At 45.8% G+C, this 287,185-nt stretch overlaps 19 protein-coding genes and 1 pseudogene across 24 annotated transcripts; 12 read left to right on the top strand and 8 right to left on the bottom strand.

The window, feature by feature from the left end:
- Positions 1-31,632: 31,632 nt before the first annotated feature.
- Positions 31,633-42,321, bottom strand: LOC128300667 (protein drumstick). Its single transcript, XM_053036817.1, has 3 exons — positions 42,210-42,321; positions 33,646-34,096; positions 31,633-31,657 (listed from the first exon to the last, which is right to left on the bottom strand). The coding sequence occupies exons 2-3, from the start codon at positions 33,864-33,866 to the stop codon at positions 31,633-31,635; spliced, it is 246 nt and encodes an 81-aa protein (XP_052892777.1). The 5' UTR covers positions 33,867-34,096; positions 42,210-42,321.
- A 15,767-nt stretch (positions 42,322-58,088) lies between these two features.
- LOC128302097 (dihydrolipoyllysine-residue acetyltransferase component of pyruvate dehydrogenase complex, mitochondrial) lies at positions 58,089-62,109 on the top strand. Of its 4 annotated transcripts, XR_008287365.1 has the most exons (8): positions 58,089-58,128; positions 58,493-58,680; positions 59,136-59,323; positions 59,567-59,965; positions 60,085-60,769; positions 60,837-60,993; positions 61,085-61,211; positions 61,298-62,109. XR_008287365.1 is itself a non-coding variant. In XM_053038826.1 (7 exons), exons 2-6 carry the CDS (start codon positions 58,550-58,552, stop codon positions 60,964-60,966), a joined length of 1,485 nt encoding a protein of 494 aa, XP_052894786.1. In that variant the 5' UTR covers positions 58,089-58,128; positions 58,493-58,549; the 3' UTR covers positions 60,967-60,993; positions 61,085-62,109. The 4 variants fall into 4 exon arrangements, 3 of the variants coding, with proteins under 3 accessions (XP_052894786.1, XP_052894783.1, XP_052894785.1); XM_053038826.1 differs by having other exon boundaries at positions 60,133-60,769; positions 61,085-62,109; XM_053038823.1 differs by having other exon boundaries at positions 61,085-62,109.
- A 453-nt stretch (positions 62,110-62,562) lies between these two features.
- Positions 62,563-63,417, bottom strand: LOC128302098 (uncharacterized). Its single transcript, XM_053038827.1, has 3 exons — positions 63,349-63,417; positions 62,941-63,279; positions 62,563-62,873 (listed from the first exon to the last, which is right to left on the bottom strand). Exons 1-3 carry the CDS (start codon positions 63,415-63,417, stop codon positions 62,703-62,705), a joined length of 579 nt encoding a protein of 192 aa, XP_052894787.1. The 3' UTR covers positions 62,563-62,702.
- A 594-nt stretch (positions 63,418-64,011) lies between these two features.
- Positions 64,012-66,272, top strand: LOC128303768 (fatty acid hydroxylase domain-containing protein 2-like). Of its 2 annotated transcripts, none has more exons than XM_053040828.1 (3): positions 64,012-64,661; positions 64,743-65,373; positions 65,453-66,272. In XM_053040828.1, the coding sequence occupies exons 1-3, from the start codon at positions 64,583-64,585 to the stop codon at positions 65,592-65,594; spliced, it is 852 nt and encodes a 283-aa protein (XP_052896788.1). In that variant the 5' UTR covers positions 64,012-64,582; the 3' UTR covers positions 65,595-66,272. The 2 variants fall into 2 exon arrangements, with proteins under 2 accessions (XP_052896788.1, XP_052896789.1); XM_053040829.1 differs by having other exon boundaries at positions 64,565-64,676.
- An 852-nt stretch (positions 66,273-67,124) lies between these two features.
- Positions 67,125-68,890, top strand: LOC128306031 (fatty acid hydroxylase domain-containing protein 2-like; the record flags this gene model as incomplete). Its single annotated transcript, XM_053043712.1, has 2 exons — positions 67,125-67,831; positions 67,911-68,890. Coding segments are annotated over 2 exons (849 nt in total), but the record flags the coding sequence as incomplete, so codon positions are not given.
- An 857-nt stretch (positions 68,891-69,747) lies between these two features.
- On the bottom strand, positions 69,748-71,725 carry LOC128306029 (fatty acid hydroxylase domain-containing protein 2-like; annotated as a pseudogene).
- Positions 71,726-72,246: 521 nt separating this feature from the next.
- LOC128301018 (FAS-associated factor 2) lies at positions 72,247-74,720 on the top strand. The gene is made up of 2 exons (XM_053037312.1): positions 72,247-74,057; positions 74,138-74,720. Exons 1-2 carry the CDS (start codon positions 72,909-72,911, stop codon positions 74,306-74,308), a joined length of 1,320 nt encoding a protein of 439 aa, XP_052893272.1. The 5' UTR covers positions 72,247-72,908; the 3' UTR covers positions 74,309-74,720.
- Positions 74,721-74,786: 66 nt separating this feature from the next.
- Positions 74,787-75,598, bottom strand: LOC128301019 (protein C10). The gene has a single exon (XM_053037313.1). It carries the CDS (start codon positions 75,550-75,552, stop codon positions 75,202-75,204), a length of 351 nt encoding a protein of 116 aa, XP_052893273.1. The 5' UTR covers positions 75,553-75,598; the 3' UTR covers positions 74,787-75,201.
- A 327-nt stretch (positions 75,599-75,925) lies between these two features.
- On the top strand, positions 75,926-77,269 carry LOC128303340 (MTRF1L release factor glutamine methyltransferase). The gene is made up of 2 exons (XM_053040266.1): positions 75,926-76,579; positions 76,643-77,269. The coding sequence occupies exons 1-2, from the start codon at positions 76,022-76,024 to the stop codon at positions 77,102-77,104; spliced, it is 1,020 nt and encodes a 339-aa protein (XP_052896226.1). The 5' UTR covers positions 75,926-76,021; the 3' UTR covers positions 77,105-77,269.
- A 79-nt stretch (positions 77,270-77,348) lies between these two features.
- On the bottom strand, positions 77,349-81,693 carry LOC128303339 (histone-lysine N-methyltransferase eggless). Its single transcript, XM_053040265.1, has 8 exons — positions 81,151-81,693; positions 80,754-81,082; positions 80,540-80,678; positions 80,335-80,481; positions 79,968-80,263; positions 77,909-79,907; positions 77,639-77,796; positions 77,349-77,555 (listed from the first exon to the last, which is right to left on the bottom strand). Exons 1-8 carry the CDS (start codon positions 81,536-81,538, stop codon positions 77,349-77,351), a joined length of 3,663 nt encoding a protein of 1,220 aa, XP_052896225.1. The 5' UTR covers positions 81,539-81,693.
- Positions 81,694-82,489: 796 nt separating this feature from the next.
- LOC128304213 (glucose-6-phosphatase catalytic subunit 1) lies at positions 82,490-84,338 on the top strand. The gene is made up of 6 exons (XM_053041375.1): positions 82,490-82,551; positions 82,631-82,795; positions 82,879-83,064; positions 83,127-83,421; positions 83,512-83,627; positions 83,725-84,338. Exons 1-6 carry the CDS (start codon positions 82,490-82,492, stop codon positions 83,951-83,953), a joined length of 1,053 nt encoding a protein of 350 aa, XP_052897335.1. The 3' UTR covers positions 83,954-84,338.
- Positions 84,339-88,553: 4,215 nt separating this feature from the next.
- On the top strand, positions 88,554-89,514 carry LOC128304995 (uncharacterized). The gene is made up of 3 exons (XM_053042263.1): positions 88,554-89,006; positions 89,081-89,229; positions 89,286-89,514. Exons 1-3 carry the CDS (start codon positions 88,554-88,556, stop codon positions 89,512-89,514), a joined length of 831 nt encoding a protein of 276 aa, XP_052898223.1.
- Positions 89,515-96,100: 6,586 nt separating this feature from the next.
- On the top strand, positions 96,101-97,451 carry LOC128304100 (cuticle protein 1). The gene is made up of 3 exons (XM_053041234.1): positions 96,101-96,242; positions 96,475-96,800; positions 96,881-97,451. Exons 1-3 carry the CDS (start codon positions 96,228-96,230, stop codon positions 97,041-97,043), a joined length of 504 nt encoding a protein of 167 aa, XP_052897194.1. The 5' UTR covers positions 96,101-96,227; the 3' UTR covers positions 97,044-97,451.
- Positions 97,452-106,845: 9,394 nt separating this feature from the next.
- LOC128301556 (17-beta-hydroxysteroid dehydrogenase 13-like) lies at positions 106,846-110,766 on the bottom strand. Its single transcript, XM_053038106.1, has 4 exons — positions 110,167-110,766; positions 107,412-107,668; positions 107,220-107,333; positions 106,846-107,148 (listed from the first exon to the last, which is right to left on the bottom strand). Exons 1-4 carry the CDS (start codon positions 110,764-110,766, stop codon positions 107,067-107,069), a joined length of 1,053 nt encoding a protein of 350 aa, XP_052894066.1. The 3' UTR covers positions 106,846-107,066.
- A 4,083-nt stretch (positions 110,767-114,849) lies between these two features.
- Positions 114,850-117,293, top strand: LOC128301554 (angiotensin-converting enzyme-like). Its single transcript, XM_053038102.1, has 5 exons — positions 114,850-114,958; positions 115,091-116,482; positions 116,566-116,849; positions 116,916-117,066; positions 117,138-117,293. The coding sequence occupies exons 1-5, from the start codon at positions 114,881-114,883 to the stop codon at positions 117,291-117,293; spliced, it is 2,061 nt and encodes a 686-aa protein (XP_052894062.1). The 5' UTR covers positions 114,850-114,880.
- Positions 117,294-117,436: 143 nt separating this feature from the next.
- On the bottom strand, positions 117,437-121,241 carry LOC128301555 (endoplasmic reticulum junction formation protein lunapark-B). 2 transcript variants are annotated; one of them, XM_053038103.1, is made up of 6 exons: positions 121,103-121,241; positions 120,545-120,644; positions 119,423-119,652; positions 118,768-119,354; positions 118,452-118,697; positions 117,437-118,385 (listed from the first exon to the last, which is right to left on the bottom strand). In XM_053038103.1, exons 2-6 carry the CDS (start codon positions 120,569-120,571, stop codon positions 118,183-118,185), a joined length of 1,293 nt encoding a protein of 430 aa, XP_052894063.1. In that variant the 5' UTR covers positions 120,572-120,644; positions 121,103-121,241; the 3' UTR covers positions 117,437-118,182. The 2 variants fall into 2 exon arrangements, with proteins under 2 accessions (XP_052894063.1, XP_052894064.1); XM_053038104.1 differs by having other exon boundaries at positions 121,046-121,218.
- A 316-nt stretch (positions 121,242-121,557) lies between these two features.
- LOC128302167 (GATOR complex protein MIOS) lies at positions 121,558-125,041 on the top strand. The gene is made up of 5 exons (XM_053038919.1): positions 121,558-121,838; positions 121,907-122,089; positions 122,157-122,297; positions 122,550-122,669; positions 122,737-125,041. The coding sequence occupies exons 1-5, from the start codon at positions 121,712-121,714 to the stop codon at positions 124,731-124,733; spliced, it is 2,568 nt and encodes an 855-aa protein (XP_052894879.1). The 5' UTR covers positions 121,558-121,711; the 3' UTR covers positions 124,734-125,041.
- A 23,761-nt stretch (positions 125,042-148,802) lies between these two features.
- LOC128306019 (uncharacterized) lies at positions 148,803-195,221 on the top strand. Its single transcript, XM_053043695.1, has 3 exons — positions 148,803-148,874; positions 149,118-149,347; positions 195,112-195,221. Exons 1-3 carry the CDS (start codon positions 148,803-148,805, stop codon positions 195,152-195,154), a joined length of 345 nt encoding a protein of 114 aa, XP_052899655.1. The 3' UTR covers positions 195,155-195,221.
- Positions 195,222-195,288: 67 nt separating this feature from the next.
- LOC128302327 (homeobox protein aristaless) lies at positions 195,289-213,663 on the top strand. Its single transcript, XM_053039123.1, has 4 exons — positions 195,289-195,604; positions 198,777-198,822; positions 212,843-213,105; positions 213,195-213,663. The coding sequence occupies exons 1-4, from the start codon at positions 195,321-195,323 to the stop codon at positions 213,661-213,663; spliced, it is 1,062 nt and encodes a 353-aa protein (XP_052895083.1). The 5' UTR covers positions 195,289-195,320.
- Positions 213,664-263,112: 49,449 nt separating this feature from the next.
- Positions 263,113-272,875, bottom strand: LOC128305749 (protein decapentaplegic). Its single transcript, XM_053043343.1, has 3 exons — positions 271,696-272,875; positions 267,813-268,450; positions 263,113-265,425 (listed from the first exon to the last, which is right to left on the bottom strand). The coding sequence occupies exons 1-3, from the start codon at positions 271,842-271,844 to the stop codon at positions 264,512-264,514; spliced, it is 1,701 nt and encodes a 566-aa protein (XP_052899303.1). The 5' UTR covers positions 271,845-272,875; the 3' UTR covers positions 263,113-264,511.
- Between the last annotated feature and the right edge of the window lie 14,310 nt (positions 272,876-287,185).

The raw sequence follows: 287,185 nt of genomic DNA, 5'->3' as shown, positions 1-287,185 counted from the left end.
GCAATAGGTCACCCTCGCCGATGGTTGCCGGATAAGCGAGACCTGAAATATGTACAACAACAATCACCGGAACGCGATCGTTCGGAAAGGGCCTGGGATCGGATGATGGAAGGACGGTTGCTGCCGTGTACGATCGGCAGGCGGTCGACCTCCCCGGGATACTAGTAGAATGTTTCATTCATTTGCGCGTGCGCACCGACTGACACGCACACACACACATCCATCGACGCCATTCGGCCGCGTATGGGCCGGGAATCCGTGATCTTCGGTTTGTTCGGAATCGATCGGTGAAGAATTCATTCAGCCAGCGCAAAACTGGTTCCTTTCGAAGGCTCCACTCGCAAAAGGAAGGGCCACTAAGGTCTCAACCCTGTCGCTCGTTTGGAGCGCATTATTTGCTCGATTGATTACTACCTTCACCGAGGGCATGCGACGAGCCGGCGCGTCCGGAATGTATTTTTATTCGAGGATCTGAGCTGGTTTTCCGCTCCGTTCTTGGGAGTTCCGCCCGACAAACAGGCAAAAGCCTCGACATACTTTCGTGTCTCCGGGCGCCTGTTTCCGTTTTTTTCCGTTAGGCCGTTTTGGGAAGAGCACTTTGCTTGACGTGCGGGCATTGTGTGGGTGTGGAATATCTTCTTCGGCAACAGAATTTCATCCCCCGGAACGAGCGAATCCGAACCGGAGATTTGGGTTATTTCGCTTCCCTTGCGCAAGCACCATCCAAATTGGATAAAACAAAGGCCAATCCCACGACGAGCCGGAGTGCCGACAAATACAGTGTTTTTCAAACACAATAGAGAATTAATCTTTCCACGTCCCTCCGTTTCCAGCTGTACAGTGCCCACCGACCGGCGATCGGCCAACCGATGGTATTCGTGTGCAAGGAGGAGGATTGTACGACGCATCCTTCGACGTCTAACCTATGATCTTTGACGCTGTTGGAAGAAGACGTTCTCGGTTGTTGTTGCGCGTTAGCGCTATGAGCGATGTGTCGATGCGTGCACGATACAAGTTAATTTACGCTGAGCAAACAGCGGACCAACCTTTTTCCGCCCGTTTCCAGCATTCCGTCAGCATTCCGTCCCCCAAACCCTGTCCGAAGGTGAGGAAGCACAACCCGAAGAATTACGGTTGAAACGGAAACAATAAAACAGTTACGATAAAGCGGGATGAGATCATCGACGGTTGTAAGATCGGTCTTTTGCGAAGGATTCGGTGAGGCCGGCTGGGCAGACAGCGCGACAAGTGGTGACAGAAACGGACATTCCCAAACCGATTGTATCGCTGTCCAGCTGTCCGGCAGGGGCAATATGCTACCCTACCGTGTTCGAAGCGTTCAAAGCCGAGGGAGGGAGCCAAGGCTCCGTGTGGGACGACGAAGCACCCGACCGGCCGCGCTGGTGTGCGCGAAAGGTGTGATAATCTTATCAGCAAAGCACTTAATTATGTTCGAATTCCTCCCGGTTTGGGAATAGCCAGTCGGTTATATCGACAGCGGCGTTGGGTTATGCGGTTCCGTGGTAGGCGCAGCGTTTTGAGTCATCCACCCCGAAAACCTCCCGGGGGCTGGGGACCTTTAGCAATGGTGCACGGGCACGGGATTATTGATTCAAACTGTCGTCCACGATGGCGTTAGACATTTAATTATCATAATGCGATGTAACTGAATACATCACACGTTCTCACACCCGCAAGGATAAGAAAGGTGGGGTAGTCTTTATCGTTGCCACATGCGTGCCACGTCTGACAAGAATGTGCCAAAGGAAAAAAGGCTTTTATGGTGGTATAATATGTGAACATAACCTTACATATACCATTTTTCGGGGGAAGACACATATGCGTGGTAATGCACTCGATATGATGTACTGTGGAACTTTTTCGGTTGTGTTTTTGGTCTTTGCGAAAAATTGAAATCGGTTGGACATGTTCCAGGAAAGTGGCTATTGCAAAGAGAGTGGCCGCAACAGCTACTGAGCTTGCTCCAGAACTCACTGAATGAAATCAGCAAGCTGGAATTCCTGGAGATTTAGTTCAATAGCAAACACAGGTATCAGATATGTCCAGCCCACCAGGAGCCTGGTGAATCTGGACCGCTGTACGGCAATGAGTCCGTCGTATAGCTCTTAGAACTCGTCCTTGTAGCGGCTTCTCCATTGTTCTTCCACACTAACGAGGCTAAAAATCCTTCTGAGCATCCTAGCGCGAATCTCAACTTCTGTGTCTGTGAGATCTATGTCATCAGTGTATACCTAGATCTGATTTGATTTATAGACTACTAGCAGGTCCATGTTATTATCTAAAAACATATAGTTGATCGGCAGTGTAGATCTGACAAATCTATAAGATGAACGCATTCCATGGTTCTTTAAAAATTCAGAGTTCTAATGTACTCTTAAATGAATACACTGAGAATCCTTAGAAAAATTCTTAGCGTACTCTTCATCTACTGAATGTTGACTGTTTCTGTGAGACTATATTCAAGCGCAGCTCATTAAACTCGTTTTATTTGTTTATTTTCTCGTTGATGAAGCTAATTTCCATACTTCACACTGTTAACTCTGAGTTCTATCGATCTACTGTCCACTTTAACATGTTTATGTCATATCACTTCATGGATTCACAACAGTTGTTCCTGTCTTGCATATGATCATTTATCAGGTAGATCTAACTGATACTACTGATGATTAAAAGCACTATTGCCGCAGGCATGTGGTGTGAGCGAGTTTCGTTAGACCAGGTGGTATATCCTGGTTCCTTGGTAACTCGAATGAGCAACAAGTCTAGCGCTAACACATCTCTGAGCAAGTTGCTCAGCTCGCTTAAGTAATTCTTTGACACAACAGTAGTTGCAAACAAATCATCTTCTAGATACTACTAGAATAAGTATCTGTATTTTCGATTCTCTTGATCTGATTGTATTGTTCGAGACATAGTATCCTTTACCAAAACTAACGTTATCGATAGCTGTAGCCTTTTAATACAGATTATGGAACCGTTGCACTTCGGGAAGCAAGACCGCATTTCACGAAATATCTCAATATCATTCGCCGAAACTCTCGGCTACGGCACAGGGTCTCCCTCTTCCCCAAACCTCCGCCCGAGGCAGAGGTCCTTCCTTCTCCACGACAAGGTCGTCAAAGTCAACTTCAATTAGCTTCGTAGCCCGCAGTGTACACAGTTCAGTCATGTACGCGATCCGGGTCCCGGTCAAGCATTAGTCCGTTTCGCGTGTCCACTGCATCCGTGCGGTCTCCCCCTTACCCCTCACTGCCTCCCTCCCCACCGCACCGTGTTCGGCGCCTGTACGCGCATCGAGAGCAGCAGCGCACACAATGGACGGTGAAGCAAAATAAAACCCAACACGCCGCGCACCGAGCAGCGCGGTTGCGTATATGTGTATATAAATTCCTCCATTTAATATGAGTGGTGAAATTTGATACTTTCGATACTTGTACTTGTGTCCGGGCTACAGACCAGGGGGGGGTTCGTGGCCGGCGGAACGTTCAGCGCACTGTCGCGAATCGTTCACTCGACGACCACCGACGAGCAAGGAAGCGGAGGAAGGTAGAAAAAAAAGTTTCATATACACACACACGCACATAGCACAATCACAGTTCGAACCAAATGAAACGAGACAAACCGAACACACGCAAAAACCGAGCAGAAACAACAAACAGAAAAACAACAACAACAGCATTCGAAACAACACCGAAACACACTTATGAAAGCTTTTAAAAGCTAATTTTTCAACCAAAAACCGCAAACGGACTCAAATAAACTACTCCCTACCGGAACCGTTCCTTCTTTGCTCCCTCCCGGCACGGTCTGTTTCTCCTCCGACCGTTACACACCGTCTCACCGGTATGGGAAGAACCCGGGGTGACTTGGGAAGTGGTCTGTGGAAGGAGAAAAGTTATGGCGAAATTGGTGATGTTTAGTCGAAAATTTCCAACCGCTAACGATCGCGCAGTTGACGCATCGCCGGATCCAAGCAATCGGGCCACCCCGGCCACCCTGAAGAGGGGGATGAACATTTGCTAATTTGTGTAGATCACCTACGGTGCACCGAGGCGTCCAAAGTTTGTAGTGGTATGCAATTTTGTCGGTCGCAGTTTGTCAGCATGTTCGGAACCGTCGGGGTTTGCCTTTTGACCTCCTGCTTAGGTTGCGACCGAGCAAACGACCTGTCAGAATCGCACCATAAAAGTCACGACCGTTACATCATACGCTGACCCGCCTGTCGGCCAACGGAGACAAGTGTTGTTTTTAGTATCGCGGTAGGACAAACACGGCCGAGACGCGAGCGAAACAAACCCACTTTAAAACCGCGGCAGAGAGAGTGGTGGCACCGATCGGACGGAATGATGACAATTTTGCCTTCCCAAAACAAAAAAAAAATAAACCAAGCCGCCACACGCCGTGCGGTCTACCGCAACGTTTCTCTATTTACCGGTCGGGCCAATCGGAATGTTAACCTCCACCGGAGCACCGAAAGGAAACAAACCCCTCCGTGGTCCGTGGCGGTGCGATTGCATTTCACGTGGCTAAAATTCCTCGTAATCAGAGATTTCTTTACGCTCGCCACACTACGCGACGTGTAGGCAAAGCTTCAATTGTCCCGGCGGATATGTTGCATTCGCCAAAATTTTCGCGGTACGCCTAAACCGGGCGCGTGTGTCCGGCGTGTTCGTGGCTGTCGCGTTTGAGATGCCTTTGTCTTTACCCGCCGGGGATGTTTTGTGAATGCGCGAATACTCCGGGCGGAGTGACGGAGTGAAGAGGAATAATAAATAAACAACGAAATACCAGTGTCATGTTGGTAACAGAACCGCACTCCGTAGAGGGGTTTGATGAAGGTTAGGTTTTGTTTGAAATGAGAGCTTTATTTTAGACGAGTAGAAGTATGCTTAAGATGGAGCGATCACTCAAACTTTGCACCTTAACTCAAATTGCATGTGTAACTAAAATGTTGAATTTGAAAGGTTAATCATCTCCGAAATTCGCGATTTAAAGACATTACATATTTGGAATATCCAAATTTCAGAAATTCTTCAAATTCCAGAGCTCCTTCAATTTCACACTTTGGTCCTTTGTGGTGATATTCATCAGATCGGAATGCGGTTTTGACTGCTTGTTTTGACTGATGCTCCCTTCGGTATATCCCAATCCTCACTGATGGTTTTAAACGATGCGCATTTATGGGCTCTTTAAATAATCATTTGTGTAGCTCACCGTCTATCATATCCATGCAGCGCGACAAACATCTTAATTGGCTTGCTGAGGTGGGAACATTCATTCGGTCGGCGCATTTCATTCCACCCTATCTGATGGTGTAGTACATTGCTCTTTCGCGTGGATTCGAATGCAGTTAAATGAACGCGCAAGGGCATCATGAGTTGGGCAAACGATTAGCTTAGAGGGCAAAGTAACACACCGCACAGGCGAATATGATCCTGCGAGTTGTTAACACATGTTTATTATCCTTTCATGGCGGTATCTCGAGATCTACAGTGTTTAATTTGAAGAAGATGTGGCCAAAACTCCTTTCAAGTCCAGCAAACATTCGTCGCTTCGTTTCGTCTTTCTCACGGAGTAATATGATGAATATAATAATTACGCTTTTGTCATTCGTTGAACTTCACCAACAGTCACTAACATTGAGACTTAATACGCGCACCAAAACCCATCCGGCGCAAAGTAATATCCATTTCAATCAGTTCAACCATTTTAAAACACCTTTTTACACCACCGATCGAAGCACGACCGAAACGTTCAATTATCGCGTTCAATTACATGCAACAAGTTGCTAGCAGTGCTGCATTGGCAAAAGGAGCTAATAATTTAACGATTATTATGGCTCACCCCCTCGGTATTCGACTATTTCCGATTAGATAGCCGATGCTACAGCACGGCCTTACAGGACCGCGACACTTGGACGCGCGGTACCGTCGGGTTGTCAGCAGGTTGCCTGACGGCGCGTGACACAAATTGTGCGGCACGACACTCGGGCGATTAAATGTAGAATTAGGAAAGAAATCTGTTCCATCCATCCGTCAGGCAGTGGTGCACCGATACGTGCTGCCAAGAAATCCATTAGCTTAATTATCTCACGGCGCGAAGCAAATGTGCTAAACGGGCTTCCAACACCTCGGAGGCTTACTTATGCATGCTGCACTTTGCCTAGCCGATAGCCGTGTCAATCGAGCTGAGAAAATCGTGCTATTTATTGTGACTTTGGTCAGGCATGTACACGATTATACCATTCCGGAATGGGACTGTGTGGTACCTCCAGTACACATTAGTTATACATATGATGATGCTCTCAGGGGTTTTTAATGTTTCATTGCAATGATAGCAATAGTTGTTGCAATAATAAGTGATTTTCTGTAATAAACGATATATAAACAATTTTATGCATGAAGCTGTAAAAGGGTATCGTTAAAATCACAATTCCAACGCCTCCAAACTATGCCCAGTTTGCTCATATTCTCAACCCAGCTCTAATGCAGACAAAAGGTTCCGAAGGTACAGTCCCTTTCGCGCGTTTTAATTCTAACCGCGTGCGGACGGTAGTAGCCAAGGCAACGAGAACACGTGTTAAACATAGACCGCTACACGGGCGCAGCCATTCCCTGGGCCCGACAAGCGACCCCCGTCCACAGGTTGGAAGCTGGCCACAAAAACATGGTAGCCACAATCGCAATGAATAACTAATTTGAGCGAATTGTTCTCGGTTGCCGTGCCGAGATCACGGCGAGGGCCGCATGATCTCTGCCCTGTTGTTGGCTGTGATGGAAGTTGATGGGTTGAATGGCGAGGCGACAGCCATGAAAATGCAGTGCCCAGTGAGTCAGATAATGTGTCAATAAAGCGTCAAGTTTGAGGTTGATTTCGAACGCTGCTGAGAATTTGCATACGACACTTCCATGCGACTGGGGATGGAAGGTGACCCGATCGCATAGGCAGATTTATAGGTTACGAACAATTACTGGTAATGATTAACAAATGAGCAAGAAACAGATAATAATAGTCGGTTGACGTAATAGCCTTACAGGTCATGCATCATTTTCTGCTGATCAATAAAATATAACGAATCATAAAATATTAATTCCTTTCGAACGATTCAATTTTATGCATATTCAGGTTTTTTTTCTATCGATCGCTTTTAGAGAGATCACTAGATGCCAAGTGGAGCTTACATAGACTGCGTCATCGCCAAAGAGTGGAGTAAATGAGTAAATTATCAAATGATATCATTATTTAGTACTTACTTTCCTACTGACTTGCAATTTGAGCTTTGTATTAAGTGTAACTGCATGTAGATTTGGACATTTGAGGAATGGAGTTCCAAGGATTTTATAATTCTTTGATGAAGTCTAACAATTCTCGGGTCTTTTAAACGGTCTCCTGTTTCGGAAGGAAGGTCTCTAGCACGATATTGGTGTTTGTGGATTAAGGAGATCTCTTTAACAGACATTGGGCATTTAGGATACGGAGATTTAATTGTGTAATTCGATGAGTGACCTGAAAGTTCCTTGATGCCACTACTGTTGCAAATTCGGATTGAAAATTCATTCGGAATTCATTCAAATTCGGATTACAGACTAGTTTCTTTTGAAGACGATAAACCATATATTAAAGTTTAAATATCTTTTTGATTATTTCGTCTTTCTCAAATATGTTTCTCAACTTATCATCACCATCATCAACAGCTTCTATTGAGAAAATAAATGGTTGCTGTTAAGTAAACCCATGGACATCATAATGCAAAATCACTCTGGAAAAGGATCAAACTTAACCAATATCCGGCCATTGACATTATCCTTATCTGTGACGTGTTCGGCAAATACACATCACACATCATTTCTCTCCGAATGAATATCCTTAAGATTGGATCTCATCACCTTTCACGCCATCCGAGCATCCTCCGGCCAAATCCACCCGTGTCTAATCTTTGATAATACTGCAGACGACGGGTTGATTGTATATTTTGACTGAGCCTAATTTACGAACAGCGATAATGTGGCCGAGGTGGCCTGTTTATTTTTCCTCCCCTCAGCGACAGAGTTGTTAGCCCGTCCCATTAAAGATAACCTACCGACTGGAAGGTGTCACGATCCACGCTGTCGTTGTGGTCGGTTTGGGCGCTACCGCGGCACCGGAGGCCACAAGCGCTAGAACAGGGAAGGCAACGCACACCGGTGGAACGTTCAGTGTCATTATCCGAACATGGTTGCATACGCGGTTGCCGGTGTAACACAAGAAAAGGCCACACGGATAGGCCACCGCATCGGCGTGCGGCCGGGGCGTTCGTTTCGGGGAGGATGAGGGCGAGCGCAGGGAAAAGACACCGGGCGGTACGTCTTGAGGACGTTTGCGGCAAAAGCTTGCGACACCTCGACGCATGTGGGTGGGCTTTCGGGTGATCAGCTGCGAAGCTCCGGCACGACCTCGCAATCTAATCTATATGGGTCTCTCGCTCAAAATGCCCTCGTGCAACAGCGCACACCCAGATTTCCTGCGGTGCCGGAATGCCTTTTGGTGGGTCGGACCGTCCGTTGCGTAGACTTTGTTGCCCTGCCTTGCTCCATGGGCGCTTCTAGGAAAGTGGTTTCGGTAAGCCGCCCGCAAGCCGAATCGTTTAGCTGCCATGCACCGGAAACTGAAGCCATCGGTTGGCAGGCTTGACACCATTAGCGGTGTGAGCGACCGTGCCATTAAGGAGGGAAGAAAAAGAACCACCAACCATATTGGACAAATATTTACTTCAACTTCTCCCGTTCCCCGAACGGCCAGGGTGACAAAAGAAGGAACACACAAAAGCACCATATTTTCTTACCTCCGGAGTATCAAAAAAAAAAAAAGCACACGGTCGTAAAAATCCAAACAATCACAGAGGCTCGTTTACACCCACTCATCGAAGTCGTTCCCCTTGTTCCAAGTCAATTAGGCAGTTGTCGTCTAGTTTAAGATATCATTTCATTCCCGATGTGTATACAGATACCTACCACCGTGCGCCGGAATCGGTGGGTGGCTTTAACTCTTCCTCTTTTCTTTAGGAGTGAGAGACACGTAACACAAAACAAGGCCAATCAGTGCCAGGGACGAGAAAATGGACGATGTGGAAAACGGTTGAAAATTAATAACTGTGTTTATCTCCTGCTTTCGTTTTATTTGTGAAGGTTTCACTAAGTGGGAGGTTTTTTTTAACGCGTGGTGTGTGTTTCATTGATTTTTGATAGTATTTTCCAATTTCTAAAGCAAACTCTTTCCGTGATCGATTGATTGTTAATATATGTTTCATTTTTTTATTGTTAAAAGCAACTCCCTTAAGAGTTATGCAAACGTGGATAAATACAGTACAAAATAAAGATAACAATACATGCTGTTGGAAATAGAAAAAAAGGTATTGTGGTCCTCAACTTTGTAGTGTTTTGTTTTCTTTAAAATGCCTACATAACACTGTATGGAACGTTTACAGAGGAGAAGTTAATTAACAACGCCACCTCCCTATGCGCTCCGCGGGGGTAGTGTGATCATTTATGCTATGCATCTTCTTTTCAAATCTCCCATCCAAGACCACCAGCATAACCACATAGCTCACTGCCTTCAAGGATCTCCGTGCGGTTGGAACTTGCCTTGCAGTGAGACATAATAGGATAATCATCACAGTTGGAAGCCGATGCCTCGGAACACAAGCTTATTAGCTGCCTTCACCCATACGAACGTACCACCCTGCGTACCTAGGTCGAACGAGGTCACAGTGATCGTGTGGGAGCGTGTGTGGCATCGATTGTCAAAGCGACCGTACTGCTCCGAAATCCTTCCGAAAACTGATCCCTCAAACGGAACGATTTCCGTCCGACGGGCGTTCCTCGCTTGACAGGCGTTGCGATCCTTCATACATGTGTACAACCTACCTGTCCGGTGTGTTTGTGTACCATTGTGTCCTGCGTTATTTTGTCACTTATCCATCACACCTACCACCTTTACGGTCGGTTCCCAGCTTGTAAGTCCTGCACATTCTATCGCTGTGGCGGGATGTGTTATGACAGCATGTTGGGCTCATCAATTTCACTCCGGAGGTGAATCTGTGCCGCGCGGTGAGCTTTACGCTTTTGTATGTTAGTTTGGTTCCAGTGATCCTGTTTTTTTGTGTGTGGAACAGACTTCCAGAGCCTTCATGTTTGACCACCGTCGATGTTTTGTTTGACGGTAATGATCGTTATGTTTGCAACATTAGTGACGTTTCGGATGACACCGGTTGGGAAGGAAGCTCGCATCGTGATCGAAAGGATGCGGGAGTTACTGTACGGTGAGCTACCTTCATCAAGTAGCTAGAAGCTTATGGACCTGATCCAATGTGTCATAATGCGATTATCGATCAATCGAACATATCCTTCTTCGGCGGATACCGTTGTACGGCCGTTACACGCCCATTGGCAAACAGAGGATAAACAGGATCGCCACCATCAGATGGAAAGAGCCGTGGGTTAATAAACGTCACAAATATTTACCCAACAGTCGACGTTATCTGCTAGGCGTACACAAGATTAACGCTTCCTTTCGAACCATGCTTACTGGGACTGGACATTGCTTAATCCGATTTGGCCGTACCCTTTAGCACCTTCGACTTCTGCAGGGATTACATCGAACTGATCTCACAACCGGACCGGAGGCGGGTCGTTTATTTGCATCGAAATGTAATTCTTGTGCTTTTTGCAATTTTCTAGTTGCTAATGTGATTTATAGGGACCGAATAAGCTACAGCAGATAGCAACACAAAAAAAACTTAAGACGTCTTAAGCCTTGAATGCCATTCCATTCAATCCTTTCCAATGCGTGTTTGAGTGTTTCTTTGTGGTTTATTCGGATCGTTTCTTTGGCTACCTTTAAAAATGTTTTGACTACTAACCCCTGTTCGGTCTCGGCTCTGATCACGTCTTTTCACACTCAGCTTATCATTAGACCTGTCCCATGCTATTTCTTCGCCAGCAACCGTGATTTCTGCACAACACACACACACACAAAAACCGTCTCAACCGATCCCATCTAACACCACAATCGCTGTTTGGCTGCCGCTTCAGAGCGGGGACACATTTGTAGCAGCGAACCTTATCAAACGTGGCCATCATAAACATCTTTCAACACAGTCGAACAACTCACGGCGAGAAACAATTCAATAAATTATCTTCCAGCCTCAGACATCGGGCAAGCGGTAGGAAGGTTTTCAGCTTCTTCAAACTGCACCGAGGTACATTAGTTTTCTTCGCGCCTGCCTTCTTAGCGCTGGCGTTGGTTTCAATCGACACAATCTTCACCTCCGGCCGATATCTCGAAACAAAAGCCAAACCCCCGAAAACAAAAAAAAACCACTCACACACACACTCTGACACAAGAAAATATATTAAAATGTATCTTTAAATGTACAATTTTATGACAATCGGGTGGACACTAAATAGATATATTAATAAAAATGTCACCCACGCGGGTTCGGTCGCCTTTCCGTCGCACTGTTGGTATTTTGTGTTTACCTTTTTGTTTGCTCCCCCATTTTTCACCCATTTTCTTGCTGGCCTCGGCAAGGCCTGGTGGTCATTGTACAGCGTGCAGAGGAGTGTGTTTATGCGAGCTGAAGCCCGAGTGCTCCCGAGAATTTTTTCCTCGAGTGGGAGAATTTACCTCCCTCACCAGGCAACAGGGTACAACGGCGAGTTGTCGTTTTGAGAGGCGATTTACTCGAGAATGTCGTCACCGACGATTTTATGAATCTATTTTTGTTGTTGTTGGTTGCTGTGGTTTCATTCTCACCATCATTACGATGTCGATTTGGGGTGGTTTATTTGTACGATCGATTCGCTTGAAACAGTTCCTGTACCCGAATTCCCACAGTGCACACAGTGCGTCACATAAACAATATCAGCTGGAGACGGATGAGGCATTCTTCTGCTTGCGTCCGTATTTCCATTTACGAAACCGAAACACACTAAAAAAATCAATTTCGAAATCGATTGTTCACACGGCGCACAACAAGAAATAGATCGTTTCAATGGTGCTTCCGCGTGGCACCACGAAGGCCACCGTGATCGTCGGCCCGAAACGGTCCGCTCATGCTTTTCGAGATCGATCGATCCATCCAGTGCAAAAGTTTACGATCTTACGAATGCGAATCGACAGCCATCAAAGTGGGTTTTTGGGATGGTAGGAAGGCGAAAACTAAATATTGCTTATTGCAATTATGGTAAGTAAACAAATCATTTCCAGCATGCTCCGAGTGGGGAAGATGCTGGTACAGTGTGCAACTTAAAGATCCTGCGATCCGCAGCTCTTTAGTTTGATGAATCAACGCGCCCGGTCACTGTGGGTGAGGCAACGCTGGAGGCATTATTTTTCAAAGTCTCCCACGGCCAAAAACTACAATCCAAATCACATTGAATGGGTTCGATAAATATAAACACCGGATGATGTCAGCTACTCTAAATTACGGCCATTTGAAAGTGCATCCAAAACTGAAATGTTTATCGCTGCGCGTTTCTGGGAATTATTACAATCGGTCCTGATACAACGTCCAAATGGGAGCGAAAAACATGGAACAGCTTTAAAATAAATTGTCTAATTGGTATATTCACCATCAAACATGCACAATGTCTTGGTGATATACGAAGCTCTTGAAGTCTGTGAGTAGGTACAGTGTACTGCAGAGGGAATATTGGGTTCACTAGCAAGTTTGCAGCATTCACGGGGTCAGACTTCAAGTGTCATTGGTTAAACATCTGTTAGTACGAGATACTTCTGTACTTTATTTTGAAGAAAATCTCGGTTGAGATCAGTTGTTTGATCCTGAAAATTTATTTACTTGAAATTAGGACAACATCAAAAGCGTGTCAAGCTCAGTAACTCTATTGACATCAAAACGAAATATTCACTCAAAGAAAGCCATGGTCTATATATGGCGGAATCCTCAGTCTCTCTCAGTCACAAATTTCCAGAACAATATATAAAGTCCTTATCGTTCAGTACTCAGGAATCTCTTACCGGAATATACTTACTTTAAGTCAAGAATATTATGAATTGGTTCGGTTCGTTATTGAGCACACAAGAAGAGATTTCTTTTAATTAAGAATTCATCATTGATTACAAAGTTAAAAAGGAGTTTAAGTCTCTGAGGAAAAAATCCTCTGAGGAATTGAATTTTGTATGAAGAATTGTGTAACAATCTTTCACACTAAAGACTCCAATTTTGAGAACCAAATCATAAGGAATTTATTTGCATACTCAATACTACTCAATACTAATATGCAATGTAAATCGTAATGTACTCAGAAAACGAACACGAGCTTCAATTAACACTGGTAAAACACTATATTTCATAACTACCACACGGTCGCAATCACAGGCGGTGGCAAATTCTGTCACTCGTTACGGTGACGTTCGACAGTAACAAATGGTCACCCTAAGGAAAGGCTGTAAATAACCGTTTCGTGCGGTGTTCGATCACTCGCAAACGGGTCTGCTTCACCTTTAGCAAGGTGCGGTTTCGGGTTGGGTGTCTGCAGCAGTGTTCTATTGCGCACGCCACCCTTCGGTTTCAGGCGGTGCAAGAATGCGTCACGTGAAGTATTGCGCCCGACATGGAGGTCTCAATCCACCAGCTTAACCACCTAATTTATCTCTCCAACAATGCCCAAAAGAAGAAAAAAGAAATCTTTAAATTCCTCATTCCGCAAACCCAAATTAGACATCCATCTTATTCCTGTGCCTGGTGCAACCCATTCATCTTTGCCATTCTCAGCGGCAACAAATTCATCCGCCCGATTTCGCACCAAGAACAATTCTGCACCCTTCAATGTCACCCCGGCGCGGGGATCGGAGATAAATCTTGCGATGCACCGCTATGCACTCGGTTGGGTTAATCCATTCCACCATCGCGTCGCCAGATGGGACGGCAATCGTGCTTAAGTGTTTGGACAAAATATGGGGACCCGTTTGGGGTTGAAGTTTTGTTCTGAGCGATTAGCGCCGGAATTGCATCTTCGCGATCAGGAGGGCAATCAATTTGCTGCTATGAACGACAAACATTGGCCAAATACGCTTTGCTGGGGTTTTTTATCAATGTGGAGAATGTTATTACCTTTTCCGGCTGCATGTGAAATGGAAATGTATCACCAAATGTGTCAGGTGAGTTTAAACCGTGGCGGTCCATAAATCGTCACTCACTGCAAGCTTCTCGATTGGGGTGTTGATTTAAAAAAATGCTTACCATTTTAATATAATAACTAGTTCAGTGAAAACAAAATTAAGAATAATGACTATAATTAAGAAAAAAACATCGACATAGGCAAAATTACATGCATTACCTATCATATCTCATAAAAAAGTAAAATTAAAGACAAATGCCTTCATCTCTCTGTACTAAGTTTCAATATTGAACAAACTCCTAATGCAAATTACCACGATCTGCCTGATTCACTGCATTACTGGGATGAAACAAGTTCATTGATTAATACGACCGGAAACGAAACCGGATACTTCATCCCAAAGGATACATCCACATTCATTTTATCTTGCCAAACGCACTCTCTGTCTCTCACCTCAGCATGAATGTCCTCTCAATTAAGTCTTAAATTCATGCCAAAACCGTGCACTCTATTTAGGCGACAACCTCACCCACCCGAAGGGAAAGTCTGTCTTTCTCACTGAAGGTACCTTCCTCAAAGTTAACCAAAAAAAAAAAAATGCCAACCATTTACGCGTGCGTGCACTCGTTTAGTTTCGGGCAAAAAAACGTTTAAACAGCACAGCAGTAAAAAAAAACGAGTATCAAAGAGATCAACAAAAAACAACCCGCTCGCAGAATACGCCACTCCAGCAATCGCGGCACAGTACGTGTGTTTAGCGCACCACTCGCGGAGCCCCGATCGCTTACTGGGAAACGGATCGGGCGAGCAGGATTGTGCGATTGTGATATGCGTGTCTCGTCTGCTGGACCACGAAATCGGGCCACACAACGTAGCGGGCTCCGGCGAGTCCGGCGAAATATTACTGAAAATCACACATAAATCACGGTGATTTATTGGATTTTTATTGTCTTGCTGTATGTTTTTTTTGTTGTTGTTTGGTTTTGTTTTGTTTTCGGGTGGACGGGTTGGTTCTGTGGACATGCGTGCCCCGGGGGAAAGATCCAACCGTGTGGCTGCAGACGAATGTGCGCGCTGCTCTGCATTCTAGCGAATTTGGTTTAGCTTTAGTTTCATAATCGGTGTCCACCGAGACACCGTACTGACCTTTCTGCTTAGTGAGGTTAGCAAGGTGAAGGTGATGATACGACAAACGAAAGGCTATTTTGACGATTCATCTCGGTTTGGTTGTGTTTTATTGGGGAAGGACACTGTTTCTACCAATCGGAGGCTCTTGCGACGAGAGTTGACAGTCTAAATGAAGATATTCATCGTTTTCCAATACTCAATATAGATGCGAGATATCTTCATGTTTTGAAGGATTTTCTGTCTACTAACTTGATTGATATATCAATTACTATGTCTTCAAAATCATTTTGACCACAAGAACTTACAGAATTTCCTATGGACAACCTCACATACCTACAATTGTTCGCATTCCACTGGATACTGCGAGTAATGAATGTGAATGCCTACGGACATTCAGTACGTTTGTCCAATTATGATCAACTACTAACGGTCAGGAACAGATTCTAATGTGATTGCAAATGACAACAACACCGACACGATCGTACAGTAAATTGTGTGGTAATATTTATCGCCTTATACCACATGCCTTGACATGCGGGCGATGCAGCGATGGAGACGCATGGTAGTACGGGCGTTGCTGCAGATCAGAATAGATATCAGGTGGGTTTGCGTTTGATCGTGCATTTACTCTTGCGTTATTTATGGCATTTCTAAATCGCTACCTGGTGCACCTTATTAATCGCTGCAAACGATACATCGAACATGCAGTAACTATCGTGTATGTGAAATAAAAATGTAAATGAGGCAAGATATACAAGTTCGAGTGAAACGGTTGGAGGTAATCTTGGAGTTTTTTCAAGTTTAACTGTAATGTGTGAAGGTAGATGTGTTCTTGAACTTTAAAGTGATGTGATAGACTCTCTTCAAAGTTTTCTCAAATCTCTCTCAAGTTAAAGCTCTAGTTACTAATTATTTATATTTGCAAGATTTCCAAAATTTCGAATGGATTCCAAATTTATTCCTCAAAATATTCTTTTAAAACTCTTTTTGTTAATTTAATTTTAAAAAAATCTAAAAATCCTTGAGAGCAACTTCTTCAATGAATGTCTCACGAATAGCTCAATTCTGGCCCGAATTCTACTACTGAGGCAATTATGGCATCTTGCATAGATATTTTCAATTTATTGTAGTTCTGAACTTCAACCAATGCTATTAATTACATCATTGCATATAAAGCACTCTTTAATACCTTCCAGTATCTTCATGCATGATCATCTCTCTCAATGATGCACATTTTCTAGCTCGTCCTTCCCCCTCTTCCCCGTTAATGATGGTGCTAGAACAAATTGTTCCATAGCTCATGTCGCTACATTCCACACCAATCACGCTCCGCTGATCAACACATTCCGGGCATCCATATTGAGCCGCTAATGTTCTTGCAATCGGATGGAAGCCTCCAGCACAAGAACAGACCCTGCAGCACCGGCCCGCGCCCGGATGGGACGGACGGGTTTTGATCGTAAAAGCAAAAGCAAAAGAAAACCAACCATACCCCAACTCGTCGCTTATTGTCAGCGATTTGTCATTCGAAATGGCCGTACCGATACCGATCTAGATAATTTTGTTTGAAACGCCTCGACCGCGAAGTGGGGCCGAACACGGCAAACGGCGCACAGGACGCACGCCGTAGGGCTCTCCCTTGCCCTATTGCGACCCCGACCCCGTACGATGCGGCACGTCACCCACCGTGGGCGAGTCCCAGGGCTGCATACGGGCGACAAAAAACCCCTTCCGCTGCGGGGGGTTTTTCGTGGTCGTGAATCGGTTCCGGAACCGGGCCCCGAACGACGAAGTGAAGACGCGTGACGATAAGTCAATTCGTTGACACCCGCTGCCACACCGCACAGCTGGGTCGATGTGGGCTGCCATGCTCACGCTTTCGGTGCAACACGTGAACGCGCCCGGGCGCTGCTACGCCCAACAGCAAGAGCGACCATTAATCAGGCCCCGTGTTTGCCGGCGAATGTCGTCAATGAAGTGACAACGCGATCGGCCCAAGACAAGCCACACGGTCCCAATCACGGCGGTGCCGGTGTCGGTGCGCGTATCGGGTCGGCTCGATCGGTCGATCAGCGGGTCGGCGATCGGGCGCAGGACCGATCGCGTCCCCATGCGAATTGATGTGCTGCTAAGTAGTAGGCTGGAGGTGGGTTTTATTTTTTTGAACGGCGATGGGAACCTACGATTACGATCGGGTGTCGATTTTCACACCAAAACTTTTATTGCTAACGATATATGTTTTGCTGCGCTGTACAAAAGAAGTTTAAATGTTATCAAATCCGTCTGTCCAACGTATCTGCCATTGGCATCCACACATCATAACTCAGCAGCTGCGCTTAAATGTTGCCAATCCGGACAGCGCAACCGACCAGAAGTTAGCGTGCCCACTAACGAGCAGCTCATCTGCAACTAGTTTCACTCCGTGCCTGATTTAATCCGTTTAAGTAGTCAAGTTAATTGAATCGTTTCGGTGAAGATTAATTTGAAATCGATGCCTTTCGATTCGCCAGCCCCATTTGATCCAATAATCGAGCGCATTCTTTCCTTTCTTGTTGGCTAATTTTGGGAGCTGATTGTATTCTTCGATGTGTGCTTTTTTTTTGTTCCAGCCCCATTCTCGGTATCGATTTGAATTTGAATAAGCCGTAACCAAAACACCACTTCTAGCGCTCTTTCTCCCGATCTCTATCTCCCTCGCACGGTTGCGCTTTGGGTTGGTTAGGAATTAAAAATCCGGTGGATCCTAAGCAGCGGCGCTTATTGATGTTTTTTTTTCCACCCAAAAACTCATGTGAATCGGAAAATGGAAAACAAAGAGTAAAAACTGCTCCGACGATCTGGTTCATTTCATCCCCGGGGGCGTTCGGCCGTAGCGTCTTTTGCAGCGTAGCCAACGCAAAGCTAACAACATTCCCAATCTAACCTCCTTCCCTCCCCTTGGTATCATCATCACAAACAGAAGTTTCCACCGTTCATAAATTATGCTAAAATCCTCCGAGTTCAACGAAAAAAAAAATACACACCATCGTAAGATAACCACCCGACTGCAAGTGGGAAAAGGATGGCATTTCGGTGAAGGGGAGAGAAATATTATTCATAATTATAATTTCAAAACAGCCAACCGGCGGGGCATCAATCGCTATTAATCGTCCCGAAGATGGCTCCACAATTAGCGGGAATGAATCAGAAGTATAAATTATCATTTGCTACTCTACTGCGAGCTGCTGCTGCTGCTGCTGCTGCTGCTGCTGCTAGCTGCTGTTACTGACCCGGGAAGGTGCCTAAGTGGGTTCCGCTCCTACGGCACACAATCGCACCGGCAAAGGCAACGGCAATCCTAGCGCAAACGTTAACCAAACCCCAACCATCACAATGCGCACCCGCGCTAATAGTTCCCCATATACCGAAACCGATCGGGTTCGTCTCTTTCGCTATCCACGCAATCTCCATTCAAGTGACAATTACAAATCGCTGCTGGACAACGCCGCCGGCACCACAGGCGGGCACCACGGCTGTTGTCGAACGGGGAGGGAGAAGAAAAAAAACAGTCACAGTCACAGCCCACGGGGTATACATTCGGACCACCGTATGGTGCCGTATGTTGCGCCCCCGCGAAGAAAATGTGCCCCGCGGGCGGGACCCCAGTGTCCCGTGCACCGGGTCATAATTGGATCTATAAATATTAGATTACCAAACCGTTCGAACGAAACCATAAGGTGCTGTGCATTTGCTTATGCGTGCCCGTGCCGTACTGTCGCGATCTTTAGCGTTTGCTTCTGCTACTCGTTCGCTTCAAATTGTTTGTTGTGGAGACATTGTTGTTTTTGGGTTTCCCAACTGAGGCGTTTTTAAAGTTGCAGTTACGTGGTTAATGCTGGTGAAGCTCCTGCCGGAGTCCCATTCCCCCGGATGATAATGATTTCAAATTTATAGGCCAATATTCGATCTGACCTGGCTGCAAAATAAAGTTTGAAAAGGACATGTTTTTAAGCAGTGGACGATCTTTAGCTTCTAACCGTTGTTTGCCGCCCTAGACATTCCTTTGTGATATCTTCCACAATGGAAGTTGTTGATGATGCTATGCTTATATTTCAACTTAATAATTTAGTTCAAGGATTAATACTACTCCAGAAGGTTCTAGTAAACAAATGAATCATAAAATGAGAGGAAATATAACTAGAGCTACGAATAAACTTCAATGAATGAAACCAGAAGACGACAATGCCACCCCTGAGTTCCAAACCGGATGGACCGCATCACAGATTGTATAAATTAATTTATCAAAATAGTAGCCAAATTATGCATGGAGGGTCTCATTTTCGTATTCGTCAGCACGACCATCCTTCCTTCCAACTCTTCCCCACTTGCCCGTGTCTTTGTGTCCTCTGGAAAACGCCACTCATGCATCATCCGGAAGCTTCAGCTGTGTTTCTTGAGGATGGAAGGAGTTGGTTTTTTGTTTCCATTCCCGACGAAGATTTCGGGTGCGAAATTTATGTCTCCGGCTGCGATCGTTCTCAATATCAATCCCCCTTTTGCCCATCGCTTCCACCTCGATCGCGCTCCGGTTTTTTGGTCTAGTGCAGGTCCCCACCTCGCTCCGAATCTAACCGGGTGATCCGATACGGTTGCCGGCTGGCTGAGGTTTTCCGTCCGTTCCCGGCACGCTCTAATGTTGGCCCGGGACTCGCATATGGCGCGACCGAATATGACAGCCCCGGAGCGAGAGATATATTATTAAAATGTCAAAAATTATATGTTTCGGGGATTATAAAATATTAAAATTGGTATCGTACTTGAAATTTGATACAGAAAACCGTACGCTGTGGACGGTATGGTGCCCATTTTGGTGGCGTTTTTTTGTTTTCTCTGTTTTGTTCGCTTTTTTTTTGGGAGAGGAGTCAGTGCTTGTGATGATTCCCAACTCCCGGCCTAGGTGGTTTGCACCGGGGTGGCGTTACAACTGCCGGAAACCGGTGTGCAATGCCGCGGGAACGCATACCTCCCGCGCGACGGAAATTTGTTTCGAAAAAAAAAGAAAGGCTTCGGCCATCTTTATGGGACACCTTTTTGCGGGGCACAGGTAAACAGACCAAACACCAACAAGAACATTCCCGGTGTGGGACAATCTAAAGACAATCGGATGACCGAGAGGGGTGAAAAAAATGGAACCGTCGAATAAAGATGTGGATAATAATAATTTTAAACTCTTCCAAAACAAAAAAAAACGATGAGACTTCCCCGATCGTCAGACGGCCACCGTCGCGTTGGGCTTGGAGGTTATGTAAGCTTTTAGAAGTTAATTGGCTACTCGGGAACGCCCGTGGCACGGTGGGTGTATGGAAGATGTCTAACAGCGTTTGGGGTTTCCGTATTCATGATATGCAGAGATCTTCCATAACTTATGACCATACCGTATTGCGAGCACCCGAGTAGCGTATGGAAGAAATTTGAACCGCTTCCTGATCAACTCATATATGATGGTAATGATTCAGAAGTGGTTACGCATCAAATTACGTCCACCGATCTGAATGCTGAAGATACCTCTCGGATACTTGTCGTGCGGATTGGCCATCTCTGAAACGTATAAGAATAAATTTTGAACCTGAACCTGAACACGGTTTGTGATTGTTTTTTTGTTCTCCATTTGGTATCATGACGCAGAAGAAAGAGTTGGAGCAGCTTTCCTGACTTTAGCCGAGATCATATCCGGTTAGCGGATGTAACAAAGTCTTACTTACTTAATTGCATTACGCCCCATTACACACAGGGCAACTCATCAAATCGGTGTGTGTGCTACTGAAGAAAACCCTCTCAGACCGATTCGGGAACATCTGCAACCGAATTCATGCACCATGATTGAATTCGGCTCCGGTCTTTGAAATTCGGCTCCCCCGGAGCTCCAACTCCGCCATGCAACAAAGTGAGTAGCATCCTTCAAACCCACTAAACTGAGTGCGGCTTAACGAAGTAGATTACTTTATAATAAGACCAATGCGTCATTTTCAATTTACTTCTCACCGAGAGGCAGCGCCCGGGAGCGCCTCATTGCTACGGTTCCGGCGCTACTGGTAATTAATTTCCCGCATCATAATTCAGCGCCGAGCGCTTCAGTCAACTCATTCGGTAGCAATCTCCAGCCTCAGCCATCATGAAGGGAGCGGCCGAGCGCCTGATGGAATTTCATTCCAACCTTTTGCTGGCGGAGCAAAACTGTTAATCATCCAGTTGTCTACCGCGCAAGATCTTACATCTTGGAGCTCAAACCCCCGGAAGGATCATACGGCCGAGAAAAATTAATCTCCAGCCGAAGCCGAAAGGGTCTTCCTGTTATGGTCGTTTTCGTGGCGTTTCGGTGTTGCACTTGCATCCATTGGGCCAGTTTGGGAACTGGATCAACCGAACTCGAGCGGAAGCATCGTTGGCTTCCGAAGCTCAAGCTCATCTTTGGGGAGTGTATTCCCGGAAATCTGTTTGGAAGTCACCCTCCGGACCCTTTTTGCGCAATCATCATTGCTCGTTATCGAATGGATAGTTAATTAACCATCCACCAACTGTTCGAAGGCTTCACAGTTCATGTGCGGCTAGTTTAGAAAATAGTTTCCAAGAAAACGTCCAACATGATGTTGTACTCTGAAGTCGTTATCTCTCCACTTTGTTTGTAAATCTGGCATCCAGCAAATGTTTGCTACCACATTGCATCCCAACTTGCCGTCCTCCGGCTATTTATTACCATATCAGCCCGATTTGATCTTTATCATTTAGGCTACCGTCCCAGTTATCGCAGCCGCAAGCTCATCCATTCATTTGTCCGAAGAGCCGTGGCGAAAGGCCAAAAAACAAAAAAAAAGCGAACCAGAACGTGACGGGAAAGATAAACAAATTCAGTTCGACCAAACAACGTTTATCTCTCCTTACCGAGGGGAGGATAACTCCCTGAGCACAGAATTGCTCTACCTTCGGCGAATTTGTCTGTCCTCCATCCGCTCGCGCTCGCGGCCAGCTTAATCACTTTCCCGGTACGTTTCTCGCCATCCCCATCCCCAGTGGGCCGCATCATTAACGTGCAAGTGCTTCCACGAGAAATGTCGTGTCTCACCGGTCGGTGGATCGTCCGGGTATCGCAGAACAGAAATCAACGAAATTATTAATCACTACCAATCTTAACGAGTAATCTTGGGACTACCTTACCCTTCTCTGAAACGGCACCCGGATCTGGTAGTCGGTGTCGAAATGCAGAGTAGCAGATTTTTAGCTAATTCCTTGACACCACCCAGCCGGTAGCGTAACGTTTTGGACGATTACTTGGAAGCGCAAAGCGGAGACAAATAACGGGCGACCCGGGTCTGCTTGGGCGAGTGAGTAATACCAGATGAAGCGATCGGCGATCCTGATGTCTTGATCCGAGTAAGATAGTTCACCCCCCCCTCCGGTCTTGAGAAGCGGTTTTGCTGATTGTGATCAGACGAGGCCGTGATCCCCTTTTTTTGCGATGAGTCAAGATTGCCCTAAAACCACGATCGACAAAGATTGTTCTTGGTGCGTTTTGAAGGTGAAGATCACTGGTGATGTTGCGAGCGACTATGAAAGTCGCATACGCGTATTCATACACCGACAGGGCGACGAGTGGCGCACGACGCGTGAGAAAAGTCGCCCAATGAGGGCTGTTTTACTACCCGTCACCCAAACCGTCACCCAAACCGTCACCCACCCGTCACCCAACCTTCGCTCGACTGGACAGTATTATTTCTTATTATTTTTTCAGCTAAACTTTGTAACATTTCCAACTCCTCCCACCTCGCTGCCCTCGCTCGTGTCGGTGCAAGATGAAAAGGCCAGGCTGAAAGGCGATCAAGCGCGTCGAGGCTGATCGATCGATCACCTAACAAACAACCACAAACAAGCACAACAACCACGATCAAAACCACCTAACAAAACAATGAGGCGCGCACGAACCCGAATGATGACGCTGTTGATCGGCCGTTTGATCGCCCGATTGGTCATCGTGTGTCATTTTTAATAATAGAAATATTAACACATTGACCACGGCAAAAAAAGGGATGCTCTATGCGGAGATGCCCACCGTTGGGTTGAGTGACGATATCAAGCGCGAAAGATCTCAACGAGCAGATGAGAAACGAACCCGATATCTCGCATTGGGGAGGGTTTTTTTTTTTTAGTCGAACGCGGACGGACGTTTGATCGAGCTGTGTGGCGCACAACGATCGCGGCGATAGGGGTATCGCTTACCTGTATCGCTTTGCCGTCCGTGGTGGCCACTTATGCTGGAATATTAACACCGCCCATGGGTATGCGTCTTGCCGTGAAAGTGTCGGGCGCGTGAGCGCGCTCGTCTAACTCGTCAAGAGCAGCGTCCGACGTTGGTGTGTTATTTTATCACACTTCCACTTTGTAGTGTAGCGCGGAACGAGCCTGTAAGCGATACTCGACAACGCCACGCTTAGCGCTTAGCACCGTACCCGCCCGTCGTCCGTTTGCGGCGTCCTGCAGCCGCATCGGTTACACTGCACTAGGTACTTGATCACTCGAAGCACCCGGCACCGGTTGAATAGACTTCACGGCTCGGCATTTGCCGACAGCTGACAGTTGCGTCGCTCTCGCACGATCATCTCTCGGTCTCTCGCGCACAATGACAGAGCATCCCGCTTTCCGGCACCAGAATTCGGCGGATCAATCGGTACGATCCGGCATTTGTGATACAAGGGGGATTTGTCCAAAAAAAATGAAGGAAAAACGGACCGATCACTTATGCTACTCATATATTAAATAAGCTAGCGTGCGATCGTTTCCCATCAGCTTCCATCAGCCCAAGCACCAGACTCGATCATATGCCGGGCGAGATGCAACTCACACGACGAGTGGCGTACTCGATTCGATTGGTCAGCTAAATTCCATCGCGATGAGTTTGCCGGATCATAACCTGGCCGGGGCAAAGTGCGCGCTTCAATCATCGTGATCACCTTCTGCAAAGAAGATCGGAGTCCGGATGGTTTTGTGGGTTTTCATCGCGGGTTTCATGTTTTCCCGTGAGTCATCCCTATCGTTCAGCTGCTTTGTCACAATTATTCCAGCGTGTGACTAAGTAACGATCGCCTTTTATGCACTACATGTCACAGCACGGTTTTTATGCCACCGATTTAACAGATATGGCTCTTCAACATTCCATTCACCGTAAATCACGACCGGCGAATGCTGAAAATGACGCCTTCTGAAAGGAATGTGATGTATCATCATAGCGTAACATTCTCTGTCCCAGTTATGCTTAGCAAGTCCTTTACACGATGGATAGTTAAGATATCTATCGGAATAAGCAATAAATACGTTAAGGCACGGTTGTTTCTGCAGAAAATATGTCTTGCTTCTTCTCGGATAGAAAGATGCCACTTGAGGGTGTATAAATTATGTACAATTGTTTTTTCTTTCCGTTAAAACCCACATCAACCCACTGCAAACTCACCCCATTGTGGGTCGTGCTTTGGCAAAACAAATCAATTTCATCCCGACACACGCAGCTTGCGCTGCTTCGCTCCCGTGCTGTTGGCCGTACTGTGCACATCGAATTGAAGTTTCCGAAACAAACACGACGGGAGAGCCCGACTCACTGTGAATGCACACACAATTTGCCTTCCCGTCTCGAATACGGTAGCAATCTCAGGATGCAATTTAAGGGGTTCTGGTTTTGACGACACGAAACAAAAGCCTTATCACTGTATGGGGTCATACGCGGTGAATATGACGATAGAGTTCCATTCAGAATCGGATGATACGGCGTAAGTTGATTCGCTACGGTTAATAAAGTGACGACGAATGTTGGGATAAAGCAAGACATCTCGCTCACTGTCAGCAGGCGACACTATTCGTCAAACGCTGGAACGCAACGGACGTAATTTATGATGTTGTGACTTTTCGGTGCAGGTTCGTCGCTTGCAGTCTTTCGTTTGCTTTAGCAGTCGTAAGCATAGAGACGAAGGATCGAATGTTTTATGACACTCGAGGTCATTCTGGGATGCTGTAAAAAGCTGTTTGTTTACGAAATAAATATCCTTTTTCGAGTGTAGTGCAAGTACGAGAAAATCAATGAGAAAATTACCCAAAAAAGCAGAGTCTTAAGCCACCTCTATTTGATATTCCACACTGTATTTCATTCATAAAAATTTGAATTCAAGCTACCGCTTGTTGTGAATTAATAAAAAATAAGAGCAAAATTTCCTCAATCTCCACTACCTCCAACACCCCTCATGCGGTATTGCAATTTCCACGAATCCGTTTAAAATACCGTTTGTCTTGGAATTCATTCATCGAAACGCTCCAGTCGGCCGCGGTCCGTCTGTTTGGGGCCACATCCGGTGCCGGTATGCGGGATGAAATATGGTTCCGATGGAATCTAATTTAAGCTGACTTCCAGCAACCAGTCCAAAATTCTCCAATGACATGGAGCATTCGTTCAGCTTCAGTGGCAGCGTAAAAGGTAGAGGAAAAATCCATTCTCAAACTGGCCGTTTCTGGTACCGCATCTCCACCATGAATGGTATCCGAAAGGGTGGAAGTGAGGGCGTTAGAGGAAATGGAACAGTCGTATAAACGGGAAAATATTTATGTTATGATTATTGAGATTTTGCGCAAAGAGCTCCCGCTGTGACGCGATTTTCGTTTGTAAATTGCTTTTTCAAGCGTTACGATACTGAGTTGAGCGTTTGTTTGGTGCGTCTATAGCCGGAGACTCTTTTTCCGGAGGAGTTCCACGCATATCAGGCAAATCGGACACAAAGCACGAAATCGATCTTATATAATCGAAAGAGTTTAATGTTATAAGAAATTATAGTACGAAGAATACTAAAACATTTAAATTAATATCACAAAACAATCATCTAAAAAAAAACTTACCTTAAATTTGAAAACAGAATGAATGTCATCGAATGAAAAATAAACAAACACATAATAATCTTCATTTTCACGGCATTCTACGCCACCTCTTTACTGTTGCTAATAATATTCAAAATTGTGTTGCAATGCATTATTACACGTATGATTGATTCCGCTCCACATCCTCCCACCCGAATCTGACGCCATTTGTTATGTTTTTTTTTCTCTTGTTTACACTCAAACTTTCACACACAAAACCTATTTTGCTAAAATGTGAAGTGGAGTTTATTTCTCTCGTATTTTTTTGTTTGTTTGTTTGCTTCAATGCTTCGAGTATTCGAATATTCGATCGAGTCTGTACCGGTCTGTCGTATGGTGCGTGTCTGCACCGTGTTGGGTTTAAGCTGTGCGGTATTACAATTCCTCACTGGGAAGCTCATAAGCTCAAGTAGGTAGCGGATGTGTACGGAGCGTCGGGTTCTGAAGCTGAACGTTGGAAAGGCGAGTGTGCCGTTTAAGCGTTAATTTGGCACCTTTTCGGAGCATTCTTATTTAGCGTTTTTTTGTGTCCGTGATTGAGAAGCCACAAGCTATCGTTTGTTTTGTCGTCATTCTCGAACCCCCTTTTCATTCTTCCTGTGCTGACTTCTGGGCTACTAACATAATTACAGCAGACTAGAATCTATTCTAAGCGCGGTTTTTAACGTATTAGTCTAAACAAACTAATAAAAGAGCAACTCCCGGGGGTCACTCGAACGGAAAATAAACAAAAAAAAAAGGGAAGTAAAAGTTGTTTGACACTGAAAGAGAATGGCTCTATCCGTGCAATAAACCAACAAATAAGAGAAGTAAGCAACAAAAAAATCTATTTACCAAAGCAGAACACATCCCACACTTCCAGGCCAGTTGCTAATGTAACTGATTTACGACAAGATTAGCGTATACAGCCGATAGAAAAAGAAACCTATCAGACAGAGTGAAAAGGTTTCCATTAAGTTGGAAACATTAAGTTGGTTGGCATTAAGCGAATGATGAATCAACCCGGTGCGGGCGCGAGCATTGTTTGGTTGCGTTGCGTGTAGCGCAAACAATTTGTTATGTCTCTTTTCTATCGTTCTCTCTATTTCGAGCGATCGCACTGCGCAAGAACGACGAAAGCAGTTAATAATCCGCTGACAGGATCCTTTCTTCACCCGGCTAAACGAGTCGGCTCCGCATTGTGATGCAAATCAAATTTTATTCCCTCGCGTTTATCGGTGATCACCGGGGCCACAGATAAACGTTTCGATGATTCTCTCATATCAATCACAACCACAGCTGATGTGGTGTTGGCGGGGGAACAAAACATCACATCGTACACAACAATACAATGCCCATTAGGCGATCGTTTAGGCGTGTGATCCGACATGGGGACATGTTTCAGCAACGTTATTCGATTGGACGTTAGCGCGCATCATGTGTCGAGGCGAGATCGCAACCTACCAAAACATGCTATCTGTGTGGTTTTAGCAGCGTGTGTAAAACGGAAGATAAATCAAATTGGCAATTGCATTAGCGGAATTAGCGCCGTCCGAATTTGCTATTTAGTCATGCTACGGGATAGCTAAACACTTACTTTCCTACTGCCGGCTCTAAGGGAGGGTAAGTCAATAAACATCATAACTGGGATAGTGTTGTGCTGAGAAATTGCTTCCTTAAGCAAAAACATGTGAACTGTTTGCTTCTATTCTGTTCGCTTTTTTATTTGCCGCTCATGTTTTTGGGCAGCATAAATTAGTAGTACATCTTAAATAGGTGAATTTCGAAGAAAAAAACGCATTAGGGTTTAAACTTAGAGTAGTTTGCTTTTGATTGTGTGCTTGTTTGTGGTTTCGCATTTGTTTTTCTTTTTATTTACTTTAAAATTTGATTTCCTTTCCTTTTAGTCCTTTAATTTTGATTGGGTCACATTGCGTAAGGTATGTACAGATGCAAACACGATGGCCGTGCGTTGCATTCTTCGGCGTGCCGTCTTTGCTAGCGCTGATGACATCACGAAAACACACTTCCTCCTTGCCGCCACATATCATGGGCAGGGTTCTTCAGCTTACTTTATGAAAAAAGGAATATTTTATACACATATAAACCGTACGGGATGCAACGTAGCGGTTTGCATCCCCTGCAAATGTGCACACTGCGTTTTAAATAACTTATGCAAAACCTGCTCCCTTAAGGCTTCCACCGGATGGACGCTCACCTACCATTTTTGCGATCGATATCATGGTATTTTTTATTGTTCCTAGCGCGCGATTGAATGTTTTCAAACCGTTGCACATTTTTTCCCTTCTCGCGTACACATATTTATGCCTGCATTAATAATTATAATAATAATAATATAATAATAATAATAATGATAATAATATTATAAAATAAAAATAGTGTATTACATTGTAGCTTTCTTGTGTGCGTGTTGAAATTATAAATGGGCGAAATCATAAAAATGCACCGTGTTTTGCGTTGCGAAAACGTAAATGAAGTACAAGAAACGAAAACAAAAACACGGAAAATTATAAAACAGACACAAGCAAAAAAGCAAAATCCGCCGAAACTCAGTATCAGTATGCTCGATTGTTGTTACCGTTCATTGTCCTATCCATATGGATGGATCTGTCCGTTGTTGTTTTTTTTTGTTGGGGAAAAAAGAAAAAAGAAAGAAAAAAATACGAAAAAAACAGATAATGGTGATTTTGTTTTGCTATGGAGCGATTTTGTTTGTTTTGTTTTTGATTTGGTTTGGAAGGATCAAACGTAAGAGAGAGGGATAGAGAGAAATAGGTGTAGGTTGTAAACTAAAGTACCATGTACGTAAACATCTCACAATTAGATAAACGTAAGCCAATCAGTACCAATACAGCAGAATAATACATTATTCGGTATTAGGCAAGTAGAACTACTAAATTTGGTGCAAAACAATTAAGCAGAAAAGGGAATGTCGGGAAAGGACGTGTCAGGACGAGCATTTGGATGAGGGTTTTTCGAGTTCAAGTAGTTAAACGTTTGTAGTCATTTATGAATCCTTTTCAAGTAGAGTTGGAATGTGCAGAGGAGGACATGGAGACGCTTGACTTTTCGTAAGATTTTGCTTTTTAAAAATCGATTCTGTACAAACCCTTCTCAACTCCCGCACTCCTCAAAGCTATTTGGCATGACAGGTTTGGTCGTTTGACAAAGTTTTGTACAAAATTGAATTGATATTGAAAAATAATTCAACAATAGTAAGAATTCCATATCTATCCTTCACAAACTCTAATTCAACTTGAAAAGAATTCCGGAAATCCTTAAAATGTTTCACTTTAACTCGAAAACCCCTGTAAAGGAAACGAACAGAAGTTGTACGACAGGGTAAGAAAGGATATGTGGGAACTGTCTGGGTTAGATCGGGTAATTTTGCATCGGAAACTACAGTGAAGTTGGTGAATTTGTTACTTTAGTGACATGTTCATCTTAACAAATTTTGCGTTGCGTCGTGTATACGTGCGGTGTCTGCGGTCCGGGTTTTTGTTATCTGTCCACCTGCTATTATCAAAGTCACACGGTGCCACCAGGAACACCAGCCCGGGTACGTCGATGATACCAAACTATATCACAAAAATAAATCTTAGCAAACTAATAGTAGAAACAATTTTGAGACCGAAACTCCCCGTGCGGCTAGTGTTCCCCGGTGCGGTGTTCGTTTTTGTTAATCCACTAATGGAGGTGTCTTGGTGTGAGTGGTAAAATTTTGAAAGCATTAGATTATTCCGAAATCATCGCACCCGACCGATCGCAATTGTTTTGACATGCAATGGGAGATTTCATGGCGAAACAATTCTACCGGTAAGATGCATATATTCATATGTATGATTATGACTATGTGTTTGTGTGTGTGTGCAAGTATTCGTGTGTGTGTGTCTTTTTTTTGGGCCAAAACATATCTCTTGAGTCATTGCAATTTGAACGCTCTCCCCCGGGCATTTTGTCCCCGTTCTTGGGACAACGGTGAATGCGGTTTCGATCAGCGTGGGACATTGTGATGGAAAGTGTGTCTTGTAGCGCAGGATGGCGAAAAGGGTGGCATAGAGTTGAGAAACAAAAAAAAATCAGGATGGATTAACAACAATTTCGGTGTGGGGAGATTATCGCAACATCACGACGGTAAGGAACGTATTCGACAATTTTGAAGGTCAAACAACATTTGGCATGAGAAGTGACTGAGCGGAGCATGCGCTAAGCAAATAAACATAACTGCGAAAATGATTTGCTTCACGACGTTACATGGACGTTACAATGAAAGCAGTCTGACATTCCAACGTTCGCATAAACACAAATGACAAATTGGGGAAGGTTTCTTGCAGGGGAGGAAAATGGTGATTATCGCTTAAACATAAACAGACAACTATCGCAGAACAGTTATGCTTACGTTAACATTGGATCGTGTCTTCTGATTTCTGTTCTAATTGTATCTTTTGCATATTTGTATCGCTCTGTTCTTCTCTTTTTACTTCTGTCGCGTTAAACACCACGGTTAGACGGGGGGTTTGTTTTCATCTTTTTTCTTCTCACTACCAGCCACTCCATTGTTCCTTCGCTGATATGCTTATTGAGAGTTCGGTTTGCCGCAAACATATGCCACTCATTTCGTGTACCGTGTACCGACCTCGCCACAATTCTCACATGCCTGTGCGGACTCGACTACGACTGCGCTTCTGGCGTTATGTTTGTCCTTGTTTGTTTTGTTTTGTTGTTAAATAAGTGCGACCTATAAAACCATTTTACATGTTTGGTGCACTTTCGCTTTTGCTACAGAAGCCCAGGAGAAGCAAACATTGATCACCGCGAAGCTACGAACACACACACACGCACACGCACGAACATAGGCACACAGGCGCGCGATCGAGGCAAAGTCGCGATCAGTCGCTTTCCACGCTAGTTTATACTGGGAGATTCAAAGAAAATGTTGTACGTTTTTTTTCTTTTTCTTCAGGCGTGCTTTTTTCTGTTCGGTCATGTCGAATTTCCAGGCATTCTGCTTATGTTCATGCTTCTTTTCGATACAGATATTCGATTGTAATGACTCAGTGGGTTGAGGCTTTGCTTAGCTCAAGTGCGGACGATGGTGTTACACGTCTATTGCTATTCCCGGTGCCGCATTTTCACTAAGAACTGCTGTTAGGTTGTTTGGTTTTTTGCTCTGATGTTGCACAATGCATGTATACTCTCTGTCCGCCATCACGCTTTTGTGTGTTTGTTTGTTTTGTTGTTTGTTTGCTATCTATACGATATTTTATATATTCTCCATCACCCATTTGTTTTGTTGGATTTACTTTTAGAAGTTTAATGTTGGTTGATTGGTTGCGTTTTACTTGAGTTTTATATATGTGTATTGTCGTGTAATAGGTATGTGTATTTTTTTTTGCAAGTAAATGAGTGTACATCGGAGGAAGGTTTTGTCAAATAGTGCTTACCGCCAAATACATTGACTGCATCTGTGTGAGAGAGAGAGAAAAAGAGGGAGACAAAAGAGAAGAGCAAAAGAAAAGGAAACGAAAAAGAAGAAACATTTTATTACTAAAGTGTTTATTAACTAAATCAAATGAAATTTAATACGTGTGTATATTTATTGTGCCTCCAGCACTTAAGCACGTTAAACACAGGTCAAAACAACAACAGTGAACAACAATAGAGGAATCACACCAATTATTTTATCTGCTACGAGCGAATGCCCGATCATGTTACATCCAACATCAGCTAGCGATGCCGTTTGACACGACACGACACAACGACAAAGCAATACAGCTGACAGTTGACCACGCCGCTCTGATCAAGCGTTACCTTTAGAGTGCTCAAGAAGCGTGAGAAAAAAGATCCCATCTTTGCATTCACCTGAAGTGCCCAACATTCCCGAACACTCTTCGAGCTCTTCCGGACAAACAGAACCCGGCGGACAAACAAAAACCCACTCTGAAACGGAAACTAAGGCTGAGGCTTTTCTTTTGTGCTTAATTCTTCAAATTAAGTTAAAATTCTTTACCCAACAATACGTCAAACAGTAACTTTCCTTTCGACAAAAGGAGGCTCCACCACCGGGAACAACGGAACTGCGAAATAGAATTGTTTTATGTAAATCAGTCAGCATTTGTTTGCCGTTGCGAACCATGTACGGTTGAATGTGGACGAACCTGACATACGATATGTTTGGTCGTAACTTATCAACGGTGCGTTTTATAGCTCTATTTCGTTGGCCGCTCACCCTCACGGTCGCTTGTCAGCTGCCAGCGCTGCTAGAGTCAGCCACCTAGCGTTAGGGGCATTAGGAGTTAAGCTCCGAAAACTAAAAACTCCTCGGCTCGGGTGGATAGAACTCTTGCTCCGATCTCTACCCAACCACCTCATGACGATGCTCATGTTTCACCCCGCACGTGGTGTGACGTGATGAATGAATAATAAATGAATGAACCGTTCCGATTGCTTGAATGAGCCGGTCGAACAATCGCCCCAGGTACGAGATTATTAACTGTCCGATTGCTTAATCGCGTCCAGCCAGTCACTTTCTTCGCATCTGATCTGCCTGCGAGTGAAGGAAGCGGGGTCGGTGTGAGGGGCAGCTGACACCCTGGCCAAATATTAACCTCAAACAAACGCGATCCGACAAGTGCCGACACACCGAAGGTAATGGTGTAAGGTCATAAAGGCTGTGGCACTGATAAGCGACCGCACTCGTAGATAACCTCTGCCCGACTCGTTTGAAGTTTACCGCGAGGATTTTTTTTGATCGCTTTCCCGCTCCTTCTGCCGTCCCAAATATGGCCACACAGTAAGAAACTCAACCGGAAAGGACCGGCGGTGTCGCTAACACCGTTCGTCGACAAAAAAATCCCAAACCCAACGGCACTGCAGAGTCAAACGGGCGCTGCACCGATAACGAATCCGCCATCGCAGCCGTGGTTCTGCAAACGAACAGGACGCTTCACCGCATCCACGCGCTATCGATGCGATCCTCGCCCTGTGGTTTGGCCGAGAGCTGGCGGCTTCGGAAAAAACGATCATGTCCAGAGGATGTGTATGTTTTCCAAATAATCCGTACAACAGCGTCAATATTGACACAGCGCAAACACGCGTCCAAACAAAACCCGACCGATCGGGCTTAAAGTCGATGAGAACCAGCCAGAAATGAGCGCCCGAATTGGGAAGCAAACAGAACCGCTAACAGCCCCGCTAACACGCATTCCGGCCACAAACACACTTTTCGTATTTCTCTTCACCGAATCGTTCCATCGGGCGCGTGGAACCCCGACGCGATTGTGGTCGAAGACTTTCGGGCATCCGAAAGCAACAGAACGGACCACCGGCATCCGGGTGATCTTTCAACAGCTTGATCGATAAGACATTGCTTGCGAGATATTCAATCGAGGCATGATATTCGTCTATATGTTAGCGAAACATCTCTCCAACATCTCACGGCGGCGAAACTTACCTGTGCGAGCGTAGATTATCCTGCCGCTTGAAGTATTTGCCGCAAACCTCGCAGGAGAACGTCACCTCCGGGCTTTTGTGCGTGCGCTCGTGGATCATCAGGTTGTACGGTTTGGTGAAGCGCCGCTGGCAGTACTTGCAGACGAATTCGCACTTTGGTCGCATCTTGCGACGGAAGTCGGCCCTACGGTCGTCGTTGTCAATACGCATTACCGCAAACATGGTGGCGTGTGTTGCTGCGCGTCAAATCTAAATGAATTCTTTACCGGTGCTCGGGTGCTCCGGTGCTCCGGTTGTCCGGTTCCTTTGCCGATGGGATCCGAGATGGATGCGCGAGATGTGATGCTGACGATTTGTCTGCTGCGGGTGGAATATGCCGCTGTGCTATCGCTACGTGCCAGGACGGGTGTAAACCGGCGGCCACAAACTCCGTTTGCGGAATGAGTTAATACCTGCGGGAGGAAAGGGATGGAAGCGTTAAAATGAGATAAACTACCGGTGAACGTAAATAGCTGCGATGGGCCCATTAAGTGCAGAGGCCAGTCCGCGAAATTAGTACGGGGTTTTTTTATCTAAATTGCAGTACACAATTGCCTTTTCCCCCCCTGGGTGAGTGGCCACGGTGTGCTGGACGGTACGTCAATATTTGTACCATATTCGGTATGCCGACAGTATTTTGTGCTGCCGGTGCTACTTGTGTAAACGATCTCACATTGGGACTCGTATCCAGCAGCTTCTGCAGCTTCATTGGAGGCGAGTTGCGTGCCTGGAATACGCCGAATATCTGGAATGTGTGCACCAGCGAAACACTTCAGATGAGTTATGAACTACCTTCATCAGCAACTTCGTTTTTCATCCGACATTTTTTGGGGCATAGTGCTGCTTCATCTACTAGCAAGATCATCAGAACTAGCATTGTAACGAGGTTGGTTAAACTGTTTACTTTTCCGAAGATCTTTGTACGATCACACGAACTCAATGATCAAGAAATTGGGACATTGTTTAGATCTTGGTTTTCGCTTTCAAGAAACTCAACGAACTGAAGATCACTGTACGATCACACGAACTCATTGGCCAGGAAATGGGGACATTGTTTAGATCTCGCGTCCCGCCTTGAAGGAAACAGAAAGAACTTGTTTGTATTTGATAGAGTTGACATGTTGCACTGTGCTCATAAATTAGACTTCAATAATTTACATTCGTCATCTTGATCTAGAGCGTTCCACTTTAGTGCCGCAAGAAAACCCAAACATTCGTCAGCAAAACCGAAAAAAAAATCATCTCCCCAGCTCCCAAACCCTTTGAAGCTAAGCTTCCTACTGGCAGCAACTTTAACCCGATCGTGACGCGCTACTCCATTTAATGGACGATATAAAATTCTCCGTCTCGACATTGACACAGGCGGGCAGCCTGTGTGTCACTGTCACCGTGGACGACCTACAGCAGCAGCACTAGCGCCGCACAGCAGCTCATCATTCGTAGCTGCTAACCTTCACGCGAACCGTGGCTTTTCGGGCAATAAAACACTCTCAAGCTACAAGCGCAAGGAAACGATAAATGCTACTTCACAGCATTTTTTAACGCCGTCCGTCCGGACACTTATGCAGCTTGATGTTTATTTATTTCTCTCTCACTCACCCTTCGCCTTCAGTATGAACGAGTTTGTTTTTAAGGAGATAGGCTATATCGAATAAAGAACACTTAAATTTCTTTATACTGGCTTCTCGAATTTGCCCTTGCCCGTGATCTTTGCCACTGATAAGCGCCCATTTAGCGAAAATTAAGGATGGGGGGGGAAACAAATGCTGCTGCCGATCGGGGCAATTACCGCATCATGGTCCCCTCCGTAAAGCCAGCAACACACCTCACGAAGCACGGAAGCTCTGGCAGTTGTTCGGGGCCGGTTTAATTCGACGATTTGTGCGCCGACGGACGCGTAATGCCGAACATCTTATTGCCGGACTATCGCGCCAATGTCGCGGGGGGTTTTTCTTTTTTTAATCGATATTGGCACCGTTTATGATCCATCCACAGTCGTTACGCACCCGCAAAGTGTCGGAGCACTTCGGCGTTTTGGTTGGGCAGCAGCAAATTAGCGATCGTAAACGTTCGATCGTTGCGGGTAGCCACCGACATTCGTGCGCAATCGCCATCGGCGAGTGTTGATGACCTGCCAGACGGCCGGAAACTCGTTTCGCTAGCCACCGGTTTTCCTACGCGTCCCATCACTAACTACCTGAAACGGTGGTCGTTTGATTCGTGCCGTGGGTGTTTGATAGATGTGATCGCGCGCGCTAAGGATATGTGTCCACCTCCTCAACTCACCTTTTGTGGCGGTGACATCTCCCGTAAGCACGGGAGATCGGATGGAAATTGGTCGGAAGCCGGTACAGCAAACATTATTTAAATTGGGTTGATAAAAACAGCTTCTCGGCGTGGGTTCATGCTTTGGCGCAGAAGCCAAATTATAAGGACTTATCTCAGGTTGATCTGCACCAATATCGGATGTATTAGGAAGGGATAGTGTTTTTAAAAGTTCGAAACAATCTTAAAATCTCGTGCCAAATCGTGCCTTTTCCACGCTGTACAATACATTTACCATTGCTTCTGTTTCACATTGTGGGCACCAAACAGAAGACCGAAATGCATCTTAGCATGCTGAGAGCATTCGATTCGCTACTAATTGATTCATCGTGCTGCAGATAAATAATCCTTCCTCCCCAGTGGGAGCTTGTCAAGGGTACAAAGCTTCCCCGAAAAAAGCCCCACACACTTTTAACTCCATCCGAATGCTCCGTTGGAGCATGCAGCGACGGTATGCTGTTGCGCACTACCCTGTCCGCCTTGTCAAGATGTGTTCGCTCGTGTTGCTTGTTAGCTACCTGGCGCTACCGTAATGGAGACGCGTGATACTCCAAATGCTTGGTCGCGATGCGCTTGCCGCCGTAACTCTGGTAGCTCCGAAAAAAAACCCCGATGACTTCAAATGCATTTCTGGGATCTCGTGAAAGGCACGATCAATGCGGGGCGAGTTGTTTGGGTCTGGTGTTATAATTGAAATTTATTGCCGCAAAACCGTGGGTGGGAAATTAAGTTGCTTATAATTTATGTCAGATATCCGCCCGGGTGGTGGGAGATGTGCCATCGGCTGAGGGGAACCTTTTAATGTGAACTCTGCTAAATGGCAACCAGCGTGTTGTGGTAGCTCGTTAATATGTGCTACCAGTGCTGGTGGGGCTATCTTTCTTTGTGAAACAGTTCTTTATTTTCTACGAATCTCTTCCACGAGTTTGAAACTTTATAGCCATAGTTGGTGTATTTTCTCCAACAAAGCTGACATTTGATCAGGCTTTGTGGCTAACCACACTTTTTGGCAGAACTAGCAACAAATCTCCCCAAAACGGCAGCACTTTGACATTTGTCAACGCAACTGCTGACGTACACAGATCTGGCCAAACGCAGACGCTTACTTAACATAGCGAAACACCATGATTCATTGGGCCGAATGGTGCAGCAGACAAAGAAACTCGTCAAGCACAAGAGACGTCCCGCACGCTGACCTTCCATGACGTAAGGGTGCGCACCGTAGTTGGAGGTGTATTTTTGTATCTTTCGCCCCACTCCGGTGCTTAGTAGTACACTCCGATGGCTGTGTCATTTTTCAAACCACACTCGCCTTCGTCTCGCATCCGCAAAAGGTCTCGGACACGGACGGGCAGCAGCCCGTTCAATCAGTGTATGATTCAGTGCACTGGACGGTTGTGTCCTACTAGTCGCACAGTTTCCTGAGGTCACCGAGAGGGTGGAACCACGGTACGAAACAACCGTCCAACAGTCGCTAAACCGTCGCACATGGGGAAGTAATTTGCCATCGGGACGTTGCTTAATAGCCAACCCATTAGCGTGTCGCGCACCGGCACGGACCATTAATGCCCGGGAATTGGTAGCATTTGTACGCTCGGGGACCACGCTGAACCGTGAATTTACCTGACGCGGAGGTCACTTCTCACTTCTCGCGCCGCTTGTTTGGTAAGATTCATTGCATTACTTCATCTGTCGGTTCACCGCCACACCATGAGTCATTGGTGTTGCGTAGCGGCTGTAGGGCAGATGTTCGACATGAGTGCTGGCAATAATCCTTCTCGTGTGCAAACTCCGGTTTTGCCTTATGGCAAGCTCTCATGTATGTAGGTACAGCCCTGTGTGTGCCTTCTTCTAGCTTTATTTCTCCAGACCACCCCGAACAATCATCACAGGAGGGTCTTCAGGGTCTTTGGTCCATTGTTTCGGTTTGTGCACGATGGGTCAATCTAGGTCTCGAGTCCGCGCAGCAATACTCTCGGATCTCCCGGTGTGAGCAGCTTGGTTGTCTTCGTCTAGCAACCAAGGCTCCGAGAGTTTACCGATCATGTGGTTTTTTGGGTCAAAATACACAAACAGAGCACACCCAGGACGCTCCCTCCTATTCGCATTACATGAACAATGACGGGTTTTTTTTGTCAGCTTTTATTGCCAAAGACACATGTTTATTCGTGTGACTTCTTGCTTCTAGCGAATATCTCAATGATCGCCTAGTTGTGATGGGATGGACAATTTCTCGAGAGTTGAGAAACAATTCCAAACAATTCCAAACACTGTCCTTGTCCTTTCCCAAAATAACAGCCACACACAGCCAATGGGAAAAGAGGCCAATTTCTTCCCAAACAACACACAACACCAACGTACCAAGGGGACTTTCGTCGGCGGAGCTCAGCAGCGGATTAACTTATTGCAAACGATGGCGATAACGAGGAAGTGTTGCATTACGGAATTATCCACTTCACACGCCATCTACGTCGGCTGTACGGAAACACTCTACACGCTCGCTATCGCCTACGAAGTTCGCGCTGTGACTTAAGACTTTCGGCGAGCCGCGTCTGCGCAACTTGCACCGGACTTGCACCGGCGGGAACGGACCCGCGGAGCGAAGGAGTTTGCGCACGGAAACACATCTTCCCACCGTCAAGCCGTCGTCATCATCGTAATAAAGTGCATTCGTCTTGTACGAGGTAAGCGCATGCACTCGACGCCCTGCGACTAGCGCTGCTCCTGTTGTGTTGCTCCGTGGTACGTGGTACCGCCGTGGTGTGCAACATTCTGCACATTCCAGCCGACGCGCTTCGGCAAAATGGGAAGTGCAGAGTTGCAAACAGTGTTGGACATGGAAATCTGCTGTTAATTTTTAAGCGTAACGTCTGCGCCGACGGATAGAATGTCGTGTCATGCGCGGAAGAGCTACGGACCGCGTAGGGTGATGCAGCGGGGGTTGAGACCCGTGTGCATCCGATGAACCACCGCATCGGGTGGTCTTTTTTTTTTTTTGGTTGGGCAACAATTTTGCTTACGGGATGCAGATACACATAGCCGGGTCGGGTCGACGACTACAAGGGACATTGTGATTAATGAGCGGAAAACGAGGCCGGGTCTGCGTCGTGTTTTCTTCTCACCTGTGTGGCCATTTTTCTCTAGCTCATTTCGACCCGGATCGGACGACCGCCGGAGAGGTGGTGGTGTGCCAAGTGTCGTCCGACATTGCGCACTTGTAGCGTGGTTTAAGCGCAAGGTAAAACGGTACGCTGCAAAATGCTTCAAAGCAACCGGACATTGGAATTTCGAACTATTGCTTGTTCCCGAATAAACGAACTCACCACAACATGCTCCAATTTGTTGTCCGCCGCAGCAAGATGAATGAAATGCGCACCGAAGAATTCGTTGCGTCCCTGATGATTTATAGAATATCTCTCAGCCATTCACAGCCAAGATCTCTCAAGGTCCTCTAGATCGATGATTGTGATGCTCACGATCATTCAAAGGCTCAATTCAGGAGCAGGATCAACCAAAGGGACATGCCTCAAAAGACGCATCACTTCGAGATGAACAAGCAAAGGATATGAAAAATGACTGCACCCACTTTGCCATGATACGGCATGTTTCATCAAGCACACTTGGCGCATTGTTACGACATTCCATTCTCGTTGCCCTGGTGGCACTCTTTCCGTCAAGGATGCTTCCCGACCACCGAAGCATCCTTTTTTTTTTTATAACTCCACTCTCTTTATGTGATTCCCATTCATGAGTGCATTCTACGACATGCGAGAACAATCAAACACCGCCCTTTCTTCGGAATCACTTCAGTTGCGATCGTTTCGGTCAAGATATCGGTACGTTCGAGTGGACTTGAACATTGAACCGAACACATCAACACACTTTGCTGTCACGCAAGTGTTGGAATTTTGTTACGCATTGGAGGGGAAGAAATAAGAAAGTCTAGAAATTCGGGCACCGCTTGCGGCTGGAGCTTCCAATCGTTTCGCTCTCGCCATCGAAACCATAATTTTCGGCCACACTTGGGACATTTCAGGCGCAGGGTCTTAACGGGTGAGGAAAATATCGATCTTCCGATCGACCGAAAAAAAAATGCTGAACATGATAAATGAATCTGGTGACTCAACAAATTATCACAAGTGGGTTTGTGAGATGAAAAAGGACTTTGAAAAGGATTCTTGTTTTCTTTCCCTTGTTGGTTGGTAAAACGAAAACGTCTTTATTCCCGATCGTTGTTTTCTTCCCGGGGATTTTTTTTTCAATGAGTCAAACATTCTCCCCACTCACGCGGCACAATCTAGTTTGCTATGAAATTTGTGTCAACTAAAAGGTTTTGGGAGAATAAAAAAATGCTTCCCACGCGCCACTGTTCTAGTTTCAGTCTCAGAATTGAAAAAAGAACTCACACACATCCACGGCGCGCATGACTAAGGACGCACGCAATAAATCTTGCCAGGTGTCTATTCGTGAGACTCCGTCACAGCATCATCATCAACGGTACCAATTTTGGTTGCTGCAGCGCACCGTCCAAGTTGCCGCCAATAAATTAGCTTCAAATTTTGGAGCATCGACAACAACAACAACAACAACAGGAAAAACTCCTCTCCAAAGTCACTCACACAGCCCGAATGCTCGGAGATGGGTGATTTTTACGACATCCAGAGGCAAGAGTTCGATACCACGCACGTCCCCGTAACGGTGAAAACGGTTCCAAACTGGTTCGGCCGGAATTTACGGGGATTCATCAAAGCGGAAGTAATGGCAACCGGACGGGGCCATCGACACGCCGCCACGTTTGATCTCTGCCGTCTTACCGACCAGAAGTACACACACCCGGTACACAAACAAACGATTCTTGCCCGATTTCCTTATCTCGCGACGAACAGCGTAACTACCGATTCGCCAAACGTAAGTAACGGTCGGCTCCAAACGAGAAAGTCACCCCCTTAGTCTAGGTGCGGTGGTACCCACGCTCGGTGATGGACAAGATTTGGTTGTCTGTTTTATTGCCGTTTGTTACCTTGTGTTGTTTTTTTTTTTTTTGCAAAACAACCATCAAACAACTGTCCGCCTAATTGAGGGAACATGTAGCGAAAACATTGGTTTTCGAGTTACGGCATTTGTAACGGCCCGGCGTCGATGACGAATGCTTTGGCCGGTGGGATCGCATCACCGTTCAGCGATCTCGAGACGGTAAGGTTGTAAAATTGTTGGCTTCCACCGTTTGATAGCGAAGTTGTCCGGTGCTCCAACGTTTTTGTCGTAAGGGCATCAACAACCCCAATAAATGATTTCATTTCTCGCGAATAAAGTTCTCCATTAGAGAGTAACTCAACGTGTTATATTGGAAATGTTTCATAAAATCTAATATTCAAATAAAAATACACAATTAATGTGTGTACATTACGGGGAAAAACAAGCAACTAACGAGCCACGGCACTAACGCAAACGCCATGATGATCGCCATCGTACTTTTCCGCTACCGTTCGCTCTTTCTCTTTTCTTCCACCCAAAACGCGGCTACCGTTTCGCGCGGTGCTACCGGTGTTACGCCATGGTGCGTGATGCCGATCGTTTCGAAAAAGGTGAACAAAAATGCGTCGAAAAAAAAAGCAAAACCCCGCGGGTAAGAACCAGAGAATGGACCAAAGAAGACAACCTGGAGCGCAGCATCCAAAGAGGGGACAAACAGGGGCAAAAGTGCTACTGGTTTTCTCGCTCTCGTGCACGGCTGCAACACCCGCCAAACACGCGCCGGATGTGGCCATCTCTTTCTCGCCGCGCTGCAATACGGTAGCCATTGCGTAAAACCGGTAGCCCAGCCATTTGCCGTGGCGCGATTCGTTCACCCTCTGCATTTGGGGTGGATTAATGTGAGCGTTACCTACACCACCGGTACAAAAAACGGTAGCAAATGGAGAATGTTGGTGAGTTTTCCGCTTACCCAATCGGACGATCATTTCGATCGGGCGAGCAAATTGTGCAAACATTCGCTAGCCATCGGTGGGATCTTTGTTTGTTTTAGTACGGCTTGTGATTTGCAAAACACACAAGAGCGCCGAAGCCGTCGGCAATTTGGCATTTGCATTTGCAATCTACACCAAACGAGTCGTAAGCAACAGAAGCCTCGATTTCTAACAGTAAATGAATGAATTTATCTACATTACAGTTAAGTGTAGTAAATACAACAATAAAACTTACCTTTAAAGTGTTTTTCAACAACGTAAAACCTGTTGCTCCACGCTCGAACGTTGTTTGTGTTTCTGCCGAATTTAATTAACTCGTCTATAATCGTTCATTTAAGCGCCACTGAAACGTCAAATTCAACACTTTGCTTAGCTTTTGCGTCACTTTATGCAACACGCCGTTTAGTGGGCACAATCTACTAAACCAAACTGCACATTTGCTTCTACGCACCTCTATAGCATTCCTCTTGTAAGAAGGGCGTGTGACACTTGGTTTTCGAGTTCCGTGTGGACACGAAACTGTCGGTTAGTCGGTTGGAACTCTTTATTCCCCACACACACAAAATTGGAGCTCGTTTCACTTTCACTGCGAAACTTGGGTATCGCCAGCGCTGGTTACAAAATCACCAAAGTCACACTGCGACGAACTGTAGTCGGCAAAACTTTCGCGACGGTTTTGTGGCGGTCTCCGCAAGCCTTAAAGGGATGCGCTCGGTCTCTGGTGCTGCAAGGGTGGCTACAACGGAATATAAAAACAACACACACTCACACAGACCAACTGCTCACTAAACGTTTGCGATGGCGATCGTATGACGGGAGAGTAGCTCGGCGAAGCGTTCTCGTTCGATCGAGTTCGAATGATCGTTTAACGCGCCCGTGTCGGCGCTGGTATATCGATAGGTCTCCGGGACCCGGCTGCTTCTGCTGCCGCTTGTTGCCGTTTGCTGCTGCTGCTGGTGGTGCCGCTGATGCTGCTGCTTGCTGCTGCCGCTTACTTGCAACTTCCGTACGTGAGCGGACGGATGGGATTGGTTACTGGAATTGGCCGTTGCTAGTAACAGAAGTCAAAACGACTTCTTGCCGAGGCAAAAGTAGCGCCTTCTTCTCGGGGCTGCTGGCGAAGCAATATACAGCACCGCACAACACCGGGGGCTGAATTCGAGCTGGTGCGAGCGAAACGAAGCGACCCGTTGGCTGCTCGTTGTACATTAACAAAACCAAAAAAAAAGCCAGGCAATCGTTGTTGATCTTCACGCTGAAACGAGAAACAACGCAGAAAAACGATCGACGCAGCAGGCGATGCAAGGAGAAACGCCGAGCGGTGTGAACGAGACAGTAATAGAGCGAGATGTAAAGAGAGCGAGAGAGAGAGAGAGGGTGAGCGAGTGAGACACAAACAATGAAGGGAATAGAGCGAAACGGTCGAGATCAACCGCTGTGAGCAAGAGGGCTCCCTATTTGTGTTGTTGTTTGTGCCCCGATTGATGTATATCGGCATCGGGGTTGAGTATTTACAGCCCTGGCAGGGTTCGCTATCCAGCAGACCTGAGCGGGAGAGGCCAGCTCACGGTGTGTAACGCGCGTTACCGACCGCACATCGCACCGCAAACCGTGTTGCAGCGTGTTGCGTTGTGGGGCACCGGGGGTAAGTGACCGTGTGCGAGCCGTGTGCGAGAAAGAGAAGCCCATTCCGAGTGGCAATGGTGGGGCGGGGGGCGAGGGCTGGCAGTGCGGCTGCCGTGCTGCTGGCGGTGTGCGATGTGAGAGGTGTGAGAAAGGGGCTACCCGACGATGCGGCCGCGTAGGACGGAAGAAGATTGAAAAACCGAAATAAATGGTCTCGCAAGGGTCGCGCCGAGGGGTGCGTGTGTTGCTGGAACCGCTGGCACTGTGTGTGCGACGGAGACAGCACGAGCACGATGGTGCTCGGTTAGAAACTAGTAGCCGTTTCATTGATGCTGCCAGCTTCTTCGCACGCCCGATTCCTTCCACGTTCCACGTTCAAACCCAAGCGCAGGAGCCGTTCCAGGCACCTCCACTCATCATCATCTCTCCCCCATGAAGGGGTAAGAGAGCGGGAAGGTGGGGGATGGGGAGGATTGGTGGTAGACAGCAGATATATAAACCATTTATGTAAAGTAAGTAACCGCCACGATCGGGGAGCGTGTTTCGAGCAGTTTTACATAGCGAGCCGATGCGACTTCCAATAGCGCGGGGGGGAGATCTGGAGGGCTTTAATGTCCAAGATTAACGCTACTGCGCGGAACACAATTAATCCATTCGATTTCTTCGTTGAATTCGATTGCAAGGAGGGTAACAAAAAAAAAAAACAAACCACCCTCCCCCGTGTCATACAGCGAAAGAGAGGCGACTTGAGCTGGAGCGAAGTGGTGATGCATTTTCGTCAACAACCAACAACAAAATAGGGGGTGAAAATGGCGAATGATAGAAAAATGGGCGTGGTTACATGTGGGCCTTTGGAGGAAGAAAAAAATGTTAAGAATGTTAAACAATTGTTTACACTTCAACCATTGACCACTAGGTGGATTTTAGTGCAGGGTTCGTAGACCTCGGCATAAAATATGGTACGAATTGGACGAAATTACAGTACTGTAATATTTGCTTTATTTCTACAACATTTAACTAAGCATTAAACTCTTTTTGGAAGAAGAAGGGGTTTTTTGCTGTAAAACAATACGGTCACTCCAACTTCATTTAAAAGGAGTCAATTTATAGGCGAAAACTGTACTACATTAAGTTTGAAAATAGCAAATTAAATTACAAAACGCAATTTTTGAATTTATAAGCTACTCTCAGTAATCTTTTTGCAATGATGATAATGCTATTTTTAGTATACCTAAAAGCTCTTCCATAAATTGTTCAAATATGGGATAAGATTTAGTTTTTAAAACCCTACTCTTTGCAATCTTCCCAAACCTAAGCTAATATTTCTAACATATATTCCCTTAAAGGTCAACAGTTGAGGTTAGTTTCTAAAAACCGACTATTAGTCATCTTACTATAACGATAACGATATTTTTAGTATTCCTTAAAGGCCTTTAATTAGGGCATAGATTTTGAGAACATTCATAGTTCCTACACTAACTTCGATTGAATAAATATGTACATTTATTTTGATATCTTTAACCAAACTTATACAACGTATCCAGTGCACTTTTTTGGACTGTTTTTAGCATCGTCTCGTTTTCTCCTTCCATTGCATAGCAGTGACCCACGGTATCCGCATCTCTTTTACCTTTGATTTTCCACAACACCGTACTGTTGGGTGCTGTGGATATTCCGTCGACTTGCGTACTTAACGTCAAACGATTGCGTCAAGAAGCCTGGTAACTGGCCGGCGGAATTCTTGCTCTCTCGCTTCGTCTTCGGCCCATCGGCAGCGAAATACACACAGCAAAAAGAAGCGGTTATGTGCGAGCTGCCTGTCTTTGCACCCCAATCGCCCAATAGAATGCCGCTGCATACAGCCCGTATGCAAACGGTTTGCGTTTATGTAGTCCGCCCGCCCGCGTACATAATGTGGTGGCGTGCTTCGGATAAATAAAGCCCACGCTGTGTGCACATGGGGGTCTCTTAGTAAATGCTTACTGGTGTTGAGCAATAGGGAGAAGATTTTCTCTATCTCTCTCTCTCTACTCGGATGGAGGACTTCCACGCTTCACGAGATTAGCGAAGCAGACCACCGAGCATAAGTTGTCGCTACCGTGTGACGCGCGCCCCGGTTCGTGCGCTTGTGTGCGTTGAAGTCTTTTTCGGTTTTTATTCTCACGATCCGAAACAGTCGGGCCCGGGGATCAAACGAAACAGCAGAACACGATAAATCTGCTGTCCCGGCGGCAGCACATCTCACCCAACCGCACGCTTCTCCGAGCGTTTCGCCAACCGAGTCTGGGTTTCCACCAAACAGTAGCACCAGGACCGGCCAAAAGGGGTGGTTGGACATCGTACCGGCGGCGAGGCATATCGCAGAAACGGCTTTTTATCTCTTCCCTTCTATTACGCCCGATGCTGGTTGGTTGACGTTCGGGTGGACTTTTATCGTCCACCGGTTCGATTGGTCCGTTCGGAACGCAAGGTTTTGGGGTGGCTTCGCACAAGGGCTGGCACGTGGACGGAGGGGTGTATGCAGTGATGCCACCCTCTCTATCTCACTTGTCCGCGAACGGTTGGCACGGCCAGGAACTGGGTAATGGGAAAGCCACCTTTATCCTGCTATTCGTGTTTCGTGGAGTTGGTGCTACCGCACGATTAGGTTGTGATGAATTAATTCGCTCACAGCGCGCTGGTTTATGTTCAGCTTCCATTTCTTTTCGGGGTGATTTAGGCCAAAGGAAATAGATCCGTGTTAGTGCAGTGTAATTATGATCCACTTAGAAAGATTGATAAAAATGATTTAATTACTATATTGAGTTTAAAAATCTGAGACTAATTGTTGGATCTTTACCGTATTTTGTAAGGATAATCTTAATTTCTTGCAAGGAGTTATACAATACTTGTAAGGAACAATTGAATTCTTCTGAATACAACTGAATATGGAGTATTCTTTCCTAGTGTTCCTCCTGAAAGCTGACATCTCAATGAGATTATAGGACAAAGTTGAAGTAATCATGAGAAAATATCTTGTAATTCGATTGGAGTTTAAGGAAGGTGACTTAATAACTTACAAGGATAAGCGCTATTGCAATCGGATTCGAAGTTACGTGAATGTCCACAGTCCGCTATAACAGTTCATCTTGGGGAATTCCTCAGAGAGTTTAAAATAAATCTCCAAGAGCTACGAATAATCTTGAAGCATAACAAATCTGAGATCAGTGACACTATGGGAAACGATTCAAGTTCCACGAGAATGTGTAATTCAATTTACGTCATATCCCACCGTGTTTCGACCTTCTGATCACGCTCGGTCTTTAGCTGATTCTTTCTCCACTTGTAATCGCTTTTTTCAGCTCGTTCAGCTTGTTATCTCGCGTTCTAACCCTCAATCTCAAAACACCCCTGTACCACTTGCTCCCACATGTACGCCAATCACATGTTGATTGAATAAGCTCCTCGTGCCACCGTGCACTCCCACCGAAGCCGCGGTTGTGCTTCGTGCGCCGATTCGTACCACGGCATTGCGTGACACTAAGTACCGAATGATGAAATTATTATTATCATTTCCTCCCCAAGGTTCGTGTACCGCCCGTACGATGTACCGCCCGGTAAAATCGATTAAGCCACCGCATTCGAGCTTCTTTTAATGGTGCACCGCATCGGCATTACGGCTACCATCGTGCCGGCAAAGCGATCGCGCTACCCGTTCCCCGGTGGGAAATAGGAGTCAATCCGTTTGGAGCGCCAGCAGAGACCCGGGCGGATCGTCAGTGCGGTATGGAGCGAAATTATTCCCAGCCAACCAACTAACCGTGGCCATGCAACGGGAGCGAACTGGCCACCGTGCACGGGGTTCGTTTCATAATTTCCCGAGCGAGAAAATGGGGCCTATGATGCGTCCCTGCTGCCGTGATCTTTCGATGGCCGAGGTCATAAAAGAACTGCTGCGAGAGGTGATCTGCTCCGTGTATCATCATTATAAACGAATGAATATCGGGACCCATTTCCACCCGCTTATGATTGACATCGACGTGACTTACTGAGGCAGCTTTATGCGTACCGTCTGGTTGTGCGATCATGTGCGATCCGTTCCATTCCATTCATTGTGTGCCGTTTGTGTGTTGCGTTGTTTTTTTGATATGTTCCACACCGTTCTAAACGATTTCATGCTTCACCATTAAGCCACCAGTTGGGGTTGTTCTTCTTGAAAACGGTGGGAAATGGTTCTTGATGATGTTTTGCGAAGGATGTGTAATGAACGGAGTGGCTGCGAGCTCCTTTTCCGCAGTGGTTGATCAGTGCAAATTTCATTCATTCATGGTCACAGCAAAAGAAGGCTAATGTTCTTAATTATGGATAATTGAGGGTTTCTGTTTCTGATATAGTTATTTGTTTATATTGAAGTTATTGAAGTGCTGTTTAAAACGATAAGAATTGTCTTTAAATAAATGTAACCACTGATCGTTATCTTTTTGAAGAGTTCTACTAAATATTGCATTACTTATGCTATTGTCAAATATAAAGGATGCATAAGGGAAGATATAGACTCAAAACTGGAAAAACTGGAACTTTAATAATTTTTAAAAGGAAAAGATAGCTCCTTTAATAAATCTCTAATATTTTCAATAAGAATCTAGAACTTTCATAATATGATGAAAGAAAATATTGATAGCAGTTTACGAGCAAGAACGAGATTTATGCAAGTGAAAATGGAAATTTTGGCAGTAGTTAGTGTTTATAACATACAAATAATTAATTTAAAGAACAAAGCTATCGTCCACTACTTGTGAATTGTTAAAAGAAAAATGATTTCTTAATATTCTTCCAGAAACATCCTAGGTAGTCTTCAGTTTTCCAAACATTACTTTAAGAAAACTTGATCTCTTTAACCCACAAGGATTTCGACAACTCCGTGTATTTGATACGAAAATTTCAATAGAAATTAATGAATCCTTTGTATGAAATAATAAGAAGAACATTTTTTCCAGTACTTTCGAACTTGTTGCCTTCATAGTTCTCCTAAATGAATCATTATTTGAGGTTTAGATCTTAGCGTCTTTCAACCAATGATTAGATGTTGTCTGAATCAGCTTAGAATCTGAATGACCTCTTTGAAGAATCATTTTATTATTCACCTTTTTGTAAATCCTGTACCGACCCAATCTCATTCTGAGAGGGATCGTCCCTCGCAAACCCATCCACGCCAGCCAGTGAACTGTCCCTGCGGATGGGTTTCGCACGATATTTCCCGAAACACCCATCAGACCCCATTATCGACCGGACCACAAGTTGTTGTTCATCGGTTCGGGCCTGTACACGCTCGTAAATCCTTCCAAATCATAAATATCAATCAACATTCACTCTGCGCACACAAAACCCACACCCGCGCCACTGACACATCCCGCGCATTGGGACGCACCGTGCTGCAGGCGCGTTTGGAAAATTGTAACCCCCAAAGTGACGTTATACGGTCATAACGATGTTAATGTTTTACGGCCCCTTGTGGGCACTGACAAGGTGGAGACAGTTTTTTTTTTTCTCGTGCTTCGAACAGCTTTACAGCCAATATGTCACACGCGCTTCTTTATTCGCTCGCTCGCATCCCTGCGGCCAAGAAGGTGTGCTGTCGGGGATGAGTTTGTTACTGAAGGGGTTTTTTTAATTTTTTTTTTTTGCGCGCGACACTAACAAACACCCTGATCGACAATTGCCGAGGGACGCCAAAACCGTACCGGCCATTCCGGGACATTAAAATCGACATGCTACATGGTTACGAGAAGAAAATCTTTAATTATCAATTAACGGTCACCACCACCCTCCGCGGGTTCCCTTCGCGCACTGACCGCACGATTCAATCGTCACACCGTCGCTCGTTTGCGATTATTGCCACAGATTTTTGTGCAGGGTTGGTTTTGGGGTCTGTCGTCCGTGCCCGGTACATGCTGGCACCCACGGGGCCCCGGATTCCGACAAACGATTCATTTGAATGTCAGACGGCACATAAAAATCGATGTTATTATTAATGGGATGCTGCGGCACCGGGACGGTTGGGTCGGTTTTGATTCGTCCTGCTGCCAAATGAGTCAGCGAACGGCTAAATGGCGCCTGTTTGTTTAGATGTTGCGATGTTAGTTAATGTGCTTTTGCTGTTAATCCCCATAAACACTTCAATCTCCTGCTCATTGCTGGCATATGATTGGATCGTTTTCTAACATCAGCTCGACTTCGATTCTTGTCCATCTTTCCACAACATCAAAGAGGACCAGTCTGGAAAATTCTTCCTTAAAATTCGCGACGAAATTGCCACTCGGTTCGTCGTCCGCGCAGGCGTTTTAATTACTTTGGTGTACAGAATTGTTTAAAAATCAAATGACAAAGCACCAGCAGAGAAGTGGAAGCGATTACAACACCCACTCGGTGCCATCTTCCACCGTAATCGGGTTGTAGTATCAACGAAGATCAGTTTTAATTGCAATCATCATCCCCCAGAAAAAACAAAAACGCACACAACCTACAAACCGCTCTTCCATTTCCATCAAAAATGGCACACTAAATTGAATCCAGCAGCGAATGGAGCAGGTTCGCCCTAAAGCTGCCAAAAAACTGCGCCCGACCCGTTGCAGAGGATCGCGTTCAAACACACAGCGAGCGATATAAATTATTGTTTTATATGTTAATGTGATCATTACTATTTATAGAAGCATCAAAATATTCACCTTCGTTTGTGTTAATTATGCTTTCGCTGTTCGCTGGCATCCGCCGAAACTGCGACCCCCGAGTTGCGCGGTGTACCAATAAAACTGCACCGCTTCAAGGATTTCCTGCTGGTTGGAGCAGGAACGTGAACGCATCCTAACCCAATGGCATCGGGGGGGCATTGGGCAAGTTTGCCGCCCGGCTGGTGAACTCCGGTCGGTGGTTCAGGACAGGGTGATTCATACATCAAGCTTCTAATGATGTGCATTCACGCCTAATAGTATTCAAAACAACGAAAACACACGCACAGGCACACGGCTTAATTATTCAATAAAATAAACAGACGATAAATAAATAGTATAGCGAATGTATCCCAACTCGAACAGCACAACGTTTGGGCACTTTTTCTTAACAAGCTTTACAAGCAACAGTTGTTTTGGCTGAAATCTGATATACCTTGTGCAAGCGGTGCGTTGCAACAGAATACTTTAGCGACAATTTTTTGGACATTCGGAAAAAGTTTGAGGACCTTCGCCGTTTTACCCTGCAGCAAACAGCTTCGCCCCTGAAATGACCACCTCCCTCACGTTGCATTGCATTCTCTGCATTCATTCATTCGCAGCACGGCCGAAACAGTGGATCGCAGCGTTCTCGCCCAGTTGGATACTTCACTTGTCTCACCCTTGTGGGCCTTCCTTACCTTCGCTCCGGTCGGCGAGAATCATTTACGGGCTGCCAAAGGCACCAAATATTATTTACGAGCGCTTCGTTTGATTTTAATGTATCAATTAGTTTGATATTTTTATTTTTACGATTCACAGTTCAGTACAGCCGTAGCTCGGGCTATAGCTGCGCCAAGCAGCGTGGAATGAGGGTTTTTTTTTTTGTTTCTTCTCCCTGTTAGAAGCACTAAGTGTTGCGAAGATTATTGTGTGTGTTTTGAGCGCTCTTTTCGGGATTTTATTTGGCAACCATCAAGCCCAAATTCATTGAGATTTTCTTCTTCTTTTCGGGCTGAGACGACGGGGACAGTTGTGTTCAGTTTTTGTGTGGAACAGCCGGTCGGATCCTTATTAGCTTTGTTCGCCTAATGATCGATCCACTTGTGGTGAATACACCTTCGCGATTTTCGCTCGGCCAACCATCGGCAAAGGGTCGTTCGGAACGCCAAAAAAAAAAAAAACAATTTTATCGAACGAATATTTATCAATTTATTGCCATCATAATGTTTCGCTTGCGGTTGATGAGCGGGGACAGTATAAAATGGTATATTTCCGTTGCGAGATTGCGTAAACGGTCGCACAAATGTTAAGAGATTTTTTTTAAATTTAAAGGTATTTTAGTTAAATTTAATGAAAAAAGAGTTTAGTGAAAGTTTTAGTAGAGGATGTTTTGAGAACTGATTGTTTTTCAAGAAACAAACCCACAATTTAAGAATTTGGAAATTAAATGAAAGAGGTGAAAGCTATTCCGGACCTTTTTAAAGATGAGCTAGAATCTGTGTAGGTAGGTGTGGAATGTGGCAATGTAAGGCGAAATTAATTATCTTTAAAATTGTTGAAAAGTTTTCCATGCGACGAGTCGAGAAAACTATGATCGGAATCGATTGCCGCTTAAAGTGTACCAGGAATTCTATGATTACATTTGACATATTTTATTTAAACTTGAAAAGAATCCAGAAATGAATCCAACTATACCGCTTGAATTTAAAAATCCGTAAAAGCAGTCAAACCATTTGCTAGAGATTCAAACTTGACTGTCTCAAGATAGATCTGCAATTTGACCGCAGAAACCGAAGAAGATCGTACAGAAAGGAGATCTACCTCCAATCAATTCAGTCAAGAATCCAGAAATGACTCCAATTTTAACTTTCACAATTGATACCACGAAAGCTTTCGATAAATCTGTGAGTTAGTGTTTTGGTTAGTGAATCTTTTGAGCAGAGCCATTCATATGAATCTTTAGAGAGGAGTCATTCAAATCAAGAGTCGATTCTCACAGAACGCATGAATCCTCAGACCACCTTGGTACGCCCATTTTTGGCAACTGATACCGGGCGAACTCCTTGAAGGTTATTAATCATGGATATTTTCTTGAATCTTTGAGGATTCATTAAAACGAGATTCAAATAAATTCATTAAACTCAGTCCAGTGAGTACAAGGCTTTCAGAAAATTGGAAATTCCTGCAAAGAAGCCATTTAATAATATGAACCTTATGATTAAACGTTAACAAAAGTCCCACTAATACCCATTGAGCTACTTGTAGTGCAAAAAGCTATTATCAAAACAGGTCCTACTGCTAATGTGAGTCATTCCCAAAGCAAAAAATCTACACCAACAAAAAAACAAAACACTCCCATAATACATTTCCCTTCTAAACGGTCAACCGTTCAGAGGGGGTTTTTTATTTCGTCTAAATCATCCTGATTAGTTTGGCCGTATAATTAAATGGCAAAACGACGAAAACAAAAAAATGGTTCCCACCATCAGCACGGCACGGCGAAATGGCGAAACAGATTTAAATTGCAGGGTACAGCGGGTTTTTGCTTTCTTCTTGCGCAGGACCATTTGTCTACCAGGAGATTTCGCACTGCACAAGGTGTCCCTGCGTGTCCCGACCCGAATGTGCATAATGTGCGGTGGTGTAAACAAAAAAAAAAAGCAAGGCAGTTTATTTCCACGGCCTATTCACCCATCTCAACACTCGTACAGCTGTAGGCAGATTTCTAGGTTCATCAATCAACCCACGATCGACCCCACATAGGCTCGTGGGTCTCAACTACAAAAACAAAACTCGATCACATAATCTCAAGAAGCTAGGCAATAAACTAAAGACCACTGCTTCGCACAATTGATCGATGGAACTCGCGGCTCTGCTGGGGATAGGGCAATAGACCCAACAGACCCCAAACGCAATGGCACAGGTTGACGAAGAGTGCAGTCTCCCTAGTCGTCACTAGGCCACACGAAAATCACGACCAGCCTCCGGGTGGGTCCTCCCGGGACTAGAGAGATGATGATTTATGACGGAAGAAAATTAGTCTCCCGTTTGTTTTTGCTGCTTTATGTGTTATTTGTGGTTCTGGTGGTTTCAGCTCGTTTTTGTGTGTGTGTGTGTGATGTTGTCTTCCAGGCGCCCAATTGTTCCCGCTGCCCAAATTGCCAGTTGCGCTCGGAACGGAGGTGCCCGTTCGGGTGAGAATGACCGCTTTCGAGTGATGCAGTGATCCAACCCGAACAAACACCATGGGATCGGCTGTGAGGGACATCGTGGAGTGTGGTGTAACGCACGCTGATAGTTTCATTTCGCATTAACGTAAATCGTCCTCACAGTCACATTCATTTTCCCCGGTTACAGATAGATTTTTTTTTCTGTTTCGCTTCTCAATGCTCTTTTATGCGGCCATGAGAAACGTGCGTGTTGTTCGCTTGTTCGCCTTTTTTTTTACTGATCGACAAAAACTCTGATTAAATACCGTCTTTACCTTTTTCCATGGCAGCGTGTGGAGACCGTTACACGCTGGATGGGTACGCTCGCCTATTAACGGCGCAGTTGGAAAACCGATCGCGCTAGGCGGAGTTGGAATGATTAAAAATTACTCACCTCATAATGGCTTTGATCCCACACAATTAGCTCTGCCAATTGGTTGCTATTATAACATAATTGACCTGTTATTAAATATCGCTTAATACGAGCGTACGTACGGCTACGATGATGCAGTGCGTGCCATTAGCTAAAGCGGTAAATTAAACATTGTTCCATTTATTCCGCTATCGATTACGTCGTAGCGAATCAATGAAGGTGTACTAGATTCTGCTGTGATTTGAAGCAAATACTCGTCGTTGTAGATTATGTGACGGAAAGAGGTGCAAATTAACGTTGAATTATTCGATAGAATTACTGAATGTTGTGGGTTTTGGCAACGTTTAATGACACTTTAATCTCAATGGATACAATATCGCAAATTGCAGGGTTTTCCAGTTGAAGCGAGAAAGCCGATGGCATCTGGATTCTTTAAGAGATTAGTGCTCTTTAATGGATTTGATATATTTAGAGGATTATATAGGTGAAATTGTTCCCATCTTTCTGAATCTTTTTCTAAAGTTTATGTCAGAAAGCTATGAAAATGTATGACGCGAGAATTCCCTGCATATCCTTGAATACCTTATTTACCGTGGAACGGCCCAATGGTATATTTGATAGCGGGGGGGCCACACAACAGGATCGGTACGAAATCATATCCGGACCAATCCCTTGTTAAAAAGATTGACTTTCCTGCTACATGGGTTAAACAAATCTAGTAAGTCAGAAATGGCAGGCATGACCTAGTAGGGCAGAAGTAGTTTGGCAAGCAGCGTTACATTATTCATTTCAAGTTGGTCAGAAAAGCCTCCAACTTTTATCTCAAGAGTCCTGAGCGTAAATTAAGTTTTACCAGAGCTCAGTGCAAATCAATTCTAAATCTCTTCCACCATGGAGCGAGGTCAACTGCAGGCAAACATGATGGCCATTAAAGAAACATTTATAATTTTAAACAACCTTTTCTGGGATCGTTCCAAGTTGAACTGGAACTTTTGGAACGTTTTTATGGTGGAGTGGAGTGCTTCACACTTCAAAGTTTTTATTATAAATTTGATTACTAAAACATTACAGCACATTCAATTTATAAGCGGATAATTTTTGACAAAAAAGTGTCTAAAACTTTTTGCTTAGATTTGGTTTCAGTTCAGCGTTCATTCAATTTAAATCGTCATAGTAATGGTAAAATGGTAACCTGTACTTGAAAACCCTGCACTGAAAGACCGTCGGACAAATTGTTTTATGGTAAAATATAGGTTATATAAATTGGTTTGAATATTTTCTTCACCTGTATATTACTATTAAAATGCATGCGTTTAAATTTTGTGAAAAGAAGTTTTTCTTTTTGCTGACCTACGAGGTACATTCTCTTCTGTATCGTTTTGTGTCGCTTAATCGCAAGCTTTCCTGCAAAAGCCGCGGCACTTCGTGAACATGGGAGCGCAACGAAGATCAAGACGCACACAAAAACCGTGAGATCGCACATTTTAATTTAACGCTCAGACACCGGTAAGGCTTTCGGTGGAATTTCGTTTCGCGATGTACGCAACAGATCAAACATCAACGCAGCAAGCTCGACGACAGCGCGGCAGACCGGGATGAAGTGGAAATCGTCCCTACAAAAGGCCGATATCCGTGCCCCCAAACACCACGCCATCGTCCACGTTGGATTGTGTAAAAGGAGGCTCGGCTCGGTCGCAGAGGGAATGTGTGTTCCCTGGCAGTACCAAAAGCGTAAGATCCGCGTGAACCAGTACCGCACCTCGCAATCGTACCCAAATTTGGAACCATCCTACGCCCAGGAGGGGGGGAGGGGATGAGGGAAGACAAACAATCAGCCTCACTTAGCCTGCTGGCAGCCGTAGGGCGAGGCGGGCAGGACCGAGTCCTCCCCGGGGGCGATCGCGACTTGCAGTGGCGCAGATTCGAGTCGCGTTTGATTTCTGTCTTCGTTTTCGCGAGCACAACTGGGATGGAGTCTGGAATTGGGGTCGGCGGGCTGGTAATCGTCGTCGATCCGCCAGAAGGATGAGGTATGAACAATCCTCCCACGGCCCAACGGCTGAAACGCTTGGCAGTAATCGACCGTTTATGCCCGCCAGTTGCCAGCCGCTGATGCGACACGAAGGTGGCGGAGAAGTTTGGCCGGCTGGCAGGCGAAATTCTGCTGCGACCTTACTACGACGACGGTTCTGGACGGTTGAAATCGTACCGAAAAAGTTTGCATAAACTCTGACGATCGCCCCACACCATGAATCCAGAGAACCGACGCGCGAGAGAGGAAGAGAAAGAGAATGACTCCAGCTACGGCCCATTGCCCGAGCGTATGATCCTGGCCTGACAACGCCTCGTGGGCACAGCCAACATAGGTACCCAGCGTACCCAGGCGAATACCTTGGGGAAGCGCGAACGACACAAAAAAGGGGAAACAGAAGAAGTAAAAAAAAGCTACATAAAAACTGGCCAGGGAACAGCGTGGGAAATGCACAGTAGTGTCTCTAATGTCTTATGTTTGCCTCCCTTTTTCGAGAGAGCGAACGATCGCGCGCGCGCGAAATAAAAGCGACAAGCAACGGCGGCGGACCACGCGGTGAGAGTCGCGAACGTGCATCGGAATTTTGGGGGAAAGAAGCTGTGATCTTTGGGGTGGGCTATTCTCGTGTGTGAAACTCATGTACTCCGGGTCGCTTAGCTCCAATTCGTGTGGAGTCCGCTCGGCGTTCGGCGGACATCTTGCCAGTTGCGCGAGTGAGATGCTTGTCGCATTTGTACCTTACTCAACCGGTGGAGAACCGTTTAACCATGAACGTTTTAGAAAAGTTTGAAAAAAATGTTACTATTCAAACTAGTTAAAGTTCGTAAAGTCCAGTAAATATGGCACTGTTGTTGGTAAATGTAGTTTTGGACGATCACTCACCGTAAATGCCGTAAATGCCAACAACGACAGCTACAATCGATTGTGAGCAAACGCACATAATGGCAGTAAATAACGAATTGCTATTATTGATCGCAAGGCAGGGAATCAAGAGAGAAAACAAAAAGCCAACCCGTCGCAACGACGGCAAATCCACCCTTTGAACGGATCGAGTGGAAACCGATTGATAAATCAAACATCGTGACCGTCGCTGGGCGCGGCACGATCGGGCCCGTTCCGGACGGTGCTCATGCCCCGGTACGTGCAGGAAAAGGACGCTCCAACATCGTCACCAACCAACCAACCAGCAGACCACCACGATTCACAGGAACGGCGAAATGCTTCGGCGTAAATGCTATAATCAAAACGCGAAGAAGCTAAAACGCAAGAGCATTAAATTCCACCACGTTGCTCTCTCTCACCGGGGCAACCGCGGATAAAAAAAAAAAAGCGCGCGCAGGACGACTGGGATAATAACAGTAACAATAAGTTAGACCCTTTGTGGGGCCATAGAGGCGGAGTAAATTGGAGTTCGTTTTTCGGCCCCGGTGCACGGGACCACGGGCTGCAAAACTCCACCTCACGTGCGCAGGCACGTATTCGATTGGTTCGAAGTGCGTTCCGTTGTGCTGCAGTAATGTGACCGAATTGGAGTCCGGCGTAAATGCTGCGCTCATATTTTGCGTTAATCGGTGGTCGTTTTTTTTGTGGTGGGTTTCTTATTGACTCTGTTGCGTTTATACGTACATTATTGATAAAGCCAAAAGTATGGGTTGTATTAACAACTTAATCAACAATCTACACGCGAGAGTTGGTGCACAGAAGTAAGCGCAATCCGATTGAATTCAAAATGGTGATTCTTCGAGCAGAGAGATTTGAAATGCCACACAGATGTCTTTGTTGTTTAAGTTTCAGTTTATGGAATAGATTCGGTGAAAGATTATTCACATTTGAAGAAGATAATGCCTTAAAATAAATTTTACCATACTTTAATTTTTAAACTTCTTAACTAAAGGAAACTTTTTAAAGCATACAGCGCCGTGGTCGCTTGTTAAACTGATGGAAGATGTGGACGTCATAAAAATCGCTTTTTTAAGGTTTCTTTTAGTATTCCGCTATAAGTATCCCGCTTTGAGTTGAAGATGATTGGTAAATCCAACGTGTAGACCAACGTGATAGACCAACGTTTCCGCCAACTCCAGCTAAAAACGCTATTATTGCAGTTTTGAATTGCTATAACGCCATTGTGCCATAATACTGCTGCCCGATGTTGCACGATCCCTACCCGAAGTTTGACAGCTCGGTCGGTCAAAAAAAGACAAGCATTTTGTACACTTTTGCCGTTTCAGGTAAATTGATAATAATTATTTATCAACGAATTATTTAGTTAAATCAGCGTACCAACCACGTATTGCCTGCTGTCTGCCCGTGTGTATCCGTGGAAACAAGCGCGATTGTTACTCCCAAGTCGCGTGCGCGGTGAGGAGTAGCCAATACGAGTGTGTGCAAGGGAAAGAGTTCCGTACACTTTTTTCGCCAAGGTCGCCGCGGTCGGTCGAAAAGTGAAGAGGGCAAACCGATCTCGTCCTTCCAGCAATTTCCAAAAAGCTTCCCTTTTACACAGCTCTGTGCGTTCCCATTAACGGAACCGATTGTTCCTTTGCGCTGTATTGGCAGATCGTTCTTTAACCTATCGTTTTCATATCTCGACAGTGATTGCCGGATAGACAGAGCGCCCGTCCCTGCTAGAAGCGATTGGACACTCCTAAAATGTTACGAACGATCATCGTACGAAACGAGAATCTCCTGCTGCAGGGATCGATCCGAAAAATACTGAAAGGAACAGCCGTCCGCACGCTTAGCAGTGAGTGTGCCAAACGATCAGCCGCCGGCCACCGCAGGTAGGTGTCCCAACATTAGAGTGCGCGTTATGTAACCGGAACGATATTCGGTAAAATAGTCGGTGTTTTCAAGGCATAGGCTTAATCGCGGTTACCGGTGAGATAATGCTGTAGGTGGAACTGTTTGTCCCGGTGCTCTTGGGTGTTTGGAGAGAATGAAAAGTGTGGCCTTGATACGCGATATGTTGTGTAATCTCAATAACCCACTCGCCCCACTGAAGAGAAGCGCCAGGGCGGGAGGGGAACGAAGTATGTTTGAGGGTTGCAAAACGTCATCATATACATGCGTGTCGATTGTGTGTATGTACGTTCATTAGCCGGAAGATAAATGCAAATGTGCTCAAAACATCTGATGTTGCCCTGCCCTGATAAAGGATAATGTTAGCGAGTAATCAGTGTAAAACATTTTACCGCTATCAATTGTGCTATGCTAATGGTCTGGTTTTGTTTTGCAGAAACTCGCACAACGTATCGAACGGCCACAATAACCTTAAAGCGGTAACATGGAGAACGAGCTTTGTCCGGGGATATTGCAGCGGATTTCCGGCACACTCGAAGGTCCTGCTACCGGCGCTGTCCCCCACGATGGAGCTCGGCACTATCGTCAGCTGGGAGAAGAAGGAAGGCGACAAGCTGAATGAAGGTTTGTTTTTGTTTACGTGGTAGTATACGATGCACATACGAGCACGGCGTGCTGAGTTTTGCTTCTTATGACCTTGCTGACATTGGCAGCGCAGCATGGGTCTTCCTGCTCGAACGACCTTATCGGATGATCCGCACGATCCACTTCAAAGCCCTGCTATCAGCGCTTCATAGCAAGAAGAGCCCCAGAGTTTGTTTAATGTTTAATGACGCTTTTCCCTATGTTTTCTCGTGAACATTGTAGGTGATTTATTGGCGGAAATTGAAACCGACAAAGCGACCATGGGTTTCGAAACGCCCGAGGAAGGCTATCTGGCGAAAATCCTAGTAGCGGCCGGCCAGAAAGACGTCCCAATCGGCAAGCTTGTATGTATTATTGTGGAGAACGAGGCGGACGTAGCAGCATTCAAGGATTACAAGGACACGGGCGCTGCACCGGCGAAACCGGCTGCCGCCCCAGCACCTTCGGCTCCTGCTGCCGCACCACCAGCACCTACCCCGCCGCCAGTGTCTGCCCCACCACCACCGCCACCGGTCGCTGCCGCACCGCAAGCCATGACGGCTGTAGAACAGCGTGGACCTCGCGTGTATGCCAGCCCGATGGCCAAAAAGCTTGCCGAGCAGCAGCGTTTGCGACTGGAAGGTACGTTCTCCTGTCATTAAGCTTCTTAATGCGACAAGAATAGCGATAATTCATGACTAACGCGCGCATGCACTTGGTTCGTTTTCCATTTTCCGATTTTTATCTCCTTCAAAACAAAGGTAAAGGATCCGGGTTGTTTGGTTCACTAACGTCTAAGGATCTTGCAGGTATGCAAGCGGCCGGAGCTGCTCCGACGGCCGGTGCACCTGCTGGGGCGGTTTCCATCCCGTCCGGAGCGGCCTTCGTTGACATCCCGGTGTCGAACATACGGGGCGTGATCGCGAAGCGGCTGCTCGAATCGAAGACCACCATACCGCACTACTACCTGACGGTGGATGTAAATATGGATCAGGTTACGAAGCTGCGGGCCCGCTTCAACAAGCAGCTGGAGAAGGAAGGCACGAAGCTGTCGATCAATGATTTCATCATCAAAGCGGCGGCCATGGCATGTAAAAAGGTACCGGAAGCCAACTCAGCCTGGATGGATACGGTGATTCGACAGTTTGACTCGGTCGATGTGTCTGTGGCGGTATCGACGGACCGTGGATTGATTACCCCGATCGTGTTCTCAGCCGATCGGAAGGGAATTGCCGACATTAGCAAGGATGTAAAGAATCTAGCAGCGAAGGCACGCGAAGGCAAGCTGCAACCGCAGGAGTTCCAGGGTGGTACGTTCAGCGTGTCGAACCTGGGCATGTTCGGCGTGACCCATTTCTGCGCCATCATCAACCCACCACAGTCGTGCATTCTGGCTGTCGGCGGCACTCAGAAGCGTCTCGTACCTGACAAGGACTCGGAAGCTGGGTAATGTCCCGGGGAGTTGTTAATATAGATTTTGTATTGATCCAACCATTTCCCCATTTTTGTACAGCTTCAAGGAAAGTGACTATGTTGCGGTAACGCTTAGCTGTGACCACCGCACGGTCGATGGTGCTGTCGGTGCCCGCTGGTTGCAGTACTTCCGCCAGTTCCTGGAAGATCCCAACTCGATGTTGCTGTAAGGTGTTGTAAAAAAGTCTTCTTCGATGGTAAGTCTTGATTGATATTTCGAGGTTTTTTCGAATTTCTTTAAAATGTTAATAAGTCATCACTCATCTCAACTTTAACTTCCCTTTATAGTAGGCCTGCTTGCAGAATTAAACGAAACGAAAGTCCGTCATTGGGGGTGCTAGCAGTGAAAACACGAATGATGGGGGGTAAAGGAAAGAGTTGAAATATTAAGTAATAGTAGTAGCCGCAAAAAAGGGTCAGTATGAAATAGTATTGATGTTTTAGTTGCATAATAACTGTGCACTGTTGCGTACAAACGCCATCTCATTTCGTCCTTAAAAGGGGCGTTGTGGCTCCCCTAGAGTCCTACCGATAGTACACAGCACGCAAAGGAGAACATCGGCCAGCGGATGGTTCGAGTGGCACTCTGGACTGATTTCCCTCCCTGTATAACATGGATTTCCCCCCAAAAGTACATATGTACCAAAATAGTTCATAGTTCCATATGCGAGATTAACGAGCCAATACAACGCAAGGAAACTTTTAGCTGTAAATGCTGCCGAAAGCTAACCGGATTACCTGTTCATAGTGTAGACCATTGAGAGATGTTTAAAACCCCGTTGTACAACAGCTGGAAGCTGGATCGATTCATCACACAGTGGGGAGGGAGATAAAAACCACACTCAAGGGAAATGAAATCGTACAATAGTAGCATCACGATCTCTCAGATCTGCTCAGACCGTGACAAAAGCCAGGGGAAGCCAACAAAATGCAAACACAAAATCATCACCATCTTTCCTATCGCTACTCTTCCTTCAATTCGGCATTCAATCGGCCACACATCCCCCGTGGAGCTGAAAATCTTCCCATTAAAGAGCTAAACAAAACTAATTAAACACACGTAAAGTCAAGCGAGAGAGAGAGGGAGTGTGTTCAATTGTGTTTCGTGACACACATGGATGATCCACGCAACAATGAAAAGACATCGCATCCACCACCCAGACAAACAACTGTGTCGGAAAAAAAACACATTTAGACAAAACTGGTCAAATTTGAGGATTTGCTTGTTGAACAAGATCTTATTGTATAGTTTGTTTTATGCGCTATTATTATTTTTAAACATCGAGGAATAAATCAAATTTATTTATTGGTTACCCGTTGGTTCATCTCAACACACACCCTTTTACGCCACTTTGGTTTCGGCATATTATGTGTCTTTGGTTGGTGTTGCACAATTTCTATTTAAAGTGCGAGTAGTTTCGACACAGCCAGAGAAAGGTGTCAAGGTGACGAAAACAATACGCGGATAGCCCCATAATAGCCATATTTCTGTTTGAACCTATACGTGTATGGAATCTGCAAGAATATGTTTGTGATCGTTCGAAACGGAGAATCAAATTTAAGTTACTACCAAACTCAACGTGGCAGCGTGTAAAATGTACTACGAAATGTATGATATAGGATCAAATACAGTACCATTTGGAGCTTATTACCGGAACTTCTAATGATTGTTGTTTCCTCCAAAATTAGCAAAATTGTTGCAATCAACTGTAGTATAAGATTCGGATTACTGTTAAACATAGACAGAAAAATAATTACGTCAGGTGGAACAGCTCCGCTCCATAATAATAACGATCGAACGTTTGCTTGTTTACCGCTACCAATGCGTCATAGAGAGACGTGCTATATTATGTGATAATTTGTACAGTTTCAGCAACTACGTTAAGCTCATCCTGGGGCATTCTAATTAATCGATCACGTCAAAATCCATCTCGCAGCATCCACGCACGTTCAGCGTATCCAGGTTCGTGCCAGGAATGTGGAACAACATCCGAATACGATAAGTGCCCTTTCCCATCGCGATGTATTGCTCCAAATACTTGATCTTCAGTACGGCAGCGTCCAGATTGTATCGACCCTGTTAGAGAAGAAAAAACTATTACTAGCCATTTATCGCACCAAGCGAGATAACACGTTTAACTTACAGTCATTCTTCCACACCGGTCACCGTTGGTCATAGAGTTGGCGATGAAAAACCATGGCCCATTGTCGTCGCTATGGAAACGATCGCAGTGCATTGGTTCGATGTATTCTTTCGGGTTGTCGAGACAAATAACGGAAGTTTGTTGCTCGCACTGGTACGTGGTAATGATCAGTTCCCACGCGACATCGTCGGACATTTGCCGGACTTCGTATTCCGCGTGAAGCGTATCACAGACGCCCTCCGCATCACGATCGAATCGTACCGTTTCCAACGATACTGGCATTTCGTCGTACGGTAACTTTACATCTTGGCAATTGGAAAACATCGTCATGTTGACGCGCTGATGTGAGAGAGTTTTGAGGAATTACTTTGCCGGTGTAGAACTGCTGAAACTGAGCACCATACTTACTAATCCATGGGCGAGTTCTATCGCGACACACACAAGAAGCACATAGTAAAAGTTCCTTTCGTTGGACATTTTCAACCTGAGGCTAACAATTCAAGTCGCCAAACTCTAACCCGACATTGAGGTATGGTATCATGGGGACTATCGCTTTATAGCAAGCACTCGTTTCATTGCCAATGGGTTGTTCGAAACAAACATCCCATAGAAATCTGATCATTCGAATGGATATAGTCATTATTATGACTATGCAAAATTGAAACTTCGATCGACTCGATCGAGATGCATCGGGATTTCATATGTATAGAGCTGTAATTTATGCCCAAATTAGGGGCCTCGTCAGAGACATAATAGTGCTAGGACAGTGCAACTATCGTTGATGAATACATTAACAAGTAATTGATTAAAAACCATACGTAAGATCCATCTATTACACGTATCTGGAATTTATCCGTTACTTGCTTTAGTGTTACTAACAAATATTAACGCTTTTTGCTTTGTGCAGAATAAATGCGTGCTTTCAAAATTTGTTCTCACTCATATACTCACTTCATGGTATAGTATTTTCACCGGGCAGCTCACAAACGCGTCTCACGGTGGCATTTCGCATGACATTTAGGTAAACAAACGAAAGTTCCCCAACGCTGCTGTTGTTTGCATATCTGCTCATAAAAACCAGCAGGTGCCGGTCATCGTAGTCGAAACCCCCGAAAAGTAGCCGTAATCCTCTAAATATGAGACAGTTCATCTACAGTTTATCTCACCATCCAACGTTATATCGTGTTTCGCAAAGCAAAAAGGCCACCTTTCGGAGCGACTTTGATCCCGATGGGGATTCATCCGACCCCGTGTAATAACCAATGATATCAGCTGCTATCTATCGCTAGTTTTATCGTCACCGGTGTAATCCGTGCCTGGGAACATAATTTTCGATAGCATTACGCAAGCGACGACGCACATTTTGGAGTGCTGGTATAGTGCCAAACGGGGCGTCCCCATGGTTCCGCAAACTTCTAAATCATGGTTCGGGATCGAACAGATAGATAAATCTAACCTCCGCGTTATCTTATCGTAAAGCCGCTGGGTGGTGCTGTATTTATTTCGGTTCGCTAGCTCCCCACATCCTTTTATCCAAGCCCGCCGGGAAAAAAATGCCGAAAGGCAAGAAAAATTACCGCCAGCAAACGGTGCCGGCCCAGTATGGTAGGGACTGCAGCCGACAGCGTTTGCCGCACGTACGATGGATACGGTGCTCCGAGTTGGTCGTCTAAATGGGTCAGCGGTGGAACAACAGTGGAACTCCCTGCTAGACGTAATCGGTACGGAATAACTCGGTAATAAGCATGGCTGGTTAAAAGGGCAAGTCATTGAGGCGCTAATCTTACCTTTATTGCATTTAGGTGACGATCCCGACATTCTCTATACATGGGGGCTAACCATTTACGTGCATGCCTTTTTCTGGCTCGTGGGTGGATTGTTTGTGCTAATGGATATCACCAACAGGCCGGCGTTTTTGCGTAGATACAAAACGCAACCCGGTAAAAATGAACCGATAGAATCGCACGATCTGCGGCGGGTGATGAAGACAATCTTGTTCAATCAAACGGTGATTGGTATCCCGTTAACGTTTGCTGGCTACTATGGAACAATCCGTGGTTCGGTGCCGGACGTACGCACGCTACCCTCGGTGGGTGTGATCTTGCGCGATCTGGTCGTGTGTGTCTTCTTTGCCGAGATTGGATTTTACTACGTGCATCGATTCTTGCACCTCAAGCCACTGTACAAACTGGTCCATAAAAAGCACCACGAATGGACGGCACCGTTTGCTTGGACCGCTATGTACTGCCATCCGATCGAGCACATCATCAGCAACATGATCCCGCCAATGATCGGCATACAGCTCATGAAGGCGCACATCTTCACCACTGCCATCTGGTTTCCTTTGGTAATCTTTAACACGATTCGGGATCATTGTGGCTACCATTTGCCGTTCTTTCCCAGCTCCGAGTACCACGATTATCATCACGCGAAGTATGAATCATCGAGCCAAACTGCTGTATGAGGGATATTGTTGCACAGCTTTATATGAATGTTTGTTGTATGTTTACAGATTTACTGAGTGCTTCGGAACGTTCGGGTATCTCGATTGGTTGCACGGGACGGACACAAAGTTCCGGAAGTCAAAGCAGCACCAGCGTCATCGTACACTTTGGGGCATTAAATCGGCCCGAGAATTGTATCCGGATAGTTAATCCGAAGCCACCTGTTTGCCATCCAAAGCTTACGAGTGAGCGTGGTAAGGAATACCTCGTACTAAAACATCCAGCTTTTTCGTCTTTCTAGCTGTTCTATTTTTTAATAAACTCATGTATTCAATAAAACCGTTTGGGGGCTGTTCAACTGATACGAAGAATGCTAGGAAACATAAAAACAATTCGGCATTTTACGAACGTGTAATTATTCAGAAGTAGTTGTTTTATCGTTTGGCTCGAGTGTGACAGTGCTACGGTGTTTATTCCTGCGTGCATGCCGGTTGCAAGAAGCTGTACTTCAATGAGCGGCATCTAACAGAGCACGAGAAATATCACGGTGGAGAAGGAAGCTCCTTGCGATCGCCTCAGGACGTTGCGGAGACAGTCAGGACGTTCCTACACACGCCATAGTCATGTAAAAGCGCACGAGCTGCTAAATACCGCTACACTATCCTTTCACTGTCCGTGGGCCGACTGTGGGGCGGCTTTTGCACGCTCGTACGAATTGTAGCACACCGTCAGGAAAGGAAGGAAATTCGAAACGTTACGGCGTTGTTGAAAATGGTCCAATCGGGTTCGAATGCTAACGGTTGGGTAATACGATAAAAAAGCCTTATTTACACGATAAACGTTATTTCATTATGTTTACAACTAAATGCACAAAATCCAAATCGACGAACCAACTGAATAAAACGCAAATTTATGTTTATGAACACTGTACAAATATGTATACATTTTTAAAGATTATGTAGCGTTTTTGTATTATTATTTAAATAATTTCTAGTTGAAGTGAATTAAAAACAAATTTCCGTAAGATAAACAAGATGTTATGTGATTTCTGTGAAGAAAGAAATGGTTTTTGCAATTTTCACTCACGTCGCTTCGTTGCTCCGCAATTAAACGCCACACGCCATCCAGGAGCGCCGCATCCATCACCATTGTTTTCATTTTCAAACTCTCCCGTACGAAATCCCATACAAAGCAGCTGTTTTCAGATTTCTGACACCAAGAGAGCATCCAAGCCATAGAGGTAACATCAATACCCCTGCAGCGTGCTCACAGCTGTTCCGCTCTCACATGTTATCATCGAGCGTCATACGAAATCCCATACAAAGCAGCTGTTTTCAGATTTCTGACACCAAGAGAGCATGTATTAGCAGGAGGTTCAATGTTTATCTCTCCAGCGTGCATATTTTGTTGCTTGGGCCATCACTACGCACACTATCAAACTCATGAAAACGATCGGTTGTGTAAGTGAGATGAAGTGAGATGAGTTTGATAATATGCGTAGTGATGGCCTCGGCCATCTTGATTTCTAGTCCATTGTGTAAATTTTCGCACCGACTATCTTTGTTTTTCGGCAAAAAACGGGTTGCTCTGCGTACGAATAACTGCAATAAGTTCTTTTTTCTTCATCCCGCACTTGTACGCTACGCACGATAAGCGATCCTTGTAGCCAACGAAAAAGCGAATCGTTCACCGTGGATCAAAGCTGGAAAAAGAAGAAGGATTACACGATGCTGAAACTTCCTTCCGGACAACTCGGGCCTCTGGTATTGTGCCCACGTCCGCGGCGATCAGGGACAGCGGTCCCTTGCTGCATTACGTGAGAAACGATCTGCTGCAGCGAACCAACTGTCGAGACTTTTGGGTGATAACATCCCGCAAGCCGTATGTGAAAGTTCCGTTCCACAGCCAATCACCAACAGGCCGGCGTTTTTGCGTAGATACAAAACGCAACCCGGTAACAATGAACCGATAGAATCGCACGATCTGCGGCGGGTGATGAAGACAATCTTGTTCAATCAAACGGTGATTGGAATCGTGTTAACGTTTGCTGGCTACTATGGAACAATCCGTGGTTCGGTGCCGGACGTACGCACGCTACCCTCGGTGGGTGTGATCTTGCGCGATCTGGTCGTGTGTGTCTTCTTCGCCGAGATTGGATTTTACTACGTGCATCGATTAATGCACCTCAAGCCACTGTACAAACTGGTCCATAAAAAGCACCACGAATGGACGGCACCGTTTGCTTGGACCGCTATGTACTGCCATCCGATCGAGCACATCATCAGCAACATGATCCCGCCAATGATCGGCATACAGCTCATGAAGGCGCACATCTTCACCACTGCCATCTGGTTTCCGTTGGTAATCTTTAACACGATTCGGGATCATTGTGGCTACCATTTGCCGTTCTTTCCCAGCTCCGAGTACCACGATTATCATCACGCGAAGTATGAATCATCGAGCCAAACTGCTGTATGAGGGATATTGTTGCACAGCTTTATATGAATGTTTGTTGTATGTTTACAGATTTACTGAGTGCTTCGGAACGTTCGGGTATCTCGATTGGTTGCACGGGACGGACACAAAGTTCCGGAAGTCAAAGCAGCACCAGCGTCATCGTACACTTTGGGGCATTAAATCGGCCCGAGAATTGTATCCGGATAGTTAATCCGAAGCCACCTGTTTGCCATCCAAAGCTTACGAGTGAGCGTGGTAAGGAATACCTCGTACTAAAACATCCATCGCTTTTTCGTCTTTCTAGCTGTTCTATTTTTTAATAAACTCATGTATTCAATAAAACCGTTTGGGGGCTGTTCAACTGATACGAAGAATGCTAGGAAACATAAAAACAATTCGGCATTTTACGAACGTGTAATTATTCAGAAGTAGTTGTTTTATCGTTTGGCTCGAGTGTGACAGTGCTACGGTGTTTATTACAGGATGAACCTACCGGATCGGTTGAGGAGGGTTTGCCAGCTGCCAATAGAGCCTCTACCACCACCGGAGTTGATTCTTCGGTAAGAGTTTATTCCTGCGTGCATCCCGGTTGCAAGAAGCTGTACTTCAATGAGCGGTATCTAACAGAGCACGAGAAATATCACGGTGGAGAAGGAAGCTCCTTGCGATCGCCACCAAGAGTCAAATGAGGATGGAAAGAACGTTGCAGCAGGAAACAGTCAGGACGTTCCTACACACGGCATAGTCATGTGAAAGCGCACGAGTTGCTAAATACCGGTACACTATCCTTTCACTGTCCGTGGGCCGACTGTGGGGCGGCTTTTGCACGCTCGTACGAATTGTAGCACACCGTCAGGAAAGGAAGGAAATTCGAAACGTTACGGCGTTGTTGAAAAAGGTCCAATCGGGTTCGAATGCTAACGGTTAGATAATACGATAGAAAAAGCTTTATTTACACGATAAACGTTATTTCATTATGTTTACAACTAAATGTACAAAATCCAAATCGACGAACCAACTGAATAAAAAGCGAATTTATGTTTATGAACACTGTACAAATATGTATACATTTCTAAAAGATTATGTAGCGTTTTTGTATTATTATTTAAATAATTTCTAGTTGAAGTGAATTAAATAACGAATTTCCGTAAAATAAACAAGATGCTACGTGACTTCTGTGAAGAAAGAAATGTTTTTTGCAATTTTCACTCACGTCGCTTCGTTGCTCCGCGATTATCCAAACGCCATCCAGGAGCGCCGCATCCATCACCATTGTTTTCATTTTCAAACTCTCTCGTACGAAGAAATCCCATACAAAGCAGCCGTTTTCAGATTTCTGACACCAAGAGAGCATGTATTAGCAGGAGGTTCAATGTTTATCTCTCCAGCATGCATATTTTGTTGCTTGGGCCATCATTACGCACACTATCAAACTCATGAAAACGATCGGTTGTGTAAGTGAGATGAAGTGAGATGAGTTTGATAATATGCGTATCTCACTTCATCTCACTTACACAACCGATCGTGCTCATGAGTTTGATAGTGTGCGTAGTGATGGCCCAAGCAACAAAATATGCACGCTGGAGAGATAAACATTGAACCTCCTGCTAATACATGCTCTCTTGGTGTCAGAAATCTGAAAACGGCTGCTTTGTATGGGATTTCGTACGGGAGAGTTTGAAAATGAAAACAATGGTGATGGATGCGGCGCTCCTGGATGGCGTTTGGAATAATCGCGGAGCAACGAAGCGAGTGAAAATTGCAAAAACCATTTCTTTCTTCACAGAAATCACATAACATCTTGTTTATTTTACGGAAATTCGTTTTTAATTCACTTCAACTAGAAATTATTCAAATAATAATACAAAAACGCTACATAATCTTTAGAAATGTATACATATTTGTACAGTGTTCATAAACATAAATTCGCTTTTTATTCAGTTGGTTCGTCGATTTGGATTTTGTACATTTAGTTGTAAACATAATGAAATAACGGTTATCGTGTAAATAAAGCTTTTTTATCGTATTACCTAACCGAAAGCATTCGAACCCGATTGGACCATTTTCAACAACGCCGTAACGTTTCGAATTTCCTTCCTTTCCTGACGGTGTGCTACAATTCGTACGAGCGTGCAAAAGCCGCCCCACAGTCGGCCCACGGACAGTGAAAGGATAGTGTAGCGGTATTTAGCAGCTCGTGCGCTTTTACATGACTATGGCGTGTGTAGGAACGTCCTGACTGTCTCCGGAACGTCCTGACTGTTTAGGAACGTCCTGTGGCGATCGCAAGGAGCTTCCTTCTTCACCGTGATATTTCTCGTGCTCTGTTAGATGCCGCTCATTGAAGTACAGCTTCTTGCAACCGGTATGCACGCAGGAATAAACACCGTAGCACTGTCACACTCGAGCCAAACGATAAAACAACTACTTCTGAATAATTACACGTTCGTAAAATGCCGAATTGTTTTTATGTTTCCTAGCATTCTTCATATTAGTTGAACAGCCCCCAAACGGTTTTATTGAATACATGAGTTTATTAAAAAATAGAACAGCTAGAAAGACGAAAGAGCGATGGATGTTTTAGTACGAGGTATTCCTTACCACGCTCACTCGTAAGCTTTGGATGGCAAACAGGTGGCTTCGGATTAACTATCCGGATACAATTCTCGGGCCGATTTGATGCCCCAAAGTGTACGATGACGCTGGTGCTGCTTTGACTTCCGGAACTTTGTGTCCGTCCCGTGCAACCAATCGAGATACCCGAACGTTCCGAAACACTCAGTAAATCTGTAAACATACAACAAACATTCATATAAAGCTGTGCAAGAAAATCCCTCATACAGCAGTTTGGCTTGATGATTCATACTTCGCGTGATGATAATCGGGTACTCGGAGCTAGGAAAGAACGGCAAATGGTAGCCACAATGATCCCGAATCGTGTTAAAGATTACTAACGGAAACCAGATGGCAGTAGTGAAGATGTGCGCCTTCATGAGCTGTATGCCGATCATTGGCGGGATCATGTTGCTGATGATGTGCTCGATCGGATGGCAGTACATAGCGGTCCAAACAAACGGTGCCGTCCATTCGTGGTGCTTTTTATGGACCAGTTTGTACAGTGGCTTGAGGTGCAAGAATCGATGCACGTAGTAAAATCCAATCTCGGCGAAGAAGACACACACGACCAGATCGCGCAAGATCACACCCACCGAGGGTAGCGTGCGTACGTCCGGCACCGAACCACGGATTGTTCCATAGTAGCCAGCAAACGTTAACGGGATACCAATCACCGTTTGATTGAACAAGATTGTCTTCATCACTCGCCGCAGATCGTGCGATTCTATCGGTTCATTTTTACCGGGTTGCGTTTTGTATCTACGCAAAAACGCCGGCCTGTTGGTGATTGGCTGTGGAACGGAACTTTCACATACGGCTTGCGGGATGTTATCACCCAAAAGTCTCGACAGTTGGTTCGCTGCAGCAGATCGTTTCTTACGTAATGCAGCAAGGATACCACCGCTGTCCCTGATCGCCGCGGACGTGGGCACAATACCAGAGGCCCGAGTTGTCCGGAAGAAAGTTTCAGCATCGTGTAATCCTTCTTCTTTTTCCAGCTTTGATCCACGGTGAACGATACGCTTTTACGTTGGCTACAAGGATCGCTTATCGTGCGTACGTTTGCGTAGCGTACAACTGCGGGATGAAGAAAAAAGAATTTATTGCAGTTATTCGTACGCAGAGCAACCCGTTTTTTGCCGAAAAACAAAGATAGTCGGTGCGAAAATTTACACAATGGAGTAGAAATCAAGATGGCCTAGACCATCACTACGCATACCATCAAACTCATCTCACTTCATCTCACTTACACAACCGATCGTGCTCATGAGTTTGATAGTGTGCGTAGTGATGGCCCAAGCAACAAAATATGCACGCTGGAGAGATAAACATTGAACCTCCTGCTAATACATGCTCTCTTGGTGTCAGAAATCTGAAAACAGCTGCTTTGTATGGAATTTCGTACCAGCCGACGGAAAGTTGGAGCGAGAGATGAGGGAAACATTCCATTGAATCCATCTCACTTGCGCTGGCGATCGCTCTCACGAGTGCAAGGTATACAAGCAATGAATCAAAAGTGATTGCATTTCAAATTTAAAAAAATATCCAGTTATCCGGTTAATCCGGCATTTTATGGTAAACCAAAGCTTGTGGAATGGGGAAAAAGGAATAAAACGATCAAAACCAAATAACAACGGTTTTTCGCAGGCTCACATTTGACAGCGGACTGGTCTGCAACTGTCAAACTGCCAATCTATGGTCTGGCCTTCCCGTGTCGATGCACTGTGGCCAAATATGTCAAATTGACTAAATCTAGTGATTCTTAGAAAAAAGGCAAAGAAAACTGATTTCTACTCCATTGTGTAGATTTTCGCACCGACTATCTTTGTTTTTCGGCAAAAAACGGGTTGCTCTGCGTACGAATAACTGCAATAAGTTCTGTTTTCTTCATCTCGCACTTGTACGCTACGCAAACGTACGCACGATAAGCGATCCTTGTAGCCAACGAAAAAGCGTATCGTTCACCGTGGATCAAAGCTGGAAAAAGAAGGAGAATTACACGAAGCTGAAACGTCCTTCCGGGCAACTCGGGCCTGTGGTATTGTGCCCACGTCCGCGGCGATCAGGGACAGCGGTGGTATCCTTGCTGCATTACGTAAGAAACGATCTGCTGCAGCGAACCAACTGTCGAGACTTTTGGGTGATAACATCCCGCAAGCCGTATGCGAAAGTTCTGTTCCACAGCCAATGCGCTTCCAATCCGTGGAATGGTAGGCTTATGAAAGTTGTGGCCAACATTGCAGCAGCCCGTCAATTGGATACAGCGTGCAAGCTTTTTTCAGCTATAAACAGCAGAGGGAAGCAATTGTTGGTGGGTTGTTGGCATACGCAATTTGTTAGCACAGGTGACATCCGTCAAACGAGGCAGGAAGATTGGTCTGCGGACGAAGTGGTTGTGGCCCGACCACACGGAACGAGCGCACCGTCACTTGCATACGCTAGCACCCCGTCATGGATAACGATGGATTATCGAACGAGCAGACGGAGAAGGTCCTACAGTTTCAGGATATAACCGGGCTGGATGATATGAACGTTTGCCGCGACATACTGATACGTCACCAGTGGGACCTGGAAGTCGCGTTTCAGGAGCATTTAAACATACGTGAAGGTCGACCGTCCGCGTATGCGACGGAATCCCGCGCTCCCGCCGTCATAAATGATCGCTTTCTGCAGCATGTGTTCTCTAGCGCCCGGTTAAGTCCAGCGCGCGAACCGAGCGGTGTCGGTGGCATCATACGATACGTGTTTAACTACATGGTGAACTTCTGGTACAGTGCATTTTCCTCGTTCTTATCCACGATAATAGGGCTGTTCCGCGATCAGGAAAGCATTCCGGCCGATCCGCTCGGCGATGTGCTGAAGTTCATTCAGACGTACAACGAGAAGTACCCGGATCACCCCGTCTTCTATCAGGGCACGTATTCGCAGGCATTGAACGATGCGAAGAACGAGCTACGCTTTCTGCTAGTCTATCTGCATTCCGAGCCGACGTCCGAGGCGGTCACCTTCTGTCGTGGCGCAATGTCGAACCCGCAGGTGATCGAGTACGTCAACCGACGGATGTTGTTCTGGGCGTGCGACATGGCATCGCACGAGGGCAAACGGGTCGCCACTGCGATCAGTGTGCGCACCCATCCGACCCTGCTTATCATTGGGATGCGCGCCAACAAGATGATCATTATGGGCCGGTTAGAAGGGGACTGCTCGTCGGAGGAGCTTATACGCCGGATGGATACGGTCGTGAATGATAATGAGGTGTGGTTGAATCAGGCCAGACAGGATAGGCTGGAGCGGGATCTCACACAGACGCTGCGCCAACAGCAGGACGAAGCGTACCAGCGTTCGTTACAGGCAGACCAGGAGAAGCAGCGCCGAAAGCAACAGGAGCGGGAGGAGGCGATGCGCATCCAGGCAGCAATCGAGGCGGAACTGCTGGCCGAACAACAGCGAAAGGATGACATCGAACGGTTGAAGCTCGATCTGGCGGAACAAGTGCCTTCGGAACCGGAAGCAGGTGCGCCCGACACGATCAGCATAGTTTTCAAACTACCTAGCGGGTTGCGATTAGAGAGACGATTTCGAAATACCAACACAATGCAGGTAAGTGTGCGTGAACTCGTGCGTTCCCTCGTCGCTGAGACTGTACACCACTGCTTTCGGATTTGTCTGTCGCCCTACAGGATATTTACAACTTTATTTTCTGTCATCCGGATGCACCCGATTCATTCGAAATTACGACAAACTTCCCGAAGCGTGTGCTGGAATGTTCGGGCGACGAGCCAGGCCAGACGCTGCTGCTATCCGGTTTGAAGAATCGCGAAGTACTGTTCGTCGCCGACCTGGAGGCGTAGTTTGAATGCGCGGCGTTGATCACAAGTACTGCTGCGGCATCCCGGATTGGCGCGATTTTGCTTTGAATGTAATACTTGCTAACGCACTGCCGCACGGTAGCGAAAAAAATTGACATTCTCGATCGATTCGTACATAAATTTGGCTGAAGCAGATCAACTAGTACCGAGTTTCACGCGTAGTTAGTGGTGGTTCAACTGCATAACTGCATCTACAAAAAATATAACTTGTAGTTCCAGCGTGAATTCGTTTCGTCGTTTCATTTCTCTATTTTAGTGCTGGTGGTCCGTGCAATCGTGATTGAGTTTTTAATGCGATGAAAAGATGGCAACCGACCGGCTCGAAACGGCAGTGCAAGAACGTTCCAAATGGTGGTAGTACTTGTGAAAACTTATTTGTTGCTTTGCATGAAAATCTTAATACTGTACATTCAGTCAAAATACAGAAGAATATTCTCTATTGAAATGTTCCACTCACGGAGGATCTCTGTGGTGGGACCGTACATGAAAACGAGCCGCAAATAAAACTGTTTGACTTCTATTTTACAATGTAACCACTTGGCAGTATACTTTAAATTGTTTGGTTTCCCCCTTTTTTATTTGTTATATATTGTGTACGAATTAAATAAAATCACTTATCAGTACGGAAGCTGTATAGCTGTTTGTGGTTATGACGATTAAAAAGAATAAAAATACGCGACACATTAACATTACTTTTAACTATCTTAATACTTCATGGCCGATCTTCTCACGTACTGTAAATTAGACCGTGTTGTGAATTCGTTAATTAACCACTGGGCAGCAGCGTACGTTCGTTTAGAAGCTGCTCCATGTTTCCCACGGGTACAAACTAATCTTCAGTCTTGAATGCACTTGCTGAGAGCATCTGGAATCACTTAAATCAACACGTCATTCGTGCTGTTGATGTTAATTGGAGGTAGATAGATTGATCTTATTTGCGCCCGCAGTCTGGCAATGTCGACGTCCTCTCGTTCAAACTCCCGAATGATCTGCTCGAACTGAACCAGTCCCTCGCGACTCCCGGGGAATCCGTAATCTTTGATGACTTCGATCTGGATCTGCATCACCAGCGGGAACACGTTCTGCATCATCTTGATCATCTCCTTGCCCGAGTTGGCTTTGGCTTCGGCGAGTTTCTTTGAATGTTCCGACTGGTTTACCGTCTTCAGTATATCGACCAGTATCGTTTTCCCGGTTTCCGCGTTAAAGTTCGACAGGTAGGACATGATGTGCAATTGGATACGGAAGGATTTTGGGGAATTCGTGATCTAGCTCTCTGCACCGCACAAAAAACAACCGTAAACAAAACAATGCGAGCGTCATTGTGTGGAAAAGGCAACTGTCATGAAGGCCGTGTGCCCAGAATTATTGCAATAGAAGAAACGGATGATCTTCAATTTATTTATGTTTTAAATCCCTACAGTCTATACGTTCATTTAATACCAAAACACAATCTTTTTCCATTAAACAGTATGATAATAAAAACGGTCCGTATTGCATGCTCTGTTTGCTTTTTTCAACCAACAACCACAAACATGGCAACACTGGCAGCGCACATTTGTCAGCTGATTGCAAAACATTGCGATTTCAGTTGCGGCGGATCGATTGCACAAAAATGAAACGCGAACAACAACAATCTCGTTTTCGTGTGTTTCTGTATTGAATTAGCATCGGAATTCGGCACAAACCAAAACCATGATGCTCTCATCGCCGTCAACGCGGGCAGCTGCAAGGATGGGTGTTAAGTTACTTGCAAGAGTCGTCCCTTGTCGACTCACGGATCCGTTCAACCCGTGCTACAGTGGCACCGCTGGTTCAGCAATCGCACCCACTCCATTCCCGGCAACCGTTCGTGGGACGCAGGAGAAATGGATGAAACGGTTCGAGTTGGAAAGCATTCCCGAGCCGGAAACGTCCATCGTAAACATAATAGCACACGTGCTCGAACTATCCGCACCATCCGAGGTAGGAAACCAACAGGACGTTCCTCTGAACGAGGCACAGATGGCCAAAATTGAGGAACTTTGCGAGTGCCGGTTAGCACGCATGCCAATACAGTATATTATCCGCGAGTGGGATTTCCGTGATCTCACGCTGAAGATGATCCCGCCCGTGTTTATACCGCGCCCGGAAACGGAAGAATTAGTGGAGCTGATATTGCAGCAGATGGATAATCAGCAGGAAACGCTCTTCCTTGAGATTGGATGTGGTACGGGTGCGATAAGTCTTTCGCTTCTGAAGCATGCTCCGAAGGTAAGTGTACTGTTGTCGATTTTATCCAATATGCTGATACTCATTTTCGGCGTGAACATACAGGCCTCTGCGATAGCCATCGACCAGAGCCGAATAGCCTGCGAGTTGACGCGAGAGAACGCCGAATCTGCCAGGCTGATGGAACGGTTGCGAATATTCAAGCACAAAATGGTGGAAGATTTGCCGCAGGAGCTACATGGCCAGCAGTTCGATATGATTGTCAGTAACCCGCCGTACGTGCCCTCGGTGTTGCTTCCTTCGCTCGATCCGGAGGTCAAAATTTACGAAGATCTGCGTGCACTGGACGGTGGTAATGATGGGTTGACTGTGATAAAATCCATACTACGGATAGCGGGCCGATACCTCCGCAAAGACGGTGTCCTGTGGCTGGAGGTGGACAGCACACATCCACCGGTTATTGAGGAGTTTCTGACGAAGCATGGCGAACTGATGGGACTACGATTCATGGCATCGTATAAGGATCTGTTTCAGAAGGATCGGTTCGTTGAGATTGTTAAGCTATAAGTGAACGCATTTGTTACGGCGCGTAGCTAAAAAAGACTATCCCATGAGGATATAAAAAGTGTTAGCGATTAGGGCAACTATTAAGAAATAATACAGTTGGTTATTATCCATGTAGACAACAACCGAACACGATAAAACATGGTGTACCTGTAGTCTAGCTCTCTCTATCTTTCTCTATGAGCAGTCTATTTGTAACTGCCTTCTTCTATAGATCTTTATTTGCGCAAGAACACCCAGAATTACATTACAGTAACCGACCCTTACAACCCTTTTCGCCACAGGTACAGTTTAGCACCTTGCCACTAACAGAGCCCACATCGTAATTATAGTTCCACGTTAGTTCCGTGCCAGCTTTAATATTTTTAGAGGCAAAGAAAGCCACCCAAGGAAACCGCAAATCGTGCGTATCGACGAACACGTTCTGCACGAAGAGATTAGGAACACACGAATGCTTTTTGGAGTTGCAACAAGAGATGAAAAAAAGTCCAAATTAAATTGTTATCCAATAATTGTGGGAAAAGCGAATTTACTTACGTTAAAGTATCGGCCAAGGTTACCCGACTTCTTTGCGTCCATTATGAAGATATCGTCCTTATCGCCGTACAGTCGACGGAACAGCAACCCCGCGTTGGGTCTAGAATTCTCTTCGGGGTTCATTTCGGGATTGGGTATCAGACTAACGCACTCTTGTTCTGCAAGCATAGGGCAAATAGACGCGGACGTAGAAAACGAATGCAAAAATAATATCAAGCAATAATACACAGTTACACTCAACATCAGCAATACTGTTTTGCCTCAACTTACCATCATTCATACCGATGATGGACTCCTTGTCCTTCGTAGCAGGCGCACTGGGCCGTTCCGTCGTGCTGGCCCTTTTCGACTGTGCCCGTGTCTTTACGACCATAGCACTCGGTAACGTTTTGGAGGTGTATTCTTCATCGGAGTCCTGTGCCGAGGTAAACTTTTCCTTCTCCAGCTCTATCTCCGACTCGTCCGTCGCTGTTCCCTCCCGCTCATTATCCGATTGGTATGCATCCGATTCGTAGTTATCTTTTGTCTTCACCGCCGTTTCGATGTAATCCAGATCGGCAAAGTACTCGTCGCCCGTTTTGTTCTCGCTCAGTTCGCATATCTTCGTGCTGACCTCCTCGGTCAACAGATGGCCCGCGTAAATGCAGATGAAGCTACCCATGGGCACATCGTTGATGCACCGAATGCCCCAACCCTTGTTGTTTGTGTTGAATACCTGCAGCTTCGTCTGGAGCGAATTCTGCACGACACGGTTCAAACATTTGTCCTTCTTGCACTTGCACTGTGTGTTACATTCGTAAACCCCAGTATGTATTTGATTGAACAACCGCTTATACACGTAACCCACGTTGTTAATGTCTACGTCTGGATTGGTGTACTGGACGCCCGCTATTGTCAGCTGCCAGCACTGGCATTTGCTTTTGTCCAAACAATCGTCCTCACAGTCGCACCCGCACAGGAACTCCTTGTCCAGGTTGAGGTTGACTCCCTCGGTCGGAATGCGCTCGGTCGAATATTCGCACGGTGGTGGCTGCATGTTTTCGTAGTTGTTCACACAGTGCACGGGCATAAGTTCCGCCCCGAACGAAAGATCTTTGCATTCGAACAGGAAGTTTTCCGCACTGAACGTCGCAAGCGCAAGTATTTCCGCTTCGAATTCAAAGTGCTCCACATTAAGGGCACAGTTTGTTAGGCTGAGATAGCGATGCACTTCCTGCATATCGCGCAAACGACGGCCACACGGTGCACGGTACATAACCACGGTGCCGGACTTTTTCGCTCCTCGAACGAAGCAGAAATGTCGCTCCCAGCCCGTGACCAGAGGTCTGGCCAGCAAGTTATACGTGTGTAGGTTGGAGGGCATTTTGTACAAACAGTGTGGACCGCACGTGTGCGGCACGAACTTCTGTGGGCCACGATACTTGTTCGTATTATAGTGGACCGTTTTACCATGGCTTCGATCTTTGTCCATATCGATGTAGATCGGTTTTTGGTTCAGGGAAATGACGCTCGGCACGTTGACAATGTTGACATTGCTGTTGGCGTTTTTCCTAGCATTATTACGCTGCACAGTGCTCTTTCTAGCGGTCGGGCGATTTTGCGTTTCCTGCTCACCGGTTTTCACACCGGGCGGTGACTTTTGTTCCGCCTGCTGCTCATTCTCATCGTCCTCGATCGTAATGTACTCGATGGAAGGTTCATTTCGTCTCTGGAACTTTGAAAATTTGTTTGTCGTACATGTCGAGTACAGCGGAGCAAGCCGCTTCGAACCACGATAAATCCATTCGTATTTGCGCATCTCATGAAAGTACAGCCGGATCAAGCTACTGTCCGTTTCGCACACTCTGCCGTCCAACCATTTCCGATTCATTTCTACCATCATACGCTGGCCGCGCTTGGCCTGTACCATCGGTCGCAATGAACCACACGTCTGCATGTAATTGCGGATGAACTCTCGCGAGTGTGGATGCACATCGTCCCAGATATTTTTCGACTGTTCGCACACGACCCGCACATCCGTCAGCGGTGCGTACAGTGTATGTCCAAAGTCGAAAATGATGAGGTACCGGAATTTATTGTAAGCACTGATCGACTCCAGCACCGTGCCTGCGTAGAACGTGCGACTCGATTCCTTGCCCTGGATGGCACAAACCTTGGCAATAATGCGTGTACCAAGCTTTAACTTAACCTGTGGTGCAACAGGGTAAGCGAGATGCTTTGCCGACAGCACGGACTGTCTCATATGGCTTGTGTTGAAACGTACTGTGAACTGCAATGGAATGACATGAATTAGTAAACTCTCCGTAGAAGCATTTGCATTCATACGTACAAATTGATTTTCAGAAACATCCACGACCTTACACTTCATCCAGCTGCCCAGTATCGTGGAGCTGACGCCGTAATATGTTTCATTAACTTTCACCGGCTCTCTGATAAGAACCGTTCCGTTGGCATTCAACATGCGCAGCAATCGGTCGTAAGCGATAAACTCACTTACCGCATCATCCTCGATGATGAGCTCGGGCGTATCGATCTTGGTCGTTCTAACACTATAGATATTTTCATGTATCGATTGTAGCGTCGCCTTCAATGTTTTGAGCTGTGCGTCAATGCGATTCGATATCTCTGTGGATAGAACATTAAGAAGATACAAAGTGTAACTCGTTTACTAGACTATGCAACCTATGTGATCTCACCCTCATTTTCCTCCGCTTCTCGAAGCATGTCGCCATTGTACAATGTAATCTGTTTAGCGCCGTACTTTTCCCACAGCGATTCAACAATATCGTTAAGATCTGTGTTGACCAAAGAAATGACATCTATTGGTAACGCTGGATCGATCTCTGGAAACATAAATCTGTGTAAAATAGTACTCGTTGGAAGTATGTCGCCAATGGTTACCATTTGGCTCCGATACAGTTGGCTCGTTGCTTTCTTCTTCATCGCTGCTATCCAACACCGTGTGTATCTCTTCCGTCTGGTCTTGCAGGATTTTCGTTGCGTACAGAGATTCTTCTTTTACTAGCGAAGCGCACAGAGACTAATTAAAGACAAAGGGAAAGAAAAACAAAATGGTTGACATATTTCCAATACATAACGCCATGAAGTTTCTTACTTCGAAGTGAACAATAGAAAAATCATAGCAATCGAGACATATGAGTTTCATTTGATTGCTTGGTGGGATTTTATACAGGTTCTGCGCGAATACCGGTGCATCGTATAGTTCGGAAACCTTTCTTCCACATGTCGCATTGGCACACTTTTGAGCACGCCGTTTGATGTTTGGCAGCTTTTGCTCGGTGTTATTAGGCAACACCGGTTCCTGTGCTTCAGCAGCAATGTCAATTGTACATGGCGTTTTGCCTGCTTCTAATATGGCTTTTGTCTGCACATCTTCCATTAACTCTAGTCTTTGCTCCGGCTGGGAATCAGTTTGTTGACGATCTAAAACACATGAAAAATGAAAATGAAACGAAAGCAAAATCTAGCTCGAAGCTTTAGTTTGCAGTTACCTTTGTCTTCGACGTCTTTCGCGATTTCCTTCATTTCGATATCGTTGTTTTCCACTGCTTCCTCCACTGCTGGATGGTTTGAAACATCCATCTCCGATGGCGTTACCGTATCGGACAAGATTTTGGCGGATCTCTCACCGCAAACTTCAGCTGTTTCCTTCTCATCATCTAGGCATATGATATCGGACTCCATTACGGATTCCTTGTTTGTAACGTTATCCGGACTTTTAGGAGCATTAGAACCATTTTCCATGTTGTTCGGTACTGTACAGTTCAATTTCTCTGATTCTTTCGCGCTAAGAGAGGAAATCGGCACTTCCGGCTCTGCAACAGTGTTCGTTTCCTCATCCGACTCGATCGAAATTACAGCCGAAGAATCTGTTTCCATGATTCGCGTCTTTCACGGCGAATCTTTGACCGTACGCCAACTACTTCGAACAATTCGATTCACGTTTAACGAAGGGCGACTGTTATAAAATGGAATATTGAAAGAATTTTGCTGTAATTTGCAAAAATACTTCTCTGTCAACGCGATTATTACCACGCGTCAATTACCGCGAATGTGGCTTATTGTTTCTAGCAAAATTCATAACATTTTGCACTCACGCATCGACAGATCGTTTTGACAGTTGTGCGGCGTATACCTGTCATGACAATCTTTATCGACTTATCGTTTCTTCTATGTTTTTTTAAATTTTGAAATGAGGTTTAAAAATAATGGAAACAATTCTTTTGACTAGTACAATATAAATGCCCTTTTTTTTGAAAGTGAGTGGATCTCAAAAATTATTAAAACGACATTTTTTCACAATTCCCATTCATTCGTTCCAACGGATCAAGAGAACTGAAGGTATGCGTGAAACTTTATTTTGGAGAAGGGATGACTAAATTTCCGAATTGCCCTAAAAGCATGCATAATTTCCTTGTGCTACTACTACAGCTTCAGGTTTGTATTATTATTGCAAAGGGACCGCATGCGATGTGTTTATATTTGCAAGGCAACACGTCGCAGCAAGTGCGCATGGCAGTGGTTATAGATTTTTCTATGTCAGAACTGGCTCCCGTTCGTGTCTTCAAACCTGCAACAAACTAACTTTGCCAAATTGTCTTCCGATTAAAACAGTTTTTCTGAGTCCTTAAGGGAAGGGTTTTGCAGATTCCGAGGTATCTGGATAGCAGAAAGAAGCGCATCTCGTGTTCATGTTACTGTCCGTTGTTCCAAAAAGAATATCCACCTTCCTAACAAAGTTGCTCAGCTCTAACGTTTGCTGCCTGTTAATGGTTTTGCTAAAACATTGACATCGTAGCAGCGCAATTTCGTAGCACATTAATATTCGTTATGAAAGTGTACGGTTATTTGTTAAAGCAAGAGATTTACCAAATTATTTACGTGCAGGATGTGTAAGTAAGAATCGCTAATTATTAAATCATTACCGAAAGCCGGTTACTACAGCACCTGGGGATGGGTTTGTCTTTGAAGCTTTTCGCAATATGAAGAATTTTTGGCTACCGTTACGAGGGTGTTCGATCCGAAGGTGCTCTTTCTTACCGTCATACCGATCGTAGCCGGTCTCAGCACGACATTGTATTCCAAATTACTGCTCAGTGTGCTCCTGACGGAGTATGCCAACACAATCGTCAAATGGTATGATTCTACGCTCGCCGTTGCATCCTTCAAAGAGGGCTGAGATTTGGAAGATGTTAGTGATTGACTTCGTTTCTTTGCAGGATACTCGCAGAAGATCGCCCGTTCTGGTGGTTAAACGAGACGAAAGAGTTCTCTTCACTGAACCGTCCAAAAATTTATCAAAACGAGCTAACCTGTGAACCAAGCCCGGGTAATCCGTCCGGTCATCTGATGACCTCCACGACCTATCTCTTTGTGATATTCTCGGTGCTAGAGGAATATTTCCAGTAAGTAAACGTGCGTAGTGGTTTGTGCCACTCTCTCACAGCGATGTGATCATACTTTGCAGGAAATATGGAAGGTTCGCAAGGGTTTCACTGCGCACCGCGTACTACAGCACACTGTTTTTCATCTCCATTTCACGGATGTATTTCGGATGCCACTTTCTGCACCAGTGCATCTTTGGAATCCTTCTCGGCATTGTTATGAGCAAAGTGTGCCTTTCGCATCGGATGGAAAAATACATTGCGAAGCAATCATGCAAGCGTAGGGTTGGATTCGTCATATGCTTATGCTTGCTAGTGATATCCTTGTACTGGGCCCAAAAGCTATTGGGAATCGATCCGCAATGGGCGGTAAAGATGGTGAGTACTTAAGGCATCCTCAATTTACCCTATCAATATCCTTACGAATCATTGTTTAAATTTTCGCTTCAATCCTTGTACTCAAAACAGGCCTTCAAGTGGTGCGAAGATCCTTTCTATTTGAAGCCAACCACTACACTAGTGTTCAGCGCACTACGCCTTACAGGGTCATTATTCGCTTTGGCTGTAGTAGGACCTATTCTAAAGTAAGTTCAACTAAGATTCTAGAATGTGGAAGGGAAAACATGAAATTTGTTCGAACACAATCCTCCATCATTCCTCCACTTCATTTTCCTTTTCCAGAGCTAAACCTCTAAACATGAAGCTCAGCATTCCGATGGTGTTTGCGCTGATGGCGTTCGAGTGGATAGCGCTAGACTACGCGCCACGTAATTATGGAGTGGTTGTGTACTTTTTATCAAGCTTCCTGCTATACTTCCTCTTCACCTACGCCTACCTACGCTGGGTACCTGCACTTGCCGGGCAAGAGATTCGCGTATCACGGAGTGATAGAAAGTCTAAATCTAACTAAAACACTAGCGTAAAATACAGATGCAAGCAAAGAAACAAGCAACTGTCAAGGGACTTTTTCAAACAGATCGCCTGTAAGCTCAACAGAAAACGCTTTTCTAAAGTGCTTTCCATTTACTTCATCCATCACATATCAACCAATAGCAAGGTAGCCAGGGGGACAGATGTTTAGCTGGTCTGGAACTCAAACGGAAACATACAAAAGCAAGCAAATGGCACGCACAAACCGCCAACAACTAAGAAGTCTACAGTTGCCTCGCAAAAAAACACTTACTCGCCTAAACTAACGGCTGAAATTTGTTCTCTATCTATACTGTACTCTCTAAAGATGCATACATAATTGTTTACCAAGGAATTTTTCATAAACTATTCAAGTAATCGCTTGTTACAAATGTTCCATGTTTTTATCAATTGTTTGTTAAACTATATCACAAGCAAATCAAATTTCAAAATACATGTTACAATATATCAATGTCAAAAAAAAAAAATACACCAAATATGATACGATCTTACCTTTCGGCAATAGCTCAAACTGTTCAAAAACCACTTCCGCGTTGTATACGATATACTCTGGCTTCTTTCGTATTATGTGTGCACCAACACGCACGGGAAACCTTGAACATGACATGATTGCAACGAGTTTAAGCCAAAACCAAAAGTTGTCCAGAAAGGTACCTTTCGTCGGGTGATCTCGGCATCTAACTATTCGTTTAGCTTTTGCCGAGTTTGCATGGTACCATTCTTAAAGTTACCTCATGCGGAATAGGTGTACCACGCTGTTAGAATAGCACGCCTGTGTAACAGAACATGTCAGCAGCGCAGGAACGCGTGGCCCCTTTTTTTGTTGAAATTATGTATTACCGAGCGTCCGTTGGTTGGATCAGGTGCCTGCCTACGACGCTACCATCTGGCGGCGCGGTACGATCACTTCCGACAGTTATGCTAGGTTCAATGGAGCAAACCCAGAACGGAGGGTAGCAAGGCGTTCTCCACAGCCTGCAAAACACGATGGAACTGGTTCCAGATTAGCCATGTTTGAAGACCAAAGAGTCCACTGAACAGGTAGGTACCCTACACGTTGGCCACATACCCCAGAACCGGTTCACGCTGTTCGGCTAAGCCCTGTCCGTTTTGCTATGGGCGCGAATAATCTGACCACTGCACTGTGAATGCACTGACCGCTTGAGATGGTTACCATGCCAGCCATAAATAAAATCAATGCCAATGTCTTACCCATGCAATGCATATCGTGACGTACGGTGGGGTGTTTTGGAGCACTTCTGTTTTCTTTACCTCGTAAAACAAAGAATTAAAATTGGAACGATTTGCGCGAGATGAAGGCAGGAAAACTCGGTTGAAAGTAAACTAACTGGCGGGTGGATGGTGTAACTATGGTGCTTTAAAATTAATTTACGTTTTCACTCTAGCCTCGTCAGCCGCCCCACCCTATCGGGGCGAGGCCGTCAGGAAATCGGAAGAAAGCCATAAATATGCGCGGTGACAACCCGCACATTGCTGAGGTCAACCTGCAGAAGTTTCTTATAATGTGTACCGGCGCTTAATTATACGCTATAACGATAAATCTAATCAGCATGGCAAATTTTACCACCCAACTTCGTTCGGTGTTTCCGTTTTAATAGCTATGTTTACGAGCGAAATAAGAATCGAACCTCCCGTGCATGTACGAAGCAAAGTGTTCTTTTGCAGTTCAGCAATCTGTACGCTGGTTTTTTGTTATGCGAAATGCAATTCGTTTCTGTTTTTTTTTCTTCACACGAAGCGAGTGGATTATCTCTTGGTCGGCTTTCAGGGTGCCAGTTATCCGGTAGTTATATAGTTTTATATCTCAATTATAGATACTACCTCGAATTATCTGGCGGTTGTTTATAGAGGCTAATAAAACTGCACCATATGTCACCTAACGCCGATTGTGCAATCGATTTGGAACTGAACAGCTTTTGGTGGTGATCGGTTATTTCGTTTGTAAGCGGAGTGAATCGATTGGTAATCAAATAGTGTGGACTATAGAGGGGCATTTCTGGATTTCTGTCGACTTATGGTAACGGTTCGGAAATCATTAAGTACTTTACTTACTTATCGGTCTTGGCAGGAGTTCTTTAAACCGCTGAACGTTCTATGTGAACGACCTGAAAGAACTTTGCGGGCTGGTGTCAGTCTCATGACACCCTGAACCTCATCCGGTGTGAGTTTCTTGGAGCCTGTCGAGTCTTATCCCTTGTACGAAAGTGATTTAATCGAACTATCGAACCGCTGGTTGTACCATTATTAACTTGGTTTTTTGCCGTGGTAATCTCCAATCCGATCCAATCTCTCCTCCTTGTTCTAGTATGCGCTACGTAGCAAAGACGTAAATCATTGATGTCTGTGTCATCAGCGAATGACTATCTCATACCTCAGTAATAATTTAATGAATTTCATCGCGAAAGTCATAAAACATATCACCAATATTATACAAAGTCCAAATATCCCACGTTCTGATAATTAGCCAATGTGACAGCTCAGTAAACGATTAGCTGGTAATCAATCCACTGTCGTCGAGGTGCGAGATCGAATATGCGAATTATCTGATAGTGCCATTATTCTTGCACCTATTCGTACAGAACCACACATGCACACCTGTTGACAGTGCAGATCGTTCCGTTGCGATCGTGTCGCGTGATTAAAGTCCCAGCAGTAGGCTTTGCGATATTCCTAAACACAACCTGACAACCGTTTGGCAGTTTGACGCGGCTTGAATAGCATTCCCTGCGAGTAGGGATATCGTTTAGGACGACCACATTGGCGCATTGGCTTAGATTGAGATAATCTTAGCGCACAGTTCACGCAACCAGGTCGCTTTATTCAATTTCACGCTAGGAGCGTCGAACGGCGAGTGCAACGCAAACACAAACCCAGAAAAGGTAAGATACACACGTTAGTAACTCTCTTGCGTTTCAACAAATTAGTACGGTTCGGTTCCGCAGGGGCACCACCAACACCTTAATTCTTTTCCCCTCCCTCCCCATTCCGGGCATTCCCTCGTTCCGCTTCGTACCGCTTCAAAGAAGTTTGACCACAGCGTTTCCCAAACATTACAACTTATTTATAACACTCATTATGTCACTTAGCGAGAGTGAAATATTTTAGCGGCATGAATGATTGCGCTAATCGGTAAATATTTATGATTCTTTGGCAAACGGGTGAGGCGCGTGCAACCTGCATCGAAGGGGCTTTTCCGGGCGCCCTCAACCGTTGTGCGAGAGATCATTTAACTACGTCGGTTTGGGTTTTCGCACCGAGAATGGGCCCACGGCTTACGGTGTTGCAAGGGCAGGGCACAGAAAGGGAGACCGCGAGAGGGATTGCGCCGTTCGTTTAAATTGTACCAATAATAACGGCGCTTTTTTTTTCGCCTGCTGGAGCACGGAAAAGGGATAGACCGGTAGGGCCGACCGTGATTTAATGTGCGCGGTATGCAAATCCTGACTGCCGTGCATTATCATATTAGTAGTTGTATAATGTGAAAGCCTAATTGATATTTGAGCGTACGCGGCGTTCTGGCTGCTGACGGTATACTACAAGATGGCGTCAGACACAGGAACATTCACTGTAAATCTGTAAAGTTGGGAAAGGCTGGTAGCACTAGTCTTGGTTGAGATGGAACAACTCTACCTATTAGTGTCTTTTAAAGTTGGTCGATTTGCACCCAGATTGGGCCAATTAGATGGAATTCTATTCTTACATTTATTTTAATCAAATCTGATGTTGAAAGAGTGTTTCCCAGGTGAAGCGTAAGGATAATTGGTTCCAGCTCTGTCATGTTTACGATCTTGATTCCGCACAATTGGCTCGATCACATAAATTTCACCCCACATTTCACTTCGCCCGAAGAAATGTTGCATGCGCAAAGGTGACAATAATCGTTATCCATTAACAATTCCATTAAACTGGCCCCTGGCAAGGTATCGCATTAAATGGTATCCCGCCAGCTCTTCGACCAGAGCACAATTAGAAATCATTTATCATTGCATCATATAGCAGCAGTGAAACATGATTTCTGCATCAGGATATGATGTGCCCCAGACGCCACACGGACCCGAGGCCCGGTGCCGTGACGTAAGAGCTGGAGTATGTTCAGCCAAGCTATGACGCAGGAAAAGGGCTTTGGTGCAGCAACCTTTGTAGCGCAATTCTTCGCGCGGCAATATCTCACTCCACTCTGCGGGGGTGTCCAGTGTCTGGGGCCGCTCGTTTTGCAGGTCGCGAGTGCTTAAATGTCACAGAACACTAAATAAAGAGCTTGCATGGCCGAGATGGTGCATTGATCTGATAAAGATTGAGTGAATAAATTGGGGTTGCACCAATTCGTGAAATAATTAAAATGTCACAAAGTCAGCCGTATTTCGTTTGCGGTGGGTCATTAAACCGGAGCAAATGTTAGGTCTGGAGCTATTGTTGTAATTGTTGAAGGTATTTATTGGGCAGGGACATAGATTTATCATGCAAATGCAGTGAATGCAGAGCAATCAATTTAAAGGAGGTTTCCGCTACGTTCCTTTTTTTTCTCACAGTTTTTGTTCTACGAGTTTTCCTTGTCCAACATGCACAAAGGCGCACTGATGCTCAGCAACGAGTCGGGATTTCAAACTGATTGGAAAAGCCTCTATCACCGAGATGCGCTGGTATGGGCGTCTCACGAATATGAAGCAGATTCCATAATGAAGCCCCTGGTGAAGCTCGCATTTTGCCTGGCGAGACAATTTAATCTCTCGCCGGCAATAGAATTTACAAGCATCGATACGCTGGAGCTGCTACTGGTACGCGCCTTCCAGAGCTGGATGAAGTCGTCGCCGGAGTCGTTGGAGCGCAGCAAATCTGCGTTTTTGCACCAACTTCCGATGTACGTGGTGGCCGTAGTTGATATCGTTGCCAAGTACATAGACATTGGAATAAAGTTGGATCTGAAGGCTCTCAAGCGAGCGGCTAACGTGAGCGATTCCAGCTGCAACATGCTTGCAGTGGAGTTTGAAGTCATTAAGATTTTGGACAGTGAGGTATGTATGAATGGACGAACGCCCGCTGGGGGCAAAGGTTTAATGGACATTCTTATTATGACGCATAATTTCAGCTTCGATCGTCACTCTTGTTAGGTGCATTTGAGCGTTTTTCAAAGCAATATCTAACGCCACTGAATATTGCAAGCAGTGAAAGCATTTGGAACATTGGACTCAGACTGCTACGTTTGGTCACGGCGGAACGAACACTCATCTACAATAGGTATTATCAGAGAGTGACATTGAGGCACGGCTAGTACAACTTCCCTTTATCTTCAGCCTCAAGACATCGATGAAGGACAACGAATGCTTTCGACGCTTCAAATCCAACAAGCTAATTCTGGCGGGTGCGATCATCATCACCGTCCTGTACGTTATACCGGCAACGCGCCACAGTAAGGCAATCCTCAACAAAGTCATCGAACCGCTCGCTGACGACTGCTGCGTACAGGCAACGAATCTGATCTATCTCCGGGATGCAGTGTTGCGTGTTATAGCCGGCCACTGAGCAAAACCGTCGGCAACACGGTCCGGTGTCGTTGCCCGCCGTTCGTGCATGCTTTATTCGCATTCGATGTAAATTAAATCAGAACCGAGCATGGAGATATTCATAATATATTCGTAGCGTGTTTTTGTTTGGCGCTCGTTACATCTGGTGCCGGTGCTTGTTTGAGGTTGAGATGGTGCAAGAGTTGCGGGATGGAGCGATCAAACGGATCTGCAGTGTCAGAAACGATTGAATCGTCAACGGAGGAGAGTTGGTATGTGTATTTTTTTGTCCTCCACGATGAGCGTTTGACATCAGAATCAATGTGTGTTTTTAAGTAGATTGCAATACACCAGCACAGGTGTGCATTTCCGCGTTTTGGACACCTGTCGAAAGGGGTGGCAGATTTGAAATGATGTGGTAATTACGGTGCTGGGTAATGATATATCCGGGAGTTTACGCTTGTACGTGTCTGATGACTTTTGAGCTCAAACTCTCTGATGCAAATTTGAGGCGCAATATTTCCAACAGAAATGATCTAATATAGGTATCGTGTCCAGGAACAAACCATGTCTAACAGATACATTTATTTACGCATTATTTATTTACACACCTTCAACCACAACAGTTGCTTCTGAGCCTGAAGTTGTCCAGCAGCGGTACTCCCAAGAATCAGGCCCGTGCCTTTGAAACGGGAAGCCATTTAACGAAACACGTCCCCAAGCACCAACCCCTCAGCACGATCAGTTTGGAATTCAATTTGTAAAATTTGTTTCCCGATCACCCGGCCGCCGTGCCGGTTGGACTGGGTGTACGGTGCGCGATCAATCATCGATCGAATTCTGTCGTGTCAAAGACAATTGCAGTAATTTTCCTGACCGTGCGGCTCAAACCGTTGGGTAGGACTTTGTGTGAGGTCCCCGTCCCTCGGGCGGGTACGGTGGCCCTGCCAACAACCGGGAAGTTCCGTTGGCCGTGGCTTACTTTCGGTTTCACTTCACACCGGTTGACGGACGATGTTGGGCTGAGTATCCCGTCGGGGATAGCCGTCCGTCAGTTCTGGGGGGGGGGGGGGGGGGGGGAGGAGGAGCGTTCAGAACCCTTTTCTGTAGGAGGCAAGTGTTTGAGTGAGGTAATCGCGACACCCCACGGCCTCTGACTGGGCGCAAGACATATTGTGACCGCACGTAGGCATGCAACACATCACATTCCGCAAGCTCGCGCCCCGCCGATGGATGGACGCAAGTGAGCGGCCGATGAAGTTATTACGTGGCTGGGGAATGGCCGGAAAGGTGTGTGGCCGGCGTGGGCGACTGCCCAGGCAGACGCGGATAGTGGCCGGGGAAAGGAACTATCATTGAACGATTATTGTCGCTCACGATTGGAGCATTAGCCACCCCGATGGATCGGAGAGCGTTTTAACAATTCCCGCCAATTTTGTCCCCACGGTCTAATGGTTATTAATAGGTGTGCGGGATTAATGTAACGGATATTGGTAACGTTCTAATTCGGAATTTTGCGTCATTATTCTATCCCGCGCTAATGGTCCAGAATGTCCACTCATAAGCCCGCAAGCGGTGAAACGGAAAATTATAAGCTCGGTTTGCACTAATTTGCATCAAAATATGCTTGCAAATGATCGCTTCAGTTCGACAAAGTTTAAGTTTAAATTGAGCAGGAAGTTTGATTTATTTTTATTTTCTTTTTGCAAACTTCCACAAGCGGGTTGCATCAGTGTTATTTGCCCACCGGCAAGTTCTTGCTCACCGATCGATCGATGGTCCATTATTAAAAGACGTGGGTCACTGGAAGGTCACATTAATACGTTCCCTTTTTTTCTTCCATCGTTCGGCAGCACTCAGAACAGTTCGTTCAATTTTCCTCCCTATCGGTGTGGAACGATCGGGCCAAGCAAGCGGTATGGCACACCACCGTCCGATGGCGCAACGAATAGGAACCCGGCACTGGCCTGGCACTGCAAACCGTCGTCCCCACGACATGCACTTGGCGGGAAATTGCTTCACATTCTTACAAACTTCGACCGCGTCCACCGTAAGGCTGGGGGGAGGCGTGTTACGGCGTGCACGGAAGGTTCCTGGCGATCGAACGCAATCGATCGATCGTTCGCTAATGTTCGCGCGTGCCAATTGCGTAGACACACTGCTACGTTGGGTTTTGAGAAAATCTGGCACCATACGCACGGCAGGCGCGAGTCACTAAACGAGAGCGACCCGAGAACTGTCCCCATTTTGGTCCGTTTACTGAAGATTTAAGTCACTAGTAACTGCACCACTTCTTTGTCCGACCGGATGACAATGATGTTTGCAGTGCTCCAAAAGTGTTCGTTAATCGACCCGTCCACCGACCCGGACCAACTGCATTAACGCAGGTCGCAACATTAGCGCACGGCATTCGAACTAAGTGTACACTTTGTAATCTGCCGTGTCCGATCCGATCACAGCTTCCTACTTTTGCCGCATCGGACCGTCATGGGCACAAGGATTGTCATTTCAATGCAGCAGCGAACAGCGAACCAGCGTCTTGAGGGGTATATGGGGTCGCTTTTTTTTCTTGCTCTATGCTCACAACCAATTGGCGGTGGTAATATTTCCAAGGTCCGATGGTACCATAGATCGATTGGTGCCGGGGTTGGCCCGAAGCCCAGTTTTATCAGTAGGCGCAGATCTTGCTGACCCCGTCACAAATACCAAAGCGACGAGCGGACCGAAGGAGACCACGAACCGCTGGCTGTGGGGTCCGGCTAGGTCTGTCAGGTCCGTAGGTGCAGAAGGAAGCAACCCAGTAGCCGCGTGGACAATTTCCGCGGGTGCTTTGACGACCCGGCCGGTACAGGAAGCGCGATCGATTGTACGTATCGATCGTCACCTTCCTCGGTTCGCTTCTCTGCAGGGCGTGAACACGAGGCGCGAAGTTCAGGGCCACGCGCTGGAATTCACTTTCGGCGCTGTAGCGTTGTGATTTGTCAGGAAGTGCGCCGGTCGGTCGAACGCTATACGCATTCAATTTTGTGGCTCGTTTGGAAGGTGCGCCACTACATAATTTATTCATGGTTGTTAGGCCAGAGCGGATGGGTTCGTTGCTGTGCCGGCGTTGAAATCCTTTCGAAAACAGTTTTTTTTGTCACATTTTATTTAAGGTGTTTTTTGGTTCACCGGTGCACGGTTCACTTGGCAAAAGGTTTGTTCAAAAGGTGTAGAATCAATAAAATAGTAGGTGCGAAATAGAATGTTTCTGTCTTTGAGTTTGTAGCATTGCGCCGACGGCGAAACTAATAAGACGTATCGCTTAATTTGTGTCGTTTTGATTTGATGCGATCAGATTCTATTTCAACATCAATTAACAACTTAATCAAGCTGTTTAGATTGATGGTTTTACTTGTACTAAGATAACTCACTTCACAGTAAAATATTGCTCGCAACAGCTTTCAACACCATTCTGCAGGAAATTGGCACCGTTTAGTGAATGCGAGTTTTCGTACGTTTGCTCAATGCGTGTGCAAACATTTCAATGCCATTAATGAGAAAATACATACAAGCAAACGCCCCAAAAGAAACCGAAAGCGAATCAGGTGGGTATGGGACTGAACGGATTGACTCATCGTGTAATTGATTTCGCACCCCAAGAGGCTTTCATTTATCCCTTTTTGGGGCGCGGGGGGAGTTCGTTAATTAGTGCGCCAGTCATTAGCGATGGTCAGTGTGCGTGGGCGGGTGCTGGCGTTCATCATTAGTTTTATTTTAACGATCGTCTGCAGCAGCAAGGCGTGAACCTTCAATTTCGTACCGAATAGCACCGGATGATGGTTATACCTGTGCCCTCAAGCACACACAAACGGGCGCGCGCGCGCGCGCTGGTGGCTTATGTCATTGCGCACGTTCGCTGCATCGCTAGAATTCGTTCGGGGCTACACGCGACCATAGCCGCCGAACCGTTCCACCACTAGGAAATGACGCCCGTGGGAAAGAATGCGATCCCGCATTGCACCCTTCCCCGAGTTGCTGTTGTTTTTTTTTTGTTACTACTGCTGCTGGCCCTTCGTTTGCTACCATCCCGGGCAATTTGCAGGACATCGGACAGCGGGTCGCGCACTGTTGCGAACCTTCGCACACGCTCCTGCATCCATTCACTGCGCTGTCCGCAACAGAAGTGTGATCACCAACCGCTGCTGATCGGTTTTCGCGCTTCACGCAAATGCTGCAACAAAAACCGCCCCGCAAACGTGCGCCATGTGCAAGATCTGGTTTTGCATCGCAGGGGCAATCGCATCGATCGTAACCGAACGGCGTGTGTTTGTGTGCCCAGTGGTGCCGGGGCCTTTCCCTTCCGTTTCCATTTCGGTCTTCGGTGGCGCTCACTTTCGCTAGTTTGACGCGAAGGCGAACTGGACCGTGGCGTGGATGGATGGTGGTAGGAGGGGAGAGGGGAGGGAGGGGGAGCCTGCGGGGGTGGTCATGCGGATGGAACCGACACAGAAAGACTGAAACTAAAACAAAAAAAAAACGACATATTATAAAGAAAACTGTAGCACTGTATACGGTGGCCGGGGTAGACGCAGAATCATACTTTTCCGGACCAGCAATCAAGGGCAACTTGTTGTTATTTACACGGTCGCGATCTGGTGGACCAGTACAATGGTAGAAGGTGTAAAGTGCCTCGGGTAGAGCTACAGTACATGACAAGACGGGAGATATAGCGCACACTACTACGAGTAGATGGTGAGTTGCTGGAATGTTTAGCATGACGTCTTTTCTGTCTAGAAATTGGGCGTTGGAATTGGAATTACTGGAAGTGTTTTGAAAATGAGATATCATTAATTTTAAGAGTCATAATTTGCATGAATTTTAAGAATAAAATCGTATGCATAAAAGGAATCTCTAGAGGTTCATTAATCTCTAAAGATTCATGAAACTCCAAACATTCTCTGAGGATTTCTGAATTTCCACTTTGTAGTGTATAAAATATCTGAGGAACTGACGACTCACACTTATTTGATATTGCTTGGTCATCAAAGATTCCTCTTTACCAGCACAACAATCAGAAGGGATCTAAGTTGATCCATTTCTGGCCTTCTTGGACTTTATTTATACGAATGAGATTTTGGATCGGTCCTGTCGTAGAAGGACCGAAGCCGCTGTGAGATTCACCAACGGGTCCCTGAATTCTCAGAGATTCAATAATTCAGTCTGAAGATTCATTCAGTTTCATTCATTCCATATAGTGGAATTGGGGACATTTGAACTCAGAGACCCAAGGAACCCAAGGGACCTACCGTTTATGTATGCATCAACTCTCAGGTTCTTTAAAGTTTCTGCAGTCTCGGAAGGTAAGCCCCTAACACGATATTGGTGTCTGCGGACCTTGACATAGGCATGGAACAGTCCCGAAAACTGGTAGGACATTATCCAGTTTATGATACTTGTCAGATATCTTTAGCGGACACTGGGTATTTAGGACGTGAGATCTTATCTACAATTTAATCTTTCTCAAATCTTAACGATAATTTCGTCTTTCTCAAAACTTGCTGGGGTATAAGGTGGGACTTATCATCAGCATTTAATTTTAAGGTTATAAGAATTTTTAATTATTACTTACAAAATTACCAATATTTCACAAAAAGTATGTATCAAGTACCGATTTGCGTTTGAAATAGGAACCCTACGATCAAAATTCCATTACGAAAAAAAAGAGCAAATTCAAACCGGCGTCACGCTTTGTTTTGCACTGTTATGCTTATTGTCTTGTCATGGTGGAATGTTTTAAATTTATCTCTGCGTTGAGGACTTTTTCTGTCATCGTTAAACACGCTGCCGTGTGTGTGTGTGAGGGGGGTTTTTTTGTTCTCGTTTTGAGTTTCTGTTCCGCTTCCTTCGTAGTACGCATGAACGCAATTTTAATCGGTCGGCAAACCTTTGTAGCCCCCCGGACCGGTGTCACATTTGGCGCGTCGATACAAATCCACCCGGCTGTGGAGGGGGTGGAAGGGAACTACGGCGGGGTCAGAGGTTGACGATGGCAGGGTGCTTTTGTGCTAGGTGGGTGCGCACCCATGTACACCCAATTTCCGTACTGGCGCATTAAAACCGGCCCCGTGCTAATTGTACGATCCGATGCTAACATCCACAAACGGCACTGTTCACCCACCAGATCGTCTAGCTCGCGTAAGAAGGGGGGTTCTGCCCTGTGTACTAACTGTACTCTCTAAGTATGCTCGATATCGACTGTGGCAACGCGAGGGAGCCGACCGGTGCCAAGGGAGAACGTTTGGTTCGTGCGTTTCGTGCCGAGTTCGTACGTGTTGGGAGCTGGGGGGGTTTTTCTGCCATTGGATCGATTTCGGTAGAGAAAGAAATCGGTGCCGCTCGTGGGCACCCTTCCCTTTAATTGCACGGTGTGCATTTGTTGGGTAAGGGCTGGTGCGAGGGTGGCGAACGGTGGCCCGACCGCAGACCCAGCAGTAGGTGGGGATGGTTAGAACGCGTTTCGGCCGAGGATCGACGCGAAACCCGACGGCCCGAACCGAACCGCTGGGTGTGGTGTTTTTACTATAAAAGACTGGTATTGTCCTTTCGGTGATCAGTATTCGGTACTCGGTTTGGAAGTTTTGTGTTAAGCGAACAACAGCCCGTGTTTCGGTAACATAAAAGTCCAACGTTGCTGTGTGCATCAGAAAGATTTCACGCTAGAGAAACATCAGCCCAAACTGCCCAACAAAAATGTTCTCCAAAGTGGTAAGCAAGCCGCCAGCGCAGGCTTTGGGAGTTCCTGAGAATTTCTGAATTCTGAACTGAGAATTCTTCTGTGTGTGTGTGTGTTTGTGTGTGTGCATTGGAATGTAAATGGCGGAAGTGGATGTGACGAGGGTTCAGCAATCCTCGAGTGCATTGGTTGTGCGGTGCGACGATCGACAAGTGAACAGCTTCCGGGTTTTGCTAATGTTGTGTTGTGTGCTCTGCTTTGTAGATCGCTGTTTTGGCCTTTGCCGCCGTGGTTGCCGCTAAGCCCCAACATCAGCAAGCCGCCCAGTATCCGGCCGGAGTCGATCCGTCCCGCTGCCCGTCGTATCCGAACTGCGACAACGCGGCCCTGCACAGCCCCAACCCCTACAACAACCATGCCGCCAACCACTGGAACCCGAACTGGAACGCACAGCCCAGCTGGAACCAGGCCCCAGTTCCGGCACCGGCACCGGCCCCGTACTACCACGGTGCTCCTCACTCGTACCAGGCTCTGACCGGTCCCAGCCACAACTACCTCGGAGCTCCCGCCCCAACGGCCGGAGGAGACCGGTAAGTTGCGGCACGTTAGACACAGACCTCTTGAACCGCGGCTCTAACAACGGGATGTTTGACTTTCCATTTCCAAACAGTTACCCCGCCGGAGTCAACCCACAATCGTGCCCGAACTATCCGTACTGTGATAACACCGTCCAGGCTGGCGTTCACCAGGCTGCTCCTCTGCCAGGATACACCACCCGCCAGTACCCGGCCGGAGTGTCCCCACACACCTGCCCGAACTTCCCATACTGCTAAGATACTCGCCACCATGTCTTCTTCTCTCACCTCAGTGATCTACTCCGTTCCAGTTCTTCCCCGTAATTCTATCATTCTGCTCCACAAACTTTCATCCTGCCCCACATCTTCCCAAAGTTTTGCCATGGTTGTGCAAATGACCAGTACTGGTTTGTTTTCGTTAGTGTTTTGTGCATGAAATACTGCCTCGATTAGTAGAGATGTTACGTGTTCCTTAAAGCGATTGATTAACAGCATGAACGATAAGAGCGCAACAATTCCAAACATTGGAGAACTGTTTTGGTCAACAAAAAAGCCCTGTAAGAACAAAACAAGAATAACTACAGCAACATCTTCATCGACTATGTTATCTCAGCGTGCGATCGCACACATCGCAAATGAAATTGAAATGCAATTGATTTAAGAATCAAACAATCCGCCGTTTCGCCGTTAATTTGAATATACGAATATACAAACGAATTATCCGAAAGTTATTGCCATCGTTAGGTTGGTGGGTTCACCATGATTTTGTGAACGTCGGTCATATGTCGTGTTTCTCACATGGTATCTCAGTTGAGGTTACACATATATTATGCGCACACTCCGAGAGAAACGCTCTGCTTTCGCTTATGCACACTTTGAGGTCCCGTAGGATGTTGCCTCAATGATCAAAATCGTTTACCAAAAAAAGTTCTTAAAGGATGTTGTAAGCAGGCATGGGTGCCGCCAAAGATGAATGATATTTTTGCTTTGCAAATTTTGTTTTTTTACCGTCTCTACATGGCAGTCAAAGATTGAAAATGGAACCACATGCAACAGAGCAGCGGCGGATCAAACGGTAGACGGAGTAGGCGGTCGCCTAGGGCCTCGCCGTGTTGGGGTCCCCAACAAATTTGTGCCAATTGTGCAATTTTTGGAAATTTAGCAGCAGAGTTAATTTATAGCATAAAATCTCATTAAAAAGGTAGAAAATTGGTTATCCTTGGTTAGATAATTTTTTTTTATTTGATTAGCTATATCGGCCCGCTAACACGGCTACGCAAGAGAAGTATGCAGTGTTCTCAAACTCCTTCTTCTCTATCGGCACGACATCTTCAGGATGTTTAAGCCTACCATTTCTAGTGTTTTTTTACTTTATTTACCCGTAGGATAGTCAGTGCTGCGTACGGAGGTTTGGTGGTCCAAATGAAAATTTTCCGTGGTCCTATCTTGTACAGACCGACTGCGCTACCAATACACCATCTGGCCGCCCCGTGAACCCTTATATGCCCTTTTACTTCAACCTATTCATGTATTCTATTTCTTGAACGGGATTTTTTCATCTGTTCGTAAATGATCCTACCGTTAGTTGCTAGAATAGAAAACATGCTTATTTCCACTTCCGCAATATTCGCAAGCTATTGCCATTGCGATACTCGTGGTGTGGTATTGTTTTCTCTCCCCCATTGAACCGTGAAAATGTCCAGCCTACGTGTTTCGAAACAGTATTGTGGTGGAATATTGTGTTTAGTATTTCGATTGTCACAATTTCTGCAAGTTTGCAAGCCGGTAATGATGTTATAACCGACACAATCTGTCAGTGTACTACGAAATAGCTAGCATTGTCATAGAATATGAATAACATCATATTACAATCATTAGAACTCTCTTTTCCGTTTGATATTTTATACCTCATGGTTCTTGGAATACCATTTCTGTCTTTCTTGATTATTACTTAATCGAAGCTTATGTCCACCCATCCCAAACTGTCCAAACACTTCATCATATCCCCGTGTAGAATACTGTTCAAACTACATTGTTGTAATCTCGGTAACATTTGCATCGTTGTTAGACTGAAATTGTTTTAAAATTTCCAACTCTAAATCCATACGGTTGAAGATCATCACTGCGAAATCGTTGATCTAAATTAAAAAAAGAACACGAAAAAAGATACTTGAAGAAATCTAGTATGCATTGATATAAAAACGATGTGTTCAGTGAAGAATCTATCATAATAGTCTTGTTAAAACATTGTCGTACGTGCTGAAAGCGGTCTCGTTTTTTGCATTGAAACTCAGTTTGTTTGAGAAAAATTAAAGTGTGCTTTGTGGTGTTGTATCCCTATAATTTGCTACTGACTATCAAATTGTGCCTGAGGAGCACATAGTGTGTTTCATACTGATGTAAATGTGCAAGTGTAAATGTGACGAAATGATCGAAATGACGAAGTGTCTTCACAATGAGCGAGATCGGCCCAGAAATTCTTGGATTTTTTGACGCACGGACAACCGACCTAAAATTAGAGCATCAAACTTAATACGCGAAAATCAAGCGAACGATCGAAATTCACATGAATATGTGCCACTAGAGTTGACAAAATGCTGACAAATTTGCCCAATGCCAAAATCAACTGGGCAACTGTGAAAACCACTATGCCGTTGCCGCGCACACAATTGTTTTCAGATTTCCGATACCAGGAGAGCATGGTTTCCCAGAGGTGACATCAGCAGCTTGGGACAAATTTGCCCATCACAATTGCTATTGCATATTATCAAACACGTGAGAACGATCGCTAATAAGTAATATCAATAAAACGGAAAGCATCCTTCATCTCGCTCAAACTTCCCGTCGGTTGGTACGAAACTCCATACAAAACCAGCTGTTTTCCGATATCCGACACCAGGAAAGCATCCACGGAAGTAGTAGCACTTTGTACAGCAATTTTGCTCGAAAACCGCCGAAAGGTATGCAATGTTTAAACACTAACTTTCCCGTTGATCGTGAAAAATTGCTTAGAAAACTACCAGTTTTTGAATGTATAGTACCAGGAGAGCATCCACGGAAGAGGTAGCTCCTGGTACTGCGCCGTAAGGTATGCAATGTTTATACACTAACTTTGCAACCAACTTTCCGCCGTAAGGTATGCAATGTTTATACACTAACTTTGCAACCAATTTTCCGCCGTAAGGTATGCAATGTTCATACACTAACTTTTCATACAAACCAGCTGTTTTCAGATTTCCGATACCAGGAGAGCATGTTGTTCAAGAGGTAACATCTTCCATCCCCCTCCCCCCCTTCCCCACCAAGATGGCGGACAAGATGGCGGACAAAATGGTGGACAAGATGGCGGACAAGATGGCGGCCAAGATGGCGGACACAAGATGGCGGACAAGATGGCGGCCAAGATGGCGACAAAGATGGCGGACAAGATGGCGGACGAGATGGCGGACACAAGATGGCGGACACAAGATGGCGGACAAGATGGCGGCCAAGATGGCGGCCAAGATGGCGGACAAGATGGCGGACAAGATGGCGGCCAAGATGACAGACAAGATGGCGGACACAAGATGGCGGACACAAGATGGCGGCCAAAATGGCGGCCAAGATGGCGGACAAGATGGCGGACACAAGATGGCGGCCAAGATGGCGGACAAGATGGCGGACAAGATGGAGGCCAAGATGGCGGCCAAGATGGCGGACAAGATGGCGGACACAAGATGGCGGCCAAGACGGTGGCCAAGATGGCGGCCAAGATGGCGAACAAGATGGCGGACACAAGATGGCGGACATGATGGCGGCCAATATGGCGGACATAAGATGGCGGCCAAGATGGCGGACAAGATGGCGGACAAGATGGCGGCCAAGATGGCGGCCAAGATGGCGGACACAAGATGGCGGCCAAGATGGCGGCCAATATGGCGGACAAGATGGCGGCCAAGATGGCGACAAAGATGGCGGACAAAATGGCGGACGAGATGGCGGACACAAGATGGCGGCCAAGATGGCGGACAAGATGGCGGCCAAGATGGCGGACAAGATGGCGGACACAAGATGGCGGACAAGATGACAGACAAGATGGCAGCCAAGATGGCGGACACAAGATGGCGGCCAAGATGGTGGCCAAGATGGCGGACAAGATGGCGGACACAAGATGGCGGACAAGATGGCGGACAAGATGGCGGCCAAGATGGCGGACATAAGATGGCGGCCAAGATGGCGGACAAGATGGCGAACAAGATGGCGGATAAGATGGTGGCCAAGATGGCGGACAAGATGGCGGACACAAGATGGCGGCCAAGATGGCGGCCAATATGGCGGACAAGATGGCGGACAATATGGCGGCCAATATGGCGGACAAGATGGCGGCCAAGATGGCGGACACAAGATGGCGGACAAGATGGCGGACAAGATGGCGGACAAGATGGCGGCCAAGATGGCTGCCAAGATGGCGGACAAGATGGCGGACAAGATGGTGGCCAAGATGGCAGACAAGATGGCGGACAAGATGGCGGACAAGATGGCAGACAAGATGGCGACCAAGATGGTGGACAAGATGGCGGACAATATGGCGGACAATATGGCGGACAAGATGGCGGACAAGATGGCGGACAAGATGGCGGACACAAGATGGCGGACAAAATGGCGAACAAGATGGCGGACAAGATGGCGGACAAGATGGCGGCCAAGATGGCGGACAAGATGGCGGACACAAGATGGCGGCCAAGATGGCGGACACAAGATGGCGGCCAAGATGGCGGACAATATGGCGGACATAAGATGGCGGCCATGATGGCGGACAAGATGGCGGCCAAGATGGCGGCCAAGATGGCGGCCAAGATGGCGGACAAGATGGCGGACAAGATGGCGGACACAAGATGGCGGACAAGATGGCGAACAAGATGGCGGACAAGATGGCAGCCAAGATGGCGGACAAGATGGCGGCCAAGATGGCGGCCAAGATGGCGGACAAGATGGCGGACACAAGATGGCGGCCAAGATGGCGGCCAATATGGCGGACAAGATGGCGGCCAAGATGGCGGACAAGATGGCGGCCAAGATAGCGGACACAAGATGGCGGCCAAGATGGCGAACAAGATGGCGGACAAGATGGCAGCCAAGATGGCGGACAAGATGGCGGCCAAGATGGCGGCCAAGATGGCGGACAAGATGGCGGACACAAGATGGCGGCCAATATGGCGGACAAGATGGCGGCCAAGATGGCGGACAAGATGGCGGCCAAGATGGCGGCCAATATGGCGGACAAGATGGCGGCCAAGATGGCGGACACAAGATGGCGGACAAGATGGCGGACAAGATGGCGGACACAAGATGGCGGCCAAGATGGCGGCCAATATGGCGGACAAGATGGCGGCCAAGATGGCGGCCAATATGGCGGACAAGATGGCGGCCAAGATGGCGGCCAAGATGGCGGACACAAGATGGCGGCCAAGATGGCGGCCAATATGGCGGACAAGATGGCGGCCAAGATGGCGGCCAAGATGGCGGACAAGATGGCGGACAAGATGGCGGCCAAGATGGTGGCCAAGATGGCGGACAAGATGGCGGACAAGATGGCGGCCAAGATGGCGGACACAAGATGGCGGACAAGATGGCAGCCAAGATGGCGGACACAAGATGGCGGACACAAGATGGCGGACACAAGATGGCGGCCAAGATGGCGGCCAAGATGGCGGACAAGATGGCGGACACAAGATGGCGGCCAAGATGGTGGCCAAGATGGCGGCCAAGATGGCGGCCAAGATGGCAGACAAGATGGCGGACAAGATGGCGGACAATATGGCGGCCAAGATGGCGGCCAAGATGGCGGCCAAGATGGCGGAGAAGATGGCGGACACAAGATGGCGGCCAAGATGGCGGCCAAGATGGCGGACAAGATGGCGGACACAAGATGGCGGCCAAGATGGTGGCCAAGATGGCGGCCAAGATGGCGAACAAGATGGCAGACAAGATGGCGGACAAGATGGCGGACAAGATGGCGGCCAAGATGGCGGCCAAGATGGCGGACACAAGATGGCGGCCAATATGGCGGACAAGATGGCGGCCAAGATGGCGGCCAATATGGCGGACAAGATGGCGGCCAAGATGGCGGACAAGATGACAGACAAGATGGCGGCCAAGATGGCGGACAAGATGGCGGACAAGATGGTGGACAAGATGGCGGACAATATGGCGGCCAAGATGGCGGACAAGAAGGCGGACAAGATGGCGGACACAAGATGGTGGCCAAGATGGCGGACAAGATGGCGGACAAGATGGCGGACAAGATGGCGGCCAAGATGGCGGACACAAGATGGCGGACAAGATGGCAGCCAAGATGGCGGACACAAGATGGCGGACACAAGATGGCGGACACAAGATGGCGGACACAAGATGGCGGCCAAGATGGCGGCCAAGATGGCGGACAAGATGGCGGACACAAGATGGCGGCCAAGATGGTGGCCAAGATGGCGGCCAAGATGGCGGCCAAGATGGCAGACAAGATGGCGGACAAGATGGCGGACAATATGGCGGCCAAGATGGCGGACAAGATGGCGGACACAAGATGGCGGCCAAGATGGTGGCCAAGATGGCGAACAAGATGGCAGACAAGATGGCGGACAAGATGGCGGACAAGATGGCGGCCAATATGGCGGCCAAGATGGCGGCCAAGATGGCGGACAAGATGACAGACAAGATGGCGGCCAAGATGGCGGACAAGATGGCGGACAAGATGGTGGACAAGATGGCGGACAATATGGCGGCCAAGATGGCGGACAAGAAGGCGGACAAGATGGCGGACACAAGATGGTGGCCAAGATGGCGGACACAAGATGGCGGACAAGAAGGCGGACACAAGATGGCGGACAAGGTGGTGGTGACTCGTTGGAGGTGGGTGGGGGCCCGTGGAGGGTGGGTGGTGACCCGTGGGAGGTGGGTGGCTGCTTGTTGGAGGTGTGAGATGACACGTGGGAGGTAGGAGGTGACACGTGGGAGGTAGGTGGTGACACGAGGGAGGAGGTGACACGAGAGGGGAGGTGACACAAGGTTGGAGATGACTGCTAATTGACGGCTAATTGACGGCTAATCGACGGCTTTCGGCGGTTTTCGACCAAAATTGCTGTACAAGGTGCTACCTTTTCCGTGGATGCTCTCCTGGTACTATACACTCGGAAACTGGAGTTTTCGAAGAAATTTTTCTCCACCAACGGGAAAGTTAGTGTTTAAACATTGCATACCTTTCGGCGGTTTCGAGCAAAATTGCTGTACTAGGTGCTCTTCCGTGGATGCTCTCCTGGTATCGGAAATCTGAAAACAGCATCTTTCTTAAACTAGGAACGCTCTCACGGGTTTGATAGTAGGCAATGCAATAGTGAAGGGCAAATTATTTATTGCAATAGTGATGGGCAGGTTATTTCACCTGCAGCGCAAATTTTTTTCCACCTCTTGAAAAAAATGCTCTCCTGGTATCGGAAATCTGAAAACAATTGTGTGCGCGGCAACGGTATAGTGGTTTTCACAGTTGCCCAGCTGATTTGGTCATTGTACAAATTTGCCAGCATTTTTTCAACTCTCCTGGCCTTGCACCTAATGGATCAAAGAATGCTATAAAACATGATCAATTGTTGAAAAAGTTCAGTAAGTAGGAGCTCACCACAGAAGTCAACCGTTAATTTTTGTTCATCGCCTAAAACATCTACATGAGCGGAACAGGTTGATAAGAAATTCCGCTGATTGTTACCGAAAAAGTAAACCGATTGGAAACTGTACCTTGGGCGAAAAAATCGTAGAAGGCGTTGGACTAATCAGGAATCATAAATGTACGTAAATCGTAGAAAATGTGATCCAAGCAGTGGCGTTATGGTTCTCCTTAGCTCATACAAACGTTTATATATAGACTAGCTTAACGGCCCGGTTTCAGGGCTACGTAATAGAACTCTGAGTTGTACGCAAGGGAACTTTGTTTTCGATACTTTGCTGATGTTTGTTTGATCATGAAGGTAGTCTTTCAACACAAAAACTTGACTTGATTTTAGTTTTCAAATGCTAAAAGCTATGCAAATCTAACCGGTTGTGCATAACACAAATTACTATTATTATTAAATAAAATTTGCGTTGTTTGCTTAATGGGATACACAATGTTAAACAATCCACTAAATAACAAAGAAATAAAAGACACGAAATTCACAACTTAGTAACTCGCTCATTCTGTATTGCAAATCGTACTGGACTATATTCCTGTTATCAAGACTCGGACTACAAGTTACGGTGATGAACAGATCTGGTTTGCCCAAAAGCACAAACAATGATCATTGAATTTTGATACTGTGTCCTCATGTATCCGCTGCAACTGAGTGTTGCATGGCGAATATCCCGGAAGCACTGCGTGCGAACCAATTCGATGGCAAAGTGCTCCTTGAATGCTGTAGTTGTAAATTCCACCACGTGCTGCTTCTCGAAATTGGCGCACGTATGATTGTAGCTCCATTTAGAAGAGTACATATACAGTGGTAACTGGTGTTGGTGGTGATATAGCCGGTTCCGTTATTGTATTCGAAGATGGTGATGGCCCTCGCGGACCATTTGAAGAAAATGATTAGGAGTGGCCCAGCGGCGAATAAGACGGTAGGCGAAGTAGGCCCTTTCTTACTGCGCTTTTCGCCTTGTCTCATTTCAAGTCCCCTCAATGTTCCCCTTCCCTCCTGCATCGTTTTTAAAATTAGAGGCCCCAACTATAATTCCGCCCTGGGTCTCCAAGGGGATTGATCCTCCACTGCAACAGAGATACATGCATCAGAGATAAGCGATTTTTGGAAATTCAATAGCAGAGTTAATTTATAGCACAAAATCTAATTAAAAAGATTAGAAATTGATCGAAAATATCTTCGTTGGTTATATAAAAAATTTGTTTCTATTTGATAAATTAAATGCAGAGAAGAATATCGACTCTGTGACTTTAAAGTATAAACGAAATTGCACCAGGATTTCCGAATGTATAGTATCAGGAGCGCTTCAACGGAAAAGGTAGCACCTATTACAGCAATTTTGATCGAAAACCGCCGAAAGGTATGCAATGTTTAAACACTAATTTCCCTTTTGGTCGAGAAAAACGTCATCGAAAACTACCATTTTCCGAATGTATGAACGGAAGCGGTAACATCTGCCGGCACACAAACCACCAGAATCTTTGTTATTTAAATGTTTTTCAGGTCATTAAAACCAAAAGGGAAGCTATTAAGTACTAAACACAATAATAAAGGATATAAAGCTTATAAAAAAGTTAAAATGCATGGGATTTCATTGCACTGAGAAACATATTAATTTTGTGGTGCGGCTAAACACATGTACCGCACTGTATTTACATACGCTGTGAGTTGCTGTGAGATGCTTATGAAAATTACAATTCATGAATATTCTTATTCTTTCTCATTTCTTCTTCCTGTTTCTAGACATTTGTCTGAACCGATCAAACTAGCTGACGATCTTTTATTAAATTTAGTGTTCAATTTTATCCTTTTTTTCGAATTACAGAGCAGTAAACTGAGGAATAATCTCCAAATAAACAATAAATGCAGTGCGAACCATGCTTTGGAGTTGAAGTAATCAATGTCCACAAAGCATAAGCAACTAAATTAAACACGACAGAATTCATATGTTTCCTGGAAGGTGACAAATTCCCAATCGTCAGCATCTTGGATGTATGAGATATCGGTTTCATTTTTACACAGCTTAAATGCATGGCCGATCGTGGAAATCAGCAATGAGGCACGTTATCTAAATTTTTCAAACCTACTCATTTGATTGTAATATAGCATGATAAAATTGTTCATTATATAATAATTCATTGAGCATTCATTATAAAAATACTACAAAGCTATTTTTGCTGCACTTATTTCGTTGCTATTTGGAGCGCAGGGCTCAGAGCCCACAAGGGATTTTGGTCGCAGAACAATAAGTAAGTAAGTAATATTGAGGATATTGACGAGTTTTAATCAGAAGTTCACATTTTTGAATATTGCTACAGGTGAAATTTGTTTGACACATATCCCCGTTGTATATTTTATTGTCTATTTTAGGTAAAATCTATCATTTCATACGCTTTCATAAACTTTTACACTTACTTAGCATGCATGTATCCACAGAATCGATACACAAACCAGCAACTTACAACATTAAGGCTGAAGTTATTAGAAATACTAGTCAGGTATAAACCCCCTTGTCATTTTTCTCAATGAGTATCGGTACTTATTGCATTAACACCGTCGCTTCATCGCATCGCTCTTACTACGTGTGTAAATTATTGTTTAGCTCATATTCGCGGATTAAATAATCCCGAACGAGCTGTTGAACTGGCACTGGGAAGAATCTAAGACGAGAAGAAACACGGTTAATTAATCAGTTTTTGACGGAACTGAATAGTCTTTTGTCGGTACTTACAGCATGAACCGAGTAAAAACTCCAAATAACCTCGGCACTGTAACCACAATGTCTTGCCGCAAAATTCCTCTGACAATTTCACGTGCTGCCTGATCTACCGTCAATGGAGCAAACCTGGAATCGGGTGGAAGAGGGTGAATATAATTGTATTGTACTGAGCCCCGGTCGTCATCTTGCGGTATTTCCCCGTACCGTGGTTTCTGTAGGAAGTCAATCACATCCTTACGCGTCGTCACGTAGTACGGATTGACGCAGGTGGTTCGAACGCTCTTCGAAATACCCTGGATGCGCAGCTGCTCCGTGAGCGAAGCCATGAAGCCGGACACGGCGAATTTCGTTGCGGAATATACGACACCCCACGGAAAGGCGTACATACCGGACATTGACGATATACCTACGATGTGGCCACGCTTGCGTTTAATCATTCCGTCCAAAAACACTTTTGTCATCTGTGTGGAAAACAGGGAATCGTTCAACTAATTTTTATAACAACCACTTCCCAACACTCGTTTGCATAGATGTAAAATATTGCTCAATTCGTTTAATCGTTGATCATTAAGTCTTTTGCATAACACCTTAAGGAATGTCTGAAGGAAACGAAATTGGGAATACGAAAAATCCCAAAATATGATTAATTATCTTCTATCGTACATCGATGACTGAAGGTATGGTAAAACTTCAAGTCTGGATGTGTTTTATTTTACAGGTGCAGCCTGTATAGCTATTGCATGCATTCATATTTATTAGACCTTGTGCCTCGGACTGATGCAGGGGTTTCCAAACTTTTCCGTTCGCGGGCTGCATTTGGTTGAAACTGCCGTAGCTGGGGGCCACTTGCATATCTTTGTTCGGGCCAATTGCACAGATATTGTGCTCGAGATATTTGTTTTCGAAATGTATAGTTTTTAATGATGCTTTCTATTACTCTTTCAATGGTTGAAAACTGTTACAACTTTTTTCAATAAGAGAATTTTTAAAGATGTTAACATCTGCTATAGCGTCTCGAATCGTACTGAAGGCGTTCGAAAGCCTTAGCATGTGCATTAGTTTAAAGACCTCTGCTCTCGTAGCTTGAAGGTCATGTACCTCAATGTACCTCTTCAAAACAGGACCCCAATAACCTGATCTGACTACACTGTATTTAAAATTAAATTCCAATGTCCAGAGCGAGATTTTAGAGATTGTCCAGAACATTCTCTCGTGTCGATCATTTTGACAAAGAAAAATAAACTACTTTTATATTAGTCCAAGACGATCATTTACGATATTGATATCGCCCCGTCCGGCACACTGACAGGATATTGAAGTACAATGCTTACATACTTCACAATGATTGACGGATATTCAACTCATCCGATTGAAAAAAAATACTTATTAGCAAAAATGACAAACCAAAAACCAAAACACCACCCCCTTAATGACTTGGCGGCAGAAAATAAACGGAGCGAACGAAAACACGTATTTAGTTCCGCTTTCAGAACGAACGAAACGAAACGAAGCAAACTGTGTTTCGATTCCGTAAAATTGTTCTCGATTACCTTTGGCGCTACTTTTGCTTTAGTTTTTGTGTGTCCACGATCGTACACAAACACACGATCTCCACAATTTGAGAAGAACCTGAAGATATCTGATGAGTTATGGCAAGCTGGAGCGTCTTCAAAAGCAACACATATCTGTAACGGCCGTGAGTGTTATTCAACGTGCTGCTTAAGTGCACACTTCCTTCTGTCATAGTAATTGGAAGTAATTAAACTATGTTTTTGACCAACTGTACGCTGAATTTGTCTTCCCTACTAAAGGTTGCCACGGTGGATTAAAGAATTTCTACTCAAACCGCATCCTTGATAAGTATTCCTTCACGACAGCATGATCAGACAACTTTCGTATTAAAGTTTATTCTACTCAAACCATAACCTTGATATGTATTCCGCATGATCAGACAACTTTCGTATTAACGTTTATTCGCTCGATTTTTTGAGCGCTAAACTACGGCTACCCTTCGCCAAAATCATGGTAAAAAGCCATGCCATGCCATTGCCAAAAGAAAAGAAGCGAACGAACGGACAATGCCGGTGGTGGGGTGTACGCTGAATCAATCAGACATCATGAATGGGCATAAATAAATGCTTTTGGCGGTCCACTGTGGCAGCTTTGCAACGCACGCAAAAAGCCACTTTCGTTTCCTTCTATAGTGCGTCGGTTGATTACACAACCACTGACCGCCATAAGTCTGGACGGGAAATTTTTAATGTCACCAAAATAATCATTTCTTGACCGAACGATATCGACTCTCCGAAGGCAAACCTCAGTAATTTAGGGTATCCCGTGAGGGCATGAAAACGAGCTTTTGCCGTGCCGAGCATCTGTCAAGATTACATGTCTTCCATTTTAAAATATTTAGTTTGAAATTATATTCCCGCCGATTGAACCCGGCTTGTCCGGATCAGGTTAGCAGCCGCCGTGAGTTGACCAAGTTTGATTTACGATCACTAAACCAGTTTAACTATTGTTACGCTGTTTCAACCACATAAAAAAATTTGCTGTAGTCCTAGTCGACCCATATTTCTGAGGTCGAACCCAAATAAAATCTATTCAAACAACACTTTCATCACAGTTGATCAGGTTCTTCCGTAACGCATGGTCAATATGCAAACGATATGGTCATTTAAATATGACGCGCGCACACACGACAACCTAACCGTTAGGCCTATCGCTAACGATCAACGTTGCTTGCGCCGAGTAGCACACAGCTTCCGCCCAGCGTGAAGATGAACGGAGCTCAAGAGGATTTCGAGGTTTTTATACACGCACACACAGCGCATGGTAACGTGCCCACGTCAAATGTGAAGATGCGATGCACCGAAACCGGCAGTGTTCGATTAAGCTGTGCTCCCCACAACGGGATGCGTTACCCTCCGTCGGCCTTGGAACAGATGACTGTGCTTACCCATACGTGCGACTTCATATTCACGTCTATCACACTGTTCGCGCGCTCGACGTCCGAATCGTTCACGAACGCAAACATAATCAGCCCGGCATTGTTGATCAGAATGTCCACTGGACCAGCACCATCACGCTCGATGCTGTCCGCCAGCTGCCGGCACTGGTCGTACCGGGACACATCAACCCGGTACGCATGGGCAGCCACACCGTACCGCTGCTTTAACTCCTCCGCCGTGCGCTCCGCTGCGTCCAGATCAATGTCCACCAGCACCAGGTGTGCGCCACGTGCCGCAAACAGTTGTGCCATTGCCTGGCCCAACCCATTGCCACCGCCCGTTATGAGCACGACCTGACCACGGACGTCTTTCTGTGGCCGAGGCACAAACATGGAGTAGATCTCACGACAGATGAGCGGCACTCCGAGCAGTATCACTTTCACCAGATCAATCACTATCGAGAACACCGTCAGCAGTGGCTCGAGGGCAATCACAAACCGCACGTGGGACGGGCCAGCGTTCCCGTGTTCCGGTGATCCATCGACATCAGCCCGTTTCGCTTCGTCGGGTAAAGGATCGGTTTGTTCACCGTTGTTCGACGACTTCATGTTGGCGCGACGCGATAGCCACGAGTTCCAGGGAAAGACTGTCTGACGTCGCTGCTGCGATCGGACAGCACAACCCGTCCGATGTGCGTTAACGGATTTGAGGTTGTGCTAGCCGTCTGAAGAGGCTGTCCACAGCGGCACCGAACGTCGCAGTAAGGGTGGGGGATGATCGCGCTTGTTGATCGATGCACTATGAGCCGGTGGTGTGGATCTGCTGAAGTTTACGTGACGGTAGTTTCTGACCATCTCGTTAACATTATTTACATTTAATGTTATCGGTTAGCTCCAAATTGGGAGTTTGATTGGGATGATGTATGTACACTGCCAATAAACATCGTGTGCTTCGCCCTAGATGGAAAGAATGCGTTGCCGAGCTATTCTCCAGATCTTAACCTGCATGCCCACAATGCTGCACGCAGCAACACATCCCATAGTGCGTTAAAGCAGACTCATCATCTTCAAATCACTTCCTTTTGCGTGGCCAACTGCCGCTGCTTTCCACCCTGTGTGTAGTCTTTTTCCACCCGGTTGCCTCTTTTTTTTTGTGCGTGTGTGCACCATGCACAAGTGATCCGCGCGCCGATGACGTACGGGGCAGAATGGCAAACGTGCAAACATTCAGCGCGTATGTAGCCGGTTTTGTTTTGTTTCCCGATTTTTTATTGTTCCCAGTCTCCTCTCGTTCTCTTTAGGTCTCTCGCGAGATAATGAAAATCTTGAGGATGATTGGAAGCCTGCGATCGGGGATTAGTAGGCTGGTCGCCCGTTGTCTTGTTGACATCCCAGACACCTCGCTTCACCAGCGTTCAAGTCTAATGTTGCCATTCAGCGGACGGGGTGGTTATAGAATAGGGTGACCAGGTATGGAATTAGCACCAATCATCAGCCTTTGATAATGAGGTGGCGCATATTACGTGTTGCCGACTAAGCATATCGACTGACGAACGATATCAATATATATGAGAGCCTCAATAAATATATGAACGCTAATCTTGGTTGCATTTTTTGAAGGTTATAAATAAGATGAAGAATAACAACATTACTTGATTAACCCACTATGTCCCAGGGCTACAAATACTTCCTCCAAATGCCATGAAACTTTGTAGTTTGTGTGGTAATGTTTGCTAGAACTTCACCTTAATTTGGTCGTCTTCAAAGCTCGAGATATTTGAAGAACAAAAATTCAATTTCCCGTACACTTTATTACTATTTCTTGACTTTTTTCTTGATCTTTGTTCAAAACTATATAATGTAGCTTGTATTTTATTATTTTACCACAAATTTAATCAATTTGGAGTTTATAAATATTAATTTTAGTTCAGTTAAGTTTAGTGCATTTATAAATATGTGAAACGATTGATTGTTGTTGAACGAAAAATGGTAACTTTTTATAATAAAATTTTTCTCGTATTTTTTCTCGTATTATTATAATTAACCCACAAAGTGTTGCTGGTACTACAGGCACTCTAACATCACTGTTTGACACCGTTAAATATAAACGGTGCCATTTAGTTTAATAAATACAGCTTTTTTTGCAAAGAGTATTTCTGCGTATGAAAGTTCATACGCTGGAATATAATGGGTTAATCGAATATGATATTTACGCTAAATGTGGTTTCTACCAACAAAACACAATATTGACACGGTACGAAATATGATTCGGCCGGCATACGAAAGGGTCAGCCACTTGAACCCGCGCACACACTTCAGTCTGTGACGTACATTCGCACCACACTTCACGTGCCCCTACATCCGTTACAGATTTGGGCAACTGGACGGTGTGTCACTATTTGTTGAGGGGCTTTCGAGGGGTGGTTTTTTGTTGTTGTTGCCGTTGAAGTTCACAGTCACGGTTAAGCCTGGTCCGGGAGACGAGGAGGGATTCTCGTTCGATCATCAACCTAAAATTATAAGCAATAGACAACTTTGCACGGTAGTTATCCCCCGTGGGTTTGTTTTCGCTTCGTTTCGTCCCCCATCAGCCGTGTGCGCTTGTTTGTCCAGACAACGCATTATTTGGCGTCATGATTAAAAAAACTGTAACTGGCCAAATATTTGTCCGATCGGTGGATGTGCAATTGTTTTTTGTGTGTGTGTGTGTGTTATTGCTGACTCTATTTTTTGCTGAAGAAGTGTTAACAGCCACTTTCCCGTTGGGCATAAAATAGATCGTATTTGATGCAATGGAATTCAAAAACTTTGGGAAAGTTAATTTTATTACTACTGAGCATATGTGCGCGAAATGGCATACAGTTGATGGCCTTAGCGCGGGCTTAGCCAATTTTTAGTATGTTACGTTATCTCGAAAGAAGTAAACGAACAATTACGTAAAGGAGCGCATTTATTATATTACTCCTATCTTGCTGCTGGGTTGCTGGTTGAACCATCATGAACGATCACCGATGCATGACGAAATGGACAAATACGGCGTGAGGTGAAACTTTGTGTTTCGATTTAGATGAAACACTGTTAGTTTTAGAAATGCATCAACCATTGAAGGTACAAGCGACCGTGAGGGAACTTGCTTACCGCTACTACTAAGCCCTACTAAGCTTAAACACCCGAAACCGCGTTAGTGCACGGTATGTGACATGGTTTCCCTTTAAAGGCAACACAGTGCAGCGTTACCTTTAGAGCAACAAAGCCGGAAACCGTGATACACCCAACCATTAGAAGCTGGAGGCGGTGAAGCGTCCCGAATGACACAAAAATGATAACTTATGAGGTCAATAGCGTAAGATGTCACGCGGCAAGATAGTTGACAAGATTGGAAGCGATGTAAGGCCCTCCCCTCCCTGTCTACATATAATTGATCCATTGTTCGCGTACAGATTATCGGGCGGAAGAGCCGTTGGATATGCGGATATGTGGCCGGGGAAGTCCGATTAGTTCGGTCGCTGTAAGTACGATGTAAGTGCGCTGTAAGTGCGCCTTTTCTGTAATTCTGTAGCGCAGTACAATGCCAATTTTTTTTCAAACAAGTTATTCTAGTTTGATTGTTCTCTCCTAATGTGTTGAAGAAGAATAATTGTTGTTGTAATGGGCTAAAGACGGATTGAATTCCTGAGGTATTCTGTCGACTCTTGAAAAAGAATAGTGCGAAATATTATATACCGAGGATTAATGAGTTTGCCGTAAAACAATCGAATTGCTGATGGAAGATCGTCTCAAAGTTCTCAAACATCTTGGAACTTTTGGCTGTTTGGAGTTGAAATGCGTATCGTACGCTAATTTTTCTAAACACCTCCAACCAACTTCTAGCTTCCGCACCAATCAAACTGTTGGCTGGTACCGTTTTGCTAAGTGAGAATGGCGTGTTCTGGTGTGGAACCACGCGAAAAGCTCATTCCATTCGTCTGCCAGCTCATGTCGCCGGAGACACAGTTATGAGTAGAGGAAAGTACAACTCCAATAATGGTTTACAAAATTCTTGCCTAATGCCGTTGTTCACCTATTGTGTATATTTCTTTTTTTAAAATCAAATAAACATTTGAATTTTGGTGAAACCTGTGCAAGCCACAGGACGAATGACTAATGCTTCTATAAAATAGAAAAAGAAATGGTTTTGGGGTTTTTGGGTGGAGAACAAAATAAAACTCCAAACTCCAGTACAGTCGTACGCATTAGCTGGCTTTTTCCCCCCGGGTGCGATCTTTCTTCGCGTCGTATGGTACCGGTCACGGTGCGGTAACTTTCGAAACAATCATCTACGTTGTAATCAAATGTGCCTTCATCGCAAGAAGGTTTGCCCCTTAAACCCCTCAACAAACCCAGGAAGTGCGGCCTCGGTCGGCTGTTTCGCGCAGGGTTTGCGGGGGTAATCACTAGAGAATCACTTCTACTAGCTAAAGCTTGCGACTTACCGCTTGACGACATGATTCTGTGGCCACCAGTACTGCGCCGGATTTGGTCGATCGTGGTACCTGGTGCTTTGTGGTGCTACTCGCTCTCGGCGGTAAAGATTTGGGGAATTTTTTAACGTCCACGGAAGTTCGTTGCAACCTAAAACAAAGTTAGGAAAGCAAAAGCGTTTTGTGTGCATTATTTGGGTGTGGATTTCTACTCCGGTGGGTAATTACTCAGTGATGCGTGTCTGTGGAGTTCCGTGAAAACCATGGTGCGTGTGTTGCTCTGCTGGACGCTGCTAGGAGTGTTGGTGAGCGGTCAGATCAGTGATCTTCGTTATACAGAGGTAAAAACGTGTGCTTTGCTGTGTGTTGTCTTCCTGTCGGGCTCCATCTGTTCCATTCGAAAATCACTCGCCCCAAACATTTCGCAATCAGGTTTAGAACCTCATTTGTAATACATATTTTTTTGCTAGCAGACAAGCAATGATAATTTGGCGGAGGCAATCCAGTTTCTTCGTGAGTTTGATCGTGAAGCGGCCGAAATGTGTAATCGTGTAGCGAACGCTGAATGGCGCTACTCAACCAACGGGACGGAATATAACAAGCGCCGAATGCGCGAACAGCAAAACCTGGCGTCGAAGCTGGAATGCATCAGCTGGCGCAGGGCAGTGTCTTTCGATTCGTCACGCATCATCGATACCAGCATTCGGCGACAGCTCGGTCGGATCGTGCAGCAGGGCAGGTGCGGTTTGGGCGATGGCAAATACGCGGAACTGCAGCACGTGCTGATGCTGTTGAAGGACAACTACAACGGTGCGAAGGTATGCCCTTTTAGACGAGTCGGAGCAGAAACCCACGATTTGGGGACCTTTTCGTCCGCGGGCAGCAGTTATCCGAGTTCGAACTATGTGTCTACCTACGCGGGATATTGCGATCTGAAGATTAGCCCCGATTTGACGCGCATCATAGAGACGAGCCGATCGGAACCGGAGCTCCGCTACTATTGGGTGGCTTGGCGGGAAAAGACGGGTCCACCGGTGAAAAATACCTTCATGCGCTACTTGAACCTTGCGAACCAGGCAGCGGAGCAGCACGGTTTCCACGATGCAGGCGAACAGATGCGTTCCGTGTACGAGGATGGGAACTTTTTCTTCACCGTCAACGATCTTTGGGGCGAACTGCAACCGCTGTACAAGCAACTGTTCACCTACGTACGGCGAGGGCTGATTCGGCAGTATGGAGAGCACGTGGTCCGAAGGGATGGTCCACTGCCGGCCCATCTGCTCGGCAATATGTGGGCCCAGAATTGGCGCCATATTATCGACCTCATCAAGCCCGGCCCACCCGAAACGCCCGACGTTTCCGGTGAGATGATCCGGCAAGGTTACACACCGATGAAAATCTTTCAAACCGCCGAAGAATTCTTCACCTCCATCGGGCTGTCACCGATGGCGCCGGAATTCTGGCGCAACTCCGTGCTGCAGAAGTCAACGACCGATACTGGCCAGCAGTGCAGTGCGTCCGCTTGGGACTTTTGCAATAAGGTGGACTTTCGCATCAAACAGTGCACGCAGGTCACGCTGGACGATTTTATCGGTACGCATCACGAGATGACTCACATCCAGTACTACATGCAGTACGCGAGTCAACCGTTCCTATACCGGGAAGGGCCGAATCCCGCGTTTCACGAAGCACTGGCCAACGCGATAACATTGAGTGTTGGTGGTCCAGCACACTTACAAAAGATCGGGCTGCTGAACAGTCCCGTAACGGTAACGAACGGGAACACGATGGTCAACATTGAATATCTGCTCAATTTGGCGCTGGATAAACTTCCGTTCATGGCATTCAGTTTGGCGCTGGAAAAGGTCTGAAGCAAACATCCTGATGCTAGTTTGATGTGGTTGCTAACGAACGGTGAGGTACTCCTTTGTTTTTGGTCTTCTTCCAGTGGCGCTGGTACGTCTTCGAGAAGGGTCCAGTTGGGATGAATGCACGCTGGTGGGAGTTACGGTTGCGCTACCAGGGAGTCATACCACCAACCGGTCGAGGATTCGAACATTTCGATGCCGGTGCCAAGTACCACGTGATATCGGACCAGGATTACATCAAATATTTCGTGGCCACGGTGCTACAGTTTCAGATTTATTCCGAACTATGCCAGGCGGCACAACATTACGGTCCGCTTCATACGTGTGACATATATCGATCGCGCGAAGCAGGTCGAATTTTAAGGTGAGTAATGAGTGGTATGACCCCTTTAAGACCATTTTATCATACAGAAACCGTCTTTTCGCGTAGTGATGTTATGCAACAAGGAGCATCTCTATCTTCCGCACAACTGATTAAGTTGCTGACACGTGGTAAATCCTCCCGCCTATCGGTTGAACCACTGTTGGAGTTTTTCCGACCACTCGAAGCATGGCTTGAGGGGCAAAATCGCGATGAACAGGTAAAAGACACGAGAAAGACAAATCTGTGTTCTGAACCCATTTTAAACTAACGGACATTCTCGTTTTGTAGATCATTGGCTGGAGTTCGTCGATGGATGACGTTGCGCTGTTTCAGCCTTTGCTGGGAACGAACGGACAGGCTGTACAAACTGCAAACTTCAGACTAATGATCGCGCTGGGAGTTATAGTTTGCGGGTTTGTTTCACACATTAGTATGATAACGTAAACAGCGTATTGCACTGTTATGGTTCATTGTAGAATAAATTGTAAATAATGTCACTCTGGCGCGTATTACCTTTGGTTTCACTATGACCTTCAAAAGAACAACACTTCAATAGGAATTGCATAAATCGATCATGTTTTAGACAAAATTCAATGATTTTTTTTTATTGCAAGGCCTTACATAAGTACTATAATTACAACAAGAGCGTACAAGATCAACAAACGAGTCTTTTCCTTTTTTCCTATTATTTTTGCTAGCATTTTTACTAATAGATCCCACACGTGCGCCAACACATTTTTGTACACGCTGGTAGAAAACAACAAAATGCACAAAAAAAAAAAGGAAAATGATGTAAATATTGATTAATGTCATTACGTTACTACGCTACTTCAACTCCACTTTCTAAGTTAGGCACGTTCTATAGCGTTGGCAAAGAGTTTCACTTAAATGGTTACAGAAAACTGCATTCACTCTTTCATGATCACCGAGCGCCGCCATGAGCAATTTCTAGCAATATTCTGCGAAGGATCGTCCTGTTCAATGGGTTTGACTAGTGAAACTATTCCGTGCTGCTTGGTGCTCAATTCTTCTAAATGCAAGATATTTACACGCTCCTCAAAACCGGTGATTTGATGAAAAGCTTTTGCTGCAAAACGTGAAATCTAATTGAGTACAATCACTCGAGATCGCTCCCGTTTCGCAGACTGTGCACACAATCATTGTCAGACCTGGTAAGGATCAGTACTCGAGGTGTTGTGGTGCGTTATTAGTAATAGACCGTAAAATGAAGAAGAGTTGGGTAAAATTTCAAATGGAGGTTGAAACATTTAGGATCAGTATAGGGAAACAAGACAAACCAACAATTGGGTCGGAGTAAAAAAAAAACCCGAGTTCAGTCCACTTTTTTCGACCCCACCGTTTCCGGTCTACTTGGCACTTCGGTACTGTCGGAGTTGTCTGCTGCCGGTTCGCCTTCGTTTACTGTCGATTCTGGTTCGGCAGCGGTACTAGTGACCACATCGGATGAAGCGTTTTCCGTTTCACTGTTTGCCATGTTACGCACATCTTCTTCCTTTACTTCCTGCACAGGTTCAACTTTGGAAAGGTAGAAACGACATTAGAATATGCTTCACATATAATCGCCTACAACATTTTACTAACATGGTTCTTCCTCTCCTACACCCGGGCTTCGAGGTTCGCCCGATTGAGACGAACCGGAGGAGAGTTCTTCGCCGTCTTCCGCTTCTGAACCAGAGCTTGTGTCGGGCTTTTGTGAAAGCCTGTCAAGCTGTTTCTGTTCGTATGGAAGCCGGGGAGCAACGGGGCGTTGCTTCTTTGCCGGATTTAATGCATTACAGAAAGCACACCGGAAAGCAGTGTACTCGTATTCTTCCTTCAGAACCATTCCTATAATGAATGATGAAGATGAATGGTTATATTTGAACTAATTACCATGCAATCGATCCAATTTTCCTACCATTGTGCATACAACATTCGGAACAAATCATGGCAAATCGATTGGTTGGTCCATCACCCACTAAATAATCGACCATCTTCTCCAGAACTCCCTTCTCGTTTTGGTTGATGATGGGGAACGGTGTCCTTCGGTAGATCGCGTTATTACGCGCACCGTACATCGGACTTTGCTGTAGATGCGGTGGTGCGCGGACCATCAAACTGGGAGCTGTTTGCGGCGTGTGAATTGGACCGCCTGGTCGCATTTGCGGTGTCATCGGTGTAGCAGAGCGTACTGTCATCGATGGAGGGGATATCTGTCTCTGCGAGACGTTCGGGGACTGCATTCGAGGTACCGGTTGTTGACCAACGGGCATTGGTTTGGGGGCACGCAAAGGCGTCAAAGATGCGTTAAATGCCTGCGTTTGCATGCGGTGCGATTTCTCACCGAACTTGTCTAATATTTCTACCGCCACCTTGTACGTTTCTTTTTCCATCACATTTTCTAGGATCTTCTTTTTGTCCGCACGAAGATCTTTCAGCTTGTTTGCATTTAACCGTAACTTTCGTTCGTAATGCCATGCTAGAACCCGTTTTAGCAAGAAAATGCTACAAAGAAGCAAACATTAGTATAAAGTTGTACCTTTGATATCGGGCTAAGTAGGGATCATACTTACAGTATAGGGCAAATAAGTAAGGGCACAGAATGGACGATCCGTTCATTCCACGTTGGAGGGAAGAAGACGAAATAAAATATCAACGACCCCAACACGTACAGCACGATCGAGGTTACTAAAAATCGGCCCACAAAACGTTTCCGCCGCTCCTGAGTGCTGATTGTGTACGCTTCGAAATTTTTGATTTTTTCCTCCAATTCTTCCAATTTCTGGAAAGTGGTTTTCTCTTTCTATATAGCCCCCCGGAAAAAAGGTAAAAGTTATTTTTCTATTAAGACACACACATACTGGAGTCGTGGAAGGCTTGATAGGTTTTGAAAACTACACATGCTTCGCTGAACATACGGCTGGTAGACACACGAACTGGACAATCATTAGTGCACCTCACGAGGAATTGGCGTGAAATATTGCAGTCCCAATCTCAGCGCATTTTACTTCCTTTTTTCCCGTATCGTTTCAACCACTTTAGCGCTTTGGTTGGTATCGCGTGTGCGTCCAATCGCATTGAATATTTATTACGGGCCTGAAAACTATGAAACCTATCCGTCTGGGTTTACGTTCTCCAAAATAATGATTTATACCATTTGCTTTAGACTTTTCCTTTTTTGAGGTTGTTTTGTAAAATAACCGTTGGCAGGTGGGGTAGGTTTCTTTAGCGTCGCAAATTAATTAACCCAACGCGCATACCAGTTCAATTCCCTTTTGCACATTGTGCAACAGTCTCGCTTTATCGTCCGCATTTGATTAGCTAAGTAGGGTGACCTTTGCCATTACATTTTACGTAACATTCCCTATCATTTAAATGGTGCATGAAACTGCACAGCGGAACATGGTGCATGATGCTTTTGAAGTAGTAGCAAATAAAAGTGAAAACTCGTCATAATTGTATTCAATAAACAAAGGCTTGATAAACATCCACAATCCGAATCGATGTTACGGTTTGTGACCATCAATTCCGTCCGAAAGTATCATAATCGCTAAATTGGATTAACTAAGGCGTGCGCCCGTTTCTTATCGCAATCCTGCTCTCTGATAATGCCGCCGAAATCGTTCGTCATAGCTTTCCCGGAAACATTTGAAGTTTTCTCGCGCAAAGGCCAATGGAAGGAAAGAAATACTTACCCGAAATCTGGATATAATAACCCCCATCGTGCAATCACTCTAGGGAAAGTGGGTATGAACGATGCTCTTGACCGCTGCGCTGCCCTGATGCAGATTCACTCTGTAAAGATGGAAAGATTCCAAAACTCAAATTAGATATAGTTCACCAGGAAAAACAGATCCATTTTCATATCTCGCCGTAAAAACGGCTTCAAGCGTATCGGCGGTAATGCTAAATTTAAAATCCATGAAATGTTCGTTCAAGCGGTTTTGCCGATTCTTCTTTTTGGTGCTCAAGCAACTTGGCAACTCTGCCAAAAATAGATCAAATGTCCACCAACTTGTACAACGCGCTTCTATCTCTGCTCTTTGTGCAACAGATAGGCGCCGAAAGGATGAGGACAAAAAAACGGAACACACGGCCGGTGCTTGGTGCGTACGCAAATGATCCCAATTAAAAGTCCTTCATCACCATCAGCGCGTCACTGAACTTTCTTCTATCGTCAATGACAAACCGCTTACAGAGATGATGCAGCTCCGTATTCCACTTTTGCTGATTTACTTCCTGCATTCACGAACCTGTTACATTCACTCCTGTAAAACGGTACAACTTTACGTTATCGCCGAGTAATACCGACTCAGCAGTGAAGTTTACGCGTTTTAACGTGGCTCAAACTATTTTCGCTCCTCGAAGATGTTTTGATTTTTTCAAGACGACGCAAAGTCAGTTATGCTCTAGCAAACTCAACTGTGAGTTTCGTTTTCAAAATAATACCGCGTCTGTCCGATGATGCATCCAAGAGAAAGTTGAAATTATTCCGCTCAAATTAATTGTTTGGAAGGTTTCATTTGATGGAAAAAATAAAATGTGTTCTTGTTTAGCAAAAATACCACACAAATTTGCCTAAAAGCATAAAACATATTTTTTACGATAATTTAAAAATTATTTAGTTGTCAATAAACGTGACCGCGTGGTGTCTTGCTGTTGTGCTGTCAAAAATATTGCGGGATGTGTCGGAAAAAGGCGACATAAACAAAGCAACCAAAACAATTCCCAAACTGATAACAAATAAGCTAAAATTTGTGTTCCTTGCCAGACAAAAGTGTAATAATTATCCAACAATTAACCATCGCAGTCTATGCCGCATCGGAACGAGGACGTAAATGAATTGAACGACAAATTACAAAATGTCCCAAACGGTCGTGGAATTGCACTGGTTTCCGAAATACTCGGATCGATTTTTGACCGCAGCTAGTTCCGAAATTAATTTGTATCAGGTGAAAAACGATCTCATCGATCATGGCGAGAAGTCGAGTAAGTTCGTACAGTTCGGCGAGGTGTAAATGGCAATTAAAACAATCCGGTCGTTGTATTTCCCGTAGACATAAATTTGGACATCTCTAAATCAACCACTGCCACATTGATTGCTTTCGAAACGCGTTATCAGTTTGTGCGTACTGTAGCACCGTCGTACCATGGTGGAGGAGAAATCAATTTCGCAGCAGGTCTGCCGAATGGAAAGGTTGCATTATGTAATTTTGTGACCGAAAACAATGTCGAATTCAGTAAGTTCCGGTATATCGTTTTCCCAGAGCATTTGCTGACACGTTATCATCTGCTTATCCCATACAGCACCGAGAATATCGAGAGCATGCACATGTATTGCTTGGAGCGAGCTGGAACCCAATTTCCTTGCGATGGGACACGATCGCAATCGGTCCGACAATTGCATCACAATCTGGGACACCGAGCGTGGTGTCCCAAACCAATCATGTAAGACAATGATCGAATGCTTGATAATATGGAATTTGACTAGATTACATGCTATTGGGTGTTACGTTAAGACGGGGTTATATCTATCGTGATTTACGCGTCTTGTCCGAATGTAAATTAGTCTTTTGTGCTCAATATCAAACCATCACAAACAAAGCTGTTTAATTTTAAGATACGTTGAAGTTGCTCAGGCTTCTTCAGGCGCCATGAAATTATTAAATTTAAAAACATAAATAAACATTCTGATTGTAGCGATCGTAAGCATGATTGGATTGTCAGAAACAGCTCACTCGGTCTGTTGGGACAAGACATTCCCACAGGTGCTGATAGCAGGCATGAGTCACAAGTACATCAAAATGATGGACTTTAGGCGTAAGTATGGCAGCAAATGATAATGCAAACCTGTTTGGTAATACTCCATTGTTTCCCTTTCCAACAGAGAACCCAGTCCTCACAACTGTGGCAAACACTCGCACAGTGAATGGCGTTTGTGTGGCACCGAACGGTCGTTATTTGGCAAGTTACGTCGAAAACATTATAAACCTTTGGGACCTCCGTTCGCTGGAGAAACCGATCAGTCAAATACAGATGCAAAAGAGCATAAGCCAACTGTCCTGGTGCCCGACACGCTCGTCCGTGTTGTCGACGTTACAGCGCGACTCACCGTTGATAAATTTGATCGATTTGCATTGGCCGGGTTCGGAGATGGATGGCGGTGAGCCACATTCGGTGAAACGTTTCGTTTCACCCTTTCAAACCACGGCCAGCATGCTGATGACGAGCCGAGTACCATCGATGGCGTACCTTTCCTGGCATCCGTACGATCTCGAGCGTATGCTGGCATTGTCGAGCGTTGGCAATATTTGCGATTACCGCATTCCGCAGCGGGTGGCCGTATCGTGGGATAACAATAACAATCTGTTCGGTAACAACGGTAACGATCTGCGCCAGTTCGCAACGCCAACACGCTCGTCAACGCCAACCGATTCGCTGAATCAATGGAACATCGATAGCAGCGAGGAAGACATTGCGGAAACGATGCAACACCGGGCGTTGAAGAATTATGGACTAATGGCGGATCTGCAGCGGAATGGGGATCTAGTGGAGAAGAACGACGGTTTGCAATCCGTCTGGCGAATGCTTGGCCACATGGTAAAGGAAGAGAACAAGCAGGGCCTGAAGGAAATTCTCGGCGTAAACAATGGATTGGACGGGCCACCAATGTCACAGTCGGAACCGGTCAACACGAAATGGGTTGACTTTAGCATGTGCAGCGGATTGGTGGTTTATCGTAGCGAGCAGCGCGATGTCGCCCAGCTGCTGTGCGGATGGACGTTTGAGCGTGAGAAAGATTCCACCTTCACCACGTTTCTGGACGAACTGTGCTCAAAGCGCGAGTACACGAGGGCGGCCCTTTTAGCGTGCTTTCACTTTCGGGTGCGTCTGGCGATTGATATATTGGGCCGGGGAGCTGATCAGGCATCGGATCCCAGCTCACTGCTGCGCGTGGCTGCCATCGCACTGTCCGGTTTTTCCGCCGAACGATCCGAGCTGTGGCGGAAGCAGTGCGGTGCCGCCCGTACCCAGATCGACGATCCGTATCTCCGGTGCATGTTTTCCTTCCTGGCGTACGAAAAGGATGGCTTCGAAACGGTCACGAACGAGACGCAAATTTCGCTCAGCGATCGCATGGCATTTGCCTGCAACTTTCTGTCCGATGTGAAGCTTGCCGAGTACACGAAGGGCATGGTGGCGAATTGTATCGAGACGGGTGATTTAAACGGTTTGCTACTGACGGGTGCAACCAACGATGGCATTAGTCTGCTGCAGAGCCATCTCGACCGAACGGAAGATGTACAAACGGTGGCGCTAATTTCGGCCCGTTTTCTCACCTCGGAGCTCCTGGCAAACTATCGCGTCCAGTACTGGATTGCAACGTACCGGGACATGCTGGACGTTTGGGGTTTGTGGGAGCAACGGTCCCAGCTAGACATTACGCTCGGTAGCATTCGGTCACCACCGCGCAGTTCCCGGTCCGTTTTTCTGTTGTGCAACTTTTGTGGAAAGAACGTATCGATCGCGTTGCAGGAGGATGCAAGGCTGCGAGGAAACGCTACCACCATGCACAAACTATCCTCCTGTCCACATTGCCGCAAACCATTGCCCCGGTGTGCGTTGTGTTTGTTGCACATGGGAACAACGATGGGTGCCATATCGCAGAGCCAAGCAATTCACGGCCAGATCGGGTGGCAATCGAAACCATTCTCGAAGTGGTTCAGCTGGTGCCAAACGTGCCGGCACGGTGGCCACACCGAACACCTGACGGAGTGGTTCAACCAGAACACCGAATGCCCGGTGACTTCCTGTACTTGCAAGTGCTTTGCCAAAGATTTGCCGATGCCGCAGTTCCCGCGTGACAAAGATAGCGTTTCCTGACACCAGCTGTCCACGTTGTTTTAGGTTGCGAAGACCGCAGAATGTCTCAACCAGTTGGTGTTCCTGTACCAGTAAGCAAAGTGCAACGTGCTTGGGGATGATGCACCGTAATTCGAACGCATCTTGAAAGAATTTCTGTGTTCGGTTTGTTTTTTATTGTGTTCGTTGAAAGTACTTTTTATTTGTCGTCAGTCCTCAAAGAGGATCGTTTACTATTGTTTTATTTGCTAAAAGGGTTATATTTTACAGTGTGAACCAGGGGGATAAAGGCCAAAGAAATGGCTAATAAAATCATGTATGTGCAACTAGCAAAAGATGTTGCTCAATTATAGCTAACTATAATATTAATTCAAGTCCCCTACAACAACAAAAAAATCGAAAGAAATGATAAAAATTTAGAAGTATGAAATAAGTTACAAAACTGTTAAGAAAACAACTTTACTTTAAAAAATAGAGGATAGAAATGCGAAAACGATAAAGCAAAAACGAAATGCTGAGAAGGGGAAGACTTTTAACGCGGCCTGCTTGATGTTCCCCACCGAGCAAAAGCAGTAAGCACCGCCCATTTTGTACGGACAGCTCGGCACAGTAGAAGTAGTAGTGTTGGTGTAACCGTGTTTATTGTGCGTAGTTGGAGAAGGGGGGATTTCACGAAACAATTTAACAAACACGTAAATAACTCGACAAAGCCAAGGCCCAGGGTTTATAATAATGGCAAATACATGGCAAGTTAAATCGTTCCGGAACCGGTTAATCATGGGGTTAAAAAGCAAATAACGCAAAAAGAAGCGCCCTTTTCGAAGGACTTTCGATTCGCGAAGGGGGAAAAGCTGGGCAAAGCCGGATGCGGTGGTGTTGCGGCACCACCGCCAATGTGGGGAATCGCAATGACACGCCTGGTGCTGATGGTCGAGATTGGAAGTAATTAATTTAAATTTATCATTCATTAGTGGTGGGTATGTAATGGAAATTGCGATGCGTTATTAAATTTTGCGAATTTAAACCTTTTTTCCCCTGGCCCTAGCAATGAAACACGTGAACATTTTGAGGGGATGTGAACATAGGGTATTGATTTTGGTTTTGCAGGCAGAGCTTACTAAGCTTTCATCTGGAGTAAATGACATCGCCTTTCTATAGAGCTGGACGATAAATGTCACAAGTGCACGAGGGTAAAGTTACGCTGATAGGAACCACCATCGGCCATAGTAATACTTCAGGTTGATAAAAAAGTCCCTTCGAAGTTCTCAAGACCAGGGTGGATGGATTCAATTTGACCGATTCTCTCATGAACCCTTTACTATAGTGGCCTTGTGCTACACAGAGCCGGACTGTTTTCGATGCAAATGGCGCTGTTATGAAGGTTCGCTTGACCATTAACGTAATTACGCCGACATTTGCTTGGACAGGGCAAAACAGAGGTGCGCGGACGATGGGGACGGCTCTACCAGAAGCTGATTTCTTACGGCCCGAACGGGGGTTTCGTGCGTTTTATGTAATTCCACGAAGAAATTAAAGAAATAGTGCACAGCAGCGATCGGCAGAGAGCAAACGAGCCGTTTGGGGATGAAACCGAACGAACGAAATAGCGTTGTTTATCTTTATGCCGTTTTAAAGTATGGAAAAATTAAATTAATGCTTATCGTTTGTTTCTTCGCTTGCGTTAATGGCAAGAAGCAAGGGGAGTGCGAACGCCGGAAGGTGACCCGAGTGCGAATAAAATGGCGTCAGAAAGTGCCATAACAGCAAATGTGTGTCTTGCACCGGCGAATTAAATCAGCCGGACACGGTCGACTCCGTCGACACCGAAGCCGTCGAGGATCGTAAAACGCGTATCTAGAATGGATGCGTGGCGCTGGGGTTTTTGATTAGGTTTGCGCACCGGAAAACGCTTCAACCGTCACAGTATGAGGGTGAGTTTTAACGCGTTCGAAGAAATTTGATCCCATTGTGTTTAGTGCCATTTGGAACGAACGGCGGCACAAAAGTAATTGTAATTTTTGATGAAGTTTGCAGGCGGAGAGTTCAGATAGAATGTTTATGCAATGATGGTAACGGAAGACAAGATTGACTCACAGTGCGGAAATGGCCTATAGGAGTGCATCCCCTTTTGAAGGAAAGAAGTCGATACAGAGTTTTTGTGGTGAAATGATAAACTTTTGAATTGGACTACATTGAGGTAGATGTGAAATCTTGAGACTTCTTCGAAGATCCATGAGGATTCTTTTCATCACATTTGTAAAGCTTTTTGTTCTGCCGGATGTATTCATTAGAGGACCTGAAGAACTATAGGGGATGGTCGGTCCTCCGGTGTCATTTGACTGGCGCGACAAATCTGTTGAATGGCAGTGAGCTCATCGTACATCTTAAATTGTTCGTTATTGTACGGGCGCCTCCATTATCCTTTCATAATCCTATTGAACATCTTCCTCTCGAACGCCGCTGAGAGAGTTTCATCAGTGTTGGCCAAAGTTATGTAGGTGAGACGTATGTGAGTACTGGAACTATATTCCTTATAGTCCCAACTTTGTTCGTCGCGACAGATGTTTTGAGTAGAGAAGTTTTCTCAGATTGCAAACGATTGACAACGTGTCTCTAAACATCGATGTTGTTGTTTGTGCTGATTTTTGACCCAAGATAGGTGAAATTTTGGACGACTTTCCTATCTATGTATTATCTAAAACCGCTGGGGGTGCCACCATTAACTTGGTTTAAGCCTCGTTAATATCCAACCCGAGGTTAAAAATTTCAATTATGACCGAATTTGCTAAAAAGTATCAAACATTCCAGTTCTACTTCTATGCATAATGTTTTCAAGGTGATTACAACATGGAACCGTTGCTGAATACTGTTCAAGTTGGACTAGAATCTCTCGACGGGGTCTGGAATTATTGAACTCCTGGAATCCTTGAAGATTAAAATGTATTCTGAGAAAAGCTGTCTGGATTGTCACTCTGAAAGCAGGGTAACTGAGTTATTTGAGATATCTCAGATAATAATCAATTTTTATGTTGTTAATACTACAAATATTTGGATGAAATTCTATACCTAGCTGAAAATGTCCCATTTCAACTCGAGCTGAATTTAGAAAAGATTCCAAATTTTCCTTTAGACAACCCCCCCCCCCCACTTTAACTTCTCCTATTTTGTTAGACTTCTAACAAAAAATAATATTGTTGGGTAAACAAAATGCCCGAAATACCGCTTGGAATATAAAGTTTTTAACCCGAATACGGTGTCAGAAGCAACCAGTCTCCTCCTTCAATGTGCCTTCCCAATTTTTAATAACTTATAGTTTTAATGTTAATAAAATACTCATGATGTACTACAACAAAACAATCCCCATCCTTTGCAAACCTAATATTTCCCATACACGGTAAATACGAAACGGTAAAATGATCTTCATTACCATTAGCTTTATCACGGGCGGCGCTTAAAATTATATTATTTAGAATTATTTAAATTGCTGAAAATTACAGTCCCACAGCGCGGCCTGGCCTGCCTGCCTCTCCTTCCCCCCCGGACAACAAAAAACATTCCGGTGCGTCTCACGGTTCGATCAGCGCGAAGCGACAGCAGGCCCGAACGTACCCAGCAAACCCAGGGTAGACGGTGTATTATAAGCGTTTATTATCAATTATGTTTCACGATTACGAACACAACGACAGGTTATCGTCGGCGGTCACACGGTGCCTGGGTGCCGCGAATGTCCCGTGGAGGCACGCGGTGAGTCGATTGCTCCGTTCGATTGCCCCGTTCGGTGGAAGCGGTTTATTATCGCTAATAATAATTTTATCCGAATGCGAAAAACACTCCCAAAGGATGACGATCGTATGAATGTTGGGTCCGTTCACTTTTCAATTAACTCTCGGCTAAGCACGGTTGCCGGTGGCGTCCGTAAGTGTGTGTGTTTTATTTTTCCTGTCCACAAAGAATTGCATCCGTTGCAAGCCACTAGAAAGAGGTCTGGTGATCCATTTTCATTAGCCGTTGCTCGGTTCGCGCAGAACCTCCATCAGTGAAGCGACTAAACAAAACAAAACAAAAAAGGGCAAAGTGTGAAGAAATAACGACAACCGAGTGGAAGTGCATCCGGTGCACTTGCTGAAAATTGAATTCAATTTCGTTAGCCAATTAGACAGTGGATGGATTCACACCAACCACCAACCGCCTCACACCTTTGGCAGTCTTTGCCACAACCGGACACACAATCTCATTTTGTCGTTCGGCAACGATGGTGACGAAAGCTTCAAACCGCAACCGTCCAGCACCTTTCGGGTGCACCCGATTGAATGGTTGCTGCAGTTGCACTTAGAGGTCATAAAATAAACGCTTCAATTTGGATGGGGTTTTGCCTTTTGCGCCCGGGCGACTAGCCGGGGCTGATGAAACGCATCCGACCGTGGCGTGGCAGAAGCTACCTTTTTTTTGCTGTTGCTTATAATACACTGTTTGATTACGTGCTTCACCACCCGGTCTTTACCTGCTTCCAGTCTTTACCAGGGTTGTGGCGGAGTTGATTCCGCCCGTTGATCGCTCTAGGTGCGAGGCCCACAGTTTACGATTTAACCACCAAATTGACCAAAGATAAGTCAATTTCCGTTTCATCCAGCCCGAGAAAATTAACTTTCCTAACAATCGAAGGTGTGTTGAGCGTTTTTCTTTCACCACCGCCACACAACACAAACACACCAAGGATCCCCTTCCGGTGGTTTCACTCCTCCATTGCACAGTGGTGAAGGCAATCGATCCCAGTAGTTTACCATAATTGACGATCGTTACTTACTGTAACGCTCATCTGCGCAGCGGAAACGATTCTAACCGATGATCGAATTCGGCTCGTGGGGTAATGCTTCCACTAATGATGGTACAGTATTTTCGGCTGGCTAAAGTGTTAAACAGCAGATTAATTCGTCTGTTCGCTGCGTAAGCGCTTACGCTCGGTGTTGCTAAATTGAATCGACACCTAAATCAATTTGTTTCCCGAAGTTTATCTGCCCCGTCTACAGCGTCCAAAAGCGGCAAGATCAGAGCGATGAGCGATGTTGTACAACCGGTCGACGCAGGTTTCTCTGCCGAGTTGCCGAAGGGAAGCAAATGCAACGATCGAAAGGAGTAGTTTTGTTGATGAACAGCGAACTTACATTGTTGCAGGCAGAGAAGCGTTTGAATAGGATTTAATTTAATGAGCAACAAATGCGTAAGCTAGAAAAAGTAGTCCAGTAGAGTGTGTCTTATCTTGTGGAGCAAATAAAATTAATTAACTCCCTTGCATTCAATCATTTCGAGAGGAAACTTAACTGAACTTCAGGTTATTCTGAATTTCAGTCCAAGCGGATCACAAACTAACCATCCATACGATCGTAAAATTAGTGTTCTCTCAACCTTAATGAAGACATTTCCGTACACAATAAACACATAGTCGGGACCACTGCATTAGGAGACCTAAAATGGGCCTAGTCAATTTGTTTCATGTCACTGAGAGCAGTGTATTATCGTGACAAAACCATCTTGACAGAACATTCAGAACGTTTTGTTCGAACGGACCACACCCAGGCGATTCGGGGAGGAATAGCTCAAGAACACCTTGATGTGTCTAGTCAAGAGTGAAGGTCTCTCTAATGTTTGTTATACTACACGTAACGGTGTTACGGTTACCGTAAATATAATTTTGATTATAAATGCTAAGAAGGTAATGATTGTTTTGTAAGGCTACTATTTCATTTGATTAGGGGCTGATCAGAAAAAATAGTTAAGAAAGATCTCCTAGACATTTAAGATTGTCTATTTAGCGATTGGGCTAATAAGGATCAAGTGAAACTATTATGGCAGCAATTCTCAGAAATTAATGGGGGCAGCGATGTACTATTCACTTTAGGATTGTTTGATGACCGGTCAAACTAGGTTGGCAAGATCTCCGATTAGACCGTTCCAAGAAGACGAATAAAAGAAGAAGTCCTAGTAGTACAAGTAGTAGAAGTCCTAGTAGTGGTACAACAGAATATTGTTGAAGAGTACTACGTTATGATGAGGTTAAAATATTGCATGATCTAGTAAAACATCGGACTAGAAGGTAAAGATCTTCTGAGGTACCTCATATTACTTAATCTACTTATAGATGCAGTGTATATACGTAGTAGGGTACTAGAGAGCGAAAAAATGTTAATTATAGAATAGGATTAATGTTAATGTTAGATTATGAATAATTTATCATTAAGTATGGAAGTATGGAGATTTTACAGATCTGGAATGAGAGATCAATGAGTACATAGCGTCGTGTGGATATCTCGACAGCCATCGTCGCGTACACTCGTATAATATTTGCACAATAAATTAAGCATAATTGGAATGCAAAAAACGGGAATGCATGAAGCGTCCGAACCAACAATAGTGCAGAAGAAAAGACTATCTTGTTTATTTTTTTTTTGGTTTGTTTGCTCATTAGAAAGTGACCAATCACATGCAGACCAATAGAGCGAGTCCGCTTGCCAAAGCACGCCAACCCTGAGATGAGATTTGACAAAGTAGAATGTGAGAACCGGCACAATTTTCCCACCCAACCGAAGGGCCCACACACTGGCTCTCGTTGCGCTCGGCGCTAGTAATAGTTTTCCCAAGTTTCATTCCATTCCAGCACCGAACAAACGATGCCAACCGCTGGAGAGCGAGGCCTGTTTGGTGGGCCGGCCTGGCTGGTAATTGCTTCTATTAAATGAGGTGGAAGCATGTAATTGCCGGGTACGGAAGGCGGCATCTGCGATGAGGTACCGATGTTGGAAAGACCAGCCAAGCGGCCCTATGTTCTAATATCGGAAATTGATATTTTAATCATATGTCCATCCGGACTCCATCCGGGGTAAGATGATGCACGGTGAATGGCTGATGGAACTGTCCATCGAGTTTCGATCGGTACTGCACACCGCCGCCGCGCTAAAACCAATCTGGAGCGTTTGTAATTAAGCGCCGCGCGGCGTCAAATGTCTCATCGCGGTTCGGAATGTTTGGCCTTTTCACGAGAGTTCCCCATTCATAATGCGGTCGCGGCTCCCATGCCGTTGCACACGGTTTGCCTATCGGCCACACGAAGGAAAAACTTTTGCATCCAAATGCTCAGTGTTTTTTTTTTGTCGGCCACGGTCGGTTTGTACGAACTATCGTAATCAAAAGTCATTAGCCATGGTTACAGCCGAAATTGATACCGGGCCATCGAAAATAATGAGGTCGCCTAATTGCGTTCCTCGTGCTCACAACACAAACACCACACCGGGGCCCGTGTGCGTGAGCAGCAGCGACCGAAATGTCAACAGGAAACAAATTATTATTTAATCGTTCGTTTGTAATATAATTAGACAGGCGGCACTGGATATTCCCGTCCAGGGAAAACAATAGAAAGGAAGGTTTTTTCGGGCGGCTTTGCTGTTGTTTCTTTGTTCCCGAAACCGCGTGGTGTTGGTGCGTGCTCCTCGCTGATCATCATCGTGCGCTTTCTGATCACTGATAAGTTGACAAATGGCACCTAGCGTAACCCAATAACCTCCCGAGAGGGACCTGTGCGGCCACTCGGGTGATGTGATTTTGTGCTCGGTGGGGTGACTTAATTTGAGCTATGCAAAAATGAAACGTTCAATGGTTTGGGGCTAATTTCAAAATAATCACTTTCAGCTCTATTTTCGTCACTAACCGATCCGTGCCGGTGCGAAGGACTCATTTACATGGGCGATTGCGACTGACGGATGGCATAAAGTATGGCGAATGGCATAAGCTGTACTACTTCTTCCAAACCAACAGCGAATGTCTTTTTAATTATGAGAAAATGTGTAAGAATGGGTAAGAACATAAGTGAAGCAACAAACCGTACCAATGCTTATCGGGATGATTCATGTAATTTACTACTCTTCTACAAACCACTTTGTATCGCCCTCCCGCAAAGGAAATGCACACGCTAAGACGGCTAATAGCCAGCCGCTTCTGTTGGATATTTGTTCAATAATTAGCTATTCGTTAATCATATTCTCGATTCAATCCTTTCGCTATCGTGATAAGGCACGACTCATGCAACCGCCGACAATGCGAACTAAACGTGCAAAACGGACATGGCGGAACACACGGCGAGTGAAAGAAAAGCGACCAAATAGCCATGCATCGACTCCCAAAGAAAGCGCAAAATAAAACGGAAAATCATGCTCTGCAGCAACAAAGCAAGATCGGCCGGCTCCCGGCACGTCATATTTGGTCGTTCATTCGTAACGCCAGATCAATCGAATCGAACGATCATTAAAGCAATTAAAAAGTGGTATTTCATGTCAATCGCCATTTTAGCCGGAGCCCATGCCAGCGGTGGAGGAGGAGACGATTGTGTCGAGAGGATGTTTCTAATTTAAATATTTGGCCTTTCGATTACGCACGCTTGCGGGCCGGCCTGTACGCTGGCTGCCGGTCTTGCCGCCGGACCCGAAGTTAATGAGATCAAACCAAAAGGAAACCTGGATGGATCTAATTAAAAGATGAATTAGAAAAAAGCTTTACGGTGGATGTAGCGATCGGTTGCGCGGTGATGATGGTGGTGACTCACCTTCTCCGTCGCTCTCGGCTGCTGTGTACCTAATACCTCTGTACGAGCTGAACCATCGTTAGCGAACGCGCTCTGGCATGGCACTCGCACTTCCCTCCCCCGGGTTTGGATGAACAGAAGCTGGTTTAATTAGAAAATTGATCGGGTTGTATCGGGTTGAATTAACGATCGGAAAAGTGGTTGAGCTTCGCGAATGGGTTCCACCCATTCGACTCCCCGACCCATTTCCCTCCTTGCGCAGCTACGCCGGCCGTCGACATTGTTTCGAAAGTTTGCTGTCAAGGTGTTGGAAAGATTAATGATTGAACGTGGTTAGCAGGATCGTGACGCTACAGCGGCCGTATTGCTTGTACACCGGACAGGTTTGCCTGTGGGCTGCAAAATGCTGCACTTCTTCTGCGCTGGCCGAACGTTAGGTTACAAAGTGCTCTTTGCTGGTTTTTCCGTACAGGCATTTATGCAATCGCAACCAATTCTGTAGTATATGCACTGATTTACAAAACAAATCATATGAGTTTATATGAGTTCCTAGCTATGCTATTGAGTACTTTAGAGCTTCGATTAAATTGCAATATCAATCGAGTAGTTTTACATCTTGAGGCACTTTATGCCTTTTTTCGATTTCGATCTGATATGCATAATAACTCCCTTCTGGAGAATTAACAGAGCGCCAAATTGAAGTCTAGTTCCGGTCATCCGATGGCAAAAGTAACCTTCAATTCCAGTAGAAGTTTACACTGAAGTTCTGATACTAAATGCATCATTGTCCAGCCATCGATCTTCTAATCAACAAATGATCTTTATCAAGGTATAAGCCTTGGTGATTCTCACACCATGTTCTTAAAAAACGTTCTTCTGTAATTGACGATCAGTAATTGAAGCAGTAGTTCAATTTTAGTAGATATGTCTTCTATGATAATGTCTTCGGGAAGTTAAAGCCGTCGTCTGAAAGATTTAGGCAAATCTATATCTAATATTAACTGATCTCGTCCATAATCCCACGCGATCGATGGAGAAGATTGCTTTGATAAAGGTCTCAACAACCTTCGGTTGTTAAGCTTATAGCTTATAGCTTCTAGTTACCGTTAGAATGTATGATCAGACGGAGGTTCCAATTAAATATTTTTGAGGAAATAGTTGGGTTACGGTTGATCGCCACCTGCACAAAAAGGATAATCAACTACTGATACCATGTACTTCTTTATCGGACTTTGATATAGCTAACTAGAGTAAGGTTGTCTATTAGATCGTCGAACCCTTTTTTAAAGCTTTTCAACTTGGGCTATATTGAAATTGTGTTTTATTCCCTAATGTATCTCAATAATTATTCATCGTCATTCGACATCAATATTCTTTTTTATGAATACTTCTTCCGTTACCAACGCAACAACCTCAGGAGGCCTGCCATGTCTGGCTTGCCAATATGAGCGGGCTGCCCCAATATGAATGAATAGGTTAATACAAAACAGTACGATTGAAAAGGAATGTCTGTAGCTGCCTTGCTGCTTGTACAAAATCAACAAATCATACAAAGCCTGTTACATAGCGAAATAACCCACGCACGCTGCACGACGTCGAACGCAACGAAACGCGCCAGGCAGGGCATATCATCGCGTTCGTGTGTCAATCAACAAATTAGACACTCACGCGAAAATGGGAAAACAAAACCAAAAAACTCACGTTCCGCTAATGAGTTTAATGCACTTGATTATGATGATTAGTTCGTCCACCGGGCCAATCCGTTCAATCCGACCCAGCGGTATTGGTGCTGCACTGCCGCTAATAAATATTGGTCCACAATTGGACTTTTGTGTTCAAATTAAGCCGTCCTTTGTTCGCTGCAATCCGGATGGCGGGGGAAAATGTGGCATTTCCCCCTGGTGCCTTTGGCGTGATCGTTTCCAGGGATCGGAAGTAAATGAACTGTGTTACGAGCGTGTTAACAGCGTGTTATGGGGCATCTTTTTTTTCTCCACTCTCTCACTGACCCATGGGAGACAGACTCGTTCTGTGCTGACGGGGTAGAAAGAAGGTACCTTACAGCAAAAAAAAAATTTCATGTCCCATCCACCGGAGCAGGATTTGGTGGATTAGCAGCTATACGGATGCTGCAAACACGGTTCGTTAGTTGGGCAACTGTGTCTGTGTCTTTTTTACTGTCGGTGGCAATTTAACTTCACCCTAGAAGAGAACAATTTATTTACTGCCAATTTGTAGCGAGATAAGAACAATTTAAAAGATCATGCCTTTTTTTCTGTGTTCCCATTTACGGCCATGGCAATAAGTGTTAGCAGTACTCTTTTTTTAAGTAGCAAAACCATTGCGGCATTGCACAAACGATACAGAAAATTAAAATGGCAAACGGAACATGAAACAAATTATTCTCGCTTCAAAATGCAATGCAACAATCATCAAATCGATCTAGATGAAAATTATTACCTGCGATCGCACACACACATCATGCGAGTAAAGGATATTGGTAAAAGAACTCGAACGTAAATTTAATTTGCTCCTTTTTTGTTGTTCATAATTGGTGAAAAAGTGTTTTAATGTAAAGTGCTTGCTATACACGGTTGTGGAGTTTAAATTTCTGGATGCTTTTTCCAGTTAAGGAGACCATATTAAACGCAGGGGTGGATGTTTCCATCCTTGTGACAAATGTGAATGTATTGTGCAGAGTAAAATTCATTAATATCATGAGAAGATTGAAAGAATTCTCAATCAATCTCTACAAATTTTAGTTCAACTTCAACAAAATCCGACAATGAATCCCACTGCATTAGCTAAAATAGAAATTCTTGGCCATCTTGAAAAATTCTTCACATCTATTTCTACACGTTTCAGTGTAACTTGAAAATAATCCAGAAATTACTTGAATCTTATATTAAATAATCATTTGAAGAAAAAGTGAACTATGTAGAGGTGAATGTACAATTATTCTACATTTGTTAGGCTAGTGCAAGTAGATATTGATTCTGTGCAAAGCTTTCTCAACTGTAACACTTCGAAAGGCTTCTGACTTTTCAAATGTGTCAGGCGAAAATTTCGATCAGGATCGATTCAAATTCATTTTAATATCCTTAAGAAATTGTGAAAAACTCTCAAAATTCTGTTTCAACTAGTGCAGAGTTCAGAAATGACTAATCGAACTCGAGTATCCTGCAAATTCATTTTGAAAATGTGTCAGAAAGTTGGAAGAATGCACAGTTATCTTCACACTTTGCTGCTTAGTTTAGTTAAGCTTGACTTAACTCCCTAGTATTCTTTGAAATTGAAGTTGACTATGTAGAGATAGGTGGGAAAGAAATTTATTCCGTACAAAGCTTTTACATTTCACTCCCATGCCAAGATTTCCAACATGATAAATGTGTGTCGCGAAGAAATTTTGTGCAGATATTTAAATCAACTTTGAAAATCATCCAGAAAGTAGAGAAAAAAAATCAATTTTCCTCCACACATTCCTGTTTATCTTCAAACAAATCCAATAACTGATCACAAAAAAAACTTCAAACCTCTATAAGCTTCGTAGCACCACAAAAACGAGGTTAGCTTTATCATCTCACTCATAATTGATTCCCTTTCAATCAAATCCATCAAACGAAATAGTTTTAAAACTCATGTACCAGGATTGTATTATGATGGTATCGCGTGTCCGTGTGTGTGTTTTTAGCCCCCTTTTTTATTGAGATCAACTAGCAATAAAAGGCATGTTAACGCCAACCGATCGGATACGGATCTTTCATCACGTTGGGCCCAAGCGATCGTGTTTCACCCTTTCCGCGCGTACGTTCTTTTCAAAACGCTACGCACCGTGCGATAATTGTGAACAAACGAAATTCAAGTCCGCTTAAACCACACAAACAAACGATTGAGAAGCGTTAAATGGGTTCGATAGCTTTGTCCAGTAAACGAATCATGTATGCATGCATTCCGCGGCATGAATCGTGGAAATGAGTTTTACGTTGAATGCAACAAATAGGAAAAGCAGACACGCCTTTGATAAGAGTTCGCGCAGAATAGCGATACGAATCGTAAAAATGAGGCGCGATTTTAATACGTGTGGATTTGTGGTTTGAGCGTTATTATTTCACGGACTTGTACGAAAGCGATTGATTGCGTACATTCCTGATCTATTTAACGCTTTTCATAACGTAATTGATGAATGAGGGTTGTTCGTTGATATCCATGCAAGATTCAAGCTCGGTCTATCGATTCTCGATGGAAAACGATAGAGGATTCAAACGGATGGATTCAAAGTTTCAATGTTTTGAAAATAAAAGATGTGAAGCTTTGTTTTGAGTTGGAAAAACTAATACAAAACAAACAGAAAAAGACACATCGACATCTGATGGTTGCATAAGTTGAGTGACCTTGCGAAACCCCGTATGATCCCGTTATTATTAAAGATCCTTCCGCTTATCGTTCGTCCAAAATCGCCCACAATCTGCCCGCAAAGGGATCGGTGTATTCTTAGACCATCTGTCCTGCCGCAACCGAACCGAAAGTCCTTGCCCGAAAGTCAATAAACTTGTAACCGAAAAATGGTAAACGGCCAAACAGATGCTGCAGTAACTCACCCGAGAAAGGAGCGAAATTCACCGGAGGTCATAATTGGAAGCCCTTACCGGAAGCGTAGCCGAAAAAGATGAAAGGAACTAGCCTTTTTTTGTAACTCTCTTTGGGGGAGAGGAAGCAAGACATTCTGTCTGTCCGATCGGACAAGAAGGCAGCTTCCTTCGCCGATCACGCGGTGCTTTCCGTCCGTTTAGATTCCCGATCGCTTCGACCGCGGCACCTCGGCAATTATAGTGCACTTCCTCTTTTCGGCACACGAAACGACCCCGGGACATTCGGATGCCGGCGCTAAAGACTGCCGACTTTCTTTTGATACTCTGATACGGTCACCAAGAAAAACGAAACAAAAAAAACCACGATCGCCACGTAACGCACACCGAGCGTAAGATTGTTCCCGATTCCGGGTGGCCGAAATTAAATCATTACGGAAATGAGTAATGCCCGGTGGTCGGTTGGGAATGATATCAAAAGAAACGCGAGGCGGCGCGACCATGTTTGTTTAAGCCACATCATAACCGATCAAAGCGGTCTCGAAAGCGGCGGTGGTTGATTAGAGTTTTCGGGGCGATGTAAGAAGTGAAGGAACGAACCAGTAATTATAGGCAGTCAATTGCACAATTCCCCCCCGAAAAAAATAAAAAACGGTTCACCGGGTGGCCCTCGTACAAGTTGACCTCCACTGCTTCGGCTTGTCGTACACCGTTTCGATGCGGTTAAACAAACAGTATCTAGTTTATGGGGTTGATTTTCACACATTCCTTACGCGCGGAAAAGGAAACAAGCCGTTGCGCTGTGGAGCTTCGATTGTCCTGGCTGAAAGAAAGTCGATGGATTCGATCACCCGCAACCACGCGTCCTATTAAGCAAATATATATAGAGAAAGAGCTCTCTTGGGGCATGACTTTCGAATTTAAAACATTCATCCCCAACGGTTGGGCCATGCCTCTAGTTACCATGCTTAATGCTTGATGCTCGTCAGCATGACGTGCTCTTTAACAACGGCAGCCATCATCACCGACAGCGCCATTCGACTCGCGCACTGGACATGCCCCGTGTCCGTTAACACGTGTTTGATTAGGAATTCACCGTTTTGTACACCGTCCGTTAACGAGCTCCCCTATCTCGTGTCCTCCCGAATGAAATCGAGCTCCAGGGAAAAATGGATCTCCGTGTTGGATCGTAAGCGATATGGAAATTATCTCCACCCGATCCGCTGAACCGAAACCGATAAATAACGTAGCGTTGGTTAAGAGCGGAGCGGACCTTTCCGGCGGGCTGCAGTGGGTGTGCAGTGCGGTGGGATGGCCACTACTCGCTGACAGGAGTGTCTCCGCGCATGATCCACCCGCTCGGAAGGAGAGTTTGACATTTATTAATCCTAATGGGGCGCATTCATCATTTATCATGCACGACCCCGGACCCCGAATGGACCGAACTATGGGGTGCGAGGAACGTGAAATTGTCCGAAACCGAAAAATCGATTATACTTTCACACCGTAGGGGGCGCCCCGTACGCTCGGCCATTAATGGGATTCTGTGCTGATGAAGCTGATCACAATATTTTCATATTTGCATTTGGGTCGTGCGGCCGGCAGACCAGCGACTTCGACGCTGCTGATTCATAGGCAAAGCGGACGATTCATCGATTCGGGTTTTTTTTTGTTCGGGGGACGAGATTGCCCGGGAGTTGCTCCAAACAAGGGCCCCCACGGCCAAAACCACCGCTCCATGTTCGTGCGCTTGTCATAACTCACGTAATTGATTTTTCTTTTCAGCTCGATCAGTTCGTACGCTTTTCTTCGTGCAAAGTCGTGGAATGGGCCCGATCGATCGATCCCATGCTCGTGCAACCATGGGATGAAGAAAGGGATGTGGGATGTGGGATGGGGGGGAAGTGTGGAGGGTGGTATGCAGATTCTTGCGTGCTTCCTGGGCCGTACGTACATACAGCGTACACCTCAGGCGTCATCGGAATCAATAAGAGCGTTCTGGGTTTTGGGTGAACGGAAATGGGCGCACGAATGGTTAGCACGATCGCATCGATGCTCCGTTTTCTCACCTGGCCCGCCGCAATCGATTTGGCCAAACGAGATCCACGTACGACGTGGTCAATCATGGCAAAGAGCGAGTTGTCCAGTAATAAGCGATAATTCCGTCATTTGTTTTGATAAATAATCAAATTTCCTTCCCATCCCGAGGCCCTAACCCGTTCCCCCGTTCCCGGGCAGAGCACCAAATGCAAACGTTCGCAATAAAACATCGATAAGTGATTTTCATCTTGTTTGTGGCAGGGACGTGATATCCTCTTGCTCGTCGTCGAACAGCGCCCATTACCATACCATACCGAACCGAACTCGTTGCTCGTTGTATGCTCCCTATTTGTTCGTAATGATCTCGTTCGTACGATCGACCTCAAATGGGTTAAGTGGTTGGAGTGGTTTTGCAAAAAACACAAAAAAATACCTCGACCACATTCATCTGTCATCGTTAATGGAGCATCGTGTTACGAAGGGGTTCTATTTGGGCGATCGGGGGTAGAGGTTTAGCAAGAACAATTGTAGTGGAAGAGGTAACTTCATAAATTATTGTACCATAATTTAACCTTCCAGGTGGAACAGACATTGTTTCACGGGAAGGTAGAAGGTGTTATTTGAATTGGGTTATGTGTGTTTAGTTGGTTAGACGCTGAACCTTAGATTGAAAAGGAACATGGTGCAATAATCTCACTGGAAAGGGATTTGGGATAGCATTATTCCACATAACCGAACACTTTGCAATGTTTATGTTTTCAAGTAACTGTGTTCTATGTTCAAACACTAGAATTTTTCTAGAATTCAGGATCTCGTATCAAAAATTTCTAGAAGACTTATGATCATCATTCAATTGGATGATTTATTCGAAGATTTTCACACAATTTACTTTAGCTTTGATTCGAATCGAGCTTAATTTGAGCTAAGAAAATCTGGAAAAAATTGGGAAATCCTACTTTAAGAACCTTTTTGAAACTCAAGACCTTTTACAACACATCTTAGATTATATAACTTTTTTAAGAGTAATATTAAAATTAACCTATAGAGCATAAAGCTCTATAATCCTTCTAAAAAGGATCTTATGACAATATTTTCATTTGGGCATCTTCAGAACTCGAGATATCGGAAGCAGTGAAGTTAACATTTCTCATATTTTTTTTTACTTTTTGGATATTTTATTTAAATTTGTTGTAAAAATGGTTTCTTAAGGTTGTCTGTAATGATTTTTTAACAACTTTAATCTATAACAAATCCTTTAAAATGTCATTTTTTGCATTGCATTTTTTCGACTCGAATTTCTCAAATTTTGGACTCTACAAAACACAACATAATTTACCAAATTTGGCCTATAAAGTGTTGTGAGCACCAAAAGAACTCTTAAATTATCATCTGATACCATATAACAAAAGCTGGTCACTTTGGTTGATTTAATATAGCTATTAAGAGTGTTTTTGTGTATGAAATTTCTCACGCAAGGATATCATGGGTTTAAATACCAATTTAATATTAGTGTCATGCAAGATTTTCAAGTCTTCATCATTTTCATTCCGCCCTGATTAATTATCCTTCAAAAAATGTAAAGCTTTACAACATGTTTTAAATTATCCTAATTGATACCATTTAACTACAGACAACAACGCATACGAACCCATTTGCGAAATGTGTCTTAAGCAACCGCAATGTTTGTTTTACTAATCCACTTATGGCTAGGGAAGCAGCTGTTTGAGTGGCCAATTGTGTTGCGGCATGTTTTCGGTCAGGCGAATGTTTTGTTCCTGTACAATGACCACAAATCAACCGTGCTGTGATTGAGCTCCAAATTAGTGTTTTGTTTTGCGAATTGCGTATCGATTGCGCCAGATGGTTTCGGTTATTAATCGTCGATCCGTTTTGCTAGCACAACAGCACATCAGCGATGCTCCGAAGGATACGCACATTCAATTGCAGAGCGTAATTGTATTATTGTTTGTACAGCTTGCAGGTGGGGGTTTTATTTGAGGAATTTTCCACTGAAAAAGCCTTCGAAGCATGAAATATTTTTACATAAAAGCTCACTTACCGTTTAGCGCTTTCTGCGCGGCCTGGCACTTCGATACGGCGAAACGCCGCGTACAACACGTGAAATTATGCACGTAAATGCATAGGCCGGTAATGGAGTCGATCCGATCCGGTGGATTGTTGGAGCAAAACTAATTGAAAACCCCCTGCCGGGTTTTGCTCGCTAAATAGGGAGCGCAGTGGTAGGCTAGGGATGTGGTAGCTCACCCGAACAAAAGGAAACCATTTAACGAAGGAAACGAATGAACTGGGCTGAATGATAATGTTGTATTGCGAACGTGAAAAGGATATGGTTATCCATTGTTCGGTGGTAATTGCGCGAATGTACAGATTTCTCATACCAGCCTCGCAATTGGGTAGTTAATTGTCCTGGGGTTCTCCACCGTTTCGTGTGTTGGTGTATGTGAGTGGGCTTAATGGCGGGAAATGGTTTATTGTGCAAAATGTTTTATGAAAAGAGGTTAGCTTTAAGGTGGCGCTGCATAATGCGCCGTTCCTTACTGGTTTGATGAGATAAACGTATTTCCGTCCGTCGAACTCCGAGGTTGACGAATTGATTAATTTTATTACCCACTGCAGTAATAAGTGGTTAATACAAAGAAAATCTATTTTTGGAGATTCGACCAGGGCAAGCGTTTGGGATGGTCCGATGATCAGAAAACGAAACGTAATAAACTTAAACGAATATTCACACCAATGGGGGCCCTGTCCAGAACGATGACATCGGCGATGGCATATATTTAATGGCGTTTTAATAGTTTTTAATCGTATCCACGGCCCACGCGAAGACGTTCTTCCATCACCAACGCAAGTCAGACCCAACGAGCGAGACATAAATGCGCCACAACAGTGCCGGAGTGCATTTTACGGTGCACAATGAATCGCTCAGAAATAATGCTTTTTTATTAGCGGGTTGTCTTTAGAAAGAGGGCTTTTTTTGGGGAAAGAAGTCACAAAAGCAGAATGATTGAAATGTGTAAAAATGTCCCGAAAATAAGCGAGGTTACTACAGTTCATATAATAATTGTATGGTTATGTGATTTTCTGAGAATAAACGAAAAAAAAGTATTTAAAGTCATGAAGATTTCAAATGTAAAAAACGATTAGAATACTCTAAATGTTCAAAAAGTTTGTTGAATTATTTAGAAACGGTTTGCACCTAAACCTTTGATCTCAATTAGATGTGGGTGGTGGATAACCTCAATACAAATAATTGGATTTTAGATAGTAGCTTAGTTGCATTTATTTACCCTTTTTACCGATTTTTCAATAACAATTCTGAGAGATTAAGTCTTCTGATTCCAGACGTATCATTCAATATTCGATCTATAGACACAAGTTAAAAAATCTTGGTAAAAGAATTGATTGTCTTAAAGGTCTCTACGTACATGAGATCATTTTTAATCCTTCCTACTATAAAATCTGTGTTCAGGAGTACGAGATTACTAATTATTCCTATTTTGCGAAACGACTTAAATGCTTCGTGAACTTCGAAAATGTCATGGCAAGTTGTACAAAATGGCCGTATTGCATTACTACAGCAGGGTAGACAATGTGTGCTGTATTGTTAATTATAATGTGTCTTGAAGTTTTTAATGACTTCCTATCAATGCTAGATTTCAATAGTGACTGCAAGAACTCGCTCCTGTGTTTTTTTTTTTTTTTGTACCGATTTCACCTCGGTAGCCGATTAAAGCAATGTCCGTTAAATTAAGGCGAATAAAATTACAAGCTATTCAAAGCAAAGACATGTCGCAGGCAAGGTTCAAAGTAACAGCAGCAGACAAACAAAAAAATGACAAATGATAGTAAACGGCTACCTCGCTACGCCTTACCAATGTTTCGCCAATAGCCCGAGCCGCTTTCGGACCAGAGCCGAATTGTTCGCCGGTCCACCGTACGCCGAAGCAATTAATTTGGCGGTGGAATTTTTTAATTTATCAATCCGCTCTATTATTTATTCACGCCACACCGCGCCAATGTCCTGGGGGGTTGCTTGCGTTGCCCTAATGCAAAACCTCCGTACCGTTCTCCAAACACCCTCCTTGCCACAATGTCCAGGATGACAGGATTGGAAGCTTTTGTTTGGTCGCGGCCAAAAGCGTGGCTTTCGAAAACGGTACCGAAAATCCAAACAGTAGCCATCGTACGGATCGACCTCCTGCCCCTTTCCGATCGATTGATCCCCGGATTTTGCTCGATCGTCCAATTCTGCTTTAATCTTGCACGTACCACGTAAGGCAAGGCAGAAAAAGCGAAACCACATTAAAGCGATTTGATAGACATTAGATTTCGGTTTTATTAGATTTTTCCTACGCTTAATCGTTTCGGAGATTGTATTCCGCCTGTTAGCGTACCGTGCGTTCATCGACGTTCTCTCGATCGCCATCGCCACTGTAGCAAACCGTTTACTCCATCGCCGTCCCGTCGACTTCTTGTACTTCGCGTAATCAATTCGGGGCAAATGCGGGCCTCCGGCCGTAGCTTTTCTGGCAGCCCGAAAACAATTGGGAGGAGTTAGTGGAGTTTGTTTTTCTCGAAACGGTTTTGCCTGCTGGCTTCTGGCTGCGTTGGAATTCCGGACACTGTTTGCTCCTGCCCGGATGACTCGTCGATTGGGGTGGGACGAAAGCTCCGGCATTGTTTTGATTAGATTATAAGATAATGTTAATTGGATTTACTTCCCCCTCCGCACACACAGCGCGTCACAGGGTTTTCCGACTAACGCGCGATGGGCTGCGTTGTGTTTAAAAAGCAAACAAAACCTTGGTGCGGATCGAACGAGATTTTTTGCATCTCATGTTGGGGAATTAGATTGTGTTCGCGGAAACGGTAGCGCGGGGAAAGGGCATTGCAGCAAGGACGGGTCGAAGGGAACCTCGACATAATCGATTCCGGGCCAGTATTTGAGGGTAATTAAAAGAGAAAATTTGAATGTCCGACCGTGTGGAACGCATTGTGCGGTGTAATCGAAGCAAGACAACAAGACGATCATAAGCCTAGTCGGTCGTACAGAGAGGGCTTTCTGTTACTAACGAGCCTTTAAATTGTTGGTTTTATTTTGTGTATTTAATTTTCCAACTTGACAAACATTGACATAAATTGCAAATAAATCACCTGGATGGTGTTAAAATGTGCACTTTTATTCAACTTTATCTAAAGTTGCATTATTTTCAAGCTAAAGCTCACATTCGTAATGCATCTCAATAATTCCTATTTACTGGAACGGTGCGTTTCGGGTTCCTTCCAACAAACGTTAATTTTATTTTATTTTGATTTAAAAAATCCAACCCTAAAATCGAACACCATTGTTTGCATGACTTTGCGCAGATTGATCGTTAATTTATTGGATTATTAGAAGCTTTTTGGCTCGGGCCAAATCGGGGCCGGGTGCCCGTGTGTGAAAGATCGTTGACCATCCCAAACCATCGGCACGGTTTGGCCAGAGGTGGGACGGATGTAAGTTTAATTTTCGCTGCTCACCCCGTAATACCCGATGGATAAAGCGTCAGATTCGCTTACAAATCGTTCCCGTGTGGGTCGAGCTGGGTAGTATAAACGCTGACATAGCTCCCGAAAATCTGGCAGACGCTGCGTCATTGCGCTAATGATTGCTAAGCAGGGTCCGATCGAACGCCGGATCGACGGTGCCCCGATGTTCTCGATCAGATAAGCGGCAACCGTACACGCTCCGGATGGTGAGAAATCGTATCGATGTTTTCGAATGATGATTTGATTGGTTCGTTCGAAAGGAAAGCGAATCTAATTTTAATCTAAATTACATTAGGAGCCGTTTCTAGGGCTTCTTGTACTTGCTCGGGGCAACCGGTGCCGTTTCTATCGAATGCGATTCGATGCGGTTCACGGTACGCTTCAGAGAGTGTTGGCAAAGGAGCGTCGCTTTAAGGATGCATCCCGCTGGTAAGACGGCGCCAGCTCAACCCAAAACTTGCTCGCAAGCAGACTCTTCCACAGTAAGATGTTTTGGTTTCGGTCGCCGAGATGTTCGTGGCAGTGTGTGGTTATACAAAACATTACCTCAAAGTTCCACGTGCATAATTAAGCATTGTCTTTCGGTCAATGAACGTATTAAACGGACAGTTTTTTGAATAGCGTGTTTTACGACACGTCACCTCAATATTTAACGATCGCTTTTGTGTGGTCGTTTTTCTCGGTGGTGTGTGGGACAACATTTGGCTCTGAGATTGACATTAAATGCTTGTACACGAATAAATTACCCACGCAAAGCAGAGACCCACCGAGCTGGCGGAAACGAACGTGTAAAAGGTCTCATGTTTTATAGTCCTTTTAAAGCAGGACTATATAGCGTTACAAACTGCTTGTTATATTACACATAAAGCGCACATCGTTCTCATACCTCCAAATTGTTTGCAAACGAGAGAGAAAATGAATTCAATTGCTTTAATCACACGCAATGACCTTCGGTCGCGTTTGTGCGTTTTTGTTAGTTTTACGATTGCTTATTAGCTCTCATTCAATTAAAAGAATATTAAGATTCTGCCGTGCGATAACCGAGTCCACAAATTCCGGTAGGGAGACCAGGCCACATTAAACTAGCCACGTACCACGATCGAGCATTCTGGCTCAAAAATACAAATTTCATTATCTGCTCGTTAATATCTTTGACATCCAACAATGACCCCGCGAGCAAGCGGCGAAATCCGTTTGGTTGGATGGTTGGGGTTTTGGGTGATTGCGATCGGAGGATCATGATTAGGAAAAAGGAAAGGTCATTGCGTGGTAATGGGGAGCCAATCGTTACATCGCAAGACGATCTGGTGCGGTGGTCAAACATCAACGCTTCTGCTTTATTAAAGCCTAAACACTATTAATCATCCTGCTTGAAGCTATACACCTTCAAATTATGGACCTTGTTTTTGGGGGCATCAGGGGGAGCATTTTAGTTGTGTAAAGTGACTTCCACAAAACCACTTGAATTAACAAAAAAAAAAAAACTTTTGGCTATCGCCACAGTTGACATCGGATTTTGTGCTGGTTAACCTTTATGATCGTGTCATAAAACATGTCCTAGGATAGTAATTATAATGTGGCAAACAATCTAAAGCACGCAATAAGCGTAAGTTGACATTAACTACATGGCTGGGTAATTAATCGGACAGGGCAATAAAACGAGATGAAAGAAAAGGCATATGGTCGCAACACGATGAAATTTATCATATGATTTAACAATCGTGATTTGAACGAAACGGGCACGTGCGAATAAAATTATTCCAGCCTACGCAGGTGTGGGGAAACATAATCAAAAGCTCATTAATGATTGTTTTAGATGTTGGTTTTGGGATAATAAAATAGTGAGCAAATACCAGAACAAACTGCGTTGCTTTATCGTCCAGAGAGTGGTGTGTTTATTGTGGTCACATTTAATAAAAGTGTCATACCATTCATTTTCAGCTTTGTCAAACCTACTTTGATTGAACCATGTTTAAATTTATGCCAACATCACAATCACAAGGAAGCATCAAATGTAAATGGAATCATGTAAATGTTTTGCAACAAATCTGCGAATATTTAAATCATTATTTAGCTCCATCGTACTTCAGCGCCAAAACAATCGCTGGCCTAACCAGCACCTTGAAATGTGCGATTGGCGCATGATTTGTTGGCACGGACACGCCAGGGTGGCAAGAAGCCATTTTCCAACACACAATTTTGTCACAAATTTGTTTGGCATCGATCAAAAGTTGCGATGTCAGTAAAATTAATTGCCCCTTTGCGTTGCCCGGGGAAGGGGGAGGTTGATTGAAAACAGGGGAAACTTTTGCAACCCCCACCCCTACGGAAAGCGCGCTGATTGGAAAATGGACGACTCCGCCCCGTTGCCGGGGGTGCGGTGTGATAGTGTGCGTGTAGTATGGCGTTCGTTTTGCGGCAGTGTGTACGATGCGCAATGGTCGAAGGTAAGGCGGAGCTAGACGGTTGCGTGCCGGATGCAGGGGTTTTAAGGCTTGATAATTTATGTATTTAATGTTTAAAAATGCACCAACAGTTACTTTTAGGCAAACAATTTCTGCCCTTCTTGTGCACTTTTGTAAAATAATTATCTGCTACATTGGAATAATGGTAAAAGGAAATATCTCACTGTGCCCTACAACGCCACCCAGAAAACCCCTGCATCAAGGTTCTGGTCGGCAGTTATCTTGCAGTCGATTCAGCTTTTCATTCCAGTTTTGTGCTCCACGTAGCGTCAGTTTTAGTTTCACGTTCGCTTTGCGTAGTTTGTTCGGCCGTTCGCGTGCTCATTCGTTTGTTTACGCTCGCATCGATCGTTCGCGTTGCGGCTCGGAACGTTACGTTAGCGGTAGGGCAACCTTTATGCAGTACACCCGTCGGGTGTGAAGATGTTCCGCCAGTTGCGGGTCAATTTGTAGTGGTACTTTATCAACCGTACACAAATAGTGCGAATGTGATAACGGGCAGTAAAAAGCAAAAAGAATTCCATTCCACAACAGACAAAACTGTTGCGAGAGCGGGTCGAGGTCCGAGTGGATAACGAAACAGATCACCGACCGGATGAGTCGTGTTGGTTGTGCTAGACAAAAAAACCCTTGCAGATTATCACCTTCCCAGGCAGCAACGTCAACAAGATCAAAAGGTAGCAGCCGTGCAGTGGTTTGTTAGCCGGATTAATGCAAAACAAGCAACCGTTGCAGGGAAATAACGCAAACTGATAGATAATAATTGAATTGGCACCCCACGCGCTGGAACTCGCTAGTGTGAAGTGCATTCCGTGGTGCACCGGTGCATTATCGGGAAATGGGTGTTGATTGCAGCTGCAGGTGATTGAGTGTTTTTCGCATGCATCCGTCATCCGATTTGGACGAGCGGCCAGTGTGCAGTGGTTCACCGACGCGCCCGAAGAAACCGACAGTGAAGTGTTAAAATTAACGCCACCTCTCGTTCACCGTCAATTAACAATCCCTTTTACTGCACTGGTGTTCGTGGGGCCTGTGTGTATGTGTGACGTGTGAGTGTGTGTATGTGTGTCCCCAAGATAGGGATTGGGCCGAGTGTCGAGCGTGAATTATGCAACCGCTGCGCTAGAAATATACATATTGTGAGCAAATATTTTCCAACGCACTCAACTCCGGTGCTCCGTTTTTTTTCAATTAGCCACAATTAGCCGGCCGATCTTCGACTGGTCTTATCGCACAAAAAAAAAAAAACGACGGAACGGTGTGGCACCGGCAAGTGCAAACTAGTGCCCCGGAACACCGGCGAACGAAACAGATACGCCATTTGATAGCAATTGTACACAATTACCGGCCACTTTTGCAGGATACTGTGGCCGCGTTTGAAGTGGAGCTGTTGAAAAAATCGTTCCAATTCTTCCCAGCGCACAGGTAAGACCCGGAATCCACTTGATCTTCTTGCCTGCAATGAAAACATTCTCTCGCCAGCGTGCAGTTGCACTCACTCGAACGGGGACCCCGTTCCGATGGTGCTGCTTTGTTGACCAGCTTGCGGTTGGGGCGAACCCCATACGTCCGAGACGAACGAGTTAATCGTGCCCAGGAAATCCTTCCAATTACGCAATTTCCTTAATCACAAGTGGCTGGTCAGCCAACCGCAAACCAGTTACACCGGAGCTTGTTTCAAGAACTGCAAATCCCCAAAAGCGATGCTGCTGGCAATTGGCTGCTTGATGGCTACCGATTAGCCAATGTTTTGCCGGTTGCAGTTCAATTCTGCTCCAAAAAAAGAAGGACCACTTCAACCAAGAAGACTGATGTTTGTATTGCGGATATAAGTTTCTTAGAATTCTTGGAACTCCGAGTTGGTTGGAAAGTGAGTTCGGAAATAGACCCCAAAATCACTCGTACATAACGGAAGGCACCCATCCAAATTGCAATAAAGTAGTCGCAATTGAAATGTTCTATCGAATGTGCTCCATTTCCGCGCGCAAATACGCGAATGCGGCTAATGCTGATGCGGATAGCAAGCACTGTGCTGTATATGTTTATTAAATTGCACGCGCATGCAAATAGGACGCATTTAAACATTTTGACAGACATCCACAGCACGCGATGCAGCAGTGGTGATGGGGTTTGAAAATTAAATTGTAGCAGATTAAAAGCTGCCAGCGAGAGATACTGTTTCCATATTAGACTGCTTTGATCTGTTAGGTGAAGCATATTTAGTTGAAATCAATTACAAAGGTAGAGAGAGTATTAGTATTCCCTTCCAGATCAGTGATCCTTTTAGACGGGTGAAGCCTTTTCAATCAACTTTAAATGGATAACGTTTTATAACTTAGTCGCTTAGCAGTATCGCAAATCCATTAGCGGAATCGCTTTACGGTAAAGTTGGAAATGCAAATTGAGTAAGAAATGTTGTGCTCTTAATGGGGATTTAAAGGTTTTGTGTTAATACTGGCATATTTCCTTTGACAGCAAGCAGCACACTGTATATCGTATCGTATAATGACCGTAATACTCATCCCGATTTCTAACATACCTTTTATCTAGCAGCGGAAAAAACAAACAATCCTAAACAAGCTTCCAAAAGCCGAACGCGCACAGTAGGAAAGCGGTTAATGATCACGTTTCAATTTCCCCGAGACCCCTTGCGGTGGAATAAACCATTCGGTGTAACGCTTTTCCGACACCATCCAAACGGGCCAGTGCCCGGCAGGATGTGTTGTGGCTGGCCGGAAAAACAAGGAATTAGCCTAATGATGATCATAAAATCGGACCAGCGTTGGCTATTTTTGGACGGTGGCTTGATTGATGGCTAAATAGCAACGGTGGAGCTATAATGGGCGCAAACGGTAGCTGCAAAAAACGCAACGAACCATCATCGTTGGCGAAGTCTCTTTGTTTCGCCGGTACCAATATGGCGGAACATAACGTTTTCATGTAAATTGTGGGTTTTTAGTGTTTGTTTTAACAACACTCCATCTATAAACTGGAGCGCTTCGCGGTTGTTTGTTAATATAAAACATTCAATCAGCGTCAGCGCCGGTTTTGACAATGAAGACATTTTATTTTCAGGGGCGTTTTTTTTTGGGGGCGAATTTTAACCCATAAACCATGAAGCTGTGAGATGTTTTAAATATGGCAGCAAGAAAGCGTTTTATTAACCAGCACTAATAACAGCCGAAAAATCTAACCCTATTGCTTAAAAGCTTAACAAGATGTTTTTAGAGCTCAGTTTTAGGGTAGAATTTCGTATTCAAATGCCGTACTCATTAAGAAAGGATTTTGCTAATGGTATTGTGATACTGAGACAGGACTTGGTTTGCATAATAAAGCTGTTGGCCGTTTGTCTCGCCGAGTCGGCACATTTGTGGAGCGCTTACAGGGAAAGACGTTGGCAGTAGTTCGCTTACTAAACATTATAATCTGAAGTAGCTTTTTACATTTGTTCGTGTTTAATCTCCGTTTTCCAGTAAGCAGCTTTTAATTTGCTACGACCGAAGTTGAAAAACCCAATATCCACTACACATCCGGGCCGCTGTTTGCGTGCTGAAGGTCCGTCCTAGAAAATGAACATATATTTAAATGACCTGTCACGAGTTCAGCACTCACTTGAGAGTATGATGTCTGGAGGTGATATAGCGTTGTAGTTTATTGTTGTGACGAAAATGTAACTGAACCAAAAAGTTAAGCAATGAGTTGTTGGACGTTTCTATTGCATGATTCGTTTAAGTTCTTTGGACTGGAAAGCTGACATATCAGGCAGCTTAGCATAACAGTAAAATCTAATTAAGCTTCAAAGAAATTAAGTAGCTGGCTGAATGAATGCACACATCCAAGCAGCCCACTACCACCACTAGCGAATGGAAACGGTGGATACAGTAGGTCCAGTGCAAACAACTTGCCGACTAGATTCGCTTTCCCTCTCTCTGCAGCATGGTATGCTCCGCACGGTTGTGTGTGGATTGGGGGCCATTTTGTTTGCGCGAACATTGAGATACCCTTCGACGGGTGACGCGAACGTTAAAGTTTCGGGCGGGCGAACGGGGACGCAACCGGTTCGGGGGCGTAAGACAGAAGCGCAACAGTATCGCGTCAGCAAGGGCCATAAAGTTTTGCCCTTAATGAGCTTGTAAACATGGGGTCGACTAATTAATTACCACAGTTACCCCCCCCCCCCCCCCCCCCCCCCGCACACACACACACATACAGTTGGCCGGGGGACGGGTAGACAAGCATTCCGTGTCATGGTACTCTCAGTGCGAGAAACCGTGTGAGAGGATAGATTGGATCTTTACCAGTTACCGGTGATCAACGAGCTTACAGAGAGACGGAAGACAACACATCAGCAATTGCAGCACGGAATTATTCAGGAGAGCTACTTGGATCGTTCTTTAGAGGCTAAATCTCAAGAATGTTTAATTAAGTACTAGTACAAACACCCAATCTGACGAAATTTTAGCAAAATAGTACAATTCTTGAAGGATATTGATAGACGACTACCTAAATGTGTTATAATTAATATTTACTCTAACATCTGAGGTAATTGGACATCTTTTCGATGTACTGGAGATGCCTCTAGACAGTTCAAGTCGTATTAACTTTTTTCTTCCCATGCTAGGAGCAATCTTCAATATTTGCCCAAGAATTTCAATTCTGACAACTCCTACATACTTTAATATCTTTTTAGCGAAATTAAGGTAATTTAACATAGAATAGAGGAAAAACTCTCGACTCGCTAGTCGAGTAGTTGCCTCCAAATAATAACATACAGACACGCGTTATCGGCTCCATGAGGCGATTTAATCTGTAACCGAAGGCAATTAAAATAAACCTCACGGGAAGGTGAGAATGATGGGATAATATATCACTCCAAGTTTAAAGTTTGGCCACATCGCACAACCCTATCAGGCCACACGTTACATCTATATAGCACTTGAACAGACGATTTGCAACGCCTAACCTGCAAATGCAGGTGCAACACCCAGCGGACGCTTTATGGCTTTGGACCCTTGTAATGGCCCCGTACCAAGGGCTGCTCCTAACTCAATTAGCAATAAATTCACCACTCCTGGCCTGAGGGCGCTCCAGCACGGCAGCGCAGTAGCCGAACGTTGGTATCGCGGATCGCAGTTTGTTTGCTTAATTTACAACACCCACTCAGTAATGAGAAGTGTTTCTTCATCGCAACGCATCTTCGGTAGGGGTTGTTCAGGTTGATTGAAGCCCACCCACCCACTCATACAATCTCTGTCTCACCCCACTCCAGCCCTTACATGGAACTGATACCGATTGATATAGAACCGGACGGAAAGAAAAACGGTTTTCGGGCAAAAGTGGAAAGTATTGTACGAGCATCGGTTTTTTGACAGCTTACAACTGATCGGTTTGCCGCGATTTGTGGTGCCGACCGGCCGGCCGCTAAAACGGGAGCGTCACCGGTAGTTGGTGCCGTTTTTGCGGGCGTTCGCATGTTCGCAGACACTGCGCATCGGGGCAGAAAACATGCGGTATCGCTTAATCAAATTAACGTTAACTTCGGGAGCATCGGTCGCGGGTGCTACAACAGCAGCGCCCGTACCGATAAGCGCGCACAACGAAAGCGAAGGGCTTGTAACGCGGGGAAGGGAAGGGCAAGGGGTGTGTACACCCGGCGCCGCGGGTGTGCTTTCCAAATCGGTGGGCCCCCGGTTATCACACGCAATCGAAACAACGGCCTAATTTGAACCGTTAACAAGCGATCGGTGAACACGGTACGGGATCGATTGCCATCGGTTCGGACGGCTGCAGGAAAGATGTACGCAACCCCCGGCAGGATGTGAGGATGGTCCCGTTTTGCCGAGTTTGTAATTAAATTAAAAGCCCTTTTCTGTTCCTGTGCTGCAAAACGGGGGTAGTTTTTTTTTTTTGGTTTTGGTTCGGGATGACAATCTGAGACAATTGTTGTTTGAGCGGCCAGGAACAGAAATTTTCCACAGAAGCAATTGTGAGAAGTAGAATTATTAAATTCTTATCACGAGTGTTGTTTTGTTCATTGTGAAAGGAATGCTTTTTTTTATGCGCACACATAAAAAAACATTCAGTAATGGTATGAAATTCCTGAATGTCTGCTCGGTGTATTTCAGGTCATTAACAATTGACTTTAAGTGCAATTGAGAAATAAGCTGATAAAGATGGATTTTCTTCAATCGGGGATTATTGCGATCCACTCACGATCAATCTTCTCTTCCCGATAGCATAATCTAGGCAAAATTACTTCGCGCCCGTGAAGCGTGGTTAGCTTCAATAAAGCACTACTCAATAAGCGAAAAATAAAGCGTCAATTTATGTTTAATCAAACTCAATGCCGTTCATCAATGTTGTTCGTTCGATTGCTAATCGTTGTAAATTCCCATCGTTTCCACCAGTGACGAAGCGTAATTGTATTTTGTTAAGGTCGATTAAATTTCGATTCCTCGATAAAGAAATCGTCCCGTTGAGACAGTTGCACCCAGGATTTATTTTTTTTTATTTATAAATGACCGATGATGTGTCTCGATTGTTTCGTCGTTGTTACCAATTGTTACCCAATCGAGTGCGCCTGGAGCACCGATTTGTGATTAAGCTTAGCTCTGGGTGATAAAAATCCAAATCAAATCCAACCCAAACGGTGTGGCTGGGCTGCAATCTTAGCCCCAAATTGTCACACCATGTGAGCCCATCGATCACATCCGCACAATAGGGGTGGTTTTGGTTCAGTGGGTCAGTGCTCCCGGTGCAGGGGGTAAGGGCAGCGAGCGTGTTGAAGGGGTGGCCCGTCTCAAGTTGTCATGATGGATTAAGCTAAACGATGAGGTGCTGATAAATAAAGCTAAGACATGTGTGTCCGTCGCGATCGTCAGCTAATGGAGGTTAATCATCGACGCTTACCGATCGAGCGGTGGCGAACGGAATGTATCAATCACCGCCCGTGTTGACACCACACACATAACGATGACAACCGCAACCCGTCGTTGTTCAAACCGCGTCACGCAACGCTTTGCAATGGAACGGGGAGGAGAACGTGCGCACTGTCCGGGTGTCTTATCGCGATGCACTAATTGCAGATAATGTCAATTATAATAGAAAACCCCGTCTTTGAGTGCGATAAGCGATCGAATTGTGTGGAGTATGAATCCGTTGCTACCTCTTCTTAGTGGCGTAGTTATGCTGGAAGTGTTTTCTTTTTTTTTTGTTGGGTAATGGACATAATAGCTCGTCAATGTTTGCTGTACAAACAGCAGGGAAAATGGAATAACATGTGTAAGCGCCACATTATGGTTGAAGTAAGGGTTGTCGGCTTCAATAGAGGGATGTATGTTATAATATTGCAATAAGATAAATTAAATACAAAACATTCCTTAAAATAATCAAAAAAATATAAATTCCCAAAACTTTACTCAATTATCTAACAATATTAAATAACAAAATACAATTAATTCCTTACCTCACCTGATGTCGATCCGGCAATATTCACTCGCTCGTTCGGGTTTGTCGCTTATTGCTCGTGTAATCACAAGTGCGACATTGATCGTGATGGGAAGCGGGCGACTTGGCGCATAAAAAGAAGAAAGAAAAAAAATACGTAAATTAAACGTTCCATTCCACCTTTCGTTAATTGCAGGAAACGTTTGACAATTAGTTTAATTGTTTCGTGCACATTTCCTGACAAATGTTTAGGTGCAAACGATTGGTTCAAATGAATGGTACAAGCCGTTGGTAGACAAATAAATTACAAACAACAGCAAAAACAAGTTCGAACTTCAATTGGAAAACTTCGGAGGGCAAAATAAAGCAAGTACGCAAAGAGATTCAATTTAAAGGTAACACAGCAAAAATCGAACGCAAAAGACTAAAAAACTATTACAACAAACTGCACTTCAGAAACGTGCGATTCCATTATCATGTTGCTTTGTGTTTGTGTGTGTGTGTGTGTGTGTGTGTGACGGATGGCCGTCTTTATACTTGTGTGCGAGCGGGTACTTGCGATAGGTAATTAAGTTAGGAACAGGAATGTTGACCGATTTAATTGATCTCGCTCCATCGATCGCTGCCTTCGAGCTGAACTGATTGACATTGCAACGGTGACGAAGGGTGCGAGAAGGGGTGGAGAGGAAAAAAATCAGTTTGAAATCGATGTTTTTGCGCCGCACTAAACAATTAATGTTTGTTTCCTTTGTAGCTAATGGAAACGGAAACATCACCGATCCGCCCGATCCGGTATGGGATGGATGGTGTGCGCGGGAAAGAGGGAAAGGAGACAAGTTTAATCAGCTTAACACAAAAAGCAAGTTTCTGCTTCGTCTAATGCGATATTGGCTGGGGGCATGCGTTGCATTCCCATATATTTACCGATTATTAGCAAATATTAAGCCAATTTTGAGGACGAGCATAAGAGCTTAAGTGAAGAGCGGCACAACCCGTACAGGCCGTATGGAGTAACATTTTTTTTAAATATACCGTCAATTAAGATTTACACCCCAAATGTGCCAATAAATTGAATCGTTATTCCCACACGCTTTGTGACTGGCGTTGCATCGGCAACTTGTATTGGTAGATCGAGCGAGATTTGCTTGCTTCCTCCTCGCACAGCCACTCAAAGATGCATCTTAGGCGCAACACTATTTAATTCCTCACGTTATGAGTAGCGATCGCGATGAGCGAACCGTACGGGACGTGTACAAAAATTATGATTTTTGTTCTGATTCTTGCGAAACCGATGCACCGCGCACCCCTGGTATTGATTGGATTTGTGCAATAAAACAGACCCTGGCAGGTAAGCGGATTACATTCGCAGCCGTTCCGTGCTGCCAGCTGCGCCCTGCACGCACCGGCTAGGCTATTAACGCTTTTTGCTTACGCGGAATGAATTAAACAAAAAGGTCTCCACATTTCCAACTGGTATCTGATATTGATTGCAGATATTCGGTGAGATTACAAAGACGGATGTTCAGCGAGATGCGGTGCACTGCAGTGTTTTTAATTTAGTGCCCGGGGGCTGGAGAAGCCACGGCAATCTTATCGCGAAAACGTGTAAACATTTATCCAATCAGATTATTTCATTAACGCGATAAGGATCCCGAAACACCGCAATGATGGGTTACGATAGGAGAGGTCATAAGCGCGGCCGGTGACGTCATACCCGATGATGTTATCGAGAGCGTCAAATGCGATGAGTGTTTGAAGTAGTTATCTTATCTAACTGTTCGCATAAAACAGACAAAGGCACACTAATTCAAACGGGAGGCTTTCGGCCGGTAGCATAAACCATTCGCTTGATACCTTTCGGTGGGCTGTAGGTAATGGCGAGTATGTAGTGAAACTTGTTGCAATAATATTAATTGAAAGTTGAAGTAGTTTATAAACACCTTAAAAACTATCTTCACGTCTTTCTTTTTGAGGGTAATGTCGGGAAAGTTTGCAATATCCTTATCGAATTACCCTTGCAATTCATTTTCCATCCCATCGACCACCCTAAATCGATAGCCCCGAATGTCCTCGCCCGAGGTGCAATGAAGCAAAAACAAAATTAAATTAAAAAAATAAAACACCTTCATCGCTCAACAACGTTACAACCCCTAAAGTTGATCCGTGTTTTGCAAAAGGGGTTTCGCAGTGTAACAATTGGATAATTTGAATTTTCCTCACCTTTTACCGTGTCTCCTGAGTGGAGAGTGCGAAAAGGAAGCTCGGTGAAAAAAAAACGAAACGGACCCAACAGTCAATGGAATACATTACCCGGCCCCGTACGCTCGGTTTGGAGGTTCGACGTTTACATGAACCCGTAAATTCAAATCTGCTCTGGTGTGGTTGCAAGGAGGTGCAATTGCAAGGAGTACAAACCCTGGTTCCCTCTTCAGTATGATTCGCTTGCTGTACACTTACACAAGCACACGCAAACACTGAACTTCGACCCCTGGAAAGGGTTAGAAAATCAGTTTGTTTTGCAGACGTTGCAATTGCACGCATCCTGTACTGAGGCATCTGTTGTGCCAGTCGATGCAACTTGTCGAAGGGGTTTGCTACTGCTCGGTACGCCACCCAACACCGGGACCTGGTCGCGGGGTCAAGTGCAATTCAACCCTTGTTGTTTCGCGTGTGGATTATTCTATTTCGAAAGTGCCGCGTGGGGTTTTATGATGAAGTTATGCCCTTTTTTGGGGTGTTCGTGCGCCGCCGGCGGTTTTTGAACGCGAGTGTTAAGTTGCATTCTTAAGGTTCTGGCTCAATTATGGTGTGTTACTGTAATTACATTAATAAAAAAGTTGTGCATATTCTCAATCGCGCGGTGCAGTGTAAAACTTACGCGCTAAAATGCACTTTCCCCATGCGTGCGTGTGAGATAATTAAATTTAAATGTTTATTCAAACGGAAAGTAGCAGGTATTTAGACAACGCTAATTCGATGACCAGTTGTATGGTAATATGGAAGCCATCGGTGCAGTTGTTATATTACTTTGGAGCGCTGGTGAGTGTTTGTGCTTGAAAGGAAGGTTGAAATGGAACGTTATTCAAGCGCCAAACCGATCAAGTAGAATTAGCCGTACGCTTTGCAGTCACATTCGGAATCGATTTGGAATAGATGTCATTGTTTCGTTTGGCAAATCGTCGAGCGTATACAGCCGAGAACCGCACACACTGCCACTGTGCCGTGTGCTTCGGTGGTGCTCCGGTGGCGATCCGGGGTGTTTTTTTCCAGGAACCTCCGAAATACAATTACACACATCATTGATTACGGCTCCGATGGGATGGAACGAATGAATGGTTCGATCATTAGTTCGCTGCACTACCCCAATGTCACCCTTCGCCATCTTTGTTTCCGTTTGCCGATCGCGCTGTTGACATTTACGGTAAATTGCGTACGCGATCGTTAGGGATCGTTATATGTTGCTTCCATAAACTGATGTTAACATTTTCTAGAGAATTGAAGATAAACACACTATAGACTATTAAAAAAGATGAAACGAATATCGTGCCAACATGATAATCGTCTCACATTGCTCTCAGCTACCCGAAAAGGGTCCTAAATAATTTAAATAAAAAAAAATTGTGTAAAGCTCTTCGAAGCATAATGTTTAATTGAATAAGGGATGGAACGCCGTATCGACAGCGGAACGCGATTTTCCCGCATTTCAACCCTTCAACCATACCAACAAAACGTCACTTGTCGTCACAAGCTGTCGATTGTTTATCGTGCGCGCCAAACGTTTCCATACTCCGGCTCCCGTATGTCACGGCTCTGTACGATCGTGTGCCCACCCAAAAGTGCCCCTAATGAATATAATAAAATTTAAAATCAAATCGAATTTAGCGCAAAACCCTTGCTGCCCCATTGAGACCTCACCGGGGGCGGGAGTGAGCAAAAATGGGTGTAAGTCTGTGTGAGACTGTCCGTGTCCTGAAGCGAGGAACAGGAAGTGAGGTACGTTCGAACCGGGCTCTACTGTTGACGGGGATGTTTTAGGGGGTGTTTTTTTTTTTTTGGTGCAAATTGAGACCCGAGTGCCGAGTTTTTCGGTTGCCTGGACGAACGGAAGTACTCACACCGGTGGGGGAGAAGACATGGCAGAGGGTTGGCAATATTGTTTAATCAATTTTCACACCCTCTACGGTACGTTTGTGGCGCGGTGGGGAAGGCGGTCGACAGACGCAAAGTGTTTGCAGCTCTTGACACGGCTTCGGCACTCCATTGTCAGGTCAGGTTGAGGCGGAAGTAGTTTGAGCGGATACTTACGCCTTGACGGGTGTTTGCAGCACAAAAGGCAATTGGTTCGAAACGAGCCCATCAGCCTATTGGACAGCGGAGTTTGAGTTATGGGTAGACCGTATTGAATGACAAACTGTTTTATTGATAAAATGCGAAAGCTTCACATCAGCCGCGAGTTATGCTGCGGTGCACGGTCGTCCGGTCGTCCGTGCAGGAAAGTATGTTGATTTTCAGCAGCCACAACCGAATGGCGGGGATCGGGGGTAACAACACATCCCATCAGTAACCGCAAAACGATGAGTTTGCACGAAAAATCCCTTGGCGGCTGTAGGGTACGTTGCGAGCATGTGAATTAAATTTTAATAGACACAATATCGCCTGAATAGCCGCGCGGCGAGGTCGTGGTCCGCGTACCCAATCGATGCCGCAGCACACATTTGCTACCAAATTAGGCACGCTTCGGGGTTTTTTTTCTGGGGACCGGGTGACGGATTGGGCCCCGAACAGCGGCAAACGGCAGGATAACTTTCACCGAAAGCATCCAATTTAGTTGATATAAAATTAATAGAACGACCAAATAATTGCTTCGCGTAAAGCTTTCCATCGTTTCGCTTCTTTACAATCCAATTGGTACGCAATTCCGGCCGAAGCGAGACCCGACCCGTACCGGCCGGGCTCATTTAATCGGTTTTGTTTACCCAAAACGTTTACCGGAGTGTGTTGATGCCACGGTGCCTTCTAACAATGCGGGCACGCCGGCAAATGGGTAGGACGAACAGCACGCAGCACTGTGCCGCTTAAATGGACGCTTTTCGGAGGGCTTTTTCGGGGGCGAAGAGAAAACAAAAACTCCGAACTGGAAGAGTCCATTTTCAGCCTTGCTAACCCATGAAATCGCGAATCGAATCGCGAATGAGCAGGAGTGATGGCGGCGAGGGCTGGAAGTGTCGGCAATGTTGTTTGTATCTTCCGTCGTCACATTCGCACTTGGCAGCTTCGGTGTTTGGCAGAATGTAGAGCGGTACCACCTGCGCCACGGCAGAACCCTAGCGTGGCGCTTCCAGGTGTTCCAGGTGCTTGGACGACCCGAACGGGGTGCTTTCGGTAACAATTTGATGCGTTTAATGGAACTTCAATTGGGGTAGAGGGAGGAAGTGGGGTATACGGTATGGCAAGCGAATTACGACGGACAGAACGAGTGCTCCGCTATAATTAGATTTGGAACTTTGTACTTCTTTGTGTAGTTCTGTGGTTGTGGGTGCTTGTTCCGTAGTGGGCGATAGCGTGAGCGCGTGTGTTTTTTGTTGCTGTTGGTTCTGTTGATGTTTGTTGGTCGGACGGGTGTTTGGGAGGGGGCAAAACGTGGAAAAACTTTTGGTGGTTGATTGTGTGCGTGCGGCTTGGTCGGTTTGGTTGGGTGCATGATTTATCGATTTGTTAATGAAATGAATCCCAACCGTCCCCGCGCCGGCACAAATCGTTTCTATTGAGACAAAGAAAATGAACTTTGTGTGTGTATTGGTCCTGATAGGACGATTATGCTTCGGGAGGGTTGGCTATGTAGCACACAATTAAACAAATGCAACTGCCAAGAGGTAGAGTTCAGGCCCAAATGAATTTTGTGAAGAATTAAGGTACAGGCAAATAGTTCTAGACGAGATATACGCCGAGAAGTTGAAATAAATGGCCATTTAGGTGTTTTAAGCATTTTGGAGCTGGAAAATTGGTTATCAACTAATACAGATATCAAATTTATCGTACAATAGTGTTCCTAAATTATCTAAAGAACAAATGACAAAATAATCACATCTATCGGTGCCCATAAGAAATACTGGATATCGACTGCATTAGAATATTGCAGAATTGACAAATTCGTTTAAGTTCTTGATGACATTTACCAGATATTCGTGATATTTTGAACTTCAAGAACATTCTTCATTCAGAACTACATTTAATGGAATAAATTCTCCATTATTGGGTTGTTGAAAGATCTCTTCGCAATACACCTCAATGAAGAGGAAACAAGAAACTGTTGTTGATTCAAATTGTTCAGATGTTGTCGTCTAATGCCACCTGAAAGTGGACATGCGAACATTTGCACTTTCGATGGCTGCCAGACGATATCCAGCGCGTTAAACCAGGTGGCCTCCGATTGCTAACGTCTCACCGTAACGGAAGTGAAGCATTACCTTACCGCGCGGTGCATTTCATCGAGACGCTTTGAGAACACGCTTGGAAAACGATCATATGCACCCCCGGGCACGTTTAAGGGGTGAGTCATCCGGTATGCTCACGATCGCCGGGGCCCGCGTCTACAGTGCCGTGGTGCGGCTTATCTGTCTGGGGGTTCGGAACATTTTCGGAACTATTTACAAGATGTTCAGTTGTCGTAAAACAACATCGGAATTTGTAGTGATCGCGTTCGTCCGTCTGCGCGAGGGCGACCCGTGCGGACGAGGAAATCTCGAAAACGCCTTCCAATTAAATGCCACGGATGACCTTTCCAGACGCGAGCACTAGCCAGTGCGCATCTGTGGCGTGTTTCGAAGCGACACCGAGCGCTGAACCGCAAACGAAGAACAGAAGGAAGGAAACACACTCTGCTAAAGCTTAAGCGTGGTGTATTGAGGAATGCTTTAGCATTTTTTGGTTTGGAGTTGGACGTTCCGCTTCTTCCTTTCGCGGCGTATCCGACCAGAGTGGAGTGGCGCTTTTGGAAGCGGACCAGAATAAGCTAAAGCCGTTTGCGGCGGGACGGAGCATTCTCCGCTTCCGATAATACGAATGGCGCCAAATATTGTTATTGCCCGCATTATTGACTTAAGGCGGCCGATACTGTCGTATCTGGGCGATGTAAATGAATTGAAAATCACAAGACAGATCACGAGAGGAGGCTTGTTTCGAGTCTTTTGCTTTGCAATGTTGCACTTATGTGATTTCTCAAAATATGTTGAAGAATTTAATAAGCTTTTAGGGTTTGTAATGACATAAAGTTAGGTTGCAGGTTGTGGTTTCTTACGAGCAAGACATGGCATCAATTAACAAATTTTGAACTTTATGCATCTGGGAGGAAAAAAACACAAACATTATGACCTTTCGCACCTTAGCCAGGACCTGACTGGTTAATAAAAATCCACTGACCCCAACCATCAACTAATCACTTACGCGTAGCAATATCTTTTTAATGGTCCACCCCGAAGGTGATCTCTTAAGCATTGAATGCAATCGACTACTTCGAGCCTGCGTGAGACTTAAAGAGAGTAGTTAAAAAAGTAATCGTCAATTAAAGCGGAGAGCCTGAATATATCCCTTAATGTATGCCGATCGGCCGAAAAGGTTCCGAAATGGCACACACCAGGCCCACGGGTTGCAGGAGCGTGAAATTTAGATAGCTGGCCCAACCGTTGAGCGGTGGATTTGTCCAAAGTGCTCTGCGGTGCATTGCACAACCAGGCTGCCCAAGTCGATGTGTAAGTATTGCGGTGCATTTTAGGATTAAGACTTTTGCGCTCCCCAACAACTCTCCCCGGGGCGGGTGTCTTTGTCGTTCGCATCTTACCCGTTGGGTAGGGTACGGGTACGGGTAGCGGGAACTCGATGGGAATTGATTTTCATTCGACGACAAAACACTTTCGATAAGTTGCCGGCTTGTCGAAAATGTAGGACAAGCGTCGTGTTGTATTTTGGCGTTTTGTAGCGCCCAAAAAAAACGAAGAGGAAGGAAGACGCAGTAGCGTATTGTAGATCGCACAACAACACCGACAAAGAGCGATCGAGTGCGGGGAATTGATTTTCTTGTTGCTTAAATAACACCGTAAAGAAGCAAAGAAGGGTTGCTGATGAAAAGCAAAACAGCGCAGAATACACATAATGTAGTTAATATGGTCGCAAAGATAACGTAAATTAATTTAAATGCGTTTTAAGAGGCATTATAAGGTTTGATAATGAAGTAGCACTGTTTTATTTATTGCCCGACCAGCAAACTGATGTCCGGCGCTGACGTTAAGTCGTGACGGAGCCGTTCGTTGGCCGATGCGTTGCAACAATGCATCACCTGGGCAACGCCAGGGATGGATGCGCACCGCCGGATGTGTCAGTTTGGCTGGCAGCAACGTTTTGGCCGGTTTTTCCACTCAGCCCCCGATTGGTAGCATGCAATTGGAATCTAATTATACATCGCCGAGTGGTAAGATTAGTGTTTCGTCCCGGCCGTTCGTACCGGTGCAATGGAATGGAGCAGCAGGATTAACCGAGAGGGATTGCGTTTTTTCCCCGGTTTCCTGGGTGGAGTGGTGGGTTTCGGTTAAAAGCCTAGTGCGAGCCCAGTGTGCGCTGTGGTCGAAACTATTCGAAACGTGAAACTAGTTTTGATGCGATGGTGGGCAAACGGGTGGGCAACACGCGTAATGTCGCTGCACAAGAGAGTGTTTTAACGCGTCCAATTGGAGTAACTACACGCATGACAGTGCTGATAGCGGATGGCAATGCGGACAATGCTGATATGGGCCCCGGACTCGGTACCGTGGGCGCCGACAAAACGCAATCGTTTAGGATTAGCGCGCGTGTCCGCGCGCACATACGAGCTTTTTGCAAAACTTGTTCGTCGCGCCAAACCGGCCGCAGAAAATGGCAGAACGTGTCTGTTGGGTAAAATGGGAGTTTCTGGTGGTACGAGCTTCCTGGAACGGTTATTAGATTATATTAATTGATAAACCCTTTTTTCCATTTAGTGCATTATACAATGTTGAGCCGGGTGCTGCACATCTGTTGGTACGGCGAAAGGTGCGAAAATGGTGATACTCTAAACTGCAGGAGTGAAGAAATGCATAAACAACGTAACGATTCATTCCGAAGGCTAGTGCACCGTGTGGCTCGCAATTTGTCGTGCCAATTTAGTGCGGCGATAATGGGCTTGTTGTTTATGTATCCATGCACCACCATCGAGAAGTGTTTGACTTTTTTGACAGGCAAATAGCGCAAAAGGTCAATAGAGGGAATGATTCAATGCTAATGGTACCATCGGTAAATTATCTGCTAATAGAGCGCGGTTCGGTTGGGAGGCAGGAAGGACTCACTTCAAAATGCATTTTTCTTCCGGTGAAGATTCGACTATTGCATTAAAAGTCGGTTCCAAACACGTCAATTGTGTTGCTGAAAAATAATGAGTTTAAGTTCCAAGCGTTCCTTAGAACTGTCCAGAACCGTACCGGACAGTTTGACAATGGGGTAGCTCTGTATGCACGTAGCCCGATCAATAGGGCCCTGGCCGGGGCATGTGCTGCACCGTCTTGCAGGCGCGACTTCTTCGTGAACTCAAGCCCAACCCGAACGCAAGGAAGGTCGAAGGTTTCATTACGATCCGTGACAATTTTGCGATGCATCCTGATTGCATTTCGGTCGTGGGGTTTTTGCTTATTGTTTCGTCCAAACCCAAAAACCAGCCCGATTCCAGTGCCACAGCCTTGTCCTGCTCTGCTTTGTTTTATTTAAGGAAGTTTTTCCCGGTGCAGTCCATGGCCGCTGAACAGCTATTTGGCTGAAACCGTCTTCCAAACGGTGGTTTGTTTTCTACGAAACCCCTCGATAATTGACAGGTTAAACTGCATTTCGCGCATGGAAACCTTAGACGATATTGAAAACACTCAAATCTCATCGAGCCGTTGATAAGACACTGCATTGTGGAGTCGTTTGCAGCTGGGCAGCTTTTTGTGTGTTTTATTGGGTCAATAATTTGCCCATTAAAGTTTAACATGCACCTTTCGGCTTTTCGGGGAGTGCGCTGGGCTGGGCAAACATTGTGCAGCGCTAGTTGCAATTCACTCCGCTAAAAAATGCCATTTATGCTATAGTTCGTGCTAAATGATGTATACAACGTAATAAAAAAGAACGCTCTATCTAGTCTCATGGACACAATCAGCAGCAACGTTGAGGGGTTTGGTGGCCGTTATACCTCCTCGGGGCTTGCTACACTCGTCGGAAGTGTTTGTTTATTGTGTTTCACTATTCGTTCCATTTCGACGCCACTTCGCAACAGTTTCTTCATCGCGTTGTCTGTTTTAACTGCTTCTACCGTGGTTGTGTTTTTTTCTGTTTGTTTGTGCTGATCTTAAACATAAGAGAGAAAAACTACTGCAGCTAGCAAATATAGTTAAGCGTTCGTGAAGACGTGTAGCAGTGCGCTTTGACCCTGGTCGAATAGGCACACAATGCAGCCAAAGAAAAAAAAAATACAGATGCAATTGCAGCTGTCAATACAGGGTGATTGATAAATGATGTATCGCTCGGTGGGTCTGGCCGGGAAACTAATGACCGGAACGGTCCGTAAATCGATCGCGATCGTGAAGGCATTACATACGCGCGTAAGTATGGTGGTTCCGTTTTTTATGTAATGCAACATTATTCGGTTGCAGTTGCATCTTGATTTTGGGCAATCTTTAATTCCTCATCGGTATCTTTGAACCCTTGAATTGGGGTAGACATCATTGTGTAAGACTTGTACTACAATCGCAAATGTAGACATTGTTCAATGACTTCAAACATAATCGTTTGACGCTCGACGAAGTGAAAGTAAACAGAGATTAAATCGCGTCCTAATATCTCATCAAAGCTGGGAATACCTTTACGACTATAATGATCAGTGAGATAAAAAAGGAGGACTATTCATTTTTTTGTTAACCGCTATAAAAGAATTAAGAGAAGTTGTTGAGTTGAGATTGTGAAAATAAAGATTTTATGCTTGAATTCTCTTATTGTGAGTATCGCTGATTGATTTCTAGTCGAAGTTCTGAAGTTTTATAGACGAATGAGATTGTCTGAGTTTTTAAATACCTTTACAGTGAAAGTACACAAAAGGGTGGATTATGGTTGAAGTTTAAACAAGAAAAGGGTAAAGATCTCTTTAAAAAATGGGAGTTGGACATAGAGATCGATGATTTTTTTGTATTAAATAAATTGTTCGATTTTGTGGTAAAGTTCTAATGTTTATTTTATCTTCATTCTTACATTTCTTACAGGTATGTACCGAGACAATAGGCGTACGCTGCATAACCCATCGTGTAGAAATAGCTGTCTAAATACATAGTGAGTAACTGTGAGATTTCTCACGATCATTCTTTAAAAATAAAAAAAGTTTAAGACTTTCAATTGAGTGTTTATGCTCTCGGAATGGCATAAAATGAAGAATGTTCAATTTGGGATTTTTGTTACCAAATGGTAACGATGGGTTTATATATTGTTCATTTTCGTGCGTTGTTTTGAAGTTTGGATGGGTTGAAGCTGTCATCACCGAGCATAAAACAGGTGGGTCAGTTTCCAGCGACAGTTAATGGTGGCCGCTAAACTTCGTTAACACTTCGTTAAAGAACCATTCCGTTTCCGATGCTCAAAACCAGTGTCTCAGCAAGGGGTAAACCATTATGAGTCCGTGAATAGAGTTGGATGGGAAGTGACCATCATGAAATGGCGCCATTCGGTTGATTTAAGGACCAGTAAATTTAATCAATCAATGGTGTGCTTTTGCTGGAGCATGAATGCAACAAGCGGCAGAAAAACGGGTGTCTACTCTGTGCTACAACGGTTCACGTGGTCGAAAATACATCAACGAAATCCTAGAAAATACGAACTAACAAAATATAAATTGCTCATTAATTCTGATTATCGCAAACGGCAGGGATCATCGGAAAGCCATACCTTCGACATTTCATCGATTGCCCGGTGATCATAGAAATAAGCGTAAAAGAAGGAGGAAGCTTTGTAGCTCGATATTCAGCTACCCTACAAGGGGTCCCTACAAAGTTGCTTGATCTGTGCCCCGTACAGGAGCGAAGCGATCGCGACGGTGTTTGAGCAGGGTAAAGAAAAAACACTAAATTCAATTAGGCAAACTAATTTATCTACACCGGATGAGGGATCCGTGAGAAGTGGCGAGATAGATTGAACCATGGATTGTACCGCCGTACCGCGCCAATGAGATACCCATGAGAAAGCGAAGAAAACGAGCTCATCCGTGCGTTGGCAACATTTATCGTGGCGTGTTGTCTTCCCAAGCGAAGGTCTAAGCATGTCGCATCGCTCATACTTCCACCGAAAAAGGTTCGCGTTCCCAGTCCGATGTACAATTTACAGCACCAGCTCAGCAACTTTGTGTTGCGCTACAGACTACAGCCTGCACACCATATTGGAGCAAAAGGATCATTTATCATTCGGTTATTATTTTGACGATTGTCTAAACCACAAAATCAATTATCCTATTAATTTTCGGCTAATGTTTTCTGTACGGCGCTGGGCCCCGAAACCACTGGGCTGTTCTCGGGGCTTCATCCACGTATCTGCGAAAAAAGGGCGATGAGTTGATAGTTCACAGCTATGATTTATTTTGCCCAATTGGGAACGTGATCCATTTCATGTGACCATGTGGGTTAGTTTTGGTGGTTCGCATCTTGTTGCGAAATATTTCAAATAACCCCGCAAATCTTGGCTGCGAACCGGTTTTGTAACGCTGGCCAGGTAGTAGAGTGCGCGAAGATGTTTCAACGGTGTGTCATGTTGGCAAATGTTGGAACAAACCGTCCAATTTGGGTCGTTTGGATGAGGCGTATGTTGCGGGCGACCCATGGTACCATTTGGATGATGATTAATTGCCGATCGCCGTGGTTTGTCGAACATTTTGACGAACACGATGAAAAAAAGTATGAGAAAGCAGATGCAATGCCCGAGTGATTTCTCTTTGTTTTGAAGGTTTCTAATGATCGCGGGCCTCTCGGGACGATCGGTTGAGGTGTTACGGATGTAGGATCATCCAGGGACCGCTTGATGAATCTTGTTAATGGTAACGATGGTTTAGGTGGTGTTTGTGTGTGCCAATGCAGCAAGGCTAGCCAACCGAGTTGTCAGGTAGTTTGGAAGGTCAAAGCTACAATGGTAGGGCAAAGCGAAGATTAACTAACGATGACAGGGGTCTTGACCCACACGAGCTAGTAATGAGGATTGCTTTCTGCCTAACCTACTGATCCAAGGATTCAAGAACATCGAAGACGGTGGACGCGTAGCTCCCAACGGCGACCAAACTAATCCTCGTAAGGTTGTTCGAATAAAAATACTCCACTGCAGACATTTCATTCTGGTGGACACTTCCTATCAGCCAGCGCTGGTTTAGTGTTAATGATGTTTTAATACTAAGTTCATACGCACGATAAACACACCAAACAAAACGTGAAACGTGTAGAGAGCAAAAATAATCTGTTATAGTGTTTTCCTTTTTCCAGAAATAGCACTCCACACAATGATCTAATGGTCTATTTTGGGATTGGAAGTCGTCGACTCATCCGTCTCTTAGTCATCGTTGACTTGCATCAAAAATAGCATTAAGATAAGCGACAAAGTTCATTACGATTATTCTAATGCCCTGAGCATCGAATTACTTACACCGCTATCATTATGAGCGCAAGGGCCCCCAAGCGCCAACGAAACACTTTTACGAACGTAAAGCGGCTTTGAGGCGTAGTTTTATCTGGAACCGTACTGCAGGAACCGTTCCGTTCCAACCGGGTGCGAGAGTGGCATGATGAGTCACAAGCTTTGGGGGGGTCGATAGCTGCGTGGCTAGAATGCCGGAATACAAACTAAACAGGATGAGGCAAGACGATGAAAAATGGGCGCTTTTAATTTCGAAACTGTTATCGACCACGTTCTTTTTTCTGTGTCTTGCCTTTATTCAATTCGGATCCTAGACTATTCCGCTTGTACAGGTAGTGGCGTGTACTGTTAGCGGAGTAATAAAGATTTACATGAATCAGTAAACGGTTGTAGCAGAGTGTCACACTACGGGAGAGGCTGTATAACAAAAAAGATGGAAGAACGATCATGAATGATCGTTTGTCCCAGGACATCCACGACACGAGCGCACAAGCGCATAATTTGTGTTCATACTTTATGCGTTCTGACAAATAAGTAGCTTCTTACAAACACTCCCTTCCGGACGACAGGGCTTTTAGGAAAAGTGAAAATTTATTAGCAAACAAATGAAACGATCCCACCCCGCTGGGCGGTATCCGTCCGTACTGCTGCCCGAGCAGAACAGACAAGCCGACCAGGGCAAAATGCACGGCCAAAGCGGATGTGAAAAAGTAACGGAGAAGCCGTTTTGCGATATTGTTCACAACCGCAACCGCGCATATCTTTCGGCGGGGTGAGCTTTATTTTTTTTCTCGATGGAGGAATCGCGCGCTACTGGCTGGTTGCGCACAGTGTGCGGTGTCTTCACGGTATCGCTCGACCATTCGTACGGATCAGGACAAAGAGGTGGTTGAATTTGGCTGATGCTGAAATCTTGCTTCTTGGTGGAGTTTTTTGGGTGTTTTTTTTTTTTGGTTTTTCTTCTTCGCTGGTACAATAAATATGTCGGCGGAATGATTTATTGTGCAAACCATTGCCATTGTGAACTTCGACCCTCGACACTTATGTATCATGCGCGTTCAGCGGTTGTTGCATGGTGTGCGCGACAGCTACAAGAAGCTACACCGATTGGAAGTGAAATTTGTTGTTAAACAGGCGGAATTTATGTTTGCCGTTTGTAATGGGCAGATATTCAATTTGTTTCATTGTAAAATACACACCCAGTAAAGCATGTTTGTTCATAAAACGTAACCCTTTTATCGAGTGTTGGTTGAGAGGAAGCATTTCTTAACGAGATGCAGCAAACCCCGTAAATGAAATAGCGCAATCAAGATAACAATTATTAATGTTCAGATTGGCATCGTTGTTGCCAATGTCAGTAAAAATTGAAAAGGCCCGAAAATATTTCGTAAATTTTATGATCCATGAAACTTGTCCGTACATCATCACCGTCATACAAAACGTGTGCCATAAACAATGACAATATAAATCACTCGATGGTGGGTTTCTTTATGCGGCTTGTTTGAAAAACCGTGCCACCAAATCCACCCGAAACATGGTGTTTTAAATATAAATGTCCCATTAGCCCGTTGTGTATGTGCGGCGGAATAATAATTTGATTTAGGTGTCACTGCGGCGAGATTGAAGCGGTGGCCAGCCCACATGCTACAGCGCATCAGAATCGGGGAAGTCGAAGAGTCGTGGAATATCTGTTCTTCCCTTTTTATTTTGCGCTCATTAAAAATCAACACCCCCCAACGATCATGATCCACCGGTTAGCGGCCAGAATCTGAATTTATAATTAAGCCGTCATTAATTACAACTCTTCATACGTTTGTACGGGTGGTAGGCAAAAAAACCCAAGCTTTCGGCTTCTTCCTGCCGTGCCACAGCCTAGATGTTGATGGATGAAGTACGTTGGAGTAGCGAACGGGTGAGCTTAGCCGCGCGGAGGTAAAAATAAATTGCAATTAAGTCATCTATCACTCCAAAGTGCACCGCTGATGTTTCTAACAGAATATAGCGCGATCGGGTCCCGCGTACAAGCTTTATGGTCGCAAAACACTGCCAACGGATGGGCTGACGGTGTGAGTGTTAGACTAACAAGCCTACCACCACCACAGGTACACGATGCTCGCTACTGCCCCTCGCTAGATGCATTATTTTACATCAGAAATTAGTCATTCGCGTCAAACGAAGTGTGATTAAGGTAGGTAATGATGCTCTTGTTAGGAACGGGCAGCTACCCTACCCTACCAGCCTATCAGCTTTGCCGGACCGAACTGGTACCAGTAGTCCGGCCGGACCGATGGGTGAAGGATTTTTCATTCATTTTTCATCGCAACAAACCCGATCAATGCGCTGCTAAAGGTAATAAATTACGGAACGGGTTCAATCAAATCAAGCCGATTTAGAAACAATGTCGCCAGTGAAACATTGAGCCATTGAGGTTCGCAAAACTGAAGCTTTAGTAGCTGGAAAATGTTTTTTAGCATGCATCATTCGCGATTGGATAACTTCTTTGGGGACAAAAGACAAAAGGGGAAATTAATCATGTTGGCAGGAGAGACGAAGAGAAAACGAACCGATCCATGTTGAGGTGTCGCTTGACGAGCCCGATTCCCGTGCACCATTATGATGTACGGCGACACACAGGAATGCATCCGAATGTCGGAAACTGCATCAGAACGAATTAATGCTAACACGTAATAAAAATGGGAAAATAAAGCGATGGAATTAATACATCCACAGGCAGACATGAGGCAGGATGGTTCTGAGGGCGTCCCAGCGGAACGTGACCGTGCATCCGGGGACCTGGGACGTCGATGACCGTCTGGCACTACTCCTCCGCGCTGAGCGGGAGACACCGAAAGAAACGCTTTTACAGTGGAAGAACACATTCTTGACATACTTTCGTTGGACTCGAGCGCAGACGGTGCAGTAGTGGAAGCGAAGAAGACACGATAAGTTGGTCAAAAAGCCGAAAATTTATCTTTATTGCTGGCAAATTTTTAAGGGAATGGTGTTCGAGCCGGTGTCGTTCGACGTACAAAGAAGAACTAAAACGCATACGACAAGAAAAATATATAAAAAAAGCTACTTTCGGAGAGGAAACTTAAAACACACACAAACGACAACGTGGGGACAACGAGAAATGGGTGTGATAAGTGCATCCTCGTGTAGTTCCGCCAGTAAAAACGGCGCGTGAAGCGCACCCTAGCGGAACAAATGTGGTACTGATGATAGGGAACTGTCAGATAGTCGGTTTGTGGCTGTGACCGTTGCAGGGACGCTCCATACATCGGACGTGGTTTGTAATTAGATTCATTTGTTCGGTTTCGGTTGTCGCGCTCGGTGTAAAGTTATGATCACAATGTGTGCGAGTGTGGTGGAAGATGTTTTTGAGTGTCTTGTCTTGTAAGTCATGTCTCTATTGGACAATCCACAAAGGAAACTGATTGTGTCTCTAGCTTCAGCAGAATTCATCAATATTATTTGCAGAAAATGATCGTTATTCGTTGCTCAAACTAGAACAACCAGCTCCTCATCAAAGCAGCCGCTGCAACAAAGTAGCCTTTATGCAGCCATTGGTGCAATTAGGTGCAAAATAATTTCACGCCGATTTCGCAAACCTTCCTGCAATGTGGGAATGACTGGTACCAACCGGTACCAAATCGCTGATGAGCAACAATTTGTAGTGTTTTAATTGAATGCGTGCGCTTGGTTGGGATTTCTCCGATGGGGCCGAGAGACACCGGCTGGGTGTTTCGGTGCCGGAGCGAGCTTGTTAGTTTTATTAGGCAGCAGTTTCTGCGAATCACCATCATCATCAACGGCTTCATCGGCGCCCACTACCATGTGGTCCAGCCGCTCGCACACTCCTTCATAAATATTAATATTTGTATTTTAACGATTGCTAATTTCGCCCATGCAAGTGCATGCCTGTTTGTTTTTTTTTGTTCGTTGTACTTTGGCTTCGTTTCATTTTCATTTGCATTTGCAACCTACATTCATGTTGAGTTACAAACAAACAACAAGAAAAAAAGACACTCACTCACCGCTCGAGCAATCCAGCGATCGAATGTAAATCCTGGGATTAAATGAACTTAGAGCCATCGGGGGCCGGGTGCTACGCTAATCAGCCGGGGCACCGGGTAATTGGCAGCGGTAATTAGTGTGCGGTAGGCTCGACTGCTCACTATGCTCAGCGCAGTATCGGCAACCGGCCCGACTCGACTTTGCCATTTGCAACCTGCCCATGTTAATATCAATTATTGACACTCTGCGGCCATTTTACCCGGCGCATTCGCGATCGGACCGGCTCGCGTATATCTCACTCACATGGTGGTGGTGAGTTTCATTGAGTGGTTTAATACGATTTGCAACCCCAACATTTCATATCACCGAAGCCTCGATCTTCATTTGACTTGCTTTCGATCGTAATCGGGTACCTCGCACAAATAATGAAGGCAAAAACCCCCGGACACCGGAACACCCGTTGGTTTCGAAGATCTCCCTTCTTTCAACGAATCTACGTGCGCACCTGCAAGCAGCAGCGCTAGCGGGAACGCGCCTGTTGGGAGCGATTTGTAGTGTGTGCATTGCGGAGCGCATTCGGTACGCTCGCAATTAAGGTGAACATAATTAATGAAAATTAAGCGGGGAAAAGAATGCAAATTACTCATTTTACAGTTCTCCCCCTACCGCCCTCCCGAGTCGAAAGGGGTTCGTCGCTTTTGGAAGGCAAAGAGTCGAAAGGGAGTGTAAGGGGTTTTATTTGTCGATGATGAAAGAAATTACATATTTTTTCCCGTTTACTAATTTTAACGACAACGAAATGCAAATACTCGAATCGGACGTATTCATTTGTTAGCATTGTTAGCAAACACTTTAACACCATTACGCGATGCCGCCGGGTGTAACAAAAAGAAAGGAAGAGAAGTAAAAAAACAAAAAACCACATTAAATTGCGAAAGATGCAGTGAAATCATTAGCAAAACAAATGCATCAGGCAGATGCTTGATTTGATTGTATCTACTGCACGCTGGTCTATGGCAAAGCAATTTTCCCAACTCCATCGGTGCTGCAGCTCCCGGTACTTTCCGTTTTTAAATTACTCCCAGCAACAATTGGCCAGGGGATGGCGGTGTACGATCGCGTTGGAAGTGCGTGAAAGCCGCAGTCAGCGCCAGCCACCCCTTGTTGACGAATGGTTAATAGAACACACACAATAGCTGTTTAGCGCTGATCTGTTCTGTTTCCCTGGTACGGCACCTGCCACACCACGCTGTGCCCGATGTGCGGTTAATTGAATAAAGATTATGGATGCAACAATCTCGTTCGACGCAACGTAACGACGCTGTCGGGCTAATTAGATGTGGCGTTATCGGTGTACAGTCGATCTTGATCGATTAAGCCGGGAGCTCGGTGGTGTATGTGCGTACCGATCGGACGCGTTTGATAATATGCAAAATACGGCTCTTTGCTGCGTATGCTTTAATGAGCGCTGGGTGTCGGCTTGGTGCGATATCGTGTGGGAGCGCGGCTTTACCTGCGAAGTGGAGTAGGTTATAGTTGCTCTTAATCTTGTCAACACTAGCAGCTCCAACCGTTATAAGAAAGGTTACAAAGTAACACAAACACGTTTCCAATTACCCAAACACCGTAGGCTGTGTGCATTTCCGCTCCATATTAGTGCCGGCAGCGTTTGCCCAAAGTTAAAGGTTCGTAAAATTACTTAATTACAACCTAGCCGTTATTGGATCACGTTACGCTTCATCGTTTCTTTTACGGGCAGAAGCGCTAACGAAAGCGAAATACTTCCCGAAATACTTGCGAGCAAAGCATGTGAACGGGGCAACCACATTCTTTGTTGTCGTGTTTGCAGAACAAAAGCGGAGACGAAATTGACCGGCTCGGATGCTGTCTGGGACGCGCAAAGGACGTTATATTAAATTATATTTTCATCCAATTGTGCCGCTCATTCCTTATGATCGCATTTTGCAGGAAGTTTTGCAACAGTTTGTGGAGTGCGTTTAATTAAATTAAATGATTCACCGATTGCGTACCGAGCGTCTCCCGGTTCGGTACTTTACCCCGCGCTGGAGCAAACCATAGGTTGGGAAGTCCTTTTCCGTTCTTTACCACTCATTAGGTTGCGCTGTCAGTTTGCTGAGGTACATTTTTCAGCCATTTGTTTTTGCTACCGTGCCCGGCTGGATGGTTTCTTGGTGCGTTTCGCGTTTTCCCGACACAACAGCGCTGGAAAAATGTCATCCCCTAATTTGGTACGAAGCGAATCGTTTCCATCCTGGAAAGGGAAGGGAGACGTGTGTGGCGCGGGATGGTCCAAGACCCGAGAGGTTCCCTATGTTCGAGCGCATATGGACTGCGTCGTGAAAAACTTGCCTCCGGTGCGGTTAAATCGAGCCATAATCAACACCCCGGGGGCACTCCGGTGGATGGACAAACACACACACACACATAGAGAGAGAGAACCTTCGCGCACCATGTAACCTGATAGCCGTCCATTCGCTGGCCGCACAAAATGCTGGCCGCAGCCGGCTTGGCAATTACCAAAAATGAAGCACACAAATGCGGCGACCACATTCCACGGTGGTGGTTTTCGCAATCAAACACGACGCTGACACTCGGGCACACGGGACCGATCACTCTTGTTTTTTCTGCTCTTCCTTTTTATTTGACGAGACGGTCGCGACCAGACGCATCGCAGCACCGGGGTTGATCGGTGGAAATGAAATAATCATACATTAAATTGCATTAAAATGTTATAATCGGAACTGCGCGCCTGTGTGGGTTTGTGTGCGCGCGCGCGTTGAAGTCTTTCCCGGGTGGCGGGCACAGTAGGAGATAGGGAAGACGCTGTGCGTCCGCGTACGGATTGCAACCCGTACCAGGCTACTTGGGACTGATAGAACGAACGGCCGAACGCTGTCAGTACCATTTGAGGCTGGCAAAGACGAGCCGGCGTGCAAGAAAGGCACGTTAAATGGAGAGTGGAGAGTGCAGCAGCAGAAAAGCAACAACAAAAACGTACGGAAAAATGTAACACGAACCAGCGTATAAGATAAGGCGGAAAAGGAAACCGAAACAAGAATGAAACTCGCAACGCGGATGAAAGAGGCATGCGAGGAAGGGTAGAGTGAAGCTGGGAGCTGAAGAAAGAAGCTCGGGATAGAACGAGAACGGCGAAATACTTATTTATCGATCGACAAATTTTTTTATCTCAATTAGTGATGGTATAAATTAATGGTACACACTTTGCCGTAATCGGAGACAGTGTCCGCTTTCAACTGCTTCCGTAAACAGGCTTCGGGCTGCTGCGGGCATTTTGGGACACAGCACGGGCGGGGAATGTACCGATCGGCCGTTTTTGGACGGTGCGCGCTAGGAAGGTAAGCGAAACTTTGTATGATCGCGATCGCGATCGCGTGATGGGGCCCGCCGACCGATCACCAGCCAGCAAATAGTTCGAGTTGTTTGGATTGATGAAGAAATTACAATTAAATTGGTTTTAATTTTCATTAAAACGAACCGAGTCTAACTAATTTAAGAATGGTCCAATTGCGATGGATTTTGAGCGATGCATGTTTGTGCACTCATTTGATAGTGCCGTCACGTACCGATCACCGTGGGATTCCACCGTGGGCACCTATAGAAGGGCACCTTTTACATCAATTATTGTCGCTGTCAATCGATGAGCAATAGTTGCAAACAGTTGCCGTTAAAGCCGAACCGATTTTGTCATTAATTTTCTTTGACAACTTGCCTGTTTCGTGCCGAGTCTCTGTCTGCTAGCGAGCGCTAGAGAGTGTCCGGCCGCGTTAGGTTATTGGGGAAAAAAATTGCAATTTTCATCACGTACCGGAGTGGCAATGTTTAAGCAAAACTGTTCTATTTACCATTTTCCATACGCAATGGAACCGCAATGCTTTGACCGACCGGTTACGCAATTCGGTTTTCCAAAGTGTGGGAAAGCGCTGCAAACTGGAACAGAGCTTTCCCAGTCGCGGGAAGAGCTCTTCTCATTAGACTGTGGCCGAGAAAGTAACATGTACTTGGAGCGCCTTTTCTTCTGTCGGTGTTTAAAGTCAACAATGTGAATTCGCCCACTTAAACCGACAGCAGTCCCATTTGCCTACTAAGAGAGGAATGCAGAAGGTAATGTAGGTTCTCTGGGAATGCCTTTTTCGACCGTGCGACGAAATACCTCATAGAACGGTCCCCAGATGCTCCGAAGGGAATGAATCGCGGCTGTGAAACAGCAAAACCGCCCGATAAAGCGGTCGCAGCAGAGCTGACAAATATGAGCAACACTTTAAACAGTGTACTACCATACGCGCTCAGGTCACTTGACAGCTGGTGGCCGTATGACTAGGGCTATAATTGAGCCCGATCAATTAGCTCATTATATAATTACACCAGCCCGCCATCAGCTGTACGGACGAAATTGAATAAATATTGACTAATACACGCGTACACAGAGAGCGTGTTTCATCTCCTTTCCACCCGATGGGGGTCACATTGATATGCTACGCGTCACGATATCTCCCCTACATCTCGTGGAATTCTGATGCGAGCTGGAATCTGTTAAAGCTCTTCAATACGGTGATACAATCTTTCAACGAATGCGCCGCGTTGATCGCTACCGGGCGATCCTCTCCAAACAAGATCAACAGCGTCTGTCCTGCAGTCAACCGCCGCACAGTTACGCGCTGCATTTTATTAATTATCATTTGAATTGGCTCATTTTAGCGACAAAATAATTATCGGCTTCGAGCTGTCAAGTGCTATGGTGCGAAAGCCACCTTTTACAAACCATTGCCGGAGGCATTTCATTGAAACAGGTCGCGGCTTCATCTGTTTTCTCGGAACACTGGTCGACGCGTGGTGGGAAGGTGGTGTTTTAGAGCAATCGTTTGCGATGGTGTGCGAGACAAGTTGTGCCCTTGTTCACATGATTAGATTTGTGCTTATGGAAATACCGGGAACTCCAACTCGCTGCAGGACCGTTGGTAGTAAGCGGGAATTTTTTACACTCGATCAGCAATAAATGTAGTTCGATACGAGTCGCGGCATGCAGGCAATTATTAACTTAAATAAAAATTATTTCATAACTTTTTGATTACTTTTATTAAGTATTATTCTACTCATAAACGAATAATTAAACAAAAACACAAAAAAAACTATTTAATTATAATTACTCGCCGTATCCCGATTACATCCTGTATGCAAGATTGAAAACAAGGGTTCGTCGCTTAAATAGAAGGCATAGAAGTCTTTCGTTTTGCGTGAGTGTTTTTTTTCCATTGCGCTGTAACGAACGGCGCTAGCGCGATGCGGGTGTTTTGTTTCGTGCTGGAACGCACCAAATGGGTATGCGTATCGTTATCATAGATGAATGGAACAACAAAAAAAACAACAACAACAACGAATAAAGTTTTTCCTCCATTCAGGGGCTTGGGGTGTCGCGCCGGGTAAGCGCACCGTTCCTGAAGGTGGGCAAATTAAACGCTCACTATAATTGCGCAAGTATTGTGTGCGTTGGGTGCGGGTAGGTCCCTCTCCACCTTCACCCCTCCCCGTCCGTGTGCGTGGTGGGTGCCCTTTCGCGCGGGCTAATTATTATTAGATTATTAAAATTGAATTAACGCAAGCCGTACACGGGGCGCCCAGGAAGAAGCAAATACTATCGTTATGGAATGTTACGGGAAACGCGATGCAACGCTGCGTTTGGCGTGCACGTGAAGGCAAAAGGGTGGCTTGTAATTAATTACCTCCCGACCCGATGTCAGCCCGGGTTCGCCTTTGTACCGTTTAGATACTGCGCATCTGAAAAGCGATCGCTTCTCCCCCCCAAAAGCGACATCAGCGACATCGTGTCGTGGTTTCGTTTTTGTTTTTTTCACGTACAGTAGATCGACCGTCTCTCAAATCGATTGTTTGTAAAACGCATTGAGCCTCCAGTGTGCATACGAACCGGTGTTTGTGTGTGTGTGTGTGTGTATGTGCATTGGGTACAGATAATTGAGGAAGAGGCGTCGTTTGCCAAGGGCACAGCAATTAGGGTCCGATTGTAACAATTTAACTACAATTTAGCACACTATTTGCTGGCGTCAGGGCCCAGGGCTGGGAATGTAGTTCTTTATGCTTTACAAACTTGTGTAATAATAAATGTATGTTTCCCCCCGTTCTACCTCCGCGAACCTTGTGCGAGCGTGGTGGCAAACGGGACGGGTGTCTAAGCGAAGAATAAGACCTGCGCTGCCACACCGGAAAAGTGAACCGCACACGAGAACGGTCGGTGGTGCAATTAATGCCACCAGGACCGAATGTGCAGGTACAAATAGTCATCGATCTGGTGCGCAAGCAACCGCCAACATTAGGGCAAACGGTAATGGACGTCATATGTGAAATGAAACGCAAGCACGCCGACGCGTTCCTGTTCCCGATCTATCGTGGCATAACATGCGCAATAAAGTTTAACACGGGCGGTAAAGCCAACTGCAGCTACACACCAACGGCAAAAAAAAACGAACGCAAGCGCTGTGTCTTTCTTGATATCAGTGTGATTAATTTGTTACTTCATTGACTTTGAGACGTATTGCCGTGGCAGAGATGCAGCAGATGCATACGTAACAGCACAAATGGAAGGAACTTATACGACAGCAGGAGAAAACGAGCGACAAATATGATTAACAAAATTACAGCGATTGAGTTTGACAAGGTACGCATCGAGGGGCGATCTTCGTCGATCCTCAGCATCCCGAATACCGCGTCCCACCGCCAGCGAGTGACATAAATGTGGCGATAATTTGACAAGGCGCCGAGTGCCTTCGGGCATCACCGGTGTATTTTATTCGCGCTCACAATTGTACATGGAAACGAAAACGCAATCGCTTTCTTCTGGCCCGGGATGGTAACGGTTGGCGATAAAAAAGTTTAATTAGTTTCACCGGGTCTGGATGGGTGAGTAACATGTAGATCATTAAGCGTGCGAGGAGGAAAAAAACTGTGCAGAGACTCGGGATTGCAAAAACCAATGCCCGGCGAAAGGTATCGATCACGATCGCGCGTAACGAATGCGTAAAAATAACGATCAAACTGATACGTGGAGTCGCGCGTACATCCACGGCCGGATATCTGCCCGGGCGATGATTAATCTTCCCGATCGAGTCAGTTATCGCGCGGTAGTTAATTTTTGCCGTTGTCGTACCCGGAGCACAGCGAAACATGATGATGATGATGATGTTGTTTATTGGTTTTATGTTTTGTATGCGTTCCAGCCGCCAGGTTCATTGAGTTTGATTCAATCGAACCGAGGACGGTTCACTGGATGGTATCGCAACATCAATAAAGTGACGCAAAGCCTGAAGGAAAAGTAGTTTTCGGGATCAGATTGGGACTGGAGTTTTTTTTTGTCATTTCTTGCCGCACATTGTACCGAGGCCCGAACCAAGCGTCAATCAATCGACCATGTTACGTATCCCGCAGGGTGGCATTAATGTATCGCCCACAAGCATCTAAATTGAGTGATTAAAAGTTGAACATTTTGTCCCGGCCACAAAAAAAAAGACAAAACAACAAGAACACCGTAACGGCGAGGGCTGTAAAACCGTGTCCCGTGGCCAAAGATGCTTTCGCCCTTTTCGCAAAGCCGTAAAACGGACAGCAAACAAACAAACAGTTAAAATCGAATCAGCAACCAAAATGGAACACATGTCTTTGTCCGGCGAGGGTTCATCTTCTCATCACTCGTTGATGTCGCTGATGGATTCATTCGGATGGTTGTACAGTTTTTTTTGTGGTCAATTTTTTCGGTTTTTCTTTGACGATGGTTTTTCTTTCTCGAAGGTGCAGATAAACCAGTCTGGCGTATGAAAACTCGAAATGCCCCTTGATGATGGGTGTATGTCAACCCGGCCGATCAGAACGATTGCGCTTCTCACGTCAGACGGTATGCCAACGTCTGGAAAATTTGAGCGACGATTAATTCATGAAAAATACCTACCAGAGCAGCAGCGTGGACCCCCGTTTCTAGCGGTCCTGACCGCTGTCTAACGCAAGAATTCGTGCAATTTGTTTGTAATTTAGCCCGGTTGTTTCAACCGAGAAGCATGGTGCATTGTTCGAATGGTTTTAGCTGAATTTTAATCACAATGGTCGAGATTGAGACATTAGTTTTGAGCGCGGAACAGGCTCATGCTGGGCATCGCAGATGCAAGGCCATGTACCGATGTGCAATGTTTCAGATGTTCTTATGGATGCAGTGCACGTGGAATAGGGTAGGAATGGAGTGATACTAGTAGGCATCGTTTAATTGGCATCAACATCAATCGAACCCCAACTATCGGCATCGCACAGTCTCGCCTCTCATTCGATCCATCGCCAGTGGCGCCGAATATTGGTGCGCAAGATGGAGGAAAAACATGAAGAAATAGCAGAAAAAAAAGCTTTCACCGCGATATAATCAACGGTTGTAAAAGTGGTTCGCCGGTATTCTTTTTTTGTGTGTGTGTTATTTGTTTGCGCTGTTGCGCCGGTTTTAATTACTAATTCAATGTGTTTATGCAAGAAAATTGCACACCGGCAGCGGATGGCGGGAGCATTGGGAAGACACTTTTACGCGCACCGCTCCCACAGATTAGACAGGGACTGGCCCTTTAGGCCCTCTGCCCGCAAGCCAGGTTGCACAGTTTCTGCTGTGTTTTATTACGCTGGTTAATGAGAATTTTTGCGCACACGGCGGCAAGTGTTGATTGAAAGTGAGATTGCCACCGGGCACACGAGTGGGTTGTAATGGGTCCTTCCTTGCCTACCTTGGCCCCGGGAAACCGGGATGGGCCCAGAAAATGCCCAGAGAGGCAGATCTCGCAAAGGGCTTAGGCTTAAAACGAAAAAAAAAAACACAAAAACAGGCAAGGACAAGCAAGGGAATGGGGCAGAATTACCGTGGTCTTGTAACCATGACCCGCATACGTAATTGTGTAAACGGTAATTTGCAATTTCCGTTTGATATTTTGCTCCGGTTCCCTTTTTTTCGTACTGTTGTTGTGTGGGTTGCATATGAAATGAAAAGAAATATTTAATGAAAGCTCTCATCTCACCGTGGGTGCGCACCAGCTCTTGTAAGTTGCAAGTGTCTAGGTAGTGTCAGTGGAATAGGTTGATGATAAAAACGAGTTGTTTTTACTACCAACTATGGTCGGCGTGGTAGTCCTTAATCATACGCAGCGGAAGCATTATTATGTATGCCCTATCCCTTGGCGATCAGAGGGAGATCAAGTGGGTCGGAGAAAGAGAGGAAATAAATGAACCACCCTTGCGTTTGTCTCATAAATCACTTGTCTAGTTAAACTGATCAGCGCAATGTTGAAACGGCATAAGCAAACGAAATACAAATATTTACCACAACTTCAATCACACGTACGCAAATAGCACAACCAGCGAACAAACAAACCAAATATGAATGCCAACGTAAAACCTTCCCCCAGTGTCCAGGTGGGATGGATCGTGCTGGGCGAAATTATGCAGCCCCAAAATGTGTGATCGTTACGGCGGTGGCGATCTTCACGGTGAATATTTACTGCCTTTCGCCACAGCTTACTGCACAGGCGGCGGCCAAGCAGGCGAGAAAAGTTTGTACGAAATGCTTCCCCATACCCACCCCGCGCACCGGTGTTGTTGTTTTGTGTGGATCGTCTGAAGCTCCCTGTTCGGGTTAAACGCATTTCGTTCTGTCATTAGCAGCGTGCGTTTAAATTAAACACTCACCCCATACTCGTGCGTTTGCAACTAAGTAGCACAATTTCGATGCATTCCATTGCGAATGGTACGAATGGTAGAGCTGTTTTTTTTTCATTTCGCGAGGAATGGTAGGGGTTGGGGTGGTGTACTAGGAAAAACGGTGCGCGCTGGGCCGGAGGCAGAGTTTGGAGTTGGCTCACGTCCACGCACATTTTGAAGCTGGTCTAATAAAGGTAATTATAACAGCAGCAGAGTTTATTGTGCAGAAGCGCATCCCGCGCTGATGGTATGATCATGTTCAAGGCACTGCACAGTGGACGAAATTCAAGCAAATGCTGGGATAAAACAAACAAACATTAGAAGAACAAAAAAACAAGCAAGGTTTGATTGAATAAAACAAATACCATTTTAGCTCTTAAGCTACAAGGAAAGGCGGAAGGAGCCATGCCCATCAATATTCAGAGATTTCTCTCACTCTACTTTGACACTCGATTTGTTGGAACTAATTTTGCGGTTTATCATTTCAAGATATTCAAGATATATTTTTTAATTCCCGATTGATTGGTTTATTGATGATGGAATCTGATTTTTATTTTGATTTCGTCCAGCAATTACGAGGTAATGTGAATTTGCTATTTCATCTATTTTTATTACTTAAAATATATCCAAAAACATTTTTTCCATGTCTTCGTCCACTGTGAACAATACGTTACAACACGGGACAGCCTAGCACAATAATGACTGTAGGTAGTGCACTGTTATCTTCAACCCAAAGGGCCTGGAATAGGGCATGGCGTTGGAAAGCAACGCGTCCGGTTAATGTATGTTTTGCATCGTTCCGTCCGATCGGTAGCGATAAAGAGCGAGTTGCCCTACGGTGAGATTTGATGATACGAATCCACCCAGATGTGGGTAATGCATTAAATAGGTGCAAAATATGCAAATTTATGAGCGAAGTACAATCATTCTAGACACCCAACTGTCTATTTGCAAGAGTGTGATTGTCATGAATCAATGACTAAGATGAGTATTGGTCTACTGTCCCGCATACTGGAGCAAAACGGAAACCGAAGCTTAGCATCGTACTTACCGGTACGGGAGAATGCAACAAAACAACTCCGCGTTGCGTGCCGATGCAACGTGTCCGTAACGAGGCAGGAATGAGAAGATTCACAAATTGACCGACAGCCCGCTGGACAGGTGAATATCCCAGGGCCGGCGAGAAATGGACGATACACATGCACGACGTGTACCTGAAATAAGGCACATCAGCCGAACGTAACAGAAGGTTGAAGATGCAATTGCACCACCAAACGACCGAAGGCGACCGAGTGTTTGGTGTTTGAAGGTTGAAGAAAAAATTCTACATAAAGATGATTGAGATGACCGGGAATGGTTTTTTCTTCCTTCGGCCCGTCCCGGGGAAGCCAACGGCAACTGAAAATCGCATGCCCAGTTAGGTGTAATTGAATGTGACAGCTATTCATTTTAATTTACGATCGCCTGTACGATCGCCAACTACAGTTGACCAGTTGGTTGCTTCGCCCCGGCAACATTGTGGCACTTTCTCTCGTGCGACTCGGCTCGGCTCGATGCATTACCCAGTGGATTATGGGTGCAGTTGGTGCAGTCGTCAAAATATTTACCAGCCCGCTTCGTGCGGGTATCCTTAGAGATCAATTACTGTTTCGTTATCAATTAGTGGCACGATTCGCTCGCTGTCAGTGCTGAAGCTTGGATCTGAGTACTTTCTATCGGCAGGGAGCGCGTTGCTTTTGTTTGTGCACCGCAAACAAACGGCTCCGGCGAACAGTTGGGCAGGATTTGCACGGGAGGTCACAGGAAACATTTCAATTGCTCTTGCCACATCCTTCGGAATGCATCGTTATCCTACGGGATGATGTGAGCGTGATGCACCGTGCACAACATCGGCCCAGCCAACATCGTACGGAGCTTAAGCCTGTAATCAGTGGTAATTAAGGTTTTGCCTTAGCCATGCCCTGTACGTGCTCGCTACAGTTGCAACAGGAAATGCAAACGGAATCGCATTGTAACACATCGATGATATTTGTTACAGCTTTTCCCCCACTCTTTTCTCTTCCATCGCGTTCCCCATCCCGGCGAATATTGAAAACTAATTAAATTAACATTCAACATTAACCGCACCGGTTGCCGTGAGGTTGGTGCACGTCCGTTGCATCTTTGGCCGCGCAACGCAACTGATCCATCAGGCGCAAAGTCGGCCCGAGAGCGAGAGAACCGTGCGTGCCACGAGGGGCTATGTCTGCCCCGGGGGAGTTGTTAGGTCGCGAAATCCACACCGAACGCTACCAGTGGAAACTCAGCCGACTTATTATCGGTTTTTGTTCGTTGTCGGGAGCGGCCCAAAGGGAAACGCATAAGAACGGATCAGAAGCAGAAAGGGAAGAGTGCGATAATAATGCGCCACCAACAGTGGACGTGAGGAGGAAAAGGAGGAGGAGGAGAAGAAGAACTGCAAAGCGGGTTGGGTTTTGGTCGAACATTGTGTTTGCTGTCATGTTGCACCGGATATCATATCCATCTTTCGCGAGCAGCTTTCTTATCGCCTCTATATGCATTGTTGCGCTCTGTTCTGGCAGCGATACTGGCCAACGGAATCTATCGGAATGACGAATCTACCACGCATGCACACGTGAGGCACTTGCATCGGAGTACCACTTGTCAAACAAAATGCAATAAAAGGGAAGGTTTTTGCGTGTATTGAAGTTTAGACCACCCGATACAGATACGCATCAGTGTTGCAAATTTGTTTTTGATCATATTCGGGTTGAAATTACCTTCACAAAACACACACTATTTGTAGCTGTACGTACAACAGCACATTCGTCTCACGTCCTTTCGGCTTCGGAGAAAGTCATTACGCACGCAGGGAGTTCGTCCCCGAGGGGAGTGTGCTTTTTTTTGTTTTTTTGCGTTACTGATGTTTACCGAACTCCATGGATATGAACTACTGAACTCCATGACAACCTCATTGCGGTTGTGCGATGACTTAAACGCTATAATTAGGAATCGTAAAAAATGGTAAACTATTCGCCGTGTTTTATTCCGCTGCAACTGTACGTGGTAGGACTTCGTAACTAATGTTGCAACTGCTAGTGGATCTTTACTTTACAGCTGAGTTGTACTGTAATTCCCTTATGTGGAATGTGCTCTTCGCGGTTAATAGTTACTTCGAGTGCGATCGGAAGCAATGGTAAAGAGTAAAATTACACAAAATTAGCACCTAAAGAATATGGTGCGTACGTGTTTGTATTAAACAACAAAAAAAAAACATACCATTCGTGAAGGTTATGCGGATGTGTATAATATTTTAATCATGATCATCCTGCGTTACAAAATCAACGGCCGTTGGCCACACTTTTGCACCACGTGTACTGCTTAACGAGCCCGATAACGCTGGAATCGTTCCGATCGGGTCTAATTAAAAACACTACGATCCACTAAATTAACCTAACGGCTTATTTATGCCGATCAGTCCCCATCCATTCCGTGACTTCAAATCCATCAATCTAGCGTTCGACTCTCCCACGCCCAGCGTCGCTGAATTATGGTTTCGACCGGTGGGGACAAATTCAATTTTCATCAGCATAAATCAAGCCAATTTACGAGCTCTGCTCCACTGGACGCTGGGGCTGGTTGCGAGAACTCGCCAAGTATCTCGATCGATCCCGCAAGGTGACGGACATTCCATCGACGTGATGTCTCCTATCGCACCCACTCGGCTCTCGCACTGCATACGCTTTCATCCGGACGCCAATCAAGAACTTCCATTATCATCCACCGGACTCTTGTAGCCCGGACACCACCCGGGCACAACAGGCTCTGATAACTCTGATGACTCGTCGCTAAACAAACACATAAAAAGCGGCTCACAACAATTTCTTGATTAGCAATCATAAATTTTCCATCAAGATTAGCTGCGTGATTACTAATAGCGTTCCACGCGCGTTATTCGGTTTCGCTTCCAAGCCATCGGTTCGGTTGACATCGTTCACGACTTCACGCGGTCGTTCGTTCGATGCAAATCGAATGATTTACGACGCAGCGCGATCAATTGGCTGAAAATTGAATTATTCAGCCCACCTTCACCGAGCGACGAAGGTGAGCGCACGATCTTGAGCCCGTTGTGCGAGCGGATACAATGTTTGCCGTGCTAATTACCCGTACGGAGGCCCTGCCCGGAAGGTCAGTACCGAGCGGGTCTCTCACGCCGGTCCAGCGCCGCACTAATCTAATCGGGGTCCTTTTCCCGTGCGATGCGAACCTCACTGCTCGCGATTAAGCTGCCAGCGGCATGATCGGAAAACAGGAACACACATATTTCGTGTATGCTATGATTAAATTAATTAATTTGTGCCCCGGCACCATGATCGCGCGGATGGAGCGATCAATCTGTGCTGCATCTTTTTCCGTCTCGGACGGCACCGGATCGGAAATCGGTGAACCAGTGGACGATGCGATACAATGATGATGATGATGATGCTGCGTTGGTCGATCGTTCTTGCCGTTTTTGGTGTGTTTGGCGTGTGTCTAGGGTGCGCACGGCCAGGAATGGAAAATTCAATCAACTTTTACAGCCTGTGACCATCATTAGCGTGTGGTTTTTAATCATCGAACGTCGTATACGTCGCGTACCGATCGGTGCGCGATGACTTGTCGCATTACTGTGCGTCGCACGGTGGTTTTTTGTTTCGTCTCCTGGTGCACTTGGACCAGTAAAGTCATATGTTGTGGCAGTTCGTAGACGTAAATGTGGTCTAGTGTTCTGACAGATGGCAACACAAGGACTGAGTCAGTGTGTTGCAACGGGATGGGATTGCAATAATGTCATTTGCGATGAAGTGTTTCTTCCGCCTGCGAGCAGCAAAGACAAGATGCGTGTAAATGGTGTGTGCTAGTGACAGTTTGACAGGCTAAACTACAGCGCAGAATGTCACACCGTGTCTCACTACTGGCTGCTAACAATTACTTTCAATCAAACAGCTAGATTCTGCCGAGTGCCGGAGAAGTACTCTGAGAAGAGAAGACAAAGTCTTGCTCCATACAACCAAGCGAGTGTAAGACATTTAATTGCTTTACTCATCTTCCCGTCGGCGGAGATAATTTAAAAATCGTAGGATTTCAACTTTGTGTTGGATAGCAACCCTTTCTTCTTAGATTGATATGTATTTCGAGCGGATTACTATAGAAGATGCAGTGAAGTGTCATTCGTGAAATCGAATCATACATCTGTATTGTCCGGGTTAATGTAATCAAGCCACGATGCATCCGAACGCTCCCATGCAACAATTGTGCGATCGCGGCAACATTACCCGTTCGACGTACGGTGGAATTCCAATTTCACGTTATGAGCGGAATTTATGACATTCGTCGGCCCCGAACCGGTCGAGGGAGCACACTTAACAGGTACATTTTTCCCGTGTCTGTGTCTCCGCACCGGATGACGATTGCATTGTGCTGCATTGCAATTGCAATTGGTGCCGCTTGTTCCGCTCGTCATCGCAACTCGATTAATCCCACCGTGCAGGGGGACGGTGGTGATGATTCACCCTTGCCGAGGTTGATCAACAATCGGCGAGGAGAAAAATTAAATCACAATTAATTAAATTACATGACACAAGGCTTTTTTGTTGCGCTTTAGCTCACACTCTCTCACACGCCAGCACACATACACCGCCACGACCACGCCTGTCCGGGGGGGACAATAAATCTGCGGAGTGGTGCAGGCTAATGGGATGTGCGGATTTGCTGTTTGAGAATCTCACTTATGGCTGCAAAAGCGCAACTCATTGCACGGTTTGTTGCACCTGCAATGGGTTGCTGCTGCAGCAGGGCTGCCGAGCAGCAAATAATTGTTAATTTGAATTTAGATTTATTAAGATGGAAATTTCTTGCGCGTGAATAGAACGTGTGGTCGCAAGTGTTTGATCCGCGACACGATCGCCGCACAGCATCGGTAGCCTTAGCCGGCGTTCGTGGAAAAATGAGCATCCTGGTCAGTAGCCGACAGAATGATTGGCAATCGGGCAGTGCCTTACAGATCGCAATATAACCTCGCATTTTGCACACGAAAAAAAACGGAAGGCGATAATGAATGGCTGCTGGCGTTGCATGGCGAGAGCGTGACTGGTCGATTGAACTGGGTCACAATGGGAAGTGCATTGTCACCGGTGCCCAGACCTCATTTGCAGCGGTGTCATGAATGCGTTCATTCACATTTCGACAAGCGTAGTATGCGATGGGTGCAGGTTAGTTCGCCGGAAGCCGATTACCTGATTTAACACGGCACGAAATGAAACGTTCTGCGGTGCAAAAAGTGTCAGCAAAATAAAATGGTCAACCCTTGGGGATGAAGTTGTACGAGCTAGAATGGTTTGCCCGTACATCATCACCATGAGGAGTTTTTTGTTTGTTGCAGAAACTATGCAACCTTGGATGATTCAAGCATGTGTAAATAAACACGTTTACTAGTGTGCTTTATACTTTACCAAACAACGGTAGCGATTGACAATCCTCGAGAGATTCAGCCAGTCCGGTTGCAATCGCTGGAGCGATCGTACGGATTTGGGGTGCAACTATTTCGCAAACTGACAAGATTGGCCCCACGGGACTGCTGGCCAAATGGAGCAGTCCAGCTCGAGCTCCGCGCTGTACGCATCGGAATCCTGCTCCTCGGTGTAGCAAATCGCATCGTCAGCCCCACGGACAGTATCATTGCCAACGGGGCAAAGGATGCCCCGGTTGATTCGCGTGCTGATGACTTTCGCGATTGTAACGATAGTGGACTTGAAAATGCGCATACCGTGTGCAACCAACACACGCGCAAAAGAAGCCACGGATCCTGCAGCAAAAAAAGGGTTCCACGTGCATTGGGACACATCGGTAACAATCGATGGGCTCGCAAATAGCAGTTGGATTCGGTTGCATGATGGAGTTCGGTGAGTCGTTCACATTCCACATGTCGCGTACCGCACGTTGGGCAGATTTAGTCGAGAAAAATAATGCACTGTGGAACTGTTGGCGAGCAATGAAATAAATAGCACTACATGTGACAGCACATACCACCACTGGGCTGTTTTACTTGACTTAGGCATTGGGACGTTCAGTTATGCTAGCAATGAAATAATGATACCGAGCGATCGATATGGGCCATGTTTTTTTCTTCTTTCCATTATCAGCGTTCAATGCATTGGCGTACCGTCGGAGCAGGAATCTGTTACCGAAGGTTCCTTGCAGAAATAAACACAAAAAAGTCGCCTTTCAACGTTATTACTTTTAGTTGAGTAATTTAAAATTATTGAGATGAATGTAAGGAAAATCGAAAGGTTCGTCGCTTGCTGTCTAATTGAGCTCTCCTGTTTAAAGTTGTTTCTCGTCAGCATGTCAGGCACACGGAAAGCATTTTCCTTCGTCTTTTTGTCTCTTTTAACTAATTTTAGTTCTCTCTTTACTGTCGTTTGTTCACACTCATCTTGGCATGGTTTAACCGCTTACGCGCACGCTATAAGCAGTCTGGAAAATAACCAAGCTGACAACAACCGGTAGTGGTGTACTTAGTGAATGAATAAAATGATCAACTTCATTTCTTGAGCGTCGCAAGTACACAAGCACCGTGTGTGTGTGTAGGTTGTTGTGGTAATTGACGGGCGGTACTTGAACCGATTTGTGGGTTTGAAGGGCTTATTTTCTTGCAACCATCTTTATCGTACCATACGGATCTTAACAAGAAAATCGAAGAAAAGTGAGTAAAATAATTACATTAGCGTTATTTCATTTGCTCGTTGAAGAAGTTGAGAATGAGTTATTCTACGCTCGTTTTCAGGGTAAAGAATTCTCCTTTGTCTGATAAATGAATAATCTGACAACGGTCCTACAAAATGGCATGCATCGAATTGGACCCGTACTGGTGAGATTATCAGCAAGTAATATGAAATGTCCGGTATTACTAATTTCATTACCTCCTACCGTGTGTGCAACGCTGGTTAAGGTAGCTGCCCGTACGAAGAAAGCCAGATACGGCCAGTAAACGAAGGAGTTGCTACCGATGAGGCAAGAATTCGACCACTGTTGGGGTATTCGCTTACCTCTTGTAAACGGATAACTTATCGCATTGAATCAGACATAACAATCCTTCGGAAAGCCTTCCGTTTTTTCCACTTCGTCCTGGGCGATGCGTGGTGCAGAAGTGCGCACACCAATATTGATACTTCAATTTTTAATTATCGATAACAGCGAAACGGTTCTGCCGGGAACAACAGCAACTAGCAAAAGCAAGAAAACATCTTCAGCACAAAAAAAGGGGAGATCCACGAGAAGGAGTCATTTCGCGTTGAAAATCTGCGCCGTGTCTTGTCCGCTCGGTTTGGTTCCCATTCGGGTTCGAAATGCGGGCAGAAGCCGATCTTATCGGTTCTAGTTAAATGTTATTAAACTTTTTCCACACCCCTTTAAATTTCCTTTTTTTTGTGGTTCGCCGTACCTACGTTGGGCACTGTACAGGTCGCAGATTCTCCGGTGGACCGCGGCATTCCGATTGCGTACGCAGATCCTGTGAAAATGAATGAAAAACGATCGATCGATCGGTAAAAAAAAATGGATCCGTAGTCCGTGTAAGGGCATCGCCGGGACCGACCGATCGCGCCAGCAGGCTCGCAACGGTGCGGGACCAACGGTGATCTTGTTAATTTATTTTAATTAAAAATTCATAAACAAGATGTAGTTCCGCGCCGGTCCTTGTTCGTGCCGGCCCGTTTCCTGCGCGCGTTTCGTGCCGGAAGGTTTCGGGACGGGCGATCGCACGCGCTCACATCTTTGCCGACGCAGAACCGGCCGGGGCGAAAAGAGTCATCCTTGTTTCTTTTTTTGTTGTGCCGTGCGATGGGAATGAGGTGCAACTGATGCACTGATCGATTTCTTCGATAACTTAACTTTAATTTCGCATTTACAAAAAAGTAAAAACCACTGCCGTTTTTCACCCGCAGGTATCGTGAAGTGCTTGTTAAACAGGCATTGTGATGTTAATGGAAAAGGTGCGTCTGCCAAAATTATCACTCCCCGTACCGGGGTTGAGTGTTTTGCTGTCAGTGTGATGCTATTTTACTTACCCTAAATCGCAGCTGTTAGTAATGGAAGCATGAGACTATTTTCCTGTGTGTTATTTCTATTTAAAAAATCACTTTCACCGTTTCAGTCGATTCCGTTACGATACTAGGGTCACTTTGATGACCTTTCGCTGACCGAACATGGTACCGTTGGGCATGGTTTTATCTTATCCAATCGATTTGCATGGTTCAAAAAGCCCTATAACCGGAATCGGGACCTAGCTCTGGAGGCACTACAAGACGAATCACTTGGAAATCTCGCCAGCGTATGTTCCAAAGCCGTAGATCGATAAAACAATCTGGTCAAGGTTGTCGATGAAGCTGTAAGATGGATTTGCACGCTCTGATTTTATGTACAGCTAATGAACGCAACACTTGATCGGGCCGACATAGGACTTGCACTTGGAAGTCCCAATGGTACCAGTTGAAGTCTGTTGTCCAGAGGCATGATTTAATTAAGAAATAAAACTGAACGACGGCATTGCTCGTGCTGGACATTGTTGTCCGACCCGAGTGACCGTTTTATCGAATAATTCTTCAAACAGTTGTGACTTGTAGCAGTTTCCTTACAACTATTCTCAACATCTGAAGTTTCATTCAAAGTACACACAAATATAATTTAATTTACGCATCAACAGAGCGAACAATTTGCTTCGAGGCATAAGATAAAAGCGAACCTGCAATGCCCCAACCGCGAAAGCGATTTCCCAAAGGGGGTTTTCGGGATGGCTGGTACGAAAATTCAATATCCATTTTAATGACGTTCGTTACAGAAAATTACAATTATTAGTATTTAATTTTCATTATTAAATAAAATCGATTCAAAAGCGGCTTCCTGCCGCTGGTGGTTGAAAAAAAGGGCCATGGATTGTGTGCATGTTTTCCCGACGCTTTCCATTTAGACGACGCCCCAACCCTATCTTGTTCATCTTGCACGATGAGGGCTCTGATAAGATTTCGTACCCGATGAACGAAAGAAGCAAAAATAATCACAATATTAATAAATGTAATCATTATTATCAACGCAATTATGATAATCATTTGGTTTCACACTTATGCGCATGCAGCGTTAGCAGCGCGCGGTAGTTTGGCGTAGTGAGAAGATGTAGAAACCCCGACATGAATTTTGGCGCTTGAACTGTTTCACTCTTTATTGCGACGTGTTGGATGTGTGCTGTTGAGCTTAAGGGGCAAACTTTGTACGTAAGTGAAATGAAAGCGTCCTTAGTGCGAGGTGTGCTGTGACCTTCGCGAGGCGTTGGTCCTTCCCGGATTGCTGATGCAGCAATTAATGTGGCTCTTTTTTCCATGCGCTTGGTCCTCTTGCAAGAATTGATAGGTTTTGTAGCCATATATAGGAACTTCCATTCGCTACAATTCTAGCAAAGCATCGGCAAGGCCCCTTGGGGGAAAAAGCCGTAAGCGCAAAGAACATCGGTTCTGTACCGGCGCAGAGTGGAGTGGAGTAGCCCATACAAAAACCAAACGCCAAACAGTAGCGCAAGATGAAAAACTAGCCCTGCTACACTTGGTAGCATCAATTACTGCTACACTCCATAAATAATTAAGTCTGTAAATGAACTCAAACGGAGCTCGCAGATTCGTTCTTGCGGCAGAGGAACGATCTTCACGGTAATTTCAATCGTATCGCATCCTTTCTCGTACTACTGCTGACAAGTTCAGGGCGCTTCTAGGGGCCTAACTATATACTCGCCACCCTTAGCCACCTCCCGCCCACGGGCCGTTGTGCGAAGTGCAGTGTTTTTGTTTGCCAGTGGCAGGTTGGTTTTTTCTGCCGTGTTGCGCTTCTTCATCTCGCGATCGCCGTTTTTCTCATTTAACACAACCGCGATCATCGCGCACGGCAGCATGTTTTGCTTCGATTCGTTCTCCTTAACGACACACACACACACAAGCCCATCTTCTTTCTGTACGGGGAATTGTGTGTGTTTTTCGCTCTGCTATTTCGCGCATCGATCGATCAGCGTTCGATTGTGACTATCCAATAAAGGATGATTGGTAAATAGAGTTGTAACCGGAGCAAAAAAAAAGCACACGCTCCATACTGTTCGACGGCTATCGTTAACTGAGACGGTTTTTTAGTCTCGTTTCTGCTACCCTTCGCTTGCGGGTTTCCGTCCTCCGCTTGCGTTGCAGTCTCTTTGGTGCGTTAGAAGATGTACAGCGCACTCATGTGCTCTCCCCGTGCACACCTCCATAAAAAGTTTAGCGGGATGCGACCGTGTGCCTGACTGTTTAAAGATTCATCTCGTGTTGCATGCCAATTGTAATGCGCTCGCGGAATTCCTTTCGTCTCCTTCTCCTGCTACCATCCATCCATCTCACGGACGTCCTTTACGCGACGGGGCTTTGGGTGCATGGTTGAATGATGGAATGTCTCGAAAGGGTGGCAACTCGCGTAACAAAACCGCATCGGAGTAAGTGCTCACCGCAATGAGCAAACAGCTTATGGTCATGAGAGGAAATTAACTTGTTCAGCTTGCCCGTTCCACCCTGTACCGTATTGTGCTTGAGTGTACGCCGTCTTTGTGGGGCGTATATTTGGTACGTTGACATGTAGTCTCGCGTCCAGTGTTACATTATCTAAAATTATCTCTGATAATGGGAAAATTTGTACCGTATCGATAATTCTCAGCCAAAGTTCCAATTATTGTCGGTGGAATGGAATGAATGTATCGAAAAATTAATATTCTTCAACCATTCAATTACTTCCACTGTTTTGTTGGTTGCCAAGGTGTGATAAATGATCCTGCTTCCGATGAAGGCAAAGCAGTAAAGAAAACACACGGTACGGAAAGATTCCAGGTAGCTTTTAAAGCCATATCAGCACGAAACTACTTCAATCAGCGGGATGACCCGTTTCCGGGTACAAGCCAGCAATTTTATCCATTTATTACGCATAAGAGCACGGACAAGTAATGACCCCCGGCGAGTGTTATCTTTTAAGCGTACCGATGCGTTGTGGTGGTAACGCAACGCGAAAAAAAAATATCGTTTATCTTGTAAATGAAGTTTTCGATCATTTGATTAAATTTAGTAAAATTAATGCTCATTATCCTTAGCTTCCTCGTTTCCCTTGTGCGAATGTGTGATGGGTTCTTACGTGTGTTTTGTTGGTCTTTTCCATTTTTCTCCCCACAGGTTCCTGATCACGGTCCATCCTTTCGAGGAGTTGTGGCAGTGAGTAGAACCGCTCGGGACGTTTTTAGACAAGGTAAACGGGAGCGCCCACAGACGCCCCTGTTCGCGACACCAAGGAGCGACGCTCGCGCACTAGTGCGAGCGCGTAATACCGGTTCAAAATTTACAACATCGCACGGCTTGCGAACCTAGATCAGCCCAGTCGACCAATGGGCATATCGGACGAGGGCAACCGGCTGGAGGATATCGGACCCCATGAGGCACGGCCACCGCAGGGCAGTCCACTCGAGCGCAGCGCTAGCACGGGACAGCTGATGGGGAGCAGCGGGGGCGATCCGAACAGCCCACTGTCCGACCCGCACAGCGACGACGGTGGGGACGATTTTGCGCCAAAGAGGAAGCAACGACGGTACCGGACGACCTTTACGAGCTTTCAGCTGGAGGAGCTAGAGAAAGCGTTTTCGCGCACGCACTATCCGGATGTTTTTACCAGGTAAGTTGTACCGGGGACTTTTTTGAGACTGAAGTTGACGTCGAATATCAGGAAAGATCTCCATGGGTTAGGCTTCGTTAACCATCACTGAGCGTCAAGGACTGAACTTCATTGTCCGAAGACCACTTTTTATCAATAATCCGGTCCACATTCGAATAATGTTCAGTTCTTAGATGTCCTTGGCGTATTATTTAGGTCAGTAAACTTAAGTTCGTCCATAGATAATAAATTTTATTAACTTTTATATAAAACCTTGGTTCGATGCACCTCAATTCACTCGGTAGAAAATGTTAGGAATATAGTTTGATCGTCAGATCTATCAGAAAATAGCAGGTCATTGAAGCAACTTCAGACCTAAGGTTCTAAGGTTCTGAACTTCTAATCAGAAGTTCTTCTGCCAATTCCAAATAAATTTTTATAAAGTCCTTGAGGCAACTTGGCTGAGGCTTGAGGCTCCCTTAATAGAGAACAGTTATATGGTTGAGGATCAGCTATCAATCAGAAATTCTTTTGCGAACTTATCCTAATTTTGATGAAGTTTTGAGGCATATTTTGAGAAGATATCGTATGAAAAACTTCCGAAATAATTGAAAAACCTTAAAAATTTTCCAACATCCGACAAGGTACTAGGCTCCGACGGATTAGTGGCCGAATTAAATAAAATGCAATACTAGAACATATAATTCACCAATATTTGTACTTTGACTAGTAACGCTATTAGCGCTATTTATTTTTTTTACTTTAGCACTATTAACAGCATTAAATCTCATCTTCTACCTTAATCTTCATGTGAACTTTAAAGAGATATGGATAAAAAATGTATCAGTCCATGTTCGGAGCTTTGAAGTATTTTTTGCAAAATTCAACTCTACTTTCCGAGGAATTCCAAATTATTTTCGTGTAATTTTCTGTAAAAAAATATTACAAAAAGCATTAAAAGCACACGATAATAATAGCACGATTCTTCACAAAGCCGCATTGGAAAAGCTTGGAGTAAATTAGTTGGTGCAATATCCACATCATTATTTCGCCACTCCACGCTGCAATCACTGCAATCTGCAAACGTTTCGGTGAGTGACAATGTAATGGATTCCAATTATTGTCGTTGTACAAAACAAATAGCATCGCCCGTTGCGGCTGGCCGGGCGGACGAGCCGATGGCTGTTGGGAGACGTTGGGATACCCCCTGCTTGACCACGACAATTATTTAATCAACATTTCATTACCCACAGCACAAAACCACCAACACTTTGGTCACAGTGCACAAACCGGTGCACCACTTGATAGAGTGTGTGTATCAAATGCACCCTATGTGTCCACCCTTGCGATGGCTGTGTATCGCTCTACCGTGCTTTCGTGCTCGGGCGGCATTGCATAGTAGTAATTCACTAACAATAATAACAGTGCCACACTGTACCATTTTCCCTGTATGCCCGGCGCGCGTCTCGCCATCACTCGCCACCCGAACCCATCTAGTGTGCTTTAAAAGTTTTTTTTCTGTTGTTGTTGCGTGGCATTATAATTTCATGCTCGGGTGCGAAATGCACCAAATTATGCACCACCACCTCTTAAACATGCCGTCCTTTCTTGCCTCCCTCGCCACATTTTTCCCATTGCTCTAGCCGCTAGTCGCTGTGTTGTGGCTCGCTGTTCTGTCTGGTTTTGGGAAAGTGCAAACACACGCTGTTCCGATCCCGTGTTGTCACACCGACGGCATCTGCGCAAAAACAAAAAAAAAACAGAACCGGCTAAGCCGATCAAAACTGTATCATTTCACTGCTGGCGTGTGATCGTGCCTCTGCTCTATTGCCGGTGGATGTTCGTCCTCTGCTAACATACATACGCATATACACTCGAATGTACCCACACGCAAGATTAAAATGTACATACATTTAATTAATATGAATTATAAAATCATATCTCTTCCAATTCGCTGAACGTTGCAATTACTTGTGCGTGCGAGTTTTTTAAAATATTCACTGATAACATGTTTTCCCCCAAAAGCCTGGCCAGGCCCGATAGCACTTACTGAGCATAAAAGGGAACGAGCTAATTGAGCCCTAGCATAAGCACGGTTGACATTTTGACATCAATTATCGTTTTGCTGCTATAATGACGTTCATCTGATGCTGCCAAGTCATCACAATTCATTGCGTATTATCCAACAACGACATGTTAAATGGAATCCGGTTCAATTGACCCTCTGTGGATATTTCTTCTCTGCTTTAGGAGTCGCTCGTCTATATATTGAAATGTTTATTTGCGAGAAGGAAATAATCATTTGCCATTAGAACCGTTCATCGCGAGGTGCTGTTGCCAGTGCCGGAATGATACGTTTGTTTGCAGGCGCATACTCATTAGCCGAGCTCGTGGCAGTTGTGTTCATAATTAATCATAACGCTTGACGACACCGGTGACGGACGGTGCTTTTGGATTGTCGTGCGCTTTTTTTCTTCATTCCTCCCTACCATCGGCAAAGGTCGCTAACACAATAAATAAACATGGGCTTATCGATAATCATCCGGGTCCTGGCCAACCAACCGGCATCGCTCACAATGTCACCAGGAAACGCCCCGGAATTCTCAACTGCTCGGCAGCGGGTTAAGCGTTATTTGTCGCTCTATTTGGTTCGTGCCCGTTACCCGCTCGGGCCCGGTTTCGCTGTGCGATGCAGCAGTGCCCCACAAATGAATGAACACCGGCACGACAAATAACAACTACAGTACCGGGCGAAGCACCGCTAAGGGATGCAGTGTGATCGGGAGCATTAGCATAAAACATAATACAATTTGCATATTGATTAAATTTTAATTACTCACATCGCTTATCGATCATCGCGGTAGTATTTTTTTTTTGTTGTTGCACCCGTTTTGTTGGGCACTTTGGAGAATGCAGTATTTGCATGCGTTGTTTTCGTTCGACTGTGGCTAAATGAGTGCCCGTACACCATGCTCCATGCTGCAGTATTTGCTGCATGAAAAAGGACATAAATGCTTTATCGCATGAAATGATAACAATATTTTGTAGCAGGGCACTGGGGCGTGTGACTTCTTTATATCTCAAAACGTTTAAAAAAGACTTCTCATGCTGTTGCCCGATGCGTTCGGTTGCTTTATTTACTTCACAAGCTTATATTTAATTTATTTCGTTTTTTTTTTCGTTATTCTTCCAGGGAAGAGCTAGCGATGAAAATAGGACTGACCGAGGCCCGAATACAGGTGAGTCATAATGATGTCTACCATTGCGTTTGACTGCGCACGTTCTAGGAAGTGGCTAGCGCGCTGGAAAACCAGGAAACAAGCGCACGAACGCAAGCGTCCAGCGAAAAACTTCGGGAACATCGCGCGCAACCCTCATTTACGGTTCCAACCCTTCCGAAATTCGCAGTGCGAACTGTTTCTTACGTTGGGTTTTCCTTTTCTTTTGCATTGTTGTTATGCTATGATGTTAAACAATTTGAAGCAAACTAAATCCAAAGAAGTGGGAGATCTTTTTTTGCTCGATGCGATGTTTCGCCTGCTAGCATCTCATCCGCCAATGACATTCGTCGATACGGCCGCACGGAAAGCATATCACGCAACGTCATTAGTACAGCGCTTTCCTACCAATTGGTTGTTAAAAGGGAAGCAAATTAAATTAGTTCGCGTTCGGGACCTTTGCACACCGACCGTATCTCTTGCTGCCGGATAGGCTTGTATAGGGTTTTTGTGCTAGCACGAAAAGGTAATTCAATTGGAGCGTTAGTTTTACAAATTCAACTTAGCTTCATCTGATAGAGCGTTGCAAACGCCACAAAGTGAAGAATTGTTGGGAAGGAAATGGGAATTATGAGTTTGTCGGTATTTTGCTACAAATTGACCAGTTATTGGTGTGATTTTGTGGAAAAATCAGATGATTTCACATCCAAATCCGATTGGTCATTATGTTGACTTAATGTGACTAATCGAATCTCAATGTGAATCGTATATAGACCTCTGCCTCACCTTTGCTGTCGTTGCCAGTACTGAGTGAATCTTTATCAGATTCACGAATCTTAATAAATCTTTGAAATGAATGATTCATTATGAATCTCCATAAAAAAGGATCATGAATCCTCAACGATTCGAGATTCTCTATAAAAACCTGATTGTATGCTTTTTTTCTTTATGTTGCTAAAAAAAGAATGCTTATACAGTTGAAGTTAGTTGCAAAACATGAACAAAACAATTTGAAAAAAATAAAATTAGAAATTGATTGTGTTAACATTAATTAGAGGTATTTGAGTTTATAATACATAAATTGTATAACTCTCAACTATGCTTCTAATTTTTACTACTTAATACTTATAGTTTCCAAGACAAAACAAACATTCGCATTAGAATAATAAATTAAAATAGCTACTAGCAAAAAGAGAGCTGGAATGGTTTACGTAATCGAATCCTTTCATTGCCATTACCATTCCCAAAATTATGTTTCCGAAGTCACACATCTATGAGATTTCATGAATCCTTCAGTACACTTGATGCTTTTGAAAGTCTACTCGTGATTTGAATGATTCTTCTAAAAAGATTCATTAACCACAACACTATTTATTGACTCAATCGCTCTGTCACTTCGTTTATTGACTGACATCGTTGCCTCCAACATCTGCAAAGACGCAGAAACAGTAACGAAACAATTAACTATGGTAATTTATGAAGAGCTTTCCACAAAATAATTGTTTGTAGTATTCCATGACGAAAAAACATCCTGTGGTCAATTTGTTTCATTCGACTCCAGCACTTCAAGTATATAATTCATATCTTCTTTCGTGTAGCTTAATGTACCTATACGTACAACGAAAGTGCATGCCAATGAAAAGGATGTAACGTAAGCGCGTTCCTTCTTTTGTCCCATTCCCATGCTGAAATGCTATTGATTCGCCTTTTGCGCTCGGTACGACACGATGGAAAAATCCAATGGCTGGTTAGTTAAACAAACAGATTATCGACGATCACGTATTCACGTATCCCTTCTCCTGCAGTTGCCATGCCACCACCATCGCCACCGTCTCCTACGCCACCAACGATCCCACATGCTCGGGCGCATAAACACGTTCATTAGCATATTTATTATGTTGCTGGTTGGTGCCCGGCATGCACGTATGCATGTTTGCGTTCGATCGCGTTCCCCCCCACATACATAGAGGCGCGTACCGATGAAATCTCCCCACCTGATCGTGACCGAAGGGAACAAGCAAAAAACAACAGTACAAACCATACTGGTCGATGGGAGTGGGTGCATATGTACTGGGCGATGAATTTTCCCCTCCCGGTGTGCCAGAGTGCCGATGGGTGGAGTGAACATGGGAATCGCTGCTGGGGAGTACTACATAAACCGGGGCCCCAGACAACAGTCGACGCAATTTCATACCGCACACAGCGGGCTCTTGGATTGAAGAGCCGGTTGGCTCTTTATTTCCAGTTTTCTCGATTGGATTTTCGGGGGAGAGTTGGCAATATTGCTGGTGAAACCGTTTATCTTTTATGCATACACATCAAGTTATGGGAAGGAAGCGAACCAGCAACGCGCACTGGAAAGGCACGATGTTGAATCACGCATAAAAATGAATACATACCGCACCGTGCGCAGTAGTGTTCGTGAGCGAGCTAATTTGTCGTATGTTGGCCAACACCGGGTTGGGAATGTACACGCTGTATATAGTGAAGGAAATGAATCTTGGATATGCCCAAGCAATAAGGGAGCCAAGTAAATGAGCTGTACGGGGGAGGGCGTTGTAAAAGGGGAAAAAACAAGCTCCATAATTGTTAGCCCCGTCTATGTCGGGCGAACCGGACCGGACTACACCTGCCCGCCTGCCGGGGTGTGCCGTGCCGTGGCCGGGTAGGCGATAAATTTAGATTGATTTAATTACGAACTAAATTGAAGCAATGTCACCTACGATTACTGGCCGTTAGCAGCGTTACTCTTTTTGCCGCTTGACTTTTTGCGGCCTTAGTGTGAGTGTGTTGCCAGGCTATCGCAACCATTTTGCCTACGATCGGACCAATGCAGTCGGGGAAGCATATTTAATGGATAATAATGTCGTCTAATGGCAACTCGGTCCCGTGGTGGGTGATAGTTTTTTGTTGTTGAGTCAACTTACTCACTCCGGACAGGTGTGTGGGAAGGATTGGGTGGAGGAGGGCAGGAGCAAGGAGGAAGGATAAGCAATGGCCACAGGCAACGGCCCGGAAATTTATTGCTTTAATTAGTTGTTTTTTATGACGATGATTTTACACCTTACCACCATCATGGGTGGTGGAGGCCTCGAATGCCACCACTGTGGCGCACCACGATATCCTAGCGGTGGATAAATGGCATAATTGAATTTTAGTTTCCTTTTTATCGCGTGGCCCTAATTTATGCAAATAGATATATATATGTGTGTGCCTACACGGTCGCGAATGGAACCGAACGTCACATTAACGGTGAATGCGTAGACACTAAACGAGGCCATTCGAAATTAAGGATAATTAGCTAATCTAGCCGGCGGTTATTGAGCGGCCATTCGAAAAGGGATACAGGATAACAGGAAGCGGTCTCAAGAACGAACGAGAAAAAAAAACCGAACAAACCCCTTTGTGATCCTGGATTTTGAGTTTATGGTGCTTGGTTGAAGTGTGTAGTGGTGGTGCGGTCGAAGTTCACTGTCGTGGAACTCAAATTAAGGCTCATTTAGGAAAATGAAACATTACAGCCCTTCCAATGGGCCATTCCGGGCAGATAAACACATAATGCGACGGCAAACGAAGGGGGTTCCCAAAAGTGTGATCGTGAGTTCGGGGTTTACCAAGCAGGGCATTAGGCACAGTTGGGAAAACATAGCGAGATAAACTACCATTTTTGTTTGCTCCATTTTATCCTCACATTTTCCGACATCTTGATGATTGTTTTCGTGCCCGTTTGTGGGGCATCGTTTATAGCCTTCAACTCTGCAATTACACACCGAGTGAGACACACACACACACCGGCGCAAAACGGTGAGCAAAATGGGGCCCAATTTGTTGTTATCCATTAAGCGGTACTGTGAAATTTCGCAATATCGCCCAGTACCCACTCATCACCTGCTCGCGGGCTATCAATTTCACGATTTATCCATTGCATTGGCCCCATGTGCCGCGCGCATAATTTACAGCCCGTTACGTGGATAATCACGATTTTTCTATTAGACAAATCCCTGTTATTGAGGCATTGGCAGGATGCAATTCGTAGCTGGTGGTATCGGGGGTTTGTCGTTTTTTATAGCGCTCTTGCAGCCGACCGAACGCGCTGTGATAGGTGTCGGTGGTGGCGACCCGAGCAGAGCAATAGCAGTAGCAGCTACTACTTGTCCCGTTCGTATCCTTCGTGGTAAGCCATTTCCGCCGCCGGTAACAATGCGGGAAGAAAGCACAGAAAAACAAATGCCTTAAGAGAGCAAAAGTGAGCGATCGTTGCAGATCGTTATTAGCGGGTCTCACGAATTTATCCCGAAGGCATATCATTGCAATTGGCGTCGATTTCGCAGAACACGGCATGCGGCGACCGGGAGCCGGAGTTTCCTCGGCGCGCTGAGATATTTGCATAAATGTATGCACCGAGAGCTGTTGCGAGCGAGAAAAACCCTTGAATTTCTGGGGTTTTCTGTGCAATTCCGCACCTTTATCACATCGCCGTAGTTTTGCTAATTAATTTTATTGCATATAATCATACACAATCATTTAACGACGGTCCATTGCGAGGGCCGTTGCGTTTCTTCCCCGGTTCAGGTGGGATCTTAAATCTAGCGAGTGTGATTGGACCGATATGATAATGTTTATCTTTAATTTGGATACGTTTGCTTTTGGGGCAAAACCCGGAGTGAAAAGCTGGGAAGCTGTGATCCACAGTGCCTCCAGACGAAGATCGCAACCATCTAAACGTTTCATTTATCCAGCAGAAATAACATAGGGGCTATCAACCATGCGCAGTGCGTTGCAGCGCACGACACGTAACAAAAAAATTCCGGTAGCGAAAACCGGATGGGAATCGTTCAATTATTGATCGAATTGGAAATGATAACTTTGCGAGAAATCAAACAGTTTCATCATAAATGCTGCCCATCACACATATCACAACACAATCGGACTGCCGCACAGTCCTGTAATTCATACACTCGCCCAACCGGCCATTTGTGGTGTTTTCGTGGTTTTACCTGAATGTTGTTGTTTTTTTTTTCGTTTTCACATTGGAAAACATCCAACAGAATTGGGTTATTTTTTGGGTGGAATGGTTCGCAAAGAAAAGAAACAAAACCCATTCCAGTGCCATTCACCATTCACTCTTTCTTTCTGCTAATGAGTTTAATTGAAGGACATCGGCGTATACACGCCGGTACGGGAGTTTAATTAAATTTTCGGTACGAACAACTCGCTGCCCGAACCAATCGCGTCCACTTTCCAATGCGCTGCGAAAGTAACAATTCCACCGTGTGGAAAAACACGCACGCAGTTCACAATGGCAACTACGGGTCTGCAATGCCATTGTATAACTCCACATCCGCCTCGTGGCCGATTCTAGGCGCAGGGCGAACAGAAGAACAGTTGCTACGCAGTTGGGCGCAGCAATGATCATATCACATTAAGCCAATAAATGATGCAGAACATTTGATTGATTCGATTCCGATGCAAATTTCCGCAAACTTCGCCGAGACGTGGGGAGCTTTTTTTTGGCCCTAATAATAGTGCGCTTCTGTTGCGTTTGTCCCATTTCGTTGTTTTTATTTCTTTAGCAAAAAACGGAAAGATAACGGATGGTGGGCACTGTGCAGTACACGTGTGCATCACCTTTGACTTTCTTTGTGTAAGTGTGTGTGTGTGTGTGTGTTCGGAAAACACGGGGCGGAAGTTGTGACCCATACCATTGTGCCGGGGTCGCCACATGTGCCGCTTGGATGTTGGTGAAGTAAAGTCCCTCCGAGAAGTGGGTTCTTTTTGCGAAAACTGGCAACTGTATTATTTGCTGGGTCCTGGCGCTCATCTGTTGTTTTAAGAATGTCTTTGTTTGGGATCTAGACTTCAAACCAGCTAGAGGCTTAATTAATAGCTCAAAATTGTTCCATACAACCTCTTTCCAATATCAAATAATACCACAAAAATGCCTCTTAAATACGGCAAAAGAAGGGCATTAGAAAGCTTCTCACTTCATCACCTTCATAAGCCATCTGATGAGCAAATACCACAAACACCCGACACATCATGTGGCCCCGGACGGCTCCAATCGGCTTGCGGAGAACCTTTTTTTCCATCGTGACTCAGGAAACCACTCGTTAATCTCCCATTTGTCACTGTAATTCATTCGCCCGGCTCAGGCAGTCGGGTTTTTCATAAAGGCTCCCCTCTTAGCGCGCGTAATAGGATTTAAGGCTATTCGTTTGAATGCGTCTTGTTGTTTCTGTTCGTTGCCTCGTCGGTGTCGCATCGATACTAACCAGCGCGGATGACGCGCCCGAGATGTGTGTATTTTTGGTTTTGTTTCGATCTAAATACAAACCCCCGCCAGGCCCGGGTCCGTAATATAGCTCCATATTCGGTGCCCCGAGTTAACACCCCGGCGGAATATAAATGGGCCGTTCCAGGCCCATTCCATTACCTTTGCCGCCTTTGCTTGATTTTTGCTCGTGAAAAATATAATTTATGCTTTTCATGTTTTCTCAGTGATATTTTTTTTTAAAGCTCTCACTTTGGGTTTCCAGCCGAAATTAATAAAATAAAATACAAAAATTGCCTTGAATGTGTTGGTATGTCCCAATGTTGTTGTTGCTGGTTAGCGAACAACTATGGCGTGAGCAAATTATTGTGACCATTTTTTGCTGACGTTGTTGCTGTTGGTCCACATTCCTGCATGGGGCTCTCGCACACCGGGAGTATAACAAGGCCTCTCCACACAACCATCATCTTCACCCCATCTCAACCCCCCCCCCCCCCCCCTCAAGTTCACCATACAAAACGCAACGGCGGCGTTTGTCCAAGACCTAATTTTTCGTTTCAGTTTTTTTGATTAATTTTCTAAATTATTTTGACAGTTTAATTACCGTCGTTCATATAAATTTCGGTCCTAATCGATTGACCGCAGGGTGATGATGATGCTGGCGGTGGTGTGGTCCTGTGGGCGAGAGAGCACGCACAATCAAAAACTGGCGGCGGCATTGTGGTTTTTTTTTTTCATTCTGCCAGTTTCGTTTTGTGTCTCGTCCCAGCGTGTTGGCCGCGCCATCGTTCTTCCCTGTTCAGCAACGCTGGAAACGATGCGCAGGGAGGACGGTGAAGCAAAACGGCATGCTCTTAATTTAATCTTGCGAGGGTCAAATATTTGCATATTTAATTAACGATAATCTGTGTGTTCCCTCCGCGTCCAACCATTCGCCGTGTCGTGCAGGTTGTGCCGCCCCGTCGGGTTTTCTTTTTTTTTTGCGCTGTACGATACTCCAATGTTTTGGGGGCCTTCTATCGACGCCTTCCAGCGCGTATCAACTGCATATCAGCTGTCAGAACCCACCAGTCTCTTTTTCTTTCCTTCGCCTCTCCATTGCTTCAATTGCATGTGGAAGTGGGAAATGGAAATCTTGGTGAGCAGTGCTCCAAACTTCTGGCTGCTCCAATGTCATCTCGCTTTTGCTAAAGAGTTCTCGATCGCGACAAAACCGCAAAAGAAAGACCCAAACACAGCGACGAAATATGTAATCCGCAAGTCTGGGAGCTGCGATTTAGGTAGAAACATTTATCAAAACTGAAAATTTAATTATTTCTCCCGAGCCGAACTCGGTGAATGTGGAAGCTTCTGGCTATGGGGATTTATAGCGAGTAGATAAAGGCGTTCGTAACTACTTCTGTTATTTTCGTCCGGCTGTTTTTTTTACCCAGACAGACAGAGCACGGCGTCAGAGTATTTAAGATAGCTATGGAATGTGAAGCATCTTTAACGGGTTGATTTTGCGAACCGTTTGATGTGGATAAGTATTTTTCTGAACTAGAAAAGATGAAGTTGAATGCTGTTTACATGCAACCGTTTACACATTGTTGTATTGCAGTTGAAACTACCTTTGGAAGTTGCAGTTTGATTAATATGAAATTGATGGTACAATTAATGAATGGAATTCATTGTAATCAAGTGGAGATAGTTAATTAGGCGATTAACATTAATATACCCGAGAGAAGATGGTATGGGGACACAAGAGTTCCGATTGACAGCCTGCGCCATTTTCATCTACAGTTGAAACGCCAATAATCATCCCATAGAAACATAATCATCATCCAATTCGAGAGGTCTCTCGATGGGTTGAATCTGACGATGGTAGTTACAATGAACAAACAACCACTCTTTCCATCGACTGGATGCGACGATACGCACCCGTACCCGATCGTCAGATCTCGCGACATAAAATCCCACGGTCGGACATGATCGTTTCCCGTGTGCCGCCGACTCGCCAGGACCCTTTCGACAGGGGAGGCGATCAGATCGAAGGTTACAAGTTCCGGAACATCGTCGGCATTGTCAGAAACGAACGCGTAACCGTATGCCGCTCCAGGGACAGGTGGACAGAGGACAAGGCGAACAGTCAGACACAGCCGATCGAGCGGTAAAGATGGAATCAAAACGGAAACGGACAGAATCCCAAAACAGATCACGGCGGTGGGCTTTTGGCGTTCGGCGTCGGGATGAGATTTCTTTCCAGAAAGGCGCCAGGCACTTGGGTCTTTGCGCGAGATTCTACGAACCACACGACAAGATTTGGATGTTCGATAAGATGACACTAAACACGTTTATCGGTGACACGAGCCACTTTGCGCGCTACCACGGTGAATGTCGACACGGTCGGCATTGGCGGGGGTTTTATGGGCGAAACAATTTGTTTTGATCCCGCTGGACAGCATCCTGTCCGTTCGGATAAGATGACGCTTCAATCATCTAGCTGCAGTGCATTTTCGAACATCAAGTGTCTTATTTGGTTATGACAAAACGGCAATTGTATTAAATTTATCAAAACAATGTTCAAGAGTTAAAACACTCCTCAAGACCTTTTTTTTGGAACGAATTTGGACGAACTCAGAATTCTACAAAACCTTGGTTGATGGCTTTGCTTCAGTTGTTCCTTTATCTTCAAACTTCCCAACGTGAGCTTGTTTCACATTGAGACGCTACGGGGCCGTAGCCGAATCCCACAGCATCAGCTTCCTGCTAATTACTGCTCACTAACCCATCGCCCGCGGGTTCGGTCTCGAGCGTGCAGACAAAATTCCCCCACCGGCTCGACCGGAAATCACGTAGGTGGTAACATTATCACTCATTAATTACGGTCTAATCTAATAATACTAAATTATATGTCTGGCAGGGCGTATCTTCTTGATGGCGTAAAGCTATATTTGTCTTCCCGATTGGGATCTCTTCACGCGAAAAATGATATGTGGTAGTGACCTGAGTGCGTGGAGGTGGGATTCGCCTTGCTCCAAAATTGGGGTAAAGTTCTCTCAATTTCTGAGGAAATATGTTTGACTTTAAAATTGTTCAACAATCCAATCAGAGCGAGTGCTCCTTAATCTCTTCCCCGATGCTTATTCCAGAGTCCCAGGAGACATTTAACGGCATCGCCGTGCCGAAACGTGACAGCTTCGCACTTTAGATTGGGAAAACGTTTTGACAGCACGTGCAGAACCACACATCGTGCCCGTTCGCTCCCATCCAGACCTTCATTCCACGGCCCTTGTCGCGGGTGTTTCGGACGACTTCTCACGACCTCGGCCGGGGTAGTTGCAAACATTCGAACAGTGATCGCGTTAATGGTTCCATTACAAGCGCTTAGTGTTTGCTCATGATATTAATCGTTTCTCTCGTCGGACGGAAGGCCTCGACCTGACAGCGAATGCCACGATCATCGTGGACAGGCAAATGTAGAGCTTTCACGCTACCTTTCGAATCGGGTTCTGTTTTTTTCTTCTCTCGAATATGTGGAAGTGTTCGCAGCAGGAGGGTGGCGAGATTGGAGATATCTTGTGACCCCTTTGGGAACACCATTTGGCGTTTCACTTCACACAAACACACACGCACAACTTCGTGTAGAAACGCCTCGATGTATATGTAGCCAGGGTGCGATAGACAGTGACATAAACGAGTTACTGAAACGAACCCTCTCGGTTCACGGTCCATCAATCCATGCAGACGCCAGCATGGAAGACAGCTCGTACAAACATCGTTTGGAGGACTAGCGATCACGATCGTTATCAGGGCGGGGGCGGAGGGGAAAACCGTCGTGAAAAGCGTTGCTAATCAGCTGCAGAAGGTGTGCGAAGTATTCATTCCCTATGGGCCTCAGGAAGGTTCTTCCCACAGGCAGACCACCCGGATGGAGGCTCTAATCAAATTTATATCATTACTCGCCGTAAACATTTGACCGTTCCAACTTGGGTCTGCACAACGACTCAATGAAACCACGGTTTTATGTGCGTATGTCATTATCGAGAACCGTCGGGCACTCCGTGAGTGGCGCTGACAGATACGTATTTAGCTAAATAAACGAATCTACCAAATCTCCGGTCCGGTTGCGGTGTTTGATTGGAAGTAAGATCTTATCCCGTTTGTCCATACAAAACCCGAGCTCCACGGGGAAAAGTCGTGAATGATTGATGGATTGAGGCTGACGGTTGATGAAATGCTGATAAAAACATGTAGTTCTTGGGTATTCTTGACTTGATATACTGTATTCAGATGCTGTTTGTTTTGTGCTATGACTTTTACAGAACAAAATGTTGAAGTCTTGTCGGAACGAACTGCATCGGACACGATCGTACAGAACGTTTGTTCTCGTCTCTGTTCCAATGCTCAAAATTCCAATTTCGATGACAAATTACCACTAAACCAACAGAAAATGGAATGCGGCCCCGGGTCTCCATGTCCCCCAGAGAGCAAACAAAGCCGCTAATAGGCGCCCGCTCCAAAATGGCAGTACTTTACAACCCGATTAGTGTGTCTCCGGGCGGGCAGTGCGCAACGGTCTAAGACGATCAATAATTTAAAATCAATCCAGCGAATTACTTTAAGCATGCGTAGCAAAAATTATTACCGAAAGCGTCTTAACATTCTTCGGCTTCACCGTGCCGTCCCCGTGTGTGTAATTGGTTTCCCTCCAACCCCCCCCCCCCCCCCCCCCCCTTCGCGAGGAAAGGACGGTCCGCTTTATGTAAACCGATGCCCGCCGTGGGCAGAAGCTGAAAGACAAAAGGATGCCGAATATCATTCCCGCGGCGGATGCGCCGCGCGTCATAAACAATGGGGAAGAATAGAGCGAGAATTAGTTTCGATTATGTATTTATGAGGCGAGCGTCTTTTGGTTTGGTTTGTTGGGTCTCTTCGCCTTTCCTTTGCCGTGCCTGCTCCTATCTTGTGGAGTAGTATCGATTGATCCGAATCTTCGTCACAGGCGCAAAAAGGAATCGATCCACATGGCTTTTTGTATGTGTGGAAGCAAGCACACACAAGTGGAGGATGAAATCGAAATCGTACTCGGTATTGGGTGAGATGGTAGCCGCAACGATGGGAACGAAGGGTAGGTTGGCCGAGGGAAGATAAAAATTATGTGTTTTGAGCGCAGCATGGTGCTTTTGTTAATCTAATTCACCCCGGGAGGCCAGTGCCCACAGGATGGTTTTGGGTCCGTTTCGTTTCCTTTCGGTGTGTGGACTCGCATAGCCCCGGCTAACGATGTCCACGGAACCGCTAATCACCTGTTGCACTCCATCGGCGCTCGCGTCTCACAGTTGTACGTGTGTACGTCTTGTGCCGCTTATATGCAGGTCACGTTCGGCCCTGGCACCAGAGGACCCCGAAAACGAGACACAAAATTATTGCTAACGAGTCGACGGTTTTTTTCTGTTCTTGGGTGCCGAAATTCCCGGTATCACCCGCTAATCAGCCGCTGAATGCACGGTTTAGATGCTTATCTAGGGTGGAGGAATCGCACCGGCACTGCATATGCAATATTAATTGATTTGTAAATCGCCAATGACACCCGGTCCTCCAGATGCAACAGCTGCCCGGCATTCCTTCACACCACGGCGATATATCGGCGGCTAATGAACGCACCGAACGGGAAGAACCCATTCATTTCCGCGTGCAAATTGAGCTTGTGTACGCACTTGTGTCACCTTCTAATTACGCTTGCAGTTGTTTCAAACGGCGTATTATCCCGAAGCCCGTTCACCACGGCACCACCGAAAGGCACCACAAAAACAAGTCATAAACATGAGGAGATCCTGCGAACGTTCGATGGTAAATTGTAACGATGGCCAGTTTCGGTTCTCGCCTGCCCACGCTCGCGTGCAGCCGAGCGAACGTGCATAAACATAAAACTTCATCGACGCGTCCAACGGTCGCCATTGTTCTGGTGCGGTGCGAAATACAACGCCATCATCACCATTGCAGTTGCGAGGCAATCGCCCGCTGCGAGAGTGTTTACATAAAAGTGAACATATGCCCTGTCTGCCTGCACTCGGGAAATGGACTCGCACTGGACACTGCGAATGCGAATTCAATAATGATAATATTGGTTTTAAGTGTTTACGGACCATAAATCAGGATGTGGTAAATTGGATACTCCCGCGCCTAAAGCCCCAAAAGGGTTTTGGGTTCTCGAGAGAAGCCCACAGCGCAGAGTAACTTCCAGATCCAGAATGTGAGTTGGGTTGAAGTTGGGAATTGAAATCTGCATCGTTTCGTTTGGTCGTGTTGGACACGCGCTGACGATTGGTTTTTCCCAGACCTTGGGAAGCGTCTGGTGCCAGGGACCGGTGCGGGGATCCCTTTTGGAGGCAGGGCAGCGTGTTAATTGCACCAATCAGCTGCCAGCCCCGAAGGCACTGGTGCTAAAGGAACGTCAATTACCCGTGCAACGGGCGGCAAGATATGACCTCTTACCGAGAATAGCCATCGCCTTGAGTCATTCGTTGGTAACGAGCCGGTCGCGCTCCCGACGGTGGGTGAGACACTTATGCTAAGGGTTTTATCGCTGTTTAATGAATCTTAAAGAGGGTCCTCAACAAAGTAGTGAATGCTAGTCATTCGGTACGGATGATGGAGCCTTGGTTGGAGTACAACTGCTGATAGTTGGGTTAATGCTAAGCGAAGCATTCCCGCGCAAGAGTGGCGTAAGATCTTCGGCGATAGTGATCTTCAGCAATCTCTTCTTCCGTTTAAACGGTCAAATAGGTTTCCCTTTATTGAGAGAGAGAGAGAGAGCTTGTGAGTGGTGGATCTTAAGAAGCTACTAAAGCTCAGTGGAATTTCTCGGTGAAGTTTTAAAGATCCTTTCAATTTAATTAACTCAATAAAGATATGAGTTTCGGAGATGACTTCAATTCTCAGTTTTATTCTCAAATTCCAATTCCACACTGTTGCAGCTCGGCAAGAACTTTGTCCATGCCTCCAGCTGAAGGACATTTTCAACATCACGAACATCTCCACCAGCGTTGATCAAATTCATCGCTTCATATCCATCATCAAATAATCATCGCGTGCACGTAAGACGAAGCATATGATCATTGTTATTCCGTTCCGCTGCACCCATCGGATGCCGTTCCCGAATAACTTCCCGGACGCAAAATTATGAATTCCCCAACGCAATCCCAGAATTCGTCGTCGCTCCGTACACCCGTACCGGGCCCCATGGGAAGAGAATGGACGAGAATCCCATTTCGATTCCGAGAACGACATTAAAGTAATTGAAAAGTACGGACGGGCACGTTTGCGTTCGAGGCCATTTTGGCAGAGACATCATCCCCCATCATCGGAGCCTTCCGAAGGGTATTGCCGAAGTTTTATTAAATTATCATCACGCTAAATGTTGTCTGCTGTATGTGAGAGGGGTTGCCTTCGTTTTCGGGGCTTTGCGTACATCGAATTCGTGTCCCTGCGCTCGGTGCGCGATTGTCGAGTGTTTGTACGATAATTCTATAATGGCGGCTTGGAGTTTGTGGGATTTTTTTGAGAGCAAGATCGTCCACAACCATGGACGACGCATTCGTCTGATTTTTTTGTTGACGGTATGAGCGCGATTGTTTCGCACGATTTCCTACTTAAATTGCGTGCGCTCTTTCCTGCGCTCCAGAACGTGCACCGAAGAAGAGTAGTAATTTTCCGTAATTCAATTTTGCCTCATGTTTTAACCGCTTCCGTTACCCGTCCTTTCGCGTTTTTCTCCTTCCTGTCTAGGTTTGGTTCCAGAATCGAAGGGCGAAATGGCGCAAACAGGAAAAGGTCGGACCGCAGGGACATCCGTACAATCCGTATCTGGCGAGCGCCGCCCAAGTCCCGTCGGCCACCGTCGTCGCACCCTCCCTGCCACCGAACCCGTTCAGCCATCTTGGATTCAACCTGCGCAAACCGTTCGATGCGGCCAGCTTAGCCGCGTTCCGCTATCCATCGCTCGGTGCTAGCCATGTGCTACCCTCGGCCTACTTCAACCAGTTCCACCGGTAAGTATTCCCGGCCGGGGCACGTCCCGCCCGTCACCGACCGTTACACCGCCGTATGCTGATCCGATTTTTTCTCTCGCCCTAATAAGTGTCTCACCGTTCTCTTCCTTCGTTGACGAATTTTGCAGAGCGCCACCGCCGCCGCTGTTGCCACCGGGCGTTGGTACGCTCTACACACCGACCGCCTCCTTCCAGACGCTGTTGGCAAACATTTCGGCGGCGCAGCGCGCACCACCGTCGATGCCACCGTCGTCGAAGCCACCGCCGACCGGGGTGGATTACATGGCGCCCACCGGTCCGCCCACCATTCCGTCCGGGCCCGTTCCCACCTCGCCGGCATCGCCACCCATCTCGCCGACCGCGCTACCGCCCGTTGTGCCAGTTCCTCAGGCCGCGCTGCAGCCGCCGCCATCCCAACCCCCACCAACGGGTTCCGCGTCGCCACCGCAGGCCGACCGCCGGAGTTCGTCCATCGCCGCACTGAGGCTGAAGGCGCGCGAGCATGAGCTGCGATTGGAAATGTTACGCCAGAACGGCCATAGTGATATCTTAAGCTAAGGAACAGCGGCCACACAACCCACCAGATAGCTCCTATACTCCGGCCTCTACCTATTCGGTACAATGGCGATCCTTCGAGATTGTGCACAAAGATCAACTTAATATTTTGTATTTATCGCGAGAGGTATTACCAGACCAGAGGGTAGCAGAAACAAAGGGACATTGTACTCGATAGCAGTTAGCAAACGTCATTTCATCTTCATTCTCAAACCTCAACACTCGGATTGGACCTCATAACTGCATTCGTTCATTAGGACACTCAATTAATCAAATTAGTCTGTCCGGAGCGACACGCACACCGGCTCAGCGGCGATAAATGAAGTCTTCGCCGCAAGGTTCCGTCAGCGCAACACCCGTAACACCGGCAATTCGGCAATCAAACGTCACAATTCCGATTTGATCCCGCCGATCTCGTGTCCGACTGATTTCGTCCCGTACGGGCAAGACACTCGCCCATAATTATGCGCCACGTCGCCTTTCCCAAAAGCCGGGCAGCGCTGTGGTTGCCCTCGGGGATGTTCGACCCATTCTACCGCATGTGCGTGCCATCGCGCTAGCGTGACAAACGTCAAGCAATGGTCACTTTTTGATCCGTCCAAAACCCGCAAATTGCCGCAAATTACACAACCAAAAATAAAACACGAGCTACCGTGCACCCGGACTTGGTGCTTCCGAGTGTGGACACACGAAAACCACCTCGGACGAAAGGGAGACAAATAAATTCCACCCCGAGTTTGATTTCGATGAAACGTCATCCAGACACGTCACATAACAACGACGTGAATGAATGAAATTCTAAGCTCCAAACCCCCAAACCGGCCATCCACCGTCGTCACCTTGCGCCGGAACGAGCTACCTTGATGCAAAATCATCATTATACAAACGGAGCGTCCGGATCGCTTGGTGCAGGCGACGTATTTTTCATTCGCAAACCCGGTGATTATAACCATTATCACCATGCGAGTCTTCGGGTGGCCAGCGGGGCTTCCGGGGAGTTTTGCACTAACCGGAGCAAGATAAATTCAGCACCCTCCGGGAATGGTTGGCTTCTGGTTTTCCGCATTGATGCACGTCCCGGAAGCAACCTGCACCACGGCCCGTTTAAATCAGATCAAAAAGCAATACCGGGAAGGTGATGGCGAGCTAATTTTCATTTCATTCTAGACAACCAACGCGTTGCCGGTTTCAGTGCAGAGTTTCTGAGTAATCAAAAGGGGGCTTATTAATCAAGGGAGACTCAAATGCCGGCGCAGAACAGGAACGCTCAAGCACGAGAGATAAATTATTATTTTCCAGAGAATCACATAAATCACCACAAAGTCCTTGCGGGAGTTGATATCTAAATTGAGGTGAAAAAACCATCCACGATTTAATTGGCCACAGCGCAAATGGTAAAGAAACTTTACAACCTCCTTATCGAAATCGAAAATAAAAACGCGTGAAATATTGCGTGAACTTTGAACGTGGCAATGCTATAAAAAATTACTTAACTAAAAGCAGCTTATTAAATAATGTTAGCAAATAGCATAATTCATTTGATGCAAACGAAGATGTTGTGTCATTCCCTGTATAAACCGTCTTAACTTAGTTCTTGCAAACATTGCAGCAACGTTTAGCAATAGCAAACAGAAGAATAGCACAACGCAGAACAGCAAACCAGTGTACCAGTTTAGCATTAATCGCCTTTAGCCGTTAACGTAGCCAGTTTGTAACGCGTGCGCAAAGGATTCACAACGCAATGATTAGTATACTACGTTTCGTTTCGAGCCTGTACATAGTGTGGAAACGTCACGCGCATGGTTGACAGTAGACAGTAAGTTGTTTTTGATTGCTGAAAAAATAAACTATTTAATGACCACAAAACCCAAAAACGTTTGTTTTATCGTAAAGAATGTTTGAGAAATAGTAAGACCATTTTCTAAGCTAACACAAACAGAATCTGACGCGGGCCGACTTCACCCAACGGTTCGAACTGATTTCAAACAAACACAGGCACCATTCGCATGCTTGATTAATGCTGACCATTAACAGTAAATTAAACAAGCAAAACGAGCTCGCGGGCATCGCCGCGAGGGGCAGCATTTTAATTGAATTTCCCGTACCCTGACATTCGTGTCAAATTTCGAGTGCGTCGATGAGGTGCTGACACTTTGGTGGTGCGCTTGTCCCATAACATTGCATTTGCGCACACGGAAACCAACCGACTGAAAACGGCAACGCCAGCTCCATTCCTTCGGTCGGGTGTTACGAGGAAAATGGGGACGTTATTCAATTAAAAAGAAATATTGCGCTGTATTCGTTAAGAACCCATCGGCTAGCCCAGCGGCACCCAGGTCATTCCCATCTTGCCCCAAAAACCGTCCTTCCGTCCGAAAAGGTTAGCCGTAATTGAATTTTGTTGTTTTTTTTTTTGTTTCACGATCGTTCACGAACTGAACGCTCAAGGAAGCTTTTCTTGATGACGTCCTATCGCGCTTCCTTCGCCTGCTGCTTTTCGCTGATTCGGGTGGGTGGGTTACTTTTCAGAAACAATAATGCGTGATTGCCATTTTCCACCGTCATAATTAATGCTGCCCGCCCCTCATGCAGGGGAATTTGGGGATGATTTGTACAAGTTCGGGAGTTCTTTAGTGGTTGCAGTTTAATTCAGCCGCTGTATCACCAACCATTGCATGCAGGAAATATTCTTTACAGTGCCAGACCCCAGCTGCCAGTGGGCAGCTATGGTGCGCAACATTGTCTCATTGATTTCTACAAAACTCACGTCCGGCTAGCATAACCACCACCGTGCGTTGGGAGTGATGAATCGAATGAAACTGATGGAATCATTTTCGATTCATAAATCATAAACACACACAACACAACCCCTTCTTGACACTCGGGAACACACGGCCCAGAGCGCGATACAGAAAGTGGCCACTGTGAGATGACAGAGCGTGACGCAGCGAGAAGGAAAGAACGGAGGGTGAAGCTTTACTGTTGAGATTTCAGACAATTATCATTAAAATCAATTAAAAACCGTCGAAATCTACCTCACGACTTTTTGCTCACGCCTGCCCGCAACTGGCCTCGGTAAAGCGAAGAACGGAGACGCGAGAAAGAAGGACAAGATTGAGGCGTTTCTTGCAGGATTTATATGTTTTCTTTAACAAGGCGTAGCGGAAGCCAGCAGAAGCTGTGCTGAACTTTCAACGAGCTCTCAACCGGCACCGGGAGGGAGGAAGGTGGACGGCCATGTAGCCATGTTTCAAGGAGCATAACAAGCACAACGGTTGGTCCGAAGAATGTTGGCCACCCAAGCCCTCCCCCGCACCCAGAATGCTGGAGCTCATGGAGCTGTCAAAAAATTAATTATAAACAAATGTTCCAGCATACTTCGTTAGAGAGACGGTGGTGCACATTAGGATTGGCCTGTTGGACGATGCTGGCCGAAGCAGCATTCGTTTCATTTTGTTTTGTTTCTCCATACTGCGATGGTGGCAAATATGTTTGAAAGTGTTTTGCGATGTAGGTCAGACAGGAATTGACGATAACATTGAACTATCGGGAATATATTGTGCCAACATTCTTATCATTATTAGGATAACTATAAATAACATAACTAATATAACTATAAGTAAGATAATTTAAAACACCTTCACAATATTTGTTATTTTGTTTATTTCAAAGTTTTCGAGGTTTTCGAGATCGACTTGTATTCCTCCCCATTCCACACTTTAATTTACTGAGATAGTTCTTTACAGGAGTTTCATCCAAAATGAACGGGTTGGCGAGCTCAAACTACTGAATCACATAATTTGGATACAGAATCGGGTTCTCCATTTTGTGAATGTCAAATCGGTTAGCCTATATTTCAGCACAGGCGGATTCAAGAGTTGAGAAATATTTAATATAGTTTTTCGCGTTTAAAGTTGATGGAAACTAATCTGAGCTAAACTCTTGAATATACTCTTGACTAAATTGTGCGATTTCATACCCAGTTTATATTTTATTTAATAAAGTCATTAGTGTTTCACTATCAATCGCATCTTTTTTATTATTCGCTTATGCGATTCGATAATTTAGACTTGCCATATCCATTGTAAAACCCTGTAATCCTTCCTACTTTCTGGACCATCTGTTAATCTTTTTCAATTCTCAATATATTTGAAAAGCTTACAGCGTGTCAGTCCAAAATGCTTTAACGTCATCTTGCAAAAGTTCTTGTAAGTGAAAAACATTTCTACGCAAAGCGTCCAGTAATTCAACTTTCTCACAACAACTCGAAACTCCTTTATAAACTCATTTTGGCAAATTACAAAAAAATTAACAAATTGATGATGTGGACGACGTTCTCAGATCGCCAAGCTCGGTTTGGTGGCATATCGTGAACTTCGCTCTTGTTTGCATCATGCCACAAGCAACCTCACTCCAGCCAGAACCTATTTCCAGCCAAATCCAGCTCAACCGCACGGCGGAAGTGTTCCTGCTGAGCGTTGCCGTAAATCACACTCCTTAAATACGGGTTTATGGCAAGCATATTAAGAAAAATACGTTTAATTTTGTTTTAATTTCTTTCCTGCGTCTCCCTGTACCGTTGGGGGGGCTGATGGGAGCTTTTGGACGATTCGGTCATACTTAGCATACGGCACATACGGTTCGTGGACCATCATCACCAGCCGTCAAACGAGTGCTTGTCCTTGGAATTCACGCATCTCGACTCTCACGCACCGGGAAGCTGCCGCAAGGGAAGAAGGTTGGGGCAGAGAAACGTGAAAGAAGTAAAAAAAGGAGAGTAAACAACTCTTGGATCTTTTATTCCCTCCTTAAATCACCGCGCACACCCAACGCGAAGGATTTGCTTTAATGCTTCATAAAAGCACATATTAAAACTTGCCCGTTTCGATCGGGCCGGGAAAATATGGAAATATGATTAAAAAAAAACTACGACAAGCAGAGAAGATTTAGAACAGCAACAGGGCCATGGGATGGAACGATGGGCAACACAGAGCCTGCACGATTTTACGAGCATGCGGGCAAACTTTCGGTACGGGAACGGAAAAACTAGCTGCGCACCATCAAAAAATCACACAAACAATCTAAAGCTTACAAAGCCATTATTGCGGAGTCAATAAATTTGTGTTTGTGTGTGTGTGTATGTGGACGTGGATTTGTTGCGAGTTATTATCGATTTTTAACTGCAAGAATGGTGCTTAGCTCGTACGCCCGGCAGGCGGTGGATTTAATTTCATTAAAGTTATTAAATTGCCTCCACACTGAGCTCTGCCATGAGCTGAGCGCACGGCCGATGAAACGATGCCGAACGGATTGTTTTGCTATCGACAAAAAACCAGTTCCAATCCAATTTGATTATTCGCTGATAATGGTTAATGTACTTATAACAAACTCATTTCAAATCGCACAGCGGAAAAGGACGAGATGGCAGTCAATGGTTTGCAATGTAGAAGCTTCTCTGAGCTGTTTGAGAGACTGTAGGGAACTGCTGAGTACTTACGATAGATCACGTTCCTGGCGAACAGAACAAAATCGCTGATATGTTAAGCAGTGTCGTTTAACAGGTTTAATCACGTTTAACACTGACGCGATAGATTATGGCGAGAGCACATGGCGAAGCTGCAACGCACCAACACCGAAACACAGCACTACTACCGCAACGAACACAACACTTTTCCGCGACACATCTGCGTTGATGCGTTGACACTGATGCGATTAATTATGCGCACATGGCGAAGCTGCAACGCACCAACACCGAAACACAACACTACCTAAAAAACACACCGGCTAATTCAACCTTAACATTGATTGAATACGCAATCGCATCGATGCGTTTAACACTGATGCGATGGATCACAAGCAAATGGCGAAGCTGCCACGCACCAACACCGACACACAGCACTACTACCGGAACGAACACAACACTGCGACACATCTACACGAAATATTAGACTACGTGCTCCCTTGCCGCTAAGGAAGCGTATAATAGAGAAATTGCGCAACACATCACATCCGGGAGAACAAGCAATTACACACATGATTTGATTTGAAAAAATTGCAAACACTTCGCGCAAACACTATGCCTAGTATGCCACTAGTATGCCAAAAAGAAATCACTCGACACAACCGTTATCCAATAAAACACATAACTGTCACATCGCATCAATTAAAATCCGCAGCATTCTGCCACGACCGCCCGAAATTGACTGAGGCACTACCGATCGTATTGTTACGATTGAGATCAACGATCAAGAGAGATAACGTAAAACAATTGATGAGCACGATAAGGTCAACACACACTCAGCACGATGACAAAAACAAGTCGTACGTACAAGCAGAATTAGGATCATGTACGCATGTGTGGCTGCGCATCGATGCCGCTCGCCCCACACTCTCCCAACAACACTCTCCAGGCGCAAGAAGATTCTCTCCCGATAAGCACTACGACAGTGCCGGACGAAAATAAGTACACCGCACGATATGATCGCGTTGACACAATACCGGAACGATGTTGTAATTAAAGGGGGGGAATGATGTAGGGAACTGCTCGAAAGCAGTAAACAGCGAACTGCTCGATAGCAGGAATCAAGTAACTGCTCGATAAGGGAATTGTCCTTATGCGCCAAGAAACAACTAGGATTAATAAAAACCCTCTAATAATCTGAACGAGTATGTCGATTTCCCGCAACTCATCCGAACCACCTCCGCGTATAGTAAATTCTGTGCAATTGCGAACCTCCCCAAAAGACATTGGGGCATGGCCCGGCTCCAGCTAGAACCGTAATTAATGACCCCCTAGTGTTATTGACAGTCGCCATAATCATCGTTAATGAATTGAACTACATCCGCATATTGATGGTGGATAGCATTCGGACCACCAAAAGCTGTTCACACCAAACCACACGTCACGCATCCACGTACGGCGCTCCAGTGAACGACTGGCATTCTTCAGGTATTAATCGTTGCCTTAGTTTTGACATTCAAGCGCTCATTTCCTTTCCGGGGCATTGGTACGGTTGATGAAGTGTGGTGTGTACTAGGTTTTCTTGGGTGCTCTCGTGCTGTCGCTGTGGAATTCTTGCACCCAAAAAACCATTCATCATGCAAAGGAACGGTTTCGAAATATTTGTTGAAATAATAAATTTGAACAATTAGGACGCCACATGATTGATCTTTGTGTTCTGGTCCTGTTGATAAATGATTTTCAACGAAACGACTCTTCAGCACAATTATGTTTAAAATATATTTTCATTTGTTTTCCAGACAATTCTTCCTTTGAACAAACACAACTACTACAGAGGAACGTTCATAATTTACGATCACATTGACCATCGGGTTGAAATTAGCAACAGACCTCATAATACATCTTCTCGTTCACGATCGGCAACGATGCGCCAACGAAAAGCTGGAAGAAAAAAACCCAAACCCCGAAAATAATTTAATTTTATTACAGTCCTTGCAATCAGTCCGACATCCTTTCCCAAGCACCGGCCGCATGCGCGGGATCGCGGGACATTAAAATTAACAGTGCGCACTAATTTCATATTAACCATTTTTCACCTTTCGCTTAGAAACAATCTAATGAAAATTTATGTTTTAATAAAACGCCACACACTCGGGCCCTGGGGGGAGGAGTGCGCACAACCCAAAACCAGGCCCGTGTTGGTACACATTTGTTTTCACGTGTTTTGACAAACCCGGCACAAACCTCTAGCGGGCGCACGTCACCGACCAGCCACTCATAGCGCAAACGCCGGCCGATAGAAACAAAAATAACAGACGCACACCTTCCCCTTCGCCCGAAACAATCATAAAGCCGTCCGGCCGTTCGTTGGGATCAAATTAGATTGCGCGATTAAACGGTGGACCCCTTGCGGTGCGTCGGAGAAAGGTTCAAACGGTCCCGGGGTAACGACGATTGTGGTGCTGGGTTCGGAAGAATCGAAGAAGCAAAGCGAAACCAATCTGGTTCCAGACAACCCGATACATCGAAGTCATCGCCGATCGGGATCCGTGCCGCGTACGGTCAGGGCGGCCGCGGGCGACCAACGATCATTTGTAGCCGTGAGAGCTAATAAAATAAAAATTTATTTACTTTTTATGAAACGGAACATAAAATTAAATAATAAAAATATAATTTATGGTATTTTAGGAAATTAGATAGACACAAAAATTATTACCCCGAATAACGACGAGACGAGATGGAGTCGTTAGGCGTATGGGAGCGATCGTGGGAGCTGTTCGTGGGAGGCGCGGGAGTTGCTGTCCGAGGGGCTGCTCTCCTATTGCTGGGGAGCGGGTAGGGCTAGGAAACAACGATATGTAAAGCAACAAGGAACGCGAGAAGCGAAAACCCGCCAGGACACATTTTATTCGTCAACAGCGGTATTTAATTCAATCATAGCGTGGGGTTTTACACAAACCAAACGAAGCTCGGGCGAAACATTTTCCCCCACCGGTGTCCGTTCACACAGAAAGCTTATTAATCGAGAGTGACTGCTGGTTGCCTTCTGCGTTGGCTCGCAAGGGAGTGCATGAAACGGAGCGTCAGGCAGGATTTATTTCACTCTGCGCTGTCGGGCCCCACTTCAGAGGCTGGCAGGGCAGAAACGGGCAGAGATTATCCTACAAAATTCATAAAATTATACAATCAAAAGCGTCCCGTTTCTAAACGCACCGCCCCTTCGGGTGACATCGATGCTCGAGCCGGCGACGAACACCGGCGGCCGATTATGATGGAAGGCGCAAGGCAGGCGGAACGCTCCTTCCAACCATCTACCCAACCTGAAGAAGATCACAGAAAACCATCAATAATAGTAAATCGTCTTACCGATGACTTTTAATAGACTCTAGTTGGGTGTTAAATGAGGTGTGGAATGTCATCCGACGGTGTTACCGAAAAAGCGACATTCGGTATGCTGTTTCTTTTTTTTTCGTTAATATGAACTCCGATTAGGACAGGGTTGCAGCTGGGAAGGGTTAGGAACTCACTCTCCTGGTGGTGGGATATGCCATAATGTCATCCGTACTGGCAAGATGACACGCACTTATCACAGCGGGATGCTCAGCTCGCTTTCGATGCTGCTCGCAGCAAATGGAGCATTCGGGCCATGTTCGGTTAGCACGATCCGCCCGATTGATCACCGTTTCGATCACAATTGTTACGATTTATGGCACTGGGATGGTTTTTGTTCGGATTCGGACAAGCAGTAAATGGGCCGCGTACTGTTCGGGTTGTTTTTGTTTTCTCGTTTTTTTTTTTTTGGCCAAGCTATCCGTTCCCTACCCGAAGAGATGTAAATTTTATCGATCAGCTATATACGGCCAAAACAAACACGCAGTCCCCCAAATCCATCGTTTTGTGGTACGATTTATGAGCGGTATCATTTCCGGGTGTTTGTTCACGATATTTAAACGAATTAATTCCGGGGCGATTCGTAGTCGAGCGAAATGGTGAGATATGTGATCATCATTAATTAGCCAAAACCGGGTGGTATGGTGTGGGTTTTTTTCTATTTGCTTTATTCTTACATGTGATAGAAATAGACTTCAATATTTTGCCGAAAACTTCCAACAAGATTTAGCAAATTCTAGGATATTGCTTTAATGTTTAAGTAAACCAACAAATGGGTGATAAAACGAAAAATTATTTTCAAGATCTATCAATTTGACTGAAATTGTGGAATAATCCTGGAACTTATTGGAAATTATCCACTACACTATTAACTATGTTTGTCTGACCTGATAGATGTTTGTTATAACCGCTCACGGTTTATTCTATTATCTTGACCTTTCCGACGGACGTATCAACGCCATCACTCCATCTCAATTTGGACCTATCACGCCTCCTTTGACCATGTGAACGAACATAAAAGGACTTTACGGGTTAGGTCGTCCGGTGTTATTCTAATGACATGATCGGTCCACGGGAGCCTGGCGAGTCGAATCCACCGTAAGAGAGTGACTTCTTCGTTCCGGCGATAATGCTCCGTTGTCCTTCCACACTAGGAGGCTAAGAAGCTTCTGCAGCTAAGAGGTTTTCGTCAGTTTAGGACAATGTTTATCTCTCAGAGCACCATAGACTATTGATGTCTAAGTCATTAACGAATGCCAAAATCAGGATTTACTTACACAAGACGGTCTCCGAAGTTTCCACCACCAAGTTCCGGATGCCCTCTCTAGCGTTAGGTCGCCCCAGAGTGTATTCCAAAAAACTCACTAAAGTTTGTGTTGCTGCTCATTCCTGTTGTGGTTGATAGGCCAATTTATGCCAAACATAGCAAATTATTCATTATTACGAAAGGGCTCACATCTACTGGATTCATTGGAGAATACCATCACCATAGCGAGCACCTTGTTGAATTCCTCTTAGTTACTTCGTGCTGCCGATAGATCACCTGCCATTTGAATGCATACATCATACTAACATCAAAAAACACTTATAAGTCCCGCGTTGCATTCACAGCACAGTCTTGCCCGTAGGAAGCTCCCCAGTAATTAACGCTTGCACATTTTCTCTTTCCCGCGCGAATGCATCGTTCCTTATGGCTGTTTAATGGCACGTCCCGAAAACACACCAGCGCACGGTCGTCATCGTTAAACGTCCATTACGGGAGGAGGGAGGGAAATCGTAAAAAAGGTACATATTTCCTTCGACCATTCGGAAAACCGAACGAAAGGGTGGACTGAAAATATGACAACGGCCACACTAAAACTATAACCGAGTGAAAATATGCCTTCCACAACACAAAGAAACCATGTTTCATTTGGTATGGAAATTTATCGATGCAATCCTCGTAAAGTTGGGCTATCCTTTCCGCTAGTCCGTTAGTGCGTCAGCGTGCCTCGCTGTTTCCTGCGTGCTCCGGCATGCGCCACATGAGTCGTCACGATTGCACCCGATGTTGTGTGTTTTATTTCTTTCGCTTAATTTCACGATCCACACGGACACACACGTACGCGGCTCAACTGCAGCACCGGTACAGAAATCCATTACCGGCAATCAAGCTAAAACGGCTCTGCTGACCCCTCAAGAAATATGGGAATTCCTACAGTCTTGTCTTCGGCCTCACGGTCCGCAGGGGGAACAGGGGCACAGGACGGAGTAGGACTTGCAACGTTGCATTCTGCGCGGTCCGAAACGACCCATCAACTGCAATGCTAACAAATTGAATTTAGCAGCCGATAATGATTGAAGCTTGTGAGAAAGGAAGCGTGATCTGTGCGAGCCCGGACTAAGGATTCCCTAATCCCCTTTCGGGGGTTTATCGGTGTCCCGTGGCTCTCCGGGTCCTCCTCCCAGCCCCTGACAGGCACCATGTATTCCGGAGATAAGGAAGTCGACTGTTTGACGAATTTCGCCCTGTCCATCTCGACGGTACAGTCGGATGCGCCGGAAGGTGGCACACGGCACGGAATGGCATTTATCGGACGCGGTTATAAATGAACTTCAATTTATTACATTCTAAATTGCCTACCGCAGCGCGGAATGAAATAGCAATATTCATCAGCACGGCCACGGTGCGAAGCATCGGCTCGAAATGGTGCACCTTGAAGCATGACGAAACGTGCAATTGCAACACAGCGGCAACACCGGTGGAATCCGGTCCGGCGTGTAAGTGTTTTTAGCTTTTCTTAATTTTATTTGTTTCGTTATTCTGCCAAAGTCCGCTCAAACGCACTCGAGGGTGCATCAGTACGGCAAGGAAAAGCGGGGCCAACTCCAAAACGCGCCACGGCTGATGACGAATGATTGATTGAGAGTGAAATTGCGTTTTTTTTGCCCACACTGTTGTTGTGGTTTACACACACACAAAAAAACACCCTGTTTCGAACGGAGTTGTAGTGTCTGCTCTTGTTAGTATCAGCGTAACGAATGATCCCATATGTATGGCGTGTAATCAAAACGGAAAGGTTCCAGTTTAAGACACTATTGCAATACTGAGCACTTTTTTGTCTTTATCTGATGTGTACCGGGTAGTTTAAGACCTTTCTAATTAATTTTAAGAGATTTTTTTGTTGAAACTACTGAAGGTACCTACAAGGTTCATGCCTAATTCAACGGACAACGTCTGACATTTGATCAGTAGCTCAAGATGGACGACTTCTAGATTATTCCTCCAAATCTAAAGCATCTCTTTACTAACAAAGATATCAAGCCTCACTTTCAATTCAAAACCCCCTAAGTCAACCGAAGTAACCAAGCTACTGGAAGAGGACTGGAGAGTCTCGAGGATATAGTCTGAAGGTGTGTGACCATTATACTGTACCTTTTGCGATTTGTAAGGCTTAACGCAAAGAAGATAACGACATTTAGGATCTCACTTTCTATCTCTATTAGCTGAACATTAGCACAACTTCGTACTCAAAAACCTCTTATCTTTGGAGATTTAAACCTTTGGATGTTATATAAGATACTTGTATTATATTTTACATAAGGGTTATTTAAATAGTATTTTAAACATAAGCGATCCGAACATTCCCATTCGTACAAAACGTACCATCAATTGTAGGTTTACTCATTTCCGATCACCTCAAACACACACACGAAAAAAGAGAATCGATTTCATTTCAATTCAAATTGCCCATTTCCACGCACCGAAATTCGTCCGTCCGCGTGCGTTCATTTGACCACTAATTCACTTCGCTCCACTGTACGATTACTACACTACACACACCCCGGTACCACACTCCCCCCCCCGGGCTTCGTCCCCTTGCCATCCATCACCATAAGGCACCCGGGCTGGCGATTGGTTTGCAACGAAAATATGCAAAATATAATCAATATAAAAAAATATTCATTAATTTGTTTACAAAGAGGAACAGAAAATCCAATTTGCAATAACGCATATTTCACTTTTACGATCATTTATTATTCACACACTGCGCCCGTCTCTCTCTCTCACACTCTCGGGGCGGGCGGGCGTTTACCCGGTGCAGGGTGGCGCAGCATACCCTCCGAGGGTTGCAGTCGCGAATGGTTGCTCGTTTCGCTCGTGCAGCACAAGCCGGGCAGCATCCCGAAGGCGTCGTCGTCATCGTCGTCTGCGGGCCGGCAAGGAGAACGATCCGGCTGGAAAATGCTCACCCCAAGCTCACGATCGCACACCCGGCAGCTGCCCGTACGGTGGTGGCTGGAAGCAGCGATTTTACGACGCCTTGAACGCCACACGGCAGAAGGATAACGAGTCCAGAAGTGCGGGTGCAATGTGCATACAATCGAACCGGACGAGTACGAGAACGGGGGCTGAAGTGTGTGTGTGTGTGTGCTGGCAGTAAATAATCAGCCAACCGCGAATGATTTTTGTTTGTTTTTCAAATTTATTCATGTTCAATATGTTATCGTTATGGATCGTCAACGGCAATTGTCGGTAGTAAACGAGGACGCAACATTCGTCCAAGGGTTCCAAAACCACGGCACAAAGGAGCGAATGAAGTCGAGAGGGAATACCCTTTATGCCATCTCCTTCTCGGCTCGTTAACGGCTTGAGGGTTACGATTTGGCCATTTTTACTGCTCGCAATGACTCCCGCGGACTACATATATTGGCGAGCGGGGTTCGGAGCATGTACGGTTGTGATTCAAAGTGAGCACACGGGGTCGGCTGATTCGGTAGGTCGCTGAGGATTTAAATGTGATTTCATGCTTGGTATGCACGGGACGAGGGCCCTCGGGTCGTATGGCGTCAGTATACAAAGTAAACAAATTAAATAATCTTAAATTATTTCCGTTGCGCATGGAACGATCGTCTGCGGGTAAGGTGGGATACGATCAACAACCTAATACATCCTGTACTTTGCGTTTCAATCGCTTTCTTTGGAAAGAAGAATGTAATTGTGGTTTGAATATTTTGATTGCTTAACAATCAAACTCTTTTCATATAAGATATTTTAATCCTTTTCTATACAGAACAGATTTGTTCTTTATAATTTGGTGTACATTGTTTGTATCACTCACCCTTCGAGAAGAAAATGTAATCATCTCACAACCTATCATAAACACGTAATAAATTGCATACACTTAATGTTTCGCACTGTACACACATTCGCAACTCGAGCAACTTGTCAACTAACTGAGACAAAAACTGAAAACACACATTTTACGTCTACAAACCATCGGATACACCGAAAGCGAGAGGAAAAACAACCTTCGTCAAAATAACACACCGTACAGAGACGAATGTAGCCTCAATTTGCATACTACATCAGTCACTAAAGTAAAGGTGCCGCTTTAGGGGGTACCGAAACCACACGTGTATCGAACCGATGTTCGGAAGTTGTCACAATATGCCCCACAGCCATAAGGTTCTGCTGGTGCAGCATAATGATAATGATTGATTTTTTAACCCACTCTTGATATTGGCGAAACATGAGGATGCATGATCGCACCGTGATCGCATTGCTCGGAGCGTTTCTTTCTGGAGCGTTAAGTGATTTTTGATGTGTCAAATAATGCTACACAATTAGTCACCTTTTGTACGGACTCTGCTGAAATGCGGAGTCGTTTGCGGATGTTTTTTTTAGTTTTATTTTAATGAATTAAAGCAAAGAGTCAATATTTTATGCGAAGTTTATTCACCCCGGAATACTGAAAAAGAAACCGTGAGTAAAATTGAATTACATCATTTCCATTTGAATGATCATGCAGAAACATCGTTCTTTTTTGGGTATCGTCCAAACGGTAAACAAAAATAAACAGATGTTTTACATTGTTCAAATTAAAGTACAACAGTTTAAACAAAAAAAACACTAAAACAGACCTTTCGTAAATGTTATTCGCCGTCCACCGGTTGCAGCTGGCACGTGTCCGTGTGCCTCGCGTAAAACATTGGATCGCAAACGGAATGTTACACCCCAAAAAAGCGTACGTTACATCGCGGATTGTGCGAAACCGGTGTAAGGTGTTGAATTAAATGGTAAATTGAACCCTTTATTTGGATATTTACGTACGCCCCTATTCGATCAGGCGGATGAAGAGGCGGTTTGGTGTTTAATTTATACGCACCATCCGTCAACGGGACGAACCATACGGTGTTTGGTTTTGGTTTTGTTCTGTGACAAACAATATGACCTGCAAATATTCTATTGCATATTGTTTTATACTTTCAACAGTTTAAGGCATTATTTTAAATTTACACTCATTCTAAGTTCTTATGTGATCATTTAAGTCTTTTGATTTGTATGCGAGTTGCTAATTTTGACTCACTTCACTCGCGTGTAGATAATGTTATTTGTATTTTATTGATAGTTAATATTCGTTTTCTGGTTGTTTACTTACTATTTTTAACATATTATTGTAAGTTTTAAATTATGTCAAGTTACTGTGTTGTGCGTCTCTTGAATTGCATTACTTTATTTTGTATTAACATTACCTGGTCGAATGTTATTGTTTTGTCTGTAATTGTATAATATTTATCGCCTGATCGTACTAGGTCGATTCAAAACAAGAGACTTGAACGATCGCATAAGACAGTAACATATCGCAAAACAAAATGTACACACAGTTAAATTCTTTAAATAAACAATCACTAGTTTCTTTGATGTGTTTAGTGCAATCGCCATTCTTGTCAAAATTCCATACACTAAAATGTGCTGTCCGATCAATGATCGATTATTGGCGCACTGAAAACAAAAGGGTCACACGCCGTCTATCACATATTAACCCCATCAGGACGTAGATTCGGCCGACCTGCTGCTATCGGTTCGGCGGCACCTGACCAAACGAATCGAAGCAAATGCGCGCCATAAATTACCGTTTGTTTGTGCTGCACCCGTGCCAAGTGGACACGTCCGTTGCAGGACATTTGCCATTAGTTACAGTTAGGATAATAACAAGCCATTCGATACCGCGCCAATTGGGGCTTTCCTTGCTACTCACGAAGCCGTCCATTTCGATCGATCCTGTTTGGAGCACAGCCGAAGGATAAAACAGCATTGTATGCGCTTGCTTGCTTGATCCGTCGATCATTGCTAAAGTATTGTCTTTATTCCTTGCCGAAAGCAGCCGCCAGGATCAATTAGAGACTATCGTGTGTATATTAGATATCTAATGGGAACCTAATCATGTAGGACTGCGATCAGAAGCTTGTTGATCGTTATCTTGCGGCAGTATCTACAATGTGTCTGATTATGATTTGTAATTTTCACATTAGTTCCGATTAACGTTGTGTTAAGAAATGTCAATAATACACAAAAAGATGCTCATAATAATGCATGAGTTTCGTTGCGTTTTAAAATTTATCGTTATAACCGCATATTAATACAGTTTTTGCTACACTTTATTAGCACAATGTGCAACACAAACACAGCGTAAAAGTGCACCGAGTTACGTAAGCGATCAATCATAGCAACCCAAAACCTTTCCCACTCCATCATCAGCCCCAAAGCATTCCAATCACTTTTCACTTGCCCGCGATTGCCGTCCGGGGCGAGTGGGCTGTGAATTTTGTAAATTTATTTTTTATTAAAATGTAATTTAATTTTTAATTTATTGCCCTACCATTTTGCTGGCGCACGGAGGAATCTTTCGCGCGACGATCGCGTCATCGCAAGGCGTAAGGACAAACGATGCTTCATGCCAACGCGCTTGCGTACGCTAACGGGGCTGGGCTGTTTTGGGTGTATCGGAAGCAAAAATTAACTTATTAAAAATTCATTAATTTACGAACATTGAGTGCGTCGCCGAGTGCATCATCCGGAATGCGGCGAAACCGCACGTTGGCTGGCCGTTGATTTAGTGGCCATTTACAATGAAATCAAATTAAGAGAAATTTGCATATGACGATCGACGAGCGACTACGCGACGATCGTATGGTTGTTTCGAACGGGCAATGGGGATACGTTGCCATTGAAATCGTTTAATGCTAAGCAAATGTTTATAGTTTTAAGAATTGGTTGTTATTGTAAGCACACAATTAAGATTACTACAGCAAGTGATATTTAACATTAGCTTTACTTTCATTTTCTCTACGCAAAACCATTCTTGTTATAACGATTCTTGATATAAACAATAAAATAAAATTGTAACAAAACATTGATGATACATTTCCTTACTCCGATTACAGGAATTGTGAGTGATTTAATGTTTGTTTCTTATTTTAAACAATTTTACATAACTCGCTTTTGTAATTTCATTTAACGAAACATTTTAAAAATCGTTTTATGCACATTTTAACGAAACCCAGAATCGGGGCGAAAAATGTTAAAAACGAAAGAGCGAAATAGAACAGGGATTTGCATACCTTTGTGCATCACCTCCAGCATAAGAATTGCATACTACTCAGGCGTTTCGATATAGGATGAAGTCGATTCGCCTGCGTTGAGAAAATTGGTTTTCCATAGCATACCTTATGGCGTAATATGTATCATCAAACGAAATGTAGTGCAGATTGCATACGAACAGGAGTTTAGGCAATGCACTTCGATGTTTCCCAACTCGTGAATTTTTTGAACTCGCATTGTTATGCAATTGTTTAACATTTAGCTGGTTATGCAATCCGCACTACAAGCAGGGGTTTTCTAATGTATGTTTCATACACTCAACCAATAAAATATTTTTTATGATTATATTAAAGAATTCAACAAATGCACAAACGTCCAAATATTCTCTGTTTTCATTTGTAACTAAAGAAAGGTTTTTCGACTACAATTTTGCATAAATTACCCGGATTTTTTTAAATTTTCAATTAGATTCAGCGTTAGACGTCCATCAGTATTAATATTGATTGGCAAGTTTTTAAATGGAGTCCTCGTACAACTTCTAACGCCTCTGAGCATCAGTGCTAAGGAGTAGAGATTATTAACTTAAAATTTGTTATCAAAAAATCAATTCTCTCTGCTTTATTCATGGCCATTCAGCAGCTGCGTGGTACTCAATTGAAGCATCCAAACGTTTGGAACAACCTTTCCTGTAGGATACATGGGATGCACCCAAAGTCCATCCGTAGCAGCTCCAATTCCCATTCAGGCCACTACTTACCATGGCGATCACGTCGCGCTGTGCTAAAATATAATAAAAACAAGCTCAGCCAAAGGTGCATCATGTTAGCGCTACATCAGAAAGGCAAATACCGAATATTTATCTACGTGCGATTCTATCGCGCCCTATCTCTCAACCATCCCATCCCGATCAAACAACCGAGGGGTGAGAATTGAGTCGCATAAAAAGAAAACCTGCACACCTGTATACACACACACACTCAGCCGAAGCAACAAGAAACCTTCAACCTCCCAAACACTAATCTCGAAGCCGAAAGGAATCCCGCCGCGATCGACTAACTGTGCGCGACACTACCCCAGCACGCCGTTGCGAGGGCGCGCGCTCACGGTCTCCACGTTGTCTGGCGATGCGTCGAGCGAACCTGACTGTGCGAACCCTCCATCCCTCCCCTCCCTCCCTTCCTTCCCCTTCCTTCCAACCAACTCCGGCACGGTGTGTTCGGCAAATGAACAAGACAATATTTACATATCTTATACAATCACCCATTAAAATGTTAGATTTTAACAAGCAACAGCAAATCATTTCTCCCCCGATCGTTAGTTTTAAGTGCAAAATTAGCATTTTCAATAAATCTTCAATCAGGCGCGCATTTCTGCTTTCCCTTCCCGCAAAACCACGCACCGCACCCAGCACCGGACCGGGAGTGTTCTTGTGTGTTGCCAATGTTGGATACATTTGCGTTACAGAGTTTGTGTGCTCGGTTGGTTAGTTGGTCGTTTTGGGATCGTGGGTAAACTTCTAGCCACAGCCAGCTTGACCACAAGGAGTCACCCCTCTGATGGGGTTTGGTAAAGAGGGGAAGAGTGGGTGAGTGGTGTCCCGCATAGGGAAGTGTTGTAAGTAGTTTTATTTTATTCCTATGTTGTGATCAACATCGTCATCCGTGGCACATTTGCAACTCGCTTTGCTAAACCGTTCACCGTGCAGACCAGCGTGGAATGGACGCAAATGGCGCACCCGTGTCTACCCGTGGACGCGCCGCCCATTCCCGCCAGCGGTGCGGGGAGTTGCCGAACTAGTAGGCCACTTGCGCATACCTTTCCGAATCCGATCCGATGACTTGTGCGAAAGGCATCTCGCAAAAATGGTCTCCGCGACGAACCCGGCACGGCGGTGCGGAAGGCACCGTATTTTCGCGTTGTCGTTTAAATTAGAAAACAAACATATCGGTTTTTATTTACAATTCAAATGCTTGCCTCCCTTCGGAGCGTTCGGTTCGCTCACACGATCGAGCGCTTGATCGAGCAACAGGTTGGATGTTTTGTTGGCGAATTTCGAGACAAAATCTCCGGCCCGATCGACGGGAACGAACCAGACCGGGAGGAGTCGTGCATATTGGGATGCTGGCTGGCGATGTTAAACCTGTTCTGCGTGCTAGGTGGCGGTTCTCTTTAGCAGGAATGACTTACTAGCTTTTAATTCAACTTAGTTTGTTGAGTTTTTCGAATAAAAAACAATACTTATAATATTTAGGATGTTATTAAAGCAAACAAACGAACAGATTTACCGATGAGAATGGAATGCCTTACCTGTGTAGAAGATGAGCTAGAAAATAAATGGCAGAAGTACGACAACAAACTGCTCACCGTCAACAGGCCAGCCTTGGTGGATCGATCATCCACGCCGCGTGACATCGATCAGGGGTTGGGAAGCGATTCCCGCCGCCGGTGCTCATTTCGAATTCAAAGTGGAATTCTGCAGAACCGTTCGAATGCTGTTAATTGGTAAATAAATTGATTGCCGATGATGCTGACGACAAACGGCCGGCAACACAAACACCAGCGCATATCAGAAAGATTATTTTCCAGCGGGGTGGCGGGGGTGAGAAAGTGGCCTTTTACGGCCCACGAAGATGACGGCAATACATCAGGCAATTTTACGGCGACATTTTGTCTAGTGCTTTTCGCCCCCCCCCCCCCCCCCTTACATCCACTTCCCCATCCTGCTCCTTCTCATCTACCTCTAGCTCCACAGTTCGACCTCCGAGCCCGAGCACAAAATCAACAAAATGGCCTGACCGTATTGCGCACCCGCGGAGGTTCGCGTAAACAAAACAGTTCCACCTTCCGCGAACTTGGCCTTCCTTCACGGTAGGCTTATCAGGCATTCGATGCGATGTCACTTGCGCGGAGCGATGCGCACCGTCGACGGGCACAGTGCACTCGACCGGGGGCCACCCTGAATCAAAACGGTCGCATCTAAAACACACCGATTGGAGCGTTCACTAATCGCCGCATTAATGCGGAATTCAAGGAATTTCGTCGTCCACCATCGGGGAATTTTGTTTCCCCCTTTTTTGCGTGCATTGTTGACGCATCCGATGCACCCGGCGGTGACATTCTGCGGTCCTGACCGGGGCGGGTTTTTACAACAAATTAAGCCCGCGCTGTGTATGCAAATCTGTGCAACCGTGGCTAGATCGCGTTGGACCATCTCATGCCCATGTTGTGGTTGTTGCGCGGGGTGCAAGCTGCTATTGCGTAATGGAATTTGCACCAATCATCCACCGAGGCGTTCGTGGAAACCTGTTTTCGTACGGTGCCGTGCAGCACGGGGACAACATTTATTCTTTCTCGATGGCTATTTCTGCCTTCCCAATTTCACAATCGTGTATGATCAGTCTGTTAGCATTTATTCGTTCGGGTGTGTTGCAACCCCCGTTGACTGCTATCGATCGGTTGATGTAGGAGATAGTCTAACGCACTATTGGTCACTTTGTTGCTAATTTTAGTAAAGTTACTATTTATTATACAATCAAACCATCAAAATTGAACATAGCCTTCAGGACTTTCAAACAGCGCAAATGTATCAAGTCATGTTGGAAGTGATGAACTCTTGGGCAGAACTCTTCAAGATGAGTCCGGTAAGGCTTATCATGGATCACATCATTGTAATGATTTGGAAACAGGAGAAACTATCGGATATGTCAGAGCGAGGTATTAGACACTGGATTCATAACGAAAAGCCATCCGGTACAAGACGAAAAAACTACAACAAGCTGTTAAGATGGAACAAGTAAAATTCAACCTGTTGAAGATTCTATGCAGACGAACTTTGGGCTGAATCAATTTATACAGCTAATACAGCTAAAGACAACTTGAAGTTCAATCTTAGCTCACGCCTTACATCATATCGGCAGTGAGTATATCTCATCTCATCAGTAAGTCCTTCAAGAATTACTTTTCATGCGCCCCAAATCACATGACACAGAGTTCAACAATACTTTACATAAATAATATAAGACATCTCACGAAATGTTCTAGGTTCTGCACTCCTCTAGATATCAGTCTAACAATTTGGTGTTCAGATTTGAGATTTGAATACGAATCTCACGTTTTGACTGACATTCGGCAAGATATGGCTCAGTTAGTGTCTATTCTTCTTGAGACTTCTCTCGATTAGACATCTTCGTAAAGATCTGCTAAATCAAAAATCTGCGAAAATAAAGACCCACAAGATATTAAAAAACGATAAAATGCAATCAAGCAAGAATGTTGATAAAATCCCAATCCAAATAAGTTTAGGGCCTTCGTCGATTGAATCTATTTGGCATACCTATTACTTAGTCATAAATTGTGTATGAATTTATAATACGACCATAGAAAATGGTCATAGCGTACATCAGATTCCTTTATGATCACCATTGCCCATAGTGTATTCTTTCATTGTTGCTACATTGTTGTAAAACAATACAAACAATTTACTACGCACCAAGCCTTTAATCGATCGCTTCGAATCACTTTATCCTTTCAGGGATAGGCGAATGCGCTACACGAGCAGTGCTTGAAAATCCTTCCACCGACCGGACATCGTACGAGCGAAAAACGATTGATCATTAAAATCGCCGAACGGAGCGAAAGCACCCGCACACAACACTCTATAAATCACACCGGGCAATTGTGTGGCCGTGCAGCGTCCGTGGAACAGTGCAAATTAACCGGCATCACGCAAAACCCATACCTTCCTTGCGTGGTCGGCCCAACTCCGCGCTAGTGTTTCCGTTCCGCTCGTAATGTAATCAAATTGATTTGTTCTGCCAAATTTGGCGCAACGAATGTGGTGTGATAATTGAACATAAGTACCGACCGATCAAGGGCCTGGCAGTGGTAGCAGCACTCAGAAGCAGCAGCAGCAGCAGCAATGAGCCTTACGTGCCCATCGGCCGTGTGCCAGTAGCCGAGAGTTCGAGGAAACGGGAGCGAAAAGAAGTACGAAGATAAATAAATAAAACTCACCTTCCAGCCGCGGTTGATACCTGGCTCTGCTCGGCAATGGAACAAACGGAAAATGCCAACCCAAAACCCAATCACGGGACCGCGCCTGTTGGCTTTAATTGAAAACGAATCACTCCAAATGGACGCGACGGACCCACAGACACACCGCAATGGTCATATGTGGTTGACCATCCGCGGATTGCAAAGGTGTTGCCGTGTTCGCACCGCAGTTCCCGCAGAAAGACAGAATTGGAGCGCCCATCGCCACGGTCATCGCCGGTGCAAGAAGCGTTGCACGAACGCAAACGCAAAGGAAGCCATCAGCCGCACAATTGATGCATGCGATCTGATAGCAGCAAAAGGGCATGAAGCAGCCGTTATACCCAAAAACGGAGGGCAACTTCACAAAAGCGGATGGAATGCTCAGCCCGGGCCCACCCCGGCGATGATGACTCGGGCGCAGAAGGTTTCACGCACGGACGCAGGCGGGTGGCGTGGAATCGCGATCGCCTCACAAATAAGGAAGGCGCGATCTTGGGGCGCCATATAAAGGGAATTGCAATGCGCAATGTGGTTCCGTCCCGTCCACGGCTGGTACACGCCAGTCGGCATCGGATAACACAAAACAATCACTGCACTGCACGGAAAGGTGTGAACATTGTATTGACAGCAATTTGCAAAATTAAGCCATCGAGACTAACTGATTCGATCGATCGTTTGTGCGGTGTGGGAGATGGGAGAATAGGAGGAAGGAAAGGGACATTGGGAGATGGATCGAATGTCCAATGGTTGGCGCTGTTAATGCCGCCCGCCATGCGCGGTAATGACTCAATTTTCGCCATGATTGATGCGAATCTGACCAGTAATTACAGTCATTCCGTGCAGTTTATTATACGCACCGGATCGCAGGCGACGTGAGACCGTTCGTGATCGGATAAATTTAATTGTCATCGATCAGAGCATTACAGTTTCGGACGGGTCTGTTGTTATTGACGCCTTTACAGCGACAGGTGAATATTAAGTCGCCTGTCAAAAAGTTAGTTGGAATTAAGATTAAAGCGTTCTTCCGCGTGACAGGGGGTTCAGCACTCTTTTGAGATTGAACTGGAATGTGTAGAGATGCATCCCTCCTCTTACTCTTTATTTCAGAAATTTCCGCGAGATGTTATAGATTCGTTTCAAAGACTTATAAATCTACACATTTTAGACGAGAATATTAAGGACGAAATTTCGACTCCGACAGCGACTCCTCCAATGTCATTCCCCACGGGGCCAAAAATCCTTCAGTGCATCTTCCTCTCGATCACGCCTAACAGAGTTTCGTCAGTTTTAGATAAAGTTCATGTCTCAGAGTACTGGACATGAGTACTGGAGCTAGATAAAATCCTAATATTTCCAGCTTCGCTCATGGCGGCAGTTATGTTGAGCAGAAAAAAAGGACCAATAAACGGCTCCAGCTCCACTGCAGCATCTCGAAAACCCTGTGAAATTACCAGTTTTATTATTATCCGAACTGTTTAAGCATAATTCGAAGCAGTTGCCTACGCTCGAGGTATTTGAACAATCTTCTAGAACGCTAGTAATTTCTTGGAAAACATTTGCGATAGCGGAACCGAACCAAAGCCTAACGAAGATAAACCTCTCGTTCAGAAGAACCCGACAGCTTCCCACCGACCACGTGATCGGAGTATCTTTCTGTGTTTCACGATGACTCACGCCCGACACAAAACAGAAATTATCTCCCAGTTGACGCTCCTTTGCTTCTACTTCTGCCATCTTCTTCGCACCTGTTCGCCTTCCAAACCACACTGTGGGCAACCGGGATACGAGCGGTCAGGATGTCAGTGGAATCCTGTCAGTGGTCCTCACTGCTCAGGGCCACATCCGGTTGCCGGCAGTGTTGAAACGAGCGTGTAAAGAACGGACCCCGCTCCATTAGGCGCACCTTAGCGCCATCCTGCAACGCCGAAAAAGGAAGCTTCCAAAAAAGGGTCGGCAATTGGTCGGTAGTCTGTCGGGGCGATCAGCAACAATCTAACGGCAAACATTGCCACGGACGGCCACACAGCACAAAACACGTCCAGGGTCTTTTGATATCATTTTGAGAACGAAAGAGAGAGAGAATAAAAAGACCCGAAATCTTCCAAGTTCCAAATGACCCAAAGAACGATCTATAAAAATATCAATTCCTGCTCAGTTGCCGCGCTCGTCCAATACCCCGATACACTTAATTTATTATTAGCTATTCTTCTGGCCCTTAATGTTGGATGTACGGGATGATTGAAATGACTTTCAGAAAAAGAACAGGAACAACGCGGCGGTGACGGTTGTCGAACGGAAAAAAAGGTTGCAGAAAAGGTCGCTGAAGGTGGCGTGAAGCATGAATGAGCGAAGGTGGCCGGATCTGGATCGGTTCGGTCTAAACAACCCTAGCGTACCCATTGCATAAAACGATTTCGTCCAAAAGGCAAACCCGGGCGACTTAAGTGAGGACACCCTGGTCGTGAGGGTGAGACGAGATAGAGTAAATTATACCCCTCAGGATACGTCAATTGCCCGATTCGGGACAACTTATCGGCGCTTGGTTGTTTGTAAGTGTGTGGGAGCACAAAAAAGAGAAAGGCAAAGGATAATCTAGAGATCGAGGATCTCTTCCCGGGCGCTTCGGCTCAAAGTCAAATGCGAAGGAAATGAGGATGAGTGACTTTGTTTCGTTTTCCGCTTTTGTGCCGATGCGAGCAGCAAGATAAGCGCCAAACCATTCGCATTCGGTCGATCTGTGCGTTAAAAAGGCCCTAACCATACCGGAGGGCCGTCTTTCCGGCCCCGGACCAGACCTCCGGGCTAATCGCTTCGGAGACCATTTCCCGAACGGTACATTCGTCAGCATTCGACACCGTTGTACGGTCGGGTTTCGATATGCCAAGCCGATTGGTGAAGATTGATTGCTGGCGTTCTTCTGCTGGCCCTGTCAGTACAATGATGTGCCGCTCGTTTTGCAGGTCTATGTTTGCACTCTTCTATTGACTGGAGTATCTCTCCTGGACTGGTTTAAATGATACGAAAAATATAAGCGGAAACGAACGGCAATTTAGCATATTAATCGATTGTAGGATTGGCCGTGCGATTATCTCCTCAAAGAGCGAACGGAGAGTTTACCAGTTCCGACAGCATTGTACATCCACCACGATACATTCGAACACACCTCAATAAACCACCAGCCGGACCACCTGCAGCAGATCGTGCAACGGTGTGACGGGGTGCTTGTGAGGCATCGTGGCCTGGTCGGCATGCATGTTTGACGTTTTGTAGCATCCTCTCAATTACATGAATTTTCACTTAACCTCCCATCGGGACACATGTTCGGATCATGCTGTGCCGAAATGCAACACCGCCTGCACCGGGCCGACCGTCACACGGAACGTAACCTTCGTAAAACTGATAAGCCTCCAGTCCCGAGGTCGGTGGATAAAGGTGGACAGGAAGTTTTCGCATTCCTTTGAAATTGATCCACACGGGTCAATCGGGAATCGCCGTCGATCATCCTTTGGCCCGTACCGGGGTTTGTACGGGAAGGCTTATCTAGGGGAAGAGAATGGAATGTCGGACCACACCAGCGTGTAGCGCAACGGCAAATACAATCGAAAGGTGTCGAAGTCGGTACCAGTGTGCAGTGCGTTATCGAAGCTGGTGCTGGACCAGCAAGGATTTTTACGGCTTACTTGCACTCATTCGTGCGATGATGGGTTCGAGCAGATAAACAAAAAACACACGGCTCACCGGTATTTCATTACGCTTGGACGCCTTGGATTTTTGCAGACCCAAAGTCAAAGCCTGATGAAAAAAGGGATTAAAAAGATCTAAATATATCACTCACGAGGAAGTTGCAGTACGCCATTACCAGGGGAGATAAACCATTTAAAATTAAGTATTCTTTCTCGATGTTCCTGGTCTCAGCAATATTTAGTAAAATTTCTTGAACTATCTTCCAGGTTGCATGAAGTTGGAAATTTAAATTCATTATTTTCAAAGCCTTCTTGTCTAATGCATAATTCATATCGTACTACTTTATAAAAGTTTGAGAACGATGAATAGATTCCACACCAAGGAATTCAATTTAAACATTAAACGGTTCTAGATACTCTCTTTTATAGAATTCACGAGTTTACTTAGTGTAATGAGGCCCTTGACCAGATTTTGTTGTAGTTGAACTGGAATGTGTCTCGATTAATCTAAAATAATTCGAACTTTCTGGTTCTTGAATTCCTTGACTGACACAATGAAAGGTTTGGACATTAGACGATCCAGAACATGCGAAGATGTTCAAATCTATCAAGACACTTTTAGTTCTACTTGACCAGAATCCCCGTTCCAGACAGACAAGACTCGTCAGACTTCGTCAGATAAACTCTTAAACCATAGAGTTCTTGGAAGTTTCCTTGGGCAAAATCTAAATGTTACCACATAACAACATTAACGGCTGTACTTTGGCTTCTTTTCTTCTGAAAATCCTTACGTTACAGGAAATCTAATGGAGTTTCACAGTTTCCTTTGCAAAAGAATTTAGGACGGTATGTCAATGGACAAAGCTAAAACATCCATTTCAAGTTGTTGCTTGTATTTTTTCCGTTTGCCACAGATCTGTATCCGATTATCCCTTAACTCACCTAACAGAACCGAATCTCGTTCTAAGCGCTCGTTCAAAAATGGACGACCAGGTAAAGCGAACCCATAAAGCTCGTGTTCATTCTATCGCCAAGCAACAAGCAACACAAACCAATGGACGGCTAAGCAGCATTGGTGTGTCTCGCTTCACCAGCCGTGTGATTCATCGGTAGAAAATGGAGCTACCCGCTGTGAAACGATCACCTTCATTGGTTGTTTTTCCCTCCCCATGTGAAGCATGGAAAACTAAAACCACCAAGAACATTTCTTCCCGGTTGGGCGGAACGGTGGAGACACAATGGTGTGCGGCCATTGCTGCTTATACAAACAGTGTTCCAATGCCATAACAATCATGCCGAGCATCGTTAAGCGCACACACACGCACACACAAGACAAGCCCCATCGCATCGTTGAGGGTGGTCTACAAAGAATTCTACTGCCAGCAATTCCTTCGGGGCATCCCTTTTCCGCTTTGCCCACTGTGCACCCGGCTCCATCACTTGGGCTGCGGCTCGCGTTCCTCTCCGTTGCGGTGATATTCTTTCACAAAATTAGCCGACCATGGCCCGATATTCGCCGGCCCTGCGAAACAGCCACGCACGAAACCGTCTCCGGTGCGATAAAGAGCTGAGCAGCAAAAACGGAGAGATGATTTATTTGCAATCTTGTTTGACATGGGTGGTACAAATGGAGAAAAATGAATCGACACCGCGCGTTGGACCGGGGGAACCTTCCCTCAAGCTACAGGAACAAATTAATCGACCAAAAGGTAAGATCGGGCACCACAAAAAAAGAGCGGAGATTCAAATAAGACATTGTAGACGCACCATAAAAGTGAGACATCACATCCATGGTCAAGCGGAAAGGATTCTTACTTTTAGAGAAGTGCTTCCTTTTTTCTATAATCGAGACGATAGACGCGAATCTTCCAGTAATATTATTATCTAAATCAAATTCCTCATAATCTACATTAGGAGCCGAGAATGTTGCTATAATTTTAAAATTTGTTCCTGGAAGCGGTTCACCCATAGCAAAATGGTTCCATGCGATCCAGCGGACAGCATTATGTATTCACGCCGACCACAAATCATACCCGAATTATCAACTTCCGCGCCAACCCTTGGGTTCGCGCCAGCCATTGTTCGCTTTCATCACAGACTAGCTGGATCCGGTCATCTGCCGTCGCGGTGGCTAGCAGAACGTTGAAAACCCGCTCGATCGTGGATGATCAAATATAATAAAAGAAAAAGACAACCGCAGGGGCGCAGGGAAAAAGAGAACGGCTGCTCATCTCATAACCGCCTAGGCGTCGCATGGCCTCGTGGAAGCGAAAACACAAAACCCTCACACAGCGCACCAAACTAGCCCGCGGCTTTCCATTCTCCGGTGCTCCCTTCCGCAGGAAGGACAGATGAACGCGAGAACGAACCCGACGTCAGCGAGGCAGGCCGCATCAGCGCACCCCAATTAAGCGCATCTCGGTCGCACGGAACCCCTTGGCCGGGGTCCGCCCCTGTACGCGCAGACATACGCAACAGAATAGTCGCCGAAATCCGTTCTCGGAACTTGTAAAAATTAAGTGATGAAATGTAGCTCTCGATTAACCTTCGGGAGACCGGTGGTATGCACCGAGCGAAGAAAAACTCGTCCCCCTTTTTCGGACGGGTTTCGGGACCTGGGATTCGCCATCACATTAAGGGCGCACCGTTCTGTTTCCCTTGATGTTGGTCCGCTCGTGGTCTATAATTTCGAAAGAATCTTACCGCATCCGCATCCATCCGGTGCGGTGGGGGCGGACAGGTCGGTCAGGAAGTGTCCGAAGCGGGTTTCGGAAAGTTTTTCGGGTTTATCAGCGCTTTTCGGTCAGCGCCATCCGCTGCGCCCCGGCACCGAGGGGTGAGTTTGATGGAGGGAAGGAGAAAATATTTCCCTTCCCCGCGAGCTCTCTCCCGTGTGGCTTTGTTTCATTGCTTCGCTGCCCAAATTGCGTCCCGCGCTGGCAGCCATGATGGCGCAATCAAATGCTCGGTCAGCCCGGTAGTTTCCGTAGCAATCAACCAACATGACTCGAAATCGATCGTTTAGGAGTTCTAGGAAGAAATGGAATGAAACCTTCGAAAACTCGATCGGTCGTCATAGTTACAAATAAAAGGAATCATTTCGACCGGAAATCTATCATCGATCGAGTAGGTAGTGACGGACGGTTGTCCTTACTTATGACCGTCCTGACGAGAAAATTGCTGATGGCCAATTTCCGTGACGGGGTGATGTCGATGTCAGCCAGCACTAGTGGAACCGCTCGAAACGATCGAAATCATCCCTTGTACACGCACACACGTAGCGTCACGTAGAAGAAACAGCACGGAAGAAAACCCTTCTTAACTATATTTTCGCTGACTTGGGTGGCATTTTGAGTGGCCTGCCTGGCCCGGTGCTTATCCCAGAGCACCCAGAGTTCCTTCGCAGAGGTCCTCGGCTCTTCCCTGTTCATTCTTTCCCCCTTCCCAGGTTACGTGTAGTTCGGACATTTTGTGGCCGGCAAACGAAGATGATTAATATCTATTTATGTAGCCCGGGTGCTGGCAGTGAAACAAAGGAAACATATACGGTGCAGCATAAAGCGTTATGCTGCCATCGGAGCGTTCCGTTTTTTTTTTTTGTTGGGGGGGCCCTCGTGTATCGATCGGTCGATCCTCGTTTCGACGATGGTGGCCAACGCAAACGAGTGCAGCACGAGGTCGCAAAACACGGGGAGTCCCTCGCGTGAGAGTAAAAGGGAGGATTATTGCTCGTGCTCTGCGTGCAGGATCTGCGTTCTTGCGCTTCCTGTTCATTCCGGGAGGATCGCGCGGTGTGGGTTCTGACCGCAAGGTGGAGGTTCGCTGAATGAAATTCTCCACCGTCGAGGGCGGAGTCGAACGCACACCGTGCCAGCAGTGGAATCTTGTTAATTTTCTCACGCATTTTTTCCCTGCAGGGAAAGCGTTCATGCAACCCCTGCCGGACAAGGGAGCGAGCAAAGGAGAGAAAGAGAGCAAGACGCGGAATATTTGTATTTGTTCTTTGTTATCTCGGAACAAGTGAAGAGCCACCACGGTCGAAGGCATCCCACGGCGGGAGGGTGGTTCCGTACCCCCTGCCGAACTTTGACCACACACACACACAACAACACATAATCTGGACCGCGATTGAATTATGATTCATAGGCGCTTTGGGCGACCAGGCAGAGCCCCACAACCTGCTCGGGGTCGGTTTCAGCGAACAGCGGTGCTTGTTTCATTGGTTTGGCCGTGTTTATCGTTAGGATCCCTCCCTCGCGAGCTGTTCTTCGTCCGTCTTCCAGCAGCAACCATTGCATTCTGTTCTCGCGTTCTCGCTCGCTCACCGAGAACCGATTAAAGCCATTCAGCCGTTCCAGCGCCAACCTTTTACCCGGCACCGGTGGCCTGGCGCAACATGATGACACGGTATTTGCCGACCGCGCTTTCAAACCGTGCACGATTTTAGCCCACCGCAGTGTTTTATATATACATACGTATAGAGTCATCACGTTAATAAGGCATGAAAAAAATCAGTTTCGGAGAAATATTATTTGTTTTTCAAATTACTTTATTATCGCGTCTTTCCCTTTCGCCACGCTGTTTTCGTGTGCGACCACAAGTGCGTCTTTGCATTGGATGTGTTCTGAGATTGAGCATTTTTAGAAGTGATGAACAGGAATTAAATTTTTAAAGAAGGGTTCTTTTTTACTTCCCTATCACATTCTTTTAGGGTTATTTAAAATATGCATGAACAGCAAAATAATTAAATTCTATTAATAACACAGAGTAGCAAGCCCTTGTTGTCCATAATTTACTCACCAAATTTGCCTACTATTTTCCTTGTTTTTATGTGAATACTCTTCCATCACATCTCATAAACATTTCAACCGTTCAACCTCTGGAAGCTTTCTGACGAAGCTTTCGGGTAATTGTTTTCCAATTCAATTCAATCAATTTTACCGTTTCCGGCCATCGTCCACAATGACGAACCTACTCCGAAATATTAAGTGTCATCTCCCATTCCTACCAATCATTCACTCTAATCGGTGTACCGGCTACTTCTTGGAATTCACCGCCACCGATCGGCGTGACGATATAACAGAGCGGGCGGGGAAAAGCACCAACGAGCTAGCTGGCCATCCACTAAGGTGGTAGGCATCCACTCCAGCCACCAGCGGATGCAGTGCCTGTTGTTTTACTCCTTTATCTCTTGTCATTCCTTCGCATGAACTTCAAAACTTCACGGCATTGCCCACTTCACGCTGCAGTACTTCATGCGAGGCCCTCGCCCGTACGTACGTACGTACGGCCACTCAACAGTGCCCAAGCGGCTTGGAATGCCAAAAACAGCACAAACGAATATCGGCTGCGGCCGCGCAGCTGAAACGGAACCGAAATCTTGGCAATCATACAATTTGATGTCGATCGTGCCTTGGCTACTGCCGCACCTTGTGGCCCGCCACTACAGCCACAACGCACCGCGGCGAAAGATGAGCCATGAGAAATCATTTTCCACCATGACTCATCGGAAATAAAACGCTCAAATCTAATTAAAATTCTTTGTTTTAAGGCCCTCACCCGTTCTTCTCTCACGTACTCTCACGTACAGGGCGCTTGAGGAATCTGCCTGAGAATGCAAGTGTGAGAAACACGCCAAAAATCGGGCCAAGATCATGGCTATTTTAAGAGGCTACAATTGCTTAAAGAGCTTGTAAGCTTTCAACTCTGATAATCGCTTCCGAGCTCTAATAGCTCCGGCTCTGGGAATTCTTGAACCTCTGCTCATTTACAAATTAGTCCCCGTAACGTGGACATTGTCATCGAAGCTTATCGATTTCAAAATAGCACTAAACGCACGATAGATCCTGAATGCGATCGTGCACTGCACAAACAAACGAGATCTATGATCTTCGATCCACAATCAATCAAACGGAGCCAAGCAAAATTGATTGATCACAAATTCCTCGTGCGCTGATGAGTGAAACGACTCTACCAGGGGTTTTTATTTTTGTTCTGTTCCATCTCACATCAACGCACCACCTTTTGCCTTTTCTCCAGCTTCACCGGCTCATTCCACAGTTGCCGACCCCATGCGGCACTAGCGGCGTGATTGCGCGGTTGGTTAAGTTAATTCAATCATCAACCAAACAGACTCAACCCCCTCGTAAAGTATGCACCATCATACCCGGTCCGGTTGTGTTTCTCTTGTTTGGTTTTTGGGACCGGCCCGATACGCGAGGGCCGCGGTTCGGTGGGAAGGGCGGAAAATCAATCATACAATTTTTAAGAATGAACTCACCGACCGTCAATGGCCGGCCCTTGGCAGACCGCTCGGCAGTGGCCGAAACACCCCAGGGCCCCGACATCCGTTCAGGGAGCCGAACGACGACGAAAAAGGTTAATTATCCTACATTGTACGTGCATCCCACACACCGGTCAGCTAACATTCTCTACCGTTTGCCCACCGAAACGCTCAAATCCATCATCAACCGACCGGGCGTACTGGTAAAGCCTTTTCGGGGGCCGAGCATTATCCTGGCCGGGCGATGATGTTATTACTTTTGTGCACTTCACAATAATTCGATTGTTGCTGCCATTAACTGAATTGTACTCTCGTAAAGCTATTTATATACACCATCGTGTTGCCTGTTTTGTTGGTTTTGTTTCTTTTTTTTGCGATAACTGGGAACCTATGCAGTGCCGAAGGGCATACAAACAATGTTTCCTGAAGTGGCCGCACTCGCAGAAAGCTCTCGCAGATAATTGATGATAATTCATTCACTTGTTTCTTCGTGAGTTTGTTTTTTTTGTATTCGATTTTCGTTGCGTGTTGTTGTGGTTTTTGTTATCCTTGTGTTTTGTATGTGTGCACGATGCTTTTTGCTTTTCTTTTATTTTACTTTTTTTGTGCAAAACCATGATTTGATCTTCGTTGCGGTAATTGGTAGACCGGCCATAAGCGATCGTGTCCAACGCCGGTGTCCAACGATGTTTTTTTTCTTTCCTGACAGGTAGCAAAAGCTGTACCGTACGGTCGCTGCTTAAAGGTTTATCTTTCATCCTGTGGGTTCATCTTTTTGTGGGTCCCAGCGGGACACCTCGGTTGCTTTAAAAAAACCCATTAGACGCTTCAAATGCCATACCACCATCGATGATCTTGCTATAAACGGCGGTAATGTAAATGTTGCTTTGATATCAGACCGGTGATCGATCTCTAAACGTAAGTATGTAACAGATCAGCCTTGGCAAACCACAACCTCAGCAAAATAGTGGCATATTCAAACAAATTTGACTTCCAATGTCAACATTCCATAAAATTTTCATTATTTGTTCATCATTTCGTTATCATTGTGGGGTTCGTTGCTTTAAGTCTTTTGATTTTTGGTATACCTTTAAGAAGCCATATTTTACTAAACCATGGTTTTATATTGTTCTAATGTTTGTTCTAAGTTTTTTAATCCATTCATAAATTTTCATTGAGCATTTAGTTCATTTTATGGATTTATTCTTTTTTTTTTATCTTGTCGTTTTTAACGTCAGGTTCGTGCCTTTAAGTCTTTTGATTTCTTCATGCACCTGCCAAGGGGATTTGACATATCTTTATTTTATTTTCCTTGTATCTTGGTTTTCTTTATTTGTCTATATTATTAATTGTAATAAATTTTAATTTTGATTTTGAACCATTTTATTTAAATCACTTTTTATTTTTTTATCTTTTCGATATAAACCTCAGGTTCGTGTCTTTAAATCTTTTGATTTTTGCATAACTCTATAAGGTTTTTGACACATTTCTTCGAATAATATATCATTTTTATTAAATTTAATAAGATCAACCTTGCCTTAGGGCCGAAATAATTTCTCAAACATTTGATTTTATTTATCTTTCCAAAATGAACGTCGGGTTCGTCGCTTTAAGTCTTTTGATTCTTCCCATGTTTATTTGCCATCAGCCTTATCTGCACCTTTTGTTGTGGACTTATTATGTGACATACTTTGCTATGCACATGGCATGGCATTTTTCTCTCCCAACACAGCGGATGGTCCCATCAGGATGTGACAGTCCAGCGAAAATTCGCCCCATAATAAATAATCCTTAATTGCGCTAATACTCGTCCGAGCCATCTATCACTGCATCGTTGCCGGGCGAAACACGTCGCACCCAATCGGATTACCACAGACACACCAAGCTGCATGCTATTAGGTGTATCATTTCGCTTACCACGTCCCAACGAGACGAATCCACGAAACGTTCGGGTGGCTTTGCCTGTGTTTCATCTCGCCTTGCGTTATTATTTCCCATGGATTTATTGTGCATCCCGAGCGCTGCAACACCGGTTCGAACGCTGCAGCTTGCCCCCGTGTGGCCCGGTTGGCCTCGGTTTCGTTGTGACAAGCTGTCTGGCGCGGCATCGGACGCGTTTACGAACTGGGATGTCCAAGCGCCCGAATAGCGGAGCTAAATTTCGCCGATTTGCCCGATACGGCCGCGGATGGGGCCGGTGATGCTGTGCGTTGTCAGGTGCGTTCAGTGATGTTTTCCGCAAAAACCCCCCACGGGGGAGGGGTGCATCCAAACGAAACGGGAAGACGACAGTACACACTCATCACCCCATTAAAGCTGTCGATTGCGGCAACGACAAGCTATTCATTTTACTTAGTTTCTCTCATTCGAGCACAAACATTTCACGGTGACATGCGTAGCGATATCGAAAGACTCCCTGCCCGGTCAGCGCACTGGCACCGCTCGTTGCCCTTGGCGTTACGCTGCATGCAACACAGAACAGCGGGTAAGGACAGCAATGGCAATCACCGAGTGGCCAATGTCGGCCCTGTCACACCTGCCCTCACATACCGCCAGCCACCCGCCGTGGAATTAATGGAATTTTAATTTCAATTCAATTGTGTGTGGTTTATTTATTGCTCACCTTAAGTGTCCCATCTGCACTCGGGGTCGGATCCTTCCAGATGACGGTAGACCCACAGGCTGTAAACTCCGACCAGGGTGGGGAGGCGGGGAGGGTGAGAACCTGCCCTATCGGGATGCCGGACACTGATCCCAGACGATCCCGGAATTGGCACGCATCGGTCGGCAGCACCGATCTGGGACCGGGCATCATATCAGCAAGCCTGCAGGCTCAGGGTGGGCCAACCTTCTTCATCTCTTCCTCCTGTGTGTGTACACCCATTCACTGCACCGATCGTGGCTGTTTTGCGCCTGTTGAACTTGACCATTGCTCGTTTTATCCGTGGCATTTTCATTTTTTACCCCTCGGACTGTACACTAAAATCGAGCAACAGCACAAAAAAAAAGCTGGCGCGTCCCATTCCACTCGGTTGGCTCATTGATCCTTGAAGTAATCCTTCGGCGTGACGTCGCCGGGGTGCGACAGTTACATGTACCAGAAAAACGTGAGCAAAAACCCTCGAACGCAGCGCAAACGTGTTGTTGGGGAGGATTTTTTTTTGTGCCTTCTCTCAACCTCCCATCTTGACGATGGGGTCCCTTTGTTGCATTCCATCCATGTGCGAGGAACGAAAAAAAAGGAGAGCGTGTGTGACACTGTGCCAAACCCGCCCCTTGGGTCGCACCCGGTGCAATCCGGGGCCGTTTTCTTTCAACTGTCACCGGGCACAAAATGCGACGAATTTGAATTCCGGAACGCCAAGCCGCTGGATGGGCCGGGGAAAAAAATGTTAATGTGCTGCTTAATGAACATCTTATCGCGAAGTTTTCGGTCCGATCGTGCCCATTTAGCGAAAAACAGATCTCGTTAGTGTGTGTTGTTTTGTTTTTTTTTATTGTCCTTGCGCAGTAAATACGTCGAACGTAAGGAGCGGGTTTCGGTGGGCACGATGCTGCACGATGCAGGCTTGTAACGAGCCTCATCGAACAAAAATCGATTCTTAATCTCGAATCACTCATAGAGCTAGTGCGTTCGTTAATCGGTTCGTGGTGATCCATCCGAGGAATGCATTTCTCCAGCAGCCGACCATCGAACACTAGCGCTCACCAATCTCTGTCCGATTACTTCACAAAACCAATCCATTAAACACGATATGAAAAGTAAAGCCTGGGAAGCGAATCAAAACCGTTCACGTCGTTCTCGACGTTCGTTAGCGTCGAGCAAAGGCATCAACTTCCAAACAGCATCGGGAACACATTTGTTCTTCGGACACGAGTGTCCACGGTTGTGTCACTTTTCCCGTGTTTAACGCTGTTCTAATTTGTTATAATTTGAGCAAGCGAACGTTCGGCCGTGGCGCTGCTCGCTCTATTTGCTACCTGGGTAAAGTTTATCATTCACCACCTGCCGCCATTGCCTCGAAATCGGGGTATTTTTTGGAAACAAGAAAAAAAGATATGTTCACCCTGTCAAGTCATTCATTATTTTCTTATCGCTGGAATGCACTTTTGAGCCCGCTCCTTCGAAAAGCGTGTTTGAGTGCTTGAGCTTGAAGGAACGGAGATCCTCCCGATCCCAGCATTCGGGCGGTGAGCGTGATCTGCCCAGTGGATGAGTCATAAACGATCATCTTACTTTCTATTGAAGTTTTATGTGCTTCGGGTTTTGTTACAGGAAGAGTTAATTGGTTTAAATATAGCTCTTTGCTTTAGTTTAAATTAAGGAAATATTAAACTGAACATAAAACCACTAGTGCTCCAAACTACGGAGATCATTTCTGTTCGCTTGAGGCATCATTAATCGCACTCTGACCGTTCTGGGCTCGGGGGCACAAACAAAAAAAAGGGAAAACGAAAATCCCCCACAGTTGGTGGTCGTATTTATGATTCTCGTGTTTTGTTCCCTTTTTAAAGTGCATTTACTTCATTACGCCAGCCAGCAAGTTGCCACACCGTTGCGCCAAACAGAAGGCGTATGCACCGAAATACCCGAACGGGCACGAAGTGAGACGTTTTGTTTTGGGAAGTAATTAGTTCCGAACTGTTAAACCCGTACCAAACAAGGCAGACTGTCATAATTTGCTGCCATTCACGTGTTCGACATGTTTCCATCTCTTGTCCCAGGCGTCCCCAATCCATCATGGGCGTCTATGGTGTAGGTTCTTGGTATGTGTGTGTGTGTAGTTTGAGCCAGTTGATAAACTAGGTGCTGCAACCAAAACCCATTCCGTCACATTCCTTCCCCGTCGCCGTTAAATGTACATTCTAAGCGTTCTAATGGGTCAACTTCCCTCGGCAGTGGATTCCCGCTGCGGCCCCAGGCCGGCTGCAGAATGATTAGGAATTTTATTTATGCATTTATGCGATGAGTATTTCTCCCCCTCGTGGCTGGCATCATGTTCATCGGCTAGCGGGTACAAATGTTTTAATCAAGAACAAGCGGTAATTGGAGGAACTTTCCATTGCTTTGGGACTTTTATTGTTTTACTTTTTTTTTGTTAGCCTTCACGTCAACTTTCTTCGCATTGCCCTCACTGAGAGCTTTTCCTCCATTCGGTATTTGATGTGTCACTACCCATTTGATCGATGCCATTACACATTAAAACGTGTCTTGCTTATCGTGTCGAATTCCTTACACACCCAGAGACATTCGGACGACGGCCGTGCTCGTTGGCCGCCCCTAAGCTGCGGTAGATCATTTGGCCTGCATCCAAAACGGTTTTCCAAACCAAAAACAACAATAAAAAATAAAAATAAACCAATCCATCGGGATCACCCAGCGCGTGTGGACAAACAGAGTTCGTCGCTGGACGAAGCATTTAAATCCGTTCACTTAGCAGCAAGCGTCAACCGTGCTCCGTAAAAAAAAAAACAGCCACGACAAACAAATATTGATCGCGCCCTGCTTAGCGCTTAGCTCAAGGCTTAACCCCTCTGTGTGCTTCCAACCAACGCCTCCTTGTCCAAACGTGGGGCCCTTCGTGGGGTTTGTGGTATGTGAGAAAAAAAGTAAAGCAACCAAAAATACCAGAAGCGTTTTGTCGGTCAACACAGTGTACTGGGCACTGGGCTTGTTGATGCGATCCCCGGTGCAAGTCTATTGACAGATCGGTACAGTGTTAATGACACATAGATGAGTAAACATACCGTCCGCTAGTCGCCGTTACAACGGGCCCTGCAGAAGCCAGTGCCAAAGTACTTCCTGCCAGGTGAAATCTAGCTGCCCTCCCTCTTGTTGATTCGGGCTTTGGTTCAAAGTTTCATGCGCTAGCTAAACCGTTTTAACCTTTAAGCAGTAAGCAAGCAAACCGCTTGCCGACAAACGTACCACTCGGGCTCGGGTGTGTTGCGACCGACCGGTTATGGCCTGGTCCCAAAAGTGAGAACTCTATTTGTGAAACGCTCCCTACCGTGTACGGGAACGATAAAACCATGGGTGGCATTCGATTTTCAAACGCCAATCCTGGAGATGCCTTATTTTAGGAGCCTTATTTTCATCCCTCCAAATCATCTTGATCGCTGGAAAACAAAGGTCTAATGCATATTCAGTGGAGGAACGCCGGACAGAAACGCTGGAAGACAACGCACCGAACGCAAAGTGTTGTCAGCTCTATCGGTACATGATATCTTCACGGTGTTCTAGTCAAATGATAATGTTGTTTTACTGTTTTCCATTTTCCCTCGCCATTATCATCGGCAACACACTATTTAAAGCTCCCATAGCCCTGTTTGCTCCCACAGTTCCTTACTACAGCCACACTTCTCCGAAGGATTCGCTATGCTCGCTCGAACAAGCAATGGAATCTGTAAACAGCACACAAAACCGCACTCCAATGCCATGTTTTTTTGGTTTTAAGGGTTTTTCTGCTTCTTCAGCGCCCTGCCCACCCGAACAACCACTCGCTCGCACGTTCGTGGCTTCGCCGCTCCTTGAAGTCACCATGCCCGCGAGCGCGAATGCAAGGGACCGTTTCATTCATTCGCTTTAATTACAGAAACGCGTGATGGAACAAGACAAATATTCCGTAAAACAGTTGCACTACAAGGAGTTAATTAAATTCCAAACCTCCCGGGCCCAGAGTTGGCCACCCTCCCCTTTTCCACCACACACTCCTATTCCACCCCTTTAAAATCGTGCCTTTCCCAATGGAATGAGTTCCGTCCGGAGGCTGTCGCAGTTGCAATTTTTGCTTAAATGACCGGCTTTGGATGAGTCTTAGTCGCGTCCATTAAGCAAAAACCCATTCCCATACCACTAGTTTGGGGGAAAAAAGGGTGAGCTGAATAATACCGAAAATAAACAACACGCAGCACGCAGAGAGAGAGAGAGAGAGAGAAAAAAAAACCCAACGGCAGACACAATCTTAAATAACAAAACTTGTTCAATGTTGTTGTTGTTTTTTTTTCTTTCTGTTGCACCCCCCGTATCCCATGTTTCGGATTCCGCCGAATCGTAACTTTGGCGGATGTTGTTGTTGCTGTTAAACGTTACCACATTTTTGTTGTTGTGGCTTTGGCTTTTTTTCTTTCTCTCTACAACATTTTTTATTTGTGGGGCTCATTGGTTTATATACTGTTTTGATGATCTTTCACCCGTCCCCGTCGGTTTAGCGTTCGTCAAAAATAAGATGTGCATTCAAAGTGCAAGGTGGACCGCGGCAAACATTCCACAGCCGGAATGTTATACGACTGTTGACTTAATGATTTATTAGCATTAAACTTCCCGCTGGGCGAGCATGTTCTATGACGGTTTTGTTTTTTCGTTTTTTAGCGAGAGTGTTTTCTCCGTCGCTGCAACATTATATTACTCTCCCTTCGCACGCCTTTAATGAGCGGCAAGAATTCCGTTACGTATCGGGACGGTCTCAACACTGGCGCTGGAAAAAAAACGTACCCCCAGATATAGCTTCATTAGAGCCGCAATCAACATTCCACACGTAAAACCGTATCATTACCGTAGTTTAAAATAACATCAACCTACCATCCAAACCATTAATTGCATGGCCAAAAAGCACGCCTGCCAAATCGGCCCGCAAACTGTAGCAGAGGGAGTCCCCCTCCCGGTGGCCGAACACCTCCGGCGTTAACTCATCAAGACACTACACCACCTCTTGGCGATTTACATGTCATTACCCCTCTATTTCTTTTTGGGACGCGCTGTATTAATCCCGTCCCTAGCCGGCACGGATACCGGAAATCAATTATCAACGATCAATGGGATTTGGAAGGGTGGGAGGCAGGGAGGAAATCAATGAGTGACCCTTGGGAGGAGGTGGGGGAGACGAGGAGGATAGGCAGTTTTGTTTTCCATCTCCCTTACGAATTATTATTAATGTGGCCGATTCTGTTCGCCTTCGACGGTTCGAAAAGCTTGTGCATACCGCTGGCAGACGAGCTGTCGGGCTGTTCCGCGGGTGATGAGACACACCGAATGAAACGAACTAGCGATAAAAAAAAGAAAAGACAAATCATTCTAATGGTTCTCCTAGAGCATAACAATTCTCTTCCGAATCGGGCATGCATTCCCAGTCGACACGAAAAAAAAAAACAACGAACACAGGGCCCTATAATAGTATCAAAAATTAAAATCAAATCAATAAACCTTTTGAGGTGGCTCGGTTCCCTCCTTCCCTCCCTTACGAATGCTTCGTCTCTGTTGGTGCTGTTGTTGTTTCAATCAGTGAATAGTTGCGGAAGATTAGGTTCAATTAAATTATAGGCTTGGTGCGTTCCGTGCGCCGAACGGGATCACTTTTGATGGGCATTCGATACGATGGGGTTCGAAAAACAAAGGATTGGGTACGAGCTCAAAAAGCAGTCATGGTAGAAGGCTGCGTACACCCATCCACCCCGGGCACGGCGCACTGCGCAGAGGACCCAATGCAAAGCGTTCGGCAAGCTCACCCTCCAGATCGATCGATCGTCTTTAGTTGGCGTTGGGCCCAGGCTTCAAGATGGATCAATTAGGTGGCTCCCAGAAAAGACACCCTTGGGTGGGGGTAGGGGGTGGGGTTGGTAGAAGAGAGTCACACGGTTGGGTTTTAAAAGTTCCGAAACCGTAAAAGCACTGCCCGCGGTACTGACTGTAAGTCCATAAAACAGGGACTTAAATCAAAACCGTGAATTGGTCCCGGACGCGATGATCGGTCAGGCGCCCTCGGCATGAATCTTCGGTAGCTTCACGGCACGGGACCCCGAAACAACCACGGGCCCATGTGGACAGGGCCCAGCAGGGAGGGAGGGAGGGAGTGTTTCTGTATGCTTAAGCAAGAACGATGGCGAGATGTTGGTGGCAAACGTACGTGAGCAATAGAACCATCATTGACCGATGGATCCGTGCGCGAACGACGTGAAACGAAACAACAACCAACCAACAACAAAACTAAGAACAACCCCAAAAAGGAAAACCCAAACACAACAAGCGCCCAGAAGAGATAAAGAGCGACAAAGAGTTAGCGTCTGTGTGTGCGTGTGTGGGAAAAAAACAGGAGACAACGGCAAGGTGGAAAAGGGAAGCGATCGCACAGGAACAACGAATAACCACTTCAACCGAATAAAATCGAATAATCAAAACATTGTAAGTATCTAATTTGGATGATGAAGGCAAAATGAAACATAAAACAACGATTTTTAATGCCTCATTATAAGTTGTATCAGCGTTTTGTTTGATGAAGCGAGCGATCAACCCCACCGGTCCCCGGCCTGCAGCAATGGGAGGAGGGGATGATGAGGGATGGTCAAAGCAAGCAGGTTGATGGTAGGCAAGAATTGATGAACGAGAGAGAACGTAAAGCCAGAACGTCAGTGCGCATGCGCTCGTACCGATGGGGAGAAATGGGGACGAATGCAACCAGGGGATGGACCGGTACGGTGGAACACCACGCTTGCGTCGTCCCCGGAACAGTCAGCGAATGCACGGACCAAGAGATCAAGAACCGCGTGAGGTCGCCCAATGTGAAAGAGATCGATACGGACAAAAAGGGGATGAAACGCGGGCAAGACAGAGACCGTGAAGGAGCACCGTGTTGAGTAAACTGGATGGAGGTGGGAATGGGCAGGCTGCCGGGAGCTATAGGCAATCATGGGGAGGGAGGGGAGAAGTAGGGGTGGGGGGATGTTGCGAATGAATATATCTGGCAGACCGCTCACTGTACGGGCCGGTGCAAACAGACAGCGAGGAAGCTTTTTTTTGTCCCAACAAAACTGAACTAGTAGAGGGAGAGAGAGAAAGAGAGGGAAAGAAAGGAACCAAAAAAGAGCCTCCTGCTACCACTAACCGCAAGCGACGAACCTCCCACCCCGTCCCGAGCCGAGCCATGGAATCAAAGAACCTCCACAGCGGTAGACCGCCAGGCGGCTCCATTATTGTAGGTATTGCGCGATTCTCTGCGGCGCTTCGAATCGATTCGAAAACACAGGCCGAAGCGGAGCGGAAGCGGAACATGAAGGCCGGCACCCGGCATACGGGGTGCTTCGTTCTTTTCCACCCACCACCTTTCATCCGACCGGACCCACCCTGTGCACGGTGCTGTCCCGTGCCCGAAGAACGAAGGAGTTGAAGGGCGGTAACGATAAAATAACTATATTTTCTGAATTCTTTTACGTCGTCATAAAATCGGGCCCGCCACTGCAGCTTCCCGTTTGATGCTGCACGGGGATCCATTATGGGGCTCTCAGATCGCTAGAAGCGATCCGACAGAAAATTGGAGGCGCTGGTAGTTGGTTTATTTTTTTTTTTTGTTCCTTGGTTCAATCTCCGCAGGTTTTGGGCTACAGCTCATTTAATCATGCGAAGCGGGCGAAGTATTTGCACACTCACCACCGGTCGATTGCTCACTAACGGAACGACAAAATCTTCCTCCCTCTTTGGGTAAGTGCCTGGGAGCTGGCAGACATGCAGGGGGATACAAGGGGATGAGGTGAGTAAGATGACGGTTTCGCTTGTGCCAACATACTGACGGCGTGCGGGGTCGATCATCAGCTAGTAAACGTTTCGCCCTGTGATCCATGTAGGCAACCAACTCGAATAGGGAGTCCCTAACAAGACGCAATAACTTTTCTTTCTCTCTCTCTCTCTCTCTCTCTCTCTCTCTCTCTCTCCCTCTCTCTCTTTCTCTATCTCTCTCTCTCTCTCTTTTTCTCTCTGTTTGATGTAACGATCTTCTAGGTTATGCCTGCCATTTCTGGCTTACTAGGCTTAATATTACCACGTAGCCGGATAGTTAATCCTTGCTACGGAGGATAGGTCCTGATGGGATTTTGGAACAGTCCTGTCGGGTGAAGACCACCCCCTTGTGCCTCTTCAAAATAACCTTTGGAAAGAGTATTTACTTTCGAAGGAAATATGCTGATCGGATTAGAAACCTTCGTGATGTGATATATCACTACATTACTTCATATGACTCTGTGTTAGATGTATCAGCCAAAATACCGTAGTTTCAATTGACCCTTCTTTCATTTAAATTCATTTTAATTTAATTAACATTTAAATTCTGCTCGACATACTGTCAACGTTTTGATAGATGTCTTCGCAACCGGAAAATCGTCATTGGTTTCCTGTAAAGCACTATTTTGAGAGAATATGATACTGCACTTGATGCAGTATTTAAACACTCTTAGTCAGCCAGCCAGATGTTGTCAGATATCGTCAGAATTCACATCTAGCACTGAGTGGCTACTTCATTGAAGAAAATTGATTTACACATTGATATTCCCTTAGACTCTCAGTACATACAAAAAAGCTTAGGAATCTTTGTGAACCTTCGCCATCCAGTATGTTAGTGTATCTCGAAGGCTACTTTCGACTTCTAAGGAAAAAGTCAGAATTCCTTTGGAAACAATGTTATCGCGTCGGATAGGCGCATCAGGTAAATCTTCTTTAGCAATTGTTTCTTATAAAATACGCTCACAAACTATAAAGGAGCCTTTAGGAACACTAAATCTGTCGGGTATCTTAAAATCCGTAGAGATCTTCGTCTTTATTAAGAGACAAATTGAGTAGGAATTTGTGCATTATTGTGCGACAATTATACACCATCAAAAAGTGATGGTTAATCATTTATAAAAAGTGGCCTAAAAATGTTCATAAAACTAATTTCTTAAAATATAAATTTCTTTCTGAACCATTTTCAAAACTCATTTACAAACGCTGCTAACCATCCACAAACACGGACCACCATCGACGCAGGCAGGCAACACTGAACCAGCGGGACATTCAATTCCAAACTAGACCCCCCCTCTTCTTTCATACGGAACGTTCTAAAAACCTGTTGAAAATCGTTCCAAAACTCACCGCACACCGGTCACTAAGCAGCCGCGGACACATGGCATCGTAATTTTTATTGCATAAATTAACCCTCTTTAACTCGGAAACTTCCACCACTAACAAAGCGATCAAAATCTGCACATCCGATACCGTTGATAAATCATAAATTATTTTCAGCAGCAAAAGCACACACTAAGCCTCCAACCGTGCTCGGATGCTTTTCGGGGAGCGGTTCGTTTTGCAACGTTGTGTCCGGGTGGGGCTAAAGAAAAAGGGGGTAAGGAAAAGCACGAACGGAATGGAACACAAAAATGCTACAAAAACCAACATCGTTTCGGTATCGCTATGTGATCTCTGATCGCTTTTGCAGTTTTGAAATCGACCTCAAATCTATGTCCGTGTTCGGGCGAAACCCCGAACGGTGGTATCCTTGCGTTTTGTAGACACACTCACCGAATGGATGCGATCTTCATCAAGTCCTAGCCGCAAGCGATATCGATGAACACGGTACGATCTACCGTACATTCCGGTGTATGTTGGCGAAAACGATAAAGGAAAAATCTCGCTTTACGAGCCCATTATGTGCCGGTGTCTTGCGAAAGGACCTCCGGAACATTTTCCTGCCGGCGTCGGGGTTTTTTTTCCTTTCTTTCTTATTGCTCGTTCTTATATTCAACAAACCTGCACCCACTCCGCTCCCCGCGATCGTGCCGAACCGCCGCGCCCAAAGCAATATACCGTCGTGGCCTGCCGGGATGCATCGGATGTAACAAAACGACGAAATTCCGTACCGAACGAGATGGCAAGAACCGGTGGGAAAAGGCAATACACGAGAACATATAACATCATCTTATTAACGTGTTTGGATAGGTTTATTTTCCGCTCTTCTCGGTCCGATGTTCCCGTTCCGTTCTGGCTCGCTTGGGGCTGCTTTCGGGGGAGCACCACAATTTTCCTCTTTTTCACTGGAGGCTACGTTCGTTGTGTGAGTCCAGGCAGCCGGTTAGTTTGTAGCACCCGTTCCTGTAGGTCTCGGGATCTTCGGTTTCTGTTGGCCACCAACAAAAAAAAAACATTACCCACCGTCGATGTTGATTCGTTGATACTTTGATCGTGAGCTACCATATGCACCGATCAAGAGCCACCGCGATCGGCCAGAGAGATGTAGTAACCGGGAGGCCGCCTCTTTACAGCAGTAGTGAAAAATCGTTCTTAATGGAAGTGCACCACGGTCTCGGCGGAACGGATCCTCTGCATGTGGAGGCCGATTTCCCAGGAATTGGTTAAAACCGCACACACACACACGCGCGCACGCAAACAAACAAAACGAAACATAAAAAAACGGTTCCACCGACAGAATGCTGGCGTGATTGCGATTCGGTTATTTGGCGGTTATGTGGACATGCCCATTGTGTATGCGTCTGTGGGGTGTGCTTGTTATTTTCGTGCCTTGTACACAACGATGGTGGCCCACAGCTTTGCATCGTTAGACTGAATGGCGTACTGGGTGCGTTTCGACTCCTCCAGGGCCAGGCGTTTCTTCCAACCGCCCAGCCCGCCCTCTGAGTTGGCGTGATCGGAACGATTAATTTCCTGCGATTGTGAATCGCCAGTATAGAACACTGGGCTTGCGACTGGCTGGGTTTGCGCTCTCACGGCAAAAAAGGAAACACTGCTGTTAAGACTGGATGCTTACGATTTTGTTTTATTTTTATTCCTTTTTATATATTTCATTAAGTTTCTTTTTCACATATTTTGAGTATTTTTTGTTCTGTTCTTATGGAGAGGATTTTAAGCACCTCCGTAAGGTTTAGATCGTGTGTGGCATCGATCGATAGTATGCATTTATACAATAGAATATATGAACCACTTCGATAGGTTCTCACAATTTAGAGAAGTTTTTAATAACAACATGCAAAAAATTACAGGGTTTTCTAATTTAATTGCTAAAATTCCACCCAGTGCTAGATTTGTTGCTAAAATTAAATTAGAATAATCAATGGTAGATATGGTATCTTTCTTGAGCTTCGGGATCCAAGGCTCCCGATTAGATAGATGCATGAGTCGAGTAGAGTTGGTGCAGATTCAAGATCCAGAATTTGGAATTCCTCATCTCCTTCAATACGTTTCAGTCCAACTTGACAATCAATTTAGAAAAGGCATTAATTCTAATCTTGATCTATAACTGAGTCTATCAGATATCAGATATTCCTGCGATCTTAGTATTCAAGCTCAGATCTGATCTGGATCGGTTGTGATCTTGAGATCTGATAAGTCTATATTCCTAAGATATTCCTGAAATCTTGGCCTTAAATTCAGATATGATCTCAGAAATTTCAAGCATTTTAGCTCTTGAATACACAGTGTGTCCCTCCTTAACGGATTGTTGTTATCGCTTAGTACAAAGTTCTGGTAATTCAACATTTTTCTCAACAACAAACAATAGTGAATAAGTGGAAAAACACCAAACTTTCTCTTCGAATGAAATAAAAAGTCATACGTCAACAATTCTCCCTTCAGAGAACTAACCATAAATACTTGCACTTGCTACGTCACCTGCTCGGTACGTGATTACAAACATACACTTGCAAGAAAAAAAAGGGCAACAACAGACCACACAGCGTCACTTCGATTCGCGCTGCGTACGATTCCTTCCTGTCCGGTTGCCTGTTTGCTACTACCCAGCTGATAGTTCCTCCTAGTAACAAGACAGTGGAGTGTAGCGGCAGAAGGAAAAAAAACACACAAACAGTACGGCAAACAACAATCGTACCGCCGACCAGAACGATCGATCGATCACACCCGTTTTCGAAAACAACCACCCAATCGACGCCCGGCCGTCTCAATCATTCGCGGGTCACGTTCCGCACCGTTCGAACGCAAAGTGTATTGCCGCGATTGCGTCGCAAATCGATCGGCCCCGCAACCGCAACCACCTGCTAAATCATCATTTATCCTGCGCGCGCTGAGTGTGTGTGTTGTGTTGTGAGAGTGCCGCAACCGCATTGCGTTTCTTGCTTTGCCCGCCACAGCCCCAGGATTATATGGTGAACACACCAAGGTGTGTTCGGTGAGCAGCTTGGGACGAGATTTTGCATTCCTAATTATTTAAACACGGACCACTTTGCTTATCCACTTTCCAACATCCGGGCCTCAGATAAGCCGCCCGTGCCACATGACGCTTGCCGATTCATTTTGCGTGCGATCGGTGTGTGTGATCGATGATCTTCGCACCCTTATTTGCGGGGAAAATTGATCGTTCGATTATTCGCGCGAGTTTGGACAACGGTTCCACTCACTTGCTTCGTGGAATCAATGTGCTGGAAGCAATTAATCGATAATTCCCATGCCATACTCGCACACGCGCACAACAATCCGTCCTCTTTTCTATAATCACAGTCATTTAGAATTTTAAATATCAGTTATTTTTAGTACCACACCATTAATGAGTTAATTATAAAAAAAAAACTGAGCCCCCGTACCCATACCCCTGGATTTGATTAGTACGGATTTCGATTAGATATTAGACGCGAAAGCACGAGCTCGGCCGGACTCGAAACTCGATCGCACTGCCACGGTGGCGTAAAGTAATTAAGCGCATACTGGCAATTACATTTTGCCACCTCGGTAGACAACTTTCAGGGCATTTGATTGCAGTCGATTAATAGATTCCGTGGTGTGTGATACCATGATACCACCTGGAAAAGGCAAGGGCACCAAACTAACTCACCCCTAATGTACAGCGCGTGTACGAACGCTGATCACCAACGTTACAGGGGTTTCCAGTGCAACTGATAAAGTTTGAGCCATTTGTGAAACTATTTCAACTAGAACATGGACATGGTTTTGAGAACGTTATGAAATGCTTCCCGTTATATGGAACTACTGCAAGCTGAGGTAATTTAAGTTCAAACTGAAAGCCTTTTAACTGAGTGGCGTGATAAAGTCTAGAATGAAATATTAAGAGTTCCAGTAATTGGAGAGAATTCGAGATCATCCAAAGGCATTCTAGTTCAACTTGAAAAGTATCAAGTAATGTCTGACACTTTTCCATTTTAATTGGAAAACCCTGTAATTAACGTACAATTGCTCAAATGCTACTGTAGAAATTCCCATTCAATCGGAAAGGATTGTTGGAGAATTTCTTGTCAATAACGCTCAATATAAATTGTTGTCCAACTATGTTTATCAAGTCGAACCAAAACTTCCTTTGACGATTTACCGGCACGATGAAAATTGTTTTCAAACTTCCTCCAGTACGTGCTCTCGACTGTGCAGCGTAATTGTTCAACTTAATCACGCAACCAGAAGTTACTGACACACATCCGCCAAGCGCCATCATGGCTGCGTGCGTACGAGCAATGTCGAGGTTAACGCAAGTCCAAGCCTGCATTACGCAATTGGGCCAACCAATATTTCCCCAGCAAAACAGTTTAGATTATTTAGAAACGTTGAGCAGAAATTAAACCATCAACAATCAGCCCTCCCAGATCGCGTAGGGCGATCGGGGTTGATAAAGGGTTTATTTTTCTTTCATTTCGGGTGCCTGTAAGGAAGAGTGTGTAGAAATGTGTCAGATCCGTTCTTTTGCTTGCAGATCATCAGAGAACAAATGACGATTCGGGTTGGTATAAGGTGCACCGGAACGCGAAACCACACAAAACCGGGGCCCCCCAAAATTACAATCATTGTTCTCGGACGGTTGCAGCGGGATGAGATTGAGATGATACGCCGTTGTAGTTCGGGTGTATACGTTTGTCTTCCCCGGGACATAATGATGTACCCGTGGGGTTTTGCTCCGTTCGGCCCGCTCACAGGTGGCCTTTGACGTTTGAGGCTGACCAAGCCGCAACCCGAGCGCTGCCACAGTTCAACGGAATTCCCGAAACAAAGGGAACATTTTTCACAAATATGTCTGAATGGTGTGTGTGCGTGTGTGGTTTTTTTTTCTTTTGCCGTCCAGACGATCTTATAAGGGCTGCGTTTTGTGCACATATAAGCGATTTTTTTTTGGCGGTGTAAGGAATTGCCCCCTTTTTTTGGAGCTCCAGTTGGGTGGTCTTCCGTTTGTACCACAGCCGCTTATGCGATTCCGTTTTCGGCCACTAACGGTGTTCCACTAGCAGAGGTAGACTGTGAGGAGCTAAGGATTCTAAAGCATTCTAGCAAAGGCCTTCAAGATGCAGGGAGAAATTAAAGGCTCAGAGGATAGAACCTCTTGGCTGAGGTGCATCAAACAATTAAGTGCGAAGCAGTTCACAATTGGAGATTAAATCTAAGTATAAAGATAAATCATACAATCACTTACCATTGTAACACCACGAGCAAAGAATTTCTTTCCATTCGCTAACAAATACAATCAATCATTGGTACGGTTTGAATTTCTTACAAATTTATTCCTCAATTACACGCTTCCGTTTTCGTAAAATAAATACGTTTCCTTCCGGTTACAGGTACAGTTATAATATACAAAAATTTACACACACAAAAAATCATATTCAAACACATTGTAGCCGGTGCCCTAAACGGTAATAGTGTTCATCCCAGCCCAGGACGCATCGGAAAAAGTTTCGGGGTGGTGGTTTTTTGTTTCATTTCTTCTCTTGCGGAACTTTATAAAAGCTGCCCAAACAAAGTACACAAAAGCAAATCCAAAGACCAGCAACAACAACGACCAAAAAATACTCGCACACGAATGCATCCCCTATTTACCGCCATTTGCCAATAAATAGCGTTACGCTGTGTGTGGTGTGTGTTTGCCTGTGCACTTTAGACAATCGACCTGATGTGAACAAGCTCACTCGAGATGAGACATGTTGGGACTTCAAACGCACGATTATCGATTTTGTTTTTTCTCTTGGGTAAGGATTACTCGATGGTCCAAGGTTTTCTATTTTTGCAGCTGTTCCAAACGTCCAAAACCGCATCGCTACGCAAGTAAGTTTAATGCACTATTTATCTCACTATATAGTTCCTGTTACTTTATACATACACACACGCGCGCGCGCACTCTGGAAGACCTCTGGCTTCCCCCTGGTGAAAACGGCCCAACAACGGCAACTCTGTATCGCTCCCATCCCCGTCCGGTTTGGCTGCCTATCTGACTTCCTATCGAATAAATATGTACAAAGAAAGAGCCCCCGTTGCTGAAGTCTCCTGCCACTAACACCTATGCCACAGCACTAGTTTCCCAGCCTATTCCCACGCAGGCTCCTGAACAATTACTGCCTACCGTACCGCATGGACGGACAATACCGCGCCTCCTCGCAAACAGCTGATATAGGGTTTATTTTGATTGTTTCGATATTTTACTTTCATTTTTGATTAGTTTTATGTTGTTTTCCTCCCCTCCCTCTGTTTAATATGCTCTTGTTTATGGCTTGATCTACGACTTGATGTCTACCGCGCGCGCACACACTCACACACAAATCCCCGCGCCAGTCCGCGAGCTTGCAGCATCGCGGACGAATGGCATACTACTATATGGTACATCTGGTTTTTATGCTTTTCGGCTACAATTCCTACTCCATACGCATCTGTATGCTAACATTCCTCCCCTATTTTTTTCTTCTTAGTACGTTCGAACGTTATACACAAAACAAAAAATAAGATTTAAAGTAATAATTAAACAAACAGTAGCGGCCCTGCCGATTCCTATGGTCATCCGTGAGCTATACATCCTCATCTTCATGCTGCCCCAATAATTCCGTCCTGGTCTGTTTTCTCACAGAAAACCTACCCTGTTCCTCACCACTTCACTGATAGTGCTTCACCGGCAGCCACAACCGACGACCGTCATGTCCTGGTAGTTTTTCAACACCACCTTGTTCTGCTCGTTCAGATACAGCATCGAGATGGAGGACAGCTGCGTCGGTACGCAGCACGCCTTCGGTGCGAGCGTCGGATTGTAGGAGTTGACCAGCGTCTGCACGATCGCGTGATTCGTCGTGTTCAGGTGGTCCGCTATCGGGAAGCGGCAGTCACCCTGGCAGAAGTACGCCTCATACCCGGGCGGTGCCACAATCCAATCGTTCCAGCCCACATCGCTAAAGTCGACGTACAGTGGCTTCCGCTGGCAGAGTTCGTTTTTCCGCCGACTGCTGCGTTTGGCGGACGCGCGCCGTGCCCGGTTCGCGCTACTGATCGCGTCCCGTATCGGTCGCTGCTTGTGCCGACCGTCGTCGGTGTACGTGAACAGTAGCGGCTGCTTCTGCACCCAGGTATCGTGCCGCTCGGCCACATTCCGCCGCAACCGGACGTGCTCGTGGACCGGGGCGGCCGGGACGCTGCGGCGCTGCCGACTGTGGGGGGCGGCACCACGCCCGCGGCTAGTCACCTGCACGAAGAGGCCGTGGTTTTTGCGCGGTTGCCTGAGCCACCGTTCCACGGCCGGCATCACATCGAAGCTGGCCGTGCCGGACTCGTTAACGGCGAGCGTTTTCGTGTCGACCAGCAGGAAGGTGGGCGCCCGCTTACCTTTCACGCCCGGCCGGACAATGTCGTACACGAGTACCGTGTAGTGGAGCGGTGGTCTTGCAAGTGGCCGACCGCTCTTGTGTGCGATACCGTCGCGCGTAAGCGTGAGCTCCGCGGCCCGCAGCTTCTCGCCTCTCGGGATACTCGTTACGTTGAACAGTAGCCGAAAGCGATGATGGTGCTGGAACCGCTCGTCTATGTGACTTTCTGTGGAGAATAACAGGAGAGAAAACCATTTTGTTGTATTATTTACTCAAGCTTGAATGCATTTTGGTCCCTCAATTTAGTAGAATTTCTTACAAGTACCTCAAGGTCTGTAACCCATCACATCCCACATTGGTCATCTTCAGAAGATGAGATATTTAAAGACATCAAAAATTGCCAAGATCACCAGAACATTCCATGTCTATAGAATTTTTTGATTACGATCATTTATGTGAGTTTTTACACTCATGAGTAGACTATCCAAATATGTAAAGAAATCCTTGAAGATTGGGTAACCCTCCAACCAGAAAACCTTGAAGATTGGTGAATCCGCCAAGATTCTTGAATTCTTATAGCTTCGAAGGAATTCTACAGATACAAGAACTGCTGTGGTACTGGTACTGGTCTAACCGCACCCAAGTAAAGACCCAAATATCTCCTGACATTCATGAATTTTTGGGGATGCGAGAGACTTTGAAGATTTCTGAGTCTTTGAGAAGCATCTTTGATGAGTCATATTTCTTTAGAATAGATATTTAGAGTCTTTCATTCAAGGTCTACAAATTGAAAATATTTTCTAGTGAGAAAATTTTATTGAGCTCCGCAGCAATACTTTGTTTCTTCACAAATAAATCATTTTAAAATATGCGATGTTTCCGAGGAGAACCCTGCTGGCATGAACCAAGTGCTCATAATTTCTCACCCACTAGATGAATAAACAATTCCCGTACCTGTCATTTCCCACCTGGACGAACTCAGCACAATAATCCCGATCGTCTCGCTCCCCCTCTTCCTACCAAGAAATAACAAAACATCGGTCTATTCCACTCCGCGGCTTAATATTCGTCCAGACAGAAACCAGAACAGCAAGGAATCGCTCGGCAACACGCTTCCAAACAATAACACTTCTCCGATTTTAATCGATTTGCTCGAAAAACCCCATTAGCGAATTTGAACAATCAGCATTACCGCCACCGGAACATGGAACATACTACGCATCGTTCGATTTCGCAATCGCGTCCGTACGACGATCGACCGATGATCATCATTGTCGGGGCCGCGGGGTTTTCTCTTTGCTCTGTTTGCGATTTGCCGAAAATTGCGCCTCGCGGTACACACTCGCTTTAATTGCCCCGATCGGGGCGCGTCCCGCACAGCTCACTAAACGCTGGTCCGAAAGAGGGGTCTCTGCTAATATTTCCACGTACGTGTTTGTTTACAAGCGGCGTGATACTACTTCTAAACTCCAGGTCGGTCCGGGTTTTGGGCGGAAGGGCGCAAAAGGGATTTTGCGTAACTTTTCCCCCGCTTTCGGATAAACACAGCGACCGACTGCAGCCGAGAGTCGGCGGCAATAAAACACATCCACGCCGGAGCCGGAGGAAAGGTCAACCGGGACTGCTGCTGGACGACGGTCTGGCACAATCCCCTCGCAACGAGGTGTTGATAGACGAGATCTCTCCTTGAACCCACCCAGCTGGGCACAGAACGCGCGCTTCCCCGGCTCGTTTTATACACCGCGAGGTAGTTTACGTTCGTTTACTCGTGTGCAAAATTTACCGATAATTTTACGCACGCTATTCTTACGGCACACGAGCAAGCCGAGGAAATTTCCCGGGGGGGGGTGTGGGATGCGTGGAAAACTGAGCGCCCTAGAACGCTCTTCGCGTGTTCGCTGACTACGCGCGTTAATCGTTTTTCTTTTCTTTTCGGGAGGGATGGGGAAGATTTTATGTAAACAGTTGCGCGCCGAATTACACAAACAACGCGCGCTTCTTTATTGCAATCGCATTTCCAGGTAATGCAATCAAGTGCACCAGCGGCTACCGCTTAGATCGACATCCTGTTCCAAGCACTCGCTGGAGATTTCGAAGATTTTGCTTTATTTTTGCTCTCCTACCTGTTTGTGTTTCAACGGTTAATTGCGTTTTAAATGTCTCAAGAGCAAGATCTTTAGAGTAAAGTGACTTGGTAAGAGGCAAAGTGTAGTTCAAGACATTGTCAAACTCTAACGCCACCTTTTAATAGTAAGTCTCCATATTATTGCCGTAATAGCAAAACTCCATGTTGCCTCAGAAGTCTTCACTCTGGCAGTGGAACTACTTTTAAATCGTTTACACCAGCCAGCCGTTAGCTTTGCAATTAATTGAATATAAAGAAAAACAAGTTCATTCTGCCAGTACACCGTCAGAAAGCAGGTCTCTTGGTGCGAAACGATCGTTACCGATGGTGTAGCAATGCGATCGTCGCTGCCACCATCACTGCACTAGCTCATGTGCATTTACCGGTTTGCGTTTTTCTAACGTCGACATACGAGCCTTCGGAACGGCTTCCTATATCTACAGTGTAGTTCCCGCTAAAGAACCCCTCACTAGACTCAGAGTACGTACCTTCGTGCGTGAAACTTCGCACCGTGTTGGCGTTGCGCGTGTTGAGTCCTTCCTTTGGTACACTGACGGAGTCGACCAGATCGTGGCCCATGATCTGCGCGTACAGCTGCTTCATCGCCTCCGGTATCACCACCTTAGATCTATCGATTTTTGGTCGATTAGGAAACCCGAACAGGCTCAAGAGATTCTTCTCTATCTCGACTAGTGTTTTAGGATCGGGCCTGCCGGAGCTGTCACCGTCGTCCACAACGTCCGGCTCACTGTCACCGATCTCGTTATCCAGCTCCGGCTCCGCTAGCTCTTCCTCCACCGTCTCGCCGACCACCGCCATCCCGGCGACGTACTCCTCGTACTCGTTGGTATCACTGCTGCTTACACTACTGCTGCCAGCCTGCGCCGCCGTCCCACCTATCCGCGGTTCCGGCGCTCCCCCGGTGGAATCGGCATCGCCCTGGCGCGGTGGCTGATTGTAGTGGCTGGTGATGTGGTGCGATTGCTCCGCACCGAGCCCGATCACCGCGGTCACTTTCGTGCGCGACACTCCGCTGCTGTCGGTGCTGGCGACTTTCATGGCACCGTGCGAAATCGCCAACACCGCGAACACGTAGAACCATGCGTGCATGGTCGTGGGAAGTAGTCTGCAAACGAAACCGAAACGAAACCAAAATCTATTAGTACCGGCCACATTCACTCGCGTACGGTCGGCGGCTGACTGTGACAACCGTTTCGCCTGCTCCTCCCTAATAAAATCCCCTGCGATTGCAATTGCGATTGCGATTAGTCAACAACGGTGGGGGGTGGAAGGACAAGACACTGGAAAGATAGCCGGGGCACCAACCAACCACCAGCAGACGCCACGTTCGAGCGATGTCGATGTGCGAGCGCCGCCAAGAGGAAGCTGATAATTAAAGTAAATGTTTTCAAAAACAACAACCCGTACCGTGCCGTTGGGGACTGGGGAGGTCGAGGGGAGTCGGGAAGATGAGGGGATGCAAGATTCTCGGGCAAAGATTGGGACAGACCGGGTGGCGACTGCTCGGTTATTGGCTTGCATCATGAAGCTAAAGCATAGCGAAACGCAACCGCGACGTGCGGCATCATTTCTTCCTTGCCGAGCGTAAATTTTCACTCCTCCACAGCGTGTTTCGGGCCTTTGCGTTGCAGTTCTTCTGCCGTTTAAAGGTCGTGAGCATCGGAGACCGTTCGAGGTATAGAATTCTTCACCTTCACACATGATGCATTTACAGCACACAACCATAAAAACACCTTCAAGTCGCCCACTTCAACACGGCAAAGACTGTCCACGGTACAGGTGGCAGATCGTGCTACTCTGCCTAGCCTTCCGAAGGCTGTCCGTGGTGTGTCTAGGGTGGATAGCATAGCAGGACGCATCCTTCTGATCCGATCCCGATGCTTGTGATGCGGGTGTGTGCAGCAAAAAAAGGACACAACCAGAGTGATTCTCAAGTGCCTCCTGTTTATGAGCGACGGGGCGATAGATTCCAGTCTTGCGGAGGACCTTTTTTCGTCCCTCTCATCGGCAGGAACGGCTTTCGCACGCACCCCTCCCGGTCCCAGGCAGGCAGCGGGAAACCGAAACCGGACCGGAGGCGATTGCAGGCGATTACAGGAAGAATCCCCTTGAGCTGGCAGCGTTTTACTACCTCGCACACTCAAGTGGGCAACCGGTTACCGTTGCCAGGGGCTTACGCACGGAGGACAACAACATCGATTGTTCTACACAATGCTGGGCGGGGAAGTGAAGAATGTGTTTCGTTATTTGTGTTGCGCGTCCCTTGCGTTTTTGTCCTTGGGCTACCGCACTCGAGCGCTGCCACACCCTCGGTGTCGATGCCTGCGAGTCCAAACTGCGGCAACAGGTACATCTCGCCGGTGCTCTGTTAGCATGGATGGGGTTTTTCCCGGTCCCACGTCCATTTATGCCCAGTCGAACGGGCACACCACGGAGAGGTGGGCCCTGCACCGTAGCTGAATGTGGGATGGATTTGGTAATTTCCATACCCTTTATCAATGGGGAGCACCTGCAACCGAACGGTAGGCCTGGGTAGACGCACCCCGGCTGCCCCGGGTAGTGAGCCTTCGAACGCCGTTAGGCTATTTCTGGGAGGGGGCGTTAAAGGGGCATAAAACACGCATGCAAGATTGCTCTATCGCATCAGCGTGCACGGCCCGGCAGCAACAGCACGCGCGTATGCGCCGCCACAAGTAGGTCACACGGCGAAGAAGAAATTGCAGCTAATCTCATCGCTCCGGCCCAAACCCGATCGGCAATGCCACCGCAGTGCGAATGCGAATTGGCAATGCCAAGTGCGTCAACAGTAAGGAAAAAAACACACACCCGACTGCTGAGCGGTTCACGACGGGCACGGGCGTTTAGAATTCAACTGCAATGATAAAGTCGCCTTTCGTCCACCACCTTTCGATCGTATTTCCACCTTTTTTAACGCCTCTTTTCGCACTTGCGGTTGCCGGTTGGTCGCGGGACGCAATACCTGTAGCGTGTCGCAGCAGCAACAACAACGAGAAATGATCGCCAAATGGCAGCTCGATCCGCATCACGCCCTAAGGGCCGGGAGAGTTACGAGTTACGCGCCACACATGGACTACCTCCCGCAACTTCGAACACTGGCACTGGCCTGAACTCCTTCTCTGGCTCTACAGGTTTTGCTATTTTTAGCTCATACTGGCGAAAAAAAACGCAAACAAACGAACCAGCAGCGAATCAACAGGAAAAATGAAGCGTATCTCGCAAATCCCACAGAGGAAAAAGAGCCCCCTCGTAATCACGTAACACGCAGAATTATTAATCGCATTTGAATAATAATTGTCCGCAACCTTCATCACAGCGTTGGAGCAGCAAAAAAAAACGAACTGATCTACATACTTCCCCTCCGCTGCTTTCGGAAGCACACGGGGGGGTCCTGGGTTTGGCTCGAATCGGTTTGAGCCGGAAAGGACGACTACGGATTTTAATCTCCCACCTAGCGTCATCGTGCTACAGCTCAGCGAGCCCCGGTTTGTTCGTCCAATTTCTGGGCTGTACAGTTTTGCGCATGTGTCAGAGACAGAGACCAATCCGTCCTCCAAGCACCAAGCCGCTCTCTAAGACAAGTCGCCAGGACCTTTATCCCGAAACAATAGAGCACAGGTTGACATAAAAGCATTAAAGTGTGGGTTTTATGGTGTTGATTGCCTAACACGTTCGGTTAGGCCGTTTAACACCCAAAGGGGCTATTAAGGGCGAAACCTTCGTGGCGTCAGTAAGGCGCACCGATCAAGACGCCAGTCTGCCTGTGTTTGCGGGATTCGCTGCCGAGTTCTTTGTTTCCCGGTCGGCCCAAGCCCAAGCAGCAAAATGCAGCGACACTGCACGAAGTGCCTTCCAAACAACGGCTCGCTTTAATTTTAATTAATCAATGAAGCACAACAACATTGTACCACTATTTCGTTGGTGATTTGCTGTGCGCATCCCTGCTGGTTGTTGGTGCAGTTGCGAGCAGCGTTGCGAGTTGGGCCGGGTACTTCGTTGACCCCGTTGCGGCAGATAGTGAACGGGGGCCAGATAAAGCCACGTCAACCACGTCCTTCCAGAGTATTGCTCTGATTTATGTCGCTCGTCGACTAAAACATCGTCGGCTTAATTCTCACGGCCTCTACATGCACATCATGCTCTGTCCTGTGCGCTTCGGGTCAACACCAATTAGGTAAGCGGTTTCCGCCGGTATTATATCGCGCGATACAATCACGGACCAACGTTTGTGTCGCATCTTTTCATTTCTGAGGGTTTTTCCGAGAAAATCATAACGCGATGATTTAGCGACGGAGATGATCTTGATCCCCCTGCCAGTGGCCAACTGCTTACCTTCTTCTGGTGTGGCGTCTGGTCGTTACTTGCTGTGTGATCGGTACGCCGTGTGTCCTCGCACCGGCCCGTACCCGTCCGAGGCCGCGCGTTTCGCTGCGGCCGCAAGGACACGCAGCCGCATGCGCACGCAGCCGTTCCCGCGTCATGTACACCGAGCCGCCGGAACGGACCCGGGAAACCTTCGCTGGCGCCGTTGGATGCGAAACTGGAAGGAAACCGGACCGGAAAAGCTGGCCGGACGTTTCTTTGTTGCTGTTGTTGTTGTTTGGTGTGCGTTCGAAGGGGTGCTGCGTTTGGAAGGTCGCTTCGCTTCGTTCGCGTAGCGAGTGAACTACTGCCGGCTGTAACACGGTCCGGTATGGCCCTGGTGGCCCTGCACGCCGCTCTGGCACTGTGTCGTGACGAGCCCTGGACTGCACTGAAGATGGGCGTTTGAATGTTTTCTGCTCACTGGCCAATCACCGGCACAAAGCATTATTTCACTAAAAATCCGCCTGGAATATTTGCTACCAGTCACTCGACTTTCACATCGAACGCTCCGCTGCAACTTCACACCGGACAGGATCGCTCGCAGTACGGGTTTCCTGCCCTTTTCCTTTTTCTTCACTCCACTTCTTCTCTTCGCTTCCCAGCACTTTCTGTACGTGTGTTTGGATGTGTTTGTGTGTGTGTGTGCCTGTTTGTGTATTTATGTTTGGGTGTGGATGTATATGTTTTACTTGTGATTTTTAATTTTCTTCACTTGCCCAGGCCCGTGTCTGCCTGTTTCGCTGTGATGTCCAAAGGACTCTACCTGCCCAAAACGCGACCCTTTCAGGCCCGAGCTTTCGTGCACTTTTCCTTTCCTTCCCACCGCCAGGGAACTTGCTTTCCTGGGCAAAGGCTAGATGAGGTCCCCCTTCTCAAATCCCGGGGCTTTGTTGGCTGCACAATCACAAAAATCTGTCCACTGGTCCCCGCACTGGAGTTGCACGAAAGTTGCTCGATCACTTTTTTTTTCGTTGCTGTGTCGCCCACGCACGTCTTGCGGTTGCACTTCTTCGCGATTGCACTTTCGATCGCGAGGGGTGGCGCGCACGAACAGGGGGTGGAAACAAAAGCTAACAAGAAGGTAAATTATTTGCGTTCCAGTCGTGCCCGTTACATTCCAATCTCTTGTCGCTCCCGCTAGCAAGTGGTACACTTATTTATTTTTTTTCGCCTCCTCCTGTCACACACTGGCACAACGCCTGGCACTGCTCCAGATTTACGCGATCTCAAACGCGACATGCACACATCGATCACTTGTTGTAACGCACCTCACGCTCAAATTCACACTATTGCTTTCCAGTCGGCTGGGGGGGAAATCAGTAAACAATTTGTTTCTTAGTTGATCAAGAATAAGCCAAAAGCTGGCGTTCTCTTCCGCTCACTAATCGCACAGCACTACAAAAGCGCGACTGTGCGCTAAAATACGGTACGTCGACGTCGTCACAACCGAGGCAGCTTCACAAAATTTTAACCATCTCGCGACAGCATCTCGAACACGAATGAATGAACGCGAGACCAAAGTTCGACCATCCAGGTCGGATGAACGCACCGAATGAACGAGGATGAACGCGTGGAATGGGCGTGGCCATGGTGTGCGTTCGGTTCAGTGCGCGAGAAAACAAAAACGGAATGAGAGGAAGCAGAACAAAACCAAAAGAAAACCGATCGACCAAGAGAGGATCAAGACGTTTGAAAGACGTTTGATGTTCGAAATGACAGTTGGACGCACAGATCGGAGTGCTGACAGTGTGCTTCGCCGTCCCACAGGAAGCAAGTGTAGCTTTTATGTAATACGCTCGGGACGTTAAGTTTACATTTTAAAGTAGCTCTTGGAGGAGAGAAAAAAATAAAACAACTTTACAAGCGGAGTGCTAGTTGTTGACCTCCCCGGGTGTTGGCGGGTGCATATATACATCCAGTAGTTCTATAGCGGGTTGTCGGATCGGATTGTGGTTATCCTTGAGAATCAAACCGCACTGTGCCACAATGATTGGTGTACGATCGTCACGGAAACTGCTGCACCATCCCAGTTACACAAACTCTTTCTCTCTCTCTCCCTTTTTACCACCAACCGGGTTCAGTAAGAAATATTGAGGAAATCATATTTTCATTAACAGTTATTTACACTCCAACAAATCGTGAAGATTTATGTTAAACTGTGTGTAAACTTTCATCTCTGCCCTCGCGGGAGCAATCGATCGATCGATCTCCTTACACCCATCTCACCCCCAACCCCTAACACCCTACCATCCCCCCCTCCCCTTTCACCCCCGCAACATTACCCCCGGCATCCAGCAGTTACACTTACCATCTTGCGCATGCAAGGGTGAGAGTGAGAGAATATTTATGAGAACGATTTGTAAACACCGCGCACGCTGGAGAAGAAGTAAAAAAACACAGCGCTTCGCATCGCATGCACGCGTGTCGGGGCGCACTTGTCGTACTGCAGAGGCCGGCGCGATGAACGGCGCGAGCACGAACGCTAAAACGATCGCTATAGCGATCGTTGGCTCGGGATAGACTGATTGACGCGAACGCGCTCAATCCACGCACCCGTTGGCCTTGTGGCGGGTGTGCTCCGCGCGCGTCCGTGGCGTGGCGGTCGGCAAAACGGCCACAGCCAAACGGCTAATGCCAAAAACCGGCACACTCAAAGCGCATTCGCTCCGGGGCGGGCAGCAAAACGCAAAGCAATTGCATGTCATTTTCACTTCCGAATTATTTATTACGCCCCGGGCAACAAAAAACGGAAACGCGGCTCTGCTAACGACCGGTTCCAAGCGCACCGCGAAGACTTCTGACAAGCTTCGGCCAACGGTGCGCGGCACTTGATGCGCTGGTTTTCTTTTTTGGCCGGGGCCCCGGGGATTGATGCTCTGTGAAGTGAAATTTATCTGTTATTTAGATCGAATGAATTATATTTAATCAAACAATTAATAAATTATCACCGAGCACCGTGCCGCCGAAGTCCGCGCTTTGCCAGAAGCGGCAATCTTCCCGGCCCGCACTGGTCATGGACGACCTCATGTTTACTTCTTAACACCTTCCCGGGCGCGATCGAGCGATCCGTTTTGTAGGAACGGACAGCTTGCCAGAGTGCCGCGATGCATGCCGTGGCTAGGTTCGGTTGTGTAATCTGGGCCACCGTCTATCGTGGAAGGGTGAGTATTTCTTCCATCACTGCACGTCCGTCACTGTCCATCCGGGCGGAACAATCGGCCAGACCAGATTAAGCAGATATGTGCATTCAATCCCTGCCGTAGCAAAAACCCGTTTCCTACCCGGAGCTGCCTTCGGAGCCCGTGAGCCCAAAACTGAATTCCTGGGGAATTCCAACATCTTCATGAACGACCTGGAGTTCCTGGGCTCTGGTTCACATTTTAATGATGTTAGAAACAACAAAACCCAAATGAGGTTATTATTTTTTTCACACCTCCTTCAGAATGTGCCCAAAAGGATGTTTAGCTTCCGGTGGTGGTGGGATATTCCCAGTGCTTCGTGAATGAACGCACGAATGTTAGAAATATGTAAATCCTTGGAGAGCATCTGGGAAATCCCCAAACTACCGCTCTCGAGCCGTTATTTCGTTTGAGCACTAAAAGTACCTGCAGATCGTACATTCTGGAAGTGTTAATTCGCAATGTTATGGAGCTTTGAAAACTGTTCAACAAACTGGACATTATAATATAATGAACATATCTCACAATCTCTTCCTTACTTTCAAGGCACACTAGAAAGATGCCACGAAGAATAGTAAGATCCCAATGGTGCTCATATTAACAAGACATCATAATCCACATTGGTCCTTGCAAACGACACTTGACCAACAGTTCGACGCTGTCAACTGCTTGCTAACAGCCTTTCAAACTTTGTCCACCACTCCACTAACCACCTTCGCGGACCTTTGCAATGCCGAGAGGTTAGCCATCCGATTGCCTTTTAGCCATCGAAACAAGGAAATGATTCTAGCGCAACCGAAAGGTCAGTAATCTAACACCCCTGAAATGAGACAGCACGGTCCGTGTCGGTGTCGCAAAAAGTTACCCCCAAACGCACCCTCAGCACCGCTTTTGGGTTCGATGCAAAGCACTGCTTCGATACGATACAATGTAATCATCCGTACAGGGTGTCTTTCGTCCTTCTGGTTACCCAACACCGTGGATCGGGTTTCATGTTACACCCGCTGTTGTCCGTAGCCTCCGGACACCCAGACCCACTGACTGATAGCACCAGTACAGTTTCGCTGATGAACGATTCCCAAACCATTCCATCGCCGGTGCGCGGTGGCGGATCGGGCCGGCCCCAATCAACACGTTCTCCATCCTGTCCGACTTCGGCTCCAGGGAAACAAGTTATCTGACAGGCTTTTATGAGCGCCCGTTCCAGCGCCCTGATTGCTTCGTCTTGTACCTCCCAAAAGTCTCTCGAGTAGGCCCCGCGGACAGAGTGTGTGTTTTATTATTACTGAGGAGTATTTTTTTTATTTTCAACCCACAGTGAGCGGCCGTGTGAATGTACCGAATAGAAGCACAACCTTCGCGGGCAAGCGTCGAAGGACGCACAGCATAATGACCAGACACTCTGGCACTGTGTCGCTCACCGGAGGGGGAGGGTGATGGAGTTCTACGATCTACGATATCCATCAACTTTACCAGACGCAGAGTTGCTCCAGCACACCGTAAGCAGGTGAACCAGGCAGAGGAGGAGAACGACTACAGATACGCAAATGAATGAAAATAATAAACTCTTGGCCAGGTTTCAGGGAGCTCCCCACACAAGGATATTTCATGCGCGTTCGAGAACAGGCCCGTACCGGACCGGGGGAACAAGGGAAGGACAGCATTGTGGACGCGGCGAGAACAGTTACCGGTCTTGCGGGGTCATCGGCTGGGCAGCATCATTCGACACCTTGCCGATATTCGCGATCGATCGACACGATCAGTCAGTTCGCCGACCGTTCGACAACATCCTACCGCGATCTTTGGAAGCCGCCAGAACGTCTGGCGAACAACCGGCAACCTCCGGCCTGGTGTTGCGGAACGCAACCCGTTTTCCTTTGTCGGCACTCATTATCGTCAATAATGGGCATGGGTTTTGGGTACGGGCGGAGGGCTGCCAGGCATTATCGGGTAGCCAGAAGTTCAATCAATTTTACATCCCCGCACTGCGCTCACGGCAATGGTGCGAATGAAACGGAACGTGCAAAATTCCGTCCATGCGGTGTATGCGGTGCGCACACACTTGACGGCTAAATATATAATTCCACCGTCGACACCGACAGTCTGTCCGCGGTTCCCGCGCGGCTACGGGTATGTTTTGAAATTGCCGAAAATCCTTCGAATGAAAGTAAACAATTTTCTCCAATATGTGTAGCAATTTTATGATTCCCGCCAGCTCAACCGCTTGGGACAGTGGTAAAGGCTGTATGATAATTCTCTGAAACACCTAGCCGAGAGTTCGAGCGTGTACGGGTACGGGCTCCGTACTTCGTTTAATTATGAAAGTTTCAATTATCTCTGTGACCTACATCAATGGCATAAAGTGCTTATGTAAGCAGCACACTCAACAACAATGCTAACCATTACGAACAGAAGCAATCAGCATGATAATTAATGTTTTTTTACCGTTTTTTCTGAATAATGTTTACTTTTCTTAATATATTCTAGTTTAAATACAAAAAGGATCGTAAGTGCCTTATATTCTAATATCTTCAAATTGAATTCCTCAAAAATGGAACAATTATCATTTAAAATATCTTTAGCCAGTTTATAGTTCTTTTTTTTTGGGTCAAATGTTCAACTTATGTATTCATCGTGCGCGACTTTCAAAAGGCTGAGACGAAGACCTTCCATCAACGGGCAACGATGCTGTGTGTAAGATCGTCGCGAACCGCGGGGGGAAAAAATGAAAGGGCCATAGGCCCACGCGCGCATATTCGTTTGGCGCCCTTTCCAACGGCATCGATGACACAAGCATGAGATGTGCTCATGCAGACACGTATATTTCACCCTCGAACACCAGCGACAGGCTGTCTGGTCCGGTCCGGCTAGCACAACCTTGAACGACCCATTAAAGGAAAAAAAAAACCACCCCGACACACACACACTCACAGGCGAGCTGATGCCCGGTTGGTACCGTTGGGCATTTGCGTTCGGGTTGCGCCTCCGGACCGCTCACAAATGATTCGTTAAATGTAAATAAATTATACGGCCGCGGGACCGTGCCCGAACAGTCTCGTACGGTTTTGTACGGTCTGCCCAACAATAGAAGCGCACCTTGAACGCTTTCATAACGCAAAACCGTACACCAGTGATCGATAGTAATCAACGCCACCGTAGCAGAAGGATGCTTGTCAAATTCGTAAAGGCGCAGACACACAGACGCGCTCGGCATCGGACCGTCGTGGTACGTCTTTGCTTTGGGACGGGCACCCAGCACACCATACAATAATAGCGTGATCTTTTCTCAAGTTAAAGGTGCCGCACCGCATCGAGAAAGAGAGCAAGAGAAAGAGTGAGAGAGAGTGGACCCTTTGCCCACTCGTAACTGCTGATAATGCGCCAAACAACAGCACCGGCACAATGTGCACGATTGCCCTGTCGATTGGCCCCCGGGGCTGAGGGAAAGCTCTCCGGTTTTGGGAAGCTGCGCAATAGACAATAGACGACCTAATAAGATTGTGCCCTGGCTGCAGGGACCGGACGATCGTACGCCCGCCCGCTTGCCTACTTTTTTGGCTCATCTTGCACATCCTTGTTTGGTGGAAAACGGCACATGCTTCTCGTCGTGTTACCGCGCTGCCTGCCTGGCCCGAGGTGCCCGATTGTTTCCAACAATAGCCCACATCGAAAGGACTCGGCCACAGCACTGCCAGACAGCTTGACTCCGGCCCTTAAGACGAGGGCTATAAAACAAAAACTTTGCAACAACACAAGCCATGAACCACGCACACACCAACGGGAATAACCGATCGGTTAGGGGTTCACGTGGTTTCGGAAACCTTTTTAGCACCAGCATGGTCCCGTACCGGGCACCAGCGGCTCAAGGGGCAAGCGATCGCCGAACATCGTGTTGCTGTAATTCGAGATCCCATCATCGAGAGATCCCACCGCATCCATCCGTGCACGATCCATCCAGTTAAATGGCTTATCGGTTTCTATTTCTCTGTGTAAGTGCGAACGATCCGGCCGTTTAGCAAGGCACAACCATTTTCCAAGGATTGTGTCTCTCGAGAACACGAGACTCGGGGCCCGCAGACCGGACCGTTTGGCCGGCATTCCTCGAACTAGCGTGCCTCGGTACGGTCCGGTTGCCATATGCACATAAACACCCAATCCTCGAGCTCTAGCCCCTTTTTTCACATGCATTCCGTTTTCGCCACTTCAAAAAGCCCGTGAGCGGTGCGCTTGGCTACGAGTTCCAAGTATTCCCAGCCTCTACGACGATGACTTCACAGAAAACAGACGTTTCGGAGCCGGTATGGTGCGATTTATTTGCTTTTCGCTTTTGAACGGCATGAGGCACATATTTTTGAGCTTGTTGCACCAAATTATCATATTACATAGTGTAAACTGTACATATCGGGGTATTTATCGTCAAGGAATCTCACGAAATGTGAAGGGAATCTCCCCATAAATGTGCCAAGATCTGATGAACATGATAAGATAGGCCATTGCTCAATCTATTGGAGCTCGTATCACGAGCTAACAAAGTGAGTATATTCAGGATCTCCTAGATATTCAGGATACCTTATCTCCAGTGTCTCGTGTTAACTCAGGGTTAGCTATAGGAGAGTGACTGATAGAGCAGGTGAATAGGAGAAACAGGATGTATATTATCCACCACCGTAGAAATTCTCTTGATATTGGAAATGAGGGATCTTGCTATTTCTTGAAGGTTTTGGGCAATATAGCTCAGCTTAAGGGTTATTCCAGGAGTTCGAGACCTCAACAGTAAGACCTTGTTATTCTGTCATATCAGTAATGTAGTTCTGTGTGTCTGATCTCTTCAGTGTTTAGATATAACACAATTCTGATTAAAGATCTTGAGATCTACAGTAATGTTCCAACAAGACAACAACCTTCCACTGAAAGAGTCTCATACATCTAAAGCGCAAGAACGACAATGTCGCTCTGTCCGTCACCTGCAACTGGACATTGCCTTTTTCGCGCATTTCATTCATAAAACGTTTCAGTTCCAGCGAGTGACCCGGTGAAATGATGCCCCCAAGCAACGAGTACACGGTCCAACAGTCCTTGCGCGCTCGATCGTGGACAAAACCTGCTCGCTTCCGGTAAGTTGGCAAGATGCCGATCCGCAAAACATACGGCCCGGCCGATAATAATCGAACCGATCATTGGACATTCGATCGGTGTCAGCAAAACGAGCTTTGCGCACCGCTCCAACCGTTTGCCCCCGGTAGCACGAAAACAATCTGGCCCCTGTTGTGCATTTCTTTGCGCAAAACCCGGAGCACCGGACGCGTTTGCGGACGCTGACGAACAATCATCGTCCTCGGCGGGTAGAACCAGGGAACGGGCGCATCGAAACGAAACGCATTAATTGATACACGCATTGCGCGTTCCTCAATGAATTGCAGATCGTGGTTCCCAATCCCGGTTTCCGTCCGGTTTTTCGCCGAGCGCGGCCAAACCGAACGAGCGAACGCGGACTCGCAGCGGCAGGAGCGGGCGCCCCGGGTTTGACCCATTGCCGTCGGCGGAATGCAAACGTACCCGAAGCCTGACGGATGCTGTGACGGGTATGTCAATGTTAATTTCATCTGCCGCTGTTGTCGTTTTATACATTTATTTTTTTAGTTATTTGTGTACCCAGGCTCGAGCCCGTCCCGGCAAACCGTGCACCGGTTGGAGGGTGAACCCACCAGCCATGCCAATGCCCGCAGCGTGGCCCATCTGGTCTGGAACAAAACACGCGCGGGCCTAAGCATCGTTTGTGATGCGACTGCGCGACCGCGGACTGGTTTTCCGTTTGCTTATGTTTTATTTATTTGTGTGTGCAAAAACATTCCGCTTAATTGGAATGGAGTTATCTCCTTTTATAGGAAAATTTGTTTTTAATTGATTTCTCTCCCTCTGTGTTTGCCCTCCCCTGCCCTCTCGGACGACTCTTCCAGCATCGCATTTGCTTGGGGCTCGTGCGATGGCCCACAAGGGGTCCCACTCCCGGTCGCGTCATGACGTGCACATCTGCAATCGATACGCCGATCTTCGAATCGATCATCGCATCCCCGCACAGCGGAAACCGGATCGCCACGGGCCAAACTAACCTCCGGTTCCCCTATTTGCCCGGTGGTGGTCGGCCAACGGCAAGGCACTCGTGCCGGAGCTGACGGGCGCGCACTCCAACCCGGCGGCCAGCGAAACCGGTCCGTGGACATCGTGGAAATCAGGTTTCGGTGACCACAGCTTCCACGGCAATGCGGCAGAATCTGGCTAGGATTTCTGGTGCGCCTCGTCGTTAGCTTCCGTTCTGCAGGAGTTCTTCCCGCCGTGGTTTGCTGTCAGCGGGGCTGAGTCCTCTGGCGCGTTTGGAATAATGAATATTGCACATTCTCGACTGCATATTTTGTTTGAACAGTTGTACGTGCGCAAAGTGTCAGCTAAACATGGGCAGAATTCGTAATCAACCATGCAATTCGAAAGTTTCCTGTTGATGGAAGATTGTCTGATGCGGCACAACTTGGAACGTTACCTTCCAGATGTATCCTTTTTGAATGTTCAACAAATTCTGCAACGCTTTCTCTCCGCGCTTGTTTGGTAAGCACTCACCGACTGAACTGCCCATCATAAAAGCAACAACACACTCAAGCTGAAAGGCATTTGTTTAACTTCTATGTTGCTAAAACAACAAGACTTCCGCTCTCAAATATTATGTTAGACAACTAAATGCTCTTAGCGCCACCGTGAACCGTTTGGATATATTGGCGAGCTTTCAGCATGATTACATAGACACCCTCCGGTCGATGTAGACGGTGTGTATCACAACTGTAACTTTACCGATTTATGCTACTCTTCCTTGGAAGCACCTTCTGCTCAGGTACTCCGTAAGATCAATATTGAACCGATCCGGCCGCGTATGCGCGGTGCGGTTAAGCAACTTGTGCGTGAAGAATGTTGTACAAACAGATGTTAACGATCGTGTTCGAAGGGTGTGGTGTAAATATTCTAAACTAGGGAATCGATCCTGCCCCGAGCATCCTTTTCTCACGTCACGTCGTCATCCGCCGTCATCTTCCCACAAAACTAGTTCCTGTCGCTGTGTGCTTCTGATGTGCCTTGTCTGATTCCTGGCTGATACGATCGCGTAACTAAATCTACGCGCTGCTACGAGATCGGCCACATTCAGTCCGATCAACGATCATCGTCCCCCTTACGGGCCGTGCGGTTAAGGTGTAGGCAAACCGTCGCCAAACCGACGCGCGCGAATGGAAACATTCTGCGCATTTGTATAATAAACTGGCTTGACTGCAGGCAAACCGCAACTAATCATAGCAAAGAAATGGCTCGATCGAAGCAGTTTGATCCGCTGCGTTGCACACCCATGGCTTCAGCTAGCGACGCAGAAACGTTACCGCAACACCTCTTCGCCCCTGCCCAGGGCCGCTGTATATGTCCACCAGTGAGCGAGAGAAATGAATGTGTCATTACTATTTCTTTGTGTTTCGAATTGCTTTAGAATTGACATCATGATATCACCTGCAATGGTGCAATTTTAAGATGCTAATTAGATGTTGTTCGCTGCAGCTGAACCGTTACAAATTGCGTAACGCATGATGCTATAAATAAAAGCATTTCCTCATGCTGGATTGTTGACTCAACGATTTCAAAGATAGTTCAAAGATAGAGTATATTCTTCTTTGGAGGTTGGGAAATCGATTCGCAGATCTCCATTATTCAAGTGTACAATAAAAAATAAAGCATTCTCCAAGGTACATAAAAAAATACATCATTTAGTTTAGAGTATTTGCGTCTTGGGGTTGGAGATGTCCGCGCCCAGACTCTAATATCCAAAGTACTCTTCGAGATTGAGAAAGAAAGCTGATCAATCAATTAAAAGAATAGTTATTTCAGAGTAAATTCTTCTTGGAATTGAAGAAGCCCATGTCCAAAGTCTCAAATCTCTATGATTCAATTATATTATAATATCCCAACAATTTTCTAAGATAAAGTACGAAAACTGATCATGTGATTCAGAGTATATTCTTTCTGGAGTTGAAGATGCCATCGTCCAAACTCTAAAATATCTATCATTCAGCTGTGCTATAAAATCGTAACAATTTTCTAAGATTGAGAAGGAAAACTGATCGTTTAATTTAGAATAAATTCTACTTGGGGTTGAAGATGCCCACCTCTAAAGTCTCAAGTCTCTCTGTCAAATCCAAGCTGTGTGTGTGTGTGTAAAATCCAAAGCATTCGCTAAGATTGAGACCAAAAAAACGGATGAAACGTCTCACGGTGACCTTGTGGGTCGTTTCTATACTTTCACAAAGGCCTTGCGGCGTTTTTGTCGAGGCCATCGCAGCTATAATCGACCGCCACATCAATCTGTTGGTGATTGGTATCGAAATAAATAGGCAAACAGAGAGCGAGAGAGATCGAGATTGCTGGTTCGAGATGGATATAAAATGATGAATTATTAATTAATTTAATAGAACCGATTCGATGTGTTTGGTACATTAATCAAGGATTTCTACGCCGGTTGTGCCCATTTCGCGGGCGAAACCACGAAACTATCGTGGTTCCATGTTTTCCACCTCGAAGGATCTATTCCATTTCACCACCACCTGTTGCGCTAGTGCTGTTTACTCGGTTTTCGCTGCATTTTGTCACCAGTTTGACTGCGTTTTATTTCACTTGTAATACTTTTTTTTCTCCCTCCCCCAGGCGATCTCTTGTGATGGTGCCACATTTACACATACACACACACTCACACACTCACACCTTGTTGATCTTTTTTTTCTTTAATAGCTTCGATTAATTCACCACTTGCCTTCCGTTTTGCTCCTTGCCCATTTCCTTGCTATTTGGGACTCGGGAACACACACACACTCACGAAGACGCACTCACAACGCACCCCAATTCCCTCGCCCCCCATTGCACCGCGATAACGCTTTTCTTCTTAAGCGATCCGCAAAACGATCCGCTTCGAACGGACCAGCACGGAACGGATTCGCTTCCCGAGGCCGCTCGAACCGCGCACGCAACGCCACAACACCAATTCCCTGCTATCTCTTTCTCGCTCACTCTTTCCCTTCTATCCACCTTCTTCTCTCTTTCTCTCTCTTAAACACACCAGTTTGCCTTAGCTCCTGTCTCGATTTTGTTCCACCCGGCTTTCTTCTTCACCTGTCGCTCACCTTCATGTACTTTCACCCCGTTCGGCAACAACAGGCCAAGGGGCGGCACAGGGAGAGGGCCGTCAGTGGGACGGGCGGGTTTTGCGCTGCTGGCTGGATGAATTTGTAACAATTTTCCTTTCTCTCCTGGCTCCGGTGGCGCTGGTATGTGCGGCTGTGTCGCGATGCTGTTTTGTACATTTATTTATTTACCAACCACCGTTCTCGTGAGGAAACGAGTGATTTCGGTGCCGTTTGTCGTAGCAAGGCCAGAATTTCCAGCCACCCAATATACAACACCGATCGGTTGACCTCTCGGGCAGGCAAACCTTTCTAGTCGCCTTCATCCGGTGGTGCCACGCGGAATGGTTTAATGTCACCGATGCGTTACTATTTTCCTCACACCTGCATTAATTCTTGCTGGCGCTCTGGAGCGCCCCGGGCGGATAGCACTAGATAGCACTGCGGTTGATTGGATCTGATTTTTCAAACTTGTTTCCGATCCGGCTAGGGGTCCGATAGTTTTGCCGTACCGTACACTAGAACGCTTGGTTGTAGTCACGCCACGGTACGAACGGGTTCGTCGCTTGTACTACTAGGCGCAGCGCGCAAGTCTTTTGATTAGCACCAATTCAGCCTTCCGATCCGTAATTCGATCCGTTTCGCACGAGAACCACACTGCATTCCTGCCGTTGTTTACTAACCAACTTACACGCGTACGTAGCAAAACCGACTCGAACCCGCTCCGTGTTGTCGGAAAGACCAACCAAAAAAAAAAAACAACCCTCGAACAGGGAAGAGAAAACGCTAATTCAACCCAAAAATACGGACGAATTCCCGCACACGGTCGTCACACGACATGCTGTTATGTCCGCGCTCAACTCTCTACTGGTTAAATCTATCCGTGATTATTTTAAACTCCCCCTCTCCCGACAGGGGGCTTCGCGATCGCGACGCTGCCCGTGTGGTGCTGGCAGCCGAGCTTTAGCCGATGTTTGCTGCAGATGGCAGGCCACTGCGCGCTGTCGGCTTCAACCTGATCAGACCCCCTTTGGCAAAAGCCTTCCAAAACCACCAGCACGGGTCGGGCAGGAAGAAAATCGAAAATGATTACGACGATGATGCTGCTGATGATGATTATCATGGGCTCGATGCGCGATGATCATCGGTCGGGGTGGAAACCATGCGATATTGCCATGGGGCGCGCAGTCATCGAGTCAAGCTTTTTTTTCTGTTTTGTTTTGTTTTTTTAAGCACCGTCCCAGCGTATGTAGATGAAGCAGCGAACCTGCGCAACAGGTGGATCAAGCCTCTTCTGGTGCCGTAGGGGCTTAAATCACACGGGCAGCGAGCGCGACAAGGTTGAGTCGCGCGTTTATGCCGCGATGGCCATTCGATGGCTGCTATTTTTATTTATTTTTCATACCATTTTTTTTCTGTTGCTGTCTACCTTTTCGCCTTGCGAGCTATCTCGTTCGCACCGCCATTTGCCGTTCCGTCCCAGCCAGCGCGCTGCTTGGCCGGGAAGCTGCTATTCAAGTTTCCAGCACGCCAACCGAACCGAGAACATCGATTTGCATCGTTAGAAATCGGCGTAGAAAATGAAACCCAACTTGCGCACCCCACCGAACGGGTTTCCCCCCATTGCGATCGCGAAACGGTAACTTGGGTGCACAATTCACAGCTCCCCCTGTTCGTGTGTAGTACCTGTTTTTGTTTCGAGCTCCCTTCCCAACGCAAGAAGACGCGAGATAGAGAAACAAAATCAACGCACGGACCCAGGCATCGTCCAGCCTTCGTGGAGCCCCCCGGACCACGGGTCCATGGTCGCCGGCCACAGGAAAGAGACCCGGGGTGCGGGAACAGGGTGAAAATATCACCTTGTTACATGATACTCAATTTTATAATTTGCATCTCTTCTCCGGTGCGTGTTCGGTAGCATACTGCACCGAAAACCACGAAACCACGGCCCATAAATCCGCGCCCCGGCAGCAATTTCGAACGGTTTGAACGGCCGTTAACTCCGCAGTCGGTCAAGGAATTCCTTGCGAGCACAGGAGAAAACGAGCATTCCCACCACCGGGCAGTGTAAGAGATGGTCCAGCTACATTCCGAAAATTCCCCCTTTCGCGTAAATAATTCAATTTGTACCATTCGGTGCAATAGTCCCCCAAACGCGAGCTGTCACCTTTTTCTCGGCTTAATCTCCGCTTGTACTCCAGCTTGTTCTAAACCTTCAGCCCCACCAGCTCGGATGGTACGCATGCAAATGTATCGCTCTGCCGTGCACACTCAGCATCATGTGACTCACCTCGTTCTATCCTTTCCTCTTCCACGAGACCCAGGCTCGTATAAACGACCAGACCGCGACCACGACGACATCGATGACATCGGCAGCGAATTGAAATGAGCAACAACAGCAACAACAACAACAACAACATGGAAAAATCTTAAACAACTTTAACAACATTACTACAACCAATCCGCGCTACTAATAAGAACGTGTTTTGTCCCCTCCGCAGTGGGTCCTCAGTGTCAGCCGCGCGGGCTTCGGCGGTGGAGTTGCCTGGCAGGCAGGAACACTGCGAGCAATCCACAATTCCCGTGCCCGAAACGAAGCCGCTCCGAAGCCTGGGCCCGACCAGGGCTGCAACCGGTCTAACCGGTGGCCTTCAGCTTTTTTTTCGAGTCAACGTATTTTTTCCTCCGTCCCCGCCTCCCCATCCCGCCCAAGCCAACGCGTCCGTCCCTCCTGCTTGCCCCCTTTTCTCATTCGCGCACACCGTATGTGTGCGCGTGCGCGCACGCTCGCACATAAAACCAGGTGCCATTTCCGCCGTTGTCGTCGGAATGTGAAAGAGAAGTTTCCAGCTCGAATCCGATCCCAATCCCCCCCCTCTCCCCTCCTCCTAGCGCTAAAACATGCAGCGAAGGCTGCCACCGGAGCCAAAACCGTGTGCGATCAGCAGCAGAACCAGCGCGTCTTTAACGCGGCGAGATGGGCACGATCGCAACGGTTGGGTGGACTTGCAGTCGCAACTAATGGCGCATCTCTCGTTGCACCGCGTTGGACCGATGGAATACACCGGCGGGCCAAAG

Source organism: Anopheles moucheti, chromosome 3, assembly GCF_943734755.1.
Source record: "Anopheles moucheti chromosome 3, idAnoMoucSN_F20_07, whole genome shotgun sequence".
Classification (NCBI taxonomy): domain Eukaryota; kingdom Metazoa; phylum Arthropoda; class Insecta; order Diptera; family Culicidae; genus Anopheles; species Anopheles moucheti.
This window is presented reverse-complemented; position numbering and strand designations above follow the sequence as displayed.

Coding starts and splice junctions, on each gene's coding strand:
- LOC128302167 (XM_053038919.1), top strand. CDS start 121,712: ATGTCCCAAACGGTCGTGGAATTGCACTGGTTTCCGAAATACTCGGAT. Junction 121,839..121,906: donor CGATCATGGCGAGAAGTCGA/GTAAGTTCGTAC, acceptor TATTTCCCGTAG/ACATAAATTTGGACATCTCT. Junction 122,090..122,156: donor CGAAAACAATGTCGAATTCA/GTAAGTTCCGGT, acceptor TATCCCATACAG/CACCGAGAATATCGAGAGCA.
- LOC128305749 (XM_053043343.1), bottom strand. CDS start 271,844: ATGACGCGGGAACGGCTGCGTGCGCATGCGGCTGCGTGTCCTTGCGGC. Junction 268,451..271,695: donor AGACGCCACACCAGAAGAAG/GTAAGCAGTTGG, acceptor TTTCGTTTGCAG/ACTACTTCCCACGACCATGC. Junction 265,426..267,812: donor GCGAAGTTTCACGCACGAAG/GTACGTACTCTG, acceptor TATTCTCCACAG/AAAGTCACATAGACGAGCGG.
- LOC128301556 (XM_053038106.1), bottom strand. CDS start 110,766: ATGAAGTCGTCGAACAACGGTGAACAAACCGATCCTTTACCCGACGAA. Junction 107,334..107,411: donor GACTTCCTACAGAAACCACG/GTACGGGGAAAT, acceptor ACCCGATTCCAG/GTTTGCTCCATTGACGGTAG. Junction 107,149..107,219: donor GTTTTTACTCGGTTCATGCT/GTAAGTACCGAC, acceptor TTCTCGTCTTAG/ATTCTTCCCAGTGCCAGTTC.
- LOC128301019 (XM_053037313.1), bottom strand. CDS start 75,552: ATGTCCTACCTGTCGAACTTTAACGCGGAAACCGGGAAAACGATACTG.
- LOC128301554 (XM_053038102.1), top strand. CDS start 114,881: ATGGTGCGTGTGTTGCTCTGCTGGACGCTGCTAGGAGTGTTGGTGAGC. Junction 116,483..116,565: donor TCAGTTTGGCGCTGGAAAAG/GTCTGAAGCAAA, acceptor GTCTTCTTCCAG/TGGCGCTGGTACGTCTTCGA. Junction 117,067..117,137: donor GGCAAAATCGCGATGAACAG/GTAAAAGACACG, acceptor CTCGTTTTGTAG/ATCATTGGCTGGAGTTCGTC.
- LOC128301018 (XM_053037312.1), top strand. CDS start 72,909: ATGGATAACGATGGATTATCGAACGAGCAGACGGAGAAGGTCCTACAG. Junction 74,058..74,137: donor GAAATACCAACACAATGCAG/GTAAGTGTGCGT, acceptor GTCGCCCTACAG/GATATTTACAACTTTATTTT.
- LOC128306019 (XM_053043695.1), top strand. CDS start 148,803: ATGCATCCGTCATCCGATTTGGACGAGCGGCCAGTGTGCAGTGGTTCA. Junction 148,875..149,117: donor CGCGCCCGAAGAAACCGACA/GTGAAGTGTTAA, acceptor TTTTTCAATTAG/CCACAATTAGCCGGCCGATC. Junction 149,348..195,111: donor CAATTCTTCCCAGCGCACAG/GTAAGACCCGGA, acceptor TTCTCCCCACAG/GTTCCTGATCACGGTCCATC.
- LOC128303340 (XM_053040266.1), top strand. CDS start 76,022: ATGATGCTCTCATCGCCGTCAACGCGGGCAGCTGCAAGGATGGGTGTT. Junction 76,580..76,642: donor TTCTGAAGCATGCTCCGAAG/GTAAGTGTACTG, acceptor GTGAACATACAG/GCCTCTGCGATAGCCATCGA.
- LOC128304213 (XM_053041375.1), top strand. CDS start 82,490: ATGAAAGTGTACGGTTATTTGTTAAAGCAAGAGATTTACCAAATTATT. Junction 82,552..82,630: donor ATTATTTACGTGCAGGATGT/GTAAGTAAGAAT, acceptor TTGTCTTTGAAG/CTTTTCGCAATATGAAGAAT. Junction 83,628..83,724: donor GTAGTAGGACCTATTCTAAA/GTAAGTTCAACT, acceptor TTCCTTTTCCAG/AGCTAAACCTCTAAACATGA.
- LOC128302097 (XM_053038823.1), top strand. CDS start 58,550: ATGTTACGAACGATCATCGTACGAAACGAGAATCTCCTGCTGCAGGGA. Junction 58,681..59,135: donor TCAGCCGCCGGCCACCGCAG/GTAGGTGTCCCA, acceptor TTTGTTTTGCAG/AAACTCGCACAACGTATCGA. Junction 59,966..60,084: donor GCAGCGTTTGCGACTGGAAG/GTACGTTCTCCT, acceptor TTCAAAACAAAG/GTAAAGGATCCGGGTTGTTT.
- LOC128304100 (XM_053041234.1), top strand. Junction 96,801..96,880: donor CCAACGGCCGGAGGAGACCG/GTAAGTTGCGGC, acceptor ATTTCCAAACAG/TTACCCCGCCGGAGTCAACC.
- LOC128304995 (XM_053042263.1), top strand. CDS start 88,554: ATGCACAAAGGCGCACTGATGCTCAGCAACGAGTCGGGATTTCAAACT. Junction 89,007..89,080: donor TTAAGATTTTGGACAGTGAG/GTATGTATGAAT, acceptor GCATAATTTCAG/CTTCGATCGTCACTCTTGTT. Junction 89,230..89,285: donor CGAACACTCATCTACAATAG/GTATTATCAGAG, acceptor CTTTATCTTCAG/CCTCAAGACATCGATGAAGG.
- LOC128300667 (XM_053036817.1), bottom strand. CDS start 33,866: ATGTTTGCGGTAATGCGTATTGACAACGACGACCGTAGGGCCGACTTC. Junction 31,658..33,645: donor GATAATCTACGCTCGCACAG/GTAAGTTTCGCC, acceptor TCTCTCACACAG/ATGCAGTCAATGTATTTGGC.
- LOC128303768 (XM_053040828.1), top strand. CDS start 64,583: ATGGATACGGTGCTCCGAGTTGGTCGTCTAAATGGGTCAGCGGTGGAA. Junction 64,662..64,742: donor CTCCCTGCTAGACGTAATCG/GTACGGAATAAC, acceptor TATTGCATTTAG/GTGACGATCCCGACATTCTC. Junction 65,374..65,452: donor CACGATTATCATCACGCGAA/GTATGAATCATC, acceptor GTATGTTTACAG/ATTTACTGAGTGCTTCGGAA.
- LOC128302098 (XM_053038827.1), bottom strand. CDS start 63,417: ATGTCCAACGAAAGGAACTTTTACTATGTGCTTCTTGTGTGTGTCGCG. Junction 63,280..63,348: donor TAGAACTCGCCCATGGATTA/GTAAGTATGGTG, acceptor CTCTCACATCAG/CGCGTCAACATGACGATGTT. Junction 62,874..62,940: donor ACCGGTGTGGAAGAATGACT/GTAAGTTAAACG, acceptor CTTCTCTAACAG/GGTCGATACAATCTGGACGC.
- LOC128301555 (XM_053038103.1), bottom strand. CDS start 120,571: ATGGGGGTTATTATATCCAGATTTCGG. Junction 119,653..120,544: donor TTATTATATCCAGATTTCGG/GTAAGTATTTCT, acceptor GGGGCTATATAG/AAAGAGAAAACCACTTTCCA. Junction 118,698..118,767: donor CGAATGTTGTATGCACAATG/GTAGGAAAATTG, acceptor CATTCATTATAG/GAATGGTTCTGAAGGAAGAA.
- LOC128303339 (XM_053040265.1), bottom strand. CDS start 81,538: ATGGAAACAGATTCTTCGGCTGTAATTTCGATCGAGTCGGATGAGGAA. Junction 80,264..80,334: donor AGAAGCGGAGGAAAATGAGG/GTGAGATCACAT, acceptor TTCTATCCACAG/AGATATCGAATCGCATTGAC. Junction 79,908..79,967: donor ATGTTTCTGAAAATCAATTT/GTACGTATGAAT, acceptor ATTCCATTGCAG/TTCACAGTACGTTTCAACAC.
- LOC128302327 (XM_053039123.1), top strand. CDS start 195,321: ATGGGCATATCGGACGAGGGCAACCGGCTGGAGGATATCGGACCCCAT. Junction 195,605..198,776: donor TATCCGGATGTTTTTACCAG/GTAAGTTGTACC, acceptor TTATTCTTCCAG/GGAAGAGCTAGCGATGAAAA. Junction 213,106..213,194: donor TACTTCAACCAGTTCCACCG/GTAAGTATTCCC, acceptor CGCCCTAATAAG/TGTCTCACCGTTCTCTTCCT.